General features: G+C 38.4%; 9 protein-coding genes and 1 long non-coding RNA gene across 23 annotated transcripts in view; 7 read left to right on the forward strand and 3 right to left on the reverse strand.

The window, feature by feature from the left end:
* Window positions 1–4,353: 4,353 nt before the first annotated feature.
* Window positions 4,354–7,125, reverse strand: LOC139127379 (transmembrane cell adhesion receptor mua-3-like). Its single transcript, XM_070693292.1, has 4 exons — window positions 6,948–7,125; window positions 6,071–6,104; window positions 5,002–5,136; window positions 4,354–4,620 (listed from the first exon to the last, which is right to left on the reverse strand). Exons 1-4 carry the CDS (start codon window positions 6,993–6,995, stop codon window positions 4,520–4,522), a joined length of 318 nt encoding a protein of 105 aa, XP_070549393.1. The 5' UTR covers window positions 6,996–7,125; the 3' UTR covers window positions 4,354–4,519.
* A 5,949-nt stretch (window positions 7,126–13,074) lies between these two features.
* LOC139127384 (uncharacterized) lies at window positions 13,075–27,136 on the forward strand. 7 transcript variants are annotated; one of them, XM_070693294.1, is made up of 11 exons: window positions 13,108–13,122; window positions 14,228–14,843; window positions 16,425–16,492; window positions 18,125–18,224; window positions 18,688–18,838; window positions 19,240–19,341; window positions 20,038–20,139; window positions 20,691–20,795; window positions 21,301–21,684; window positions 22,805–23,218; window positions 23,824–27,136. In XM_070693294.1, the coding sequence occupies exons 5-11, from the start codon at window positions 18,718–18,720 to the stop codon at window positions 24,603–24,605; spliced, it is 2,010 nt and encodes a 669-aa protein (XP_070549395.1). In that variant the 5' UTR covers window positions 13,108–13,122; window positions 14,228–14,843; window positions 16,425–16,492; window positions 18,125–18,224; window positions 18,688–18,717; the 3' UTR covers window positions 24,606–27,136. The 7 variants fall into 7 exon arrangements, with proteins under 7 accessions (XP_070549399.1, XP_070549401.1, XP_070549395.1 ...); XM_070693297.1 differs by lacking the exon at window positions 13,108–13,122 and having other exon boundaries at window positions 14,121–14,350; window positions 14,729–14,843; XM_070693295.1 differs by lacking the exon at window positions 13,108–13,122 and having other exon boundaries at window positions 14,121–14,350; window positions 14,733–14,843.
* A 5,449-nt stretch (window positions 27,137–32,585) lies between these two features.
* On the forward strand, window positions 32,586–35,731 carry LOC139127337 (uncharacterized). Its single transcript, XM_070693254.1, has 4 exons — window positions 32,586–33,993; window positions 34,283–34,469; window positions 34,888–34,994; window positions 35,593–35,731. Exon 1 carries the CDS (start codon window positions 32,651–32,653, stop codon window positions 33,848–33,850), a length of 1,200 nt encoding a protein of 399 aa, XP_070549355.1. The 5' UTR covers window positions 32,586–32,650; the 3' UTR covers window positions 33,851–33,993; window positions 34,283–34,469; window positions 34,888–34,994; window positions 35,593–35,731.
* On the reverse strand, window positions 34,152–37,914 carry LOC139127338 (uncharacterized). Its single transcript, XR_011550979.1, has 4 exons — window positions 37,833–37,914; window positions 36,991–37,067; window positions 35,582–35,749; window positions 34,152–34,350 (listed from the first exon to the last, which is right to left on the reverse strand). It is a non-coding gene; the product is annotated as an uncharacterized lncRNA (long non-coding RNA).
* An 800-nt stretch (window positions 37,915–38,714) lies between these two features.
* Window positions 38,715–109,936, forward strand: LOC139127367 (uncharacterized). The gene is made up of 8 exons (XM_070693282.1): window positions 38,715–38,839; window positions 63,681–63,772; window positions 67,011–68,270; window positions 72,189–72,281; window positions 84,336–84,449; window positions 85,027–85,410; window positions 85,693–86,376; window positions 106,078–109,936. The coding sequence occupies exons 3-8, from the start codon at window positions 67,484–67,486 to the stop codon at window positions 106,161–106,163; spliced, it is 2,148 nt and encodes a 715-aa protein (XP_070549383.1). The 5' UTR covers window positions 38,715–38,839; window positions 63,681–63,772; window positions 67,011–67,483; the 3' UTR covers window positions 106,164–109,936.
* Window positions 109,937–117,358: 7,422 nt separating this feature from the next.
* LOC139127426 (uncharacterized) lies at window positions 117,359–206,047 on the forward strand. The gene is made up of 11 exons (XM_070693353.1): window positions 117,359–117,496; window positions 139,895–139,986; window positions 140,480–141,738; window positions 142,140–142,241; window positions 143,039–143,113; window positions 144,188–144,265; window positions 144,588–144,701; window positions 147,403–147,785; window positions 150,476–150,888; window positions 202,092–203,765; window positions 204,150–206,047. The coding sequence occupies exons 2-8, from the start codon at window positions 139,952–139,954 to the stop codon at window positions 147,468–147,470; spliced, it is 1,731 nt and encodes a 576-aa protein (XP_070549454.1). The 5' UTR covers window positions 117,359–117,496; window positions 139,895–139,951; the 3' UTR covers window positions 147,471–147,785; window positions 150,476–150,888; window positions 202,092–203,765; window positions 204,150–206,047.
* On the forward strand, window positions 177,033–177,785 carry LOC139127351 (integrase/recombinase xerD homolog). Its single transcript, XM_070693267.1, has one exon. The coding sequence runs from the start codon at window positions 177,033–177,035 to the stop codon at window positions 177,783–177,785; it is 753 nt and encodes a 250-aa protein (XP_070549368.1).
* Window positions 202,085–202,909, forward strand: LOC139127352 (tripartite motif-containing protein 2-like). The gene has a single exon (XM_070693268.1). The coding sequence runs from the start codon at window positions 202,085–202,087 to the stop codon at window positions 202,907–202,909; it is 825 nt and encodes a 274-aa protein (XP_070549369.1).
* A 13,010-nt stretch (window positions 206,048–219,057) lies between the features above and the next one.
* On the reverse strand, window positions 219,058–220,086 carry LOC139127354 (galanin receptor 2a-like). The gene has a single exon (XM_070693269.1). It carries the CDS (start codon window positions 220,084–220,086, stop codon window positions 219,058–219,060), a length of 1,029 nt encoding a protein of 342 aa, XP_070549370.1.
* A 16,950-nt stretch (window positions 220,087–237,036) lies between these two features.
* Window positions 237,037–288,358, forward strand: part of LOC139127409 (high affinity cGMP-specific 3',5'-cyclic phosphodiesterase 9A-like) — a 76,284-nt gene continuing 24,962 nt past the window's right edge. For 6 of the 8 annotated variants that reach the window (XM_070693326.1, XM_070693322.1, XM_070693327.1 and 3 more), the window contains exons 1-4: window positions 247,433–247,832; window positions 269,377–269,447; window positions 283,231–283,308; window positions 284,048–284,091. In XM_070693326.1, the coding sequence (XP_070549427.1) occupies window positions 247,764–247,832; window positions 269,377–269,447; window positions 283,231–283,308; window positions 284,048–284,091 (262 nt within the window). In that variant the 5' untranslated portion in view covers window positions 247,433–247,763. Of the gene's footprint in view, window positions 237,139–247,410; window positions 247,833–269,376; window positions 269,448–283,230; window positions 283,309–284,047; window positions 284,092–288,358 lie in introns of those variants that run through there. The other 2 variants (XM_070693328.1, XM_070693329.1) reach the window with 2 other exon arrangements.

A 288,358-nucleotide genomic window follows, 5' to 3' on the forward strand; every position in this document is an offset into this window, starting at 1 on the left:
AACAAAGTAGCTTAAGACCCATGGAAAATTTTAAGGAAATTTTACAATATTAAATGCCAAGAAGCCATAGTCACCGTTGATTTTGACAGTCAATATGTTGTCTTATCTACTAAGCTGTTAATGTTAAAGAACGTAGTATCGGCAAATGCGTTTGAAGTTCAGTGATTTATGCCCGAGTTGAAAAAAATCACGTTGCGGCACAATCTGGCCTACGGTTCGCTTGAAAAGTCACCTTCCACCAGGATTCAAGTGTTGAATTGTTTTTATCACGACTAAAACTGAACATGGTATTGACACGATGAAACATGTGTTGTTCATAAATCACAGCTGCTACCGTGGCAAGTATATAACGTATGTGCAATGCGTGAATTAGGGCGCTACCTGGCCTATAAATCCGTACGCCTGTTAACGCTTTTTGTCACCTTTTCTTTTCTGATGGTCCAATATGGATTCCGTACAAAACAGAGGGACCATTCTAATACTCTTGGCTTGAGAATATCGGGCTTTATTTAGTTTTGCTAAACGAAGACAATGTGTAAAGAAAATAACCTGGGTAGAGTATGCAGTGGTCAAACATTAATGTAAAATAATTGTAATAGGTTTTCAAGTTAAACCGTGTCACAAACCAAAATGGCGCGATACTTTGCGGAACAGCAAATCAGTAATGCTATCTCAAATATCCGTAATTTGGACTACGAATACTCTAATTTTCAGACATTGCACAAGCAACGAATTCATCTATTTAGCAAATTATTGTATAAGTATGACATTTTCGGAAGTGGAATTATACACTTAATACAAGTACATGCACCTACATGTAATACGTGCTTGTTTTGTGTACATTTATTTGTAAATGCACAATAATAACAAACCCGGGATACCAGTACTAAAACTGATATGCCCGATCAAATAACTGTTTCCCTATTTTCAAGTTAACTCTGTTCTGACAACTTTTACATTGCATAAAAACTAAAAACTGGAGGTTTTCTATTGGTTCTACAAATAGTGAGAGAAAGGGGCCATTTCATCTGTTAGCTGTGATGGTGCCAAATGTGTCCATTTTTTGTTATTAATTGGCGATGTTATGTGATTTTGCAATACAATGGCTGCTGCCTTTCCCCTACAGCGCAATTGTTTGGTGAAATTCGTAGATTTTTTTAAGTATTACCATAATTACTAAATGAGAATTTGCTAACACGAATGGAATTTCCCATAATTATACTTTTCCGTTTGGATTCGAATTCATAACAAACGATTCTTATTCAAGTAGAGAGGAAGTCGGTGATTAAAATCCAAAAATGGGTCAATAGATTTTCGTTCATCACGCCGCAAAGACTAATTTAATCACCAAAGTATTGAGTTTGCTGGTGATCCAGGTCATCGATAAAAGTGCACTGAGTCTGCGTGTTTTGAAAATATAGTATGGATGGCAATTGTTAGAAACTGGCAAACCAGGAAATACACTGAACATCTGTTTTCTTTGTTTTCATATTACAATGTTTTAATTTGAGTCATGTGTGGTTGCAACAGATGCAGGCTGATGTAAAAATGGATAAGCATGTGATATAGAAATGGACAGTGGAATATCGCTTTGTTCTAATGTAAACACTAACAGTCAAAAAGAAAAATGATGAGGTCAATTTCTCTCATAATGACAAAGTTAGTTGATAATCGATTGATTGATTTATCAGTTGATCGATTGATTTACAGTCGTCTATTGATATGGTCATTTCGAAATATTCAATAAATATTGATCACTTTTGTATAACAACAAAGGAAATTGTGAATTATTTAGACTTATTCGCTTGTCATTATCACGAGATATAACTTTTGAATATATCAAATGTGACATGTTATGAAATTAACATATCACTCATGTGTTGTTCCTGTGAAGATCGTGTACATCTTGAAATCTGCGCGCTCATTGCTCACCAGCTTTTGAATTAGATCGGGAAACAGACTTGGTCAAAGTTTACATTATTTGCTTCTTTCTGTTGCCCTAAATCAATCAGACCAAGGCCGATGTAGAGAGAAGATACTCTCTTTACCGCAATATTTTGGCATTGCAATTTGCATATCAACAAAAACTTTCTAGAACACACATCAGTGATTAGCACCTGCTTTCTGTGCAAAAACAAGGTGTAATTAGTTTAGTGATTGGGTAATGTTCAAATTTTCTAGAAGGACTGTTTTAGCTGTACATTTTTTATGGTACGGGTGGTTAGCTAGGCTCGACACTTTCATTACGTTTATTTGGGAATTTCACTCCATACTCTTCAGTAGATTTTCACTCTGTGAGCTTGGTACTGCATTCAGAAGTGCTTCAACCACAAAACTAGCGAGAGAAGGACTTGTACAGTGTCTGTCTTGACTCAATCACTTTGACTATGATCTTGAAAAAGTTTTGTAACCTCTCGTTAATTTACAACTTAACACCCAATATTTATTTATTATTTTTAATTAATTGTTTAACACGAAAATCGGCAGCTTCACCACCTTTTTCTGTCATAACAACTGTCTTCTTTACTTTTCTGCTAGATATGGTACACGACATATGCAAACATCTCAACAAAATCATATTTTGATTTAATACGATATTTGACAGGAAATATGAAAGTGACGATTAGTCACAGTCAAGTTTGGGAGACTGCTGTGGGTCATCCGTTCACCTCTATTCCTACTGGGGTTAATTAATTTATCCTAATTCTCGCCTAGGGGAACTTAACCTCCAGTGCATTTGTAAAATTTATCGTCCATAAAGGCGACGCTTCATGTGTTCTCATCAATAACAGCTGCTACTGTGACTCGTGTATTTTGTCTGTACCAGGTCACCCATCCTGCAACGCATCGGCACTGTGAACGCCTAATAACACTTTTCTAGTGGTCCATGATGGGTTATCCATTACGTAGATTGAACGTTTGAATCATGGACGTTAAAGTCCATGGTTTGGATATATAGGGCGCGTGGACAGCTCGATAGTTTAAATTCCTCCAAACGAAAAAAGCAAGAACTGGCAGTTTGATAGCAAATTGGCCTGCAACAAACATACTTGGTAGAAAAATGGAAAGGTCGTACCATTGGCGTATAAAAATTGTGGTAGCTGACGGTCAGGTGGTGGAAGAATTAGCAACAGAGTATCTCACTAACTCACTTGAATGGTGCTTTACTTGACAGCAGGACAGTAGCAAGAAGTCACGTACCCGAAGATTGGACCAACAAAACTCATACAGACATTATACAAACAAAAATCACTTTTCAACACATAATGGTATAATAATAAATTGGCGGAATGAAAGATGATATTATCATATGTGCAACTGAATATAATAACTGTACCACATGTGTTGTTTCATGTACCTCGATTCATTATTGTTTAAACAAGAAAACCAAGCGTACCGGAATAGCGCATAACAGCTGTGCCACATAAAAATGTCTAAATGTCTAAAAGGAAACATATTTTTCAATTTTACACTATTATTATAATTTGTATACCTTAAAAATGAAAAGAAAATGACAACAATACAATTTTTTTCTGTTGATACAAAAATACGGAAAAGTCAGACGCTATTTCCGTCGGTAAGCCGCCTGGCCAATCGTTTTGAGATAGCTGCGCGACAATTTGACGATATATTGATTTTTTTCAAAAAATTTGCTTTTGGTTTTCTACCGATGCACAGTTGCTGCACTAAATGACGTTTTTGAATGGTAACTTCTCATTAAGTTGCAAAGCACTCCGTAAAATTTGAGGGGGTTAGACCTATACATCAAATTTTTATAACGTTCTCGATCGGATTCGGACTCAAAACCTACATCACAAAGGATTTAAGTCAGCCATCAGAAATACTTCTCTGCCTTCGCAATAGTATCGTTGTTTTCAATCGTCGTTTATCACGTTCAAAAAGATAAATTAAAACACCAAGGTTTTGACTTCACAGCCGACCAAGGCCGGGGTTGACTTAGTAGTCTCTTATTATTTTAAAAACATGATATGCATGGCCATCAGTAGATCACGGCAGCTCATGCAATATGACATCTGTTTTCTTTATTCTGTGTATTACAATGATTTTTTTAATCAAGTATCAATGTAAACAGATGCAAGCTGTGACGGAAATGGATATCAGCATTAGGTACACTTATGGACAGTCGAATATCGGTATAATTGTTAACACATTCTAAACGGGAGAAAAAAAGAAAGACTAGTGATATCTATAAATTATGTGATTAAAATGAAGCGATACGTTAAACAATTGATCAATCAATCGATTGATTGGTTAAAATATGCTGCCGTTTATCCATGAATTGTTATATTGACCAGTGCAATTGAATATAAATGACTCGGTGTACTAATCACATAGTTTTAAAAGGTTTTTTAATCCGCCATTATCAAGGTTTATCCCATGTGTGACATGTTATAAGAAAACAAATGTGCCGTCATGCATTGCTTTATTGAGATCACGCAAATCTCAAAATCTATGTTCAGTGAAATTCAGGTGTGTATCAAGAAGGAATTCGGAAGAATTAGTCGCCTTCTTCATCTTCTCCGTTTTCGTCGTCACCCTCGTCGCCATCATCTTCATCAGCGCCCTCATCGCCTTGAGCGTCGTCACCATCCTCACCGCCTTTGAAAAAAACCCCGTAAAATGGCATGTCAAAGTATTGAAGATATCACACTAAACATTTAAAGTTGTATTACGATTTGACAGTAACATTTGACATTGACCTTCAACATAAGGCTATACTAAATAGACAAGATTCCGTCTATATTCTATTTCAGGCTGTCGTAGCATTGTGTAGTGATTGAAATGCACTGACGACCATTCAGTACAAAACTTAATCTATGTGATGGTTCGAATTCAACGATTACGATGTTATGCACTTTTGATTGGCAAGTGTAACCTTCATAAAAATATGCCACGTTGCATCATTTTACTATATTTTTTCTATTGAAAGTTGATTTTTATCGTCGAGTTTATTTCTATAAAAAGATGAACCGCTCTTACAATTCTCTTCATCGCTATTGTCCATGCAGGTCTTGACACCATCACACACTTGGCTCTCCTGGATACAGGCTTGTCTATCTGCACACATTATCGGATAAAGGGCATGCGGACACTCAGGATCTGTGGTCAGTTGACCTATCGATTTAAGGAAAAGAGTAATTATTCAAAGAGACTGCATAATGTGTGGCATAAATTTATTATTCAAACACCGTAAAACACTGAAATATAAGTGAATCCTATGTTGTTTAAATTCACAAAAGAGAAGTTTTCAAGTGATTAGTGTTATCCTATGAGCGGGTAGTCTTTTTTAATTTCTCACCGGCGGGCTTGAAAATTTCATTTTATTTCTCTGATGTCTACTTGCAAGAGACCAGCGAGCGAGTAGATAATGTCACAGTGAAAACCTAATGAATTTCCCTTGGATTCGCCAAGTGAATCAATAAAAAAGCGGGTAGATAGTGTTACAATGATAACCTCCTGGGATTCGCTAAATGAATCGACAAACAACATTAAACAAAGAGAGAGCATGGGGTCCTTTTGTGTTGATAAAAATTGTTGTCCAAAATCGCCTGATGTGAAATTATAAACCAAGGCAACCTCCGTGTACTTTCATTATGTTCAGTCACCAGTACTTGCGCTGTAAGTCTCTGCCTGGACCTCAAGATCACACTGGGAGCTACTCACAATAATGCGGTCAGTTGTGTTTCCTATCTTTGAAGCACGAGCTCATCAACTCTTGGTTTCTTCAAAAAATTATTCTCATTGGCAGAGCATGCCAATTTAAACTTTATAAGCCTCAGTAATTGATAATTATGTCATATTTTTGTTACATTTAGGTATAAATAACCACAAAATCTAAATGCATTTCGTCTTCTCTTATCAAAATCAGTCTGAAACTCATGAAGGAAGTATACGTTCGAATCTTACTGTAGTAAATGTGCAATACAATGCACAAATTCTTTCATTTCAAGCTTCAATCTGAACAATATATTTTGTATTGTGTTTCGACAAGATGTGTACTTCCATTTACGCAGTAATTACCATATTTTTATTGTACGAACCTACTTACGTTTTTTGCTAGCCTTTGCATTAGCCGTTGCAATCTGTAAAAAGAAGAGTGAAATTTATGTACTCAAGGATTTATGATTTGCAGAACAACCTATTATATTTGTTATATATAAGTATATATACCCAAAATTTTTAGAGCAACGGTATTAATGTTTACATTCAGTATACGTAGCTGTACCGAGCAATACATCATACCCAGGTCACCTGATCCACGGAAATACGATGCACTGTTTGCCCAAAACGATAATCAGCACGATTTTTAATGCAACTATTTTTACCGTCGAATTTCACTAAAATCCATCATTTTTGAACTCAAAGCATGCTGTCAAATGTTGCATTACCGTTCTTGCTATTTTTATATACATGAAAAATCAGTGAAAACTGTTTCTTAACGGTAGCTTATAATTAATTTCGGCAAAAAATTACAATCACGGAATACATCATCTCATTTTATGAATAATGTATCAATCAAGGATTAAGCTGATTGGCATAATTAACGAGTGGGACGGCTAAAATAAAACAGATGCAAAATTCTATTACATGCCGTTGCTCATAAAAATTATTGTTATGAAGTTCGTCTTAATGCTAAAAACCTGCTATTTGGCGGAAACTATTTCCAAGACCGTGTAGACTGTCCCTCAATGTTCACAGTGTAAACAATGGTTATGTTTACCTATAACAATTTGAAGTGCTGCAATAGTTCTAGCCCTTTACTTGAGCAATATTTTAAAAGTCAGTCCCTCCAATGACAGTCGCAGAGTTTGAAACCTAATGTCTTGCAAATATCGTAAAGTATAACTTGTTCTTTAGAAAATGTTGTAAGTTTTTCTGATGAACCTCAATTCAATATTTATCATCGGGATTCTGAGCAAACTTACCACAACCAATGCCGTCAAGAACAACAACGCCAGACTCTTGCATTCCATCTTTCTTCCTGCTGTGCGAGTTACAACTTAGCGATACAGTTCAAATGACTATGGCCAATATGCACGCAGGTGTTTTATATCTCACAGAAGGCTAGACTGGATGTCGAACATGCGCACAACTGTAAAATTGTTAACTTACCCCTGTGTTTCTGAGTTATATGTTTCAATACGATTCGCAGATAGGGAGTAACTGATACAAGGTCATATGTTTGCTAATGTATTTATCACTAATTATAGATTTGCCTGTGAATACATTCTCTAATAAAATATCAGCTATGAAAATAGAAAATATGTATAGACATCGATTCGGTATGAATAACGATTGTCATCCAATATTGATTAAGTCTGAATAAATGTTCTAGAAAGTGCGTCTGAGAATTACTATTTGCATATTTCCATTTCCAAAATAACCCAAAACCATCAGAAACTTTAGTAATGTTTTATCAAGTTGTCGGCAGACTACCATCATCGAAATGATTGGTTATTTACTACAGAAAACACTTCAAGGAAAGCTTCTTTGAATCCAAGAGCTTCTGTCCTGACCTATGGTTTTTCTATGTCATAACATAAATAATGTGACATTCTAATAAAACATTTAAGTGTGTTTGTAAATACTTTCAAGGAGTGTGAGAATATTGGATTGATGGAAACGTATAGAGTAACTGTTGGTTTTTAGTTCTTGAAACTTATCATATTTTCTTATATTTATTTGGGTTTTCTGGTGTCAAAGGACGCACTGTACGCAAAGAAGTATCTGTTTAAACTTTTATGCCAGAACAAATTCACAATTTGCCATGCTATGATTTGTAGCACAGAAATATGAAAGTAACAAATGACAAGCTAGCTATAGTGGTGCGGCATAACCAAATTTTTCATAACAATTGTGCATTTTGTGATAAAAGCATGAAATTTGGTAGGAATGTAGATTATCATAATATGAATCAATTTGGATACCGAGCCACCACAGGTTGAGCCTCGTTCTGGTGTGGCGGCCATTTTTTAAATATGGCGACCATCAGTCACTTTAAAATCCCATAGTTGCTGCTGTACAGATGATTCTGTGGTGAATAAAGGACGTATTTCCATCATAAATGCCTTTTAAGATTACCATTTGCATATTTTTTGTTTTAAAATCAATTTGGATACCGATCCCTCACAGGTAGAGCCTCGTTCTGGTGTGGCGGCCATTTTCAAATATGACGACCATCAATATCTGTAAAATCCTGTAGTTGCTGCTCTTACGGATGATTCTGTGGTGAATAGTGTATGTATTAGCATCATAAATGCATTTTAAGATTACTATTTGCATTTTTTATTGTTTGATAATTTCATTTTATCAGAAAAACGGGTTCTCTTAATAAAATTATTAACAATGTGGTTGCAACGAGGCAAAAGTGGAAGATTCAAAATTGTCAAATTGAATGTTTTATACGATGATCAGCTGTCAGCTGTTCTGTGTAGTCAGACTATCAGAAGCTACTGTTCAGGGTTTCTTTTTATTTTATTCTGATTTGTAATCGTTGATGCACCAGTTTTCAGCATTTTTAGAGTTGTAGCTGGTACGTGCGACACTCACCAGGTTTTAGGCCTAGATTGGCCCATGGCTGTGGTGGGAAGGGTATGATGTGTCCGAGTGTAAAAACAGCGTGTTCCATGTTCTTCCAATGGATGGAGTGTTCTTGAGTAGAAATGTTGAATATGTGCAATATTTTGACATTGACTAATTATCTTTTCTAATTTTTATAAGTTTAGCCATTGACAAGTTTTGCAGGGTGTTAAATCACAAGGCCTGACATGGAAAATTGTGTGGGGAATTTAACCCAATCTCTCACTCTTGTTCATCTACATTCACGCGTAGGCCTACACACCAAAAAGCACAATGATATTTACTGTATAACAAACCTTCTAGGTTTTACGTTAAAAACAATAACATTTTGGGCGGAAATCTCTTATGTATCCCCATAATTGTCAATGATAGAGATTTATCATGTAACTACAATTAGTACATAAGTGCGGCCGTTTAAAATTTGACCACGTGGAGAACACGATCATGTTTTTATATTATTTTCCGGCTAATTTACTATATATTATACATTACTTTTCATAATTCATTTCACATGAAACTGATCTTGTGTAATTTGATATCTATTTCATGAATTACAATTGGTTTTAGACTTATTTCAATGTCAATGGTCTATTGCATAAATAGATATATGGATTTATGCCTATAATATTTTGAACATGGTATATTTTGGTACTAATTTCTTGGTCGTACATAATTTGTTGTTGAAATGCAAAAACGTGGCACCATAAATTAAATTGTATTACTCCACTTTCTTTTGTTTTAACAAACATGAAAGGCAGGGAAAGCAAAGCTAAAACACAATCCTACACTTTTGTCCGTCATGTCCGTGCTTGGCACTCCCCGGATCTCTGCTTGTTTTTGCATGGCTAGTCAGCTGGCGAGTATTTTATTCCTTTCCATGGTATTTACATAGGCTAAGACAACAAGTTTAAACGACAATCCTAAATAATTAAATTAAATCATTTTCTTGTTATCCATTTGACACACACACCCAAGACCTAAGCAAGGTAGTGTTGGCTGGCCAATTATCTGATACAAACAGTCACACTCCAGATTGAAACATAAACCTTAGAGATTTTACGCAGTTCAGTATTCACAATAAATCATTTGCACATTCAGTAACACACAATTACAGAACAGCTATTACCAAATTTTGAAAGTTTTGAATATGTTAGCCCAGCTAAATCTGAACTACATTATAAAGTATACTGAGTGTATAAGCAATAATGAGATCGATCAAGTATCACATTCATGCTTTTAAACTATAGAACATCCTTTGATTCAATTCGTAAAGATTAGAAACGATAATTAGATCGGTTCAATATCGGATATATCCTTAAAATATTTTACTGAAGAATGCCATAAAGTACTTAAGAATGGCTAGCTAAATTTCTGCTTATTTATGAAGTTTAGAAATTATCATTAGAGAAGCTAAATATTGGACATATCCCTATTTTTTGTTAATGATTAAAGCCAAGCTATATGACATATCTTTAGATACTTACGTTAATTTATGAAGTTTAGAAACGAAAACTAGAGCAGCTAAATATCAGGTATATCTATTCCATAATATTTTGTTAATAAAGGAAGTCCAGCTTTCGGATATATCTATACAAGTTTTTCTTCAGGAACGCTCAGGTAATTTTGATGTAATGTATAATGTTTAGAAACGATTATTGGATCAGCTAAAAATGTTGAATTAGCTGTGCTCATTGATACCGTTTAGAAAACAAAACCTTTAAAGGCTGAATTCCGCACCTTGCTTGTCATTCAGTTGGTTGTATAATTCTGTATAATGCCTTTCTTTTTTCATCTTCATTACAGCGAGTAGAACACATACCATAATTAGTTTTCAAAACTTGCTCTGCCAAAAATATTAAATTAGAGTTCCATATGAGAACTTTTCAGGTCAAATCTTACAAAACAAACTTGAAACAAAATAATTTAATATACGATGCTGATAATATTTTGAGATCATCCGTGACTATGATTTTGGCTGACTTCTTTCATAAAGACGTGTTTGATAAAAATTTATATGTTTCAGGAAATTTGCCGTATCTGTGTACCCCTAGAAATATGATCCCAGTGGCGACTAAATCATATTAGGTTCACTTCATATTTTGACATATGTCTGTTACAAACAAAACGGATTTCATATAAGCAATATATTGCCTTCTGTATTGTGTGGAGAAAAAACAAATGGTAGAACGTAAGATAAGCCGTAATTTGCAATGTATTCTTTTGGGGTATTAGGTAAGTCTTGGTCCTACTTCATGAAAACTGTAAAGGATATTTGTATAGTAAAAAGGGTCACCTTTTTAAAAAATAAATTGCTTTACTAATGATACCCCACAACCAGGTTATGTATAAGTTAGGCTCGGCATATGACTTAAACAAAGACAGGTTTAACAAAAATGTTCGTGGGTCTCAAAATCGTGATTTTGCGGTACCCTTCAACACATGACTGTGACAGCTGTTGCGTCCCAATATTGTTTCAGTTAAAAGACTATTCATATTTGTGACATGGCCTTGTAGCAAATAAAACAGATTTCACACAAGGCATTGCCCAAAAGTCTATTTCGTATTTGTGACAGGTCCTTATAGCAAATAAATCAGATTTCATACAGAGAATTGCCCTTTGTAAATGTTTAGGTAAAAATTGGTAGAATTTGAGATAAGCAGTGACAGTAATTTGTAATATAAAGTTTGGGGTATAGGGTAAGTTTTGGTCATATTTTATATCAAAAGATTTCATTTTAAAGAGGAATAAATTTCCTTCTAATGATATCCGACAAGTCAGGTTATGTTAAAAAAAACAAACTTAGCAGATGACTTACAAGCACTACAAGAAAAATGCACGTGAATAGCAAAATGGTTATTTTGCATTACCGTTCAAAAGTCGACCATAACAGTTATTGCATCCCTATATGTTTTCTGTCAAAATTCTGTTTCGTATTCTAGGGATCCCAAGGCTTCTGCACAGACAGGTTTGTTATCCTGGGGTGCAAGTAGACCCCTCTAGCCCACGGCCTAATATTTCTTGACTGCTGACATAGCGTCATCCTTTTATAGGATCTAATACCGTGCATTTTATGCATAACAATTGTGTTTTTGTCTGTATTTACCCGTTTAACAAGTCAGGTGGTGAAGAAAATTTAAAAGAATTTTCAAATATCTTTTCACAGTTTCTTATTGAAAATATCCAACCTAAAGTTACCCAACAACTTCTGCAGTTGACATTTACTAGGTGAGAAATACCTGTCTGGCAGCCATTTTGAAAAAAATGTTGCCATGGCAACGCTTTGGTAGATTTTCAGTGGCTCGGTATCTGAATTTGTTCAGCACATATTAAGTCACATCTGAGCCAAGTTTGGTGCTTTTATCACAAAATGCACAATGGGTTTGCTATGCCGCACCACTACTAGTGGAATAGTGCGAGTAACCTTCGACAAATTTACATACATATTTTATAGCCTTGAGAAACTTGACTTTTATAAAATTCACCATTTCCCGTCAAATTTCTGGCATGTGTTCGTTGTTTTCAGCTACTAAAATTGGACATTCTATAAACGGTATGCTACATGTGTTTGTCGTCAAAAAAGCTGCCATTGTTACAGGTTTATCTCGTGAGCACAAGGTTCAATGACCTATAACGCCAGACTGCAGTTAATGTCTACCTTAATCTTTATTTATCTTTATTTCCCCGAGGTCACAATCGTCTGTTATGCGCCTGGTATCAAACGCATGAAATTATTGACCATATAAGGCTTTTGGACAGCCTGATATTTGAATTTTTTGAAACGAAGATATTGGTAGTATGGCAGTACATAAACATGGACAGAAAATATTCATCTAGAGAATTCAGGCAGTGAAACACGAATGCATGTAACTTGAAAAAGCTTATCGGTTAAAGCGTGGCTAAAAATATTAGCACTAGAAAGTTGCACGCTAGTTAGCTGTATGTGTGACAAAACAGTAACAATATTTTACCTGTCAATAGATTTGCCAACAAATATCTTTCAGACATTCCACAAACAAAAATTTCTCTTTTAAGCACACGATTACATATTTTAATTTCCGGGAGGAAATACTTTTAATTTATAGAAATACATGCATCTACATGTACTACATGTTCTGTTTGTGTACTTTTTTGTACATATATAACAATTATACTAAGGGCACTAATATATAACACAACAAATATAATTGATTAAAACTCGTTTATGTAATAGCAAGGCTCCACTATTCAATTAATTGCTTTTCCCATAACATTGCAATTGCTTGAAAACTAAAAAATGTGTTTGAAAAAACCACAACCTTTGTCTTTTTCTATTGGTACAAGAAACAATGAAAGGGAAGGAACTATTTTCAACGGCAAGACGTCTTGCCAATTGCCAATTGTATGGTTTCAGTGATATGAAAACTGGTACATCACACTCTATGGGACCTGTCATGAACGCCCTCTCGTGTCGCATGCGTAAGGCCCCCGAGTTTGACCTTTGACACGGCAAGTCACATGATCTTGGTCTATGCCTTACATAGGTAAGAACTCTCTCTTTAAACATATATTTATTGGCTTATAACCTCACCAACCGTCATCAAACAATGCATCAAAGTGTTGTTGGAGATGTAGAGTCATATTTTATTGTGTTTATTGTCCAGATTTATCAGGATTGAGTAGTGATTTTTGAAGTTTAAAAAATGGAGGTAGCTTTTGACACGGCAACTCACATGGACTGATCTATGTCTTGTATCGGGAAATAAAAACACCTTGACGGCTTTGGCGGTTGGGCGCACCAAGCGAATTCTGGGCGTGTGTGTAGCAGTGTCCGCTCGTCCCGCGGGAGGTATGAGGGCCCTACTAGTTTACGCCCGAGCCACAGCTGCCCGATGGCGCATTGGTGACCCCGATGTGAAAGACCCCAGAGAAAGGTCACACAAAACGTTGCGGGCGCAGGCCCATATTGTAATAATGGTGAGGCAAGGGCTCAAATTTGCACACAAAGAGAGGGCGTTGTCTTGATTTTCTCAAATGTTTACCCCAGTTAAAATGTCTGATTTCAGTGTATAAAACTAATCGTGTAATAAAGGTGTTAGGCGATTCTACTCACATTTCCATGAATATATAAACCACTTCATGATCAGCATGCCTACTTGTTTGCACACGTACAATATCGATGGAAGGGATAGTGTGAGGTTGATGTCTTAGAATCACTTCTCAGATTCTTTTTCAAATATAGCAAATGAAAACGAAAACCGACAGAGCTTAGTCAAACTTCAGCAAAATTTCGAATCTGAGCTTCTACGACTTTAGTATCTTAAAGTGTGATTTTGTCTGTATCCTCATACGAATATAGTAGCTGGGGTTGATAAAGCCAACACATATTACAGATGCCTGGGTTGGCAGGCAGGACCTCGAAGCACTTGAAAAGGCCGTGGGATAACAGTGTTTACTCGTCTCGGTCAGTCAAATGAATCAAGGGGTCTACGAATTTATGACAGACGAACCATTAATAACCGATTGCACAGACCAAAGAGTTAGTACATGCACAAAAATTGGACAATCTTACACAAATTTCCTTTTCATGACCATTATTTTCGACACCCTCAATCTCCCTACATTAATCATTCTCATCTCTCTGCATAGCTGCAAATTAATTATGATAGTCATAGAGAAGTGAAATGCAGTATAATAATGTTTGACATCTCTCTGAAGTCGTCCCAAACGTAAACTGCTTGGATAGGCTGCAGGACTGTGTTACCATAGGCGGTAGGTGCAAAGAAGTTAATCATTACCATAAAACATCAATATCAGATAATAGAATCACTGGTTGCTTTACATGCTGAATGGCGATTGCTGTCTAGCTGCTGAACAATTTAGAGATTCCCTTGCTCAAGAAAACGTCACAAAATAATAAACCTCGATGACTCTTTCCCTAAGGGTACACGTTGCTCGGAAAACAACAAACACTATAATTTAAGTACTGCATTGTTGACGAGTCAGATTTTTACATGGTGTAAAAACTAGTGACCTTGGTAATTATTCCGTATTTATCAATGCAAAACAACCACCGTTTGTTTACATAGCTGTTGTACACACCTACTTATTGAAGTGTTTTCGTCCACTGCGTTTGTACACTTTGGTCAGACAGAACGTCCATTTTACGTGTCCCTGGACACCGTAACTCTGCATCTACGACACACACACAGTGAACGATAATAATAACATCCAGGAACCTAATTGCTGAAAGAAGCACGAACAGGTAAAGCCATTTCGTCAATTTCAATCGGTAGGACAACGCTTCATATACAATTTCATCACGTAATTTGATTATATGATATAAGAAGGAGCATGCAAACACTTTTCGGGGGTACAGCAATTTTCTGTATGATGTTTTAATCTATGAGATGCAGCAAGATTTGAAACATGTTAAGAAAAAGGATTATTGGCGCAGGGATTTAATGTGCAATCCGTCCAATTAGAAGACTTTTACAATTCTGTACAGGTCCTCGGTAATCAACCAGAACAGTTTAAGAAAAGTTGCAGCCATATTGGCGCCACCAATGATTTATTGGTCAATAGATAGAAACATCGAGTTTGCTGGCTGACCATACCTCTAGCTAAATTAGTAGGTCCAGAACATTGTCTCCAGCTGGCGCCTGGGTTGGCAGGCAGGACTTCAAAGCATATGTACGGACTGTGAGATAACAGTATTTACTGGACTCAGTTACTTTTACTTGCTTTTACTATTTCTATGTAGAGATTGAATCGTCAACTGCACCAGTCACTTTAATTTAAGATCTGATTACGCATTACACGGACAAAGACCTGCTGGCCCTTTAAATTCTTCTATCACCAAAGGCGATCGGCTCAAAGCTAATAAACTTTACGGTGGGGATCGCTCCGCTGCGCTGGTCTGCTGCAGATAACCTGAATGACCTAAATCACCCATTGAATGAAACGTCCGACACGCTAGACTAGCTTTGGAGTAAACAAGTCTTATCATGTGTTTCAGATCCTCATGAATGGAGCCCATTGAGAACACATAGCACCGCCAGCCCCCGTCAACTTTGACACACATAGAGATACGTCTGACAGCTTGTAGTTCTAGTCAACGTTCTTTACATGCTTTGCAATAATTCGGGAGTCAACGTGCTCGAGGTTCCGTGCGATAGCCTCGTTCAAAGTGTACAATATTGCACTTTAGAGTTTTCATAATTTCCAGTATTTTCATCCCAGTGTCGATTTCACTATCTATTACAATGCTCGCGGGGATGTAGTGGGCCATAAAGTCGTCAACAGATTTGAAAAGTTCCTTCACAGAAATTCGGATTGCGAGGGTTGAACGGAAAATTACTCATTATCTATTCAAACTCAACAAGACGGCACCGTGAAGGCTACAAATTTCGCTTCAGGCATCATAAACTGTGACGATACTGATGTGTTGTATTTCAAGTCTTTTGAAACTCAATCTGACGTTAATGTTACTTATCATGACGTATGGATGTATGTTTGAGAAACTACACGAGGGGTGATCTTTCGACAATTTAGCTCACATATTATTCTACATCGAGTAATTTATAACTCTGAAATGTGGCGCGTGTTGCTTTTACTATTTCTATGTATAGATTGAATCTCTAAGTACAACTGACACAGACCTGTTGACACTTTAAATACTGCTAACACCAAAGACGATCGGCACAAGCTAATAAACTTTACGGTGTTGATTGCTCCGTTTCGCTGCAATAGATAACCTGGATGACCTACATAAATCACCCATTGAATGAAACGTCCGACCTGCTGACCTAGCTTATGAGTAAACGAGTTTCACCATGTGTTTCAGATCTTCATGTATGGAGCCTATTGAGAACACTTAGAATCACCGGGCACCGTCAACCGTCAGCATTGCATGTGAGTGTTTTCAACATTCCCGCTTTTCTTCCTCCTAGTCGATTCCAATGTATTTTACCCTTCGCGCAGGTAAATATTCTTTAGATTTGGCAGAAAGTTGACATTTGCAAAGGGGTTCACTCGTTCGACCATCTAATCAATGGCAGCCTTGTACAATTTCATTCCCTCATTAGACAATGTGTTTGAAAGTGTTCAATTGTGACGTCAAAATGCCACTATTCGGACTTTGCAAACTTCAGACATACACGATGCATCTGCAGGTATGAATTTATATAGTTAAGCCCAGTTAAGTGATGTCTTCTTGCTTTGATATAGGATTTTTAGCGGTACGTAATAGCGAGTGTGTCTGTGCAAGGAAACTTCATGAACTCTACAGCGTGTGGAGTGGTCACAGTCAAAGACTAATAATGTAACAACTCGGTTATTGAATTACTCTTTAAGGGGGATTCGGCCCAGTGGTTTTGACTGTGTTGTCTTCGCTGTGTGACTGGATGTCCTACGCACAGGTCGATTAGGCATTATATTTGTGATGATTTTTCCTATTATTATCATAACAAATTATTATGAATATTAATAAATTATTAGTATGAATGTTACAGAATAATAAAACTTTTTTACAAACAATGCCGGCGAGAGTTACTACACAGTACACTGTGTAGTCGTAGACTGAACCTGGGCAATGGTTACTCTCGCCGTAGACTGATCCTGGGCAATGGTAACTCTCGCCGTAGAATGAACCTGGGCAATGGTGTCACTTGTATATTTTGGCATAGATTGTGAAACTATATAAGGGTTTACAGAGGGTTGTTCACATAAGCAGATTACAATGTGTAAAATATGATTTTATTAATCATAATCGTAATTTATGAATAATCATAATTATCACAACTATGTTTGTAAAAAAGTTTTAATATTCTGTAACATTCATATTAATAATTTATTAATATTCGTAATCATTTGTTATGATAATAATAGGAAAAATCATCACAAATATAATGCCTAATCGACCTGCGTCCTACGTTCTGAGTTCGAATCCCATCGAGAATTTACTGATATTTAGCTTATCTGATATGCTATTTTATGATCAAGAAGTCATATGACGTAATCGTTCTACCAATAGGAAATTGGTACAACTGTTAGGCATGTATAAGGGTATTTCCAAGACTTGCCAATGCATAAATTTCAACCGAAAATCTTGCACAGTGTGCCTAAAGGGAGGAAAACCTCAAGTTTTTGAAGTTCAGCAAAACGCCTGTCACGTGACTATCATGCAAATAATGATTGTGTACTTTGAACGGTCGGATTTTCCAATGTCAAGGCTTGTAGAAAATATATACAGCATTGGGGTTTAGGATTTCTATAATGGAGAAAAAACTAAAAAGCTGAAAGTGTTTGTAAGGTATGCTAACTTAAATCCATTCAACTTTTACGAACTTACTTTAATTTTCGTTACGGTATTTATACTGCGCTGTTTCCTGCAGTATAGCTTTTGCTATGGTCATTCAGCTCCTTCGATAGTATGCCATCGCGACTTTCTGGCAATTGATTGTTGCATTCAATTAGTGCATACTATAGCATTATGTTGAGCATACTCAAATGATATTCAATGGTTATTTGATTTTTTTGCTCTAGGCTGTTGGTTCTGGTCAAATTTACGTTAAAACAAAATTGACCTGGTGGAAAACATTGACATAGGGATGTCTTAAAAAGAAAGTAGATTTCCTTGGACAAGGTGAGTACATCGATGAAATCAATTGCTACAACAGCAAAATTCTACAGTATTTGCAACTTTTTTTCCGTACAGTACGATTGTTGTTCCGTTGTTGCTCGCCTTTTACCATAATTGTTAGCATTAGGTTTCATATTACATTAACAAGGAACGCCCAGCTGCATTGGTCGTCTGTTCGTACCAAGGCTGGTCAATCAATGGTGGAGTGGCCGCTGCTGTTCGTCAACTGATTTATTATTACATAGGGCTCAGCCCTTGGTGTCGCGCCAGGGGTTTCATGAAAATTAGAAATATTATTTGTATTGATTCATGATAAAATAGAATGAATTGTTACTTGCCATATACATTTGTACGACAACATAGCCCAGTTTACTCTCTGATGAAACAGTTCACGTACACGATGTAAGACCCTGCTAGTAAAGAGTTTCTTATTAAAATAGATGGTGCTATTACAATTTATCCTCAGTACACTGACAAAGCTTCGGCATCGAGGAAAATGCTGAAGGTAAAGGCGAGGAAAACATCAGAAGATGTGAAAGAGATGTTGATTAATTTTATAAGTGAGCATGAAGATGTCAAAGTAGCCAACCCAGGAGAGGAAGCACCTGAGAGACCAGGTATGCAAGTTTTAAAGATCGACAATAGTCTTTTCACTTCAGTAGTGGCATCAAAGTTTGAATTCACGTATATGATGTCAGGTGTATGAAACACATTTTACAACACTGCCATTTCCCAGGACTATTTTACAAGGGCATATGTGTGTCTCCTTTGAAGATGGCTTTCAATATATTCCTGTGTTTCCATGCTGCTCGCAGGTTTGGCCGTCGTGTTTTCCAATTAATTGGAGGTCGGGTTAACCAATATCCCGACTCCTTCCTTACTCTTCGTCCAATACATATTTCTTTTCTATAACATTTTTTCGCAATGTTTTGCAACATATTCCTCGAAACAGACAGTGATTTATACTGTTTTACAATCCTTAACGAGGGAAATCATAATGACTCATGATGATTCGCAGGTCAGATGTCTTCTGAAGGTCACAGTCATGAGCAGAGTATTACTCCCAATCCCGGCCATTCAAATAGTGAACCAAAGACCAAAAGGCGAAAGTTTGAAAGGGGTATGTATATCTAAGAATGGCAATGTCTTTCAGAGTGGACTAAACATAACGCCTTTGGCTTGCTGCTTTCACCTCAGTCACCAATATTAAAGACTCATAACTAGCTGTATCTTTTTGAACCTACATGCCTAATAATACTACCCACTTTTGAGAGAGGTTTTGCTTCCCGTCATTAAGCCATATTGGTTTTGAAAGTATATGATCTATTCTGGCTTCAGAGATTAGTCTTTTCCATTTTTTCAGGAACTTGTGGTTCACGATATGTATAGACTTTACAAACTTGGCATAGGAAGATCTGTTTGTGATGTGTACAATGGGCACCTCCCTATCACCTCAATGATTATTTACAGTTGTTTGAACATAGGAGACATACAAGATTCAAACTTCACCGAACCTCATCTTTTCCGAAAAAACTCACAGTTGCGGGTCCATTTGCTTATAATTATGTGGGTGCTAAACTTTGGACTAATTTACCTATAGATCTGAAAAGCCTTACATCAAAATATCGGTTCAAAAAAGGTCTAAGACAATACCTTGCTGATTAAATGTAATTTAGCCATAATAATACCTTGGCGTTTTCTTGTTGACTTGTTTTAATACGCTGCTTATGTTATTATTTCTTTTCTTTGTGTATGTTTACGGAACTGACAGGATGTTTACAACTTTTACAAAGTACATTTTGCTGAACATTCACAGGTCATATGTTGTCTGGAGAGCACTCGGACGAATCAAATGTTAATCCAAGTCCTAACACGTCTAAAAGAGTTTCAGAAGCCAAGAGGGCGGGGCTTGCAGGTGGTATGTATACCCAGATTTATATGATATCACATTTATAATTATATCAATATCAACTTTGGTGTTAGCGTTATACGTAAAGACAGAAACTGCTAAATGTGCCACTATCTGTTGCTTTCAAGAGGTACAAGTATACAGCGCCCAAATTGCTTTCAGCGCACCAGTTATTGAATGGATCGACTAAAAGTTTACTGGATGAACCAAATGCGTGTTTTAATAGTTTAACATTTTTGTAGGTCGCCTATTGAAATGCACGATAGACATTAAAATTACTCTTGCCATCTAATTAGACACGCATGTTTGGAAATCCATTACATCTGAATTTGGAAACCCATTACATCTGAATTACATTTTGACAGAAATCGAGTTCCGGAATGTCTATTGTTAATTCATACTCATTCTTGACCCGACAACAATATGTTATTTCTGACATAGAAAAAATAGAGTAAACAATGTCAGTTTTCCGGATTCTGTACCAGACAGACTCCTAGCAATAGTATTTATCATATTTATCTACATCAAGCATAGATTATGGAACAATGTGTCTTATTTAGGTGATGGTTCACAGAAGGACAACCAAGGGACTGCATCAAGTACAAACAACGGCAGTGATGGGGATTCTAATCCTAATGGTAAAAATCAGCATCAAAATACACAAGGTAGATACCAATACTCGCTGTGAAATGCCACTACTCCAGATCCACCGGTATATTTCAGAGAATTAGTTTGTCTCAACCTTCATCTGATTATGTGCAAGGAATAAAGCTCAAGACTTAGATGAATTACATGTCATTTTACAAACTAAATTAGTCAAATCGAAGAGGGAGATATAGTTTCCTCTGTTGGCCAGGTACAGATTATTCATTTAGGGCCCTACCCCTGAAGCCATGTACATTGCTATTGCAATTTTCTTGACGTGTCTATAACTGTTGAGTTAATTAAGTGGTTAAAATGTCTCTTTAGATATTTTTGGAAAATCATCACACTTGTACTGTCACTGTTAATACTTTGTAATATCAGTATCTGATGATCTTAAACTCGAACGTTTTATTTGGGCTTTGTTTGCCGATGATATCATTTCTGTCGACTCTACTGTAAAGTACAACTTGTATCGTGCCGTCTAATTGTTTTCATTGCAAAATACATATTCATGAATTTTGGCAGGTAACATGCGTGTACGATTGCGTGTCAGTGGTGGTGTGCCCGAGAACAACAGACCAATGGCTGACATAGAGAATGCTCTATTCAGACATGCAAGCACCCAGACAAATGCTGAGGATTATATGAATAGAGTCACAGCGATTCATCCCGACCTTTCTGGAGAAGCAATTGAAGAAGGAAGTCTGAACTTCATCATACGATGTGGTTCTTCAGATGCAGCTGACGCCTTGTGGAATGCCTATAGCAGTGGACGGTTAGATAGAATGGCGGATAAAACTTTTCTATCCATACCTATTCTGGATGATATAGGTGCCAGGATGCTGTCTTTGGAAACATTTGTAGATTATCAGGAATACCTCCAGTGTAAGGAAGAGATCAGGCAAAGAGGTATGTGACGATGGTAAAGTTCAGTTACTTGGCATAACTGCAATATCAAACAAATAGAAAGTATTGGAATGGGCATAACATTACCGATAACACGATTGAAGCGAATTTTGTATAATTGGATTTTCAACTTTCTCAAAAGTGTTAGGTGCCATATAGCTAAATGTTTCAATATTTAATTGCTCATAAAAACAAGTGTATAACTTACAAAGAAAAGTAAGTAAGCTTATATTAACAGATTATACCGACATTACTTCAGCATCCAATTATCCCAAATTTGTTCCAATCCTGTTCGATGTCGATGATTAATCATGATTTCTTGTTTCATAGATCTTCATATATATATATATATATATATATATATATATATATATATATATATATATATATATATATATATATAATATATATATATATATATAATAATGCACAACAGGGTTCTCAGTATTTCTAAAGAAAACTTAACTTTGGAACTTAACTTTGGAAAGGACATTTGCATCGTTGATAAGATTGTTATCTGATAATTTCTAGGTATGCGATAAATATGTAACTATAGTCATATATTTAAAAATACCCTTATTGAATTATTAATTATTCAATAATGTGCGAAAAATTATTCAATAATTGATCGATCGATCCATTGATTTATCGACTGAGTGATCACACCTACCCGGATATAAACACATTTCTATTCGCTTTTAGAGCTTTTTTGTTAACTTTGCTTTACATTTCTTTCCGAAACCACATATCTAATATCTCGACTTCGTGGTTACAAATGAAATGACTAATGGAATCATATGATTATCATATAATCATATTATTTATTTTGAAAAATGAAAGCTACTATCAATTTTATGCACTTGAGTTTGTAACTCCAGAGGTCGGCCACGTTTGCCAAATACCACTTTGCAATCACAGGAAAAGGTTATTTCATACAAGTATGCAAATGTAAGGAAAAGCAATGGAACAGTCCTTTTACATTGTTCTGTCTACCTGAAAATCGCCCGTGGTTTAGCAATCAAAATTTTCATTTAGTTCCTTGTAAATCTTGTCATTTAATGTTCACATATCACACACAGCATTGTTACGGATTCTTCTATGCTTACATATACACTTTGCGTAGATATCACCTGTCAAGTATCTTCAGAAGGTCATAAATCACCGGATGATGTGTGTGACGTCGATCTGGTAAGCATAATGAATATGGAAGCTGAGAAGCAGGCGAAAGAACAAAACATCAGTATCCAATGGAAGCAGATCGAAGTGAAGATGGAGACCAAGGACAAGTTGCAATCGACAGTCTTCAGTGACAGTCAAACCTTCAGCGAAAGTGAGAAATCCTGTATTGATGAGTGGGTAACGCTGAAAAGAGGAATAAAACAATCTTCTGACAAGTTGGTACTCAAGAAAGACGGGAAAAAACTAAAACAACAAATGAGTTTGCTGACTAATGATATGTTATTGATGAAAAATATCACTAAGAAAAAGGTTGAAGAACTTAGTGATATCAGATTGTCTCACGAGCGGCTAATGAAAGGTTAGTACATAGTCGTGTTTGAACAAGCCATACATTTGCTATGTTTTACACTCGTATACTTTTGAGTACTGTCTTCATAATAAACGAGTAGCCATTTTAGCAGATGTATATCTTGGAACCACGATCTATATTGAGACACTTGAATTTGTAATGAATACTCCCGGTTTGTAGACTTGAAAGATATTGACAATTGTTGACCATGGCATTTTCTCATTCTTTGTCCCTAAGGAAGTTCACCAAGGATGATTTTCACATATGTGCTAGCTTTAAGGTCACTTACCCAGGAAAAGCTATTTTCGCCAATTATAAGTCGCGTGATTTTTACAAAAACCGATGAAAATAGTACAGGAAGTGGCCCATGTAATTTGAATCATGGGAAAAAGCTCCAGGCTTGGAGGTTGCATCATGATAGCAAAAAAGAATGAAAATATGAATTTCAAATATGTTGCCAGGGTAACGGTGGTCTAAAGGATTATTTTTTGTTGTGCTTGTCATTTTCTGTTGCCATGGTAACAGTTTGGGTCAAGGTCATATTTTGATGACAAAACTAGCTTTCGTAACGGTAGTCTGCTGTGATGACATTTGACCTACATTTGTAATGGCAGGTATTGTCCCCAAACACACAGTCAGAAGACTTTCAAGGTATGGAAATGCACCAGGAGAAGTCTTGGATCCACAGGGATTGACAATAAACCAGAGTGGACACGTGGTTGTCAGTGACAGAGGACCTGGTGACCAGCCTGGCAGTGTGAAGACAGTAACAGCAGACACTGCACAGATCATATCAACAATCACTTTTCATGGCTTGTCACATATTTTTAGACCAAGAGATGTGAAAATATCTAAAAACAATTTGTATTACATTGCCGACGATGGCAACAAATGCATTCTAGTGTGCGATGCAAAGAGTAGATTGAAACAAATAATAGATATTGGTGAAGTGGGTGAGCCAATGATATGTCTTGGTCCAGACAACACTGTTTTTGTAACAGACTGGAATGGCCGTGTGATAAAATACAGCGAGGGTGGTGAAATGATTTCAAGTAAACAACTCAGTAGACCCTACGATCTGACCATGAATAGCAAATATCAACTCATAGTGTCATGTCAAGATGAACATTGTATCTATGTTTTGGACAGTAATCTCAACACATTGTACACATTTGGACATGAGCACTTAGTAAATCAGTGTGGAGTCAGTGTTGATTCTATTGGAGAAAATATTTATGTAGCAGATGAGAATAAAGTAAAGATCTTTAGTGCACTGGGTGAATACCTGACAGATGTAACTGTAGATGGAAACCCTGAGTTCATTACAGTGTTTGCAGACGGTGGAATAGTTTATACAGATAACAGTGATGACTCTATGTGTGTAATTTTCACGTAAGAAATATGAGAAGACAGTTTATGCAAGTATTGCAGTAAATACAGCTCTACAACACAACAACACCAGCCAAAGTGAAAATACCTCTTTTTTCACCAAAACTCTTAATATTACTCAGCCACATTTGGCTAGAATTTACGTTATGACGCCAAGAAAACTCACTCTCAGTGGAATTGAAGTCATTGGTTGAAATGTTGTATTTTTTTTAAAGAGTAATTTTTGTACAACAGTCAAGAAATTGTATTCTGGTTTGCTGAAGAACAAGTGTAGTGAATGCAAGAATACAAATATTGTCATTTTTCTGAGAAGTGTTGATATTTTTTCTACCATGTTTGGGTTAGAATTTTACGTCTTGATGTAATTGATTTTGGAAAGAGAAAATTGTAATGATCGGTTGAAATTTTATATTTATTTAAAAGAATATTTTTGAAAATTGATTTATTATTATTGTTTGTATTCAATGTTTTAGATGATTTCATTGCATAATGTAAATATTATCGTGATTTTTCTGGAAATGCTTGAAATTTTCCATGGCATGTTAGGGTTAGAATTTCACGACAGAATGTAATGAAGCCGATAAAGTGAAAATCAAAGCGATCGGTTGAAATTTTCATATTTTTTACAAGTTGTGTTTTGAAAATTTTATATTTATTTATGTATTCATTGAAACCATTGATCAAAGCATCGCTTTCAAATCTTGCCATATTGTTGAAAATCAATAGATACAATGTTCAAACTTTACCAGTAGGTCGGCCGAGGTTAGAAGCACTCGTGATTTCTTACATTCCACTCCGATCACCACAAAACGGTCAGAATTTCACGATTTAAAATGAAAACACGGTCCATTCAGTCTGCTACAAATCCAACACACATTGTTAATGTTGTACACGTTCGCAGATTGACCTAATCGCTATGATGACAAAAAGTGCGTAAAAGATTGCTTTGGTGTTCTGTTTAGCGTGACATTAATTGTGAGACTTTTACTGATATAAGGCACGCTATTTTTCGCTTAACATTATTTTTCGTACCTTTGTACAACGATGGCATAAAAGTCTTCCTTGTAAGTAGAGGTATATTTACCCATAATGACGGAATATCAAACTGCTGTAGTGACTGTTGATAATGTCAGAACACATCACAGACAACCCACCAAATGAATGACCGTAACCTTTTCCCCATTTCCGTCAGCAAGAATTTGAAGGTGAAAATTTTATCTTAAAAATCTCGATGTGGAATAACTGCGAATATGAATGATGTCTGCAAAAGGGCCTAACCACGCGTGTTTCCTATGAACTGACCATCGGGCCCTTACATGGCAAATGTCCGCTAGGTGGCGCCATCGTCGTTGAACCTTAAAGGGTTAAGGGTTAGCAGCTGCAGTGATTTGAACGCATTCGTATTACGTGCTTATGTGTGTTGGGTTATTTTTTGTTCGCCAAAGAAGCGGAAAATAAAGCAATCAATTATATTGTTCATATTTATAAAGTTGATGTTATCGCTCACAGCGATGTAGGATTGGCAAAGTAATTTTAAGCAATAATGTTTTATTACTTCATACGTTTCTGAACCTATGGCTGTACTAGACTTTTTTTACACGGGTCAGGTTTGGAATGAATTTTTTATTGAGATATTTTCAATACTGTGAGCACGTTTTTAATCAATTTACTTCTGCATTTTCCAATAACATTTTCGTACCTAACAATAATAATAATAATAGATTGATTAGTTTAATTTTGCCATACACATCTTTGGGACTAAATAAAATAATATTGTCTTCAGCAAACTGAATGTTGGGAAATTTTGCTGATTGAAGTTGGCACAGTGCACATTGTATTTTTCTGTACGATCGTCTTTAGAGCTTGTACTTTAAATAAGATTAAATTCTAATTTTCTACTCATTTATCAGCATTGTAAAGTTTTTGTTTTTTCTATGAAAATTATTTAGACGGGATTGCTTAATTGACTTTTACACTAATTATTTATTCTTTTTTTAAATTTGTTTAAATTATACTGAAATTACTTAAAATTTATATGAAAGTATGAGCTCCTCCTGCGAATTTGTAACTTTGGACTTCACATTTTTGAAAAATTAAGTTCAAAATGTTTGCCTTTTTTCGGGTTGTGTTTTAAAGACAAGACTCAATATTTCTTTTACCATAAGCCTTATATGATATTCACGTTATCGAGATATTTTTATATCTTCTGAATCACTGTTGATACACAATTTAGAATGTTTCGTCGGAGGATAATCATAAGATTTTGATGAAAAATTTTAGAATGGATTCATTCAAAGGTTCCTACTTCAGGGTTTGCTTTTTGTCGTTTAAAGATTGAAAATATAAACTTGTAAAGTGATAAAGGAGTTTTGATAGGACAATGAGACTTACGGCACTCATTCAGAAATTCTGTATCAGCAAAGTAGATTTGATAGGAGATCCTACTTGATCTGAATTTGTACGTTTTCGTGTTGTAGATAGCCAAAGGTTTAAATTTGTTTAAGTAGGTGTGAGAAATAAAAACATTTTTTTTATTTTCAAGAGGTTATTTGTTGAGAAAGTAGATCGCTTTGTTGCCATCTGTACAAAACCACTTTGGTATATACAAACACAAATGGGGAGAATTTCAATGTGTGTTTACAGGAGAAATTTAAATTTTGATGCGACACAGTAATTTCAGGGACATTGTATCAGCTTTTTATATATAATCCCATGGTATTTTTCTCTGTTTGACGTCATCGTATACGAGTGTTTTTCGCGGGGCCGTACAACTTCGAGCCGAAGGCGAGAAGTTGTGCGGCTCCGCGAAAAACACGAGTATACGATGACGTCAAACAGAGAAAAATACCATGGGATTATATATTTATCACATGAACAGTCTTCTTATTTTTCTTTTGACGTGAATGGATCAAAATTATCGTAACAAATTGCATGAATTTCGTCGCGATTTGTGTTTTACTTACGCGGATTACTTTCATTTAAAGAGTAAAGCGGCCCGTCACGCAGGAGATACTTTCATTCATAAATCCCATCAAGCTGAAATTTGCTACATCAAATGGTATCTCCACCAACCAGACTTACGGATTCTGTCACGTGAACCTGTCAATCATTGTCTCGCGCTGTACCGATGCCAAGGCAAGTCGGCCATCGGTACGGCGGACATAACTTTCATCGTGCTAGCGACGGATAGCCATTGTATTCAAATTATTCAGAATATTTACAAATAGATTTATGAAGTAAATGCAACGACACGATCGAAACAGTAATTTTCATTCTCAGAGATTCCGTGGCTTTTCAAAATATCACACAAGTTTACCGTGGCGAGCGCGAAAGATTCCGTTCGATGACACACAGACACAGGCGCTTCTTAGCTGGGTAGTCTGCTAAGTAGATCGATTTTCGGATCGATCTATTGATCCCGTAGTCGATATGCCCGCCACTGCAACCTAAATACTCAAATATTTAGGTTGCGGTGGCGGGCATATCGACTACGGGATCAATAGATCGATCCGAAAATCGATCTACTTAGCAGACTACCCAGCTAAGGAGCGCCTGTGCACACAGAGTGTACCTCATTGCAGTTTGATTCCCAGCAAGAATTTACGGAATTTTTTGTATTATGAAGGAAATTTATCGTTGTTAGTCGAATGACTTTATGCTTGTGCCTGTATGTCGCTTCCCGAAGATTATACTGTACTCATTTATTCAGCTGAACTCCGTTGAGGTGTAGATTTCAGGTTTATCGCCAACCGGGATCGCCAGGTACGACGTCCACATTGAGCCTTACGAGGCGACTCGACTCGACTGGATCGGCGGTATCCCTATTCGATTCTTGGGAACAGCTATAGTTTTAGCGACTCGAAATTTCGCTGGACATGCCTTCTAGTTTCCATGTGTGGATTTATCGGGTCACCTTTTTTGTAAAAATGTCATGAGAGCACGGCATCGATCACAACAAATCGGTCTATGTTCACGTCGCGACCCGCATGTATGAACGGTACCATGCGAGAAAAAGTTTCGGTTGATGACGTACAACAGGGGTAATTCGGATTTCTTATCCGTCCTGTTCTACGTCACACAGGTGAAAATTCGGGCCAGTTCATGTGATAATCTCAGTTATGTAATTTTTCCTTTCACTGCCATACAAACTTTGTAAAGGAAAGATGTGTTATGATAAGCCAATGCACACAATATAGTTCTTTAGAGTAAAATAACAAGATACGGACGACAGTGACGCATATACGTTGACAATGACAGGCTAGCTTGTGGAATGCTGCAAGTTATCTTCATGTGTAGACGTTGATGTTGTTAATACGAGTACGAGAAATTCACAAAACATTTTATAGCCTTGCAGAACTTGACATTTGTAAAATTCATCATTTCTCTAATATTTTTTGCACATGCTCGTTTTTTTTTTTCCTAATATTGAACATTATGCTACATGTGTTGGTCGTCAAAAAGCTGTCACTCTGTTACACGTTCACACAACCCCTGTAGTACCTCTATGAAGCCATTTTACAGAAGCATTTTACAGTGTGTCAGATGTTTAATCAACTGGAATTCGTAGATACATTTATAATTTGACAGACGCATAGACAGTGGTTACGTGATGCTTTATTGACGGAGCTTCTCTTGAAACTTTATCAAAATACAATTTGTAACTCAAATACTTCATAAGAACTTTCATTACCAAGTTTTAGTCACTTAAGTAACGCTTGATTGCTTGTAGGTGCTCAAAACAAGACAATTGCAGGTATTTTAATAACAGCTATTGGTATTTGATCAGCGTAAAATTCTGAGGGTAAAAGAAGAAATCACACCAACGTTAAAAGGTTAATCTCAGCGGACAAATTTGAACATCGAAAAGTGAAATCATTATATTAAAGGCATGTTAATAGCAGTATTTTGCTGGGGTTTGCACAAGTGTTCTTACAAAATTTTAGTTGGCTTTCAAGAGTGATGTCGATATACATCTGCCATCGAGCGTTCGATTAGTATATCGAAGTGTTTTGGGTGACGGTAGCATGATGATTTGGGTACATGCCACTGCCCGTTTTTAACTGTAATAGCTGAACACATGTTATGGTTCTAAATTGTAAGAAAATTGATATGACTCTGTACTCTGTGTGAAAATTGATACTAATTTGCCCAACTAAAGTCTTTGATTTAGTAAAATGTACAATGTAAAATGATAAAGTTATAATGAAACTTCCTGAAAGTAAGTAGTCGGATATCAGCATTGTGCATTGTCTACACCTCGAGTACGTTAATGCATGGGATGGGCGCTGAACGATGGCAACGGACACTGTACATATACACCCACGTACGAAATTGTGGATTTTTCACAATTCAGTGGGCCAATCTTCACCAAATTTCCCATGCATGTAGGATATTAGTTGCCTTGACGATTGATTTGATGGCATGTCATCGTTATGTTGTCACGTGACTTCAAATTGCCCCCGAAAAAGCGACATTTTGTGAACGCCAGTATACCTCAAATTCCAACCGTGAAATGAAATATATTCCATTGAATAGTTGATTTTTTGAATACAGACGAATGTATTCTGTTCATTTTTTGTATGGCACTTGAGCATTTATGATTAAAACCTCTCAATGCAGCTTATTTCCTTACGATTTGAAGTATTCACGCGGTATCGCCATTTTACGGGTTGATTTCCAAACAACAATAATGCGTTCCTCACATTGCCAGTACATTTTTGCATAAAAGATTCCCCCAGTAACCTAAATGGGAAATATGAATCCTCAAAAATGTTGTTTAGCGGTTGGAATTCATGAAAACGTGTAGACTTCTGACCTGGATATTTCAGCGATCGTACGACCGAAATCCTTGGTAACAGGGCTACACAGTACGCATGCTCTGTATCTAAGCAAGCCAAAACAAATATGGCTGCGCCCACTGATTTCCCTTTCGAAAACCTTACGGGCAATTTTTTTGCGTAGACGGCTGGTTTCAGTGGAATTCTTTGCAAATTAACAAAAACTACGAAATAGGTATAGTATATTTTAGCAATGTTCTCGCTCATTTTTGAAATCTACAATAAAATAACTGGTCATTTACATGTAAAATTGGTGCTGTTGTGATGGTTATTTTCAAACTCAAAATAAATCGTCATGAAAAACTCAAAATACACGATTTTCGTCAAAAATTCCGGTCAATGCACGATATCACGATGCAAGCGTATGGCTATTTCGCATTCTATTTTGCATATTATTTGCATAAAGTACGAGATTTGCTACAATTTTGGCGGACTTTTTCAAAAAGTTGTCTGCTGCTCATAAAAAGCTGTCTGCTACAGAGGATTTCCCGTTGGCATTTTGATGTAAATTTCTGGATATTCTTGTCATAATGGTGTGTTGTGGATTCCTTATTGTTATTGCTGCACGAAGTACAAAGGAAGTCATGACAAGTAAGAAGTCTATGGTGTATCAACCTTCTAAAAATATCAGCATGCAGGAAAGGTATGGACGGTATTGTAAGACAATGCATATTCATCACAGTATGTTAGTTAGTAGGGACAAATTTCGGCGGCAAATTCCAACTTTCGAAAAAATGCTGTCAGTAAAAGGCAATTGGGAAAAGTGCAATGCAAATGGAGAGAAACAACGTTTTCTGACACATTTTTCATTGAGTGCATGGCAAGGCTTGCCAGATTACAGGAAGCGAAGACACACTGCTTTGGATTGCACTGCTTGCAAGACAACAGAGGCTGATGTTTACAGACTTAACAGGGTACTTGGAAAACAAGTAGTTGTTCCAGTGATAAGTGAAGCCACTGCTGCCTTATCATCAACCACTGAGACATCACCCAAAACGAATGAAAAATCACCAAAAGTTATGCAGAAAGAAGTAGCTAGGGCAGCAGGATATATTTATGACAAACTGAACAGTGCATTTCAGCAAAATTACAATATTGAGTTTAATAAGGCTTTAACAAAGGTAAACTCAGCACAACTTCAAATGAGAAAAACACCAAATCAGATAAAAGAACTCAACAGAAAAAGAAAGAGACTGTACAAACAAGAAATAGAAGACAAACTAATTGAAAATGATAAAGATCTGCAAAATGTTCTTGCATCTGGTCAGTCATTTTCCAGTTATGACCGTACTCGTCTTGCCAACCATTATGAGTGTCTCGATGATGCTACTGATAGAGTATTTAATGCAATTCAGCTGGAAAAACTGGGTAAGAAGTCTCCTCGCAATGCGGTTGGGCATCTGGAAAAAAGAGAATGGGATAAAGCATTATTCATGAAAGAAATATCTGAATATAAAGAGGGAGCAGATGTCAACTGGTCAGCCCTGGGACGAAAATACAATGTGACCTGTCTTGGTAATCCAACTAAAATTGCTCATAATGCTGGTCAAATCTTAAAGGCATATGCAGAGTCACAGGGTATTGATGTAAAGAAATTTAACACAACAAAGGAAGTCCAAGGCAGAGAATATGAAAGGAGAGTAAGAAGAAAAAAGTTGAAGGGACCAGGGGAGAGGTGACCGTACCCCAACCAAGGAGTGCTAAACACTGCAGGAAACCCTGAAAATGAAAATCCTCAATGGTGAGGTTGAAATAGGTGAATTGGTGGCACCAAAAACATTTCTAAAAGAAACAATTGATAAAGATGGCCACCTGAAGAAGAAACCTTCACAGTATTTGCAAGGAAAATACCACTAAGGAAAATACAAACAACAGAATTGAAGAGGCAGGAGAAACTTGGTGTGTTGCGGGCAAATACTGATGATTATTTTGACCATCTGGAGGATGAGGAACTGAAACAGCGGCTTTTGGATATAAATGAATATGACAAAAGTTATAATATAACCCAAATGAAAGAAAAGCTAAAAATGTTGCAACGGAGGCGTCATTTCAAGATGTGGCATGATCATAGTAGCATAGCAAACCACTCACACATTGTATTCATGGTCACCTGGCTGTATGACCCAGCCACTTCTACACCCGTGCAGAATATAAGCAGATCCATGGTACAGATGTTGATGTTGAAGCCATTGTTGAAAAACCCCACCTTTATATCATGGGAAGATCAGGTCCAACAGATGAAGAACAACTTGGATACATTGACACCCGTATAGAGGACTTGAAAGCTTCAACAACACCAGTGTCCATTGATGAAATTCCTGTGAAATTTGATGACATCAACAGGTTTTTCCATGGAGATGGTCCAGCACAAGAGTTTGAAGAGGGTCAACAGAAAGGTGGCCATTATCAATGTGTGTGTGGTATCGATGTACGTCGGAATAATGATCTTGTGCATGCATTTAGAATTCAACCCCTCTCAATGTCAGAAAAAAAGGAACTGGTCACCAGTGGGTACACCTGGAAGACAAAAAATCCAGGAAAAGTAAAGCCATACCAAAACCTGAAGGTTGATTCACTGAGAAAAGAACTCTCAAGCAGGGGTCAGGAGTATGAAGAGACAGCACTGAAAGATGAGCTCAAAGAAAGCCTGGACAAGATACTTCATGGTATGCAGAGAGTTCATTCACTTCTCTACAAGAATGAAGATGAGGACTTAAGCAAAATAAATTGCAAAAACTATGAGACTCTAAAGGCCGAACCACTACACGACATCAAAGGTCATGCCAAGAACATCCTTGATGAATTACCACATCTTGTGAGTAAAGTGGAAAGAGATGAGTTGGAGAAGTTCATTCAGGCAGCATTAGGCAATGCAGATGAAGTACGGGGATCTGACATAAGAAAAGCAGTTATTCTAGTTACCAAGTATATAGAAGACAAACAAGTAAGAGGCAAAGTAAGTGAAGATATATCAACCTTAATGAAAACTCTGGCTGAAATAAGTCACATCTCCTACCTGCATGACGTGTACAGATGCCCAAAACGTGTCCTGCGCCTGTACAATATCACATTCTTACATGGACTTCTATGCATCAAATTAATAAGTAAACCAAAGACCATGACACAGAGAAAATTCTATGGAAGATATTATCACAATGTGGTTGTTCACTTACCAGAGCAGTACAGGATCATTTCCCTTTATTCCTCCAACACTGAAAGCCAGGAAAGGGTTTTCAATGCCATCCGCAGGATTACCAAATCAACATCTTCAAACGGCCTGGAGAAATTATTGGAAATGTCTTCATCAGATTACATGCAGAAGAAGAAGCAAGACTTCCATCTCTCACACTTGATTCTGAAATTTCAAAACTGGGCAAGTCTCTTTCCTTTGGTGGAAATACAGTCTTTCCATTAAACTTGATGAGAAGGCATACCTTGATACAAGCTCACATGGAGAGAATTAGTGACTACATCATTAGAGGAGCAGACATTTGGTGGACCCAGAGAGATGATGGAGTTGAATTCTTTGATGGGACTAATGAACAAGACAGTAAACCAGTGAGTATCAAAATCAATTAACTGCTGGAGAAATTTGATCTGTTTATCAGAAATTTGGAAATTAAATGGCATTCGGAAAGATGTAATGATCAGTCTTTTAATGTGTCATGAACATTTGAAAAGCAAAATAATTAGAAAACAGTTGTTCAGCACAAAACGGTAAAGAAATCATGATAAAAATCATTACAATGAAACATGTCAGATTCAATGGTATTGAAAATAATTGACAAACATCACAAATATACTTACCTGGTTAAGTAATACTGCATTCATCCACAATAATTTGCAGGAGGGTCCAATACTCAAACACTTCAGGTCATCCACTCTCAGTGATGTCATGACCTCTGTGAAGCTGACCTGGAATGACATCACAGATAAGGTTAAGAAGGGGCAAATAACCATACCACTTAGACGTGTCAGGATATATTCTAATGACAGACTGGTTGAAACTCTTGACCTCACACATGTACATGGTGGTAAGTAATCTACCATATACTTTTATATACTCTGATATATTGTGTATTGTCTAAGTTATCAATCAAAATTATGAAAAATAGAACAATATTTTGTCAGTACTGTGTAATACTGTTGATGAATTGGTTATACAAGCACAAACTATGCTAATTTAAATTGGCCTTGCATTCCCACACACTCTGCCTCTGACCTCCATGGACTGTAAAACAATTGTTTGTCTGACTTATAACTCTGAGCAAGAAAAATACCAAGGGACATGAACTTGTGTAAAGTTTAACAAAAATGGTTCAAGCATGATATAAAATTGAAGAATGCCAGAGATATTCCCATTAGATTTGTCCATTAAAACTATTCATCATAATTGTCTCTACACAGGATTAAAATATTAAGTGTATAATTAAAATTTTGACACACTTCTAGATTGCCATGAAGAACACGATGAACTTCCTGTATCAACAGATGATGCATCAGAGGAAAGTTACAGAACAATTAATAGTGACAATGAGCCGCATGTTATAATGACAGAGGTAAATTTCTTCAAAATGTCCATTATTATTTTGCTCCGTAATCATAACAACTGAACACAGTACTGGTATATCATTCTTTGTATATTACTTTACTATCAAATTACATTGACCTTTTGGCTATATACACTAGCCTGAGTGATGCATATGTCATACAAAATGCTTTAATGTGCATTTTCACTTTTACTTTTGTCCCGTACAATTCTTTGTGTCTCCAGAAAATGTATTACTGTGGTAGTGCCTTACACTTGTGAAGCTGTAATATACATATGGATAATTTCACTTGAGTTTTCAACTTTTATGTTTACTGTGTAAAACATAAAAGATCAGTATAATGTCCAGAGAATGTACATAATTACATGCAAGTATCACTAACAGTGTTATTATTATAAATTGAAGTCATTTTAAGAACTGCAGTCCCTTTAGCAATGATAACAATGTCAGCTACACATACACAATGTTGACAAGTAATTCTGATTTTTTGTCACTTTCAAGAACAGTCTTATTGAACAATACTACTGAAAAGGTCTCAGAATTTACACCCATTACTTAAAGAATAACTTAACAATAACCGAAAGAAAAACACTTACCTTACATGTAGATTACTACAGAAGATACCATTGGACCAATTGATGATGATGGTGATGATGGTGATGATGGTACTTGTGATGATGACCTGTCACCTCCAGGCACATCAACAGCACACAGCACTTTGAATGCAAGAACAGCTGATGCAACACATCTATCGTCAGTGTTGCCTGAAAACAAAAGGCAAGAAACAGTGAGCAAAACAAGTAAAACTGTTGAATATCTTCAGTCTATACTGGGGAACATCACAGAGGTTGAACACTTTACCAAGTGTAGAAACAAAGTTGATACTTGCAATGATCAAATGTATAAGAGGAATACAAAACAGCTAAAGCAGTCATTGTACTAAATTACTCAAATATCACAGAGAAGCTTCTCAGAAAATTACAAAATGGGAGCGCCAGTTTTGTGTAGATCACAATGGACAGCTACCAAGTATTGATAACTACAAACAAATAAAGAAATATATGACATACACCAGAACAGGGAAATTGCAGCAAAATTTCTTCAGCGTTGGGAAATTAAATATTGATCAGAATTAACAAACGAAATGCTTACCATGTGAATAGGGTTTTGTATGCTACTGGTAGCATATGGTATTGTAATTGTCATAATTTCTGGTGTGTGTTCTGTAGTAAACACCAGTGTCAGCTCTGAGCTGACTCAAGTTAATCTAGTGTGACTTAATTGAGTTATTCACACTTGAGTTAAAACAAGTTGTGTGCCAATGTGAAATCAGGGTAGGGGAGGGTAGACTCTGCCAGTTGTCAATGGGTGATCACTTATACATGCATTTGCATAAACAAGTGTCAGTCTTTTTATCAGTTGATCATCCTTCATAAAGATTTTGTGGCAGGCCTCATTATCATAACTCAGGTACTGGTAAATCACTTGTTTTATATGAAATAGTATGACAGACAGCCTTGAATTTTAATTTTGTTAGGATAGGTCAGAGGGATTGACACCTTGTGTTTGTCTGGCTGCAGGGCTTGAGCTGTTGAATGTTGATTATTGTCACTGAGGCCTGACCTGGTCCCAGTCAATAGAACTGAACCTAAGCTATTTGTAATATATTAGTAATTACTAAGGAATGTACATATTTCTTATCATTGTCTATACTATTTCTGTGTATTTTCACAATTAAGATATCTAAGAGTGGGAATTTTTCAGGCTGCCAGTTGGTTTCAAACCAGAATTGAATTAAATACTTTTGATTATTTCACTGTATAATAATAATACCTTCCCTTCCTCCTTGTAATATAAATTTACTTCTGAGACAAGTCAATTCAGTGGCAAGACATACATCAAAACATTTTGTGTTTGATATGTGTAAATCTCATGGAAAATGGTATGATTGAATGTGACTCTCATTGATTGAACTAAATAATAAATTGATATTATGTACACATACCTCTTTATCTTAGTCATAGTGACATGTTGATCATGAGTTGTGCATTCGTATTTCTTAAGCTCCTGAGAGAACACTTTCTGAAGAAAACAAAATAAAAAGTAAGAGAAATTGTATTGAAAATCGAGCTGAGTACACTTGTTATTACTTGAGCCAAACACTTTTTCAAAGGCTTGGGACCATCACACACACACACACACACACACACACACACACACACACACACACAATCACAAATCACCACTCAGCAATATTAGAAGAATATGCTGGCAAAATGTAACATGTGCTTTGATGACTGTCTGAAGTTGTCTCTTGTCAGCTATCATGGTTTGGGTGTACAATATTGAACTTCACATTGTTATGATTGTCCTGTGTGGATTTTGCTAATGATGACACACACTGCATACAGAATATGAAGAAAAGGACAAAAGGTGGAAAACTAATGGATGGATCATGGTTGAGCCTACTCATCAAAGCACCTCTATAGGCAGAAAGATGTGGAGGTGTGTGTGTGTGTGTGTGTGTGTGTCCCTGTGGAGGGGTACAGGAGCTCATACCGCCATCGATGAGGGCTAGAGCTCGGTCACAAGTACGGTACTTTGCCATACACTGCAAACGATACTTTGGCAAGCTTTGCTTTGCGCAAACGTCGCTGCTTTCAGCAATCGGGCGCTTCTTGCCGCATGTAGACCACGGATACGTGTATAAATATATTCATAAGTCGAATCTCCACCAACAGGCTCAGTAGGGGGCTATCCGATGACGGATAAATTGGTTTATTGATCCAGAGAGAGAGCATGCGACTACCCGGAACAAGATTACAGAGAACTTAATACTAAACTTACCTCGAAAGCAAGCGCCTTCTTCTTTGTTGTGTCAGGCATCTTGATAAGACAAAATACCTGCCAGTGGGTAATTGGTGTTTTTCTAGGAAAAGCGCTCAAGTTGTGTAGTTCTCCAGTACGCTGGCGTGTGCAGTGTTGACATTACGTACGTACAAGGTACAGAGGTCAAGTGATAAATTAATATTCATAACCTACTGTTCGTAGCTCATGAATAATTAATGATGCTCATGAATAATTCATATCGCAAAGCGCCGCCCCTGCATTAACGTACTCGAGACTGAGCAACGGAAGATTAATACGAATCTCATATAATTCCATGCCTTGCTTTGTACAGCCCTTTAACAAAATTAAATGATCTACAAATGTCCTTATCAAGACCATTATCAGCATGGCCGCATAATTAATTTTACAATTATACAGAAATGAAATTCAGTATACTAATTTTTAACGTCTCCTTAAAGTCATGTCAAACGTAAGCCGGTATTATGTATAGGCTGCACGACTGTTTTACTGTAGGCGGCAGATACAAAAAAGTTAATCATTGCAACAAAACACCAATCAATGACAGACCATGGCACCACTGGTTGCTATACCTTATGAATGGTGAATGCTGTCTAGCAACTGAAAAATGCAGAGATTTATTCCCCTTGCTCACAAAGAGTCACGAAATAATCAGTTCCAATCACTCTTCCAGTAATGGTACAGGTTGGTTTAAAATTACAAACATCCTTCCAATTCAAACACTGCATTTTTCATGAGGCGGATGTTTCTCGTACTGAAAAAAACTAATGATCATGAAAATATTCCACCCTTATCAATACAAAACAACCACCATTTGTTTACATAGGTGTGGTACACGCCTACTTGTTGAAGTGTTTTCGTACACTGCATTTGTACACTTCAGTCCGACTGGACGTCCATTTTAACTGTTCCCATACACCTAAGCTCTTCATCTGCGACACACATCGTGGATGGTAACAACCAGTCGCTGAAAGAATCACGAACAGGTAAAGCCATTTTTGTCAGTTGCTTTTGGTATGACAACACGTGATATGAAATTTCATAGCAGGTCTATAGTGTGTAGTCGTATAGTCATATTAGATTAACCAAGTATGTAAAGATTGTGTTGGTCAAAATGGCGAAATTTGAGTAAACAAATCTTATATGAATATTCAGGCACGAGCATTCAAACATCTTGTGAGTTGGCGACAGTAATTTGCGGCAAACTGATATGTTGATAAAACATTAGCGAGCATGTAACGGTATATGTTTGAGTAGCCATAGGAAACGCTGTAGATAAAATGGTTTCAGATAACATGATATGAATGCATTTGAGACTCTCGCAAGACATCGAAGTTGTGTACAAAATTAGTTTTTATATTTTAAATTTTTGTGAGCTTGCACATTTCCTCTTGCAGCATACAAACAACAGCATCCTATATGTAAATCGCAGGGAACTTGAACTAGCCTTACAGACAAGTTCAAACAAAGGAATCATAAGTTTGTATTTAAACTGCTAGCATAAAACAATGTAGTCTGACACGTATGAGAAGTATGTACGAGAAAACCTCATGCCATATAATCTTCTATGGTCGGCCTTTTTATTCTGCTGTTTTATCATAATGACACAATGACATAGTCTCGACGGAATATTGAACCATATTACTTAGAAGTGGTATCGCTGAGTAACAGTATCAATCCTGTGGTCAGACGTTGCATCACGCTAGCGGGTCAGCGTGTTCATCGAGCCCTAGTGCAGTATCTGTCGGTATTTTCTATATTAAAGTAACAATATAGGTTCATCAGGATGTCTTCATCTATGAGATGCAACAAGGTTTGAAACATTATACTTACAAGATTATTAGGACTTTATTTATAGCGCAACCAGTTAGAAGACAATAATTCTTTGCTATTCCTTGGTGACTTATAGAGTTACTAAAGACACTTTCCATGATACTAAGTAAATACATGCTATTTAAGGCTGCCATAAATCCATCATCTATGATTTATTGGACATTAAATGGGAACATCGAGTTTTCTGGACCTTACAATTAGCTGAAATTGCAAGAATAGAACAATATCTTCAGTTAGTATCCTAATATTTGATTCAACTACCAAGCATTGCAAATACCTTGTTTGGTAGGCAGGACCTCAAAGCTCTTGAAAAGGCCGGCGGATTACAGTGTTTACTCGACTCTGCTAGTCAAATCGATCGAGGGGTCTATGAACTTACATGAGGCCGCCCATTCATCAACCTTATTGGGCAGAGTAAAAGAGTTAGACAAGTACACGCTCGCATGGCTGTGTTGAAATGTTGAAGGCTGACTATTGTCTGGCAACTCACCAATCCAGGAAGGTTTTTGCTGACTGTGTCACACCTTATTGTACTAAGTAAATAGAAACATTTGCCCTCAAAATTGTTGCGTACATGCATATCTTGATCCCTTTGATCCGTACATCCAGATGTTTGATGGTTCGAATATTACAAGTTTCCACCTGCAGTACAGGTTAATATTTAATACATCCCTGCAGTTCTCCTACTCAGTCATTTTATCGTATGTCAGATGTTTGAGCAACCCGATTTTGGAAAAATTATTATTATTATGCTGTCGCATAGCTAGGCAGTTTTACGTGATGCCTTTTATCGAAGGAACTTCCGTTTGAAACTTTAAAATACAGTTCAGCTTCATGCTTCATTTTATTTAAACTAAATTTCTGTAGAATTTGTATTGCTAAATTTTCGTCATTAAAAAGCACTCCGTTACTTGTAAGTCATCAGAACACAACATGATTGTAGGAAGATTAAATCGTAGCAATTAATGATTGATCAGCCTAAATATTCTATGCAAAGCACAATAAAATCACACCCATGTAGAAAGGTGGCTCTCAAGGCAAAAATGTTAACATTAACCAGACAATATACTCTAATGAATGCAGTGTTTATAACTGCAGTATTTTGCTTTGGTTTGTATAGTTGTCACTACAAGATCTGTTGGCGCCCCGTCGCGCACAAAGTTAATTTTTAATGTTGGCTGTCATTTTACCCCTGCCATTGAGCCCTCGATCCGTAAGGTTCATTGTTTTTAGGCGTCGAAAGGTACCATCGGTGACTTTTGTGAGAATATCTGTCGTTTGACTCCATATTATGCTTTAAAGTTGCAAGAAAAAATACTGTGACGCTGTATGAAAATGGCCATAACTCTGTCCACTTAACGCATACGCCACGGTAACAAATGTAAGATGCTATGAAAAATGCAGAAAGTACCTGTTTGTGACGGTACCCTGCTGTAAATTGTCCTGTACAGAGAGTCTAGGGATTCACGGCGCTAGTATCCTCGTGTACACTTTGTGGTATTTGCATGGGAAACTCATATTGTTCCATGTCTTTTTTAGTGTGGCCTTTATATAAAACTGGAAAACTCTACTACAAATGTCACAATCATCACCATTATTTGTGGTGACACTTCATATCCATACAGTAAGCTTAGTCATTGTCATTACTCAGCATATCTGCAAATAAATTATTACAGTTATTTAGAAACGTTCAGCAGACATGTATCTGAACTTTATCAAACATAGGAAGTCAATATGGGTCGGCCAACAAAAAGTCTCACTATAGGAAGCAGGCACCTTTAGTTAATTATTAAGGTAGAACGCGCCACGGGAACAGATATTTGGGCTCCCAAATTTCCCTCCGTGGAGTTAGCAGAGGGACGGCGGCCATTTTGAAAGCCAAATCTGGCAAAATTGTAGGTAATTTGTTTCGATAATTCAAAACTTCGCATGGAGAATGGGTCATAGTTTCATTCAGGAAAATTTTAGCAAAAGTTTCGGTCTTTCACTTTAAAAGAAAACAAGGCGCATAGTACATTAACATAAATATATTGGATAACCGAACCACTTGCTAATGTGAATACTTGATGATGATTGGTTACTTGCTGGTGAACAATTCAAAGATTCCCCCTTGCCTAAGTATACATCATGGCATGACGAACCCCCCCCCCCCCCCGGTGACTCTACCGGTAATGGTATACGTTGTTCAGAAAACAAGGCACATGATTATCCTTCAACTTTTCAAACTCTGTAGTGCAAACACCGTTAGTTTACACATTCCTTATACACACCTGCCTGCTCGGTTTTTTGTTCAGTGCCTTTGTTCACTTCATTTAGAATAGACATCCATTGTAACTGTTCCCGGACTTTTCATCTGCGACAAAATTGTGAAATATAATCATCACATCGAATATTATTACTATCACAACTGGGTGATTATCTTTGCCAGCACAGCACTAAATACGAAGAGTTCATTGTAGGTCTGTGGTATAGATTTTTATGAGTAAACATTGTGTAAATCGAGGAGAAACAACTAGAACAAGTCTTTTTGTCTATGATTATGTGATAAAGAGACATTGAAACACTTTTTGGTTACAGCCGTATCCAACAAAAATAAAACATACACAGAACATATAAAGGTAAATGTTTCGTAAGCAACTTTGTGGAAAATAATTGAAATCGGAGTACATAAAAAGGATCCTTCAATAGCTCAAGCTATGCATCACCATTTTGTATGTACCCTACACTAACAAAATTGTTTTGCTTGTGAGCTCACACAATTCTTTTGCTAAATCGAAAGCCAACATTCTACCCATATGTTGAACTGACCAACGGTGAAATTTACATGACCTTCAGTCTCCTTACATACAACTTTTAGCAATTCAAATAATTATGTATAATGGAATCGTCAGTTTCTGTTGAGACTCTTAAATCATTTCGTCTGACAAGTGAGAGAATACTAACACTATGCGTCATATCATTGAATGATTGAACTTTCAGTGCCTTGCCATTTTGAAGCCTATTACTCCTCTTTTCGGCCTTGATGTACACTCAGGTTTCCATTTTTTTTAAATCATGAGTGGCGCACTTTCGTTAATAAAGACAGTAACGATGTTTGATAGGTACCGCAAACGAGCCTAGTCTCACAATATATAGTTCTCTCACGTAGATTTCATTAAAGGGACAAAGTCGGCCATTTTGTATCGATTATGAATTGTGAATTTTTGTTTGATACGAGAAGCCATTTATGTATCGTTTGACATGTTGAAAGATACTGAATGAATGGGTGACCATGCATATATTCGACCCCGGTTTAGAAATGATAAATGAAACAATCGCGAGAATAAATAAATGATGATGACCGAAGGAAGACACCTTATACACAATATAACACAACAAAATTGCCTCCACAGAAAGCTGACTCATAATTATAGTGCTTGAGTAAAGCTGCACACACAAACACCTCGGGGGGATTGAATCCAACAAAATAAAGATTCTCAGACTTTTTCAAATTACCCCTTTACAAACTCACAAGGTGTTCATGTTCAATTTTCCTTTTCTGACTTGCTATAATTTTGAAATTACCCCTCAAGGGATTGGACAGAAATTACATGTGGATCACAATATTTTTGCGTAAGCGTGTGTGTACAAAATTTTGATATTTAGATTTAATTGAAAATCAGCTGTTGATAATGTTGATTCACTATACATGGTAGTCTATGAGAAAACTATGTAATACTTTTTCAATACAAAACTATATCTATGCATTTATAGATATTTGATAATTGACATAAATGTACTTAATTGGAATAGGGTTGTTACAACTGGTATGTGGACAAAAATTTGACTTTAGAATTTCACCAAAAATGTTCATCCACTATACATGGGAGTCTATGATAAAATTGTGAATAATTGTTTTCCAATGAAAAACTTGCTATAGTTCATCAACTTGCTATAGTGCATATACAGACATTGGATAATTAACGTAATTGTACACGATTAGAACATGATGGTGAAGGAGCACATCATGTGTACAAGAAATATGGTTTCCGGATTTCACTGAAAATGTTCATCCACTATACATGGGAGTCTATGAGGAAAATATGAATATTTTTTCCAATACAAAGATAGGTAAATCTGTGTATTTATGTACTCCCTATTATCAATATTAATGTATTTGATTAGACCAGGATGATGGATATGTGTGCTAGAAATTATATTTTACTATTTCACCGAATGTTGATTCACTATACATGGTAGTCTATGAGGAAGCTATGAATAATGTTTTCCATACAAATCTAAATCTGTGTATTTATAGACATTTGATTATTTATTTAAAGTACTTACTTAGACTAGGATGGTTAAAGGCTGATATGTGTGCAAGAAATTGGATTTTTGAATTTCACAATGTTGATTCACTATACATTGGAGTCTATGAGAAAACTATAAATATTTTTTTACAATGCTTAACTAAATTAATTTGTGATTTTAGGTGTTTGACAATTGATACAAACGTACTTGATTCAAATATGGTATTTGAAAGTCCAGGAGTTGTCAACAATTATGATATTGGAATTTCACCTAAAAGTATAGTTTCACTTTTCATGGTACTAGTAGTCTACAGGTAACTGTTAAATAATTTCCCTGACAAAACTTGCTATATCTCTAATATGCAAGTAATAGGAATTGTTCATTGCCCTCAAAGAGCTTGATTTACAATACGACATGCCTCAGGGTTGCTAAGTCAAGATGTTCATGTGACAGATAATTATACTTTTGTTCAGATTTACAATTAAATGACCAGAGAATGAAATCATGCAGCAAATCTGCCAGAATATTTCTGAACACTGAAACTGCTTTTTGACGAGACGGACACTTACGAAATTAAGTGACCCCCCTGAGCTGTTTGAAAAAAAAAACATGAACCCCCCCTTTGCAGTTTTGAAATTTAAGATGACCCCCCTGGATTTTGCCGGCCCACCCCTGGCCGTAATAACCAAACGCTCCCTTAAGGGACATATTTTACTGAGCAAAATAGGGAATAACATGCTTTGAGCTTACATGTTGGTATCTACATCGCGCCCCTGCTGCAGAAATAACGCAGGCTTCAGATTTTGTCCAAGACACATGTTCGGAAGCTGAATTTAGGTGGGCCACCTGAATTAAAAATTTTACTTTTTCGCGGACATGTTTTTATCGACATCTCGCGATCCACACGCAGTCGCCACGTCAAATATCGACCGTTGGCATTAAAATGTGTTTTCAAAATGTTACCAAGTGGGAGTGCCACTTCAGGAGTGCTATCACCAATGATAATCGGTCATGACTAATAACCTATAGGAAGTGCGTTCTCTATAAGGCTGCAAAGACAACATGGACGACACACCTAAATTACCTGTGACTATATCTGAAAACGTATAGATCCAGCTTAGAGAGCGTTCAGTTACTGCGGCCGGGTTGGGCCGGCAAAATCCGGGGGATCAGCTTAAATTGGAAACTGCAGGGGGAACATAAGTATCCGTCCCGTCAAAAAGCAGTTTCAGTGTTGAAAAATATTATGGGAGATAAAAAAGATCCGCTTTAGATTTCATTCTCTGAAGCCATTGATCTGTAAATCTGAATAAAAGTATAATTATCTGTCACATGAACATCATGCCTTAGCAACTCTGAGGCTTGTCTTATTGTAAATCGACCTCTCTGAGGGCAATGAGCAATTCCTATTTCTTACATATTAGAAATATAGCAAATTTTATCAGGGACAACATTTAACAGTGACCATGTAGACTACTAATACCTTGAAAAGTGAAATTATACTTTTAGGTGATATTCCAATATCACAATTGTTGTCCACGTCTGAACATCGCTTTTTGGCATTTTGGCCAGAGACTCATATATATTTTGTTCAGAATCTGACTTTGTTTTTGTGTACCGATGCTTTGCTGTTTGTTCTGTGCTGTTCTGTGTCTATGTTTATAACAATTGTATTACGAATTTTGACCTAGTGTTATGGATTACGGATAGGTATGAGTGCGATTATTCAAATACCCTCTTTGAATCAAGTACATTTGTATCAATTGTCACATTTCTATAAAAGCACAGATTTAGTTAGTTTAGCATTTAACACAAATATTCATAGTTTTCTCAAAGACTCTAATGTATAGTGAATCATCATTTCAGTGAAATCCAAAAATCCAATTTCTTGCACACAGATCTACTTTTATCAATCCTCGTCTAATCAAGTTTATTAAGATGATTTATGAAATGTTTATAATACCCATATTTAGCGAGTTTTGTTTTGGAAACAACTTATTCATAGTTCCTCATAGACTCCAATGTATAGTGAATCAACATTTAGGTGAAATTCCAGAATCCAATCTCTTGCACATATATCCATTTGTAACCACCCTAGCCTAATCAAGAACATTAAGATGAATTATCAAGTGTCTATAAATACACAGAGTTAGCTAGTTTTGTATTGGAAAAAATTAATCATAGTTTCCCCATCGTGTACAGTGAATCTACCTTTAGGTGAAATTCCAAAATACAATTTCTTGCACACACATCCACTTGTAACCATCCTCGTCTAATCAAGTTTAATAAGATTATTTATGAAATGTCTATAAATACACATATTTATCTAGTTTTTGTATTTGAAAAAAATAATCATAGTTTCCTCATAGACTACCATGTACAACTCAGGAATTGTGGGAGGTGTTTGATGGATTGTTCGCCATGGTTTACCTGTGCCTGATGCTGCTGGGATGACTGGAGTAGGTGGTGTCGGACACTTAGTTGTGTTCACGATGTAATTACTGGAGGCGATTTAGGCCCAAGGTGTGCTACAGTGTCATTGTTGATATCTGGTATTCATGGTGTCAGGATGGGTGTTTGTATGGTGGTGTTAGTTGCCATGTCACCATATATGACCTGGTTGGTGGCTGGTCATCGTGAACTGGACTGAATTTGAGCAGAATTATCTGTTCCAAAGTGATTAAGCCTGAGCCATCAATTTTGATCATGTATTGGTCGTGTTGGCATACCCAAACAATACTGCCCGTCCTGTTCAACTGGCTTTGGTGTGTCATGTCTGGTTCTTCACGTAGACGCAGAGTCACCAGCCGCAAGGGGCAGAAGTCATCTAGTGTGTTCTGCCCAGCTGTCTGCCATTCAGATGTGGCGTTTCCTGAGAGCCACCTCCCTTGCTTTATGTGTTTCTTGCCAAGTCTCATGTGATCTGTACTTCCCACGGACAATATGGATGAAGTAGCGTATTGGGTGGCCGAAGACACACGTTCTCAGGGAAATCTTTTGTGACAGTGTTAGACCATAGGCCCTCGAGAAAAACGGGACAGGCAACTGCTGAGGTTTCTTTGTGCCATCTATCTTGGAATACGTTAAAGTTTATTTGCCAAGCGGTCCCCGACAACAATACTTCGTACTTAACACTGAATCTCATTAACAATCAAACTGACATTCTGAATATGTGCACTTTGCTCTCGCATGGCATGTTCCGAGTAATGACACAGAGAATTTTGGGGTTTTTTTTATACTAGTCATGGTGAATGTTCTGGTAACGATGAAGATCACATTTTGGATTCTAGCCGAAGCCAACTGGAATAAACCAGACGATAAAAACAGTGTACATTTAGCCATAGACGCTACAAAAAACTCTTGCTAGATATCGACAATATAAGTTTACATTCCCTACCATACAAATCTCCGATAACAACAACATTTACAAGTTAGACGGGTCTACACTTCCCAAGTCCTGCAAACGAAAATCTGACCTTTATTTCATCTGTCACGCAACACTTGATGAAAATCAGGGTACACAAAAAATGTCTACTCCATCGGAGCTCAAATACGCGACCTCTAACATTTGGTACTGTTTTAGCCTAAAGAAACACCAAAGTTCGGATAAGCTACACCTGTCTACATCCGCAAAGTAATAGAAAATACATTTGTAACACTGACTTTCGCTGTCAGGAGAAACTTTGCGATAAATTGGGACTCTCCAAAGGTTGGTGGAGTCAGAAGCGTTAAGGTAGACATGCATTTACACAGAGCTGAACACCATCCTCGTAAATTTGGCCGTTCACAGTTTTCAAACAACCATTTTGACGAATTCTTCTCAAAATAGTTGTAACATTTTTATTTCTAAAAATGGACTTGCCGGTAATCCGAAATAACTTGTGATCCAAAAACATTATTACCGTATACCCGCATGCACGTGTCTATGAACCGGACGTTGTGCAGTGCAGTCGATCGGGTCCAGCTTCATTCCGTCCCCGACCCATTAACACCTCTTAATTATTCCAAGTAGGATCGCACGCTGCTAATCCCATAGACCCTTTGTTCTCTATCGCAGTTGCCTGTCCCGTTTTTCTCGAGGGTCTATGGTTAGACGTGTTAAGATATTGTAGTATCACTTTCTGCAAAGCATTGGTGTCAAGTTCTCCCATTGGGCCGGTGTTGTTGGTGATAAGCCATTTCATTATCTTCCACTCCAATCTCTGCTCGACAATTGCTGTGGAGGAAGGCTACTAATGATAGGCGGTGGTGTACACCCCATTTTCATGAATGATCTGGTCTCAGTGGAGGCTGACACTGGTCCCCCATCCGATATGAGCACTTCTGGAGTTACGTATGTCACAATGGAGTGATGTAAGTGGTTTATAAGGGTAGTTGCACCACCTGTCGATTGTCATATAATCAGCCAATTGGAGTATTTGTCCACCATCACAAGGTTGTGTACGCCTCTATGTGTGAAGAAGTCTGAGCACACAGCTTGAAAGGGATAGACAACTGGGATGGGTGGAGTTGGCGGTGCCCAGGCTGTGATGGTGCCATTCAGTGGAAGTATTCGCAGTTATTCTGAATACCACTAATATCGGCCGACATACCTTGCCAGAACACTGAGGATTCTACACTTACAGTCATCATCGACATGCCTTGGTATGTGGTGTGTAGTGTGTTCAGCACCTCACCACGAAATATTTTGGTATGACTACTTTGTCCTTGTATAAGATCGCCCAATCTATCGATTAGATGTTTTCGCGGTACTGGTGACAGTCCTTAACTGTTTCTGGCATCTCGAGTTTTGAGTCAGGAATGCATCCTTTGCTATTCCCTCCCATATGTGCATAGGTCACTGATTTTAATGATTCGAGGCCCGCAGCACACCATGTCAGGTTGTTATCCACAATGTTGTCGTCGTCCTCTGACTCGGTGTGGTCTATGAGGGACATTATGTCCGTGTGTGTGCTGGGTGGGGGTTTGAACAGTATGGCAGCACTGTCGTCCGGTAGTTTTGTGAGTGAAGGTTGCATGGTGCCTACGGGTCTATGTGAGACTGTATCTGCGGCCTTGTCCTTCATGCCTGCTATATGTACTATGCGGAATTAGTAACGCAGAGTCTTTTCCTTTAGGTTCCCGAGGCAGGGGCTTGGAATTTCATCAAGTGATCTGTCCTCCAGGAGTTTCAGAAGTGGCTCTTGCAGGGCTCGAAATTAACTTTTTAACCCTGGTAGTCCACCTCGGCTACCATTTTCTGAAGTTGGTAGCCCAGTGACAATGGCTGGTATTCCATGAATATTTTGTTTTAGGGATACTGTACTCGTCCGAGTATATGCCCCGGTTCAGCAACACAAAATAGCAGCAGAACTAGGGGCGTTCAACTCAAGAAACCCCATGTTATGTGTCACGAATGCTTAATTTATGCTAATTTATGTACGTTTTAACACTTTCTATCACTTTCCAAATCGGCTTATACATCCAAATAAATTGTAACTTGAGTAAAGAAAAATAGAAAAAATATTCTCATGATCTTTGTTAACTTGCATGCCTTGTTACACCCGAGTCTCTCTATACAGAACGATATACATTGATACTGATCGACAACCATAGATAAAAGACAGCGAAACTCAGCCAAGCTTAACTGACACATTGTTTTATATTACTATTTCAAATCAAACTGATTACACAATCTCTTGGTATAGAAGTGACATTTTTGTGAAATTTCAGCATCAAAACCTCAAAAATTGACACAAGTACGTCTTGTATGCTGCCGATCAACAGCATAGTGTGCACTGGCATGCAAAGACTGCACACGGAAAAAGCAATTCACATTCTAGTATCAAACGCTCCGCATTTTGTGAAAACAACAACATAGCAGTGAAAATTGTAATAGTCACCAGAAAAAATTCACAGATGAAAGGATAATTACTTCAAACAAATGAAACTGCATGTCGACTGCATTTAGCTCGTCCGAAACGTGACGGACATCGCACACCAAGTATTTCGTGTCCCATGCTTTGGCGGTCTGTGTGGGCTACCATTTCATGGAGTTTGGTAGCCCCAGGGAAAAGTTGGCAGTCTCTGAGCGCGGGACTACCGTTAATTTCGAGCCCTGTCTTGGTCTACTGCTACAATCAAGTTCCCCCAGCCATACACAAAGTAGCGTGCCTTGTCTAAGGTATCTGCGACAGTAAAGGTCTTGCCTTCTATTTATGCACATCTGGATTTTGCTGCATGAGTAAGTCTGCTGCCAACTAGGGATACCTTCCTCAAGCGCTGCAGTAGATGGGTTTGATTGGCATGCATCGGCAGTGCTTCTGAAGCGGCCAGAATCCGATGCCCTCCTTCGACCAATTTGTGGCGATGCACGTTGGCTTTCTCTTGTCAAAGCTGCGGACACTGCGTTCGATTTCCTGAATGATTATGTCCTTTGATTCACAAAATATGTGCTCTATTTCCTGGAACCACGAGAAACGTTCTCCATTTTTCATGAAATTCCGGAATGGCTTCATAAGGGAGCGTTCAGTTATTATGGCCGGGGGTGAGCCGGCAAAAACCGGGAGGCGGTCACCTCAAATTTGAAAACTGCAGGGGGGGTCATGTATTTTTCAAGCAGCTATGGGGGGTCACTTAATTTTCATAAGTATCCATCCCGTCAAAAAAGCAGTTTCAGTGTTCAGAAATATTCTGGGAGATAAAAATGATTCGTTGCATGATTTCATTCGCTGAAGATATTCAACTGTAAATCTGAACAAAAGTATAATTATTTGTCACATGAACATCTTTACTTGGCAACTCTTAGGCTTCTCTTATTGTAAATCAAGCTCACTGAACTGAGGGCTATGAACAATTCCTATTACTTACATATATTGTTGTCCACATCTGAACTTTTAAATACCCTATTTGAATCACGTACGTTTGTATCAATTATCAAACACCTATAAAAGCACAAATTAATTTAGTTTAGCATTGTTAAAAAATTATTCTTAGTTTTCTCATAGACTCCAGTGTATAGTGAATCAGCATTTCGGTGAAATTCCAAAATCTAATTTCTTGCACACATATCAACCTTTAACCATCCTAGACTAAGTACTTTAAAATGAATTATCAAATGTCTATAAATACACAGATTTTGATAGTTTTGTATTGGAAAAAAATTATTCATATTTTCCTCATAGACTCCCATGTACAGTAATCTACATTTTGGTATCATTCCAAAATCCAATTTCTGGTGAACATATCCATTTGTTACCACCCTAATTTATTCAAGTACATTGATATCAATAATCGAGAGTACATAAATACATGGGTTTACCTATTTTTGTATTGGAAAAAAATTATTCACACTTTCCTCATAGACTCCTATGTATAGTGGATGAATATTTTCAGTGAAATTCCATAATCAGATTTCTTTTACACATAATATGCACCTTTAACAATCATATTCTAATCAAGTACAATTATGTTAATTATCGAACGTCTGTATATGCACAAATATACCAAGTTTTTCATTGGAAAAAATTATTCACAATTTTATCATTGACTCCCATGTATAGTGGATGAACATTTTTGGTGAAATTCTCATGCCAGTTGTAACAACCCTATTTCATTTAAGTACATTTATGTAAATTATCAAATATCTATAAGTGCATAGATATAGTTTTGCATTGAGAAAGTATTACATAGATTCCTCATACATGTATGAGAAAATATATGTATACCATGTATAGTGAATCAACATTATCAACAGCTGACTTTTAATTAAATCCAAATATCAAAATATGTACACACACGCTTGCGCAAAAATATTGCGATCCACCACTACTAATTTGTGTCCGACCCCTTTGAGGGGTAATTTCAAAATTATAGCAAGTCAGAATGGAAAATCTGAGCATTAACACCTTTTGAGTTTGTAAGGAAGGTCATTTGAAAAAATCCCAGCTCTTTTTGGGGGGATTCTATCGCTCCATATCCCTGAGGTGTTTGTGTGTGCAGCTAATTTACTCAAGCAATGTGGGGGGGGGGGGGGGTCATGAAATTTTGTCATCTTGAAAGGGGGGGTCATCAATTTTTTGGTACAATGGGTAAGGGGCGTTCACTTATTTTGACTGATGCGCAGGAAGAATTTGCCGGCCCACCCCCGGCCATAATAACTGAACGCTCCCTAAGTTTGGTCATGCTGAAGGCGTAGGCTGCTTGGTTGACTAGTCTTAACCAAGATCTGATATCAGTGACATTACATGGTTGTGGAAAATTGTGGGATAGCCTCCAGGTAGCGGGCGCATGGTAGCACATAAGTCATGGTAATGGTTCTACTCCAGAATAAAAAGGACGCGATGCGTTCTACACACTCAGTACACCCAAATAATCACGTGAGGCCGGTACAAACAAGCCCACATGTCTACTAACCCGTATGGAAATACACGTACTTGTATGCGCGTTTGCGCACATGGCTTTTTTGTACCGTGGTCGATTCGAATTCCGGGTTTGGCCTATTGTGAAGCCCGCAATGTCCACTGTTGGTGCGCTGAAGACGAACTTCTCGGATTTGAGGGTGATTCCGTTTTGGCCACATATGTCCAGCCATTGGAACTCTTAGAAGTAGCTCTCTTCAATTGTGTCTGACCATAGCAGTGAATCGTCCACACACTTAACCTTGTCACCAATGTCCGTGACTAGTTTGTCATACAGTCGTGAGCCATATACCTTTGTGGGGCGTATAAGTATCTGTAATGTCCCCATGGAGTTACATAGGTCGTCTTGTGATGCTCGTCCTCATGTAGTGGGACGCTGTGATAACCATTCCATGCATCAAATATTGTCTTGCATTTCCTCTATGGAACTTGTCTTGAAACGGAGATTGTGTATGGTGGGTCTTGCGGAAGACATGTTTGTTTAAGGCCTGGAAGTCAAGGGTACATCTAAGCTTGCCGATCTTTTTGAGCAGATCACCATACGGTGTGACACCATGTCACTGATGTTCCAATAGGCACTTTCTTCAGTACACCGACACGAACGTCTTGATCAAGGCCTGCTTTTACTTTGCCTTGCCAATGTATAGCCACAGGCATGGGGAGTGTGATAGGCAACGGTTTTGCGTCCTCATTGAGCATGAGACGTAATGGCGGGCCAGTCATTTTTGGTAGGGGTTAGTGTAGGCACGTATTGAATGAGCTCTGAGCATACAATTTCAATAAGTGTTTCTGTAGTGCCTCTCTGTTAGCCTCGGTCGCCTGCATTAGTTGCGGTCGGCATTGTTGGCAGTTCCGCACATCACGGGCAGTCACAAGCTTCCGAAAACATCAGGTTTACTTTTCCTAATATTGGGAACTTGCCTGAGATCTTACCCAGGCCCACACAGAGGCCATGAGGAAGAGGAATATACTGCCCGTAGAGTCTGTTACATACGCGATTTGGTGTGTCTCCAACCTCTCAGCGTCATTGCTGTGACCAGCAAACCTCACTCCCCACAGATCCAAGGATTCGAGTCCCCCGTCTGTTTGCAGCTTTTATGGTCATGGATACTGGTATTACGTCCTCGGTACTTTGGCCCATTAATTGGGCAATGTTGATGCAAATTAAGCAGCTTCGACATCTTGTATTGGCCATAGTTTGCAGGGACACCGTGCAGTTGCGTTTCAGGAGGTCGAAGCCCAGTGCTTTGCAGTCTTCGAGTTTGCTGGTGAGGGTGACGTTGACGTATGGATGTGGGCTGGATATGCGTTTCGTCCACTTATCGCACATATCATCGTATAGGTGGTGAGCGAGGGGAGTGTGCATAACTCGTCGCTTGCACCACCCCGCTTGCGTTTCTCCATTTTGGCATTTGCCCCCCCCCCCCTGTATGCTAGTGACGGGAGTGTGCTCAGTGGGTTTATATTCAGCATGGCTGCCATCACTGTTGTCTCTGCATGTGTAGCCGTATAGTCACGACACTCAATCGGGACTATGGACTCACAGACGCCATCAGGATATTATGCTTTCAATTACTTAGTTAGCGTTTGGTCTTGTAAGCTGCAACCACCTCGTGTACGGTAGCCTGTTGATGTTCCACAGTTCATCGATTTCGTGTTTAGCCATCTTCTCCTAAGTACTGACCACCTCTGCCTGACTGTAGATAATTGTTTGGTTATAAATAAGAACAGTGTTTCGATTTTTTCAATCACTTTATAGGAACATAAAATGTGAAACGACAATAACCAAAGAAGTACAGAACAGGTTGCAACGAGGTTTACAATGATGGCTAGTTGCACATGCGCATTGACAAAGGGGTCATCTTTTGTATGTGACGTTCTATGAAATGTTCTCTAGACACGTTATTGTAGCTTTTCAGTCCCCGCGGATAAAGTGCAGTGAACTCATTGATTGGCTCCGTCCGTCTGTGCATCAGTGCGTCCGTCCATGCGGACATCTCAGACATGATTGAGCCGGTTTCTTTCAAACTTGGTTCAAGGTTAATACACTATGGTGTACATATACGTGTCCAGTGTTTTGGGTGTGGCATACATAATCAGTGCTTATTTGCATAATCATTTATTTTTTGAAAAAAAAGATTCAGTTTTCAGAGAAACTACGTCGAATTTGATGAAACTTTGTTCAGATGTTGGTCAACACAGGTCATATAGCGCAAAATATAAATTATTTGAATTTGCAAATTTAATGACCTTTCGTAATAAATGTGATATGTCAAAAAACAGTGACTTAATTGTTTGCATAAGAGAAAACCGTAACATTTCACATGTTATCAATATCATATAATTGTGTGACATATGACCTCATTTCATGTGAGGCAACCTGTGATAACAATGTTTTACTCATAGCAAGCATTTAAAGCATGAAGGGGTTACCGAACTTGTTAGATATGAAACGTAAATAAACTTAGTTGATGGAGTAAAGATCAGTCCTTGTTTTTTAGACCTTTGATATTGAAATTGTGAAGGCAAAGTTTCATCTTGAAAAGCATCAGTCTAATGCAGTATTTTGCAGTGTCACACTCTTCATGCAGCAAAGATCAGTGGACACTTGGCCTTAAAATGTTACCATAGGCGTACATTCAAATACCTACTGTTTCGATTCAACTGGTTAACATGGTACATATTATGCAAGGACCTACATCTCGGTTGCTATGACATATTGAGATAAGAGATCGATATTGCCTAACACCCCTTGATGTTAAACAGTGTCAGTCACCTTTGGACTTCAACGGGTCGCCTCGAAATATCATCGACGTAAACTACATTTAATCCGGGTCATTTCCAAAATTGGCGATGCTATACCATAATATTTTCCCCTATCATTGGACAATCAGCGGCCAGCGCGCCATCAGTAAAAATTATATTTCCCGGCAACCTCCGCATGTGTTTCTGGTGCTACTTTATCACCACAAGTGGTTAGTGTGTGTTGTGCTGCATCACACGCCCTATGGAGAATAGGAAAAATCCGGAAGTTTTTGGACCAGCATTCTGCAGAAAAATTGGTTCACGCTTTCGTGACGTCCCGAATCGATTACTGTAACAGCTTACTTTTCGGTCTGCCTGATTATGAAATAAATAAATTACAGCTCATACAGAATTCTGCTGCTCGGCTGGTAGCCAGGATTAGGGTGAGGGATAGGTGTCACATGACTCCTGTCCTGCAGGCTCTTCACTGGCTGCCAGTGGAGCAGCGAATTCAATTCAAAATTCTTTGTCTGACATTTAAAATTATTCATTGTAATACAGCACCGCGTTACCTCACTGAACTAATAACTGTCAGGATGCCAGTACGTGAAAACATGAGGAGCAATTCTAGTGTATCACTAGTTCAGCCAAAAATTAAGACGATTAAGAGTTATGGCGATAGAGCTTTCTCAGTGTGTGCTCCTAAGCTGTGGAATAAGCTACCAGAGGCCATTCGATCAACCAACATTTTTAATAATTTTAAATCGCAGGTCAAAACCTACCTTTTTAAAACAGCTTTTTAGACTTTTTACTGACAAAATGTTTTTAAATTTTAAATTGTTTTACCTTTGTGTATATTTTTAGACTAGTGAACAAATGCATTGTATGTATTTTTATTGTGTTGTGTAACTATTTTTTTTCAGATTTTAACTGTACAGCGTATAGAGATGGTGTATTCTATGTTATACGCTTTAGAAGAATAAATTATTATTATTATTATTATTATTATTGATTGGATTATTATTATTATTATGTGTCCATGGTTACGTATGCCATACTGTGCTGAACTCTACTTTGCTATACTGCTCCGCTGTACCATTCACATAACTTTTTCGTGTATTATCGTATATCGGTGTCAAAATATTGTCAGTTGTGAAAGAAGAGTTTTGTCAAAACACTTGGCCTTGCAAATTTCCTAGAAATACGGACGTCGTTCCTGAAATAACAATTAATCGCGCCGTATTCTGTCATAATGTCTAACAGTTGTGTCAAAACACATTTTGTCAAAACACATTTTCAAAATCGCGTACCGTTTTTATTCTGGCTCAGATAACCAACCCCCATATATCTCCGTATCCCTGGACACTAGCCTGAAGTCCTGCTAAATATAAATGGTGTACCTTCACAGATCGTACAGGAAACTTCATTTGTATCAAAGATGGCAGCGATCAAAATTCCACCTATTCTGTCACGTCGATCAGTTGTGTGGCCACTCTGTCAACACACATTTTCAAAATCACCTACCATTTTTAGTCTGGCTCAGACAGCCAAACCCCATATATCGCTGTAATCGCCGGCCTCTGGTCTGAAGTCCTGTGAAATATAAGTCGTGTACCTCCACAGATCGGTCAAAAAATCCCATTTGTATCGGAGATGGCAGCGATCACTAATTCTACCGTATTCTGTCATAATGTCGAACAGTTGTTTGGGCACTCTGTCAACACATTTTCAGAATCGCTTACCATTTTTAGTCTGCGCAGACAACTACAAAATAGGTATCATTTGATAACCCTTTTCATATTAGCTGCATCATGTTTGATCTCTGGTCACTTCATATTCCATGGGCAGGGTACCTTGCTAAGATGATATTCACCACAGAAAGTATAGAAATGTTAAAATAATTGAGGCCCAGTCACTTTAATTGTATGCATCTAATCTGTAAGAATGTACTGATAGCAACCTGATAGGAATGTCAATTTAGTATGCTATTTTTTAATTTTTTAAACCAAATTTATTTGCATCAAATACGCATGATTTTCTTGCTAATGCAAAAGCATTTACCTGAATAAATAGCAGTGCAACTGTACATTGTGAAAGAATATGTGACAACAGTGGTGATTGAAATGTTTGGATATCTTGGAATAGAAAGGAATGTAGAATGTTGCGGCACGCAACAAAGTAAATGTCACGTATACAAGGGAGAGTGAAAAAAAAATTCCATTACCTTTTCCTCTGCTTCATCATCATCTGCTTCTGGATCATACCTTTCTGCACATACTGTATCAAAGACAAGTAAATAAAAAAATTCTTTTTAGTATGAACGCAGTTTGGAAATGTCATTTTGTCCTGATACAAATCAAAAGGTGTGATAAAATTTACATTCAATTATGAATCAAATGAGGTCTTGCCAGTTGTTACTAATGGCAATGACAAGTCTCATTTTATTGAAGCTATGATTCTGCCATTTCCTAAACTCAATTTTGCTTCAAAGTGGCCACTTTTTCCAAAGTCACAGGCTGTAAACACTTGAAATGAGGCTACACTTTCCAATTTCAATGAAAGAACATCACAATTTATGAGCAAATGAGCAGATATGATATACACAATGCATGGTACACGACTTATATTTCACAGGACTTCAGACCAGAGGCCGGCGATTACAGCGATATATGGGGTTTGGCTGTCTGAGCCAGACTAAAAATGGTAGGTGATTTTGAAAATGTGTGTTGACAGAGTGGCCACACAACTGATCGACGTGACAGAATAGGTGGAATTTTGATCGCTGCCATCTTTGATACAAATGAAGTTTCCTGTATGATCTGTGAAGGTACACCATTTATATTTAGCAGGACTTCAGGCTAGTGTCCAGGGATCACGGAGATATATGGGGTTTGGTTATCTGAGCCAGAATAAAAACGGTACGCGATTTTGAAAATGTGTTTTGACAAAATGTGTTTTGACACAACTGTTAGACTGCTAAAGAAGGCTACAAATTTCGTATAATAAACTCTGACGATACCAGCGTTGTGTTTATTTTTCATACTAATCTAGTCATTAGCGTTATGATGATGTATGGGTATATGCTTTAGAAACATGACCCGGCATGATCTTTCAACAGTTAAGCTCATATACCATTCTACATAGAGTAATTCAGAACTTTGAAATGTGCCATGTCTTGCTTTTACTATTTCTATGCAGATATTGAATCACTAACAGCAAAATTTCATGTAAGGACTGATTGTGGTTTATAAAAACACACACCTGCCGACTCTTTAAATACTGATATCATCAAAGAAAATGAACTTTAGGGTATGGATTGCTCCACTGCCCTGCCAAAGATAACCTTGATGACCTACATAAATCACTCATTATATGAAGCGACCGACGTGCAGACAAAACTTTGGAGTAAAACAAGTGTTATCATGCGTTTTTAGAACCTCATGAATGGATACTATTGAGAACCAGTTAGCATCGCTAGGTACGGTTAACTTTGACATAGTAGAGTTACATCCGAAAGCTTGCAGTTCTGGTCAACGTTTGTTGCATGTTCTGCAATAATTCACGAGTCATCACTCGCAGTTCCTTCATATAGCATATTTCTAAATGTGAAATATTGCACGCCAGAATTTGCAACATTTCTTATTTACTTCTCCTAGTGGATAGCAATGCCTCTTGCTTTAACAAAAGTAATATTCGGACCTAAGGTGCTCAAAATTTTCGTGGTATTTTGTTCAGTAAATGGTAAGTGATACTCCCAAAACGTTAATGCTAGATAATGTTGTGAACTAATGCGCCCACACCATTGTTGCTGCAAATAATACCTATTTTTTGCGGTTTTGTCTGTGGCTTCTCTGCTAGGTTACTGGTTACCGTACGTTGGGAGTTCGAACCCGATTGAAACCACCGTATTTTCTACCCTGGGTTGATAGCTCTGCTGGTGGACAGACTTGTCGCCGAGGCTGTCTTTCGCCAAGTTAAAGCGATTTATTCATTGCTTCGCTTCGAGTAAGTTGTGTGCGATGTGTGAAAGTGAGCGTACGAGCGTGAGTGTTTCACGAACTCTCCGGCGTGTGGAGAGGTCACAGTGAGCTCGGTTATTGAACCAATCTTTTTTGTAATTTGGGATTTGGCCGAGCGGTTTTGTCTGTGGCTTCTCCGCTAGGTGACTGGGTACTGTACTGGTACTGAAACTACCGTATTATCAAATAGGTCTGGTACACACACTTGATGAAGTGTTTTCGATCACCGAGTTGGTACACGGTATTCAGACTAGACGTCTGGTCTAGCCTGAATGTACAATGCACAAAGTGTTGATAATCATGACGTTAACTTTACCATAATCAACCAGGTTCTGAAAAGACCAGCGAATCGGTAAAATCAATAGTGCAGTTGGTCTACATTTTTAAGAGCGTGACTCTCATTGTTTATAAGCTACATGTCCTTGTGAATATTGCCTGATGCCTGGAAAAAATGACAATTATAATAAGATGTTGCATTGAAACGGGAGGCGGGGGGGGGGGAGCGTAGTCGATTCATTGCCAAATGGATTCGAACTCACAACGTACAGCACCAAGTTACCAAGTGAACACATCACAGTCAAAATCGCTCGGCCAAATCCCCACTCTTAAAAGATTTTGTTTGTTCAATTACCAATCTATAGTTTTTACAATCTTTCTGACTTCATCATATTAAACCAACAAAATTAAAGTTCTTTGACCCCTTTTTGGCATTTAGCAGTACAACATGTCCATGTTTGGTATGATTGTTGTTGCTTGTACGTGTCGATAGCAGAGCTGCCTTTTATGCTATAAATTTAACCTGTAATGAAAAGAATCAAATTTCTGCTAAGACCTACACGTGATTATATATAGTGATTAGCTTTAAAAGGTCAGTTGCATGGTACTGTGCCATACATTTGAATGAAAATGTTGGCCAATATGAAGTCGTCAAAACTTTAGGGACGAATGATAACACTGATTGTTGACTCACTTCAATCAATCAAAGCTGCAGAGGATCTGCAATTTAAAAGATACGAGTTTTTTCTCTAGGGTCTCTGGGCATACCTACACACAGAGAGACATCTTTGATACATTAGCGCCATTGATTGATGGTTTTTGTCTCGAAAATTATTCGAGCCTGGGTTGTCTGACTGACTTAGTTGAGCAAGCAATGTTATCAGTTATTGTTTACTGTACAACTTTGCCTGGCTGCATTGAACAAATGAAAGTTTGGAAGAGATATTTATAATAAGCTTATTCACGGAGTGTAGAAAAACTAAATATGAACAATTACTAACATGCAAGTAGAAAGGTTATCTAATTGAATATTTTCTGTCTTTTCGTCGTTTAAGAGATAGAAGACACATCATGAAATATTCATCTAAGTCGATTCTCCTAACTTTAAATGCAAATACAATAATTCCATAATAATTACTAGCACTAAAACGACTACCAACTCGATCTAGGGATGTAAATTGAGACTAATTGACAAGTACAATTTATTACCTCTTCATTACACAACGTGATGGGAAGTGTGCAGAACTTAAGTCTCATATTCAAACATTCAAGATTTAAAATTTTAGTGTTGATCTAACAAAGTAAACCTTTGCCACATGTTTGCAACTTTATGGAAATTGCTATGATCAACATCATGAACAATATACACCACAGATTAATACCAAAGGTTATATAGTATAGAAATAAATAACTACCTGATAAGTGAATAAAAAAATACCGTCAATGACGCTGTACCTTCTCTAATGTGTGGCCAGGTCAGGTAATTGGTTGTTGGCATGGAGTTGTTGGTAAATAGTTGATGATGTAGGGGCATGAGGTGGGATATGGACCCAAAGAACCCAAAATATGATTAAATACATCAATCAAAAAAATTCTAAGCTACAGTATAAACTGCCTAAAGATAGTTCAATGTGGAAAAAAGTTAAACAATTCAGAAATAAGAATTAACAGTCCAAAATAGTAATGACGCACTTCCTTACTGACCTGAGTGCATGTGAAATACACAACCTGGCATCTGTAAATTAAATGTATACCAAGTGATCATTTCCAGTCACTTTTAACTGTTTTTAATGGATTTTCCAAAGAGTCCTGTGGAAATGATGAAAACGCTTATCTGGTCTTGTGTTTGTATAACCTCATGGCTGATAATTGTCATAGTTTTGAAAAAAAATTGAAAGTGAAGAAATTACTGTTTTTAATAGGCATATTTTCCTTGAAATACATGACCGTGTAAAGAATATATGCTCAAAGTGTTTAAGAGTAAATTTCTTTTCAAAAATAATTTAATCTGTGACCAAAGGATTTTTATTCTTTGAGTTTACAAATTCAAACATTGCAATTTGTTCAATCATCTTGTGCAGTGCAAAATTTATAAAATGACTGAAAAACAAAAACAAATTGGCAGAATTACAGTCTTTGTGATGTAAATTATGGTTGACATCACGATAACTGTTAATCTGTTTGAAGTACTAATATACTATAATTTAATTTAGAAAAATTCATGCAGAAACGGTAAAATATATTGTCAGCAATGTAGTGTTAATTTTGACTTTACATCAAAATATGCCTTTGCTGGATACCAAATATATAGGGCGAAATATCAGCCATGTTCAGCAAAATCCACACAACAGCATTGATCCTTTTCTAATTTGATTTGATTTGCTTATGTTATCCTTGTATGACAGTCAGTACAATATGGAACTTGAACACAACACAGTGAATAAGTATGCTGTAAATGAAATGTTGTGGCTGCATCCACATGCAGCAATAGGTGTGCCTTTGTCTCTCACCCCTCATTTCCAACCTGTCCCATCCCTGAAAAAATAGTTTGGTCTTATATTCATAATGTTAATAATTTCTGTATTTGTTAAAATGTGCGCATCTCAAAAATTTTTGATCAGAAACATTTTCATTGTTTTTTTATAGCTGACCAATCAGTTAACCTGTTTATTTTGAATATATGCGCATTTTTCCTCAGTATTTGACATTTTCTGAATACCTTCTTATTCAGTTTGTCATTTTCTAAAAGTTTAAATGCTCCATTGTGTGGTCAAGCTTTCCACAAGCATCAAATGTGGTACTTCATATAGGAGGATTTGCCTCTAGAGGGCGGGCATCATGAACACTCCTGTGTTTGTTGGTTAATTCCTCCACGTAAACTTCTGATTGTACTGTAAACATTGAACATGGCCGACGTCCGATTTTCCTGTCTAAAACTTTCACTCATTTTCGTTCATATGACTCTGAAACTCCAGGAAACGATTGGGAAGAAAGGGTTATCTTGAAATATTGAGGTACTCGCCGATATTTTGCAAAATTAAATGAGAAAAAATGCAAGGAAAATGCCGACAGGCTTACACAATGACAGTTTTCAGACTCGGAGGCATATGATCATCTCTGCAGATTATGCAACAGGCCCAGATCACGTGAGGCCATGAGGGGATATCCACGCAACTCAGTACCAAACACTAGCGCTCACAGAGTGAGCAAACACAAAGTGAGTACCCCTAACGTCAGCTCAGTAGTCTGTAATAGATTGTAGTCAACTAAAAACCTTGGAGAAAGGCTTAACACTGTGGCTATGCCGCTAAGTCCCTTTTGATTTTTGTCATAGCTCAAAATCGTTCTCCCACACCTCAACCTGAGCCATGAACACCCCCACCAGTTTATGATATGACCAATCACAATGGCATGACGTCAACGAATCTTGACAGACGGAAGTCTTGACAGACGGAAGTTCTTGACAGCAGCATATTGGTTTTCAACTCTAATACCTTCTCTGTCTTTAAATAGACACGAGAAGGTAAAAAACTAAATTTATTTGACTGATGTCATTGTACCACAACTTCATATAGCAATGTATTGCCGAAGTAAAAATGCTCAACGTCTTTCAAAGATGTTAAATCATAGTTTCTCAGTGCATATGGTAAATTTTGTCACCTTTGATCAAGTCGATTCAGATATATGTCTCTAATTAGAAAAGTTCATTAATATACAAATTATCAATTAACTTACATGTCATTCGCCGTTATCTTTCACAGCTGATTTACCCTACTGTGATCAACATATGCAGCAATTGCATCCGTCGTAAATGTGTATGCGTTTCTCTACAATCATTAAATATGCAAATAAGCTTAAAATATGCAAGCAGTGCCAACCAAAAAACTAATCAGTTCTTGCAATTTGCAAACCTATTCTATTTACCAGATTTGACTTCATCCGATAAGCCGATCATAACATATCGCGCCAACAGACAGAGAGACAGACACACATACGCAGACAGACGTCGCTGCGACATAAGCTCACGTGTGTCAACAGGTTAGCTGAAAAAGACATAGTATTGGCAAATTTTTCGGCCACTTCTTTCGAAGGCGGTTATCTACTTGAAAGTATTTGCCTCAAGTCATTTATTGATAGGTTGTCCACCATTTTAACACGATTACTATCATTCAGAGTCAGTCTATATTATGATCACTGCTGCTCCTGGATTAAACACCTTTTAAATATTGACACTGGCACTGTATTTTTTGATTAACGTTACCTAGATTGCGGTTACCGTGTCGAAGGTCTCTTTACGGTGATTCATTCGCAGATAGAACAGCATGTCTTCTGAAGGTAGTTCTCGTGAAGTTACTGGGTGAGTTTTATGGATAAATTTCTTTTCAGTTTTATGAGCGAAATGTGATAACGTTGGTACTTGATGACCGGTCATCTATAAGACGCAATCCTCCATAATTGAAGTTCGGCTAGGTTGACATCGGATTACTGTAATTCTGTATCTTTACAAGTGATAATTACAGAGGTACAACAAAACAGAGTGTTTGGAACTTTCAACATGAAATCTGGAAATTTATGCGTTTAGCTTTTTGACCTTCCCTAATTAATTCACTTATTTTCGAAGATTTAAACTTGTCTGTAATCGAGCTCAATAAGCAAGTTGCACATCAGCGACACAATCAGGTACTTTTGGTTTCTTTTCAGGTTTAACTATAATAAGTAAGTCTCACTGTTTTTTCAGGTTAAGCTAAAATTATACATATTACGTATATGTACTTATCATACATGCTATGCCTGTAATGCCATTCTCCTATTGTTTAGACGGTACTGATATGAACCCGTATTTTAACATGTTAAAATACGAATTATATTTTCACTATAACCGAACTACTTACAGCTACGCGTACGCGTGACCTTCGGTGGTATGCGTGACCTTCGGTGGTATGTTCATATACATAAAACAGCTGTGCGAATAAGACTTTATATGACACTTGGAAACGTCATTGTGATTATGGTCAAAATTGTGTTGTTTGCAGTCAGTTCATGGGCATTGCACTTAGGTACAAATACAGTTGTACCAAAAACATACAAACAAACGCATTGAAAATTTGTATCATTTGCCGACACCTGTCATCGTTCACGGCATACGGTGCAGTGTTTTCATGTCGTCTCCGCTGCTGAAGATTAAGATACCGGTTGACAGCGCATCATGATAGAACCGCTTTGCGACAAGCTTCCTGTTGATGAGCTTAAGTATCTAGGTGGTGAATTACATCGTTTACAGCCATAAATGAGCCACAAAAATCCAACCTCACTGAAAATACTCGCGACAGACAAGGTTGAAGGTGCACGTAATATTTCCGATTTGTACCTGTCAGATGGCACGGGAGCGGTGCGGGTTTCAGATACAATATAAGATCTAGGGAAAGTCAAACTTCCGTTTAGGTTGTTAAAGAAAGTTTAGTTCTATTTAGGCAAGCCAGGAACGAAAATATACGAGTAGACGACGTAAATATCTTTGAAATGTTTTATTCGTACTGCAACAAAGTCACGAACGAGTTACGACACTACAGCTTACAGTGTACTCACTTAACGTTTTCCTAATCCGCTCACAAATTCCGTTCCAATATGGTAAATTCGGCATATTTGACGTCTGAGGACGCGGATAATTCTTCCAGATAAACTGACTGTTACGGGTATTATATCCACTGCATTCATAGATGTCGCAGAGTTGCTTGCTCTATGCTATCAGCTGTTCATACTCGATCGGGTTTGAAATCGAACACTGGCGTAGCGTGAGTATTTTGATCCAATTTTGACGACCTCATAACTTTCACGCAGGGATGAGGTTATGTGTCAAAACACGAAAACACACCCATTTTACACACTCAAGCCTATGTTTTACATCCACCGTCATTTAAACTAAACATAGGGCCAAAGTGCCTGAAGCTACGAGAGACATGGGTACAAAATTAAGTATTTCCTGAGTGTATGAAATTATCTCACTAAGGTCATCCTAGGGACCTGTTAACCAAACATTAAAGCTGTCTGACCAGCTATTTTGAAAAAAACAAGCGACCCAACAGTCGACAGAGCTCTACTGTGTTATGTAGAGAATAAATTTTTGTGACACATTTATTGAAGAAGAAGATGTATATCATTGTTAGCTCATTTTAGGAAGGCCTGGCCAACAATGGCAAAATAGCTGCAAAAATACAAAATTGAAGATATCATTATAATTTCAATATATTACATTAAGATAAAGCCTAGGAACCTGTATACTAAATATCAAAGCTATCAGATGAGTAACTTTTGAGAAACAAATATTTTGACCCCAAGTTGACCCCCAAAATACAAAAATTGAAGATTTCATCAAATGTCAATATATCACACAAAGACACCCCTAGGAACCTGTATACTAAACATCAAAGGCATCAGACAAGTAGTTTTTGAGAAACAAATACCAAATATCAAAGATGTCAGACGAGCGGTTTTGATGAAAAAAATTTGACCAAAAATGACAAAAATTCCTTAAAAATACAGATTTGCATATTTCATCACAATTTGAAGAAATCTTAGTTGGGTTATCCCTAGGGACCTGTGTACCAAATAACAAGACAAGGCTGTCTGACCAGCGGTTATGAAGAAGAATGTTTACCAAAAACACCTTTTTTGGCGCTAATTTGCATATTTTCAACAATATCAAAAATTAATAAAAGCTTTCTCATAATTATATTTTTCGTCTACACAACAAATGTCAAATCACTTAGTACTGCGGTTCTCAAGATATTTGAGTGGACAGACGCCTCACAAACGCACGGACATACATACATACATACATACATACATACATACATACACACCACACACACACACACACATACACACACACACATACATACATGCATACATACATACATACATACATACATAATACATACATACATACATACATACATACATACATACATACATACATACATACATACATACATACATACATACATACATACATACATACATACATACATACATACATACAGACTGACAGACTGACAGACTGACGACGGACGCCGGACGGATACCCATCCCAATAGCTTCTGTAGACTATAGTCTATAGTAGCTAATAATAAATCTTCTTCAAATTGTGAAAACCTGTGTCGACATCATAATATTTAAATTGTTTGCTTTAAAAATGCTCCATAAACCCTCCGTTGAAGTGGAATGGCCCAATAGCGGAATAATATCAAGAACTGATACGGTTGTCATCACTCTTTAGCAACCAATTTTTATAAGTACAGCCAGGAGCAAGCAAGGTCGATTTCAATTTACTTCGTCGCTAATTTCGGAGCGTCCATAGGAAAACAGTCATAACCAAAGCATGCATGTATGATATAGCGGTTATTACACGAAGTTTGGGCGATACCACGTCGTATTCTCGTGATGTGTCCGCATTTTGACTCGTTGCTTTGCAACTCTTCAAAATACGGACACATGACTCGAATACGACGCGGTATTGTCGAAATTTCGTCTAATAACCCCTAGGTATTGTTATTTTATGTCATCATACTATTGTCATATTGTTATATTATTTTCAGGAACAAAGATCGCCCAGCTGCATTGGTCGTCTGCTCGTACCTCGGCTGGCCAATCACCGGTGGTGTGGCTGCTGCTATTCGGCAACTGATATATTTCTTACATTCGATAGGGTTAGCGATATATTGCACTGCTTTCAAAGTAAATGATGACGACCAAAACGAATTTCGCGAATTCGAAGTTAATCTCATTTATCCGGACCCACCTAATTTATATCGTCTTGACGAAGAAAGCATTAGCTGGCTCCATAATCATGAAACGTTCTTCCCTGGAATCAGTACAGTCGAGAGAGTGAAAATGGTCTTCGGTTTTAGTATGGTAACATCACTTCCAGCGTCTGCGATTAGAGATAAAACTTTTCCAGAGGCGTCATTTTATCTGGTTAATCCATATAAACTTGACACTCCTCTAAGTATTCTCGGATACGATAAAGCTCGGTTCAAAATTTGGAAGGAATTACTTAATAAGCACTAGTATGGACGCAAAAGCCGTGTTTTCAATAGGATCTGAAATATTTGATGATTTAGATGTTCATTATAATAGTTTAGAAATGGTCGTAAATCACCATTCCCTTATGCTTACACCGGATGAAAAGCTTTTCGAATTTCGACTCCGATCTAACATTCCTAAAAAGGGCAAGTTTACGATTTTAATGTTCGTTGATGAAAATGATATTTCAGAGTTATCACGCGAATCGGCAGTAGCAAAAGCTATGAACTACGTGGCCGACTGTTTACACAAGATGTCGAGGCAACCTCCAAAGTGGATAATTATTTCTATACCAAAAGGTCGCGAGGATGACATTAAAAAGAGTCTTGACCCGCATCCTCATCTCGAAATTATCTACCAATCATTCGATGCTTCACAAGTCATCACTTTGCTAAAGCAATCACATTTACTACTCGTGCCTTCATCTTCCATCAACTCTATTAACCTGTCACTCTCTACAATCGCGACCGGAACTCCATTATTAGTACCTCAGTATTCTCCGAGTCATAAAACCGTTATGGAATATCTACCCGATGTAGGCAAAGATGAATTTGTTGTCGATATGAAAAGTGGCCACACTATTCTCGGTGATAAAATCAAAAATGTAGTGTTGAAGTATTCTGCGTATTTTAAGAGGGCATCAGCTATGAGAGAAAATCTGGAGGTTAAAGTGAAGGAGGTGGCTGATAACATGAAAATGATGTTTGCTAGGCTGATATGCCAGTCTCAAGATATAAAACCAGTCGATCCATCGAATACAACTGTCATACGAGGTAAGCAAATATTAGCAAATGATTCATTGTGTATGCCCAAGAATCAAGTCGTTTGAAAAAGGAACACATTTTAGAGCTTTGTAGTTGAAATCTCATTAATTGTGACCCGGCGAAGCTAATGCTTATATGGACATAGCAACTTTGATGTTTGAAATTATGCTCTGAATACGTCATCTGTTGCCGTTGTTCAATTCCATTTTCTGAAAGGTGGGATGAATCTTACAATTTACCCGTCGTGTTTACATTTCAGAAACTTAGCTAAGTAGATGCCCATGCCCCCTTCCTTTCACGCTCTGCTATTATAAATGACACGTAACGGTGATGCTAAGCTTGTACGAAAATGTCATTAATTGGTTATGTAATAATACCTGTTAGTTTTGAACGTTTTACATCGAGGTAATTTTTAAGGGTGTAAATGAACTAAATATCGCTAAAAATCACGAACAAATCAAATAAGCTAAAATGAAAGAGAATCATAAATGGTGATTTCTACTCTGACTGTGTGTTATGCTTTTCCATATCTTCTTGTCAGTCACAATCATTTCATTTACCTACTAAAGGGACAAAGTCGGCCATTTTCTGCAATTTGCGATGACCAAAACCCCCGGTCAAATCACAAGGCGACCCAAATAGTGACCATAGATGGCTTCAAGGATGTGTAAAACCACCATAATGCTCTTCACGGCAAGGTTCAATGTGTGTAAGGGCGTCCGCGTGATTTCAACCAACCGCCATGATTGAACTGGCACATAACGAATATTACTACGCATACTGCTTTATGCCAACCGTTAACATAGAGCTAGACCGTGAGCGGCCTGCATACTAACAGGCATTTCGAACCAAACTGAGTAAAGACAATGACAGACTTGAGACGGCAGCAGTCGCAATTGTCTTCCGTCACTCGTATGACACGCTTTGCTGACATACAGTTGTTTGCCAAAGTCAAATACAGCTAAACAAATACAAATAACGTGTTATGGACATCGGCAATGATCAATGATTGCCGGGAAAACCATAAAATATCATTTATCTGTACAATTTTGCGTTCGTACGGTTGAAAACTCAAAACTGTACAGTGCATACTGGCACTGCAGAACATTTTTGTTTGGACGAGGCCTACATTGAAACATAGACCCTAGGATGACACACATTTCTCGGGGGCGAAGTTATTTATCTCACCATTGTTTCACTTAGACGTGCTTCAGAAAAAATAAGAATATCTTAGTATGGGTCTCTAGAGTGAAACAGTATTGTACGGCTTATTCACGCGTTCTGATTGCTGACCAGAGGACCAGGCCAGTCGATTAGGAACTTTGCAACCTGATAATGGGTTTCCAGCTTCAAGCCGCATTTGATACCATTTCAACGGTCGATATCCGCGAATATATGTATCTGATCAGCATTCTTCCGGACCCACGCAAGCGTTCCTACTAATGCAGTGACTTGCAGTCGACCACACGTACACATAATGGAGGTGAAACTGACCTACATGATATCTAGTCTGAGTAGTTGCTTCGACGTTTGGCTTTTCTCGGCCCACAGGACCGTGATGGGACGTACGCAGCATGCAGTCACTGGCATTCGCCCTACAATGTTCATGTCTATCGCCAAAGCATATTGCTTCATTTTAGCGATCATCTAAACACTAACATTACAGTCGTCTGAAGTTTATTATGTCATTTACCTCTGTTTTGATATTTCTATACCCGCAGGCTTTAGTCAAGTCTACATGGTGGTACAAGCAAGCCGAAAAAATTCGCCATTAGACTGAGTTCACAAAGGGGGGCTGGAGGAATCCAAAGGGATTATAAAAATTTCAGGGTAGTAGAGGGGGACTTGCAAGTTTACCTCTGCCTACGGGGGGAGGGGGGCTGAAAATGCTTTGGTTCCTTCATACTCATACGATTCCAAGGTTTGGTGGGTAGTTCAATGAAATTTAATAACATTTTAATTTCATCCAATTATTCTAATTTAAAGTAGTAATTAATAAACAAGATCAAGAACCATTTTGTCGCATTCCATTACATTTATCAAAACAATTTGAAAATATAGTATTTTCGTATAAAAACAAATAAGTAGGTCTAGTAACGGGGCAGAAGCTGCAACTGTTGATAATTTTTTCAACTTTTCTATTTTATATATCCAACACAGTTTTTTACTGTCTCCCTACAGCATGCTGAAACACACAATATTTAGGATGTCGACAAAAGCCTGCATATATTAATTTTGGGTGATCATTGAATTTGATTCCAGACTGATGGTCATATGTCAATGATACGCATGGTACACATACACAGGCAGTCTTGGCAAGCTGAATAGTGGACAGTTCAACATGATGTAGGGAGAAGAACAAGAACGCAGTTGTATAAACTGAACAAAATATTGCCAAAATTATCAAAGTTAATACAGCTACGCTCCCGTGCCACTGCCTACGGGCAATTTCACTGTCACTGCGTACCGACAGCAGCAGGGATAGCTCTGACGATGAAGAGGCTTAAGAAGAGTTCAGGTCATGTGACGCTCATGAGAGTGAAATACACTTGTACACAAGATCAGGCCAGAGAGCAATAGATTAAAGACCAGGAGAGTTGAAAGTTATCAGGGCTTTTTGAATTCTGGAATATGAGACTAATCAAATATTAAAGAAAAAGGGTTCACCTTGCTTTTTTCTAAACTTTCACGTTCTCATCGTAAAGTAACATAAAATTAAGATTTTGAACAGAAGGGACACTCAGTTAAAAAATGTGTGACTGGATGGAATTAGTTTAAGTTTACCAAGTTTACCATTATTGCATCCAAAACTGTAAGAGATTAAAACGTTTATTTGATTGAAGATTTTAACCTTCCAGTATTGTCAATTTTGTAAACATTTTATAAGTTGCATCTACGTCATATCTTTCACTTTTGAAATATAATTTTTTGGTTGGTCACTCTGCCCATTTTTTCACAATTTTGCAAAATGTAGCCAGTAATTCACAATTTGCATACTCTCTCATGATCGTCATTGTGTGCTCTTCAGCAGGTGTCACTGACCTGGCCAGAGTTGGATTAACTAATGTTGGCTTTGACTGGTAAATCCAAAAGTCCACTGATTCGTTAAAAATAAATAAATTTAAGAACTTTCTTAAGGAATATAGCAAACTGCTCATAACAGGCAGTGTCAAACATCTGCAAGCAGAACTACCCAATACATGACATTGTTTATTTTTCTTTGCTTGCATCCCTAATTAATTGCGGCTCTTTGATAATGGGGGACTTGAAAAAATATCATATAGACCGGGGGATCTTGAAATTTTTAAGGGTCTGAGAGGGGATCTGAAAAAATAGATTTCACTCGCGATTCCTCCACACTCCTCCTACCCGTTATTTGTGAATGCAGCCTCAGGCCCTAGGCTAGGTACTGTCCGTCGGCTCCCCGACTTTTGCAACTTGTAGGCTTTTGAAATGCCCATTACCAATTTTTTATGCTCTTTTGCAGTAAATAGGCAAACGGCATCAGTGATAGAGAATCGTGAAACAGCAATACTGCTTTGTCGATCAAGAGCCTTATAATTATATATATGACCTCTCACTTTGAGTTTTAGTTTCACACGCGGATGTTTGCAGCGGTTAGCATTTTGATCTGATCGCAGGTCAACTCTTGCCAACTCTTGGGTTAAAACCAGCCCTGCTACATACCCTGACTCGAGGTTTTCTATAAAGTGTACATACTATATAGATGGATTAGACGTCGTCTATGGTCGCTTTTTTTAGAAATCTTTCAATAAGTGAAAGAACATCAGAAATTGCTCGTTTGCAAACAATATCAGCGAAAAGGCCGAAAGATAGTGACTTTGTCCCTTTAAAGAGACACACCGTTATTTGGTTCAAAAATCTTGTTTTTAACTGTTGACAAAATCAATCAATTATACATTGAAGGAAGAGAAGACCAAGGCAATGCAGGAGCTGATGGCATGTCGAGTTCAGGTTACTTGAATCCAGTATCTGCCGAGGAATCTCAGGGAGGAACGTGTAAGTACTTGTAAATTTAACACACCATGTGAAATGATTCGTATCCAGAGAGAGAGAGAGAGCTATAGCAAAATCCATTTTAATGGATTCTTACAATTTACAATAAAATGCAGTAGGAGTCTTCAACATCCAGCACTGGGAATTAAGCACTAGGATAAACAAGGGATTCCCTCTTGATTCCGAAGTATTTTAATAATAGAATCCAATATAGAATCCAGCACAATCCTTTGTGGATTCAGCTCTCTTGACATTTATCTAGAATTATCTTTTTTCATTACTATAAATCTCAGTTGCACAACAAATCGGAAGTTTCGTGCTTAGAGGGGCATCGTTAAAAGTCCAATGTCTGATAAAAAAAACCAAATTCTTTAACTTTCGTTGCAAACCCTATCCCCTGAAACTTAATTGTTGAATGTTGATCAGAAGTTCCCATGATATCCTTATTGTGATACTTCCAATCATACGTAAATACACTCAGGGTGTGTGGTATTACAAAATACAACATTATGGAAATGAAAAACATTTTCATTTCCATTCCAAAAAACATATCGGCCAGTCACTGCAAATATAACACCAACAACAAATACTCACAACCTAGCGGAGAAGCAACAGATAGAACCACTTTGAAATTAGAGTGGTTCAATAATCGAACTAAATTGTTACATTTTTAGCTCACGTGTTCACACATGTTAGCTAAAGTCGCAGCGATGTCAGTCTGTCTGTCTGCCTGTCTATTCTCTGTCTGTGCGCTCGATATCTCAAAAACGGCTGATCAGATCAGAATCAAATCTGGTACATAGATTCAGTTTGCCGATGTAGTGGGTGGGTGTAGTTTGCTTACTTATTGCTGATTTGCATCATTACTGATTTTAGAAAGAAACGTATATACATTGAGAACGACTGCACACAATTTGATGAGATTTGCTACAAATGTTGTTCACACCAAGATATATATCAGCCGTGACATGAAATATAATTTCTAATTTGCATATTTAGTGAACTTTCCTTATATACTGAAATGACTTGATCAAAATTGTCGAAACTTGGTATGTATACTGAAGATACTATGATTTAAAGCGCAGTGGTCATCGCGCTGCGCATGCTCCTGAGGGGGTCCCCCCTTGTTGACAACATATCCAAGAATGCCGCATGAGGTTACGGGTTGATTATTATGTTTGCTATATTGCCGCTGATATGGTGGCTGATTTATCACAAGAATACCAACTTACCAAATCTAACACGCAGTACAAGGTCAATTAACCTAAGTTAAATATCTGCTGAATATTGAACAGTAATTACATGCTGGATTGAGATCACATTTGATCATGATTTTCTTGAATCAGTTGAATGGGGCTCGCTCGAGCCAAGGAGCTAAACACTTACCTGTACGCGTGTATATGCTAACAGACTATCAATGACCGGTCTCTGGTCTACTACATCGTTAGCTAGGACGAGAACTTTCATTTCAAGAGGCCCAACAAGAGTACAATTGACAATAACGCAAGCTACAGAAATCTACTGCTCGCAAAGCAATGCCCGCTGCAGCAAGAAGCATCTGTTTCGTGGTCTGCATGAACGTCAGTTTCAAGAGAACCGCGGGTGTATGGCGCGCTACACTCTGCTGTGGAGAATCAAACACCACTACGAAGTAGGAGGTACGTACTACAACGAAGTTTGCGTAGCACCGGTAGGCCCTACACTTGCTAGCGAACGTTGGATCTCTGCCATGACCGTGCACAGGATCTCTCAATACGTCCCTATGTGTAGCAGTGCAATTTTCCTGCCAAATGCCGCGAAAACCCGCTCATTTTGTGTATTGTGTCCTGTCATTTGACTATTTCTTGCCACGTATTACTAGAAGAAGTAAGAAATGGTGATCAACAGTGGGTCGTGGCCAAGTCGTCGCGGGGGCCGGTACGTTGTGCAGCTGGTTGTGGGACCGGATTCTCTTATATCCGTGTACGTCAACGCGGTGACCTTCTCCCTTATCGAAGCAACAACATCTCCCATGTCCTGCTCTGCAGCTCTGGCTTGCCGATCATGGTCTTGAGTGTAATGTTTGTGTTAGGCATTGTGCTTGTTGCTGGTCTACATATATATATACAATGTTGATCATTTTAGTGATGTATTTTTACTGTGCTGTAAATAGCATTGTGTACAACCAGCGTGACCGCGCGCGATCAAACCCATTTGTTCACTGTGACTGCGTGCAGTAAACTCAGCGACATATGTGCAGAGTGTCTCAATGTTCGTAGCCTTACATGAGTTTATAGATAGAAATACACCACTGAAGTTCGTTTCCGATCTTAATATTTTACTATTGCATGATGTTGAGTCTTACAAAGGCGTTAACAAAGTGAGGGACCGCTCCCATCTCACTCCGATTGAAGTTGAGAAGACTTATGTTTACAAACATTTATGTTTATCAACAAAAAAATCGCGCACGCACAGCGCGACGACCACTGCGCTTTAACATCATTGAAAATCATTAGGCATTTGAATTCACCCAATTCCTAATTTGCATATTCAATGAACTTCCTTATTAGGGATATATATATCTGAATTGATCCGACCGAAGTTAATGAAACTTGCTACATATATTGCAGATACTATGATACAACATCCTTGAAAAGTCAGGAAACACCTTTACTTCAGCCAATTCCTAATTTGGATATTTAATTAACTCTCCTAACTAGGGATATATACTGGATTTACTTGATCACAGTAGGCAAAACATGCTATGTACATTGATGATTAAACCAGGTTATAACAATATTGAAACGTCATTTCGCATTTCCATGTCAGGTAATTTATAATTTGCATATATAATGAGGTTTCACATTTTGACATACATAGTGTTATAGAAGCGGTACTGAATACGTGGCTAGTAGATTGCTAATGTATTGTGTCATTGCGTTGCAATGATGACTGTTGCTAAGGATGTCTGGGAAGCTTCTGGAATACGAATTTTCATCATGTACTCGATCCAGAATAACAATGATGTCATATTATTTGGACGCCGATTGTAGGTACATTCTTGAGTCATGTGATTGGCCGGAAATTGCTGGAAGAATAATAGAATCCCACACCCCAACGGGTTGGGATGGAATGTCTCACACGAGTTGGGGAATTCTGTCTCACACGAGTCGAAGGCGAGTGTGAACAGAATTCCCCAACGAGTGTGAGACATTCCATCCCAACCCATTGGGCTGTGGGATTATTTTTCTAACGTCCCTCCAATATCTTTAGAAAATTGCATTTTATTGTGGTAGGTTATCCTATCAAAAAACAGCACCCGATTGCTCTTGTTTCATTTGTATCATTCCGCACAGAAAAATGAAGTTCCCTACATTGATGCGCATATCAAAAACGTTAACATGTATATTACTGATATGGCAATTTTATTTTGTTGGTCAGCCACAAAATTCTCCAGGTCATCTGAGGAAAATGTTGCGAAACCGCTCTGATGGCCATCTGTTGATGACATTGCATGAACACTGTCGTCTGCTACAGCCTCGTGGTGCAGATGGCTCGCTCATCGAAGTCTTTCGCTGGCTTTATCGCTGTCAAGTCAGTTCTTCTCCAGAAAATATGTCGACGAGCGTAAACAGCCGATAGTTTTGTAATGGCCTGAATTCCTCCCTTACAACATAAAAGCGGTCATCCTCTGTATATTTGTTGCCGACGCTGACCGTACTCAGATCTAGAACAACCTGTTCACTCTGTGGTTCAGTCGTCTGTCTGCTATAGTGACAGTTGTACATTACGCGATGTTCTATTCGTCAAATATTCGTACAGAGAACTGGGCGCTGAGCAGAATTGACTAATCAACATACGTTTCACATACGAGGTGTTCGTTCGCGCAACAATACAGAGTGTGAGAACAAATTGATCGCACACTGGTGTTCTCACACTCCCAGCGCACTGGGGACGGAGAAAGCGTGTTCTTAGTTAGTTGGGGCTTGCTGTTGGAAACGGTGATAGCATTGGTCAGTTGAAGGCAGGTTAACGTGTACATGTTTGCTGTTAAGACCTCCGCTTGGGAATAATATTGTCACGCTACCTCAGAGTCGAGTAAGCTGTCAGGGTGGAGGGATTTGTCCATTTGGACACAGCGAGTGGGATCCCAAAGCTCCTTTCAAGTTGCCGTCGAGCTTTTTGGAATGGTGCAGTATTTGGTTGCCTGATCGCTGTATAGGTGACTTTTTAGCTCCGCTGTCAGCGGCGCAGAGCTTATCAAATAGGTTGATTTTCCGTCGTCGTCCGTCCGTTCGTCATCCGTTGTCCATCAACAATTGCCTTCTCCTCTGAAACTGCAAGTCCGATTGCTTTGAAATTTCATTTGCAGTTCACTTGAGATGACCTCACTTAAGTTTGTTCAAATCATGGCGAAATTTGCATATTTTTATTTAGGGGGCATTTTTTGCTGTTTTTGGTAAAAAATCTTCTCTGAAACCGCTTATTCAATTGCTTTGAAATTTGACATGCAGTTGACTTAGGGTTACTTCAGTTAGATTTGTTCAAACCGTGGTGATATTAGCATATTTGTATTTTAAGACAATTTTGTCATTTTTGGTCAAAAATCTTTAAAAATCTTCTTCTTCAAAACTGCCGTACAGATAGCTTTGATATTTGGTATATAGGTCCCAAGGTTTGATCTACTTCAGATTTATTTAAATTGTTTAGAAATATGCAAATTTGTATTTTTAAGGCATTTTTTGCCATTTTTGGTCAAATAATGTCTTTCTCAAAAAGGACTGGTCAGATAGCTATGAAATTTGATATACAGGTTTCAACAGATAAACAAAGTAATATTTATTGAATTTCTAATGAAATCTCTAATTTTGTAATTTAAGGGCAATTTTTACCATTTTGATCAAAAAATGTGTATTTCTAAAACTATTCGTCTGACAGCTTTAAAATGTTTGTATACAGGTTCCTACAGATAAAGTTAATGATATTTATTGATATTATGATGAAATCTGCAATTTTGTATTTTTGGGGCAATTTTTGCCATTTTTGGTCAAAAAATGTGTATTTCCAAAACTACTCATCTGATAGCTTTGCAATTTGGTATACAGGTTCCTACAGATCACCTTAATGATATTTATTGAAATTATGATGAAATCTGCAATTTTGTAATTTTGGGGCAATTTTTGCCATTTTTGGTCAAAAAATTGTTTCTCAAAAACTGAAGTCTGATAGCTTTGATATTTGGTATACTGGTTCCAAGGGATAATTTTAATGACGTATTGAAATTGTGGTGAAATCTGCAAGGTTTATTTCTTGGGGCAGTTTTTGCCGGTTTTGGTCACAAAATTTCATTCTCAAATAACTACTTGTCAGATAGCTTTGGTTGACATATTCTTAGGGAGATCCAATGTAATATTTTGAAATATGATGAAATCTTCAATTTTGTCTTTTTGCAGCTATTTTAGCTACTTTTTCTGGCCACTAAACTGAGCTATCAAAGACCTTCTTCATCAACATGTATCAAAAATATTTATTCTCTACATAAACACAGCGGAGCTATATCGGCGTTAGGTCACTTGTTATATTGTAGGGCCACATAAGATGGTACATGCGCTCTGGGCACACTACTCCTCATTGGATCTGATTCACTCGGATCAGCGCACACCCTATGATGTCTATTTGTCACCAATTATTTTGTGTTTGAGAACTTCATAGTGGTATTTTGTGGTCATCGTGCAGGATCTTTGCGTCAACGATCCTGTGAGCGTTCACGTTATTAATTGTTTTACTTAGAGATTTTGTCTAGTATAATTTTCACAATGGCTACGCCTCTCGGTGATACGAATCTATTGCAGTCTGAGAACAAAGACATATATTTAACAGTAAGAGCAACAGTGGATTTGGGCAGACAGATGGGAATTCTACTGTCATTTCTGACGAGGCTTTGAAAACTCCATTTGTATCTAAGAGTACAAGAAGAAAGTTCGCTAAAGGTAGGGGGCGATGTTTGGGTATTTTGCCAGGTGCAGTTGGCCCAAGTAGGAATGATTTGGATTGAAATAAGTAGACGGTTAGACACCATGGAAAGATCAGTTTGTGACATTGCACGTGAATTACAGAATTTAAAGGAGGTAACTGATCAGCTTCAAGAATTTATGCAAACGTTTGTTGAAAGGGGCGAGTCTTCTATTCGTGGACACAGTACTCCTATGGAGCCTAGCGCAGCTGATAGCGCCCTCACACACAACTCGTACGCGTCTACGGCTCTGATGAGAAATGTCTCCTGACAGTGCAGGGAGGGGTAATTTGCATAGAACTGTTGATTGGTTGCCCATGGCAACACAGCCAGTATTCACATTGGTGGCTGCTAGTAGTATGATAACAACAGTCTCTTGTCTTACACCAATTGTTCCAGCTGATGTAAATACAGTTGCCCTTGACATGTCTCAGACAAAACCAAATTAAACAACTTTAAGTGTACACAATGCTGGTACAGGGAAATTTAATTTTGTGAACCCGGAAACATATGATGGAAGTGTGGATTTCTGTGAGTTTAAAACTCAATTTGATATTAGATGTGCAGATCCCAGTAGTTGGTCCCCAGAGCAGAAACATAACATTCTTATGTCTCGCTTTCGTGGTAGTGCTTTACGTTTTGTTACTCATGGGTATGGCAATGTAAAAACTTATGATAACCTCTTAGCAATTCTTAGTCAGCGGTTTGCACTACACACATGTAATGTCTGTACCAGCTTTCAGCAAAAACAATTGTACTTGGTAAGAATAAGCCTTTGCGTGAGCTGGCGCAACAAATCTGTGAAATCATTTTCAAAGCTTATCCGGTTATGACAGGCTCAAGTTATGAAAGGTTGTGCATTGAAGCGTTTTTCGAAGCAATTTCTGACATGTCTTTAAAAAGAAAGACACATGAAGCTGGTGGGTTACCCAATTCTACACCAGAGAGTGTCCTTAAGGCTGCTTTATTAGAGGAAGCTTTTCAGACCTTGCAAAGGAATAGCCGTTCAAGGGGTAAAGTGTAACAGGCAACTGGTAGTTAGCGCGGTCAGTCTGCTGAGAAAAGTGGCATGCAAGAGATGTTTTCCAAAATAATGACAAGACTTTACGATTTGGAAGATGATAAATCTAGTAGAAAAATTAGAATTGAATGAAAAGAAAGACTTTCCTGGATTTGTAACAGCCCTAATCACTTGAAAAAGGCCTACTTAGATTTCCGATCTAAACAAAAATATCAGCCAAGAATAAACAGTTAAACACAAACGGACTGCTCGTGTCGACCAACGATCAGTCCCAGTAAATCAGTCTAGAAATGTAGTTTCCCCAGGAAGGGTCAGAGTTCACTTACAAGGGTAGAAGTCAAACTGATTTACATACTGCTACTGCCAATGACAAAGTTAGGGGTGTTGATAGGTGCACACCTTGTAATCCTAAAGTGGGTAATACAAATACAGTAAAACAGGTTGATTAAGAGAGTGAAGATTCAAGGAGCAGTATGATGATTGAAATGAAAATTCAAGGTGTGTCAGAGAAAATGCTAGTTGACACTGGGTGTACACATACACTAATATCACTTGAGTTTTTCAACAGTATACCGGACAATGTCAGCCCTAAATTGTCTGAAACTGGACAATATTTGGTTCATGCAGAAGGTTCCCATCTTGATATAGCAGGCTATATTGCGATGCAAGTTGAAATTGGTTCTAGGAAAATTGACACTTCTGTTCTTGTTGGGAATTATCTCGAGGGATCAGCAGGTATCCTTGGCTGTACGCCAAATTTGCAGAATGGTACAGTAATTGTTGGTGGTAGAGTTTTGCCAACTAGTTCTGACTTGTTAAAACCATTCTGTTGTAAGATACAGGCTGCTTCTCATGAAGTTATTCCGGCAGGCCACGAGTCAATTATTCCAGCTAGGAGGGCAAAACAGCAACGTAAAGGTAAACTGGGTCATGTATATAAACGATATGAAGGCTACTTTACACATCGGCTCTACTAGGGTTGTTTTATGCTCCGATATGGCAATTAACAGGAACATCTTGAGTCTGATGATGAAAAGGAACGAATACGAAATCTGTGGATTAACAATTCTGATGTGTTCAGTAAAAATGAGTACCACTTGGGTTTGACAGATGTGGTTGAGCATAGAAATGTCACACAGCAATTTTATTATTGTATTTAAACGGAACGATAACAAGACTGAGATCATGCATTTTTCGTCACGCTTCAGTAAAACAATTCCGATACCATGTATCAACATTGGTGAAAGCTCTGTAAGTGCATTATCAGTTCCACGTGATCTCGGTGTCATGCTTGATTAAGGACTTAAAATGACAAACAATGAAAACTACATCTGCAAAACAGCATCTCTCGAAATCAGAAAAATTGGCCAAATTCGATGATACTTGGACAATACCAGCACTGAAAACTCGTCCACGCGTTTATTACATCTAGACTGGACTACTGCAATGCTGTTCTGTATGGGCTTCAATAAAAGAGTTGCAAAAACTACAACAAGTCCAGAATACAGCCACTAGACTTGTCGTCAGGAGCAGGAAATATGATCATATCTCTCCTGTATTACGAGATCTCCACTGGTTGCTTGTGAAGAAGTGCATAGACTATAAAATTCTACTTACTGTCTACAAGGCTTTAAAAAATTCATGTCCATCGTATATCACTGAACTCCTGTTTTTGAAAAAGGTGTCATGAATTTTGTGATCCAAACACAATGCTACATTGACTGTATCGCGTTTTGCAACCTCTACTTACGGTGAACGGGCTTTCTCTGTGGCAGGTCCAAAATTATGGAATTCTATTCCTTTTAAAATCAGATCTGCTGTATCAATAGGATCTTTTAAATCTCAGCTTAAAACATTTCTTTTACCTATTCTTAATGTTTTGTTTTGTTTTTAAATTTATTTATACTGAACTTTTTTTTAAAGTTTAAAGGACGTGTATTTTACCTGCTTTTGTAAAGCGCATAGAGACTTTATGTATAATGCGCTGATAAGAGCTATTATTATTATTATTATTATTATTATATTATTATTATTATCATTGTCTGTGGTAAATCTTTTGAACAGGAGTTGGAACGGTTACAAAGTGCTTTCAATAAATTTCGTAAGGCGGGTTAAAGCTTAAGGCAAAGATGTGCACTTTGTTTGCAGTGCAGGTGGAATTCCTAGGGCATTTTGTGTCCGAAAAGGGGGTGTGTTAACTGACCCTGCAATTGGCCCCTACCTATATCATTGTCAGATGTGCGCCATTTCTTTGGGCTAGCTTCGTAATACAAGAGGTTTATACAGGACTTCGCAGAAATTGCAGAGCCACTTACAAATTTTACTACGAAAAATGTAGTCCTTGTGTGGAGTGATGAATGTCAGCGAGCCTTTGACCAATTGAAAGAGCTACTGACATCGCCACCTATGATGGCCTTCCCGTCAGAGAAGGGGGGATTCGTATGGATACAGACGTGTTACTTCCCTCTATTGATGCTTGTCTTAGCCAAATTCAGGAAGGCGTGGAGCGTCCAATTAGTTTTGCAGATCTTGTACTGAGTCACAGGAACGGAGTTATTTTGTTACACGGAAAGAGTTGTTGGCAGTTGTGTATGTCACAAAGTATTTCAGATACTACCAGTTTAGGAGACCATTTACTATTATGACAGATCATGTATCTCTAGTCTGATTACTATGGTATAAAAATCCTGAAGCTCAGCTAAGCCCGTTGGCTAGATTCATTATGTCAGTTTGATTTCAAGTCTGTCAATCGTTCGGACAATAAGCATACAAATGCTGATGCTTTGAGTAGGGTAACGTTCCGTAAATGTAAGCAGTGTGATAGACAGCATGTGACAATTGCTCTATGCAAGTCATCAGTCAGAATGTTGGGAGTAAAGAGATTGACCTTTCGTTGGACCAAGGGGTTGGTCAGTCAAAGACGATGTTTCTGGTAATTTTAAGTCTTTTGATATGGCAAAAGATCCAGTCCTTATGGGAGTGGGAACTCATAAAAGTCAGGTGAATGATGAGAGTAAGGTCGGGGAACAACTCGTCCAACAAAGTTTTGTACACAAGACATCCACTTAGGAAATAATCTGAATGATTAGGAAATGTGCAGTGATGCCATGCTTGAACATGACTCATCTTGGTCACGGGAAGAGATACGTAAGCACAAAATGAGCGACTCGAACATTTGTTTTCTTATGCAATGTGTTGAGTTGGGTAAAGACAGACCATTGTGGTCTGACGTATCATTTCGTTCGCCTGCGTTGAAGCTGCATATGTCTATGTATGAACATTTACGTGTTCATGGTGGCATTCTGTACAGATTATGGGAATCGCCAGATGTTGTAAGAGGCAGCTGTTGCCATGGGTTTTTGTAGGGCTAGTCCTACGGACTCTCAATGATTTGTTGTTTAGGGGACACAGCGGTACAAGTTGTACTCAGAGTAACATAAGATTGAAGTACCACTGGTTTAGCATGTCGGTAGATGTGGGTGCCCATGTGAATTGTGTGCTCTAAACAAAGCATAGAAGGTCAAGAAGTATGCACTCTTGCAGATTTACATTGTCTTTGTTCCCATGGAAAGGATTACAATTGATGTGTTGGGACCGTTCCCAGAGTCAAGTTCAGGAAATAAGAAAATCTTTGGTAGTGGGAATTATTTTTTGGAATGGATAGAAGCGCATGCTATGCTGAATGAGGACGCTGCTACTGTCCAAAGATTCTGCTTGATAACTTTTTGAGTTGTTTTGGTATGCCAGTAGAGTGTCGTGGCAACTCAGGCAGGTATTTTGTGTCAAATGTATTTCAGGAGATGTGTAGGCTGCGGTGCAAGTAAAACTTACACCATCCCTAGACATCCACAGTCAGATGGTTGGTGGAGCGTTTTAACCAATGAATTTTTAGTAACATTCGTACGTACATCCACTTTAACATCAGTCAGACTGGGATAAGTATTTGAGCCTTGCGACCTTTGCGTACAGTAGCAGCACCACCCTCCCTTAGGGGAAATGTAACCTTGTCACTTTTGCATGCAGTTTATTCTGTGCTTGTGTGTCCTGCTACATGCTACTGATAACAGTGAGCGCTTGTGTGCCACGGTAAACACTGAAATTTGATCGTTCGACAAGTTACATTTGCCGTATCTTACTCTTAAATTTCCCGTAAAAATCTTCAAACTGTTATTTTTATCGATCATTTAGAAGAATTTCGAGCTCAACATGTAAAAACATGAAAAGCGTTCTCTGCCATGTTCAAAGTTCTCTTCGTTTATCTATGTCATGTTGCTACGTATGTGTACATGTGAGCGATCGCAAGCAGACTTCGAAGTTCGAGCCCTTCGACGTTCCTTAGGTCATCCTTGATAAACAAGTAAACAATAGTTTAGCCAATCAAAATAGAAGGTGTGGTGGCGTTGACCAATGAAAAGTGAAAGCTGATTCAATGTATCATTACAGTGATGTCAATCATATATAACTCCGAAGGGTCGCCCTGAAGCTTTGACAGACAAGTAGTACGCTTGACTAATCGTCGATTCTCTCGATAAATGATGCAAATAAAAGACAGAACATATGTAATAATAACAGAACCCCATAGCCTGTGAGTGCACGCGCGCCGTACTAGCGGTATTTGCACTCGTGCTGCGGTGTATTCGGCTGTCCTTTCACTCGCTTTGCTCGTGAAAGGACTGCCGCCGAATACACCGCAGCACTCGTGCAAATACTGCTAGTACGGCGCGCTTGCACTCACCGGCCATGGGGTTCTGTCATATTATTATTATTATTATTATTATTATTATTATTATTATTATTATTTTATAGAATTATTAATAAAACTTAAGAAAGGTAGCTTTATATAGATTCAGTCGAATGGAAAACTGTTTAAGGTAAGCCAATCCCCCTTACCGAAAGAATTACCATTTTTATTAAACCTCCATATATTTAAGTGGTCTCTAATTGACAGAATGATTTAGTTAATTTACACCATACTGGATAATGTTGATGTTTTTTTTTATATGATGCAAAACATAGTTAATAATCTGAATATATAATACTTCAGGCGAGAGTGCACACGGGAGGATCGCCGGTAACAGATCCAATGAAAAGTCCACTGGTGCATGCAATGAAGATCATTCCAATCATGATGGGAATCAGAATCATCATCATAAGCAAGGTAATTATTACCATTCTCCTTCCGATTTACCAGCACTAGGGTAGACATACCATAGATACTGGAGCAAAGTGGTCTGTGAATTACAAGGGTGCAGATTTGTACTATTAAAATATATTTAATTCATCATTCTCCACTCCTGTTTTCGTAACGCATGGCGTATGTGAAGTCAAACGACAACTTATTTTGGAATACAACAAGTTACTTCAAAGAGCTGAACTGATATTACTTGACTTCCTTCTCCGTGAATTCATAGCGAAGATTTTATACTGTGAACTTAATATGTTTAAATTTTTATTGTAAGCTTATGTTGATCTACCATACAAATTTTATCGACCGTGTTTGCACTTATGTCATTGGCACCATTCTTGAAATTACAGCAACCATGTTTAAGCAAGAATAAAGACTTCAATAATTTACATTTTTTGCTATTTTAAAACTTCATTAGATACACTTCGATGTTTTGTTGCTACTCAGTTTTAATGTCGAATCCAATAATTTTTAAATTGTTTTTGTTGATGATGCTCTTGATGGTCTTCGTTGTTGATATTGCCTACATTTGAGACTACATGTTTTTCAGGTCGTGTCGGTGTTCGTTTGCACGTCAAAGGTGGTGCACCAGAGAATGATAAACCAATGTGTGAAGTGGAGAATGACCTATTTGCTCATGCAAGCACTAAATCTAACGCTCGGCATTATATGAACAAAGTGACCGGTATTCATAATGAACTTCATGGAGACGACATTGAAGAAGGAAGTCTAAACTTCGTCATAAGGTGTGGTTCTTCAGATGCAGCTGACGCCTTGTGGAATGCCTACAGCAGTGGACGGTTAGATAGAATGGCCGATAAGACCTTTTTGTCTATACCTCTTCTGGATGATATCGGTGCCAGAATGTTGTCTTTGGAAACATTCATAGATTACCAGGAATATTTGCAGTGCAAACAGGATATCACAGAGAGAGGTTGGGAAAAGAAAGTTTTATTTCTTCACATACTATACACCTCAAAGAAAATTAAATTCGAGCGCATTACGTTAAAATCTCATCTCAGAACTTTAATGTAAAATAAGTGTAGTGAACTTCCTTTTCATGAAATTGACTGTTTGATAATGATACAAAAGCAATGATTAATGTTTAAAAACTGCCAAATTATGCATATAATTACCTCTTTCAAAGTGTTCTTGCGTATATGATCCCCTGTCTGTCCATTTTACATTGTTTGCTGCGTTTTCATTTTCTATTCAGATGAAGCTGAGAATGCTCCTGATATCAACACATTGATAAATGAAAAAAACATCATGAACTGTGATGTAGATGAACGCAAAGTCACTGCAATTACAAGAGATCAAGACCTGATACATAAGCAACATGCAAAAGATCGCCTAAACTCAATCTACACCGATGAAAATGAAGTCTTCGAGGCAACAGTGAATACAATACTAAATAGACGGCTTTCTATGAAGAAAGGAAAACGTGACTTAGTCAGTTCAGAGAGCCAACAAATGGAGAATAATAAGCTTACGGCCCAGATAGACACGTTAAAAATCGAATCAGCAGGCGTCAGAGAGAAAAATGACCTGAAAAGAGAGAATCTTCAAGGTCAACTTGATGAAGTGTACAGGGAAATGTCGTTCATAGAAGAGCAGAAGACCTTGAGTATGGAGAAACCAACCACTACGCTGGATCATCTTGAGATGAACCTTCTCTTTCTGGAAGATGCCGATGACCTACAGAGGAAGCAAATAACGGATCAGATCGATGAAGTGTGTTCAGAAGTGGCTTCCATCGAAAAGAAGTACAGTCCTGAAATAAAGAGACTGACTGAGCAGAAAGAGCAGCTCACTGAAAACATGTCACTCATCAACAAAAAGATTGCACAGTCAGAAGACATAGATAAGCTTATCACCAATATTGTCAACATTAATAAAGGTTTGTCACTTAGCAACCAATCGGAAAATCCCCTAAACAATTTGAATTTTGTATGTGTCTGTAAAACAAGTGATAATCAAAATTCAATGTAGCAAAAACAACAAAGCGATATTGATTTATAGAACTTTGTAGACTCCTATCTTGCTCAAGTCATCGGCTATGTTGACCACCCAAAGTTGTGAATAAAAGTTGGTCAAACATGGGAAAAATCAATTTTGCAATGTTAGCCTGTGTCGCAGGAGGTATCTATTAATAGCAGATTAAAATCCTTCAGAAGATTTTACGTTTCTATTACAGAACCATTAACTTCTGTGAAACAACTAATAGTTAATATGAGGGTCCCATAGTGAAAAGAAGGTTGTCATTGACAAACAATAAGTGAAGCTAAACTAATAAACCCCGCATAACTTCCTAAAACTTAAAGCTCCTCATAGGTAGGATTCAGGACCTACTGTCTGAATAACAACTGGGCTTGTACCACAAACACCAACACCAATTGAAGCATGCACACACGCCCTTAAGACATATGTATGAGAAATACTGAGGTGTAAGTGCTTGTCCAGCTGGGAAATAACCGGAAACAACACATAAGAACAACTCTGACATGGTGGACTGACGGTGGCAAAATTAAGACTCATTAGGAACCGAAGAGTGAACAGCGTTGGTGACGTCTGCAATACTTCTAGAAAAAAGAAGGAAAAAAGAATCAAATGACAGATCAGTAGAAATCAGTTAAAGGGGAATAACCATTTCTGATCTACTCCTCTGATTTAGGAGCATGGCAAATCTACACTAGAGCCTCTTTCTTCAATCTGTCTATCCAGTTTGTCAGCTGTAAGTGACTGATGGATCGGAAAAAAATCAACAGAACCATGTTCTTTTACACTACATAAGCTCTTAGGTTGTGGCAAAAGTGCAATCCTGTCAAAAGCCAAGTGCAGACACCTCTGCCAAAACAGACAAACTTAGTACTACCTCTTTAGCTAAGACAAACAGAGAAGATTCCAATAAGTGAGAAAGCTTAAACCAACTGATTCAAAGATTGAAAACTGAGATATAAACAAGGCACCAAGAAATGGCACAATTCAGATGCAAATGAACAAAATAATCAGTCTCGCCTGGAGCAAATCAATAAGCCCAACAAAGGTTTATCTAATGTTGTAACTGTTCAACCTAACAGACGTAATCTGTGTAATCTGATTGAGCAGCATAGGAAAAGAAGACATTGCTGTCCAAAATGGCAAATGAGAATGGCTTCTCTTCAAACTCTGAGTACCTTAACTGATACCCGGATTGTTTCACACTATGCAATACCTCATTGCAGAATTAGTGCATGCATCTATGAGTTTGATTCACCCAATCCTTATAGAAAGTTTTTTCGTTTATTCAATCATGTTTTTGTGAATATGGACTGAAAAGTATTCGTGAGTGAATGAAACTGTTGTAACCTCAAGTCAATTATCGTAACGGGAGAATTGATCACTGTACCTGCTGCTCCAAATCACTCCATGGTCCACAAGTATTTTTAACCAAAAAGTACATCCGTGACATGACGATTGAAAAATGAACTGTACTGTAGCTAGACCAATGAGAATTGTTGCTTTTCCATAGATTAGTATGCTTCGTGGTCAACTATGAATGAAAAGTAGAGAATGTGTGGTGGCAAACTCCCCTTTTATGGTATAAATTACCATTTGTAAACCCTCCATACGGATAGTACATGCCGTTGGAAACATAATTTAGCTGGTTTACAAGTAAACCAAAATTACAGCAATCTGCTATCTCAAGAGGAAAGCGGGGGGGGGGGGGGTAAACTTTTAAAAATCGTCAAAGTAATTGAAGAGGTAAATTGGTAGCTTGAGTATTCCTTCTTGACAACAAGGCATCCACCACCTTCATGGCAGGTGGCTGGCAATATGCTGAAAAACACAACCACAGTAGATCATGACGACAGGTTGCTGGTGGAAAGTCTACATTCTGGCAGACACGCAAATTTCATTAGAACACAACAATCTCAGCAGTATCCTCCAATAAGAATAGGTGCACGCAGCTCGCAGAAGACGGAAGAGAGATGGACGGCAGTTTACTGGTAGAGCTGTTCATCAACAAATCATAACAGGGTCACCTGTTGCTGCAAGACAGAGTACCTGATTACCCTGTTAACATGGCCCTAGTGTTGGAATTAAGTTTGAGCACATTGGTTTTTTTTTATTTAATTTCACATTTAATCAGAAACAAAGACAACAAAGCTAACAAAAGCGGACAGAACAAAGACAAACATTTACAAAACAAATCTATGAGGCAAAATGTGTACAAAAAGTCCCCCACTTTTGTATGTTTTTCCAGTGCGTCATTTGACAATGCTATACATTTTTTTGTATTGTACACTGACCTTGCATGTTAAAATTAACGAGACTTGGAACAGAGTTCGTGTATCTACATTTGAATGTATAAAATCGTCCCATAAGAAAAACAAAGTTAATAATTGAGCTAGCCATAGGATCTATGTCACCAAGGATACAATTCATAGCATTCAACAATAATTTTGTCTGTGTAACGTCGTAAATCACTTTTTTGCAGGGTTCCAAAATGAGCTGTGTGTACACAATCCCAAAATAGATGATAATAATCTTCTTCTACTTGTTTACAAAATGAACACATTGGCGATTCAATCAATCCCCAAATGTGTGATAAGCGATTTGTTGGAGTTTAAGCACATTGTTTGTTGTGCCCCACTTCCTGAACAACAAAACCTATGATAAGGGGTTCCTGTTCACAGATGATAATGTAATTATCCTCATAATCCCCTGTACAGGCCTGAGTGAGTGGCTAAAGATGGCCAATGAAGCATAGGAGGAAAAGCGATGCTGATCATTTTCAATGACTGCGCCATATCAAAAGATATGAAGAAGCAAAGTGTCGAGCCTGTCAACTTTGGTTCAGTGTGTCCTGACACAGTTAAAAACCAGCATAAACAAGGGGTTTATAGAAAAACATCTGGATGCTCATACTTATCTACACTTTGAGCAAGACACACAATGAGAAAATCATCAAAGAATATGGAATGGCGCTGGACAAAAATGAAATGAAGTGGCTGCTCGGCCACCTGGAGAAGCAGGAACACAGCAAGGTAGTCTTCAGGCTGAGACACCTATACAAGATTATATGGGGCTGATGACCAGCACTCATTTTCAATCAAACAAAACCATGTTCTCTTTAGATGCTACCTGCACATTTTGTACTTTTCATTTCAAACTGTAACTTATGTAATCTACAGACTGCTGAAACAAGGTTGTGTAGCCATCTTTAAACAATAAATTATTATTATTGTTACTATTATATTCTTTCTGGTTTTCTCATCGAGGAAGTAGCCTTTAGGTCCACCCACTAGGTGGGTAGCAATGGTCGCCTTGAGATTTTCACAGTCATTCATCAAGTGGAAGTTGCCCATGGACAGTGGCTGGCTCATGGCCAAGCCATAAATATTGTTGGCATCAAGGCAGAGTATTTAGCTGTTGGGCTTGGCAAGGCCATTGCCTCCCGCCACTGGGTTGACCATTACATATCTTTTACATAGATATAACTCCTCACGTCCTTTCTTAATGAAGATATGTTAGCCGTAGTTAGTGAACAAATCAGCATTACCCTAATCTCTTTCAGCAGTGCATTCAAGGAGTCTGAGGTGGACTAGTAGTGGGCTGGGTCCAGGCTGCACTGGTGCTGGCTCCTCTTCCAGAATCTCTCTAACATATCTGGCGGGAGGAAGACATCTGTGGGGTCGTACAGGTCATTGTAGACCCCCATGGTGTGCAGCGAAAGGTTTCTCAGACTTCCCTTGTGTGGGTGTAGTCGCTCTCTTCATGCTTGAGTCAGAGAGAGAGTGTTATGAGAGGCCACCTTTGGCGGGAACTGGGGCTAAGGAAGTGCTCCCGGCTGTCCATGTACTCATAGATGTAGAAACCTTTGTAACAAGAGGGCATGCTGCTCTTAACCAGGTTCATACTTTACTGTTATTTGAAAGGTGGGTTGGCTAACACAAACTTGTGGAAAAGGATCAACGTTAACTTGGTGTTGTTGATGAACAAGAGCAGTCCAAGGCAGGAGAGATATTTTCGTGTGTTATTAGGGATGCAGGTATCTGGCCCTCCAATTTTAAGATGTCCTGCTTCAGGAGATGGGAGTCGTTACCCTACATGTTGTGAAAGATGATCAGTATGGTCATGGTTTTTCAGCTCACAGCTGGAGGTTGAGGTTGCAAGCGTTGTGAGCCACATCGTGGTACTGCCCGGTGATGTGGTACTGCCCAGTAATGGACAGAGTCTTCGTTGAGTGATTTCTGGCATATATTGCAGGTTGTAGCAGAGTGGTGAGCCTGTCAATCCTCTTGGCCATCCATAAGGCTTAGGGGGCGGCCAGAAAAGCCTCGATCTGGTGCTCCTCTTCTTGTACAGCTCTAATGAAATATTCTCCTTGGTTGGGCCCTATGTACTGCACAGGGTGGTTTTCATGCCGTCACATGTAGCAGACGCTGCTTAGTCTTCTGGGTGTTACTGGCCATAAGGTTTAGCTCAAGGTCCTCCACCTTAGCGACCAAGGCCTTGAAACTGGCATAGGTCACAAAGGGGATGGGAGGCTGCCTGTAGTGGTTATGGAAGGTGAGCTTGTTTTTGCCTTCTTCTGGTATCCTGACCTTCACACCTATCTTCCCTCTCCCCTTGTACTCAGGCTTGTGGGCTCCAGCTAGTCCTGTCTGATGCAGCCATTGGGGAAGCATACGCAGAAATGTTGGTGCCTGTTGGTCGGTTTTCTTGGAAGAACAGCAAATTGAGGTTTTAACCCAGGTGTAGTCGAATTTCCCAGGTACCACAATCAACAGCACGTTGAACCGGAGCATTCCCATGAGCTTCTCACTAATATGGAGGAAAATGATACTTTTCACTAATATGGAGGAAAATGATACTTTTCACTAAGGGCTAAAAGGATGCCTATTTGGGCAGTATTCCGTGAAGCATATTTCTTACCTGAGAGCGCTTCAGTCGGTTGCTATTGACGATTGTGAACATTGTAGCAATTTATTTTCAATAGTATATTGATCAACATCTGCTCGCATGCCGCTTGTGTAATCAGGTCATCTCATGAATATTTCCACATTTACCAATATATATATTGACGTACAAGCCATACCATAAACGTATCTGTTGGTTTATTGTACTCAAATTAAATGGACGACACTTTTTTTCAGTTTGGTGATACTTTTATGTTTCAGCATATTTTGGCGCACTTTTGCCACGTTTGCGCCATTGTGAGCAGGGAACGACCTGCAAGTGAGTAAGACAACACTGTATCAATTTTGGACAAAAGAATATCGATCGATAACGTTCACTACACGATGACAGTGAAGACTCTATGCCCGTTTGCCTCCGTTCTGTGTTATTTTTTCCATTTTCTGCAATTTTCATCGTTCATAAAATTTTGTATAATGTACAACAACTTCACAGGTATTTAGACTGTACAACTTATGAGACGCTTACTGAATATAATGCGTCCATTTAATACCCTTCTTCTGTGTATGTAAACGCTGTCAGATCGCCATTTTCTTGAGGGCAGGAGTAAATTTCAGTCATCGGAATACATACAATGCAAATAAAACAAGTTTCGTCAAGAAATTCAAAAATCTAAAACCAAATGAATTTTGTTTATCAATCAGAGGATCACAGCATCAATTTTTACCGTCATTGTTTCAGAATTGAGGAGTTTGCAATGGGCGAGAAGTTTGCAATCTGTGTGTACATTAGACGCCATTGTTTTCTATGGAAACTCAAGGTTATTCGCCATATCGTAAATTGAAAATACATCTGAAAAAAAATCCGTTGTTTAACTTTGTCATTTCGCTGTCATATTTTACAATATTTCAGATCACACATCTCATGAATGTTATTTTTTGAGTTTCCGTCTTAGTTTTATGAAATGACGAGTTAACCATCATTTGGTTGGCTGTGTTTTCATGTACTTTTACATATGACTATTATCGCTTAGGTATTTCAGTAATTTGTCAGTGATATTCTTGCCAAAATAACATAATTGAAAGGGCAACATGTCAAGATGTGCAGTGAGTTAATCCGGCGAAATTTCAACATGACGCTGAACATGAATTTTCCTTTCTGAACACGTACTCAACGTATGTGTGGCGAAATGTGTATTGCCCAAAATAGGGCTCCTTTGGGCCGTAGTGTTTGTCCTTGCCAAAAAATAATGGCCAGGCCTCCCTGTCTCTCCACCTTACCAATCTGTGAAAGGGGCATTGAGGCATCAACACCGATGAAGGGTGGATCGGGCTGTCTTTGATGGGATACATAGAGGGCCTATGAAGATTGTGCTTCACGGAGAAGAGAGCTGAGCGCAACATCCAGCAGGGGCTATCGTCATCTATGCTGTTTATGTTAATGGCTGCCTTCTTGTTTCTTGAAGCTTCTAGGATTTCGATGTAAGAGCCACCTCTCAGGGGCTGATATTAAGCAATGTCCAGCCAGCAGAGGTTGGGGACCTTATCAACCAACCAGCCTAAACTCCTCAGTTTCAACTTTTCCATCTTCTCCAAGAGAGTGGGGAAGATCCCGTCTAGTACCCCACCCTTCCCTCAAGCCAGCAGATGCGCCTCTGGCCTTTTGCAGAACACCAGCACTGAATTATCTCGTGCAGTATCTTGTTTGTTTAGCTAAGTTGGATCCTCAGCACTGAATAAACTTCAGGCCCCAAGGTCTTCAACCTCTTCAGTGAGTATCTGGCTGATCTGTGGGTCGTACATCGTCCAAGAAAGCTGGGAAATTAGCTATGCTATGAAAGGATTTTGAGAACATCCATCTGCCAGCTCTGCAGGTAGTTCCGAACCACATGACATGTGTGATGGTAGGTTCATCTCCAAGACCAGCACCTAAGTTATCAGCCATAGTTAAATTAAATGTGTATACTAATTTAATATATATTCAAAATAAAGAAAATGTGTTATCTTATATAAAATTCAAAGGAGATTACAAAATACCATAACTCGCCCTTGTTTCACGTGCCAAACTTTTCACTTTTTCCTGTCATATTTCACCCTATACAGAAAAACCTTGTTATGAACAGTCACCCGACCCTTTAGGCAGGGCTTTGTCCCATCCGACTTCCAGAGCCTAGCAAAGTGGATCCTGTAAAATTCGTTCATGCAGTTCCAGCTGCACAGCGGTCAACAGTCAATAAGCAGCCACTCGCACACATCTTCACCCTTCATCGCATAAAATATACCCTTTGTCGAGTATATATCTACTTGTAAAAATAAATGCCCTTACCCTTTCAGGAAAACATAATCACCATTTTAGAATGGTGTAGGGGTTTTAAAAGTAGATATAAGTTTGTGAGAGGTTTGTAGTCTTAAATTGATTGGGCAGAGGGAGAGGAATAACGCCAGACCCTCTTTCAATTCCCTAATCCCTATATATTATTATAAAAACAATTCAGAGAAATTTTTTTTTCCTAGATCTCTATTTCTCCTTTTAATGTGGTGGACCATGGTAAGAAACTTCATCAAGGATAGGTACTTGATTGCTGGATTGAAAAATTTAGATTGCTCATGAAAACAACTGTTCATTGGTTGTATTAAGGACAAGTCCAAAGTGTCAAGGAATTAATAAGCTTATTTGGCCAATTAATATTGCATTGAACACAACAAGGACAATCCTTAAAGCTCAGCAGTTTTGCATCAATTTCTTGTGCATGGGTTTCAGGTACCCCTGAAGCCTATTTTGAAGGGTAGTAATTGAAGTTGTACATAAAAAAATAGATTGGCAGAAAAAAGAGCAAATATGTCTTGTCACAAGCTTCGATTGGGAAAGAACATCTCCTAGCTAAGCTGCACCTGTGCACCTGTGTACCTGTGAAAAATTAAGAACATATTTTGACGACTGATATTAAAGGTATGAAGAAAGTTTTCCCGCCAGTGATACATTCTAATTGTCTCAATGGATTACCATGGTATGCTGAGATGACATATCTGCATAGCTGCAAGCCAATCGGTTTTGTTTATGATAAATATTTGCCTGTCGGATGGTCGTAACGTTGAATACCCTTGGTATCTTGCTCCTCCATCATGGTATTTTCAGTCTCTTTGGTGAATGCCACCTCCCACGAGCTCTTTGGAATTAACTTGAACAGAGCCTGTCACCTTCTGTACCTACTAAAACAGTATTTTTCGGGACTGCCTATGTAATGATTGAATGGGCATTACATAGTGGTCTTCAATTTTATGAAGCTCAGTGATCAGTAGTCACTATAGCAAATAGTGACTACTGCTCGCTGAGCTTCATAAACAGGAGTCACTCTCGGGTCTACATCAATAGCGTCTAGCCCAGTACCCAAAGACAAGACCTGAATACCACTTCATCATCTAAACTTGGATGTTCTATTTATCCGCTGTTATGGTGATATCCCAACCATGCCCGCTGGGTGCACACTGCCTGGATTTGATGATTCATTAAATGACTAGGCTTATGATTTAAGGTAGTATGCGCCTTTGAAATGAAAGACTTAAACTTTCGCTGAAACCAAGAATATGTTTCAGGTCACCGAGCAAATGATGGTACTAGCGAAACAAATTACCCAAGATATACCAAAATTTGAAACTCAAAATGGCCGCCATCCAAGTCTTAACTCGACAGGAGAAAAAGAAAATTTTGATTTTAAAAAACTAAGACGGTAAAAGGTATTTACACCAAGAGCTAAAATATGAGCCTCTCCAGTGATGTATAAGAAAAGAATTGTAAACATTTGAGAGTCTGAATATCTGTCCCCGAGGTGCACTCTACCTTAACTAAAGAACAAATAAACAGTGCCCTCCACAAGATGTGACCTGTTAACGATAAAGTCGCGTCCAATGTTAATCATAGTATTTAGAGATAATGAGCTCTGTTAAACCTATATGCAATGTGGAAATTCCATGGTTATTAATATGTTTGGCTTTTAAATCAATCAATGGGTATTTTTTCTTATGACCAACCTAGGTATACCTCTTCATGCATCGAGTGAGCTTCATTAATATTCCGACCATGCCTTTCGAGCATTGTCCTTGCCAATGCTACAGGACATTTTTTCACTAACCATGCATTGTCAATGAAGTGTAAGGCTCCATTGCAGTCATACCATGGCTTCGTTGTTGCTAATAAATCTCCTGCTCGCTCCAGCAATTAAAGTGGTGGCAGGATTCCTTCAAATTTATGAATGGGTTTTGTGACCAATTTGGCACTATAACCCTTTAGAGGGTGAAATATAGCTGGATAGCTCTGCTTACGCAACTAATTAACACAGTCTGCTGACAATAATAAAATTTCAGGGGCTAAGCTAAAGTTCTTTCATCATGAACAATCTCAATGTTTTTTTTATTTTCAAATTGCTTTGTTTGATTTTTTTTCTTTACTTTACGTTTTACATGATACATCAAACAAAAACTCCTCTGTACGTTGTTAGTGAGGTTTTTCAGGAATAGCAAAATTCTTCAAAGCAATGTACAAGGATGAATGTTATACTGATGGTGCCAGCCCTGTTGACCTTTCATGCTCTAGGTATAGGCTCATGTTTATTAGTGCCTAGTTCAATGAAACATTCAGTATCTGCATGTAAAACGTGTATGGTATGGTACCTTTTTGTAGTATGCATTGAATTTGCTTTTTTGCTGAAGGGGAATTTCACTTTCCGGTTTTGCAGTACTTCTGATGTACGGTGAACTTCGGAATTCATTCCATTTTTAAGTGCCTGTGGCATTCGTGACACTGCACTTGCTGCTTATCTTTCGGCTAGTCAGGCAGTTGACACGTGCGACAAGTACAAAAAAGTTTATATAGGCTCTGCACCTTTTGTGCATTGCCCATTTTGCCAAACACGTACCATGGAAATATCTTTCTGTGCAGCATTTACAAATTCTTCGCATCACATTTCCACTCTTTGTGCAGCAATGATATTCCCTCAAACATGATACGCTGTACACGAAATGTTCATCTTATGAACCTTATACAGGGAAATCAAGCATTTTTTCTAAATTATGAATCCATTCTGATATTCCATTTGATGTTTCCCTGGTGTAACCAGCGCTAAGGATTTCTTCAACCAATACTGCGATGAATGTATGTTTTCCATTTCAAAGTTATATGTTCATGTGCATTAGCAGCACTTGTTTGTCTCAAATATCTTTTCACATCATGTTAAGGATCAAAAGAGGTCTTTATCATATATCTGGTGCAGGGCAGTTGAATGGTGGAGTACGAGCAGCAGTTCTTATCAGTAAAGGTCAGAAATAATGCCTCTCATAGCCTTCATCGTCGCACAATTTCTGCACAACACTCTTGTTCATTACCAACCCTGAATACCGAAAGAACACCTGTAAGATATAATTGACAATGTTTCATACACTAAATAAATATATCCCCTCGTGTATATATGTTCATCGTCAAACTCACAACACATCGAGGTCACAAACAAAGCATGGCATGTAACGCGTCTTTATTTGTCGTAAACGCATTGTCACTATCACTCAGTCACTCAGGTCTAATTCTGTCTGTAGCTTTGCCTGCTCTGCACTTGAGTATAAGTGTAAATGCTGCTTCTATCCTTCAAAGAGTTGTTGTAAGTGAGTCTATTGACAAATTCATTCGGATTTACAGTAAGATTTACCTTGAGACTGAGGTTTCTGTCATTGAGAATTTTCCACAAATAGTACAATTTTATCAATTGAAGATTATGAAAGTTTCATGAATCGATGAAAGTCACGTTTGTCAAAATTGTGCATACAAAGAGATTCACAAAAATATTTAACAACCCACTTTGATAACATGTGCCATGTTTGATAAAATAGACAGTGTGTCATATGGAGCGATTTATGTTAAGACGACTGTGGTAAATTTGGTCGGTCAGCCAGGTAAAACTGGCTAGGGCCTCTCACATAGGCATTGGTCTCTCCCCTACGGTGGTGGAAACACACCTGAAGTTAAACATCCCTGGAAAATCTCAACCACTCCCAGCCCACCATGATAAACACACTTAGATTGTACGATTGGCATGTCCGGTGTCGGCTATCCTGTTGTTAGAAGGCGAGGACATCAGGAGAACAGCCAACCCTAACCTCTGATGAACTGGTAGTAGTTTTACCTGATCTAACTACGAAGTAAGATTCTTCCTCTGACAATCGTTTAGCTTTTCACAATGCAAAATCTCGAGTTAAGCTCGTGAGCTTTTCTGTATGCGGTAAACTACATCAGTCAATTTACTGATTATCAGGTACAGATCTTTATGATAGCTTTGGCAGGTAGCACTTTTGCCTTCTTTCATTCCTTACTATACCAAATTCTCACATAAACCCATGCTTTGCTACAAAACGATCATATCGCACTTTCTGTCCATGAACAGTAGTCTGTATGTTCATGTACCTCAAACAATCTTTCTCTAAAATGTGAAACATAACCAATCTCCTTTGATCTGTCTGGTAGCTTTGATATGATCACTACATCAAGAGGGCAAATCAAATCCCTGCAAAGTATTAACAAGTATTAACATGCAACGTCGCGCATGTTGCAAGCCTCAATTTTTATCCAATCTGATTGATTTTCACATGGATCATTATATGTTCGAATGTAACTAACATTGCTTAATTGTTCAACGAGGCCATCTGACTTTGGGTGTCTAGGGGTTGTGCAAATCTTTTTTACCTCCAACAGCTTAAACACCTGAAAAAGAGTAGACACAATTTTTTTTACCAAGGTCGCTGTTACACTCTAGTGGCATACCTAAACGACTCAAGAAATTATGAAGCAGAACTTTTGAATAGTAATAGTTTCCTCATTAGGTACAGCTTATGCTTCTATCCATTTAGAGAAATAATCTTCAATGACAAGAATTTTCCTATTTCTTGAATTTGATTCTGGGAACAAACACAACACATCAATCGCTATCCTTTCCATTGGAGCACCAACAACATCAGTCTGCAAGGATGTTGTCTTCCCAACCTTTTGTCTACAGACACACTAGTCAAATGCCCTCACATGAATGCGCACATCAACCGACATGCCATACCAGTGGTACTTCAATTTCTCTTGTTTAGAGTACGACTTGTACCGCTATGTCCTCTAAACAACAAATCCTGAAGAGTCTGTAAGACTAATCCTACAAAAGCCCTTTGCAGCACCATTTGCCATCTAAGTTACCATTTGATGATTCCAATAACCTGTAGAGAATAGCATCATGAAGATGTAAATGCTCATACATAGCCAAATACAGATTCAACGCAGGCAAACGAAATGATACGTAAGCCTTATGTGGCCTGCCTTTACCGGACTTAACAAATTGCATAAGAAAACCAATATCATTTGTTGTTTGCGTAAATTTTCCCGTGACCATAATGGGTCATGCTCAAAGAGTTATCACTGCACATTTCCTCATCACTTATGTGTGGCGAAATGTGTATTGCCCAAAATAGGGCTCCTTTGGGCCGTAGTGTTTGTCCTTGCCAAAAAATAATGGCCAGGCCTCCCTGTCTCTCCACCTTACCAATCTGTGAAAGGGGCATTGAGGCATCAACACCGATGAAGGGTGGATCGGGCTGTCTTTGATGGGATACATAGAGGGCCTATGAAGATTGTGCTTCACGGAGAAGAGAGCTGAGCGCAACATCCAGCAGGGGCTATCGTCATCTATGCTGTTTATGTTAATGGCTGCCTTCTTGTTTCTTAAAGCTTCTAGGATTTCGATGTAAGAGCCACCTCTCAGGGGCTGATATTAAGCAATGTCCAGCCAGCAGAGGTTGGGGACCTTATCAACCAACCAGCCTAAACTCCTCAGTTTCAACTTTTCCATCTTCTCCAAGAGAGTGGGGAAGATCCCGTCTAGTACCCCACCCTTCCTCAAGCCAGCAGATGCGCCTCTGGCCTTTTGCAGAACACCAGCACTGAATTATCTCGTGCAGTATCTTGTTTGTTTAGCTAAGTTGGATCCTCAGCACTGAATAAAACTTCAGGCCCCAAGGTCTTCAACCTCTTCAGTGAGTATCTGGCTGATCTGTGGGTCGTACATCGTCCAAGAAAGCTGGGAAATTAGCTATGCTATGAAAGGATTTTGAGAACATCCATCTGCCAGCTCTGCAGGTAGTTCCGAACCACATGACATGTGTGATGGTAGGTTCATCTCCAAGACCAGCACCTAAGTTATCAGCCATAGTTAAATTAAATGTGTATACTTATATGTAGTATTCAAAATAAAGAAAATGTGTTATCTTATATAAAATTCAAAGGAGATTACAAAATACCATAACTTGCCCTTGTTTCACGTGCCAAACTTTTCACTTTTTCCTGTCATATTTCACCCTATACAGAAAAAACTTGTTATGAACAGTCACCCGACCCTTTAGGCAGGGCTTTGTCCCATCCGACTTCCAGAGCCTAGCAAAGTGGATCCTGTAAAATTCGTTCATGCAGTTCCAGCTGCACAGCGGTCAACAGTCAATAAGCAGCCACTCGCACACATCTTCACCCTTCATCGCATAAAATATACCCTTTGTCGAGTATATATCTACTTGTAAAAATAAATGCCCTTACCCTTTCAGGAAAACATAATCACCATTTTAGAATGGTGTAGGGGTTTTAAAAGTAGATATAAGTTTGTGAGAGGTTTGTAGTCTTAAATTGATTGGGCAGAGGGAGAGGAATAACGCCAGACCCTCTTTCAATTCCCTAATCCCTATATATTATTATAAAAACAATTCAGAGAAATTTTTTTTTCCTAGATCTCTATTTCTCCTTTTAATGTGGTGGACCATGGTAAGAAACTTCATCAAGGATAGGTACTTGATTGCTGGATTGAAAAATTTAGATTGCTCATGAAAACAACTGTTCATTGGTTGTATTAAGGACAAGTCCAAAGTGTCAAGGAATTAATAAGCTTATTTGGCCAATTAATATTGCATTGAACACAACAAGGACAATCCTTAAAGCTCAGCAGTTTTGCATCAATTTTGTGCATGGGTTTCAGGTACCCCTGAAGCCTATTTTGAAGGGTAGTAATTGAAGTTGTACATAAAAAAATAGATTGGCAGAAAAAAGAGCAAATATGTCTTGTCACAAGCTTCGATTGGGAAAGAACATCTCCTAGCTAAGCTGCACCTGTGCACCTGTGTACCTGTGAAAAATTAAGAACATATTTTGACGACTGATATTAAAGGTATGAAGAAAGTTTTTCCCGCCACTGATACATTCTAATTGTCTCAATGGATTACCATGGTATGCTGAGATGACATATCTGCATAGCTGCAAGCCAATCGGTTTTGTTTATGATAAATATTTGCCTGTCGGATGGTCGTAACGTTGAATACCCTTGGTATCTTGCTCCTCCATCATGGTATTTTCAGTCTCTTTGGTGAATGCCACCTCCCACGAGCTCTTTGGAATTAACTTGAACAGAGCCTGTCACCTTCTGTACCTACTAAAACAGTTATTTTTCGGGACTGCCTATGTAATGATTGAATGGGCATTACATAGTGGTCTTCAATTTTATGAAGCTCAGTGATCAGTAGTCACTATAGCAAATAGTGACTACTGCTCGCTGAGCTTCATAAACAGGAGTCACTCTCGGGTCTACATCAATAGCGTCTAGCCCAGTACCCAAAGACAAGACCTGAATACCACTTCATCATCTAACTTGGATGTTCTATTTATCCGCTGTTATGGTGATATCCCAACCATGCCCGCTGGGTGCACACTGCCTGGATTTGATGATTCATTAAATGACTAGGCTTATGATTTAAGGTAGTATGCGCCTTTGAAATGAAAGACTTAAACTTTCGCTGAAACCAAGAATAATGTTTCAGGTCACCGAGCAAATGATGGTACTAGCGAAACAAATTACCCAAGATATACCAAAATTTGAAACTCAAAATGGCCGCCATCCAAGTCTTAACTCGACAGGAGAAAAAGAAAATTTTTGATTTTAAAAAACTAAGACGGTAAAAGGTATTTACACCAAGAGCTAAAATATGAGCCTCTCCAGTGATGTATAAGAAAAGAATTGTAAACATTTGAGAGTCTGAATATCTGTCCCGAGGTGCACTCTACCTTAACTAAAGAACAAATAAACAGTGCCCTCCACAAGATGTGACCTGTTAACGATAAAGTCGCGTCCAATGTTAATCATAGTATTTAGAGATAATGAGCTCTGTTAAACCTATATGCAATGTGGAAATTCCATGGTTTATTAATATGTTTGGCTTTTAAATCAATCAATGGGTATTTTTTCTTATGACCAACCTAGTGTATACCTCTTCATGCATCGAGTGAGCTTCATTAATATTCCGACCATGCCTTTCGAGCATTGTCCTTGCCAATGCTACAGGACATTTTTTCACTAACCATGCATTGTCAATGAAGTGTAAGGCTCCATTGCAGTCATACCATGGCTTCGTTGTTGCTAATAAATCTCCTGCTCGCTCCAGCAATTAAAGTGGTGGCAGGATTCCTTCAAATTTATGAATGGGTTTTGTGACCAATTTGGCACTATAACCCTTTAGAGGGTGAAATATAGCTGGATAGCTCTGCTTACGCAACTAATTAACACAGTCTGCTGACAATAATAAAATTTCAGGGGCTAAGCTAAAGTTCTTTCATCATGAACAATCTCAATGTTTTTTTTATTTTCAAATTGCTTTGTTTGATTTTTTTCTTTACTTTACGTTTTACATGATACATCAAACAAAAACTCCTCTGTACGTTGTTAGTGAGGTTTTTCAGGAATAGCAAAATTCTTCAAAGCAATGTACAAGGATGAATGTTATACTGATGGTGCCAGCCCTGTTGACCTTTCATGCTCTAGGTATAGGCTCATGTTTATTAGTGCCTAGTTCAATGAAACATTCAGTATCTGCATGTAAAACGTGTATGGTATTGGTACCTTTTTGTAGTATGCATTGAATTTGCTTTTTTGCTGAAGGGGAATTTCACTTTCCGGTTTTGCAGTACTTCTGATGTACGGTGAACTTCGGAATTCATTCCATTTTTAAGTGCCTGTGGCATTCGTGACACTGCACTTGCTGCTTATCTTTCGGCTAGTCAGGCAGTTGACACGTGCGACAAGTACAAAAAGTTTATATAGGCTCTGCACCTTTTGTGCATTGCCCATTTTGCCAAACACGTACCATGGAAATATCTTTCTGTGCAGCATTTACAAAATTCTTCGCATCACATTTCCACTCTTTGTGCAGCAATGATATTCCCTCAAAACATGATACGCTGTACACGAAATGTTCATCTTATGAACCTTATACAGGGAAATCAAGCATTTTTTCTAAATTATGAATCCATTCTGATATTCCATTTGATGTTTCCCTGGTGTAACCAGCGCTAAGGATTTCTTCAACCAATACTGCGATGAATGTATGTTTTCCATTTCAAAGTTATATGTTCATGTGCATTAGCAGCACTTGTTTGTCTCAAATATCTTTCACATCATGTTAAGGATCAAAAGAGGTCTTTATCATATATCTGGTGCAGGGCAGTTGAATGGTGGAGTACGAGCAGCAGTTCTTATCAGTAAAGGTCAGAAATAATGCCTCTCATAGCCTTCATCGTCGCACAATTTCTGCACAACACTCTTGTTCATTACCAACCCTGAATACCGAAAGAACACCTGTAAGATATAATTTGACAATGTTTCATACACTAAATAAATATATCCCCTCGTGTATATATGTTCATCGTCAAACTCACAACACATCGAGGTCACAAACAAAGCATGGCATGTAATGCGTCTTTATTTGTCGTAAACGCATTGTCACTATCACTCAGTCACTCAGGTCTAATTCTGTCTGTAGCTTTGCCTGCTCTGCACTTGAGTATAAGTGTAAATGCTGCTTCTATCCTTCAAAGAGTTGTTGTAAGTGAGTCTATTGACAAATTCATTCGGATTTACAGTAAGATTTACCTTGAGACTGAGGTTTCTGTCATTGAGAATTTTCCACAAATAGTACAATTTTATCAATTTGAAGATTATGAAAGTTTCATGAATCGATGAAAGTCACGTTTGTCAAAATTGTGCATACAATGAGATTCACAAAAATATTTTAACAACCCACTTTGATAACATGTGCCATGTTTTGATAAAATAGACAGTGTGTCATATGGAGCGATTTATGTTAAGACGACTGTGGTAAATTTGGTCGGTCAGCCAGGTAAAACTGGCTAGGCCTCTCACATAGGCATTGGTCTCTCCCCTACGGTGGTGGAAACACACCTGAAGTTAAACATCCCTGGAAAATCTCAACCACTCCCAGCCCACCATGATAAACACACTTAGATTGTACGATTGGCATGTCCGGTGTCGGCTATCCTGTTGTTAGAAGGCGAGGACATCAGGAGAACAGCCAACCCTAACCTCTGATGAACTGGTAGTAGTTTTACCTGATCTAACTACGAAGTAAGATTCTTCCTCTGACAATCGTTTAGCTTTTCACAATGCAAAATCTCGAGTTAAGCTCGTGAGCTTTTCTGTATGCGGTAAACTACATCAGTCAATTTACTGATTATCAGGTACAGATCTTTATGATAGCTTTGGCAGGTAGCACTTTTGCCTTCTTTCATTCCTTACTATACCAAACTTCTCACATAAAACCCATGCTTTGCTACAAAACGATCATATCGCACTTTCTGTCCATGAACAGTAGTCTGTATGTTCATGTACCTCAAACAATCTTTCTCTAAAATGTGAAACATAACCAATCTCCTTTGATCTGTCTGGTAGCTTTGATATGATCACTACATCAAGAGGGCAAATCAAATCCCTGCAAAGTATTAACAAGTATTAACATGCAACGTCGCGCATGTTGCAAGCCTCAATTTTTATCCCAATCTGATTGATTTTCACATGGATCATTATATGTTCGAATGTAACTAACATTGCTTAAATTGTTCAACGAGGCCATCTGACTTTGGGTGTCTAGGGGTTGTGCAAATCTTTTTTACCTCCAACAGCTTAAACACCTGAAAAAGAGTAGACACAATTTTTTTTACCAAGGTCGCTGTTACACTCTAGTGGCATACCTAAACGACTCAAGAAATTATGAAGCAGAACTTTTGAATAGTAATAGTTTCCTCATTAGGTACAGCTTATGCTTCTATCCATTTAGAGAAATAATCTTCAATGACAAGAATTTTCCTATTTCTTGAATTTGATTCTGGGAACAAACACAACACATCAATCGCTATCCTTTCCATTGGAGCACCAACAACATCAGTCTGCAAGGATGTTGTCTTCCCAACCTTTTGTCTACAGACACACTAGTCAAATGCCCTCACATGAATGCGCACATCAACCGACATGCCATACCAGTGGTACTTCAATCTTCTCTTGTTTAGAGTACGACTTGTACCGCTATGTCCTCTAAACAACAAATCCTGAAGAGTCTGTAAGACTAATCCTACAAAAGCCCTTTGCAGCACCATTTGCCATCTAAGTTACCATTTGATGATTCCAATAACCTGTAGAGAATAGCATCATGAAGATGTAAATGCTCATACATAGCAAATACAGATTCAACGCAGGCAAACGAAATGATACGTCAGCCTTATGTGGCCTGCCTTTACCGGACTTAACAAATTGCATAAGAAAACCAATATCATTTGTTGTTTGCGTAAATTTTCCCGTGACCATAATGGGTCATGCTCAAAAGAGTTATCACTGCACATTTCCTCATCACTTTGGTGACTTTCAGGAGTGAATGTTCTATATACAAACCTTTACAGTCATGGCTTCCCCAAGCTCACACTTGCCACCCATCTGACTTCGACGGGTTTTCACTTCCATTAGGACCTGATATTGTGCTCTATTAGAAGATAACGTTTCGCGAATGCCACACCAGCTGTCGCCATCGTAATTGTTATGCAAAATGTGGAATACCCGTATGTTGCCAACAAATATTAACAACACAATCACATTTACTAAATTCGCCATTTTTATTTTGGATAAAGACTCTGAAGTCATTTTGTCTGACTCTGAAGTCATTACATTCAGTCGAAAGCCACGGGCCGCGAGTACTGTACAAACCCAGCGAACGATGTGACATGAGAGGGAAATAATTTCAGTTGAAACTGGTAAATTTGGGCCAGAAGTAAGCTTTAAAACGGACTACTCGCAATTGGTCCGTACATCAACATTTTGTCATGAGATATTTCACATGACTGATGGAATGCAGCATCGTATCATCATGGAGACAATGTAGAATGTATTCGCCGAGTAATGTGATAAAGTGAAGAAATCGAATTCGAACTTAATCCTTTAAATTTTGCGGCAACTTTGTATTTCGTGGCTTTATGCCGCTTTGAATTGCTTAGCCATTCATACCTTAACACAAAGGTTTGAAACTTCACATTTCATTTTGAAACATTCAGTAGTGCGTACAACTAATACAAGGCAACATTTGCTATATGAGTGCACACACAAATTAATGTTTCAATAAAATTAAAATGATTTTGAAAATACTGCATGTTTGCAGGAGTATCTTGGCATCTCTTTATTCCCTGATGTAGAGCCATATACTGGTATTGCCACAGTAAGTGGCTTGATCACTTTCCTGTTTCAATCAAATGTAAGCATTGATAGATGTAGTCTGCAGATATGATTTTAACCTTCATTTTATTATGGCAGGTTGTCCGCTAAAAGACACTGTTAGAAGACTGTCAAGAGAGGGAGAGGAACCTGGAGAAGTCTGCCATCCCAGGGATTGGCAATAAACCAGAATGGCGAAGTAGTTGTCAGTGATAGGGGGCCTGGTTACAAGCCTGGCAGTGTGAAGACAATAACAGCAGACAGTGCACAGATCACATCGACAATCACTTTTCATGGCTTGCCAAATAATTTCATACCAACTGATGTGAAATTGTCCACAAACAATCTGTATTATATTGCTGACAATGGCAACAAATGCATTTTAGTTTGTGATGCAAAGAGCAAATTGAAACAGATAATAGATATTGATAAAGTAAATGCGCCTGAGATATGTCTTGGTCCAGATAACACAGTGTTTGTAGCAGACTACAATGGCCGTGTGATAAAATACAGCAAGGCTGGTAAAATGATTTCAAGTAAACAACTCAATAAACCTTGGTCGCTAGCCATGAATAGCAAATATCAACTTATTGTGTCATGTACTGGGGAACACTGCATTTATGTTTTGGATAGTGATCTAAACACATTGTTGACATTTGGACATGAGTTTCTAGTAAGGCCCCGTGGACTCACTATTGATGCAATTGGAGAAATGTTTACATAGTAGATGAGAACAAAGTAAAGATCTTTAGTTCACAGGGTGAATTTCTGACTCATCTTACTTTAGACAGATACCCTCAATGCCTTGCTGTGTTTGCAGACGGTAGAATAGTTTTATACACATCGCAGTGCTGGCCCTGTGAGTGTAATGTACACATAATGAATATTGCAAGACAAGTATGCAAGTATTGCAAAAATACAACTGTACAATAAAATCTTTTTAGGTGAGAATTTTTTCATTAATCTAGATCGTCAATCTTGGTCAGCCACGTTTTTGACAACGGATTTTAATTTGGTGAGTAGGTCTTAGACGCAGCCGTATTAGAATTTTCCAAAATGCTGTTCATTTTTGAGGTCAGTATTAGCTGAAAACTATTGAGTAATAACCACAGGGCCTTCAAAGACTTCAGGTCCAGGGTATGTTGTACTTTGGAATTGTCTGTCCATCAATCTGTGTGTACGTGTGTTTGTGTGTCTGAATCTCTTTGTAAATACCATTTTCTTGAGATGCTTAATCATTTTCTAAGGAGTGGAGCAAGGATAGAACTGTTTGTCTTAGTTATGCATTTCGCTTTGTTTTCTATAAGACCCAAGATGGTTGCGAAATGTTATTTTGTTTTAATTTGTATATTTATGATTTCAACCAAGACATGCCTAAACTAATATTTTTATCAAATTTGGCATGAGGACAAAACTATGTCTCGCATATATCATATTGATTTGTTTTGTGACAGGATCCGAGGTATCCGTCAGCCAGCAAATTTGTTTTCACTTTATTTTTTTCTTGTCAAAAGACGTAACTAAAATATGTCTTGACCGATATAGTTTACATCATTTGGTACATATGAGCGTCAATGAGCATTGCAATTTGATCCAATGCGGCCTCCAGGCAGCCGTTTAGTTTCATTTTCTTAATGTCTAGAGCTACATGCCTAGACTGATTTCTTTCCCAGGCTGTACAAGGACATAAACTTAATGTTGCTGGTAGATGGCATTTTGTTTCAATCACTCATGTCTGTCCTCATTATCAGATATGCCTCGATAGATTTCTTTTAGAATTCATGTGAGGATATGGCCCTCTGTCATATAGAGCAGGTATTATGTGCTGCCTCTTTTAAATTTCAGTGCCACCAGCAAGCTGTTTCAAAGCAATTTCTTTCAAATATGGAACATATAAAAATATGATGGCAATGTAACCAGTCGGCAACTTGTTTGCTTGTTTCATTGTTTTTATAACACAACCGTATCTGAATCACTGTCTTAAATAATTGATACAAGAACACAATTCTACTTGCATGTTTATTTCTTGTGATAAAATGAATGCGGCCATATTAGGATAGCGCAATATGAATTCACAAATCGCTCATCATTTAGCTACATTTGATCTGGATATATAACAATAAGTGAGGACTTTGTCATCGCCAGTAACTGTTTTTGATAAAATGATGGTAAACTGTATATGTACATTTGAAGGGGAGTATTTCCATGTCATGTAAAGTTATTTCTAGTTCCGTTAGTATTGATTACATTTTTCCTAACATACAATGTACATTCCAAGAGATGGAATTTGCACATGTATAATGCTTGGTTGTCTATGCTCATATTTGGTTAACAAACCCATATTCTCCTCCGGAATTACTCATGTACAACCCACTTTTGTTGCATCCAGTACCCTTCAACATTGCGACCGGTTTTCTGAGTTTTGCCAATATATATTCAACTCTGAAACCTCCTGTAAATAAGTTTTATTTTGGTATTTGAAACACGCTGGTGAAATAGGAGCACAATCTCTTTCACTGTAGGGAAAAAGTGCGAGACTTTGCAATCAGTTAGAATCTGTTCTTATTCTCACCGCTGTCAGTGAGAAAGTGTCAATCTCCACTGGAGATCGGTGAGAAATGCACTCCTTGTGCGAGAATCAAGTGTGAGAACAAATTCTCACCCGTGAGAATGGAAATTCTCACCAAGTACAGCGAGAATTGAAATTCACTGGCGAGAATCATCAAGACTTGCCGTTCATTGGCGAGAATCAGAATTTCAATTCTCACTGTACTTGGTGAGAATTTCCATTCTCACCGGTGAGAATTTGTTCTCACACTTGATTCTTACCAAGGCGTGCATTTCTCACCAATCTTCAGTGGAGATTATTTTTTTTCACCGACAGCGGTGAGAATAAGAACAGATTCTCACTGATTGCGAGAAAGCATCATTTTCTCGCTCTAGTCTCGCAATTTTTCCCTATAGTGTTTGGCGTGTTTTTCGAGACTGTAATTGCGTGCCTATATATGATAACATATTCTCAATGTCATGTTCGGACCGAAGTTGTAAGTGTTGATTTAAGTGATAAGGGGAAATTAAAAAAACAATAGCCATCCATTAAATTGATTTTAATTAAAGTTTCGTCATTGATGAAGGCATTGCTGGTATTCAGTGGTCTCATATCTCATATTTACCTTACCAGCTAGGCATTGTTTGATATTTGCAGGGTAAAAGTTTCAAATCTGAAAATAATGAGGCTTGGAATGTAAAACTTGCAGAAATCAGTCGTTTGTAATTTTGATAGTTTCATTCGGCGTTTTATTGACAGTTGTATTCATTGAAACCATTGATGAAAGCGTCACTTTCAAATTATCCCACTTTTGCTTAAATTCAGAAATTACAATGTTTTATTCTCCTGTATTGTCAACTGAGGTCAAATCACTTGTAAATATCTTAATTTTTTCTCATCACAAAATGAAGTAATTAATAACAAATCCATCTGACCACACTGTCCATTTAGTCTGCTGCAACATCAAGACATAAATATAGACAGCCGATAGTTGTCGTGATTGACACCATGGAAGATGCCCGAAAGCTTTTTCAGTGTTCTTTTTACATTGATAAAAGGCGAAACATATAGGTGTGAAGCTTTCTGTTGTATAAAATTAAAATGTACTTTTCGTGGCTTCATACAGCGACAGCATAGAATTTACTTACATGCAATGACGCAATTATACTTATTTCCAAATGCTAAGTGATTACAAACATTCTTTGGGAAATATTTAATGAGATTGTATTGTCGAATATATTTTGATGAAAATAATTTTAGAGTTGCTTACTTCCAATAGCAAAATATTTTATAATGAATTACCAAAGTTGGCAATGGCGTTATGTTAAGGCTTGCAGATGGATATGCAAGTGTCATGTTACTTCGACATTCGCGTTGCCTTGTAATAAAGGGAAAGCAAATTCAAACGTTGTTCGTATCTTGATTGTTTGTGTTTTTTGTATGATAGTGTGTTTCATTGCTTTTGCTGTTTTATGTATATAAGTGATTTGCCAAGGCGAGACGTAGCCGTAGTCTACTTATCTCCGCGCAGACCCTACACCAGAGTGAAGATATGGTGCGACACTGCGATCTTTTGAGGCTACGTTTCGGAAACAGTTTCTTACCTTGTCGCCTAAATCCAGCTTCAGTTGATACATTATAAGGAAGAATCGATTGATGGGTTACAAAGGTGTTCCACTGAATTTTGTTCTTCTAGTAATGAAGTATGTCTGAAGTAAGTCAGTCTGAAGTAAGCCAATGATTTGAACATCAACGTTTGCAGGGTCATACAGCTTGCGTGAACAGGAACAAAATCTTCAGCTAGTTTCCTTCGGGCTGACTAAACCACAAAACATTACAAATGCCCGGGTTGGCAAGGAGGATCTCAAAGAGCATGAAAGGACCATGGGATAACGATGTTTATTCGACTCAGTCAGTCAAATAAACCTCCAGGTCTACGAGACGGCACTACGTAGGCTACAAATTTCGCATCATAAACTATGACGATACTGGTGTTTTATTCACTTTTTCAAAAAATCCTGGATATTAACATTATAAGGACGTATAGATATATGTTTAAGAAAATAAACCAGGCATGAGCTTTCGACAATTTGGCTAATACATGATTCATCATCGAGTAATTTAGAACTCTATAAAATGTCTTGCTTTTACTCTTTTCTATCTAGACATTGAATCACTAACTGCACACTTGCAGGCCCATGAGCTTCAACACTGCAAAATTTGTCAACTGCAAGGTACCTCAAATATCCTCAGATATTCATTGAAATCTGCAAATTGAACAATATACTCATTAACTATGCCTAAAGAACTTTTGCTTGTGGAAGAATAGGCAGGAAATAGAACAGATTTTTTGTTTATTTTAAATATCCCGCCAATTTCAAATTTTGCCATTTACGTGAAAAACGGAGATTTTTTGTCAAAGTGGAGTGAATCCCTTTCCCGTCCATTCAGTGGGTTGCACCGTGTTGTATTTGTACAGATACCAATGTGTACGTGCACTATTTATGCTGTTTATCATGTAGTTGTATGGAGGCGGCCATATTTGGGAGCGCCACCGTTTATCATTTGTTTTACTGAAACCTCCTCATGCAGTCTACTCAGTGGCCTATTATACATGAGTAAACATCTCGGAGTAAGAACATTTTCTAGGAACTAATTTTAATATAAATATGAAATCATGAAAATAATGCCAAAAGTTGCAGCTCATGTGCCTTTGAATGTAAAAGCTGATTTCGGTTTACAAGGACACTAACCGGCTTATGACCTTTTAACTAAGGGTTGCTCCAGTACGCTGCCGCAGATGACCTGGATGACTTTCATAAATCATCCATTATATGAAGCGTCCGAACTTCTGAACTGGCTTTGGAGTAAACAAGTCTTATCATGTGTTTCAGATCCCCATGAATAGAGCCTATTGAGAACCACTTAGCATCGCCAGGCACGATAAACTTTCACATACATTGACATATGTCCAGAAGCTTGCAGTTCTAGTCAATGTTCTTTGCATGCTCTGGAATAATGCACGAGTAAACGTGCTTGAGGTTCCTTTCGAGATCATCGTTCGGTTCCAAGTGTGAAGTATTGTATGTAAGAGTTTGAAACATTTCCAGTTTTGTTCGTCCTACTGGATTCCAAAATGTTTACCTTAAAATTAGCCAATTTTTGGCACCTTTATCTCACGTAGACATGTGATTGTAAATTATCTCTGTGCCTTTTTTGGCTGGATAATCTGTTCCAATTTGCTTGAAATCGGAAAGTTGATATTTGCAAAGGAGTTCACTCGTAAAACGTCTAAATCATTGCGCGTGCAGACGTAGAGAGGCATCTTATCCTCAATCAATCATCCGTGACGTGTGGAATTGTAAAACATTTACACATTTTGCAATTGGAGGTGTATCAGTAACTGTCTTTGCACGTAGAACACGTTGAGGATACGTTGGTGATTGTTTTCTTACGCACGCGGAATAATGAATGGTGCATTGACGAAGAAGAGTACTTCAAAACTATCCTTTGACTATAACCCTTAAAATGTACCAAGTATATTGTCCCGGTACATATTATTCAAAAACTTATAGGTGGTCAACGTTGTGAAATAATGTCCTCGCACCATTTTAGCCAAAAACTATTATTTACATAGGTGTGATACACACACACACACCTGATGAAGTGATTTCGTTCTCTTATTTGGTAAACAGTATTCAGACTTGACATCCGATGTAACCAGGCTGTACAATTCATAGAGTGTTGATAATAATTACATTAACTTTACCACCATCAGACAGGATGTGGAGAGACTAATGAATCGGTAAAGTCATTATCACACTAGTTCTGCATTGTATTGGTTCCACTCTCATGTTTCATGAATTACATGCCATTTTAAATGTCGCTTGTGACCTGGAAAATACAAACAATTCCAAGAAGATTCTGTATTGAAACAAAATGAAAAAACAATTCTGCAGTACAACTATATGTCCGGCATTGGTCCAGGGAGGTTGTTGCTTATTTAATTAGATAGTATTGAAAGAAGATTCGTAAAATTGTCCTTGAAATAGGTCGTATAATTGTTATCAGAAAAAATAATCTTGAACTGAGAAAACTTAGTAATTGGACAAGTAGCAATAATTACATAATCTACTGATGATGGGTGACCAAGGCAGCCTTGTACAATTACACTCTCTCATTAGGCAATGTGTTTGAAGGTGTTCGATTGTGACGTCAAAATGCCAATTTTCAGACATTGAAAACTTTAGCTTCGCATAATACATTTGTAGGTATGAATTTACAGAGTTAAGCCCTGTGAATTTATGTATTCATTGCTTTGATAAAAGCTTTTGAGCGATACGTACTAGCGAGCGTGTGTTAGCGGGTGCCTAATGAACTTTACAGTGTATGGAGTGGTCGCAGTCGATGAAAATATAATACCCAAAGCTCGCTTATGGAACCACTCTTTTTTAGGGAGGGAGGGGGGGGGGGGTTGGCCTAGCGGGTTTGACTGTGATGTCTTCGCTGAATGACTGGGCGCCATACGTTTTGAGTTAGAATCCCATCGAGATTTACTTTTTAGCTTATCTGATATGTTATATGATAGGTAATGTATTACCTTGAATGAAAATGATTGTTGGACCAGTTAATGTCATATTTAATCAAGAGGTCATATGACCTAATCATTATCCCTATTGGAAATTTGAACGACTGTTAGGCACGTATACTAGATGAAAAACTCTGTCTTTTTTGGCTAAATCCTTTACGAGCAACACATCTGAATAATAATTTGGTTTTAAATTACTAAAAATGCTCGAAAAACCGTAAATCAAAACTGTGCATTATAAAGTAAACCTTTTACGTTGTATGCAGTGATGATGACCTTGCAGAATATTCGTATACTGAACAACCACTGTTTGTTTATATAGGTGTCGTAGATGGTCAAGGAATGCACGGTTTTGAAGTTAGTAAGAAAAAGTAACATCTATTCTCCTGTCCTTTCAATAGTTTATCAATAACTCAGTGAGTGTACAAATAAAAACACATGTGAATTACCGTACTACGGCTTATTCACTCACCATTATAATTTCATTTAAAAGCGTGACATGTGTGACATATTGTGAGAAAACTAACGTGACAGTCATGAATAGTTTTTTGGTGATCACATTTTGAAATCTGTGCCTGGTGAGGATTGAGACGTTCTGCAAAATATCAATACCAGAGAGAGAAGGTCTCTGAAATATATACTTACTTAAAGGGAATTAATAGAGACTTTGAGGACGGTGCTACCTCAAGTTTTAATATGCCATTGATAATTTCTCTGATCATACGTATTGGCAGTAATACATCCCTACAAAGTCCAACATCGAAGGCATAGCCATCCATTTATCTGCCCAAAGATCCACACAAACATTTAATACTGTAGCCAGACAAAGCAAAGAGCTTGTTAATCGAGTCAAATGCATTTCAAAAATGCAAAGACCTTTAGTTTTGAAATAGTTTGGTGACATCTGGTGTTCTAAATGAAATAAATATTTCTTTGTAAAATGAAACTGCAACAGACCTTTTCAGAGGACAATATATATGTGAACATAGTTTAAACGTTACATGATATCGATATTAGATGTAATATATTGTCACGTGTTTCATTAGCAACGTATATTCTGAATTTTATTTTGAGATCGATATTTAAAATCGAATGTGTATTGCGTGCTTAAAGCGCAGTGGTCGTCGCGCTGCGCATCCTCCTGAGGGGGTCCCCCTCTGTTGTAAACAAATCCAAGAACGCTGCACATGTTACGGGTTGACTGTAATGTTTGCGATATTGCCGCTTGTTAAAATGGCGGCTGATCTGCCACAAGCATACCAACTAACCAAATGTAACACGCAATAAAAGGTCAATTAATCTAAGTTAAATATCTGCTAAATATTGAACAATAATTGCACGCTGGATTGAGATAACATTTGCTCATGATTTTCTTGAATCAGTTGAATGGGGCTCGGCTACTGTTATCGCTCGAGCCATAGAGCTAGACGTACGCATGTACGCATGTATACGCCAACAGACTATCAACGACCGGGCTCTAGTTTTCGACATCGCTAGCAAGGACGAGAGCTTTCATTTCAAGAGGCCTGACAGGAGTACAAAGACAACAACCCAAACTACAGAAATCTACAGCTTACAGAGCAATGCCCGCTGCAGCAAGAAGCATCTCTGCATCTGTTCCGTTCCGTGGTCTGTATGAACGTCCGTGTCAAACCGGGTATATGGCGCGCTACACTCGGCTGTGGAGAATCCAACTCAACTACAAAGTTTACCCCTTTTTGGGGTGCAAACGAGAATTCCGAGTACAGGTATCAAGTCAAGCGAAGGACCTTTCATAGGTCTTCTTGTTATGTGGGGGTTATCTCTCTTGAAAGAGGATTCAGACCTACCCGGCAATCAGGAGGTACAACAACGAAGTTTGCCCAGCACCGGTAGGCCTGCACAAGCTAGCGGTTGGATCACTGCCATGACCGTGCACAGGACCGGGGCACAGGATCTCTCGATACGTAGATGCACGGTGTAGCCGTGCAATTTTCCTCCCAAATACCGCGAAAACCCGCTCGTTTTGTCTATTGTTTCCTGTCATTTTACTATTTCTAACCACGTAATACTAGGAGAAGTAAGGCATGGTGATCAACAGTTGGTTGTGGGCCAAGTCGTCGCGGGCCGCTACGTTATGGGACCGGATTCTCTATATCCGTGTACGTTAACGTGATGACCGTCTCCCAACAACATCTCCCGTGTCCTGCTCTGGCTTGCCGATCATGGTCTTGAGTGTAATTTTTGTGTTAGGCATTGTGCTTGTTGCTGGTCTACATATATAGGCAATGTTAACAATTTTAGTTATGTATTTTCACTGTACTGTACCATAGCATTGTGTATAACCAGCGTGATTGCGCGCGATCAAAGCTTTTTGTTCACTGTGTCTGCGTGCAGTAAACTCAGCGACATAATGTGCTGAGTGTAGTGTCCCAATGTTCGTAGCTCTACACGAGTTTATAGATAGAAATACACCACTGAAGTTCGTTTCCGATCTTAATATTTTACTATTGCATGATGTTGAGTCTTACAATGGCCTTAACAAAGTGGGGACTCCTCCCATCTCACTCCTGTTGAAGTTGAGAAGACTTATGTTTACAAAAAATAATGTTTATCAACAAAAAAATCACGCACGCGCAGCGCGACGACCACTGCGCTTTAAGGCTAACCATCTTAGGGGAACCGACCAAGACAAAGTTCAAACCATTTAAGCGACGAGGGCGCACACGTTTGCTGATATCTGCCGCTATATCCGTTGACGTATCTCAATCTGTGTACAGTAAGATGTAAAGATAGACTGCCGTCTAGGCAAGTCTAGGTTGTACCAATATTGTGACAGGTCATTGCAGCTGCAGAGAAAGAAAAGCACAAAGTAAGTTGAAAACGTCACCATAGAGATATTTAAGTTTAATCAAAGCGCCAAAATGCAGCTCCTCAATATATGAATTCTATGCACAATTTAGCAAAAACAGAACTTGGCACACCATAGTAAAATACACAAGTGCAATATCTGGGAACGACATTGCAATAATTTTCTTTCACTAAGGAGTATATAAACAAAATTTCGAAAATCCAAGTAAGAATATCAGTAACTCTGCTTACTTATAATCAGTCCATGATCAGTGCCCACGTGTTGACTAAGCGTACACGAACATATAGGTCAAAGGGATGGTGTGAGGTTGATGTCACAGAAATACGTCCGAGATACATTTTCAAATTTAGTGACATATAAATAAAACCAACAGAGCTGAGCTTAAGGTAAATATATCTACTTAAACTTTAAATGCGGGCTCCTTCCTATTACTTTTGCCTACCAAGGTTTGATTTTGTCGGTACCTTCAAACATCAAATACTGAAGCTAGTGTTGATTAATATTCCACCAAACGTTACGAATGCCTGGGTTGGCAGGCAGGACCTCGAAGCACTTAAAAGGGTCGTGGGATAACAGTGTTTACTCGTCTCGGTCAGTCAAATGAATCTAGGGGTCTACGAATTTATGAGAGACTAACCATTAATCAACAGATTTGATAGATTAAAGAGTTAGCACATGCTTGCATAGCCGTGTTGAAATGTTGATTGCAGGCTGTCGTCTGGCGACTCGCCAATCCAGGGCAATGTTTGGTTAACAGTGTGACATTCTTATTTGTTCTCAATAAATAGCAACAGTGTGCGTTCCAAAGCGTCAGTATCGGCGTACATGTATACCTTGACCCCTTAGGTCCGTCAAACAAGATTATTGATTGTTCATATATCACAAGTTCTGACCGGCCGTCTAGACTGGATTTATTTGAATATCCAATGATATGCATCCCCTGCAGTACTTCTATTAAGTCAGTTTACAATATGTGAGATGTTTAAGCATCTGGAATTCGTAGCTACATTAAATTTGACAGACGCATAGACTGGTTACGCGATGCTTTGTTGACGGAGCTTCTCTACTCTTCTAACACCAATACTTCATTAGAATTTTCATTACCAACTTTAGTCAAATAAATAACGCTTGATTGCTTGTAGGTCATCAGAACAAAACGATTGCAGGTACTTTAAATAACAGCTATTAGTATTTCATCGGCGTAGATATTCTGAGGATAAAAGAAAAACGACAAACATCCTTGCAATTCAAACACTGCATTATTCATGAGGCGGACTTTTTATGCTGAAAAAATCTAGTGACCTTAAAAATTACTCCGTTCTTATCAATGCAAAACAGCCACCATTTGTTTACATAGCTATGGCACACACCTACTTGTTGAAGTGTTTTCGTCCACTGCATTGGTACACTTCAGTCAGACTGGACGTCCATTTTAACTGTTCCTGGACACCGTAACTCTGCATCTACGACACACACTGTGGATCATAATAATATCATCCAGGAACCTGGTTGCTGAAAGAAGCACGAACAGGTAAAGCCATTTTGTCCATCACATTTGGTAGGACAGCACTTCATATAAAATGCCATCTCAGGTTTACGGAGCTTGAACTTGTAGTCGTGCTTGATAGACAAATTATGTTAAAATATTATGTAAATCAGAAAGGCGTAATTTGAGCAATCCAATCTTGTATGATTATACAGGAACGAGCCTTCAAACATTTTGTGGGTTACAACAGTTTAGGGAAAAGCGATTTCGATAAAAGATAACGCGAGCATCTAACGGTAGATATGTTTGAGACTGAGTAGCTATAGAAAATGCAGTAGAAAATAAATTGGCTTCTGATAACATGATATGAATGCATTCACGATTCGACATCGCCGTTTTAAACATACACTACAAGAAAACTAATTTTTTATTTCCAATTTTAGTGAACTCGCACATTTTCTCTCTCATCATAGAAAGGACTGTACATATAAGTTACAAAATAAGTTACATTGAACTTAAAACCCCCATACATATACGTTTAAACTAAGAAAATGATGTTGTGTTATGTGGTGAAATCATAAGTTTGTAAACTGTAAAATCATGTTGAAGTAAGCAGGTATCAAAATATGTAAGATAACACGACATATTATTTAACCTTTGGTCGCACACTAATTTAATGCTAGTGTTTTATCATAATGACACAACGACAGTCTCGACAGAATATTGAACCATATTAGTTCAGTGGCAAGGTTGACTAACTGTACTAGTCCGATACGGTGGACTACTGTCATGGACGCGTTTAGTAGTTAAGGTCAGACGTTACATCATGTTATGAGCTAGCAGGTCAGTGTCTTCGTCGAGTCCTACTACAGTATCTGTCATTATTTTCTGTATTTATATAACACTATAGGTTTCTGTATGATGTTTTCATCTATGAGATGCAGCAAGATTTGAAATACTCTAAACATTTCACGCAAAGGATTATAAATATCCAATGTGTCCCTCGACCTATGAGAAGACTTCTATATTACTCTACTGTTCCTAAGTTATCAACTAGAGTCGCTGAAGACAATTAGGGAGCCTTCAGTAATTACAGGGGTTGGGCCAGGGGAATTCCGTGCGCACCTGTGCTGTAAAATGTGACCCTCCCCATCTCCTTGTGTCTAAAATGTGACCCTCCCCCTTGTCCGGCATTCTAAAACTTGACCCTCCCCCAATCACTGCATTATTCTCTCTAGGAATAACTTATAACAGTATCAGCTGATTCACATAACAATTAGTTTAATTGTGGGGTTAACACCATGGCCGTCTAGAGCCACTTCTTGGCTTGGTCTGCAACAACGCCTTTATTTGACATGCACAGAAATCATTAAAGATGTTGTACCTAGCCCGGAATCATTTTAACTACCTGAACGAATTTCAAACAGATTGCAGCTGCCCCCTACTTGGGACGGGCGGTGACGGGTTAAGTGCTTTGGCCCCGGGGACCCTCCCTCTCCAGCTGCCGTGCTGTTGTCCCTTCCGGTCTGTGTACCAACTCCCAACTTCCAAAGATTTTATTATTTCTTGCTAGCCAGAGTGTATAGGTTGCTCTCAGGGCTGTTATGTAAGTTACAGACAAAAATAACAGGTGGGAGGGCTGGCGTTTTGGGAGGGAGTGTTGCAATTTATCACGCAAGCATTTTTAAGGGTCATGCATTTGCGGGAGGGTCACCATATTTTGTACAACTATAAGGCGGCAAGATGTGGCTGATATAGTGCTTCACCCAAAAATATCAAATTATAATACATGGGAATCTATCTGGAAAACTACTGACAATTTTCACCCACACAACAAGCTATATCTGTTATGTATGATAATATTCTGTAAATGTACTTTGCTTGAAGTCGGAAGTAAATGTGCATGTGTATACAAGAAATTGGATTTTTGGATTTCATTGAAAATGTTCATTTACTCTACATACTTGTCTATGACAAAACCAGGAACAATGTTTTTTTCCAATACAAAAATAGGTAAATCTGTGTATTTATGTACTCCTTATTATTCATATAAATGTACTTGATTAGACTTGGGTGGGATGTATGTGCAAGAAATTGGATTTTTGAATTTCACGGATATGTTGATTCACTATACATGGTAGCCTATGGTGAAACTATGAATATTTTTTTCCAATACTAAAAGAGGTAAATCTGTGTATTCATGTACTCTTGATTATTCATATTAATGTACTTGATTAGACTAGGTTGGTTACAAATGGATGTGTGTACAAGAAATTGGATTTTGAATTTCACCGAAATGTTGATTCACTATACATGGTAGTTTATGAGAGAACTATGATCATTTTTTGCCAATATAAACCATATAACTAACAATATCTGTGCATTTGTAGACATTTGATAATTGGTATACACTTTGCCATCTGTCCAATATCTTGTTTCTCTTGTCTTTCATCAGTTTTAACTGTTCAGGTGTTAAATGTAGGATACCACTGCATTTTCTTTGCTTGTGAAGCTTTTCGATAATGTCTATGTATTTAAAAGAATTGATGTATTTTGTCTGCAATTTCCTATTCAGGAAATATCAAATGGTCATTCAAAGGTTTGGCCGTAAAATCATCTTCTGTCAAAAATTGCCCTTATAAATAATGACCCCCTGGACAGTTTTCTAAATAGTGACCCTCCCCCAATCCACCCGACCCACCCCTCTGTAATTACTGAAGGCTCCCTTAGCAGATATAATGTCACTACATGCTATTTAAGGCTGCCACATTGGACCACCAATGATTTATTGGACAATAAATAGAAACATCCAATTTTGCTGGCCGGTCATACCGTTAGCTAAATCAGCAAGTCCAGATCATTGTCTCCAGCTAGGTTTGATTAAACCAACAAACTTTACAAATGCCTGGGTTGGCAGGAAGGACCTCAAAGGACATGAAATGACCTCCGGGTAACAGTGTTTACTCGACTCAGTCAAATGACCCTAAAGGTCTACGAATACCATTAATCAACCGATTGGACAAACCAAAGAGTCAGTACATGCTTGCATGGCTGTGTTGAAATACAGAAAGCAGGCTATCGTCTATCAACTCACCAATCTAGAGAGGTGTTTTGCTGACAGTGGTCACATTGTAGTATTCTAAATAAATATGTACGGTCTGTCTTCAAAAATGTCAGTCTAGGCATACAGGCATAGCTTGACAATTTTGATCCGTAATACTGTAATTTTCATTTTGAATTTTTAGTCACTAAAAATAAAACGTCTGATTTCTTGCAAGTCATCGGAACACAAAATGATTACAGGTAGATTATAGAAATAAAGGGTTACGCCCTGAACAATAACGTTTATTTATGGGCGCGGGCGAGTGGAAAGCCAAAATTAACGGACTCGGCAAGCCTCGCCGAGTCTGTTATTTCCAATATATAATCAAAGAACCCAAGAAAACCATCAAAACGTACGAGAATTTCCCACGCGAAAGACAACGGTGCCCCAGAACTTTTATTACACAAATGTTATATTTACTGGACAGTGCCTTGCTGTGCTGTATGCAAGCTAAGTGAGTAGTGCAATACGTTCCGTCACGCGAGCTGTATAAATTTAAATTTTACAAATCCGCAGAGTTTTTGGAGAAAAGTGTCTAAACTTGGCCCATACGTGTTCCATTTCATTGTGTGATTGATTATGATCTCTGTAAAAATCAAATTTACGACTTTGCTGTAAAGTTACGATGTTAATATTATTATTCATATTCATAGGCATGTAAACAAACCATTACAGTGCATTTGCGGTCAGTCACGTGGTTCAGCTCGACCAATTAAAATGCGACTGACAGGGCATGGTAATGTAATAAATAATAAAGGTTATTACTGGATCAACATAAATATAGTCATCAGAACAAAATGATGCAGGTAGATTAAATAATAACGGTTAGTAATTGATCAGCGTAAACACTATTCTATGCACAAAAGAATAAATCGCACCAAAGTAGAATGGTAGATCTCAACGAAAACATTTGAACATTGACTGGTCAAACCACTCTAATGAAGGCAGGGATTATATCAGCAGTTTGCCGTGGTTTGCAATGTTGTCATTACAAGATTCGTTGGTGCTGCGTTGCTTATAAAGTTAGCTTTCAATGGACGCTGTCATTTTATCCCTGTCAATGAGCGCTTGATCCATAAAATTCACTGTTTCAGGCGCCGGAAGCACGGCGCCTTTTGCGTGCGACACTGCCCGTTTCCTTTGGAGGGTTGAAAACTTTCAAATTCAAAGTTGACGTTTTATGAAAACGGCCATTACTCTGCCCGCCCAACTCCATAGTAACGAAGGCAAGTTACTATGTAATATACTAGAAATAACGTCGAACATTACTGTTGTGAATTGACCTGCACTGAGCATGGGGTTTTGCGGTGCTAATATCCTCTTGTGTACTTTGCGGTAAGGTCATAAGAACCTTACATTGATCCATATCGTGCTAAAAATAGCCTTCAGGTAAAATTAGGAAAATCTTCTCCCACAAATGTCCAGATCATGATGATTATTCGTAGTAACATTTCATTACTACAGTTATCATTCTCATCACTCAACATATGTGAAAATAAATTGTTACAATTATACAGAAAAGATGTTCACTGGATTAGACATCTATCTGACATGTCAAACATAAGCAAGCATTATGGATAGGCCACACGACTGTGTTACCAAAGGCGGTGGTAGGTACCAATAGTTACATATAAACGTAAAACACCCTTATCGGATAATCGAACCACTGAGTTATGTCTCTACTGGATGATGAATGGTGTCGTGCTGGTGAAAAATACAAAAATAAAACGATTGGAACTAATTTGGAATAATTGGATCTTCATATTTTTCCAATTTCTCAAACATGTTAGATGCCCTATAGCTGAATGTTGATACATTACAAATTACACATAAAAACGGGAGTATAACTTAAAAAGAAAAGCAGATGAGTTTACATTTGCAGATGTAACCGACATCAATTCACTATCCAATTATCCCAAATTAGTTCCAATCGTGTTAAATATTCCCCTTGCTCAAGAAAACGTCATCGAATAATCAACTCCGGTGACTCTACCAGTAATGGTACACGTTGTCCAGGAAAAAACATATTCATTCTTTAACTTTTCAAACTCTGCAGATTTGATGAAGCACATGTTTGCATGCTGTGAAAGCTAGTGACCTTGAAAAGTATTCCGTCCCTGTTTATGGAAAAAAATCACCGTTTGTTTACACAGTGATGATAAACATCAGCCTGTTGAGATGCTTTTGTACACTGCATTCAGACCGGATGTCCGTTTTAACTGTTCCTGGACACCGAAACTCTTCATCTACGACACATTTTGTGGATAACAATCATCGAACCCGCAAATCAGGTCCTGAAAGACGAATGAACAGTGTTTTTTTGCCAGCACAGCACATTATCTTGAGCGACCTGGTATTGCTAATATTGTGTAAATCGGAGAGAATTGATTTGAGCAAGTCATTTTTGTGTGATTATGTGATAAAATTGGGGACATAAAAACACTTTGTTACAGCCAAATTCAGCAAAGCGATTGCGATAAGAAAGGCAGCATATAACGCAGGATTTGTCATTCTTGTCTGTGATAAAGTGACACTTATCTTCGGTTCCGTCAACACTATAGGTTTTTGCACAGTTGTTTCATATATGAGATGGACACAAGATTGGAAATACTCTACGCCAAGGATTTTTGGGATTCATTTTATCAATCGACCAATAAGAGGGCTTCAATGAAGCACTAATGTTCCTTGGTGATGAAATACCTTCCAAAGCTGTGAAAGAAGAGTTGCATGATATAAGGAAATACATGCAGCTGTTTAAGGCCGCCATATTGCCACTCACTATGATTTACATGGTATCGAGTGAACACACCGAGTCTGCTGAGCCATAGCGCTAGCTTAAATAGCAGGAATAGAACAACATCGCAAGCTGGTTTTCTTAGAATTTGATTTAAGAGAACGTCGTATTATAGAGGCGATGATAAGAGTGAATGTAGATATGTTCTTGCCATATGATCTCTGCAATTTTCGATGAAAACTGATCTTTGAAGGAAACATTTCTCTGCTTTCCTATGAAATTCGTCGCGATCGTCTTGACGTTGTGATGTGAAGAATATTAGAATTTTTGTCGATATTAGTTTTGGACAAAACCGTCTTTTTACCCAAGACGCTCCAGTAGTTATCAAAGATGCTTTTATTTTGGGGCAGATTTTTGACATTGTACTGATCAGATCGTGACAGGCAATGGTGAGTGTGATTTGAAGAGTTAGAGTTCACATATTTCAGACCTCTATAAGGTTTCTCCTAAAATACGTTTAGTAGAGCGACTAAAGGGCTAATGATGAGGCATACGCTTGCATTTGAATTACTTCAATCAAGTATGCGAGTGGCCTGTCTGTTACTCAAATGATGAGTGACAGCATACCAAATTTTGACTCACAAAAGTAATTTGGTGAATTCACCAAATAACAATGGATTTGTCGCGTTGGGTCAATCTTGACGGGTGCGGCTAGCTGGCAGGGTACGCTTACCCATTCCGGACACCTGGTACCACCACTATTTTGTGGTTCAAGATGACCCCATTGCCTTTGACATTCTCATTCTCAATATGTTCCTTGACCTGGTACATTTCTTAGTTACCTTGAATGATAACGATTTTTGGACCTGATTTGATGTCTGTTGCATGCTGTGGTGGCAAGAAGTTTATATTGATAACTATACACACAGCCTGTATTAATAACTGTCCAAGACGGAACGATGGATGCACTGACAGGTGGACAATAGTCTTGAAATCATTTCAGAAGACTTCAGATAGAGACGGATGAATAGCACCTGTAAAAGTTTACAGTTATCTTTGAAACTTGACTAGACATAACGTAGGCTTCAGATTTTGCTCTTGGCACAATAAACCGTGTGATTATTAGTGTGTTGTTTTTTTTCTGATTAAAGCGGACTTAAGTGGTATCAAGAAGTATGGATATCTGGTTTGGAAACATGAGACAGCAAGATTTTTCATGGATGATTTATATCTACATCGCGTATTTGAAAGCCCGAAATATGGCGCGACTTGCTCTTAACATGCCATCTATAGATTTGAGTAACTAATTGCACACTTAAATCTGAGAACTGTGCACGGTTCACACGAACACATACAGCCAACCCTAATATACATAAATCCCTCATTGTACAAAGCGTCAACGTGCAGACTCAGCTTCGCAGTAAACACGTTTTATCAGCTATTTTAGATCCTAATAAATGGAGCCTGTTAAGAACCACTCGGCATCGCCAGGTACTGTCAACTTTGACACACATAGAGACACATCAAAAGCGTGCAGTTCTAGCCATGATTCCTCGTATTCTGTTCAATAATAAGGGATTCAGCGGACTAGGAGATTCTATTGATAGTAACCTTCAAGGGTGAAATGTTATAATTTCATTGCACTTCAGAATTTGCATCGTTATTTTAAAACTGAAAATGTTGATGGCAAGCTATCAACTGGGAGCTCACCATAGAGGGAGCGTTCAATTATTAAGACCGAGGGTGGACCGGCAAAATCCAGAGGAGTCACCTTAAAATTTGAAAACTGCAAGAGGGGGCGTGTATTTTTCAAGCAGCACGAGTGGAGGGGGTTCATTTGATTTTCATATTAGTATCCTTCCCATCAGTTTTAGTGTACAAAAATATTCTCGGAAATAAAAATAATTCTCTGCATGATATTATTTTTTTAAGTTATTTCACTATGATTCGAAGAAAAGTATGTGTATTAACTGTCAGATGGAGATCTTGCCTTTGCAACTCCATACAGGCTTGTGTTCTTGTAAATTGAGCTCACTGAGGGCAAATGAACAGTTCCTATCAACCTTTGGCTGAAGTAAGGCAATGATATATTTTAAACTGATGCATGGCACTACTGTTGATATCTTATCAGTTTTCAGGAAAGAGACGTACAAAACCTATGTTGATAAATAAACATAAAGGCTGGAATATAAATTAAAAGTTTCAATGACTAGTTTTTATGTCAGTTAGCAATGAGGAAGCAATACATAATATACCTTTTGGACTATAACTCATATTATGAATATAAATATGTGTATGTACTATATTGTCAAGTATTTTTCTGGTATCATTATTGTGCAGTGACAACGACATATTAGACGCAGAGCTTTTTGCCGAAGGAGAGGATGATGATTTTGTAATCCATGAAATTGGCAACGGCAAAAGTGACGAAGTCAGAACTTTTTAAACCTTCCGAGACATAGTACACAGTGTGTACGGGATCTGGAAGAAGAGAAAGATCTTGAATAAAATATCTTTTCCACTGATGTTATATTGTATCTATGCACCAGTAATGGCCAGTGTTATCTTTCAAAATTGGATCAATACTTACTCAAACAGTATTGGGGGATAATGACATTTTTGTCATCCTTAAAGGGGTAATCATTTTAAGGGGACAATGGGTGGGGGATTTCACTTATTTTTACTGATGCACAAGAAGAATATACCGGCCCACCCTGGCCATAATAACTGGACGCTCCCCAATCCAGTGCAATGTTTTGTGAACGGTGTCACATTCTTATCGGTTCTAAAATAAGTTGACAGAGTTTCTCTTAAAAATGCCAGCGCAGTCATGCATCTATACCCTGACCCTTTAGATTTGTCAAACCAGTTGATTGATGTTTCATATATCACGAGATAGTACAGACCGTTTAGTTGAATAATCAATGTTATCATGCTTCCCCTGCAGTACTCTTTCTGAGTCATTTTACAGTATGTCAGGTGTTGGAGAAACAAGAATTCGGACAAAACATAATTCGGCTGACGCACAGTGATGAGTTAAACGTGATGCTTTGTATCGACGGAATTTCTTTTTTGAAACTTTACCAAAATACAGTTCAAGTTTTGTTTATACTCTGGTGAACACTAATATTTCGGCAGTGTTTTCATTACTAATTTGTAGTCACTGAAGGCCTCGATATTCAAATTAGGACAATCTTTATTTCTATAAATATTTGTGGTAAAACCTCATCTCTCTACATTAACCATACTCATCTTTTAGTATATCCGCAAATAAATTATGGCAATTATGAAAAATATACGTTCAATAGATTAAGTTTAGTATTTAAAGCCATGTCAAACATAGACAGGCACGATTCAAATAGGCAGCACAACTGAGTTACAATGGACGGCAGGTTACTTCTCGTTAATCATTACCGTAAATATCAATATCGGATAATCGGACCACTACTCAGTATGCATACTGGCTGATGTCAAATACCTACAACTTGCTCAAGAAAATAATCAAACTCGATAATTCTACCAGTGATGGTAAACGTTGATCTGAAAACCACATACATCCTTGACACTTAAACTCATCTGATTTAATGGACAATGTTTGCATGCTGTAAAAGCTAGTGACCTTGAAATGGTTTCAACCCAATTTATGCAAAGCAACCATCGTTAGTGTTCATAGTTGTAATGCAAGCCTACCTGGCGAAGTGTTTTCCATCATTGCTTTGTACGCTGTAATCTGACCGACTGGACATACTTTTGACTGTTCCTTGACTCCATAACTATTCATCAAAGGTGATAAGGGTAGATGATAATCATTACACCCTTACGACCAAGAATAAGTTTGCTGAAAGAAGAACGAACAGATAAAGCTTTCTGAGCGATTACTATTGCTAGTGCAACACTTAATGTATACATTTTATCGTACGTCCACGGTTGTTCTCGATCAATACATTATGTGCTAATATTGTGATAAAAATAAGAGGGGCAACCCATTCTAGCAAGATTTTATACAAGGAGTAGAATTTAGCAATGTGATCGACATAAAACATAATGAGATCATATAAAGTTATAGAAGATTTGTTTCGGTTGGAAACTTTACAGAATATAAAGTGACTTATGCTGATGCAGACTGAACACATTCAAGAATCGTGGTAGACGTCACAGTTTTGTACGTGCCTGTTTGTTTTTCAAACTAAACAGCGTGTGGAGGGGTCGCAGTCAGAATAACTATAACAACTTAGTTCGGTTATTTAAGACAACTTGGTGTCGTACGTTGTGAGTTCGATTGTGATCGGAAATTCGCTGAATATTTTGTGAGCAGGCAAAATCGAACAAACTGTTGGTAAAATCACAGTGACCTTGACGTTCCTTTTCATACTGGCTTTAACAATGAATGGTGTGTTGTGATTTATTAGTTAATGTTTCGATTCTTAAGTCTTCCCAAAATTTTCTCAAATAATTTCCATGACGTGCAACAGTACCATGTCTATATTTTGCTGACGTTGTTTTGGTTCCTCTTTCCATGTGAAAACCAGAAGATCTAAGCAAATTAACCTCGATGTCCAGTCTTGCTATAGATTCTCCATTAGTACTTGCAGTCACGCTTTAAGCAGGACAGCTTATGACACTGAGTTTAACTTGCACTTCATCGGGCGAGCTCCACACTTTACAGTGGTATACTTGGAGTAAAGTCCTTGCACCATGGATTCAGACCTGCGTAATTTATTAAAGTAATATTGTATTTTTGCGCATACATTTTTTTTTGTAAAAACTAAGAAATTAGTTTACAATGCCTTTCCCTCTACAAAAATGTACTTTTTTATATGTCAAATGTGAAGTATGCCCTCTTTGGTGTCATTCCCTCCTCAAATGTTCGTGCAAAAACAGTAGTGATGACAGTAATTTTTAGGAGCTGGTATTTCACCTTTTTCAAGAACCATAAATACTTCTAGAGTCACTGGAAGGCCATTGTACTTATGACAATATACACAGAGTTACATTACAGAAAATGGTGGCATTGCGCCTATTATATCTTTAAAAAGTTGTTGTTGCAATAATTTTCCGCAAGACTTCATTTATTTCATTTGTTTTGACAATGAATAAATATGAATTGCCTTATCAAGCAGTCTTTGGACAAGAGTAACTCGTACTTGAAACACGTTAACGTTCATAAGTATGCGAGTATGTTGCGTCCCGATAGGATACAACCGTCGATGACGCTCTATATTAAAAACTGTTCAAGTGGAAGGATAGATGTACTGGTAGAAAACATATTTGAAACAGTTCCTTCACAGAAATTCGGATTGCAAAAGATGAATGGATTGCACTTGTGAACGTTGAACATTATTTATTCAAACTCAACTGGACGGCACCGTGTTGGCTACAAATTTCGCTTCAGGCATCATAAACATGTGACGATACTAATGTGTTGTAATTTCAATTCTTTTCAAATTCAACCAGACATTAACGTTACTTATCACGACGTATGGACATATGTTTAAGAAACTAAACCAGGCATGATCTTTCGAGAATTTAGCTCACGTATCATTCTACATCGAGTAATTTATAACTCTGAAATGTGGCACGTCTGACAAAGACCTGCTGACACTTTAAATACTGCAATCACCAAAGACGATCGGCACAAAGCTAATAAACGTTACGGTGTGGATTGCTCCACTGCGCTGGTCTGCTGCAGATAACCTGGATGACCTACATAAATCACCCATTGAATGAAACGTCAGACCTGCTAGACTAGCTTTGGAGTAAACAAGTATTATCAGTGTTTCAGATCCTCATGAATGGAGCCTATTGAGAACACTTAGCATCGCCAGGCACCGTCAACTTTGACATACATTGATATAGGTCTAAAAGCTGGCAGTTCTAGTCAACGTTCTTTGCATGCTCTGCAATAATGCAGGAGTCAACGCGCCGAGGTTCCTTTCGACAGCTTCGTTCAAAGTGTGAAGTATTGTATGTAAGAGTTTGCAACATTTCCTGTTTTGTTCCTCCCAGTGGATTCCAACATATTTCACCTTAAAATTAGCCAACTTTTGGTACCTATATACTCACGTTTACATGTGCTTGTAAATGTTTCCTGTGCCTTTGAGGTTTTGAAGAAAAGCATGTTCAGACTTGCCCAATATTTGAAAGTTGACATTTGCAAAGGGGGTTCACTCTTACGGCCGTCTAAATCAATGTGCGCACAACATAGAGGGGGCATCTTACCCTCAATTAAGTCACCATCATGACGGTTTGTAAACATTTACTAACTGTACAGTCTGAGGTAATTACACAGCAGCATAGGGTTCCAAGTGCATGTGATGACAGCGCTCACCCATTGCAAGCATTCAAAGCAATGGAGGAGTCCATGAACTCAAATTTGTTGGTTCGGTATATTTGACTGATGAAGCATCAGTGTCAAACTCTAGCAGCAGCTTAGATCACTTGATATCGATATTTTTGCCTCTAAAATGTAAGTATATAGCGACATTTAGGGACCGTGGGTAAAAACACGCGCACATTTAACGCAACTCCTGTACTTCGGGTGTGTGGGAGAGGGTTGTATTTGTTGTTTGGCGTGTACAAGGCCAGGTTGGGCGGCACTGGCATAGCACCAGGATTCTTTTGATATACATGCGCTTCAGTGTACGTATAAAACTTGCGTAACAATCATTTTGGATACACTGTTTCAATACATTTATACTACTCTTTGTCTCGTGTCCATTGTTTCAACTCGACTGCTTAGTTTCCATAGCGGACAGTTTATCAAGAAGCATACTAATTAATTATGCATTCCAGTTAATGGGGTACTGTTTTAAACAAAAGAAGTGTACAAATAACTGGTAAACGGGTACTCTTTTAGACAAAGAAACTGTACTCTGCTGGTAAACCAATACAAAAGAAAAGTCCGCAAACGGTTAACTAATACAATTAAAAAAATTACATATTCATTATGGTAACAGATGAGTTCACTTTCATATGAAAAATGCACATACAGAAACACATGTGACAAAAGTATTTTCAAACTACAAAATTTTACAATATTTAAAAATTTTACTTCAAATTTCACATCCCCTTTCACGATATTCATTGTGACAAACGAGTCGGCTGATTTAGTGTCAGTCTTGATGACAGATTGTTCATCGTTTGAGTCTGGTGCTTTACTAATAGTGGCAGTGCTGGATCGTACGTCTTTCAGTTCAGCACTTACATTAATACCTTGGCTGGACGATGTTTCGGTATAATCCGATTTCATCAACTTCGATTTGGGAGGTTGCAAGGCATCCAACACAGATTTAATTAGATCATCACTGGTCCGTTTGTAGTTTCGTATTGCCGAGCTCCAATGGCCTGTCCGTTCAGCGATCAGTTGCTCGTCCACGTGGAACACCCCATTTCGTAGCTTTACGAGTAGCTTTCGGAATACGCTCTTGTTGGTATTTGTGGACCGTTCGTTCCATTGTCAACTGGAGGCGGAAAGCGAAATTCTTTCTGGATATTCATTAGTTTGAAATCTTCAGCGTCGTCCACATCTATCTTTGACAAACAACATTCCAAATCCAAGTCAATTAGATTAGATTCAGAATTCAGATTCAGAATCATGGACTGCCATCGCACTGGTGACACAAACGCTCAGCACAAAGAAAACGTGCGGTGACTAGGTCTGCCGACAAGAAACGGGATGAAATCGAAGCATGAGTGCACGTGGTAGAGCTGCACCTGCGAATTTGAATAATAAAACTTACCCAATCATCTACCTGATAGTTCGTTGTTTTCTATTCGGCATCTGTTTGTCAGTTTAATTATGAATAAATATGCAAATGATTTCAGATTTCAGCTGCATTGTTTGGCACTTGAATTTGCCCCGTGAGTATACATTGTGATGTGAAAGACTTACGTAACTTCAGAAACACGTACATAATTTTCAAGAATGTCGGCTTTCCGAAAATGTCGCTGAAAACTCGTCAAAATCGCAGTATAAATTGGTTATAGTCCTCGTAGTCGGAGGTTTACTAGGAATAGCCGACACTTTTGGGGTCTCAGTCAGGTAAAAGTCCTCGGCGCTGCGCGCCTCTGACTTTTACCAGACTGTGACCCCAAAAGTGTCCGCTATTCCTAGTAAACCTCCTCGTACTCGTACTATAACTACCATTTAATTCTATTGGTTGAGTCTTTGTTGAGTTGGCGCTGAACAAAGATTGATTTAAGATGGGGTATGCCGGGGAGGTGGTAGCGTATGTGTTAATTCATAGCGACGTAATTACAGATTGTAGGTATGCTGATAAAGAATGATGCTCGGTTGAATTTTCGAACTTCCAAACTTTATAAGAAGGAGGGGGGTGTTCAGGCCGAATTTGCTTTCACCTGGCGCATGTTTTAATTATCTACGACCCTACACTGACCTCTTTGAAATGTCAAACCAGTCGATTTGTTGTTCATATTTAACACGTTACGACACCAAATACGTTAAGTTGATGAAGCGTGCTAAGGTTTGAATAGGGACTAGCATCATAGATTGAATTTTTGACAGCCTTGCTTGCAGAACAACCCACATGATAATTATTTGTATTGATCCTCATCACCTTACTGTTACTTACAATATTTATGATCTGACTCTGATCAAAAGATCATAGAGCCGTACCGTAGACATAAAAGATCGGCAAACATATGGAGCCACAAACACAACCGTGTTAATACAGAGCGGGTAAAATAGTTAATCATTATCTTAAGGTAATATGCACCTCGAAAGTGAAAGACTTAAACTTTTGCTCAAACTTTCCTCAGTGAAACTTTCAACCATTCTCTTACCAAAGCAAGAATAAAAATCAGGGGTCACCGTGCAAACTTTGGTACTAGAGAGACAAATAACTTGTGATTTCTCGATATTTGAAATCCAAAATGGCCGCCATCCCTGTGTTAACTCTATGAGAAAAAATAAAATTTTCGATTTTCGAAAAACTAAGACGGTGAAAACTTTCTTTCGCCAAGAGCTTCAAAATGAGCCCCCACAAGTGGTAGGTCAGAAGAAAAGTGATAAAATTTGAAGGCCTGAATTTCTGTCCCCGAGGTGCGTTCTACCTTAAAGAACACTAAGTCGGATGATTGTTTGTCATACACATGGAATAATAAATGGTGCCTTGTAGATGATCAGTTAATGTCCAGTAAATGAAGCGACCTAGCGGCCGATATAGCTCCACTGTGTTTACGTAGAGAATAACTATTTTTGACACATGTTGATGAAGAAGGTGGAAATCTTTGATAGCTCAATGCAATGGCCAGAAAAAAATGGCTAAAATAAGCTGCAAAAATACACAATTTCATCATACTTTGAATATATCACATCGGATCATCCCTAAGAACATGTCAACCAAAGCTATGAGTAGTTTTTTGAGAATGAAATTTTCTGACCAAAAATGGCAACATTGCCCCCCCCCCCAAAAAAAAAAAATTGCAGATTTCATCATAATTTCAAAAGATCAAATTTAGTTCATCTATAGAAACCTGTATACCAAATTTCAAAGCTGTTAGACCAGTACTTTTTGAGAAACACATTTTTTGACCAAAAATGGAAAAAATTGCCCCAAAAATTCAAAATTGCAGATTTCATCATTATTTCAATAAATATCATTTAGTTCATCTATAGAAACCTGTATACCAAATTTCAAAGCTATCAGATGAGTAATTTTGGAAATACACATTTTTTGACCAAAAATGGCAAAAATTGCCCCAAAAATACAAAATTACAGATTTCATCAGAAATTCAATATATATTACTTAGCTCATCTGTAGAAACCTGTTTACCAAATTTCAAAGCTATCAGACCAGTACTTTTTGAGAAACACATTTTTTGACCAAAAATGGCAAAAATTGCCCCAAAATTACAAAATTGCAGATTTCATCATAATTTCAATAAATATCATAAAGGTGATCTGTAGGAACTTGTATACCAAATTGCAAAGCTATCAGATGAGTAGTTTTGGAAATACACATTTGACCAAAAATGGGAAAAATTGCCCCAAAATTATAAAATTGCAGATTTCATCATAATTTCAATAAATATCATTAGTTGACCTGTAGGAACCTGTACACCAAATGTCAAAGCTATCAGATGAGCAGTTTTGGAAATACACATTTTTTGACCAAAAATGGCAAAAATTGCTCCAAAAATACAAAATTACAGATTTCATCAGAAATTCAATATATATTACTTTTTTTAACATTTTTTTCATTCAATTTTTGTCATCAGCAAAAAAAGCTATAAATACATAACTAAATAAACGCAAGAATTCACTCGCAGAAAGCTTTAAGGAAATTCCAGTATTTGTCATGAGTCTCATTTCCCATCACCCTTGCTTGGTATTTATCTACCTTACGAATGTAATTAAGGAAGAAAATCAGTCCGTATAAATTCGGTAATATTCCTTTAAATCTACAATTGAAAATAAATTTCTTTGTTAACAATATGAGGGCAATGTAAACAAACAAGAGTGAAGCGAATTTTTTCTACGGTCAAATCTAAAAGGAAATAGCGACCGTTTGGATCACCCTGCTCAGAATGTAACTTGAACTCAAAATTATTTTTGAAAAGCACAGTTACTCCTTTGCTATTGCTATCGCTTGCAGTAGAAAAAACAGGCGCGCCCCACTCTAATCGCCAACTAGTGAGATCATTTGCAGAACAATGGGTTTCTTGCAAACAATAAATGCAAGCATCTGTTTTGCGCAACCAGTTCATAACGTCCCTTCTTTTGTACGAGTCAGGCAGACCTCGCACATTCATAGAAATTATATTGAAATTCTGACTCATTTTAACGTTACGGCAGGTGAAATACAGACGTACTGAGAGTAATTTCTATGATCTTGAAAATACATCAAGAAGAACAAAAAATTATAAGCTACTGGTGCGAGTATCATAACTAAAAATAAAGCCAATGACAACAGCAAAAAGAAAAAAACACAACGAAAGAACACAGCCGGAAAAGAAAAAACAACCACGAAAAAAGGTAGAAAAACTTGAAAACGCAAAAAAAGGAGGCGGGCGCAAAAGAAGCCACAACAGTTCAAAAAAAAGCAAAAAACAGGCCTGGGGGCAAGGAAACAACAAGAGAGAAAAACTTAGGCCAAAGAAAAGAAAAAAAGGAACACAAAAAACAAAAAGAGAACCAAAATGGCGCAGGCCAAAATCACAACTCTAGGTCAATGTAGCCTGGAATAAGCAGATTAATACAAAGGCCAAAACTCGGCTAGTAATCTCCTTTTTACACATTCAGTTCAATAAATTTGACAGTTCTACCATCCTTTGACTTCTTCACAAAAGTTGTTCCAAATTTAGTCCACACACTGTGCCACTTCTGCAGTTTTCCCAACTTTCTAGCTCTGTGGAAAATCCCAGCATTTTCTTTCGTCAAGTTTTCATTCATATATATTCGTTGCGATTGTGGGGAAATTCCAATCTCTTCGTTCCTAACCCGATGTAATTTAGCTCTTGCGACGTACAACTTGTTTGCAAGGTGACTGGATTTAAACTTAACCAGATGTATCGGCAATCCTTGACTTGAGCGTGGTAGGATGACAGTTATCGATATCATTTACCGACACGTTGACGCCATTGGACTGGGCTATTTTACAAATTTCGACACTAACGTTTTCAAAATTTCATTTTCAATGTGTAGCCCATGAATCTCCACTGTATATCGTCGATGATATTAATCTGAGTCTTTCATTCTATCTTTCAACTGTCGAATTTCCTCTTTGCTAGCGTCACCTCATTTTCAAGAGCCAGAATTTTCATATCATGTCCTGTGACCGTATCGTCCAGGTGCGAGAGACTCTTCTTCAAATCTTGTTTTCTGTCTTGACTGCGGCACTTATTGTGTCCATTTTCTCCATTAATTTTGTAAATACTTCCTGAAGCGACAGGTTCGAAGTCGTCGTATCTTTGGCTTGTTCGTTAATATTGGTATCCGAATCCTGTGGACTTGCCTCGTGTTCCATTGTTAAAGTCTCACCTGCTGCGGCCATCTTCCCAAGTTTTGGTGTCACACCACCGTTACTGCTCGTGCCACTCACACTTTTCGAAGATTTCGTTTTCTCTTTCGGCGTTAATGCATCAGAAGTAATACAGCATGCAGACCAACAAAGTAAAACTTATCACCAGACTACTTTTCGACGTTATATCTCCCATTAGCCTTGGTTTTGCTAGCAAAAGGCGGGAGCCATAAAAAAGCGTGGCTCACGCTATGAAAGCAGAACAGCGCCCCTCAATATATATTACTTAGTGCATCTATAGAAACCTGTATACCAAATTTCAAAACTATCAGACCAGTACTTTTTGAGAAATACATTTTTTGACTAAAAATGGCAAAAATTGTCTTAAAAATGCAAATTTGCATATTTCTGCACAATTTGAACAAATCTGAAATAGATCATCCCTAGGGACATATGTATTTAATATCAAAGCTATCTGACTGGTAGTTTTGAAGAAGAAGATTTTTAAGATATTTTTACCGAAAATGACAAAAATTGCCTTAAAAATACAAATATGCAAATTTCACCAAAATTTGAACAAATCTGACTGAAGTCACCCTAAGTAAACTGCATATCAAATTTCAAAGCAATCGGACAAGCGGTTTCAGAGAAGAAGATTTTTTTACCAAAATCACCGAAAAATGCCCCAAAAATACACATATGCAAATTTCACCACGATTTGAACAAACTTAAGTGAGGTCACCCCAAGTGAACTGCATATAAAATTTCAATGCAATTGGACTTGCGGTTTCAGAGGAGAAGGCAATTGTTGACGGACGACGGACGACGGACGACGACGACGACGGACGACGACGGACGACGACGGAAAATCAACCTATTTGATAAGCTCCGCGTCGCTGACAGCGGAGCTAATAAATTTAAAGGTGGACAATGTCGTGAAGTGATGTTCTCACTCCATTTTTGCTGCACAACAAGTACTATGTATTCACATTGGTGTGATACACACACTATGAAGTGTTTTCTTTAAACGAGTTTGTACACAGTATTAAGATTACACATCTGGTTCAGCCTAACTATACCATACACAAAGTGTTGATAATTATTATATGAACTTTACCACCATCACTCAGATTGTTGAGAGTCCAACGGATCGGTATAATCATTATTGTTGTTGTTCTGCATAGAAGTAATGTGACTGTCATTATTTTATGAACTACATGCCATTTGAATAATGCTCGTATCATTGAAAAATGAAACAATTCAACGAAGATTCTGTGTTAAAACGAAGGGAAACAAGCATTTGCAGTATAACGATGTCCATCCGTTGCCTAAAGTATTTGATAGTGATATCATAATCTTCCAATTTGACGCAAAGGATATTAATATTTCGCACTCTCGATACATTAGCATCCATGGCCACGATAAATCCCGCGCAATACCTCTCGATTTGGACTCTAACAGTACTGGCACCAGCACGGTATCGATAAACATGGTCTTACTCGTCTACATATTTAAAAAATTCACCCAGTACCCAGTAACCTATATTTCTCATCGAGGTATTCCGCGTCCTGCCGCTATGTTCTATTGTATTTCAACCACTAATAATATTGAGCTGTTATTATCGTGTTAATTTATTCATGACGTTGGTTTGAAACAAAATAATTGTAGTATGCCACGCAGAGGCAAGTAATAAGTTGTACTTTTGTATCTTTTCTGATGTTGGTGGAAATCAAAGTATTGTATATCATCTTATTGCATTCTTTATGGAGTCGGTATCCGACATAGCCAAGATAATATGTAAATGAACTGACAAACTATAGGTGTAGACATGCACTCTAGCTCGGACACCGACTCACGCAGCTGCGCTCACAGGCAGACTAACAGACTGGTGTTGCCATTGTTTCGTATTCAATAAACAAGCTCAGGTTCTACATTATCATCGCTGTCAGTTCCAGCTCCTTTAAATGTTATGACAGTTCAAGAAGCTTCTTTCTAATGTTATGATAGTAATGAAACAACATATGTAAAATTAAATTATGCTAGGAAATATTTATATCAGATATTGATGATTGATGACCGAGACAGCCTCGTATATTTTCATTCCCTTGTTAGAGACACTTTGTTGAAGATGTGCAACTGTTAAGCTTACGCCAAATTGTCAATCTTAGGACATTACAAAGTTTACGTACGCAAAATGCAAGTGCAGGTATGAATTTCTAAAGCGGATCTGATCTGCTACTCTAGCCATGCTCAACGAGTGGACTAAACCAGACTAATTTATTTGGCCCTAACCATAGGCAGCTATGCAATTACGCTTATAAACATGCTCAGAACACAATAGTTAGATAATAATGATGTACGATCAAGAGATGCGAATGGATTTCACGGACATTGATAAATGTCCATAATCGTTGCGACCGAGACCAAACCAAACTGTTCGAGGATAGCATTGTGCACCTCATTTCTTTATCCAATAGACTTGCTTCAATAAAAAGAGAGGCACTTTGACTCTGAAGTGAATTCTCCACTGAAATTAGCCCTCATTGCATAATCCATCACTTACTCCCCTTCTATCGTCGATGGAAATGATAACTGCAGACGATTGATCAAGAGCAAGCAGTGTTTTAATTCTCCATCTAATACAACTATGTCTTTGAATACAACATTGCAAATGGTCTAGAGAAGCAGTCACGTGTACGCTCCTGGAAACATACCTTTTGAACCTCTGTTTAGTATTATGGATTTTTCAGTATTAATTCCATCGCAGAAAAACAATTAAGGAACTTTACTAAACGTACTCAGGTGTAAAACAGTTATCCCCTTAGCTAATTGTCGTCAAAACTTACGTTGTCGCCCTTATAATGTTTTCACTTTTACATGTGAAGTATTGTGATGTATCTGTGATGGGTATAAAGTATTTCTTGATTTTGAAGCACTTTATCAATATGCCATGTAATTAAATACCATTGAACATTGAGGGCATATATTATGTAAGAGCAGGTTGAGTCTCAATTGTTTTGTTTACGAAACAGAGAGTCTGTGGGATATTTTGAATTCATGAACTCTCTTATGCTATGAGACATGGTGTGTGGTAGCAGCATGTCTAAACACCAATACTTATATGATCAGTCATTCTCTCAGAAAGTAAGCTTTTTTTCCTGGGAACTGTTGCTTATGGTCTGAATGACTCAGTGACGGCGTCATTTTATCGGCAGTACGGTAAAGTAAGCACATACACTGCAAATATCTGAGATCGTGTCGAACCCCTCTGCACTGTGATGGCCGTGAGCTAAACTTATGCAGCCAGCGCATCCAATGGGTCAACGAACTCGTGTCAAATGAACCATCAGTCAACTGACTTGACAGACTAAAAGACCGACGTATAACGCCAAAATGATCTTAGACTTAAATGCAAACACTAAACCTATTTAATGATGGTATCATCTAACAAGTTCATAGATCTCTCAGTTAGCCTAGCCGATTTAACTGAGTAATCATTGTGTTTTTGTTTGTTTTGTTTTTTAATCAGTCCATCATACAACGGGCGTTAGCCCAATTACAGGATGAGGTACGCATAACCCATTAACCCCCGATGGAGCAATGAGGAGTAAAGTGCCTTGCTCAGGGGCGCAACATCGTGCAAGAGTCTTGAACTCACCGTCCTCCGACAGTGAGTCCATTACTCTGGACCTACCCGGGTCTCGAACCCACCATCCTCTGATAGTGAGTCCGTTGCCCTAACCACTGGTCCACGGTGCCTCTTGCGTGTTACTCTCCGGAAAAAATTGAAACATTTTCTGCGACACGAACACTGACATAATGTTTTTTGATACTCTTGCGTTTCACGCCTACACTACAGATACAGTTACTTAAAAGTTTTAAAGCATAACATATGTTTTTGAAGAACTGAAAATGGGAAAAATCCCTCTCATTCACAAACACATATAGTGCCTTTTCATTTCGTCTAGTAATTAGTCTCTGTTTTAAACTCCACTATATCTATATTGACAAGATGTTATGACCACTTCCTGTGAGACTTTCTCCCCAGATGAACATGTGTCTGCATCTGTTTGCTTGTATTATGTTGCCTTTTTGTACCAATACTGGAAGCTTTGCTTGTGCTGACCTAGTATTTCGTGCAATGTAAAGATGCATCAGAGATGGGTGATCATTGTGTTGTATATAATAATCTAATAAGAAGCAAATTAGCCAATCGGAGACGAAACATTTTACTGGAAAAGCTATGTTTGCCAATGCCCACGATATTAATTACTGTGTTTTTTCAAGAAATTTTAAAGATGACTATTTGGCATGCGGATTTAGACTGATTTTATCAAGTAGATTTGTCTGATTTGCTTCCGAAAGTACATAGCAAAGACAAATTCCTCTGGGTCATTTCCATAAAGGACTGTGTCTACCTGGGAAGTATTTGCTAAAAGTTATTCATTTATTAATAATTTATCAAATATTTCAACACGAATGCTATAATGTAGAGTAGATGCAAATGAAGATCACGGAAATGAAATTCATCTGGAGATTTTTAGTTACTCTCCAGTAAAAAAATGAAACATTTTCTGCGACACGAACACTGACATTATGTTATTTGACGAATAATATTATTTAGATTGCTGTGACTGGGTTGAAAGTCTCTTTACGGTGATTTCATTGAAGATAGCGCAACATGTCTTCGAAAGGCAGAGATAGTCAAGTTACTGGGTGAGTGCAGTCATACATTGCTTATACTCTTCATGATTGCTATGATTGAACTGTGATGGAATTTGTCCGTTCGACTTTAAATTTAATATAATTGAAGTTTAATTAGTTTGTAATCGAATGCCTATAATTCTATAGCTTAAATGTAATGGGCTAGAATGGCACACGAGGGACATTTACCATATACATTTACCTATACGATATCAGAAAAATTAAAACTTTACCTCATCGACTTTCTCCGTTGATTCTTATTTCATTGAAGATGTTCTAGTCTTTTCTGTAAACAAGGTTCAATAAACAACATGCAAATCAGCTACACTAGTGGTTAGGTCCAATAATTCATTTAAGGATTAACGACAACGATTGAGTCTTAGCGGTGTGTCTATTTTCTGCTGAATCCATAAATCGTGGATTATACGTTTAGCTTATCCTATATCACCACAGTAAGATGTCATAATTTTACATAATAGCTGATTTGTGTATTTATATATTTCAGTGACAAAGAACGTCCAGCTGCATTGGTTGTCTGCTCGTACCTAGGCTGGCCAATCACCGGTGGTGTGGCTGCTGCTATTCGACAACTAATTTATTTCTTACATTCAATAGGGTTAGCGATATATTGCACTGCCTTCAAAGTGAGTGATAATGACCAAAATGAATTTCGCGAATTTGACGTCAATCTTATTTATCCGGACCCTCCCGATTTATATCGTCTTGAAGAAGAAAGTATTAGCTGGCTTCACAATCATGACACATACTTCCCCGAAATCAACAAAGTTGAGAGAGTGAAAATGGTTTTTGGTTTTAGTATGGTGACATCATTTCAAGCTTCTGCGATTCGAAATAAAACGTTTCCCGATGCGTCGTTCTATCTTGTCAATCCGTATAAGCTTGATACTCCTTTAAACATTCTAGGATACAATAAAACATGGTTCAAAGCTTGGAAAAAATCACTTGCAGAGACTACCAAGGAGGCAAAAGCCGTGTTTTCGATTGGCTCTGAAATATTTAACCATTTTGATTCTTACGACAGTTTAGAGATGGCCGTAAATCACCTTTCCTTAATGCTTACCCCTGATAATGAACTTTTCAAAATTAAACGTAGATGTAAAGATCCTACGAGTGGAAACTTTCATATTTTGACGTTCGTTGACGCCCATGATATCTCAGAGTTATCAAGCGAATCTACATTAGCAAAAGCTATGAATTACGTTGCCGATTCTTTCCATAAAATGAAGAGGGAACCTCCAAAGTGGACAATTGTTTCAGTACCTAAAGGCAGCGAGGGCGTCATTAAAAGCAGTCTTGACCCGCATCCTCATCTCCAAATTATATATAAGTCATTAGATGCTTCTGAAGCCATCACTTTGCTGAAGCAATCGCATTTATTACTTGTTCCTCCATCTTCCACCAACTCGGTGAACTTATCACTCTCTACAATCGCGACCGGAACTCCACTTCTTGTACCACTATATTCTCCGAGTCACAAGGCCATTATGGGATATTTGCCCGAAACAGACCCTGATGATATAGTTGTCGATATGAAAGGTAGCCACACCATTCTTGGTGATAAGATAATAGACGTTATGACATATTATCCTGCGTATCATAAGAGAGCTTCAACAATGAGAGATGACATGGAGTTAAAAGCGAACGAAGTGTCCAATCAAATGAAATCGATGTTAAAAGATCTTATATATAAGCACGAGGATTTGAAACTAACCAATCCATTTGAGAAATCTACTGTCGGACAAGGTGAGTAACCGTTCTTATTTATCAATAACGGAAACAAATTAAGTTTCACTGACAAAAATGACAACTTAAATATACAATACAAGCTGTGTGACACTGGACATTTTAACACACAGGAAAATCGTAACCTTTGAGGCAATTACACCGAGGTTAGCAAGCATATAAACTGTGACTGTCACTTTTACTCTTTTATTCCAAACCATTCCGTTGTTAAAACAATGTCCATTTACCATCAACAAAATCATATATGAAATTTGTATCCAGTTCCACTCATTTAATGAGGTTCTTCCATTCAACACCCAGTCGTCATACTATTGCTTTAGCATATTGTTTTGCACGAATTCTCATACTGATACGGTATTCTTGTAACATTCGCGTGAAACACTGTTTTGTGTTAAACACAGGTCAGCTATCAGCTTGCAGGCAGAGTGATGAAGCGCAAAATACTGCCACTTCTGGCAATTTGCAATTGGAGCCAGAGGCGAAGAGGCGGAAACTAGAAAATGGTATGTATCCTCGCTGGTTTCAGAAATAATATTTGTACTTGGTATTAGTCCAACTCAGCAAACGCATTTTTCTTCTATTTATCCGATCGTTTTAACTTGTTACCTTAATAATATACACATCTTTAATTGCAGTCAAGCAGAGGCAAGGTGATTTGGAAGAACATCGAGTGCATAATTCAAATCAATTGAAACCGATAGATGATGTCAATTAGCAAGAAACATCAATCGACTCTCCAAAAGCATAGCAATGAAGATGCATTGATTAAGCAATAATCCAACCTGCCCATAGAGGGCGGATATACCAAGATATATACCACAATTTTGCGATATATATGCATATATATGTCAATATATGCATATCAACAAGTATCATACATTGGCATTTGTCATAATACTCTGCCTGACTGGTTTAGTTTTACAATTGATAGCAACGAAATATAGCTGTCCAAATGTTTTTCAGTAGAAACATATCATAAAGCTATATTTCTAATTTGTTATGCTTTCTCCCTTCAAAATTCGGCTTTATTGACCTACCACATTCAATTATTCAATCTTGTTGTCATTTAGGTGATGAAAGAATGAATGAATTGTAACAACAACAACAACAACAACAACAACAACATAACAATAATAATAATAATAATAATAATAATAATAATAATAATAATATTCAATTATCGTTAATTCATTTATTGATTCATGTCTATTTATCACTGTCTATCTATCTATCTATCTATCTATCTATCTATCTTTCTATCTATCTATCTATTAATCCACCGATTTGCTATCTTTTGCAGATGACACATCACGCCAACACAGCTTGGAGGGAGATATCCAACCGAGTACAAACGTAGAAACCAAGGAAACATCATGTAGGTGTTCTCAGCTACTTTCGCAAATCATTACTTAATGTAGATGTAAACTGTGTAGTCTCAGATTTATTTGGGCATTAACCCTTGCTGCAAGCCGGTATACACGAGATTTTGGTACAATGCACGGCATTAAGCAAGAGCTGCTCGACAAATGCTCTTGTTGTGCTCGTTTATTCGGGGCCTAAATATTGAGGTACTGCATGATCGTAATGTTTTTGTAATTTTCACAAAGTATTTGATCATTTAATGTGACATTGCCTGTAAGAGAAAGTCTTTTGCTCGAAATCACTTTTTTAAACTAAAATTCATCCAATTTTCATTATTTGTTAAGCCAATTATTAAAACATGTGTTAGTTCATCATTGAAAATGACAAGCCGCCGAGTTTGCCGAAAAATGTAAATACATGCACATTCATGCAATCGCAAATTACGTAATATCCTGTCTTCCTTTTCTCCCGTTTTCAACATTTCAAAACGATTTCACTCTTTGGATGGGTAAAATTTTGTAATATCTTTACACAGTGTTTTAAATATACTATATTGTTTGGCAATACATTTCTTTTATTTGGAAAAAGGTAACTTCAATTTCGCCTTTTGCAATTTCAATCTCTTTTTTGAATGTCAGTCTTTCCACCCCTGCCATTCAAGAATGCAAATAGACAAGGTAAAACAAAGTTGTCGGATTTCTGCATATACTTTAGGTTCAAACGAGTTATTACATTTTATAATGCAGTATCGGGTTGGTGGTTCAAATTAATTTTACCATCAATGCAAAAATTGAGGTTTCCTGCCACAAATTTGTACCCCCATCCTTCGAAGATAATACAACGTGTGAGTTGGTCATTTGTCATAACAAATATTTCCCCGGAAAAATTATGTTAAATGCAAAGCCTTCTATACAAGACGAGCGCCCATTTTAGAACTGGCAGAACAGATTTTTACTATGGTTTGCGTAAAAACTCGTTCGATTGGAATGACGCATTTGTTAGACAACGACGCTGATATAACATAATTGACAATTTATGGAATACAGGACCTGCTGTATATTTATACCACCTTTTTGTCGATGAATAGGTCAAACATCTTTGAGAGAAGAAAGTAAGGGTTCATGTCCTAGTAGGTTACAAACCGAACCAGGAGCAAAAGAACACAGTAAGTATATTTCACATCTCTATGTGTAAGTGAATATCGCTGACATATATTGTCACGAACCGGCAGTCTTAAATATAGTTCATTTCCATGTAATGTCAAAACAGTAGTAGAATTTTAGAAGTTGTAGTATCAAATGTTGATACAGTTGTTGAACCGGAAATTTATGTCGTCGTATAGATAGTGTTTATGGAAAATGGTGTTGTTCAGATTGTTATTGACGTGCGCCTGGTAAAGGTGTTTATTTTAATGCTTTAATCAGTATGTAGACTTACTAAAGATTCTAATGATTGAAATACTAAATGATCGCACTTGTCACACTTAGATGAAGTGTCAAAAGGAGCAAATCATGGTACCGGATCAAGTACAAGTAACAGTAGTACCGGTGATGAAACCCATTCAGATAATGATGGTGAAAATAAATATCAGCGCAAACCAGGTTTGTATTTTCATTTCGATACCTCTCATTGCCAGTTTTGGAATACATAACGCTGTATAATTAGATATTATTCCCTAATATTTTTCTTCGTTCAGCGAAGGAAAATACGAGTGACGTAATGACCGTGTCACCACGAGTCGAAGACGAGTGGTGACACGGTCATTACGTCACGAGTATTTTCCGAGCTGAACGAAGAAAAATATTAGGGAATAATATACTTATCACATGCACAAGCCAAGAATTCGTTATTTTTTGCAAAATAAAATAAATTTTGCATGACGATTCCGCGTTTAAACTTTTGAACTACTTTAGGAATAATATCAGTACGCCGTGCACAAGTTGTCAATCATTTCCAATCGTCCGTCGTGTACGTTAGCGCTCACGTTCGTTCGTGTGTGGAGCAAATGACAGCTCTCGGTCTACACGTAGGCTACCTTCCGCAAAGTTATACATGTACTCTATTTCAAAGATAGCATAGTCCCGAAATTTATCACGGACACGCTATTTTTCGGGAACAAATATCGACTGAATCTCGACGGCGCGAACACTGTATTAAAACGTCGCACCTGACCCTGTTTGCAATGCGTACGGAACCCACGGAGTTCGTTGTTTCCGCAAATTATTCACGTAATTCCTTCGGAATATACAGGCGGTACACTCTTGTGTTTACATTGTTCGGATTATTAATGTCGTAGTCTGTGAAAATATCGATTTCATTACATGACTTTTGATCGTGGGAGAAACATCGGCCGCCATGTTGTTTGTTTACATATTTACGAGCGCACCGAAGATCGAAAAAAAAAGGTCCGACGCACCAAAATTGATGACATAGACGCGGGTTGTCGTGACGTAGAACGACCAGAGAATAAATCCCGTATTTTTTGTTCGGAGACGACAAACTTGGCTTGTGCATGTGATAATGTTTGTTATTGTCATTTTGTATTCATTGTATACAGTGCTCGCGTATAATTATACATCTGAAAGATGTTATTGAGTATAAGATGTACAATAGCCAATTCTTTGAGGAGGAAATATCTCGCCCCTAGTAACATATTTCTAAACTTACCAACTGTTTCTACTTCCTTACACAATCAAGAACGATCAATTTTAATATTCGGTGTGATTTAGATGATTATATACGTGCGCATGTTTAAAGCTAGATATAAAGTGATTATGTTATTTTCAGTTGTCACTGTGGTGAGATAATGCCAACCTTGAAAACGTAGTCCAATATATTCTCCAATTTTTGCATATATCTCCTAGAAATTGGAAGAAACAAATAGTAATTCCACTCATAGGAAAATTGATTAAAAACTTCATTTGTATCTGACCAACTCTTATCCATAAATTATTTATTATATCTAACATATTTTTGTCGGTAACCCTAAATATTTATGTATGAATTTTCGCTAGATCACATGCAAGTATGTATGCGAGTCAAAGGTGCTGCACCAAAGAATGACAAACCGATTGCTAAAGTAGAGCATGACCTGTTCAGACATACAAGCACTCAGACCAATGCCAATGAATTCATGAACAAAGTAACCAGTATTCATCCCGATCTTATCGGAGAAGACATTGGCAAAGGAAGTCTCAACTTCATCAACTTCATATCTTGTAATGTCAATATCGAATGATCTTAAAGTGGCACTCCCACCGTCTTGGTAACATTTTTAAAACACATTTTTTTAATGCCAACGGTCGATATTTGACGTGGCGACTGCGCACGGATCGCGAGATATCGGTAAAAACATGTCATTTCCCGAGCGTATTTTTCACATCCCGAAGTTGTACGATCGTTTCTGATTATGACCCAAGGTTTGTTGTTGTGCTGATGAACGATATTCTAGGGAGTCCAAAAACGTTCGAATGACGCAATTAATTTACCTCCTACTGCGATGACTTTATATACATCATTATCAATGCCTTTACCTCTGGTAATTCTTTTTTAAAACTTCTCCTTAGTTTTTGTCGTTTTCATTATTCTCAATCAGATGTTTTGAATTTTTAAACAATACCACATAGATATCAGTTTTTACGTGTAAAATATTAGTTGCCTCTGATGACTACATTTTGTCGTCTGCCACACAGTTACGCGTGGTTCGATACATAGCGGCCGCCGCGTGTGGTATGCGCGCATACCACGCGACGGCCACTATGCATACTATATATCAACCGCACCATCTGTGCTAGTCACCTATATGCGAATTCTGGTGGAATCGGCAAACTTTGGTCGATTTTTCGGTTTTTATTGCCGAGTCAGTAAGACTCGGCTTTCACCCATAGGACATGACCGATCACCGACGCCAGTGGTACTGCTGCAGTGGCGTACAGCAGCATCATGGCGTAGACTCGTACTCCATAGCTTAGTTGACAATGGCCCCAGTTCCGAACGTTCTGTGTTCGGAAGCTGAATTCAGGTGGGCCACCGGAATTCAAACTTTAACTTTTTTGAGGACATGTTTTTATCGATATCTCGCGATCCGCGCGCTGTCGCCATGTCAAATATCGACCGTTGGCATTAAAAAATGTGTTTTAAAAATGTTACCAAGTGGGAGTGCCTCTTTAAGATCAAATGTTTAGTGTTGCTCTGTCTGCTAATGATGGCATTTCTGTCAACATTATATTGCTGCAAAATGCAAATAGTTATCGTGTCGTGTATTGTTTAATCGCAAAATACATATTTATGATTTTATGGCAGGTCACATGGGTGTAAAATGCGTATCAGTGGTGGTGTGCCCGAGAACAACAAACAAATGGCTGACATAGAGGAAGATCTATTCAGACACAAAAGCACTGACACAAATGCTCGGCATTACATGAATGGACTTACCTCGATTCATCCCGACATTTCCGGAGAAGGCGTTGAAAAAGGGTGCTTGAACTTCATCATGAGATGTGGTTCTTCAGATGCAGCTGACGCCTTGTGGAATGCCTACAGCAGAGGACGGTTGGACAGAATGGCCGATAAGACCTTTTTGTCCATACCTCTTCTGGATGATATCGGTGCCAGGATGTTGTCCTTGGAAACATTTGTAGATTATCAGGAATACTTAAAGTGTAAGGAAGAGATCGCACACAGAGGTATGTGACAGTGAATTTCACTCGCCGGACATAACTGCAATATCGCATAAGGGAGCGTTCAGTTATGGCCGGGGGTGGGCCGGCAAAATCCAGGGGGGGGGTCACCTCAAATTTGAAAACTGCAAAGGGGGGGGGGGGTCATGTATTTTCAAACAGCTCAGAGGGGGGGGTCACTTAATTTTCACAAGTATCCGTCCCGTCAAAAAGCAGTTTCAGTGTTCAGAAATATTCTGCGAGATAAAAATGATTCATTCATGATTTCATTCTCTGAAGTTATTCACCTGTAAATCTGAACAAAAGTATAATTATCTGTCACATGAACATCTTGACTTGACAACTCTGAGTCTTGTCTTATTGTAAATCAAGCTCACTGCACTGAGGGCAATGAACAATTCCTATTACTTACATATTAGAGATATAGCAAGTTTTGTCAGAGAAATTATTTAACAGTTACCTGTACTGAGACTACTAGTACCATGAAAGTTTTAGGTGAAATTCCAATATCATAATTGTTGTCCACATCTGAACTTTAAATACGCTATTTGAATCAAGTACATTTGTATCAATTATCAAACACCTATAAAAGCACAAATTAATTTAGTTTAGCATTGTAAAAAAATTATTCTTAGTTTTCTCATTGACTCCAGTGTATAGTGAATCAGCATTTCGGTGAAATTCCAAAATCTAATTTCTTGCACACATATCAACCTTAAACTGTCCTAGGCTAACTAAGTACTTTAAATGAATTATCAAATGTCTACAAATACACAGATTTTGATAGTTTTGTATTGGAAAAAAATTATTCATTTTCCTCATAGACTCCCATGTACAGTGAATCTACATTTTGGTATAATTCCAAAATCCAATTTCTGGCGAACACATCCATTTGTTACCATCCACATCTAATCAAGTACATTGATATCAATAATCGAGAGTACATAAATACATGGGTTTACCTATTTTTGTATTGGAAAAAATTATTCATACTTTCCTCATAGACTCCCATGTATAGTGGATGAACATTTTCAGTGAAATTCCATGATCAGATTTCTTGTACACATAATATGCACCTTTAACCATCATATTCTAATCAAGTACAATTATGTTAATTATTGAACGTCTGTATATGCACAAGTATACCAAGTTTTTCATTGGAAAAAAAATTATTCACAATTTTATCATTGACTCCCATGTATAGTGGATGAACATTTTTGGTGAAATTCTAAGGTCAAACTTTTTGTCCACATGCCAGTTGTAACAACCCTATTTCATTTAAGTACATTTATGTAAATTATCAAATATCTATAAATGCATAGATATAGTTTTGCATTGAGAAAGTATTACATAGATTCTTCATAGATGTATGAGAAAATACATGTATACCATGTATAGTGAATCAACATTATCAACAGCTGATTTTTAATTAAATCCAAATATCAAAATATGTACACACACGCTTGCGCAAAAATATTGCGATCCACCAGTAATTTCTGTCCAACCCTTTAAGGGTAATTTCAAATTATAGCGAGTCAGAATGGGAAATCTGAGCATTAACACCTTTTGAGTTTGTAAGGAAGGTCATTTGAAAAATCTAAGCTCTTTTTTGGGGATTCTATCGCTCCATACCCTGAGATGTTTGTGTGTGCAGGTAATTTACTCAAGCAATGTGGGGGGGGGGGTCATGAAATTTTTGTCATCTTGAAAGGGGGGGTCATCAATTTTTTGGTGCAATGGGTAGGGGGGGGGTTCACTTATTTTGACTGATGCGCAGGAAGAATTTGCCGGCCCACCCCGGCCATAATAACTGAACGCTCCCTAAAGAGAACTAATTGGAAAGGGTATATGGTTACAGAATATAATGAGATTAATCAATATTTCTTCTTTCATTGGTCTTTATCGTTGCTTACAACCTTTAATAAAAGAAACAATTCTGAATGTATCTTCAATGTAATGAAAAATTACTAAAAACTTTCAGTAACTTTCTGAAGCGACACCATTTTCGAATTGAAGGCTTCATATGATAGCCGACAGGGTCTTTATTTTTATATTGAAAATTCGGAAAATCTCAAATTTTAAATAGGATGTTTGTACCGTTTACCAAATGTGATAATAATTAGGTACACGATAAATATGTCATGATATTCATAAATCTAAGAAGATACTTATTGATTTTATTAATCATTCAAAAATGTACGACAAATTGTTTACTACTTGGTCGGTCGATCTAGTGATTTATTGACTACCTAGAAATAAACACATTCCTATGCACTTTAAGGGCTATTTTGTAAATTTTGATTACATATCTTTCCGACACAGCATGACTAATATCTCATCTTCTTGGTAACAAATGCAATGACAAGTAGCATCGAATGATTTTCATTTATTGTTGTCTTGAAAATCAAAGCAGCGATTTATTTTATGCACTTGAGTTTTTAAATCTAGAGGTCGGCTACGTTCACCAAATACCAACTTTGCATTCGCAGGAAAGATGATTTTTATACAATCTACAAATAAACGGAAAAGCAAAATAGTATTTTTTCATCCATGATCGTCCAGTCTACTTGAAAATCGCCCATGGTTTGGCAATCAAACTGCTCATTTGCTGCATTGTAAATCTTGTCATTAAATCTTATATATCACACAAAGCATTGTTACGGATTTTCCTATGCTTGCACATTCTCTGTACTTAGATATCAGCAGTCAGATATCTTCAGAAGGTGCTGAATCACAAGAAGATTTGTGTAATGTCGAACTGGTAAGCATGATGAACATGGAAGATGAGAAGCAGGCGAAAGAGCACCACATCTGTATCCAAAGGAAGCAGATCGAAGTGAAGATAGAGACCAAGGACAAGCTGCAGTCGACAGTCTTCAGTGACAGTCAAACTTTCATCAAAAGTGAGAAATCCTGTATGGATGAGTGGGTGACGATGAAAAGAAGAATGCAACAATCTACTGACAAGTTGGTCCTCAACGAAGACGGGAGAAAATTGAAACAACTAAGAAGATGCTGACCTACGATATCTTATCAATGAAAAACATCACTCAAGGAAAGGTTGAAGAACTCAAGGTGGTCAAATCATCTCATGACCGGATAATGAAAGGTTAGTGTATAACCATGTAAGAAGGCGGCGTGCATTTGCTATTCAGTACGCCCGTATATTTTAGTCGCTGGACAAAGTCGAGGGGACTTATGGTTTTAGCTCTGTCCCTCGTCGTCCATCCGTCTGTCCTTCTGTCCAGATATATCAGACATGCCCAAGCCAATTCCTTTGAAACTTGGTACAGGGATAAAAACACTATGGCCTATATATGCACGTCCATTCTTTAGAGTGTGCCATCCACAATAAGCGCTAATTTGCATATTTAGTGATTTTTGAAAAAGAGCTGTTTCTTAAGAGACTCCACAAAGTTTGATGAAACTTTGTACACATGTTAGACACACAGAGCTCTAATAGTACACACACATTTGTCAGCATTGTGTCAATTAATTGCTAATTTGCATATTTTACGAATGTTCTAAATTCCAGTAATAATATACATTGACATACAGTCACTGTGTCATTGCGAAAAACTAATGCATTGGACTTCCTTTGTCAGCATTTTTAGATAGTATCCTTTCTGACCTGGTGTCTTTTAATTAATAAAAAGTATGACATCGGAGATAACTTTGCCTTTGTCTATTTGATGGTTCAAGTGGCGCATGGCATGTTTGCAGTTCGGGCTATTACATGACTCTACTGGGCCGGAATACACACTTGTTAGAAAATGATATTGGAAACATAGATACCTCCTTGTGATGTCATTCATCAGGCCATGCCACAAGGCTACCATGTCACTGATTTGGCTGAGACCTGTTTATTAGTCCTCGCGGACACAGTCCGGGGGACTATTAGATTGGGTTCCGTCCGTCAGTGCGTCCGCAACTGTAACTCAAAAATGCAAGATCCAATTTTATTCAAACTTGGTACAAGGACCACCTGGCGGCCATTTTGTTGCGATTTTGTCATATTTAAAGCCATTACTCAGACATGCCAAAACTGATTTTGGACATGGACAATGTACTACAACTTACATATGCATGTCATTTTTTGCCGCGATATGATCCAATATGGCAGCCTGCAGCTGGCAGCTATTTGTTGCATTTTTTTGGTGTCAAAAGCTAGTACGCACACATGCCAAAACTGATTTTGTTCAAACTTGGCACAAGGACAATGTACTATTACATACATATGCATGTCAATTTTGTCATGATACGATCCAATATGGTTGCCTGGCGGCCATTTTGTTGCGATTTTTGGGTGTCAGAAGCTATTACGCAAACATGCCAAAACTGATTTTGTTCAAACTTGGCACAAGGATAATGTACTATGACATACATAGGCATGTCAATTTTTGTCATGACACGATACAATATGGTCGCCAGGCGGCCATTTTGTTGCAATTTCTTCATGTTTAGAGCCATAACTCAAACATGTACAGACTTGTTTTTTTTTCAAACTTGGCAAAAGGACAATGTGCTATGACATACTTATGCATGTCAATTTTTGTTGTGATACGCCCTAATATGGCCACCTGGCGGGAATTTACATCCCAATATACCAAAAACCAGACCTCTAGCTCTACTTGGTTGTCCAGAATTAGATATATGCGTATTTATTGAGGTACAGGATAAGGCGTCATAGGGTCTCCCATCATAACAAACATGAGGGTATAGCACTTGTGGTTATGGAGTTATGGGCATATATGTATATTTGAGGTCAAAGGTCATCGAGATCACGTGACATTTTTTTAAAAAAGTGTATCCGTAGTTTAATCCCTAAGTACTAAATATCAGACCTCTAGCTTTACTTGCTTGCCCAGAATTAGGTATGTGCATATTAATGAGGAACAAATTAAATATGCAAATCACTATTAAGTATGCAGCCATAGCCATGACAATCTAGTCAGGTCTAGATGTTTTCAAGATATTATATGTGTCAAATTCCTTGATATTCTGATCAATAATACTGTTAAGTTATGACTGGAACAAAATCCATCTAGAGCAAACAAAAAAGACACACTGATTGCATTGCTCACACACAAACCAACAGAAAAGTTCACCACAAACAGTTGGTTTTGTGAGAAATCCTCTTGAATTTAAATTGATCTGCAACATTTCGTCTAATGCCTGTATCTCTCAAAATCAACCTGACTACATTTTTGCTTTTTTATGAAGAAAAACCCCTTTATTGCATATAATTCAGCAGTGATTTCCACAATTTGAGTGAAGCTTTTTGTTCGCTAGCAATACACATCAGCCACATGATCCATGCTCCATACTTATGCATGTTAACCAAGAATTGAAATCATTACACTACATTCGTACTTTCCAAGAGGTCTAAAGTGCTGCTACATATACACATACTTTACGAACAAACAATGAGACATGTCCAACTTATGGCTTTGGACATGAAAAAATCATTACAACATGGTATCCAGGGAGCCATATTGGATCGTATTTTTAAAAAATCGACATGCATATATATGACATATGGTTAATGTCCTTGAACCAACTTTGATTGATATTGGTTGAAACTTGGTTGAGTTGCGGCTCCCGACATGAAAAATTGTAACAGAATGGCTGATGTCTGATGTGCAGCTATATTGGATTGTATTACAAAAGGAATCAATGTGCATATGTTAACATAGGTCAGTGTCCTCGTACCGACTTTAAATGATATTCGTTGAAATATGTCAGAGTTATGTCTCCGGACATGAAAAATCGAAACGGAGGGCAGCCATATTGCATCGCATTGTGAAAACAATTGAAGTGCCAATGTGTGACATAGGTGAATGTTCTTGTACCAATTTTGAAAGAAATTGGTTCACACATGTATGAGAAATGATTGGTGACGGACACACGGATGGACGGGCACAACAAAAACCACTTCTCTCCCCAAACTACATCCGTAGGGACTAATCAATCATCCTTGGGGGGGGGGGTGATTGTAAAGCTGCGCTGTTTGTCCTAGATTGGTAAATTTGCATCAACACAATACCATATGACCATATACACAATAGCAATTGCTGTTAATACCTAGTTAATTGCTTTTAGAGTAGCAATTACTGGGTTTTGTACCAAATAGCGATTCCTGAAATTCCCACAACAAGAAATGCTCATGCCTGATGTGGGTATTGTTGACAATTAATGAACAGTTATTTTCCTTCATATTGTGAAACAATGATTTCAATAAGGGCACAGTACAGAACTGTTCAACAGTGCTGTGGTCCTGTATCATGCTTTGAAGGTTACACCATTTCAAATTTAAGGCAACATAATGAATACTATCATATCAAACATTATCATCACATCAAACACATGTTTTTCGCAGAAGTGGCAATCATAGCTGCCCTGAAATTTTCAAGATGCAATGATTTCTACAAAACATGTAGTCCATACCAGCAGCCTGTGTCATAATAGGACATCACTAATCAAATTCACAGCAAGGAGTAATGCATTGTTTACAAATAAGTAAAACTAAGGTACATCTGTAATTATGTAGTTTTTGTAATCATTACCTTTGGATTTTCATGATTCTTGTAAGTTAATTAATATTTATCTCACCAATATTTGTGCACTTAAGAGGAAATTCCAGTGTACGGGCCACTTCTCCCATGATATAAGTGCTTGAATGTTTCACAGTTCAGGGGATGGTTCAAGGTAATCCCAAAAGTCAATGAACTTGAAATTTAATTAATAATTAATACATAGTTATCTTATTTTTCATGTAACAATAAAATCTACATCATTATTTTGTCTTGGTCTATTTTGAAATAGTAACGTTGTCTCTACGGTGAATTTCTAACACTTTGGAGGTGTCATAGACATACCTGGTCAGTATGTATTAAACAAGATTTTGGCAGGTGGTCCAATCCATTTTTTATTTTTTTTTAACCAAAGCAACATTTGAAACTTGTACATGCCTATAAAATACTATGCTCCATAGTGTGGATCTCTATTGAATCTACAAACAGCCTTTTGCAAACTGATGTGCATTCAGTCACAGACAGTACAACGTCAAACATTATTAAGTTGGTGGAAGGAATGAAGACCTTTGAAAAAATCACATGGACAAGTTTTTGTTTTCTTATCCAAAGAAGATAACTCTAAAAAAATTATACAAAGTACAGTGTCCAATGAATTTGTAGATCACATTTTTAAAACAATTAACTTTAAAAGTCTTCCATGATGTACAATAATTCTGAAGAAAGCAGACATTCTCAACTGAATTCTAATTTCTTTTGTGTTCGTAGATTTCATGAGTACAAAAGAGATGTTCAAAAAAATTTAATTTGGCAAAAAAGTATTCAGTAACGGCAGAATGTCTATCATTTATTACTGTCTTTACTGAATAAACTTATGAAGCAGCCTACAAGAAATTGGATGCTAGCCTACAGAGGGCGCTGTCCTGTCAGCAGCATGTGCTATGCAACTTGTGTATCATGTTACTAATTTTTTCGAATATCTACTTCTTGATTGACAAAACAAAATGTTAACAAGCATGTAAAGCCTCAAAATATGACAGCATGGGAATATGTGACCCTCATTTTCTTTGAAAAGCACTTCAGTGAGCAAAACATTAAAGAACACTGCAAGTTCTCATACATTGGACTTTCCCAAATTTAATTTCAAGAAGGATTTTTCTAGAAAATTTAGATATACTGTATGTTTTAATTAACCCTTTCGATTTTGAAAAAGAAAACCAGCTAGGTTTTTCCTTTGCTTAATGTTATATTCTTATCACACATTCTGCACAATGGATATCGTCACTTTCAAGTTCATAATGTCAAAATAAACATTCATTTTGTAAGGTTTGACTGATGTATTCAAACAAGAAAACATTAAATCTTATATGATAAGTGACGGAGCACCAATCGTTACATGGATTGGGAAAAAAGATACCATTTGCGGATGTGCTGGGAATTTGAAATTATCTGAAGAATGACAACCAAACAAGCCCTGTGAAACTAAAATTTGACTAGTTCAATAATATAATAGCTCCTGCACTGAAAATAATTTTCTGAACATGTCACAAATTGTGTTTTTGTGTACTTTTAATGAAGATATAATTAGCTTAATTATGGAAACTTATATGAAAGGGTATCAGCAACACAATGATAACCTGCTTGTTTTTGGTGAGTTGATTTAATAAAACCAGAAATATTCATAGAGCACTGCAAACAATTCACTCTCACCCTGTTGTATTGCCACACTCAGTTCACCAAAGGCAATGGTATAGAGATAAAATTCACCAATGTAACGGGGTCCTAATGCCTTTAGTGATGCATAACTTATTTACATACTGTACTTGAATGGGCTTCCAAATTTTGTACAGTGTCACAACTCTGCGTTTCATAATACAAGATAGAATCATACATTTTTCACCAGACACCGAGGCAGTGATTTGGCAAATATGGGTTACTGGTGGCAAAAATCAAAGTATAGGAAGTTACAAGAAGTGTGTTAGGACATCAAATTTGCATAAAATATCCATGATTTTTTTATCAAACTCATAGCTGATAAATTTTAGCTGAAAGTCAGTTGTTTGTGCTGGCTGAAAGCTATTTTCTACATCCCTGAACCATGGTACATACTGTGCAATTGAATGAAATTGCTGCAACATAAATCGTCACAAACTCCCAAATCAACGGTGAAACTTTTGGTTTGGTTCAATCAATATGGAAGCTTTAAGGGGACAGTGAGTTTTCATAAAATCAACATCTGTCTGCACCAGATTATCACTATTAACACTTTCTTACACGGACAACTCTCTTGATTGACAAAATAGCGTCAATGACACTGTCCTCCCATTTTACAGAGATTCTAAGTACTAGTACACACATGACATTGCATTCTTACAGGTTGATTACTAAGAAAATTCCATTGCAAGTCAAAATTAATCTTATACCCCAGCAATATGAAATGCTCCATCTCACAATGACTTTTACACATCTGACAGAAAACAACCCTAGGATCAAGACTATCATGTTTTACAGCAATCCAACAAATACTTTAGGAAAAAATGATTTTTTGACAAAAAATGGGAAAAATTGCCCCAAAAATACAAATATGAAAATTTCACCACAATTTGAACAAATCTGACAAAGGCCAACCCTAGGATCATACATACAAGTTTTCAAGGCAAGAGGATGAGAGCTTTCAGAAAAGAAGATTTTTGGACAAAAAAACGGGAAAATCGCCCAAAAAATACAACTTTCAAAATTTCACCACAATTTGAAGAAATGTAACTTAAGTCACTATAAAGAGCCTGCATACCAAGTTTCAACCAAATCTGGCCAGTGGTTACAGGGTTTTAGCAATTTGCAGGATTTTTCCATTTTTTTCGCCCTCATTCGCATCTTTTTGACTTTGACATGTTCATTTCACATCTCCGCCCCTGGATGCACCTGTCCACCAAATTCTAAGATGGTAGGTGCCGCGGATTAGGAGGTTTTAATTTGGACGGACATACCTCCGCACATACTAACTAACATACATACAGACAGACAGACAGACAGACATGCATACATTTATTTTTACAGCTTTTAACCTCCAACAGCCGACCAACTTGTCAATATCAGCTTGTTCAACTTGATACTACTGCTTATAATAATATAAACAAGAGTTAATTACATTCTAATTAAAGTAAACAAGACTTGCTTATCAAGATTTACGTCATAAAAAAACAGCATATCTGTCAGGTTATAAAGAATCTTCAACTGGCATTTTTATCAGTATTTTCATCCTATTAACTAAGCACATTTTAACTTTCAAATTAACATTGCAAGTAAGTTCTGTTGAATAAGTTGAGCCTGTAGGTACTCAGAGAAAGCACACAGAAGAGACAAATGTTTGCAACTAAAGAAGTTCAAGGTCATCAAAAGCATTATAAGGAATCATGTAACACTTTCACTGCACTGTTTACACAAATTGCATAATTGCTATAAATAGCACATGAGGAATCTTACAGCCCAGCTTTACCATAAAAACCGTATCACTTTGACCACTCTTTTAATTGACCACTCTATTTTTTTCCTCAAAAAGTAATTTTATTTTATCCTTACCAAGTCAACCATAAATGGAAATTAGAACTTTCTCTATCTCTATTTATTTGACCACCCTATCATGACAAACTATTATGAGCAATTTCTTTTAGATAACATACAGAGCACAATATATGACGGTTCAGAATATGTCAAAGTTGGGATTCAGGAAAGTTGCCTTGACATGTTTTAATCCTCCAAGATGGTAAGCATTTCACTATGAACTGTCAAAAAAGTTGAACTTTCTAATAATTCTACACTAAAATTATTTTGGCTTTGTTGATTTCCTAATTAATTCAATTATTTAAAATCATATTAATTATTTTTTCTGTGTGAATTGATAGGGTTTATACAGTACAAGAGTTACATACAATGTAAGTCAAATTCAGTTAAAACATCAATTACCGTCTAACATTGCATCATTCCTATAAATAGCACCTCAGCCTGGAACAGTACAATCATAATCTGCTCATTCACACAGCAGTATTGACTTTGAATGAATGACCTACTACATTTCACCTATGTCCCAAATTTGAAAGCATGACAAAAAGTACCACAAAATTTGCAAATTTCAGCATGAGTTCACAGAGTCATCTTCAGGTCACTCCTAGCAACCTGCACACCCAATTAGAAAGTAATGGCATACACAGTTTCAACGAAGATTTTTTTAACCAAAAATGGCAAAAATTGCCCAAAAATACAAATATGCAAATTTTGCCATAATTTTGATGAATTCTATTTTGAGTTATCACAAGGCACCTGCACGCCAAATTTTAAAGCGAACAGACCATTGGTTTCAGAGGAAACAATTTTTTACTGAAATGGCAAAAAAAATAGAGAAAAAAATTTATTAAAAATAGAAAGCAGCCAATATTGACACCAAATCTATATGTTTGAATGAGTAGGGCCCAAGGTACCTAAAAACCAAATATGACAATGATCAGAAGAGTAGTTCCTGAGTTACTGATTTTTGACCATTTTCGCCCTTTTTTCTACCTCATTTGCATATCCATGAGACTAACAAGTTCATTTTAACAACGGCACATCTAGACCATATATGGCATCACTACACCAAAAATCAGCTTTATACGTGCAGCAGTTTCGGAGTTTTTGCGTTGGACGGACAGACATCCATACATACATACATACATACATACATACATACATACATACATACAGACAGACATCTCACATACAGACTTTTTTCAACCATATAACCTCCCAATTGCCATATATGTATGGCAAATGGGAGGTAATAAAAATTGATTTCTTATCAATTTTGGGCTATGGTGCACTAATGTTGGCACATCATGTGCACTTTCCAACAATTACTCCACAGCTTCCAGCCAGAATTTTCCACGGCTCATATTCTGCCAATCTTTATGTGGACTGTACTTATTCCAAAATATGAAGGCATTTGTGACAGGAATGCCAGCAGGCTGAAAAACAGTTTGGTGTACCACTATTTGTGTCAGTGAAGGAGGGAATAGTACTTGCACATCTGATCAGATAAATAAGTGACTCCCATGTATTTATTATATTCCGGCACAGCTGTTGGCTTCATGATCACCTTCAGTTGACTTGCTATCAAAACCCCTCCTCTGCTGTATGTGCATTTGTCAGCATGGTGACATCACTTTTGTCATACCATGTCAATGCCAACAGATCTCCACACAGTCTCAAAATGGTGCCTCCTCTCTTAAGTTTTGTCATCTGTAGACCTTTGGCATTTCCTTTTGCATCAACACCAGCAACAGTGTCACGACTTCTAAGGGTATCCACCAGAGTTGAAATCATATTAGTTGTCCATATAGACACTGTGTCCCAAATCTAGTAGCTTAGATGCTGTCAACTAACCCCTGATGATTTCATGTCTTCATCAAGCTCACTTTCATTGGCATCAGGGTACGGGTTGATATTAGTGAATGTGTATCTGCACTTCGCCCTGTTAACAGGACAGGCTGTCATTCAGAAATGGTCACGTTTGCTTGGAACATAAACCCTCATGGCTAAGTTGCTATGACAGGGGACCATTGCCTCATCTAGATTTAGATATTTGGTTGGATGGCACACTTCCTGAAATCGACAAGCTGTGATGGGGTATATAGATGGGGCAAATCTTTGTAAAGAAAATTGAAATTTTCACCAACCCCAACAGTTGGCATGGCTACATTGCCATACAGACACATATGTCTAGACTTGTTTTTTGGTGCCCTGGGTCTTACTGACAAAATTATACGTCTAAATACAGATGTTATGGTCAAAGCTGTTGGCACACGTACCTTGTAATCTATTTTTCTGAATTCCTAAAAACATTCTTTTTCAAAAATGTTTGCAATAATCACATTTTATTTTGCTTAGTTCTAAGCCCAAGGAATATTAAAGAATGTCAACATTGTGCATTAAACACATTCTTAGTCAGGTCCAAAGCCCCTGTGATATTCTAACCTACTACTGACTAAAGTTTCTAATGCTGTACAAAGGCATTTTCCCCCAAATAAGTTTCAATAGAGCCGTCTTGATCTTGACTGATACCAATATCGTTAAGGGTAGCACATGGTTGATCAACTGTTTTAATGAAGCATGAGCTTTTGGAGACAACAGTCTCCTTCATCAGATGTACTTGCAGAAGAGACAAAGAAACACAAGGCCAAATGCATTGTTGGTAATGAACAATGACAACTTTGTTCATTCTGAAAGTACCGGTACATCTTATGAAGGAGACTGTTGTCTTTGAAAGCTCATGTTACGGTAAAACAGTGTGCTACCCTTAACAATGTTGGTCCCAAAGTGAGTGTAAGCCAGGAAAAACGTGAAACAGTCAAAATTACTAAAGATGACCCATCATAAACATAATAAGAAATCAGGCAAATCTTCTGAGTGTGTGGAAGTTAAGAGAAAAAATTCATGTGTAATCCAAAAGTACTTACAGCCTTTAATTTCATTCCATATTATAAACAGAGTGAAAAATTGAGATTTTTTGAGAAAAGATAACAATATTTGCTTGTTTCAAGTGGTTTTCCAGACAGATATAAAGAATACTTCAATGAACTGAGGGAAATCAATTGTTCCTGCTTTGATAAAAACCAACCCTTTGCAACTTGTAATTGAACATAACAAAATTTAATGCAGCATTTTACCAATCTTTGTGAATTTTTCTGTATTATTGTTATAATTTTAGACCAAAATTGTCACAACCATGTATAATTGGCTACACTGTTTGATTGAAGTTTTCAGTAAAATCTGCAAACAAATTGTCTGGATCTAAAAATAATATTTTTTATGTGTTATATTTTATAAAGATGACAAAATTGACTTTGGCACTCAAAAGGTTGATGCAAGCAAGTGTTTTTGAGCTGAAGCAACAAAGAAAATTTACCTTTCTACTCCTGAGGGCGCAAAAAAATTGAATGTCAAAATTAAGCTGGTGGTTCTATGTCTGTAGCATCAAAGTACAAACTCTGTAGTACCAGTAAACTTGACTATCAATTAAATTTATTGCATACATTTTATATGATCAGGCTGCATTGAAATTGCTTGGAAGTATATTGTTCAAATTTCCATCAGTACAAGTCATGGAGACTTCTAGATAAGTTTTATACAGTGGACTTACAACCTGAAATTCTAAAGTGTCAGTAACTACAGCTTTTCTAAGACATGGTAAAATGACCCAAGAAGCTAGAATAGACTTAGGTTGCTGAAGGAGCATTGTTGACAGAAATAGGATCAAGGATGGAACAACCACCCACAGTACGCGTAGTGGTCCCATTTCCCGTGTCCGATAGGGTATGTGCATTAAATGCATCACATACCGTAGTACACTTCAGATAGATCCTAGGCTTTAGCTAACTTTATGGTAATTTTTGAAGTAGAGCTATTGTTGAATAATAAATGTGATATGGTGCATCACAGTCCAGTCCAATATAGAGTCCACAATGTCAACGTATTATAACAAGGACCAGTATCTACTCATGTTTGTTTGCCTGCTAAAGGGTAAATAAGTACAGTCTGGCTGGACTATTCATCATACTGTCTGTATGCACGGAAGCTTCAGTGGGCAGCACAGCGGTTCATTTGCTAGTTCTGCAATACATTAAAGTCATTCCGTTTTCTTGACCAAATTTCAGCATTGTTCTTGATGTTAGAAATTGCTCCATGACTTGGCTGAAAATAAAATACATTAAATTTCATTAGAATACACCATGATACTATGCATAGTAACGTGAAGAGTTTACACTATGTACAGCCTCAATATGGCTCATTGTTGCCTAGAGCATGAAATATTAAGTGAATGTTGACAAAATTTTACAGCAACCTCTCAGCATTTTCTATTGAAAGTTTCATATATAATCAAATCTAGTAAACCTTAGCTGAACCTTCCAGACTATAGAGGGCGCTCTTCCATTAACTCTTTGAATGACTCATTGTTTAAGGCGATACCGAAGGATTCAAAGCGTGCGTTGGTTGCTATCGCTGGCAACGTTCCAAACGCGCACTTTTGCGCGTGCAAAAATTACCGTTCCGTTGTTTTCTATGGATATTCTACTCCTGGTATTTTGAAAATGCTCAAAATCTTTCAACTCTCTCAATTGTAAACCAATTTAGCTGATTTTTTGGAGGATTATTGAAGTCATAGATGAGAATATAGATAAGCATGCGTTTCTAAAAATTCCGGACAGTTTATGAGATATCACCGTAAAACCCTTCAAAATTTCACAAAATGACACAGTAGATATTTTCCTGTTCAAAAATCGTTTGTACCTGAACAGATAATCTAATCCATGCTAGGGGCTCTAAACAGGTATCTCATGTGTTACATTCTGAAATTTTAAAAAATCTGGTGCAAATTTGTAGGAGCTGAAACGTTTTAAAATAGAGCTGTGAAAATTTGTATATGAGTGACGTCACTGATCAGTTGCGCGACAAACCTGCGTCTCTTTGAATTGTATGGTTCTATAAATCTTTATTATGCAAAGAAAACTATGAAAACTTTGCAATTTGATTGATTTTGGAAATTACCCTTAGCAACCGTTGCTTAGCAATTTGAATCCTTCGGTATCGCCTTAACAATATTACTAATTGATTAACCAGTACCAGTTTTTTGTTGGTGACTAAATGTGACAAATATTCTGCACTCATACATATACCTACCCAGGGTACATATACTGATAATAAATACCATGTACTAAAGGGTGCTTGACAAGCACCAAGATGCCAAAAGTGAAAGATCAACTAGCATGCAACTCTTTAGACTGAAATATCCAATGATTGAGGATGTTCCCTACGCTCTCCTCGTCGAGCAACGAATCTTCAAGTCTGGCACTTTTTCCGTCTTGATAGCTTTATTAAACTTAGACAGCCTGTTTCCAGAAAATTGAGGTATCTTTTGATTTGGAAGTTTCAATTTTGATCATTAAATAATGTGAAAGAAAGGAGATTTTCCCCCAATTATTTTGATCAATTTTTCAACGGCCAGTAGAAGTGACTTTTGGTATTTTTTCACCATTTTTTTATACTAAGTATGATTCCTTTTTCTTTTTTCAAAGGCATGTTGAGTTGTACACAATATGCAGTCTGTCAAACTCAGCCTGCACATGTATGTGTGTGTAAAACTACATTACATCTAAGTCAGTGTATCTTGTATGTGTGGATGCTATGTTGAAGAAATAAATATTAGGTATTTTAACATGCTTTTAGAGATTAGAACAAGAACTTGTAAATTTCATAGACAGCAAAGCAACTGGCTTTTAAAGGCAGGTCTTAAATTTTACAAAGGTCCTACTCAGTATATCAATTCTGTACTAATACAAGGACAACTGACAGTACTTGGACCCCTTGACAATTTATCTAATTTAAAGCAGTAGAAACACTTTCACATTGTTATATCATGTTGATAAATCATAATTTCATACAGAAAACTACACATAACATTTCATTAAAGTATTATATCAGTCCTGATTCAGTTACTCACCGGCCTTCGGCAAATGGCCGGTTTTTTTGCAAAATGTCCTAAAGTTTTTTTGTAATTTCTGACAAATGGCCGGAAAAAATTGTCACAAACCAACTTCAATCGGCCAGGCCCTGAGGCACAAAGTTGCAATCCCCGTCGGCTGTAGTTTAGTGGCTGCCTCCTCAACAGAAAACTACAGCTAAAAGTAAAATGTTGTAAGATGTTGAAACAGTTTACCCTCCTTCCTACAAAGTTGCAATGTATTGAAACAGTTTACTCTCCTTTCTACAAAGTTACAAATTCCCTGGTACGTGAAGCAAACATTGTTGCAGTTCGATACGTCCATGAATACACTGACTCACTTATGTGAGTCCCGGTCATCTATGAGTCCAAATTACCTACTTTGCTTGAATAAAAATTTGGCCTGTAACTACTCAGTTTGTTAGTAAAAACCATAATTTCAAAGGAAACTTTCACAAACAGAATCATAATACAAGGGAAGAGGAGAAAAACTGAGGTTTTCTCAAAGGTCAAATCTGGGTCATCTCATGTGATGTCATGAATGAAGACCCCTTAAGTACACAATTATGGTTCAAAAGAAACCACCTATGGAGGTCCAATAGGTACAATCTTATATTCAAAGGTCCTTGGTGCCTTCCAAATTAATGGTATTTAGCTTGACTGTCAATTTTAAATCAAAAGTTTATTAAGAGTCATGGCAAAGGGACATTATGAACAGTAGTTGCAATAAGCATATCCATTTTCAAATCGTCACATTTGAGAACTGCAATTTTTGCATGGTAACTTAACATCAACAATTCAAAAGTAGAACTACCGGTATGAAAATTGTTCATTTGGCCTATCTCAAATTGCTATAACTTCTACAAGAAATGAGGTGATTCTGGATGATTTTAATATTTTGCAGATTCCAACAGTTTAATGACGCAATAGTGAACATTACCAGACAGTTCTTGATGATATCAAAATATCAAATGAAATATTTCTGGGCTAAAATGTTAGCATAATCATTAATACAATGATTACTTTTAAAAACATTGGGAAATTAAATGAACGATATCATTGTGTCTTGCTTGTCTTACATAATTTGGGCCCGACCCTTTTTTGTCCTCAAGAAAAATATTATGCTTAAGATGCTATTGAGCCTGCTTGATCACAACTACCGTATGACACAACACCAGGGCCTTAAACACCACAATACTTGTACCGTATCTATACTGCCACTATGCTACCAAATGCTTTCTTCATCTAAAATTTTTATTTGTGTGGCTCACAAAATTTTCAACATGACTTTAAAGACTGCATAAATTAGCCACATGAGGAGCTTTTAGCTTACATATATGATAAGTTGTCATACTGTGAATACTGAATAAATGCTGAAGAAGTATTCTGTATCTGTGGTAATATACACTTAACATTGCTACCAGACTTGTAGAATTGCCACCTAATTTTATTTCTGGTGAAAAAAAGTTTACCACCAGAAATGAAAAAATATTTCTATCCTTCTAATGTCATAAAAACACAGATAGTTAATGTAATAAAAACTGAACAAATATTTGTTTACTGTAAAATTATCATGAACAACATACAAACATCTTGATTTGTATAATTGGGAACTTCTGAATGCCAACAAAGCTGTTGCCACACTTGAAATCGTAAACTGTCTAAAAGTTGTTCAAAGTGGCTACAAGATTTTTGATTTGGCTAATGAGTTGGCTAATCATTTTGGTGATCTAGGGAAGTCCTGCAGTTTATGCGAATGCAGTAAACTAAATGATACTGAAGGTTTTATGTTGGTACAATTTGACACAACACCAGTGGTCTATTACTTACCTTTAATGCACTCACCTGACTAGTCTATTTAACACCAAATATAGTACCAGGTGATGATGATACACAATGACACTGTACTGTGTTATTTTATTGAAATACTTTATGTCCCTTAAAAATGTAATTTGTCCCCATTTAAACCTACTATGGGTCCTTTGTCCCCATTTAAACCTACACTGTACTATGGGTCACTGTGTCCTCATGCTAGCAAAACCTGGCTAAAACACTGCTTAATTACAGTATAATACCGGATAAATAATTACAGTAAGAAAAATAAATATTAATTAATCTTATGGACATTAATGAATGAAAAAGCCCCCAAATTGAAGTCCATGGGCCAAAATGCCCCTACTCTCTGATCCTAGATTCAACACAGTGTCAGTATTTGTTTCACAAAAAGTTTTATTGAACAAAATCATATTCTCACACCCCTCAGAAATCATTTAACTGTTAACCATCAAGAAATGGTGATTAGAGTTAAAATTAGGGGAACACTAATATTTGAGATGGATCTCTCAAGTGTCTTGAGTGAAGACAGGGCCATCTTATGGAAAAGCTTTTCTATTGCAGATGACCCTGTCTGACAGTTAAAATTTAAAGTTCTAAAGTAATTTTCAGAAACAAATTACAGTGAAGATACCACAGTTATGTGATATCCTCACTGTAATTTGTCTGTGAACCTCACTTTGAGACTTGAAATTTCATCTTTCTGACAATTCACGGGATAAACAGCTCAGAGATGTATTCACATTCAAAATTTATTGTTTCATTTGTTGTGTTCCAGATTTCCAAGTGTATTGTAGGTTCTGAATAAAAATACCAGCCTTGTTCGTTACCAACAAGGCTGGTACGTTTATGGTGTATATGTGTGTGTTAAAAACAATATTCTCTGACACAAACGCTGCGATTAGGTAAACAAGTGACCACAAAGGATTATGGGATTGTCCTAAAGATTTTTCTCGATTTAGGACATATGTCCTAAGCATATACTTCAGCAGTAGAATCATTAAAGGATTATATCAGTCCTGATCCATCTTCTGATCAGTGAAGGACCATCCATTTTTGTTTTGTATGAGCTGCCAAACTCCTATTGATATCAGGTCTGAGTTTAACCATGTACAATGAAAAAATGCACATCCCTAACCTGATACTAGTCCCAAACAAGTACACATACATGTATTGTTGAAGTCATTCACATCAATAACATGAATGAGAAAAATTCCATTATAAACTGTGTGAATTCAGATAACATTGATAAAGATGGACAATTTTTGCAGCTTAATGAAATGAAATGAGTCCTAAACAATGACACAGTATTGATTACTGGGATTTAGAGCTTCTTCAACATTGATCATCAAAGGTCTTTTTTTCAGGTAATAATCAAATATTATGGTAGTGACTCATTTCTAAAAACTAGTGAAGCATACATTTACAACATATTTATCGGCCATCAAGGCTTGTAAAATATCCCTATCAACAAAGAGAGACATGTATATAGCTTTCACTAACAAGAAGCATAACATAAAGCACATTATGTATTTTACAATTGACATTAAAAAGATCCCTCAAAAACAAATGGGACCACAATTTTCACTAATTTAACTTGCTTTGATACAGAAGGTATCAATATGGTGATATCCATTGACTTAGCTTTATAGTAATAGGGTTTGTAACAGTGGTGTGTCCCAGTCATCTTCTGGGTATTGTGATGTTTGAGTTTTAATGACCTAACATGCATTGGGAATGGAAACAGACACCAATGTAAACCTTTATTCAGTTATTCTGACAGATCAAGTTCAAAGAAAATTAAGACAACTTCACACATTCATATGCATTCTTCAAATAATGATAGCATAGTTTTCTGTAAAGTTAATTTACTACATAGACACAGTCGATCCTTGTGAAAATGAACTGTGAATGGTAGAAAAGAATGCTGGACTGTAGAGGGCGCCCTTCATTCAACCCATTCATTGTCTGAATGATTCAGTTTACAAGATACTTATTAAAAGCTGTTCTCTAGGGAAATATTCTGCATCCACACAAATCTGATGATAGGAGGTAAAGTCTTAGGTGCTCTACAGAGCACAATTTTGCCAAAAGCGATTGGATGGCTAGCACACAGATCTTTGATTTCTTCATGAAACTGATATGGCATATTTGCAGAGAAGAGAGGTACCTTTTGATTTTGAATTTTGGTCATAAAATGAAGAATGATTTTTCCCCCTTGATACTTTTATCTTTGATTGACTCTGTGAATTTTGTTAAAGCAGAGCTTTGTTTTCAATGTGAAAAATAATTTCCTGTTTTACTCCTAAATCATAATTGAGATACACTGTATTAATGGGCAACTCGATCTGGATGTGTAAACTGCATAGTTATTTTTGACAAGTGAATTCTAGCCTGAACTGGAATTCAAATGTAAACAATCACAGTGTAATTACATGTACACTGTGTCAACAAGCTACACAGCAGGTGTTTCACCATGCTATGGGGAGTAGAACAAGAACTTCCTATTAACATACAAAACAAAAATAGTGAAAAAATCATCAACTTTTAGAGCAACTGGCCCCAGGTAATTTTCAATGGTGCTGTGCTGAGTGTATCAACACAGTCATCCTAGTCTACATGGGCAACAGGTATTACCTATCTTGAAGTAGCAGAGACACTGTGGTATTTTCAGGACAATAAAATCTAAACAGAGAACTAGCCATTAACATCAATAAAACAGTTTTCTGATAAGTGAGGGACCATTCAGTTTTGTTTTGTAATAGCTGCCATATTCCTAATGGTACCAGTCCCTGGTAAGTATTTTTATACTGTTCGATTCATTCATCTCAACAAACAGAAGAAATATATCATCATAAACTCTGTGATCTGAGGTATTCAAACGTTGGTAATGGTGAACAATACCAAATCCAACAAAACTGCCTGTCTTAGAATCATAGTCATCAGGAATATAAACATGTTTTCCTTCACAGACAGTTGTCCTGTTGACTATTGTTTTGATAACACGGCAAAAACTTCAATTCAATTATCTTTATTGTTCTTGATTGGAATATCAAGAATAATGTTTCATTTTCTTAACTTTCATTCCAGCTGTTTTTCTCAAAACACATGCACAGTGGCCGTGGCAACTTTTAGTATTTTTGATAAGATTGAGTACCATCATAAAGCATGCTTGAGAACAATTACTATCATGATATTTTACTATCTCAGAATATGACCACAGGAATCAATGGAAGCAAAAAATAGACAACATGAAAAAACAGAAAACCTCAGTGATATGACTGAAAAATACTTTGTTTATCAATTTACTGTGTTTAAACCAGTGTTCGAAATAACACCTGTCCGGCAGTCCGAGACTGGTTGTTTTTCTGCCGGACTGGTAAAATAAAAAAGTTACCAGTCCGGCTGACAGGTTGACTTTAGCGTGGGGTGTCTTCTTTAAAACTATGTCTGCTATTTTTTCTCCGGGCTCCCATTCGAATTTTATGGCAAGACAGTTTTCTTTCCCATAAATTCATCCTACTCAACAGCGCACAACAAAAATAATTAGGCACGTAAAAGTAATCCCAGTATCAGGACTGGTAAGTTTTTGGCAGGACAGGCAACTTTTTGAAGTTACCAGTCCTGGTGACTGGTTGATATTTTCCACGAATTTCGAACACTGTGTTTAAACACTGCTACTGTGATATTTCCTCACTTTTTACCATATTACACAATATTGCTAACTGCTAATCACTTAGATATATACAAAAACATCTGTATGTGCTTTAGTCATTATCCTCTTATATCAGCACAGAAGACACTCTCTACTGTACATCAAAACTGTCTCTTTAGATACACTGTTCTAACAGTGAAATGTAGCACACTGAATTCCTAAAAGGCTGCGTCGACAAACATTTTACTGTTACAAAATCCATGATGATATAGGCAGTGTTTCATGTAGACAGGGAGATGGGGATTCTCCTTCTGTTGACATGTTGTCACACCCTAGTAATTTGTCCAGGTGCCAGTCACACCTTAGAGATAGAATTAGAACACATGAACTGGTGAAATCCCCTCCAGGGCTCGAAATAATACCTGTCTACCTGTCCCGGACAAGTGAAATTTGACCTGGGACAAGTAGTTTTGAAAAGTACTTGTTCAAGTGGACAGGTAGGTTTTTTCAGCCTGCAACCTGTATTTCAACCTATTGACTACAGTAAATATTCATAAGTTTAAATTTGAAAATCATTATTTGGATATTTACCTGTCAGAAAAAAGTAAAAGAAAGTTCGATAATGTCTAATCATTGTTTACAGCAGGCAGCCATATTGATTTATCTAAGGTCACCGCTCAAATCTTTTAGATTGGGAGATTCTCAGAGCTATCTCAACACAGAGGGTGCTGTTACACCTGTTTGCATATGATACAGGCATGAGTTTGTTGAATTGAATTGAAACTAGTATAGTTTCTTAGAATAAATTATGCCATTTTGGACAGGTACTTTTCTCACTGGGACAGGTACTTTTTATTTTGACTTGTCCAGTGGACAGGTGGTTGAAAAAAAATATTTCGAGCCCTGCCCTCTAAATTTTCTGGTACAGGGGAAAATCCCCCCTGTTAATAGGCTCCTGGGTGAAACACTGTATAGGCATCAGGTTTTTTCAACATTATTGCTAAACTTTATCAACTGTTACTCTCCCAGACACTGTCTGCGATGCTTTTTCAAAGTGTTACTAACCAATAGATCTGCATACAACCTACATTGGTATTTCATAGGTAACAGAGTAATTCATTGCACAACCCAAATATATCAACAGAACTCTTCTGAATTTACTAATTAATTTTATTTAATTACCTGTATTAATACTTAATCACTTCGTTGATCTGACTGCAGTAAAATTGCCAAATTTGACAAAAATACGGGTTGGACCATTTGATATCCTGGAGGTCTGGAAGATTTGGTGGGGGGGGGGGGGGGGGTTGGAGAATTCTGAGATGCTGCCATTGCAAAATATCCACCAAAGTATGGCAGGATAGCTTTGTGCACATAGCCTGTATATGATGTCCATTGTTGTCCTTTAGTATACGGGTCAGGTGTTTGATGACCTGTCAACAAAAGTTTCTATTGTAGATGGCATTACCGTAGGGATACTGAAAATATTTTCTCATTCAAGCTGCAGCTAATAAACATTTTTCAATGAGAATATTCACTTGCTTCTGTTGACAAGTTATAGGAAATCATTCTGTGTTTGATATGATTTTGAGTCTTCATGAAAACTGCATCTATAAAAAATGCCAAAGGCCACCAAGTGACTCCATTTTAATGTGTAATACCCGGTACTCAAAATTTTCTGTATCAGTAGGGAGACATCAACTTCTAGCCTTCCCCTAAGTAATGGAATCATTGTGTCATCTGAGTGTATAAGTTATACTTCTTCTCAACTCTGTGCATTGTGCAGTGTTTCAAATGTAGGTGTGTTCCAAATCCCCTTCACATATTACACTGAACAAGTCATTGTTGATGACACAGTCCCCACTTGTTAATGGGTGCTTTGATTACAGGTCCTCAGAGAGGATAGAGTCCTCTTCATTAGGTCTGTGATAAAAATACTTTTGAATAAATTTGCTTGATACATGTCTGAGTTGTGGTTCAGGACATGAAAAAATCGTAATAAAATGGCCACATGGTGGCCATATTGGATCGAATCACAAAAAAATCAATGTGCATATGTATGACACAGGTCAATGTCCTTGTACCAACTTTGATTAAAATCGGTTGAAATATGCCTGAGTTATGACTTTGTACGGTACATGAAAAAATCATAACAAAATGGCTGCACAGCAGCCATATTGGATCGTATCACAAAACAAATTAAAATGCATATGTATGACATTGGTCAATCTCCTTGTACCAACTTTGAATAAATTTGCTTGATACATGTCTGAGTTATGGTTCTGGACATGAAAAAAGTAATAAACTGGCCACACGGCGGCCATATTGGATCGTATCACAAAACAAGTCAATGTGCATATGTATGACATTGGTCGATGTCCTTGTACCAAGTTTGAATAAAATTGGTTGAGATATGCCTGAGTTATGGCTCTGTACATGAAAAAATCATAACAAAATGGCCGCATGGCGGCCATATTGGATCATATCACAAAACAAATTGATGTGCATAGCTATGACATTGGTCAATGTCCTTGTACCAACTTTGAATAAAATCTGTAGAAACATGCCTGAGTAATGGCTCTACATGTACATGAAAAATTGTAATAAAATGGCCGCCTGGCGGCCATATTGGATCGTGTCACAAAACAAATTGACGTGCATATGTATGACATAGGTCAATGTCCTTGTACCAATTTTGAATAAAATCGGTTGAGATATGCCTGAGTTATGGCTCTGTACATGAAAAAATCATAACAAATGGCCGCACGGCGGCCATATTGGATCGTATCACAAAAAGAATTGACGTGCATATCGATGATATTGGTCAATGTCCTTGTACCAGCTTTGAATGAAATCAGTTGAAACATGCCTGAATTATGGCTCTGTACATGAAAAAATCATAAAAATGGCCGCCTGGCAGCCCATATTGGATCGTATCACAAAACAAATCGAGTGCATCTGTATGACATATGAAGTAATCCTTGTATCATTTGAATGAAATTGCTTCAGGCATCTCTGAGATATCTGCGTGAACGGACGGACGCACAGACGCACGCACGCACGCACGGACGCACGCACACACGCACGGACATGACCAAACCTACCGTCCGGGGGACTAACTAACTCAATCACTAAACAGTAGTCATGTTTCTTTTACATTACTGATTTCAACGTGACTCCTGTTGCAATCACTTTCTCTTCCATCATTTATTTTGCAGCACTTCAGGCTGCTCATTTCCAACTTTGAAGCATTCTCAATCAGTTGCTGTATGCCTATAGTTACATGTCAACTTTGTGCTGCTATAAATTCCATTCTCAATTCACTTCTGTCATGTCATGTAAAAGAAATCATCTCAACACAATACAAAGAATAGCAAATATTTGAATGCATGTGTGCAAAACAACAAGATTTCTCTGAGGGGGAAGGAAAAAAGCAAGAATTGGCCAGGTGAGTCAGGGAGGAAAATAGTGCTCTCAGTCAATCTTTCAGAAACCTCACTGCAAGGACATCACATGTTCCATCACTAATTCATTTTTACATTATAACAATGAGATCAGAATTCAGCTGCTAGAATAATCACACACAGTGGAAATTGTTGCCAGTCCACTCAGTTCCTGCTACCGATAGTTTATACTGACCCCTAGTTTGCTTAAACAGCTGAGTATAAAATGTACATAATGACTTCCAAAGCCAATTACAACGTGACCCCTGCATACAACAATTAAAGTGATCAGATGCTCTAGTCTCTCATTCTCATAATTCTTCTAGTAAGAAATATCATCAACTTACAAACACATCAAATAGGGTGTATGTGTCTTTCATAATGACACACCTAAGGGAGCCATCACCCCTTCCCAACCATGATGACTTTGAGTAACCAACAAAGACATTTTGAATTTTGACTGAAACACCCCCACCCCGTAAGAAAAGTTAAATATCAATACATGTATTTGTAAAATTTACAAAAATACAACAAACTCTGATGTACCCTGATAGATTATCATTGGTTATCTCATGACAGTTGAAAAAGTTGAAACCAACAAAATGAAATTCAAAATATAGACATAAAAGCTCTTGCTATAACCAGTATCCAACCATATAGTATTGGTTAAATTGGATGGGTATCATGACAGGGTTTTCACTAAAATATCTGACAGGGCAGAATTTGAAAGTACAGAAGGGAGAATACATGAGAAGCGTGGGAAAGTGTCAGAGGGGTTTGTCCCTTGTCTTGCATAGAAATTGATGTGTGCAATGGTGCAGTCTGGTGCAATCTGAGCGGTGTTTTCAATTTGTATGTTTGTTAAGTAACATTAGGCCAAAGTAAGTAAATTCTTTGTTTTGCGTCCACTCTAAATGGGAAAGGTACGCGTCTAAGCGGCTGAAAAACACACACAAGAAAATTAACACAATGTAATTTGATTGTGGGTGATTATGGCTTGCTATAATCATTGTTAACGTCTGGAGCGACACGGGGGGAAGTTTTAGACCTTGACATGTATGGGTCACCATGCGTCACCTACCTTACACTTCTAGATGCATTTGAGACGTAACCTAATCTACCAACCGCCTCGATTACCGTTATCTCAACAATTACATCACCCTTTCCACGTCATCATCCATGCGCACATCAGTGTGTTCAAAGCTATTTTTCGTCCATTTCAATCTCTGCCACGCTCAAGTTCACATCGCAAAATTCGCCATGCCAAAATCGAAGAAAACCAAGGGCCGCGCCTACGCCCGGGCGGCCACCCGTACATCGACGAGGACAAAGAGACGCCCAGCGCACCTCGACAATTCCTACTCCAGCCAGTACCGACGGAAACCACACCAACCAACCCTGCCGTCGACATGCCGACAACAGCCGCAGCGGCAGCCGACCCAAGTATATCAGACCACATCGCCAAACTGATAGAAACCGGCATTGCAAGCGCCATTGACTCAATCCGACGTGAACTACGGCAGCCAGATACCAGCAACGCCACAGCAACGGCGCCCATCCCGACGTCCAACTTGCAAGTCCAGCCAACTGATACAGCCGTTGGTGCACTATCACCTGCCTCCGTCGTCGTCGCTGGGCCGGCGACGCTCGCCGCTCCGTCCAGCTCGCTACCACCCAAGGCCACCCAAGTAATCATCCCGCTAATCACGTTAATGAATACCAAACCACCATCACAGCTACCCCACCAGCCTTGACCACCAGCGGTGGCGCTGCGCACATCCGGGATAACTCCACCGCTAGCGGCGCACCTCATAACAACAACACGAGCAATATGGCCGCGCCCTACAGTCAACTTGCCCAGCCAGCTGGTCACAACGCAACGCCATGGCGCCCACCGCCTAGAGCCGGACCAACGGGCAATACTTCAGCAGCAATACCCCCAGCCGACCTGCTCCTGCCGTACGTCGACCAGTCAACACTCAACGCCTTGGCTAACCTCGGTAAGTTCATCGAATTTGGTGACTTGCACCCTGATGCCCTAGCCCCCAACTCATCCCAGGCTACCAAGACACAAGTAGCTTTTGACCCAGACAACCGTGGCGTCGCCACATTCACAACCGAGGTGAAGCGGAAAGCCATCGACGACTTCGACACCTGGTTACAGTGCTTCCTCGTCTTTTCCTCCTATCGTACATTCTACTACCCACATTTGGCGATCCCCATGGCCAACTACCTTCGTTTCCTCGCCTCCAAAGCTGCTGCCTACAAGCCGGAGGCCTGGCTAGCCTATGACAAAACTCCGCCTGAACGCTTCCCGCTACCCAGATAGGGCCAACTGGAGCCAGCCAAACCAAGACCTCAACTTCCAGTACTTCCAAAACCAGCCACACCTCCTGCGTCCTACCTGCTTCGGCTGTGGCCAACATGGTCATGTTAAAACTGATTGCCCAAACCGACGCAGCAGCACCACCAACCCGTTCTACTGGGAGAGCCCAGCGAACAAGAAACAGTCTGACCAACCTCCGGTTTGTCGTTCTTTCAACCGAGGCACATGCAAGACACCCTGCAACTATGGCAGACTACACAAGTGCTCCGTGTGTAACTCGACCGAACACGGTGCTCAGCAACACCACCAACGCATCAAATCAGAGACCACCCAGCCCTTTCGAGGGAGCGACCGTCCACCCAGCGACAATCCGCCACGCTACAGCCGACAACGCCAATCAACCTAACTAAGCTCTCAGCTGCCCTGCACGACCACCCGCACAAACAATTCACAGCCAGCCTCATCCACGACCTCACTCATGGTGCCGACATCGGCTTCGGTGGGAACCGCGCACCACGCTACACTCGCAACGCCCAGTCCGCAATGACCGATCCGGATGCCGTCACCACCGCCATAACAAAAGAACTGCGCCTCGGCCACACAATTGGCCCGTTCGCCGTACCACCTCTGCCAAACTTCGTCGTAAACTCGCTTGGACTTCGGCCTAGAAAATCAGGCGGCCACCGCATAATAATGGACCTATCCCAACCACGAAACGATAGTGTCAACCACTACATCAACAAGGAAGACTACACCCTCACCTACTCCCGCGTTGACGATGCCGTCGCGATATTACAGAGACTTGGCCAAGGTGCACTCATCACAAAAGTGGACATTAAGCACGCGTTCCGACTGTGCCCGGTACGGAAGGCGGACTGGCACCTCCTCGGCTTTAAATGGCAAGGGCTGTTCTTCTTCGATCGCGTGCTCCCCTTTGGCCTTCGCTCTGCACCGTTCTTATTCAACCGCCTGGCCGAAGCACTCCTCTGGATCGTCAAAAACAGAGCAAACACTCAGGACTTACTGCACTACCTGGACGACTACTTTGGCGCTGGCCCCCCCAACTCCCCGCGATGCCAGCACCTCCTCGACACCATGCTCAACACATGCCGCGACCTCGCGATACCCATCGCCCCAGAAAAGTCGAAGGCCCATCACCCACCATGATGTTCCTTGGCATCACGTTGGACACACTTACAATGACACTATGCTTACCCGACGACAAGCTACAGGACCTGCTTCAAACACTTCCCACTTGGCTCCACCGACACTCATGCACTAAACGGGAGTTGCTATCCCTCATCGGCACCCTCAGTTTTGCATGCAAGTGCATTCCTGCCGGTCGCATCTTCCTCCGCCGCATGATTGACTTAAGCACAACCGTACGCAAGTTGCGCGACACGATCACACTATCCGACACTTTCCGCCTTGACGCGAAATGGTGGTGCGACTTCCTACCGACATGGAACGGCACGGCCTCATTCCTCGATACAAAGTGGACCCCTCTCTCGCGACCTTGACCTCTACACCGACGCCTCGGGCACTGTAGGCTCCGGTGGCTACCACGCTGGGCATTGGTTCACCGTTGCATGGCCTGACTCTCTCCAAGCCTCAATCGAATGGAAGGAGATGTACATAATACTAGTCGCTTGTTCAATTTGGGGGCATCGTTGGCATGGCCGCCGAGTGCTGTTTCATTGTGACAATCAAACCGTCGTGCACATCTGGAAAGGCACTACGAGATGCCCTGACATCATGCAACTAGTAAGGAGCATCTTTTATGAGGCAGCCAAAGGAAATTTCCATGTCATGATCGCCCACGTCAGTGGAATTGATAACTCAATTGCTGATGCACTTTCTCGTTTACAGATGGAGAGGTTCCGAGCATTGGTGCCCGAAGCGGATGCCGGCCACACACCTGTACCAACGCGACTATGTCCATCCCGCTTGCTACACAACAACTGACGGAACTAGCAACTGCCTACATCCATAACAGTGTGGCCGGGAACACGCGACGCACATACCAGGTAGGACAAAAGTGTTACATGGATTTCTGTTCGTCACACGGACTAGCAACCTTACCTGTCACGATCAGGACAGCCATACTCATCGTTATGAACCTGGCAAATCGAGGACTAGCATATCGAACCATTAAGGTGTACCTAGCCGGGGTGATGCATCACCACGTTGAGCGCGGGTATGCCGACGACGTAACAACGCACGCTCTCCTGCAACGAACACTGCAAGGGATCAGGAGAAGCATTGGAGAAGTGCGCCGGCCACGACTACCAATCACCATTGACCTGCTCCGTCGCCTCAAGGAATGCCTGCGTCAGCGTGCCGACATGTGCAGCAACGACAAGCTCATGGTATGGGCAAGCTTCACGCTGGCATTCTACGGCTTTCTGAGGGTAAGCGAGTTCACCGCTCGATCACCTACGGAATTCGACGTAAACGCCACACTACTCGCCCGGGACATTGTGTTAACGGACGTGATCGAAATCAGGATAAAGTCATCAAGACTGACCCGTACGCGCGTGGGCACACCATCCGTATTGCTCCGACCGGGACCTCTGTGTGTGCGGTCCGCTCCTATTGGAAATATACCGGGAACCGCGGATACATGTGCCCTGAAGAACCGGCGTTCCAATTCGCGGACGGCACATGGCTTACGCGACAAAGACTGAACCTATGCCTGCGGGAACTGCTTACCCAGGCAGGGATTTCCGATGCTAAAATGTACGCGACACATAGTTTCCGCAGTGGTGCAGCCACAACTGCTGCCGAAGCCGGCTTGCCTGACTGGCTCATAAAGACACTTGGCAGATGGCGGAGTGACGCGTACCAGATCTACATCAAGACGCCGCGGGAGACCCTTGACGTAGTGCCGAAGGCACTCGCGACACGCCAGCAATTCGATATAGGACTCAGTTCGCGGTGGGCAATGCCAACGTTGTAATATCACTATACAAACTGTAGAGACACGAAATGTAGGAACAATGAACATGTATAAGGAGACGTTTCCCAGTGGCGCATGGTCACCACGGGGGGGGGGGGACGGGACTGCATTGCGGCCGCGCTGCGGCCATGCATGTCCGCAACTTAGCCGTAATTTGGGGGGTACTGTCATGGGCCTGTAGTGGGCGCCCGGTAGCACGTTGCCTGACGCACGGTGCCGGAGTCTGGTACCGCCGTCCAGGCCGCCATGACGCCTTGACGCCCCCGCCGTGACGGTACATACATAACCCCGGATTTCGGCCAAACACTTGCCTCCGTGTCGTTTCTTTGCGTTAATGGGTGATTATGGCTTGCTATAATCATTGTTAACGTCTGGAGCGACACGGGGGGAAGGGTTTAGACCTTGACATGTATGGGTCACCATGCGTCACCTACCTTACACTTCTAGATGCATTTGAGACGTAACCTAATCTACCAACCGCCTCGATTACCGTTATCTCAACAAATTACATCACCCTTTCCACGTCATTATCCATGCGCACATCAGTGTGTTCAAAGCTATTTTTCGTCCATTTCAATCTCTGCCACGCTCAAGTTCACATCGCAAAATTCCCACCCACCCTCCGCAAAAAAAAAGTGCCTCGCTGCAGGGTAGCAGCTCACAATAAAAGAATATTGTATTCCACTAATTTGATGGCTTTTCACAATAAAGTTCCAGGGGGTACTGTCATGGGCCTGTAGTGGCGCCCGGTAGCACGTTGCCTGACGCACGGTGCCCGGAGTCTGGTACCGCCGTCCAGGCCGCCATGACGCCTTGACAGCCCCGCCGTGACGGTACATACATAACCCCGGATTTCGGCCAAACACTTGCCTCCGTGTCGTTTCTTTGCGTTAACAGCAAATAAAAAATTGTAACAAAATTTTAGTTCAGAAAAGCTAAGCGGCCATGTCCTAAAATTTCCAATACAATACACTGTGTGTGTTTTTTATGAAAACCTTAAAAACCTAAGCGGGTTGGGACGCAAAACAAAGAATTTAATTACTTTGGCCTTACTGGAACACCCAACGGGGAGAGCACAAGGGGGGTTGTTCCCCCTCTTGCATCGAAAATGTTGAGAAATTGATGTGTGAAAAAGTGCAATCTGAGAATGTATCTTACTTGGTAAAACTGTTAGAACACCCAAAGGGGAGAGCACAAGAGAGGGTTGTCCCCCCCCCCCCCCCCCCCCCCCCCCCCCCCAGCCGCATCGAAAATGTTGAGATATTGATCTGTGAAACGGTGCAATCTGAGAGGTGTTTTCAATTCATTTTGCACCAAAAATTGAGTTACCCCCCTCACTTCTCTCTAGATTTTGAGCAATCCCCTTTCTAGCTTTCCATTTTTTGGATAGCCCCTCCCCCTTCAGATTCCTCCGACCCTGCAGGCAGTAAATTATGATGGCTCCCTATACTATGAAACTCACAGCCACTGAATATTATAATATAAGCTATTGGAAATTTTCTTCTCCATCACTAATCTAGCTGCAGTACTGGTTGTTTCTATTCTCATTTCCAACTTTCCAGCATTGTCAAGTACATATGCTGTATGCCTGTAGTTACATATGTCAACTTTGTGCTGCCATAAATTTCAATCCAAATTCACTTTTAACATAAAACAAAGAATTGGGAATACCAGCATGCAATCCTCCACAAAACAAGATTCCTCTGGGGGGAAAGTAAAAATACGCCACAATTGGGACATGGGTTGCTGAAGGATGATTTACCATGAATAATAACACATTCGATATCTGTCTGTAAGGTAAGAAGTAAAAAGTTTAAGAAGTGGACCACACAGACCAAATGAACTGAGCTTATAACAGAGCAGCTTGTGGTACATTGACAGTGTCAAATATTGCCTTAGCAAAGTCTGACTTTGCTGAGGTCAAAATGTATGGCCCTATACTTGAAATTTCAAAAAAGACTGAAAGGTGTTCAACTTTCAGGAAAGGCTAGATCAGCAGTTACAAGACAACTGCATAAAACATGTCAAACTAGTAGATGGCAGTTTTGATTAAGCAGTGGCTATTTAAAGGCAACACTGCATGTGGTTTGATAAAAAATGAAAAATATGAAATTCATGAGAACACTGTGCATCTTAAAAGATGTGCTGCCAATCTTATCTGCATCATCTGAGAAATTTCAAGATGACAATGTCAACTTCTCTATGATCAAACCTCAAATTGTACTAAGACAAAATTGTTGCAAATGAAAGAAGAAAAAGAGCCATTACAAAAACTCAAGGCAGATATTGATGAGTATAGCAGTCTAAGCTCTGACCTAAAATACACAAAGAATACATCTACTGACCTTGAAAGGCTGTTGGAAAAATATAGCGATGGTCTTTTTGAAAATATAGATCACAGATTTTCTGACACCCTTGATGTTGTCAGTGCTTTTGAGGTCTTTGATCCCATGGCTGTTTACAAACCTCACTGATCCAGGGTTTGAATCATGTGGGGACAGGAACATCAAGGTCTTGGCTGAACACTTTTACAAATTTGAAAGTGGTGATGGGAAGTTCCAAAAGACTTTGAAACTACTACCGGTACATGAATTGCAATAACAAATGAAATATTATGTATATAATATTGCCTGAATACATGGGTTTATGTGCCCTCACAGCAGGAGACAAGTTGCCTCCTGCAGTCGGGCAAATTGTCACCTGCTCTCGAGCACATAAACCTATGTACAGGTATTCATGAGGCAATAATATTTTTATTACATGCCTCTTCAAAGTTAATGCTACATGATATTTAGTTACATGCAGGGTATTTTCAAACAATTTTACCATTATCAACCAGCACCAAACAGATTTTAACGAAAGTCAAAATACCGGTACAATGTAGCTGTGCACGCATGGATATTTTACATCTATCGTTAAGCGTCTACTTTGATATCAAAAACGTTGAAGGGCTTCACTGGACCAGGTAACCATGGAAACAGGTCAGTACTTCATTCACCAGCCCGCTAACTCCCCGGATGTTCCTGTTCAAAATTTTGCACTCACATGGAGGCATGTAACAAATCACATTGATGATAAGTTGAAACCATCAATTCCAATTGATGTGAAAACAAATATGTCAATGATGACAAGCACAGAATGGTTTCTTCTAGAGTTGGTGAGAAGAAAGAACACATATGCTCCATTCTTTTCACAACTTGTGTACTTGGCAGAAATTGCATTGGCATTGCCAGACTGGCATTGCCAGTAAGCAATGCATGGCCTGAGAGAGGTGCAAGTTGACTGAAGAATGTTAAAACAAAACTGAGAAATAGACTTGGCAACAAAATGCTTGAAGCCATGTCACAATAAATGGACCAGAGACTACAAAGTGTGATCAGGTTGTGTATATGGCCGTAGAAAAGTGGCTACAGCAAAAAAAAAAACAGATCAAAATTGCCCCTGTCAATGCATCACAAAGGGAGACAACAGAATCAGTACCAGTAACGTTGAGTGATGCTGCTGTTCAAACAACTCATGAGATCATACCAGAGGATTTAGTGGAAAAGGTGGAGGATTTGCAATCCATACTGAAGCAGCTAGGCCTTGAGATGTCAGATTAGGATATGGAGTAGGCAAGTCCAAACTAATGACTCCCCTTTGCTGATGCTGGAGTATTTTTTTTTCTTTTGTGTATTGCTAGTTTTATTTCTTCAACCCTGATCAGTTAGTTGAACATGATTGTGATCATGATTATTCTGTATGCTGAAATGGTCTTTCATACAGTACAAGAATGCATTAAATTACTCCAAAATGTCTTCAAAATTTAAAAATTCTTGTACACGGCGGGGGTGGGGTGGGGGGGTCCCCTCCCTGAACCCCTCCCCTGTGTGAATGTTATACACTGTATAAAAATGCATGAAATTCCTCAGAAATGTCTTAAAATTTAAAAAAAAGAAATTTTTAACACCTCCCCTCCCAGGGAACATGGTTGCACACAGAAGCTGGCCGCCTACTTTTCTAAATTTTCCATCTACTTCAAAAAATTTTGAGAACCCTGAAGTCAATATAAATGCTGTGGACTTGCTTCTTGGAGTTAAATGACTAAGAAAGAAAATCAACATATGAAATTACATCAGTTGCAGTTAATCGTCCCTTTACAAAACCGTGTTGTAAAGGAACATTATCAAAAGAACTGCAGTGTTTGATCAAAAATCCTATCAATATCAAAGGAACTGCAGCGTTTGATCAAAAATCCTATCAATATCAAAGGAACTGCAGTGTTTGATCAAAAATCCTATCAATATCAAAGGAACTGCAGTGTTTGATCAAAGATCTTATCAATATCAAAGGAACTGCAGTGTTTGATCAAAAATCCTATCAATATCAAAGGAACTGCAGTGTTTGATCAAAAATCCTATCAATATCAAAGGAACTGCAGTGTTTGATCAAAAATCCTATCAATATCAAAGGAACTGCAGTGTTTGATCAAAAATCCTATCAATATCAAAGGAACTGCAGTGTTTGATCAAAAATCCTATCAATATCAAAGGAACGGCAGTGTTGGATCAAAAATCCTATCAATATCAAAGGAACTGCAGTGTTTGATCAAAAATCCTATTGATATCAAACGGACTGCGGTGTTTGATCAAAAATCCTATCAATATCAAAGGAACTGCAGTGTTTGATCAAAAATCCTATCAATATCAAAGGAACTGCAGTGTTTGATCAAAAATCCTATCAATATCAAAGGAACTGCAGTGTTTGATCAAAAATCCTATCAATATCAAAGGAACTGCAGTGTTTCATCAAAAATCCTATCAATATCAAAGGTACTGCAACGTTTGATCAAAAATCCTATTGATATCAAACGAACTGCAGTGTTTGATCAAAAATCCTATCAATATCAAGGAACTGCAGTGTTTGATCAAAATCCTATCAATATCAAAGGAACTGCAGTGTTTGATCAAAATCCTATTGATATCAAACGAACTGCAGTGTTTGATCAAAAATCCTATCAATATCAAAGGAACTGCAGTGTTTGATCAAAATCCTAAAGGAACTGCAGTGTTTGATCAAAAATCCTATCAATATCAAAGGAACTGCAGTGTTTGATCAAACGTCCTATCAATATTAAAGGAACTGCAGTGTTTGATCAAAAATCCTATCAATATCAAAGGAACTGCAGTGTTTGATCAAAAATCCTATCAATATCAAAGGAACTGCAGTGTTTGATCAAAAATCCTATCAATATCAAAGGAACTGCAGTGTTTGACCAAAAATCCTATCAATATCAAAGGAACTTCACTGTTTGATCAAAAATCCTATCAATATCAAAGGAACAGCAGTGTTTGATCAAAAATCCTATCAATAATCAAAGGAACTGCAGTGTTTGATCAAAAATCCTATTGATATCAAACGAACTGCAGTGTTTGATCAAAAATCCTATCAATATCAAAGGCAGTGTTTGATCTAGGACTTCAAAAATAGGGGCCATCGTGGGCCCACTCCCTTGAAAAAAAGGGGCCATTGGCAAAAAAAGGGGCCATGCTGGCCCCTTGCAATTTTTAAAGAGGGCCCTTGTTGATCCCAACCAGCGGATAAAAAGTGGTCCCCCAGAATTATTATTCAATTAAAATTGCAATTAAAAGTTTTTAAAAGGCTTATAATGGACAGATTGGGTTGCCAGGCAACATTTGCAAAGACAGATTCCACTGTGCTGAAGGAATTGACAAAAAGGTGCAGTAGCTGTAACTGTTGATATTTTTCTTTCTGTGTGTCATCCAACAACGGCAGTTTTCTATTGAGCTTGAAGTTATTTCACTAGCATTCAGTTTGTCAACTACGTTTTTAGTTATTCACGTTTTAGTTGTAAAGTAAACGTTTATTGTTCACAATTTAATTTAGATTCAATTGTCAACAATACCACTGCTAGAAATAGAGTGGATATACAGACTTTGTTGACAAACTTGATTTTTTAAGAAATACAAAACCATTTTGATACTCAGAATAAAAACACTGAAAGCAGCCTATTAAAAGTGACAGCTACTGTCCCTTGAACCAACAATATGAAGTTACTGCAGTGATTGGCAGTTCATCCGCAAGAAGGGTCTCTTCAAAAAGACAGACGTACAGGTGAGTCAACATTTAATAACACACTTTTATTCGTTTTTTTTTTCAAATTTTGACCATTTTCTCAACTCAATACTGATGATTATGCATATGTTTTATTGCAGACATGTACCATCAGCTACCATTCATCATGTCCATAGTACAGCCAGTGCCATTGTGACAGCCACTTCACCTGAGAGAAGAAAATATGATTTTTTTTATTGAGCTGTAAACACTGAAATGCCAAATCTGATTTTAATAAAAATTTCACCTTAATAACATGTACCATTTCTGAATCATTTTAAGTAAAGAGCAAAGGAATAAAATAAAAAGAGGGGGTAAATAAATTAAAAAAAAATTATTAAAAATGTTAAATGCTGGATTTTGGTATCCAGAGTAATAATAAACTTAGATTTGAGAGTGTGTCCTTTATCTTATATTTCTTCAAAATTTCAAGTTTAGAGTAAAGGACTAAAATAAAATTTGGGGGTTCACGTAAATAAGTTGAACAAAATAAATTATCAAACCTGTAAAATACTAGATTTACGTATACTAGAGAAAAATTAAACTGAGACAAAAAACTCACTCTCTTCTCTATTTGTTCGATGACAGAAATATGAATATCTAAACTGTTTTTGTACGACTGGAAACCCCATGTGGCTACCACGCTGGTATGCAAGTCACTGCCAAACGAATAAATAAACAAGTGACTTGTCCTCGGAAACTCGCTGCCAGTTTACAACATAACCATTCCCTACCACTCGGATATTTTGATCACCCCAAGAAATGTCAGAAATTAGCGTCCACGACACCATGCACTGAATACCAGTCCCGGCCACTCATAACGTACTACAGTCTAAGCTTACATATGGTAGCCTTACATATCGAAGTCTGAACGGTAAAATTCCAAAATTGTATTCACCTGCGGGGTGCGGTTGTGTTGCGCACCGGTAGCATCGGTCTGCGTACCAGTTTCTGACACTTCCATCGTTGTACCTCCTTCATCGTCGGGCATGGGTGAGGAGACAACCCGACGGCTTTACAGATATAGCCACGGCATAGTAACCATCGTACCGCTGGCATCGTACCGCTGGCATAGCTACGCATGGCCTTCTGCACACGTCCCGTCAAAGACGTCATCCCAACTTACGTCATTGTCGCAAAATGTCGTGATTGAATATATACCACGTTACGGTAAATCCCCGTGTTGTTGTAGAGCATGAGCGTAAAACATAGTGGCCTGGCAGAAACAAACTACCAGGCGCCGGTCTTGAAATATTGCGCCCGAAATGGCGCCATGGCCTGTGAAAATAGCGCCATAGCTGATTTTTTTGCGCAAAATGCGCAATGGCGCACTCTAGATCAAACACTGTCAAAGGAACTGCACTGTTTGATCAAAAATCCTATCAATATCAAAGGAACTGCAGTGTTTGATCAAAATCCTATCAATATCAAAGGAACTGCAGTGTTTGATCAAAATCCTATCAATATCAAAGGAACTGCAGTGTTTGATCAAAAATCCTATCAATATCAAAGGTACTGCAGCATTTGATCAAAAATCCTATTGATATCAACGAACTGCAGTGTTTGATCAAAAATCCTATCAATATCAAAGGAACTGCAGTGTTTGATCAAAAATCCTATCAATATCAAAGGAACTGCAGTGTTTGATCAAAAATCCTATTGGAACTGCAGTGTTTGATCAAAAATCCTATCAATATCAAAGGAACTGCAGTGTTTGATCAAAATCCTCAAGGAACTGCAGTGTTTGATCAAAAAATCCTATCAATATCAAAGGAACTGCAGTGTTTGATCAAAAAATCCTATCAATATCAAAGGAACTGCAGTGTTTGATCAAAAATCCTATCAATATCAAAGGAACTGCAGTGTTTGATCAAAAATCCTATCAATATCAAAGGAACTGCAGTGTTTGATCAAAAATCCTATCAATATCAAAGGAACTACACCGTTTGATCAAAATCATATCAATATCAAAGGAACTGTAGTGTTTGATCAAAACTCCTATCAATATCAAAGAAACTGCAGTGTTTGATCAAAAAATCTTATCAATATCAAAGGAACTGCAGTGTTTAATCAAAACTACTATCAATATCAAAGGAACTGCAGTGTTTGATCAAAAATCCTATCAATATCAAAGGAACTACACCGTTTGATCAAAAATCCTATCAATATCAAAGGAACTGCAGTGTTTGATCAAAAATCCTATCAATATCAAAGGAACTGCAGTGTTTGATTAAAAATCCTATCAATATCAAAGGAACTGCAGTGTTTGATCAAAAATCCTATCAATATCAAAGGAACTGCAGTGTTTGATCAAAAATCCTATCAATATCAAAGGAACTGCAGTGTTTGATCTAAAATCCTATCAATATCAAAGGAACTGCAGTGTTTGATCAAAAATCCTATCAATATCAAAGGAACTGCAGTGTTTGATCAAAAATCCTATTGGAACTGCAGTGTTTGATCAAAAATCCTATCAATATCAAAGGAACTGCAGTGTTTGATCAAAATCCTCAAGGAACTGCAGTGTTTGATCAAAAAATCCTATCAATATCAAAGGAACTGCAGTGTTTGATCAAAAAATCCTATCAATATCAAAGGAACTGCAGTGTTTGATCAAAAATCCTATCAATATCAAGGAACTGCAGTGTTTGATCAAAAATCCTATCAATATCAAAGGAACTGCAGTGTTTGATCAAAAATCCTATCAATATCAAAGGAACTACACCGTTTGATCAAAAATCCTATCAATATCAAAGGAACTGCAGTGTTTGATCAAAACTCCTATCAATATCAAAGAAACTGCAGTGTTTGATCAAAAAATCTTATCAATATCAAAGGAACTGCAGTGTTTAATCAAAACTACTATCATATCAAAGGAACTGCAGTGTTTGATTAAAAATCCTATCAATATCAAAGGAACTGCAGTGTTTTGATCAAAAATCCTATCAATATCAAAGGAACTGCAGTGTTTGATCAAAAATCCTATCAATATCAAAGGAACTACACCGTTTGATCAAAAATCCTATCAATATCAAAGGAACTGTAGTGTCTGATCAAAAATCCTATCAATATCAAAGGAACTGCATTGTTTGATCAAAAATCCTATCAATATCAAAGGAACTGCAGTGTTTGATCAAAAATCCTATCAATATCAAAGGAACTGCAGTGTTTGATCAAAAATCCTATCAATATCAAACGAACTGCAGTGTTTGATCAAAAATCCTATCAATATCAAAGGAACTGCAGTGTCTGATCAAAAATCCTATCAATATCAAAGGAACTGCAGTGTTTGATGAAAAATCATATCATATCAATATCAAAGGAACTGCAGTGTTTAATCAAAACTACTATTAATATCAAAGGAACTGCAGTGTTTGATTAAAAATCCTATCAATATCAAAGGAACTGCAGTGTTTGATCAAAATCTTATCAATATCAAAGGAACTGCAGTGTTTAATCAAACCACTATCAATATCAAAGGAACTGCAGTATTTGATTAAAATCCTATCAATATCAAAGGAACTGGCAGTGTTTGATCAAAAATCCTATCAATATCAAAGGAACTGCAGTGTTTGATCAAAAATCCTATCAATATCAAAGGAACTACACCGTTTGATCAAAATCCTATCAATATCAAAGGAACTGTAGTGTTTGATCAAACTCCTATCAATATCAAAGGAACTGCAGTGTTTGATCAAAAATCCTATCAATATCAAAGGAACTGCAGTGTTTGATCAAAAATCCTATCAATATCAAAGGAACTGCAGTGTTTGATCAAAAATCCTATCAATATCAAAGGAACTGCAGTGTTTGATCAAAAATCCTATCAATATCAAAGGAACTGCAGTGTTTGATCAAAAATCATATCAATATCAAAGGAACTGTAGTGTTTGATCAAAAATCCTATCAATATCAAAGGAACTGCAGTGTTTGATCAAAAATCCTATCAATATCAAAGGAACTGCAGTGTTTGATGAAAAATCATATCAATATCAAAGGAACTGCAGTGTTTGATCAAAAAATCCTATCGGCATTTTCACAATTGAGTGTACCAACTTTTGTTCTTGAGTGTTACGGAAAAAATTCTAAAAAACTATTTTATGGTATATATTTACTCTTGTGAAAGCTTTTTGAGTAAGATTTTCTGAGCAAATCAAAGCAAAAATTACAAAAATCGGACCATGTTTGGCAAACATATGACATTTTTTGTGGTGTGAAAATGGTCAAATTTGACTGTTACGAAGGTACACTGCATTTTTCAACTTTAAGAAAATGCTGTTTTCATAATGTAAACTCTAGTGAAGGTACCTGTTTTTTCTTTCTGTGTGGTCTTAAGGATGTCTAATACAAGTAGTAAGTAGCGCCATGGTATGCTATTGACCAGTTGATTAACACCATTAACCCTTTTCCTGCCAAGTCGGTGAAAATCCGCTTGAAATTCGGTGTAGCTAGAATCTGAGCAGCCACGGCCGTTATCCTGCCAAGGCGGTGGAAATCGGGCTACTTTTTGGTACCCCCTTTCCTGCCTAGTCGACGGAACTACGTGTAGCAACCCTTGCTCGCGCTAGGGGTCGTTCGAGGACAGGTTTTGGGCGAGGAACGGCGTTTGCTCTCGAAATGGGTTCACAGAGAGTCCAACGACAGGGAAAGGTGCGGAAGCTACCCAGCCAGTCCCCCACCCCGGTGGGGGACTGGTTTTTTTGGGGGGACGAGTAGCGTACTTGGCAGGTTAGCACGTTGACGTATTCTAGCGGAGTTTGGGTTAACTTGGCTCTGAGGCACTACATAGATTGCGGCCGAAATTGACCGTCTCGGCAACGCTAATCTGTAAGGCAACCGCCTAAGACCGCCTCAGCTGGCGGTGCAATTTTTTGCCAATGGTGCGAGACGAAAATCACGGACTTGGTCCTGATTGACGGGAAGTGCGGACGGATTTGACGGACTCGGCTTTCTGTAAGGCAACCGCCTAAGACCGCCTCAGCTGGCGGTGCAATTTTTTGCCAATGGTGCGAGACGAAAATCACGGACTTGGTCCTGATTGACGGGAAGTGCGGACGGATTTGACGGACTCGGCTTGATTAGTCCCTGACATGGAACTGATCCGAACGGACTTGAGCGACATTTGTGAAGGGTAACCACCGCTTTTAACCGACTTGTTACCTTCTCGAAAAGACTACCCACTCAGATGTCGGACGTTGTCGGTTGCACTTGGCTCTAGACGTTCAAGCCGTGCAACGAAACACACCGCCTCAGCCTTGCCATTCACGAACATGGCCTCAAATTTGATACCATTGTTCACCGACTTGGCGGCTGCGGTTAGGTGCGTGAACCGTTGTTCACCGACTTGTTACGCCTATGTTGTCCCTGTGAAGTTCGGCTAACGGCCGAGTCTAACGGGAGTTGGCAGACCTGTGTTTGGTTTATACCGTAGTATGACCGACTCAGGTAGAGGTACCTGTCGGTATATTCCGAGTTTTACGCACTCGGGCGTCAATGACGGGTCGTCATCACCGCTGATGACGTAGACGTGCTGGCCACGTCATTTGAAGGAGCCATGTTTGCCCAACGGACGAGGCCGAGACAGCCGTTGACAATTTTGGCATCCTTCATCTTTGACCGCCTTAGTTGGGTAAGCCGCTCGGCAGGCGACGGTTATGACCTAAACAAGCCGCTGAAGCACTGTTCGTTGCCGTACAAGAACAAGACGGCCAGTCCATTACTGCTTAATGGGCGATCTGTCGGGTTGGCTTGTCACCGACTTGGATGACAATACGCCCTGCGCAGGGCTACTTAGAAGGGACATGAGGTTAAAGATACGGGTTTCCCACCCGTACTAAACATGGGCTTGGGCCAACGTCCTTGGGTGGCAGGTGCGCATGCCACGTACCCAGCTGGACGGAATGTCAAGTTGAGATGCTAATGACATTGACTATGTTATGCTAAGTGCTCGAGGGATTTGCATCGCAAATGAGTATTATTAGCATATCAAATGGTGCGGACAGGCAATTTACATGACGGGTAGGAATGTCAGCGCCGGTTGGTGGACTGATTGCCGTAGGTCCATTATAATAACAGGTGGATGCATATATTAACACCCCTGCGTCCAATCATGTCCAGGGCTTTGTTTCCCTGTGGCTTTAAAAGGGAGGGACCTGCTAGTCTGTCGACACTGTTCCAGACATGAGCTTGACGGACCGCAAAAGTTTTCTGAAGGCGAGCAGACGACTGAAGCTCAAAGATGCAGAGTCTCCGGGCGGTAGTGGTAGCGATCGTTGTGATGTCCCTAGTAAACGTTCTAAGAAGTCGGGCAAGAAACGCTCCCGTAAGGCGAAGCTATCTCCGGCTGAAAAACCCAGTGGTAAGCGTAAACGTAAGAGCGATCGTTCTGCCGATGAGGATGATGACGGGTCACCGGTCGCCAGTGGTTCTCACCCGGCTGCTCCGGGAGAGACTACTTCACCTGCAGAGACTACATCTGCTCTTGTGGGAGATACTTCACCTGCACAGACTACGTCTGCTGCTGCTAGTGAGACAGTGAGTAACGAGACGGCTGATGCCATTGGTTCTCCCCCGGCTGCTCCGGGAGAGACACCACCTGTTGCTACTATGAGCCCTCATCCTGCGTCAGGAGAGGTTCCTGTGCCCAGTGCGAAAGAGCTTGAGTCCTCGTCATCAGCAGAGGCTGCCCAGCCCGCTCCTGCCATAGTTTCGTGTGCTGCGATGTCCCCGCCGAAAAAGATAGTGCGGAGGGTTCGTTATCAGGATAGCCCACCTGATTTTGAGCCAGATATGATCCTTGATGCCGCTACGGGCGAGTTCAGGCCCAGACGCCCAGACGACGGTGATATCACCGCTGAGTCCGACTCGGAGGTTGACGAGGATGCGGCAGAGGACGATGACTTTTATGACAGGCAGTATGTAGGTGAGGCAAGCTCTGACGACGATGATGACGTTGCTGCTGTGTTGGCGGAGGACGACACCCCTCCTGTCTGGCGTATGTCGGAGACTACCGATGCTAATATATTTGAGGAGACCGATTTTGACCATGAGAGAGGACCGACTTTCACCTTGCCCAGCCACTCCCGTGAGCTCGATTACTTTTTTAAGTTATTCCAGCTACACTGATCAGATTGGCCAAGGACGAGACTAATAAATATGCCAAATTCCACCAGCGATATATCGCTAGGAAAATAGATAAATACTGGCGTAACGCTGACTACCGAGAGGTGCAGGCGTTCATTGGCGTCTTAGTCTGTATGGGTGTCGACCGTAAATCATCAGTGGAGGATTATTGGTCTAGCGATCCCTTTCTGAGAAACCAGGGTATTCTACTGTGATTACCCGCAGTCGCTTTCAGCAGCTTATGCGATACTTTCATCTGGCAGACCCAGAGAACGATCCACGTCGTGATCCTGATGAGGCACGCCGCCGACGTCGGTGTCAGGAGGATCCCCTGTATAAAATCAATCCATGGATGGAGCCCATAGTTGACCGGTGCGTAAATAATTATAAGATGGGTAGAGAGATCTCCATCGACGAGGGCATGGTGCGATTTAAGGGCCGTTCTAAATTTAAGCAGAGATTACCGCATAAGCCTGATCGAGACAGTTTCAAGATATGGCAGCTGTGCGACTCCACCACTGCATACATCGCTAACTTTGCACCGTACCTAGGTGTGAAATTTCGGGATCGGACTGATGGGAGACGGCAGGAGCGAGGTGTGGTGAAAAGAATTACGATGGAGCTGGTCCAGCCATTCTGTGGATATAATCACAGCCTATTCTGTGATAGCCTGTTTAGCACGGTCGTTACTGCTAGAGAGCTGATGGAGACCGGGATCTACATGGTCGGGAGTTTTAACCGCCGTAATCGTCGCACCATGCCCCCTCAATTAATTCCGCCGGGTAAGAGGAAGCGCCTTCCTCTGTCTGTTGGGGATATGAAAGCCACGACCAGAACGGACTCTCGTCTTAACATCACTGCTTATCAGGATAGTAACGCTCAGGTGCTGATCTTGAATACGGTCTATCCACCCTTGGAGTGCGTGCCAGTGGGGGAGGGAGACGAGCGGCGACAAGTGCCTCTGTCGCTGTATAATTATCGCCGGTACATGGGAGGCGTCGACCGAGCCAACCAGAAGCGCAAGTACTTTCACACTGGGCGCAGAACCACAGATGGTGGACATATCTGGCATGTTACCTGATTGATGTTGCCCTGGTAAATGCATATATATGCTTCAAGCATGTACACCCTGATAGTAAGCTGACCCATAAGATGTTTCATCTGCGTGTCGGGAAACAACTCATTGGCGGTTATTGTGGGCGATCGCAGCCCAGTGTGAGAGAGGTCGAGGCCACCGTTTCTCTTGCCTCGTACATCAATCCACAAAATCAGCCGATGCACGTTGTCAGCCGTTTGGAGGGGCGGCAGAAATGCTGTAAAGTATGCAGCAGAGAGGGTAAGACCACTGCGAGCGGACGACTGTCTGAGACGTCCAAAGGATGTAGTCTGTGCGGGGTCATCTTCACGAGGGCGAGTGTTTTGCGGCTTTTCATCATCGCATGATGCTACGAGGTAAGAGGAGCATTGGCGTGCAGACCTCTACTCACATAGCCCCGACGACACCCATCAGCAAGAGAACCGACGTAAATAACGGACAGGGGACAGCTTCGCCTAACAGTGGCTTGACTGTATTCTTAACACGGACCATGATCACATTTTGAGCACGGTTGTGCCGTTTGTTTGTGCTTTACGATCCCGCTGATTGTAAATTGAAACACGGATTATTTTGTACAATCCCCCGATTGTAATCTTTGTAACACGGACCATGCACTCGGACGTCGAGACAGACTCTGAGATTTATTATTCGGCATAATGTAAATTATTCCCGAATAAAATACTATCTATGGATCGCATATTTTCGTTTGTTTTGTTTAGACGGATTATTTTGTACAATTCCCCCTATTATAATTTTTGAAACACGGATCTGCCACCCCGATTGTAATTTTTGAAACACGGACCATGCACTCGGACGTCGAGACAGACTCCGAGATTTACTGTTCGGCATAATGTAATTATTCCCGAATAAAATACTATCTATGATCGCATATTTTCGTTTGTTTTGTTTTTACCCCCACTTTCGTTTTTGGCAGATCCGTAAGGACGCTATAGTAATGGATGAACGTGCGTTGTATCACGTGGGAGGGGCACAGCCCAACGGAGGCTGTGCTCGTGCGACGTAGACGTTGTACCAACCATCTGTCGTTGGGGTTAGTGCATAGAGCAGTTGCACTGTCCAGAGCTAAGGTGGTACAAAACTGCACCTTAGTAACACTGCACAACTAACCTGTTAGGAAACAGTAACACTAACGAGCTAAGTGTTCACTGAACTGGCCAAACTACGTACACGCCTTCCTTCAATGGCGGAACTATGTCGTTGACACTACGTCAAAGCAGACTGCACTGTGCGACTCTTCCAAGTCGTTCAAAGTACGTGGCCAAGTGACACAACCCAGGGGAAACAGGACAGGTTTGAGGGTGCTCCCGCACCCATAGCGCTAACCCCTGGGTCTTCTACTAACCCACGAGAGAGGTGACGTTTCCCCGGTGTGGCCGTGCGTGCCGGCGAACGAGCTTTACTTCCGCGAAAAGTAAGCTAGAAAAGGGCATAAAAGTGCACGTCCCCCGGGGCAAACAACGCCCGTGACCTCGTCATTTTCTGGACACAACCTCATCAGCGGTTGCCCCTCTATACGGGCATGCAAAAATTTTTGAAGTCTAACACGTATATGGTCGGTAATCGTACCCCGAAAATGCAGTATTTTCCCGCCAAATGCCTGGCAGGAAAGCGTGCAGGAGAGCCTATCTTCTGTAGACACGGAAAAGGGGGCCGGTTTTGACCGACTTGGCAGGATAACGGACAGGGGCGCTCGGCAGGAAAAGGGTTAATAAATCAAAAAATAGCCCATCGTTACGGATTTTTGCGTTTTTCATTATGGACAATTAACCCAGTGTATAACTTGGTTCTAATCTACAGTTATTTTGTAAAATGTTGTTAAAATCCATTGCAGGTATCTGTTAAGTACTGTAATAAACTCTACTGTCATAAGCATCCATTCGTTTATTTTCAAGAATTTGCCAAAGACTCAGCCTAAATTTTCCGGAAATTTATGTAGTGTCCGTACCCCACCATTTAATTCCACACCTATATTAGGCATTCAGCAAACAAAGATAAAATACATATTGTAGTACTTGGTATAGATGAATGATATATGGATTCATCTTAGACAATCACCATTTAAAAAAATATAGATGAATTATAGGCCAAATGTAGTGTCCGTACCCCCATGTAGTGTCCGTACCGCTTTTCCAGTGAATTACACTGATTTGGATTTGACTGAAGTAAAAGGTTTGATATACCCCTAGTACACTGCTGAGTGGTTTAATTATAATGTAACCATGTATAATCAGTGTAAAGTCAAACACTAAAATGTAATTTCAATTGACAGATGGATTCAATAAGGTCATTTTGGGGTCAACACAACATACAGTACGTTTTTGTACAGGAATTTTGCCCTGGATAAAAAATAGTGCCAATGACCTTGTAGCTACAATATACATGGGTGGTATGGAAGATGTACATAGTATACTACCAGATATAGTGAGTGCACAGGTCCTATTCTAATGGCAGAAGAAATGTTTAATTTAGGCTCATACTTACCGACACCCCAAACCCATCCCTATATACCGGTATACAGATATTAATCAATAGCCAACATAGAAAACTGCCATCAGGGCCTATACTTTAGTTTCTTTGTTATCTGTCTCTGACATAAGGTGGACTCTTATACAATCAGGCGATTGGATAAAAAGTTGAAACGTCAATGTTTATTAGACAAGGGGTTCCTGAGATGATCATTCATTAAATATGCCAAATAGCAATAACTTGATGCTGCTCAATGCCTTTTATTGCAAGTACATTCTCTATATCAACAGTACCGTATGTGCCAGTATAGTAAGTGTCATTAAATGTGATGCATTACTTTTTGAGGCTTGAGCTTACATTATCTACAACTCTGCGGTAATCCACCTTGCATAGCAGTCAGTTAGCTAAAACCCCTCGTAATAGACATTTCAACAACTGGTTTAGCATCTGAAATAACTGTGCTGTGATATTTAAGAGAAATCAGAGGATATGTTTGAATCAGCTTTTGGCAAAACCATAATGAATACAATAGCATTAGTGATAAAAATGATTCTTGCATAAATATAAAAAATAGCGTTGCTCGCATCTAAAAAAACGAAGTGCATGTTCCTGTTTCCTGTTTTTCACTTGCGAACAAAAAGTGCTATTTGTATTTGCAAAAGGTTTTAATTTTCAATGTTTAGATAGTAGTCCGTTTTAATGACCAATTTTCAATTTTGAAGATCAACAGTAAAAATTTGGTGGCCCAAACTTGAAATGTTTGGATATCAAATTAAAGTAATACACAGACAGAGTCGGAATATAAGGTGCAATATACACACCAACTAAACTGATAAGAATGAAACTACCAACAGCTTCAATGATATCAAATGTTGGACGTCAGTAAAAAAAAATTCACTTATTTCCCAGTTGTGTGAGTAGTATGTGTGACTCAAAATGTGAATATTTATTGGTTTCAGATAAAATGTATAACTATAATTTGACAATTATTGTAAGCAAATGTATTGGAAGTCAACATGATTGTCCACAAAAAGCTGAAAGTTGTGATCAATAGCAGAAAAACACCGGTCATTTTCAATGATCCATGATAAATTCGCACCTTGGAAGGAACAAATTTATATAGTGTCAGGGAGTTAGGTAGTCAAATTTGTTGTTTATTCTGTTTGTGTGGTGGAGTGACCTGATATCATCCTAAATTACTCATGTTCTCAATAATGTTTATGAGTTGCACTGCGCTACCCTCCATATAGACTCTCCACAGTAGCTGTGCCTTGTTTTGTGCGCGCCCATCATGGGCCTGCATTCGAAGGCTACGCTGTGCTAGCTGTGAGCACGCGCTGCCAGACACAGCGACTGTCGGTTTTTGCAAGTAAAAGAATATTCATAAGGGTATTGTCGTCAAAAGAAACACCTATCTAACTGGGCGGAGAAAAATTTTTACTAGTATCTGGTAGACTTATATACACAGTATGTTTTTATTTTTCATTTTTAATCTTATTTGGCTATGGTACTTGTCATTTTTTTTGATTAACGGATGTGTGCAGTTCTATAAAGTACCCGGATCAGGCAGAAATCTGACCGGTCGCTTGCAAGAACGTCCAGACCCTGGGATTCGCGTCGCGTCTCTGAAGGGCGCGCGCGTGTTCCAACAGGGAAGAACGCGAATCGCAGGGTCTCTGCCAGACTACCCTCCATACTGTGATGATTTACTTAATCAACCAATGGCCTGTCAACTGTCTGTATGTTTATATAAAACACAATGATTGGACTAAGACAGATACTACCGTATGTTCACATTCACAAAATTTAGGTCGGACCTGGGCAAGGTTACAATAATCCTCTGTGGGGAAAAAATTTGGTTCACCTTCACATTTTACAGGACCTGCCTAGTTTTGCCATTTATTTAAGAATTAATCTAACTGCTAAATGACATTTGAACTGCAGAGACATCTCCAGTATTGGTTTCATGAACTTTATGAGACAGAATTGGACTTGCAGATTGTACAGAAATGCATGTAACCAGTGCACAGTGTTTCTGATGTCTTTGTTAACTAATGCCTTTCTTTCAAATAATGTTAATCATCAGATGTGGTCCCACTTGTGGAGCAAAACCTGGTGGGAAGATATTGTGTTGAGAACATGGAATGATAAAGACTGGAGCAAAAACTTTTAGGTTCAGTTGGGCATCATCTGGGTCCAGACATGACCCAAATTTTGAGGCAGTACTGGATTCCCCTATTGCCCAGCCAAAACTAGACCGATTCTGGCCTGACCTAGAGTGTCCATATTGACAATATTGAGTTGACTCAAAACCTGGGCTGGCCCAGGGCTGACATAAACTACTCAATGTAAAAATGACATGTACTGGAGTCTGTATTCACAGTAGAGTGCATCTTGCCACATGGCATTCTTGTGGATACAAATCTCTTATCAGTGTTTGGGTATCCCTCAACGAAATATTAGCTAAAGCTGATCCACTATATTATATCATAAATAACCTCACATTTATTTTCTTGGTCAACTTTCACTACAAACTGATACCAAATATGACTACATTGTTTTCACAGTTTATACAAAACTGGCTTAAAAGATATCTGGGGTTGGTATAGGTTATTTAAGGTCGCAGACTAAAGATTAGCTCCAAAAATACAAAATTACTGCCATGGTCGTCCCCCCCCCCCCAAGTTTGAAGAAAAAAGTTGGCTTAGTTTGTGTCTTGGGACTTATATACCAAATTACAAAGCTATGAGACAAGCAGTTTTTTAGAAGATTTTTTAACAAAAATTTGCAAAAATTGCCTCCAAAACACAAATTTATTATTTTTCCTGAAGCCATATGAAAATATCTAAGTATATCCTAAGTCATCTGTATACCAAATATCAAATCTTATGCGATAGATGAGAATATATGAATTGATTATTCAGTGAATCCAGTGAATCAGTTGTGTGTTGGGTTGGTTTCCTTCAGTTGACTAATAAGATAAAACAATTTTGTTTCTCTACACATGACATTGACAAGAGACACTTCATCTCAGTGGGAGTAAATTTCATTATTTCAAGTACTAAAATGACAAATTTCTACATCAAGCAGTTTGTTGATAAAATGTTATCTTGACAGGTCCACTGATACAACTGTTATGTTGCAACTTGACCTTTTTCAAAATTATTGATCTGTCTTAAAAAACAGTTGCCTTTCTTGACCAGTATTTGGCTTGTCAACACACATGTACAAGCATTGCCATTTTTTGTTCAATGAATTTTAGTTCAGACTTAACTTTAGTAGAAAACAATTTTAATGCATGTTGTGTAATGTCCGTACCCCACCCCACAAACTAGTTAAATACAACTATTAATCAGTGAGTAGGGTTAATATTAGAAATTTTATAGCCTGATGATTTTACTGTTTTATCAAAAAACTTAAAAGTTTTCAATTTGTTCTTATTGTTGATGCAAAATTTATATTTGAGTATTGTTCTCAGAATAACATTAAACCATGAACCATAAATACAGTTTAATAATATCTTCAATTAGTTACACTGTGGTGAAAAGTTTACAGGATAAGGCAAAATGGAAAGAAAACCATGTTTCTTCATCAATTAATCAACTATTATTTCTACACTAAATGATCAGCTTCAGTACAGGTTTGCTTTGTGTTGTAGTGTCCGTACCCCTTGTACATACTTTATGAAATATTTTGATGAGTCTTTCCAACATGGACTAACATATGAAAGAATGCTATATATCATAGCTATGCATGCTGCCAATTATCATTTTAAGTTTTGGGATTCACTTTGGAAGATTATTAAGCAATAATTGAAATGTGTTCGTTATTCTTTCAAAAATAAAGTGTTTCGTTTGTTTTGCTTTGAAGAACAACATTGTATATACCCGGTGGAATTCAAAGATTCTCTACAAAAGTCATTTTATGATGTAAGGCTAACTGTATTGATTTGCATTTGGTAAAAGTATTGTATATTCTCCCCTAAATTTTGCAATGGTGAAAAATATTTTCTTAATTTTCTAAATTGTGTAGTGTCTGTACCCCATGTAAGGGTACGATAAAGAAGGCCTGTTTATTATGGAACTAAGACAGTTTGTGCGAAACCATTTCTGCACTATATATGTGGCATATGTACCTAAGTCCTGGTAAGGTTTTCACATTAAAACAATGAGGTTGAAATTTGGCCATTTTTGACCCCTACTTTGTACACTCAATTGTGAAAATGCCGTTTGAATATCAAAGGAACTGCATTGTTTGATCAAAAATCCTATCAATATCAAAGGAACTGCAGTGTTTGATCAAAATCCTATCAATATCATAGGAACTGCAGTGTTTGATCAAAAATCCTATCAATATCAGAGGAACTGCAGTGTTTGATCAAAAATCCTATCAATATCAAAGGAACTGCAGTGTTTGATCAAAATCCTATCAATGTCAAAGGAACTGCAGTGTTTGATCAAAAATCCTATCAATGTCAAAGGAACTGCAGTGTTTGATCAAAAATCCTATCAATATCAAAGGAACTGCAGTATTTGATCAAAAATCCTATCAATATCAAAGGAACTGCAGTGTTTGATCAAAAATCCTATCAATGTCAAAGGAACTGCAGTGTTTGATCAAAATCCTATCAATGTCAAAGGAACTGCAGTGTTTGATCAAAAATCCTATCAATGTCAAAGGAACTGCAGTGTTTGATCAAAATCCTATCAATATCACAGGAACTGCAGTATTTGATCAAAAATCCTATCAATATCAAAGGAACTGCAGTGTTTGATCAAAAATCCTATCAATGTCAAAGGAACTGCAGTGTTTGATCAAAAATCCTATCAATATCAAAGGAACTGCAGTATTTGATCAAAAATCCTATCAATATCAAAGGAACTGCAGTGTTTGATCAAAAATCCTATCAATGTCAAAGGAACTGCAGTGTTTGATCAAAAATCCTATCAATGTCAAAGGAACTGCAGTGTTTGATCAAAAATCCTATCAATGTCAAAGGAACTGCAGTGTTTGATCAAAAATCCTATCAATATCAAAGGAACCGCACTGTTAAATAAAAAAATCCTATCAATATCAAATGAACTGCAGTGATTGATCAAAATCCTATCAATGTCAAAGGAACTGCAGTGTTTGATCAAAAATCCTATCAATGTCAAAGGAACTGCAGTGTTTGATCAAAAATCCTATCATGTCAAAGGAACTGCAGTGTTTGATCAAAAATCCTATCAATATCAAAGGAACTGCAGTGTTTGATCAAAAATCCTATCAATATCAAAGGAACTGCAGTGTTGGATCAAAAATCCTATCAATATCAAATGAACTGCAGTGTTTGATCAAAAATCCTATCAATGTCAAAGGAACTGCAGTGTTTGATCAAAAATCCTATCAATGTCAAAGGAACTGCAGTGTTTGATCAAAAATCCTATCAATGTCAAAGGAACTGCAGTGTTTGATCAAAAATCCTATCAATATCAAATGAACTGCAGTGTTTGATCAAAAATCCTATCAATACAAGGAAAGAACTGCAGTGTTTGATCAAAAATCCTATCAATATCAAAGGAACTGTAGTGTCTGATCAAAAATCCTATCAATATCAAAGGAACTGCAGTGTTTGATCAAAATGCTATCAATATTATAGGAACTGCAGTGTTTGATTAAAAATCCTATCAATATCAAAGGAACTGCAGTGTTTGATCAAAAATCCTATCAATATCTAAGGAACTGCAGTGTTTGATCAAAAATCCTATCAATATCAAAGGAACTGCAGTGTTTGATCTAAAATCCTATCAATATCAAAGGAACTGCAGTGTTTGATCAAAAATCCTATCAATATCAAAGGAACTGCAGTGTTTGATCAAAAATCCTATCAATATCAAAGGAACTGCAGTGTTTGATCAAAAATCCTATCAATATCAAAGGAACTGCAGTGTTTGATCAAAAATCCTATCAATATCAAAGGAATAATATTTACTAATCAGCCAACTCGCAGAAATTTGACAGTGTGTCAACTGAAATGTTGTAAAACTCTAAAAATGTGAGTTGAGATGAATGCTATATTTTCACCAAAGCCTAAGAAGAATACTCTTGTATTGTTTTCAGTAAAATAATATCTGAAGAGATACAAACTTTAAACCTCTAGCTCTGTAATAATATCTCACAACTAGTATGAACAACATCTATTCAAATATTGAAAACCTACAATATTGTATCACCTTATTGAAATCCCCTTAATTAAATATTAATTATTTGATCCAAAAACAGAAGGATGGATGTAAGTCACAATCAAGTTTTACAAGTCTCATCAAAACCTCACCAATACTCCAGTACTAGATGACACTAATAGTACAAACATGTATGGGAGACACACTATTTAAAGAGTGATAAAAAAAAAGAATATTCAAGGAAAATGAGTCTTTTCAATGCTTATTCAAACTAACGACAAAATTCACATAAATTGTTTGTTGTTCATGAGGTCAAAAAATTTCCAGGTCTTTCAGGAAATAAATTTGAACTACTTGTTTGATCAATGTCTATATTTTGACAGCAGAGTTGTTAGTCAATGAGATGATTGAAAAAGAATTACAACTTTGGTTAAAAAGCAACATCAAGTATCAAGGATTTGATAAAGATCTCCTATTTCAAAATTGGTCAAAATCCATCCAAAAATGAAAAAGTTGCATCCTTAAGCTTGTTCATAATTATCCTAATCGAATAATAAATTTGCATAAATTAAAACTTTTGTTAAAATGACATCATTCAAGCGTCAGGGTATCAATAAAACTCAAATAATTCAAATTTCATCAAAATCCGTCGATAAATATGAGAGTACTGAGCTTCTTTAGGATAATCTAATTTAATCTGCTTATTTGCATAAATCAAATTACACATTTGTTCTAGATAAAGAACACCTGGGAGTGAATGTTCTCTTTCTACCCAAACTATTCCTTTTCAATGGTCAACTGTTGTAACTACATTCACTTTTGCTTTGTAAAGCTGTGATATTGGCATTAGTTTCCACAAAAAAGAATGAAAAGATGGTTTCCAAACATGTTGCCATGGTAACAGTGGTCTAAAGGACTATTATTTGATGTGTAAGTCATTTTCTGTTATTGCCATGGTAACAGTTTTGGGTCAATGTCATGTTTTGATTACAAAAAGTAGCTTTTGTGAAGGTTGTCTGCTTTGATGACCTTTGACCTACATTTGTAATGGCAGGTATTGTTCCCAAAGACACAGTCAGAAGATTGTCAAGGCAAGGCAATGGACCAGGAGAAGTCAGGTGGCCATGGGGATTGACAATAAACCACAATGGACAAGTAGTTGTCAGTGACGTGGGAGAAGAACATGATGATGAACAGCCTGGCAGTGTGAAGACAGTAACAGCAGACACTGCACAGATCATATCAACAATCACTTTTCATGGCTTGCCAAATACTTTCAGACCAACAGATGTGAAAATGTCTAAAAACAATTTGTATTACATTGCCGACAATGGCAACAAATGCATTCTAGTGTGCGATGCAAAGAGTAGATTGAAACAAATAATAGATATTGGTGAAGTGAGTTTACCTATGATATGTCTTGGTCCGGACAACACTGTTTTTGTAGCAGACTACAATGGCCGTGTGATAAAATACAGCAAAGCTGGTGAAATGATTTCAAGTAAACAACTCAGTGAACCCTGCGATCTGACCATGAATAGCAAATATCAACTCATAGTGTCATGTGAAGATGAACATTGTATCTATGTTTTGGACAGTAATCTCAACACATTGCACACATTTGGACATGAACACTTAGTAGAGCCACGTGGAGTCAGTGTTGATGCAATTGGAGAAAATATTTATGTAGCAGATGAGAATAAAGTAAAGATCTTTAGTGCACAGGGTGAATACCTGACAGATGTAACTGTAGATGGAGAGCCTCTGATCATTGCAGTGTTTGCAGACGGTAGAATAGTTTATACAGATGTCAGTGATCTCAGTGATGTCAGTGATGTCAGTGTTGGCACTGTGCGTGTAATTTACACGTAAGAAATATGAGAAGACAGTTTATGCAAGTATTGCAGCAAATACAACTCTACAACACAACAACACCATCCAAAGTGAAAATTCCTCTTTTTTCACCAAAACTCTCAATATTTCTCAGCCAAGTTTGGGCTAGAATTGTACGTTAGGACGTAAAGAAGAGACTCCAAGTGAAATTGAAGTCATTGGTTGAAATTTTGTAGTTTTTTAAAGAGTAATTTTTTGTACAACTGTCAAGAAATTGTATTCTGGTTTGTTGAAGAGCAATTGTAATGAACGCAAGAATACAAATATTCTCATTTTTCTGAGAATTGTTGATATTTTCCCTGCCATGTTTGGGTTAGAATTTTACGTCTTGATGTAATTAATCTGGGAAAGTGGAAATTTTAATGATCAGTTGAAATTTTATATTTGTTTAAAAGAATATTTTTGAAATTGATGAAGGTATTGTTTGTATTCAATGGTTTGAGATGATTGCATTGCAAAATGTAAACATTATCATGGTTTTTCTTGGATATGCTTGATATTTTCCATGGCATGTTAGGGTTAGAATTTCACTTCAGAATGTAATGAAGCTGAGAAAGTGAAAATCAAAGCAATCGGTTGAAATTTTCATATTTTTTACAAGTTGTGTTTTGATAATTTTATACATGATTGCATTGACAGTTGTATTCATTGAAACCATTGATCAAAGCATCGCTGTCAAATCTTGTCATATTTGCTGCAAATCAATAGATACAATGTTCAAACTTTACCTGTAGGTCGGCCGAGGTCCAAAGCACTTGTGATTTCTTACATTCCACTCCGATCACTCAAAAAAGGTCAGAATTTCACGATTTTAAACGGAAACACGGTCCATTCAGTCTGCTACTTAGCCCTGCGTACAGGTCTGTGTGTTCCCGGCGTTATACGGCCTCCACCACAGCCCTGCAACGGTCTATGGAGATGACTGGCGACAATGCGGTCCAGATCCGGACCGCAACGAAAAGACTCTTTTTGGCCGAAATTCTGCTCTATCGGGGCAAAATCCTTTCCCTGCCTACCTTTACCTCCTAACCGACCCCAGAAAAGATGCGATTAACTTCTCCTAACGTCCAAAACCGCTCGTTTTCTGAAACATAACGTACTCGACAAGTTGTTTACCCATGGAGATCGCCATTTTGAATCTCGCCAGTTATCTCTATGGACCCTTGCAGGGCTGTGGTGGAGGCCGTATAACGCCGGGAACACACAGACCTGTACGCAGGGCTATCTGCTGCTAATCCAAGACACACTGTTCATGTTGTATACGTCCGCAGGTTGACCTCATCGCTATGATGAAAAAAATAGTGCGTAAGAGATAGCTTCGGCGTTTCGTCTAGCGTGACATAGGAAGACATTTACTGATTTGGAGCACGCTATTTGCCTAACATTATTTTTCGCACCTTTGTACAACGATATAGCATAAACATCTTTCATGTATGTCACGGTTGAAGTGTGTTCACCCATAATAGCGGAATATCAATCCACTGTATAGGGGCCGTTGATAATGTCAGAACACACATCACAGACAATCCTCCAAATGTTTGTCCTTAAGCCTTTACCCATCTTCCCTAGGCAAGAATTCGAAGATGAATATTTTACCTTTGAAATTTCGATGTGAACTAACGGCGAATTTGAATACTGCCTGCAAAAGGGCCTAACCGCGAGTGCCTCTGTTACACTGACCATCGGCCCTGACATGGCATATATCCGCTAGGTGGCGCCGTAAGCGTTGAACCGTAAAGGCTATCTGCTGAAGCGATTTGAATGCATTCCAATTTTTTGATTTTGTGGGTGAGTGTGAGTTTTTGTATACCAAAGTAGCGAAAAATAAAGTGGCCAATTATTATGTAAATATTAATATTGTTGATGTCATCGCTGACAGCGATGTAGGATTAGCAAAGTTATTTGAATGTTCTATTACTTTATGTGTGTTTCTGAACCTATGGTTTTACTAGACCTTTAAACCCGGGTCAAGGTTTATAAAAGAACTTTTCATTTGGATATTTTCAATACTGTGGGCACGTTTTTAAAAGCTAACTTCTGCATTTTCCAATGACATTTTCGTAGCTAGCAATGGTAGGCTGATCGTTTCAATTTTATCTTATACATCTTTTGACTTTTGATAAAAAAATTGTCTTCTGCAAACTAAATGTTTGGATTTTAGCTGATTAAAGTTGGCACATTGTGGATTGTATTTTACTGCACGCTTCCTTTTTGAACTTGTACTTTAAATCGGATTTAATGTAAAATTTCTTAAACTTTGTATATTTTATCAGCATTGTAAAAAATTATATTTTCTATGAACATCATTAAGACTATGGATTGTTTAATTCACTTGTACTTACATTAATAATATGTACATGTTTCTTTAAAATTTTCAAAATTATGGATCATGAAGATTTAAGGTATGACTTCTTCTGTCTGCGAAATCATTCATGTTTTCACATTTGGAGTTCGTATTTGGAACAAACTGAGTTGTCAGTGTTGTCTTTTTAGCGGGTTGGGTTTTACAGACAATATTGAATATTTTTACTATCAGACTGACAGAATAGGTTATTAAGATATATTTTAATTCTTTCAGAATCACTGTTGATACACAATTTGGAATATCGGAAGATAATCATAATATTTTCATGACAAATTTTAGAATGGATTCATTCAAAGTTTCTTACTTCAGATTGTGCCTTTTGTCGTTGGAAGATTGAAACTATTATACACTTGCTTTATAAATGTAAAGTGATCGAGGAATTTTGGTCCGACATTAGTCAGACTTGGTGCACATTTTCTCAGTTCAGAAATGTTGTATCAGCAAAGCAGAATTTAATAGAAGATTCCGTTTGACCTAAATTTGCAAATTTTGTATTGTTGGAAGCCAAGGGTTTGATTTTTAAGTAGAAACACTTTCGTGTTTTTTTGTAACATGGAGACGGTAAAACACTTTATCACGATCTGTAAAATACTTTACTTTGTAAACATAAAAGGAAATGGTGAGACTTTTTACTAATGTTTACGGGAGAAAATTAAACTTTGATGGATCACAGTAATTTCAGAAACATGGTATCAGCTTTTCTTAGTTTTGTAAGTTTTCTTTTGTCAGCAATAAAATATTGATGAAAAAGATGTTTTTAATGAGTCAAAGTACATAATATAGTTGTTTAGGATAAAATGCGATTTCGAATCCAAAAATGGGAGTCAGTCAAAAATGAGCGTTCGAAAGTTAAAAATGCGACTACCAGTCCAAAATGGGAGTTAGTCCAAAAGGGCATTCGAAAGTTGAAAATGCAACTTGAACTATGAGTCCAAAATGGGAGTTCGAATTTTGACCTTGATGCATGTATGTGAAAGGGCAAGATTATGTCAAGTTTCTGGTCACTTTGTCCCAGCTCATATACCCTAGCCAAATAATTGCCAATTTTCTGCATCATTGCACTTTAATTGCAGTAAGCTTCCACTGTAGTTAAGGCCTCTGGCCCATATACAAGGGGGATACAGTAAATAGTATCCATGCGACATGAGAATACATGTGCAAGCGTTAACCTGGTTATATTGAGAGAAACAGTGAACCTATGTGATAGAAGGTTGAAGCATAAAGACATTCTTATTGACAGTTTGCAGCTGGATGACTAGCCATATCAGTGACTGTTGATCTAAGTGTAAACGCTTCATACAGACAGTGACAAAGATTGATCCGGAGTGTTGGATTGGTTGTACACATTAGTTTCCTAAACTTATACAAGTTTGGTTCCACAATAACTTCTTGAGGTAACAGAGAAATCCTTAAATCAACATATAAAGGGCATACTAGAGGAAAATGGTATTCATCTACAACACCTTGCTTACAGATGGTGCAAATTATGTGTGTAGAGTCGACGTTGTGTCGCTCTCCTTCTTCAATGGCCAGCATCAGTGTAGAACACCGAAAATATGCAAATGTTTGTATAAAATTTCTGTTTTATTTCAAAAGGTAAATGCCTATCTGGTTCTAATAAACTATTGCATTGTCTATATGTGCGTAATTTTGATTTTTCTGAGATGTTGCTTTTCTAATGCTTTTTTTCCCACTCCTAAGACAGCGCCCTCTATCAGTGAATGGGTTCTGACTTTTGTGGGACAATTAGGGGCTTTTCAAATTGGCATATGTTTCCATGGCAGTCACATCAAATTTTCGACAACAGCAACGAAAAGGACACATTACCACGAATATTGAAGAGATGATTCGAAACATAAAGCAAATGAAGTGAAGAAATCATGAGTGAGGAGTTGCAAAGCCTCACCAGCCAACATGACGTCATCACATACTAAAGCTGACTGCAGAGAGAGAGAGAGAGAGAGAGAGAGAGAGAGAGAGAGAGAGAGAGAGAGAGAGGTATACAAGTCGACTTTCGCCCTGTTTACAGTGCATCGTCAGGTCCAACTTGAGATCCCAAGTACATGTGCATGTACCACTATTAAGGCTTGAAAGTGCAAAGTATGCAAAATCAATTTTGCAAATTGATTATCAGAACAGTCGACGCAAAGACAGGTATAAATTGCAACAATGGAAAGGAACTTGTGAATAAGGATGACAGTTAAAAGGACAGAGGGGTTTCGGTGTCCAAGCCATCTGGATACAATGGTTTCAACTTATATATCCAAAATGTCTCTTTAGAATCCTGATTTGTTCGATGACGACATACAACTGTCCGAATGATCACTGTCCGAATGTCCAGATTCATTGAAGTGTGGTGCTACAAGTGGGCTAGTGTTATACTGTTGTCTACGGATACAGCTTCGGTGGCCGGAAAGTCTTTGTTTGACCATATTCCGTGTTTGGCCAATGTACGTTAGTTGACATTTTCTACAGACGATCGAGTAAATTACCCATGATGACGTACACGATAGGTTGCCTCTCACTTTGAATCGTTCCCTGTTACTTTGCCAGCATCGTCCGCTCGCACGGCTCGTTAGCCAGACAGGAGTCTGATTTCGGGAAGCATCCAGCTGCCCGGAGAGGAGACCTTGGCAAGCGAAGATGGGTAGTTTGGCGAACTGTCATTATGGCGTATGTTGCTGAAAGACTTTGTCGCTGTAAAGAGTCGAAGAGCCTGTTCAAATGTCACCTCGCTTCTGAATAATACAATACGTTGGATTGAATTCGCTGTAGGGACAGACACTCCGTGCATGGAGAGTTTTCTACGGAAGTTGATAAAGGCAGGAGACGAATTTGCTATCCCAGCCCGGAGTATGATAATTGAACGCTCCCTCGGTTAATACCCTGTATTCCCCCCTCGGGTGATTGAATCGTGAAATAACGATAGGTGTATTAACGTAATTACCGATATCTTCTCACCGTAGCTGTCGTTTATCAACGACGACGATTGAAAACTTCTCTGTGATGTTTCATTGAATTTGCGACAGTCACAGATGGACATAAGCATGCCCGGTAATTTTTGAGGTAGTGTTACGAGCCATTTCACTGAAAAAAATCAACGACAATTAAGGCAATGTCTCAAAATATTGATATTCAGCTACGGAAGTTGTACTCTCCTAAACCTGCCCCCTCCCTCGCCCCTCTCCCTCCCTTTCTCTCTCCCTCCCTCCGTGTCCCCCCCCCCTCTCTCTCTCTCTCTCTCTCTCTCTCTCTCTCTCTCTCTCTCTCTCTCTCTCTCTCTCTCTCTGATACAAACTCAAAGATAACAAGGATATAGCAATTAGCAAGCTCGATTTAGAACAGTTATTTACATAAGCTCATCAGACATCCTGACGAATCAAGAAGCAAATATTCGACAGAAGCGACCTCTGTAGTCTATTATAACAAACAATGCTGCTAAACGTGTATTTGGTGCGATTGAGGGGTGGGGAGGGGTGCAGGTAGATTGGAGAGAATATTTTGATCGATGGGGAGGGTTTTCTCTCATATTTTGGTAAGTCAATTAGTAAAGTGTCTGGGCAGTAGTACCGATTTGTGAATGCGAAGCTTTAAATACGACTTGAATGGGTTTTCCGGTCAGGGCACTATCTAAATCTATGTGTTCTACTCCTTTCCAGAACATACCATAACACCGATGACTCCCTTTGTTATTTAAGCAATAAATTTCCGACGGGTATACCACGAGGTAAGGCTAAAAAAATAAATTGGGCTGTTCCCATAACATGGTTTTCAAAAAAAAGGTAGGTACGTGGGCAGGGATTTTTTCCAAAACATTTTTATTTTTAAATATGCATTTTTAGGGATTCAGGGGGATCAAACACTGGCCACAACATTTCCAGAAAAATGTATCATACATATAAAAGGGAAAAAAGAACAACATAAAAACATCCTCGTTCAAGCAAAAATCAAATGCCGAGTAACTAACGCGTGATTTTACTGGTTTTTTCTTTCTTTTTTTTATTTCCGTGTTTACGTAGCTCTAAAAAGTTTAGGATCGGCAGGTAAAAATAGGGTAGGTCGGGTTATCGGAACAGCACAATGTTTTTTGTTTGCCTAATGACTAGTTCACGATATATCTGCATGAGCGAATTGGTTCCGAACTGGATGCGAGCGGTATTCCCGTTGCTGAGGTGGTTTATTGGTATTACACAGTAAACTGAAATTATGGAGTGAAACGTTAAAAAATCAAATTTTCTCTGAGTGAGAAATCGCGAGTATTTCAAGTGTAATACATCGCGAATAGAAACACTGCTATTTCCGCAATTCGACCAATGAGATCGCAGTATTTTCTGAGTGACGATAAGATAGACACGTGACGCTATCTGTATCCTGTAGCCCTCATTTTCCGATAGTAATCTGTATTGTTACGTTGTTCTAGAGTTCATACATAATACTCTTCTCATTGGGTAAAATTTTCATCTGATAGCAATATGTAATAAACTAAACGGTTGGCATGGATCGGTGCCAGAAGGAAATAAACGGTGATTTCTGAAAAGAAACAATAGCTGTAACTTCAAGATCTAAAAAATATTCAAGTTGTAATTCAATAACTCCCACCGACAGTGACCTTATTGATTTTATGGACACAAATTTGTATAGAAGAGATTATTTCCTGAGACTGAAATACCTTGCGTCACGATTACGTCATTGTGAAACAATATTCACCATTACCTGTGTTGAAAGTTAATTGATATAATCAAGATAACCAAGGTAAGCAAACGATCCCAACTGTTTCGTTTCCAAGAAACTTGATTATAAATAGGATTATGATTCCAAATAACTTACTGATAATGTCAATATGACTGTCATTGAAGTCAAAATCTACGTTAGAAAATAATAAAAGTAAACATTATTTTTAATTCGAGTGATACATGGCAGATGATTCGTGTAGTTAGATACTTTTGCGTGGTAAGGGTACCTTCAGGGATATTTTCGGGTCAACTTCGGTTTGTATAGATAAGTTCACACTATTTTAACTTAAGATAGTAAGCGCTTCGAAAGTGAAAGACTTACACTTTTGCTCAAATGTCGTTCAAGGAAACGTTCGATCCTTCTCTTACCAAAGCAAGAATATAAATCAAGGGTATCCGTGCAAAGTTGATACTAGAGAAACAAATTACTTCACATTTACGGTATTTGAAATTCAAAATGGCCGCCATCCCTGTGTTATCGCTATGAGGAAAAGTAAAATTGTCAATTTTTAAAAAATTAAGAGACTGAAAAATTGTTTCTTACTCCAAGAGCTTTAATATTAGCCCCAACAGGCGCATTCTACCTCAAAAACAACTCTTTATAATATAATCATAAGTTCTTAAAATGTTATGACTGCCCGTAGTTCATATATAGACTCGTGTGACTTAAGCCATGCGAGGAAAATGCTTTGTCTTGCGTAGTCATTTACTCGTAAAAGGTCATTGACCGTCAGTAAGCGTCACACTGTGCTGTTGACCAATTTCGGTTAGAACGGTAGATTTGACACCTTCTTGAGGGCATTGCCCTTTTATGGGAGCTGAGAAACAATTTGGTGTGAAATACGTGGGAGAAGACAATTGTTCATTTACAATCTCAGAAACCGGAACAGCAAAAAAAGACAGTGACGTAAACGAGTGTTGGTGCATGTAGCCAGAATATTGGCAGATATTTCGTATTTCAACATTTGATTTGAATAAGCCTAGGCTGATAGTTACATATTTACTAGTAGCACTGTGCCCGTTCCCAAGCGACGTGCTGAGTCTGTCTAACGATGGGGCTCCATTCATGGCAGGTTTTGAGGTCAATAAACTATTAACCCGTTCACGCAACCAGGGGACTTTGATAATCACACGCAGAGAGAAAACAAAGTGAAAACTGAATTAGTTCCATTCCCAACGCACACTACATAGGCCTACTTGTCCGTTGAACGAAGGTTTTGATGCACGAAATAACAGTATTACGATATCAACATCTCCAAAAGTTTACAAACTGCTGAATTACGCTTTTTGTAACTTTAACTCTTCTGATCGGCCTTTAAAAAACAATCATTTAATTATAAAGAAAAGATCTTATAAATGATGATGAATATCACCCATACAGACGGTTTCTATGGCGTAGGCGCGGTTGTTAGGGGTAAATTTACGCACGGTAATCGAAATGAAGCCGAAACACTCTCATTAATTAACACCATGATTTACGTTTGTCATGTACGTGTTTTAATCATCAACGGCCCCAATGCAAAAAAAAATAAATATAAGAAGAATATCTAAATATGTAACGGCAGCTCGCGCTATTATCATTATGCGCTTGCAGTCTCCGCTCCTTATTGCCGTAAACAGTTTTTGGCCGACAACAGGACAATTGTCAAAGGTTTTATACATCATAATAAATGCAAGAAGAATGAAAACATAAAACGGCCCTCATATGTGACGGCGAAGTAAACACTGTGACGGCGAAGTAAACACTGTGTCGGCAAAGAGAAGGCACGTTTGCAGTAACAGCATCGTGAGTACTGATTCAGCGGGAATGCTATAAATAAATTAGACAAAACCTTCCCCGAGGGTGAGAGTGGGTTCCACGAAATGATAAAGAAGTGTTCGAAATCGAATGAATTCAGGCCTTTCTGTTACGTATTGACAGCCTATGCGAATGTTTGCTGGACTTACCTTCAAGGCATGCGCAGACCATCGATTTTATAATGGCATACGTGTCGTCTGCCAATGCTATGCATTGACATGTGACACTCACGAAGGAAGTTAATGGACGTTTGCTGAGAGCGGTAGTTCCACGCTACATTTCATCAAAAGAAAGATAGAAAATATCAGGGATCCTCAATAATGAAATACCTTTGTTCAAACTTTCACAGATATTTGAAATCGAAAATGACCGCCATCCCTGTGTGATCTCGTTATCTCTAAAATTCCCGATTTTAAAAAAAACGAAGCCGATAAAATATTTTATTTACTCAACAAGCTTAGAGATTAGCGCCCCCAGCTGGTGCGCAGAAATAAAAAAAATCATATGAGTTGAAATTCGTTCGTTATTGTATTCTTTTCAACAATGTGTCATGTTGAGTTTGGGGTCAGGAGTTCTTAAAATATAAACGACTTTATAGAAAAGATTTCGTAAAAGCTGCTATAACATTTACAATGAATAAATGAGCAAACAAATTAAGGCGTTTTAAATAAAATTATTTGTTTGCTGTCCACGTGCTGGTAGCTTTTCAGAGAAAATTAAGAAAACAAACACACTGTTAACACTATTGCAAATAGAAATATTACTTTTCCGAAAGAAACCAGATAAAAAATGCCCTTATGTTAATTTTGTGTCTGTGTTTTGTTTTTTGCCTGGCTGGCTGGTAGGTTTTCCAAAAATCCAAGGACGGCAAACAAAGAATTTTCTTTAAATGGCCCAGTAAAGGAGACAACAGTCAAGTGAATATGCTCTGATAACTGGCACACGACTTGAAATAAAAGTTGTGCCTTCTTTCAAAGAAATGGCGCGAACTAGAGATTGCCAAAAAAGATATTATTTGATACAAATGAAGACAGACGACAATATTAATATACAGCGTTTTTCTTCTCCTTCGCATTATTTGTACCTATATATGAATTGAGAGTAAGCTTACGGTCGTGGCGTTCTGTCTGGCCAAGGATTCAGGGAGGGGGTGTTCGAAACCTCACGGCGTCGATAGAATAGCGCTCATGTGTTCGATCTATTTCAATACAGCGTAGAACGAACGGTAGCAAAACAAGCCCTATGTAGTCGTTGCCAGGTAACCAGACAATAAACAAAGAAAGCAAGGCGTACCAAACGCCTCGGCAAAATACTATAGCCAATAGGAATCTGTTTTACATGCACCGCTATTTTTAAGCCGATTTGGAGCCAAAGTTCCTTTCTAGCTGCATTAGTGTACTAAGATCAATTCGAACTGTTGGCATTGCCATATCATCGTCATCTTTTTTTTTCTTTCTTTTTTTTTTGAGAGAGAGGGGGGGAGATGTAAAAACCTAGTTTCGAATCACCTTTAGTTGACAAGATGTGTACAATATGTAACAATGTTCTCTGTTATCCAAGTCAGATCCGTAATTTGTATCACACTGTTACTTGTTCAATTGGATTGTTGTTTAGCTTTGTTAGATGATTAATATAGTTTCTGGTGACATTAAAATGTTCAAAAAACATGACACTATTTCATCACCACCTTTTTTTAATTTCGCGACGTAGGGAGTCTCATTGAAATAACAAAAGAAGAAAATTAAAACAGGGAGACACAAACAGAGCCTTCAGAGTGTGATATTGTCAGAAAATAAATTATAGGAGATCGCATTTAATTATTGATGTAGTTATATATCAAAATGACATGATGACGTGCATGGCTCTATACCAATCAAGTTATTCGTTTTTCACGACGTTTATCACCATTCCTGGTCAGCTCAGTGTCACATGACAGTTACTGAACAAAAAATTGTTTGCGACACTGAAATGAGGCATCTCTACTGGACAGATCATGCATGAAATGACATATTGTTATCAATGAAGCTAGCTTGATCAAGTCACAGTCCCTCGTGTGATCAAGCGTATCTACCGAATGGATTCAGAAAAAGAGCTGACAAGCTGGGTATTTCGTACGTACACTCGCTTCAGGAAAAATAAAAATAAACGCCTTGAGCAAATTAAGACGAAGACTGTCTCTCCGATCAATGAGAGAATCGATGCGCTGAAGATCGAGAAACTCTGCTTGGAACACGAAATAGTTTTAAGTTACTCTTTGGAAATTGCAGTGAATGTGTGAATAGTACTACCGCCAGCGAAAAAAAAATGATCAGGAGCAGATATCCAGGCAATCTTGTAAACTACTCAGATGTATCCGAAACACCGATGTGAATATTCGTGCTTCGATTAGGTTTCTCATTACAGTTACCATAGGAACAGGCATGCGTACAACTGTATATCGAAATCTTCGGATGCTCCTGTCGGCAAATCCAAGTCACATACGTGAATCATCGTCTCCAAATGGGAATCGAATCTGTTGTGATGCTAGAGGTTCACAAGATCGATGGTCGAGACATTCCGGTGAGAGCAGTATGTCTATAGTTACACGGACTGTAAAATGACAAGTGAAATGATAGTCCATTGGGCAAAATTTTAAGTTTTATTTGCCTTTGGTACGGATCTTGAAAAAGCCATGGACAATGCCTTAATCCTCCACAGACTCATCAACAACGGACTTTGTTCACAATGGTACACTTGCCAAACGGTCCAGTAGCATATAGTTCTAAAATCAGAAATTCAAAAGACCACTCTTCTTTTAAATAATCTCCGCGTTTTAATCATATATATTTGCAACCCCTAATTTCCCGTATAATGTAAACATCATTTGTTACTACTTTAGACTTCTAAGCTAGTTGAGGGGCCCGTTTATACACACTGGTACATCACTGCTTTATCACATACGGTGTGACGTCCTGTCCAAATGGGGCGATGCATTTGCATGTATTACTTAACACATTCATATAATGTCATGGAAGATTAGATTTCATGGGAATTTTGCAAGAGAAGTATGTTTTCCATTGCTGAAACAATTTCTGTCTCCGGTATTTTACAGACGTACCTGCCAGTGATACAATAGATTCGAAGACACACACTCTTCCTCAAATCTTGAAATAGCTGTGATGCGGTCATATTTCGCAAAAGGATGCCGAAAGAACAAGAAATTGTAGCGGCTGAATTTATGTTCATTTTATAAATTTCATTTTGTCACTAGTCTAGGCTTTTTGACTTACAAAAGTGCCGTTGCCAGTTAACGTAACAGCATTGACACGGAACGTTATTTGTGACTTGTATCGCTGCAAGGGGGCGCTGCCGCATGACTCAGTCACTGGTCCTGGGATTAGCAAAATGTTGTGAATATGCTAATATAAAAGTTTGGATCATAACGAGGTCTTGACCGCAAATTGCTGACCCTGGCATACATCCCACTACTTACTCTAAGCACGGCACTGTGATATCCATTGTCCTGCTTGAAACGAGCGTGTTTACATGTACACAAAACCATGACACACACTTGGTTTTGCCCGCTAAATTCGGTACAGGTAAAAATAAACGATACAGATGAAATTACACTATTGTTAATCTTATGAATTTATGGCACATAACTTGTACCCTGTGTCGTGTAAAAATAAACTGAACGCTTAATGACGTTCAGTACATTGTTCGAACATATGGGGTCATTGTTCAACCACTCTTTTATCTTGTATAGAAAGACAACAGAAATCTGTTGCTATAGAGTGATTTTAGATCAAGATTTTAACACTCCAAGTTATGTTTTATTTAAATCCTTAAGGTGGTTGCCAATTCGTGAAAGAGTTTCATACAATGAATCAGTTTTAATGTTCAAAGTTCTAAATAACCTTGCTCCTGATTATCTTAACGTTTTTAGAGGTCTAAAGCAGATCCACGGACGTAACACAAGGTCTGCAAACAGAGAAGATCTGTATATTCCAGGGCATAGAACCCAATTTTTCAAAAGAAGTTTTATGTACAACGGGGTTAAAATATGGAATACTTTGCCTGCAGAGATCAAATCTAGCTCTTCACTTCTATCATTCAAAAGAAATTGCAAGTGCCATTTTTTTAAATAGATGGGTTAATCTTACTGTTATGTAAATTTTAAATTTGTTTTTAGATTGTTTTACTTGTAGCGTTTTTACATTTTTTTCAGTATAAAGTTTTCTTCCTGACTTATTTTTTTAATGTAAATATTGTAAATGTTGTTATACTCGACTCTGTGTGAGAAGAGCCTCTGGCTCAACAGTTTATCGAGTTTAAATAAAGTCTAATAATAATAATAATAATAAATACTGATCGTGACGGACGATGATAAAGTCAAGGAATTTCCGATCTCATATCTTTGCCGGGGAGCACTTAATGATCAATTGGAAGTCTGGTATTGTGTTTGTAGTACTTAATACAATTAGCAATTGTCCTGAAGTTCGGCCTGAATCAGAAAACCAAATTCTTCCTTACAATAATGGAGCGTCAGACCAAACTCAACGACTTGAAACGTCAAGGCTGGCGTCGCTTCGCTGAAAATGTCATATATGACGTCAGTAGATAGTCCTCTGGCATTGACCACGCTAATGACCCTTTGTAAGGTCTTCCTCAAGTACATGGCGTCTTGCTTTACTTTCTGCATTGAGTTTCACCAAATCATGGCTCTGTGTGTATCTAAATCGTTCAGGGCTGTCAAAAATGAGACATATCTGGAGGACATGCACTATTTTACTGTTTTTAACGGGCGTCCAGATTTTAAATGTCAATCCTGTATCCCTGGTTTTCAAACTTTGTTGACATTAACAATAAACATGATGTTAGTGCGTTGTTTGTCTTTGACAGTCGTTGAAACAAATTTACTGATAAATGTTAAAGGAACATAAAAAAGTGGACTTCGAAATATATAAATTATTAATCCGCACATCTGATCCTGATAACAGACATCATGAACGCCGTCAATCTAAACAAAAACTTGTCTGAGAAGTAAATAATCGCGCTCACATCTTTAAATTGCCCACAGTTTCTCAGGTTTTTGGTAAAAGATGCGAACTTCGTTTACTTCTTTCTAGTCTTGACAGTTCCATTTCAGGACAGCAAAAGTACAACACTCATTTCAAATGTCAAACATATTTGTCGTCAGGGACCTTGGACAATCTAACCAATCACAATGAATGGTAGAAACGTAACGTGTTTTGTCTAATTTGTAGACGGTGATTTTTTCGTTTATTTTTAACATCGCCTAAAAGCAGTACATTTTTAATGGATTTTATCGGCTGAAATGTGATGTGAAATGCTAAGGGATTACGCTCAGAATAATACGAACATCCTTGCGTAATGAAGGGTAGATCTAAATATAGTACTTGGGACTTAAAATATACCTTCTCTAGGTCATATCATTGTCAAGATACACGGTCAACAAGAAGACCTCCCCGCACAATACTCATCCTTGACTGTAGAAATGATGATATCCCGTGGGGCGGGGTAACATCTCGAGTCATTGTTAAAAGACTGATTCAATGTACTACTTGAACCTGGTAATTTAAATCGTAACTTAATCTTCAGATCTTTGATAGTCTCAAAGCTTAGCTACGTATTTGTACTAAATGATTCGTCGATGGAATTATTAATACGCATTCTTCACGAAACTGACCCAAGGTTACTTTTATTTAAAGATTATACACAAAGTGACACGTTCCCTACAGCTCAGGGATTTTCTGCATTGCCGGGAAAGAACCCCTGATCTGTGACTGTAATCACATTGAATAAACACAAGCTATGTGGAGTTCTGTGCCTATATGGCTAGAACGCAATGGGTCTGACGTAAACTAGTTTACAAACAACCCGACGTGACAACTATACGCTCTGGAGTCCAGTGAGTGGAGAGTTCCCGACGAAAAGAGTAGGTTTCCTTTCGATTTCGCCCAGGGAGGAACATTTGAAATCTCGCACGAATCTTTACTCATTACTAATTGATATCAGACAATTGCATTCATATTATTGTGTCTGAAGCAAAGGGGGAGATTACGGAAAAGTATATAGTGATGATAATAGTTGATATTTGCTAAAGGTATCATCCAGTGAGCTGAAGCCGTAAATATAGCGTAGATTGGCAATAAGTTCGGAAATTTATTGAACAAAAAATACAATTACAACCCGCCCTACACCAAAATAGTAAATATTACACAAGCTTTTTCAGTAATGATGAAAGTAGTAACATAGCGAGGATTATTCCTATTGTATAATTACTTGTTCAATAAAACTGTAAGATCTGCAGAAACTACAATGGAAATATTTTTGATAATTACATGAGGAGCAAATATATGTGATGGAGATAATTTTGAGCAGGTTAATTAATTTTCATTTTCGCCAGAAGCAAAAGACAAAACTGAATACTACTATAACCCATAATGTAAAAAGCAAGTTCAGGTTTTCCTCCGAAATCTCTTATCATGGAATTATCACAAAACGGTTCCGATTGTGTGAAGTGAAAACACAAGGAAAAACCCACCACAAAGTAGTTGTACTAGTTATATTGACAAGCGTTAACTATTATGCAATTTTACTCTGCGACAAAGACTTCGTACAGTAAATTCGGTGAATTAAGCATTTCTCAAGCTGAGAGATTGGAAGGACCGAAATGATGATAATAAAAAGTTTCAGTCAACAATGAATAAATATGACATCTAAGTAGCAGTAATAAAAGTTCGTCCAAATCAACCTATCATTAGTACAACTACAAATGTTATTAATGTTTGAAAATGTTTACAATCACAAAGAGTCAAAAGGAATTTTAAGGGTGCGCTGCACCCTACACAGCGTATTTTGCTCAAAAATTACTTTTTTGCGAATATTCATTCAAATTAATTAATTTGTTAACCCAAGATTAAAATATTGGTTGGGTTCACCTTTTAGCTTGTCAAGCAGTTTTAAGTTGCCTTTTTCGAAAACCCCGGAAAATCCATAGTTTGGTTCACTTTCCACGACGTATGTAGGAAAAGAAATAATTTACTAACTTCTTTGAATAAGAAACTTTGCACGTCTGTGGGAATAGTGATAAGGATAGTTTTCAAAGAGGCTCTGGTGGAAGGCAAAAAACAGTTCCTTGGCATGAAGTTACGAATATTATCTTAAGACAAGAGCATCTGTCAAAGTCTTCCTAAAATATCCAGGTGGTAACTTGGAAAGCTATTGTTCAAAATCTGTACGATGTTTTCGGCCATGTTGCTCTCCTCTGCACTACACATTCCACGTCGTTAGGTTCTGACGACCAAGAGTTGCCAACCTTGTTGACACAGCGAAGTAAAACTTTCACGCCAGCGCGAAATTTCTTGTTGGCGCAAGAATAAATGAAGGGATTTATGCACGAGTTTACGGCGACCAGTCCCCGGGAGAACTTGTACGCGCTGCCGTCATAGTCCAGGCTGTAGCCACAGTTGGCAGCAAGAAATAAACACTGGTTTGGCCCCCAGCAGATAGCGAACGCTAGACAAATCGCTATGAACATATTCGCCATTTTCTTTTTGGCTACGACAGTCCTGAACTCTCGCGAGAAGTGTGACGTTCGTGTGCGCTTCTCGCTGAGCGCCAGGGAGCGGAGAATTTTCCTGTAGGACCATGTCATTATTATGAGAGGTATTATATAAGTGGATAAGAAGATAAGCACACCAACAAAGACGCGTATCCATGGAGATGGTGGCCATTGATACACGCAGCTTTCACTCTCCTCGTCGTAGGTATCTATGGTGATAGTGAACAACTGTGGAACAATAGACAATAACCATGTCGTCGCTATGACAACAGCTGTCCTCCTTGGGGTTGCCAGTTTAAAGTACTTCAAGGGATGGACAATGGCGAAGTATCTCTCCAAGGTCAGAGCAACCAGGTTAAAGACCGATGCGGTGAAGTTCACCCAGAGTACTGTATCGTGGACCACTCGGCAGTACACCTCCCAGGTCAGATTGGAGTCAAAATGGAGAATTTCCTGCAAGCTGCGGAGGATAATGAAGACACTGGCAATGAGGTCAGCAAAGGCTAGACTCACCACAAATTTGTTGTTGTTCTGTCGGCGAAGCCATTTCACACCCAGCATCACCATGATGACGAACGAGTTACCCACCACGCCGACGCTACCGACAGTGATCTCGAAAATTTCACATGGCGGCAAGACCAAGATGATAGAAAATTGGTCCAGGGTTCCATTTGTTACGTTTAAGCTACCCATGACGAATTATGTCTAGATTTCTGCAAACCCATCGACTTTCAACGCCATTTCAAGCTGTACCAAGAGAATGCATTCGATTGCGGCGGTCACTTTTCCAGAAGAAAACAATTTTAAGGCTAGTGTGAATAGTAAACACGCGTTTTAATTCGCGCCGTGACTCTAACCCTGCACCATATTTACTCATACAATCGTCGTAAAACTTACGCATACACCCGAATGTCAATATCCAGAAAGTGCAACAAAATGTATGACTCAGAAATTTGCTAAGTAGAGTCATAACATTCTCAATCTGTTTCGGCAAACATTTCCATGGTCTTTGCAGCAATTAAGATAGAAAGAATGTAATTATTGGGATAAGAACAATATATGACACGATAAAGTTCAAGTATGTGATATAGTATGCCAAACAGTAACTCGCCATCGGTATCATAAAATTGAGACCTTTACAGGACGCATGCATACAGTGTTTATAACGGCTTCTTTTCACACAAACACTTCCTTTCGACAAATATTTTAACAAAATCATTTAAAAGACATGCCTTCATCTCGCGTAATGTATGTAATGTCACGCTTTGTCGAGCTCGAATATTTCGATAATCAGTAATGACATATCACTCATAGCCGGCGATCAGTCGATCGATGGATGGTGATATATTCTTCGGAAGATGGGCAATTTTGTTGGCAGCCTTTGCAATAGTTTTCCTAAGTATTTGTGCTTCAACTTCGCCTATAATTATATATAAATATATGTAAATATATAAAGATATATATATATATATATATATATATATATATATATATATATATATATATATACGATGACGTCAAACAGAAAAATTCCATGGGATTATATATATATATATATATATATATATATATATATATATATATATATATATATATATATATATATATATATATATATATATATATATATTCGTTTATATGGTATTACACACGTACCAATCTGCTGGTTCAAATATTTTATTGTATCTGCACTGGCTGGCTGGGGAGGCTGCACTGCCTGGCTGTGGCTGGGAGGGCGCTAGTGCGCTAGGGCGCTAGGAGGGCACTAGCGCCCTCCCAGCCACAATATGAATACACATCCAAACATTCTCTCAATTGCCATTCAACTTCTGAGCCATTCAAATAGGTAAGAAACAACTCCTGTATTTTCACCATACTGTCACGTAGTATTTTCTTTGACATATAACTTTTGTACTAAAAATACCACTGTAACTCACTCCGTGTTGAAACTTTTTGTTCTGTAGCACCTGAGGAAGTCCTACTTTTAGGACGAAACGTTGTGCAGATATAATAAACTATTTGAACCAGCAGATTGGTACGTGTGTAATACCCTATAAACGAATATATCATAACCACGCCACCGACAACACTGGGGACAACCTGAAAAACCACAGTCGAACATATATATATATATATATATATATATATATATATATATATATATATAGTGTGTGTGTGTGTGTGTGTGTGTGTGTGTGTGTGTGTGTGTGTGTGTGTATTACATTCCTCGTATATGGAACGTCGCGCGCTTCATAGGATTCAATGGTAACTCGTCATCATTGGACTGAAAGTGAACCGGAACTATTTTCAACTTCACAACTTTTTATGTAGAAATGTCGAAATTTCATGTTTTGCACAGGAAATCCGGTTTTGGAAAATTTTGCAGAAAAATAAAATTGATAAACCGCATAACAGTAGTTTAAATGTATCATCGCGCCATTCAATAATGAAAATCGTTCCGTTGTTAACGGATTTACGTCTAAGATGGAAATAAAGCATTGGATTATCATCTAAATCATTAAATCTAAATATTTTGAGTGAAAACTGTGTAAGAGAGGCATTTAATAAAAATATTATACCCCAAACGTGGGACTCTGTACCTTCGGGGCAGGAGACCATTTGCCCGACGTAAGGAGGGCAAATGGTCACCTGCCCTCGGGCACATGTCCCATGGAAATGTTTGTAATATGACAGGTTCCCAAGTGTTGTGTAGCGTGGAAATGTATTGTAGTAACGTTTTAACTAATGAGAAAAATCAAACAACGACATCTGGTTGTCTCTACGCTGCAAATTTTAGGGACCTGTAAACACGACCCATGTAGTACTTGAACCCATTATATAAATAAACAAATAAACAAATAAATAAATAAGCGTTATAAATAATAACACAAAATCACTTCAAGTACAAAGAAGCAATATATATATATATATATATATATATATATATATATATATATATATATATATATATATATATATATATATATTTATATATAATCCCATGGTATTTTCTCTGTTTGACGTCATCGTATACGAGTGTTTTTCACGGAGCCCCGTACAACTTCGAGCCCCAACTTCGAGCCGAAGGCGAGAAGTTGTGCGGCTCCGCGAAAAACACGACTATACGATGACGTCAAACAGAGAAAAATTCCATGGGATTATATATTTATCACATGAACAGTCTTCTTATTTTTTCTTTGAAGTGGACGGATCAACATTATTGTAACAAATTGCATGATTTTTATCGCGATTTTGTGTTTTATTTACGCGGATTACTTATATTTAATGAGTAAAGCAGTCCGTCACCCAGGAGATGCGCAAATGTTTACAGGTATACTTTCATTCATAAATCCCATTAAGCTAAAACTTTGATACATGGAATGGTATCTCCACCAATCAGACACACGGATTCGGTCACGTGCGCGTGTCAATCATTGTCTCGCGCTGGAGCGATGCCAGGGCAAGTCTGCCATCGATCGCCGGGCATAGCTTTCACCGCGCTGGCGACTGATAACGATAGTATTTTGAGTTATTTAGAATATTTAGAATTATATTTATAAAGCGAATGCAACGGCACGATCGAAACAGAAGTTATCATTCTTAGAGATGCTGTGGCTTTTAAAATATCACAAGTTTACGGCCTTGGCGAGCCCGAAAGTTTCAGATCGATGACACACACAGTGTACGCTTGTAGTGGGCACTGCCGTCACCGGTCTCCGCCGCGCCGGTGGCCATCTCAGTCGTCAATGTTTTCGTCATACGGACTTTGATATTTGCTGTAACACATATATCGCCCGTAGGTACTTCCCAATTTTGTTACTTGACGGGAACTCTGTTCTGTTGTGAGTGTTGTCCGAGTCAACTTTCGAAATGCATCGGATTCTACAGCGCTGCACTGCACTGCAGAGTTTACGCTACAGTTCGACAGCTTAGGCTAGATTCCGATCGAGAAACAACGGAATAGTATTTGTGTGATGAAGGAAATTTATCGTTTATTTGGCGTTCTATGTCGCTTTCCCGAAGTTTATACAGTATTAATTGATTAAGTTGAACTTTCGTTGAGGTGTATCTTTCGGGTTTATCGCCAATCGGGATCGCCAGGTACGACGTCGCTTGGCGATCGCCAGGTACGACGATATCCACATTAGCCTTGCAACTGGAACCGTGACGTTACTGAGCCAAACGATCGACGGTAGGCTATCCTCATTCGATTCTTGGGAATAGTGAAGATTTAGCGACTCGAAATTTTGTTGGGCATGCCTTCTATGTTTCCGTATCTGGATTTATCGGGTCACCTTTTTGTCAAAATGCCATGAGAGCACGGCATCGATCACGACAAATCGGTCTGTGTCGCGACGTGCACGTACGAACGGTACCATTGCAGGAAAAAAGTTCCGGTTGATGACGTACAACAGCGGTAATATGGATTTCTTATCTGTGCTGGTGTACGTCACACAGGTGGAGATACGGGCCAGTTCATGTGATAAATATATATATATATATATATATATATATATATATATATATATATATATATATATATATATATATATATATATATATATATATGGGCAGGAATGAATTTGGGAGACATCCTTGTCCACAATAAATCACAGACCTTCGAACACCAAACTTTATCTCACCCTGGCAATGCTACCCGTTGCGTTAATTGTAAATATATGCTACCAGATGATACCTTTACTGGCAAAGCATCTTCGCTTGCCAAGGTCTCCTCTCCGGGCAGCTGGATGCTTCCCGAAAGCTGACTCCTGTCTGGCTAACGAGCCATGCGAGCGGAAAATGCAAACTACCCAGCCATAGATGGTTTTTATATTGAAAACACTGCCAATCAGTCGCAGTCGACAGATTCCATTGATGATAGAAATTGATCAATCGTGCAATATTCAGTGTCACGTTCCTTATCTAAACGACAAGTCAGACTTCGCCGAACTCATTATCAACCATGTACAAAGACTGAGTTTTCTTTTCTTATAGAGACAGATATTTACTCAGACAAATATGATAGTATTGACACAGATCAGTCTGTAAAGTCATTTGTACAGCAGAAGCTATCAGGCTTGGGTAATTCCGTCATTACCCTGCGATGATAGGTTGGGCACAGTACCAACATTTCTTTCAGTGCTTTCAGTGTAAATGTCATCTATACAGAGAGCATAACATCCCCGGGTATCCATGCCACAGGTTTCTTCTATGACTAGTCAGAGGAGTAATAAGGTCAGTAATTTGACGAAAAGGAATAAAGCAAAGAGAATTTATGAAATCATAAACCAACGCTGCTCTGGGAATGTACTTCATTCATTTTGTGGCATCCAAAATCCAGAGCATAGAATTTAACAGTATAATTAACAGTGTATTTATTTATTTAGTTATTTATATCGAAGTGATAGCTGACACGTTTATTCAGCCGATCATGAGTAACCCTTTTTGTTTTCGCCGAGAAGCAGTATTTAGGTGGCTTCTCTTTGCAACGTGACGTAATGTAATGTAATGTAATGTAATGTAATGTAATGTAATGTAATGCAATGTAATGCAATGCAATGCGATGTGATGTGATGTGATGTGATGTAATGCAATGCAATGTAATGTAATAAAATGTAATGAATGTAATGTAATGTAAAGTGATGTTTTGTAATGTAATGTAATGAAATGTAATACAATGCAATGTAATGTGATGTGATGTGATGCAATGTGATGCAATGTAATGCAATGAAATGTAATGTGATGCAATGTAATGTAATGTAATGTAATGTAATGTAATGTAATGTAATGTAATGTAATGTAATGTAAAACAATGCAATGTAATGTGATGTGATGTGATGTGATGCAATGCGATGCAATGTAATGTAATGAAATGTAATGTAATGTAGTGTGATGTAATATGATGTGATGTAATGTCATGTCATGTCATGTCATGTCATGTAATGTAATGTAATGTAATGTGATTTAATGCAATGTAATGTAATGTAATACAATGCATTGGAATGTAATGTCATGTAATGTCATGTAAGGACATGTCATGTCATGTCATGTCATGTCATGTCATGTCATGTCATGTCATGTCATGTAAAAACTTTGTAATGTAATGTAATGTAATGTAATTGCACGATATGACCGATATTTTAAAGTCAAAATTTCATCATCATCTTCGTCATCATAATTATCATCGTCAATTGAATCAGTCGATACAAAATCTTCAAACAAAAACTTAGCGTTTGATGGTGCACTGCATCTTTCCTCCAGTGCGGTGATAAACATATTACGGCTCTACAATTTTGGAAACGTAATCAAGGACTTTGGAATGCATCATTTGTAAACACAGCGGTTACCATTTTAATAAGGTCAATGTTGCATGGAAAACACCGAAAATGTCAAATATCACCATTATTCTTCAAACTAGCAACATGTCATCATGGTTGCTATAGAGACAATTAGGAGGTACACACAGTTACAAGGTAAAGCTGAATACAATATTATCATTGGCTTTAGGATTTTCATACATAGTCAAAGTATCCAACCATCCGTCTATCTATCTATCTATCTATCTATCTATCTATCTATCTATCTATCTATCTATCTATCTATCTATCTATCTATCTATTTATCTATCGATCAAATGATCGATCGATCGATCTATCTATTTATCTATTTATCAGGCCATTTTTGTTTTCATGTTATCATTCATGTTTTTCTGTGTGTCTATAGTCTTCTCTAATGCATGCAAAACAGGGTTTCAATCAATCAACATTTTACCCTGGACTCACTTAAAATTTCAGGTACATGGGCGAACATCAACAGATTTATCTCACTGTGCAAAAAATGCATTTCGTGGGATTTTAAAAGACTGTAAAGTCTAGCATCAACTTTGTGATCGTTTTTTACATGTAACTGTATCTTGTTTTAGCTGTACGCCCACTCTCCGTTAACAACACTGTATGCAATTACGCTGCGACATTCATCGGGCTTGGTGTCAAAATGGAACTGCAAAAAAAATGGCGCCGACAATGCCGCCGACGTGCTTGAGTGTGTTTCTCTGCGTTTTCAAAGCTCCTAGAATCGTGACTGCAGACATCAGAAAAAAGGCGAAATGATATCAATAGTATGACAACACAAGGCTTAGCTGTGCCTCGTGGCGGAGTTGATATGTTTTTGTTGTCGGTCCGTTCACAGTTATCGTTTCCATTGATTCAGTGAGACAAGGATGTGCAACCTACATCAGTCACGAGACATGCCGAGATACTGGCTGTGATGGCTATCTGTGCGCTGGCAGTGGTCGAAAAAAAACCCACAGTCAAATGAAGTGGAAACAAAATGAGAGACAGAAGCAATGGGAACATGTTGTCCTTTTGAGTCAGTATCTGAAAAATGGGTATGCCGCATCTCACGGGATGATATAGGATGATAAAGGACTTATGCAGAAGTCGTTACTATCATTGGTGTATTTATTCCACTCCTCGAATGGGGCACACTGCCACAGTTACGTGGATGCTTACAATGTTCTCCTTGTGTATTCTACCAAAGGGAAACACAGAAAGCCGGTGGGCAAATCTAGAGTACATGAGTATTTGAATACAAGGCCGGGAAGAGAACATTCAAGTCTCTCAAAGGCCAAGCTCCAGTCTGTCTACAAAGATCCAGTTAGATGGATAGCAGGATGGATCGAAGGATGTATGGATGGGTGGGTTGAGGGGTTAGCGAATTTGTGGGTGGGTGGATGGATGGATTGATAGATGGATGGGATGATCTATCTGTCTGTCTACCTGTCCATTTATCTATCACTCTAATTATCCATATCTATATACGCATCTATAAGTATATATATATATATATATATATATATATATATATATATATATATATATATATATATATATATATATATATATATATATATATATATATATACCAGTCTGCCTTTATTTCAGACATGTATGTATTAGAAAAAAAAACTTTACATTTTCAGGACTGTGCAACTTAATAGATTAAGTCTGAGATATACGTTGATACATTATAATTTATTCAGTTCATCAACTTAATATCGCAACGATATAAATAATTTAACGTAAATATTTTAAAGGTTGCAAATAGTTCTGAGGGTCACATTTGATTGGTAACACTGTTTTACTTTGGTAAATACGATCGAATCTTTGGAAATCAATTATTCAGTATCGTGAGTAAATATTTCAATTGAGGAGAGTGTCTGTTCTTTTCAATAAATAATACATTTGAGTTATTCAGTAGGCTATATAAGAGTCGACCACACACACATTCAGATGCATGAGTTGTTGACGACATAAGTGGTTTCCATGGTTACAGTTCTTGTAGAAAACCTACAAGGTCGGTTTTGTATACCATGAGGGCATCGTGTTTAAACCTTTTGTTGCAATACAGAATCGGTCGTGGGGTTTAGATCTTTACTGTAGTGCACGACCTTGCTGAGTTCTTTACTTGAGGGTTATTGTGGTATTTTCATTTTCCCTCTCAATTATTAGACAGTTGAAATAACGAAACGTAAACGATCAACGGACCAATTAAAATCCAAACACAGTATACGTGTGCATACATACATACATAAAATGTAATATATATATATATATATATATATATATATATATATATATATATATATATATATATATATATATATATATATATATAATTTGTGTTTCCATCCCTTAATTCCTCACTCAGACCCCCTCCCCAACCTCTCTCTCTCCCCTCTCTCTCTCTGTCTCTGAGCCCTTGGACATATCATAATTAAGAGTATCAACGTCTCTAGATGTTGACAATTGATGTCGTCATCTACTTGGGAAAGTAACAAAACGAACGTTGATAATCAATGGTGCACATCGGAAACGGGTCTCCTCAACATCTAACACAAAGGTGTGTTTTTATTCTTGTGAATTGCACAGTGTGAATATCTCGGGAACGTAGTTTGACTGAGTCCGCATAGGAGTCAGCAAACTGCACACACAGCTGTATGCCTATAAGGACACGATGTACTTTGTCTCTCTGTGTGGAGTTTGTCGTCCTCTGTGAGTGCATTAGCAAAGTTGATACTTATATCTCACCAAAATGTGAATCGCTGTTGGCGAAAGTAACAAAAATTGACAATAACAAGATTTCGTCGAATATTCAGAGGATTGGGACGGCACTGGCTACTGGCTATGGCTCTGTCTGTCTGCAACTAAAGACAACGAGCGAGTTACAGTGTTAAAACTGTTCAATCAATAAAACAGACTAATTGCTCGGGAGCAGAGTGGAAAATTGAAACACTCGATATACGAAGATTGGGATGAAAACCTGCATATTGTAGACAAGGAGTGCTACAGATACAGAAACTGTACGGACTTCTCAGTCAAGGTTCGGTAATATCAGGGCGTTCTTGCTAAATAAACGGTCCGGAAACTTGTCCGGCAGTGCGCACTTTAACCAAGTCAATCACTTGGAATGATGCGTGCGCTTGTCACAATTTACAACATATTGTTATAACTTCTCAATGCAGCACCTAGCAACCTGCAACGGAAAACAACAACGCGTCGACTCCCAATTCAGTTGCGATATATTCCTGTCGTGTTTGCTCCATGCTCGTCCAATTCTCATTGCTGCGCCAGTAATTGTACATTTGTCGTATTTGTTTACAAACAGAGAGTGCATAAGCTGGAGCTTATACTGATTCCCTCAGAGTCTTGAACGTAAATAGATTATTTTAATATACTACGATTTAACTAAACTGATCGATTAATGTAGCCAATAATCGATTAAATTACTACGCGTAAATCGATGCAACGTAAAAAAGTTCTGCTAAATTTAAAGTTCTATCAGCCCTGAATGTGTTTTCACCTTCCGTCATATCTTTTCTGCTTTTTTTTAATTATCGCTTCGTATCCTACTGGTAATCATATCGAAATGCTTGATGTTTAAATTGCCAAAAAACCTATATGTGTGTGCCGTCCAGTGCGACCGAGAACATGGAATTCTGGTCCGGACTAGAAATGATTTATCGACAATACATTTGTATATTGTACACTGTAGTTTTTATTTGCAAGACTAATACATTTCATGTCAGCTTACTACAGTTGTTGACCCTGGCGTAGTTTTCCTGGATTTTTTTAAGGGAACTGCAACGAAGGAGGTTTTTTACCGTATACTACTGTAAAATCAATCTCTCTTCTCTCTCTCTCTCTCTCTCTCTCTCTCTCTCTCTCTCTCTCTCTCTCTCTCTCTCTCTCTCTCTCTCTCTCTCTCATGTCATAGGCGGTCGATATATACAGGTAAACGACCTGTAGCTGCTATTTTCTCGGGCCAGGTACAATGCACTATTGCATAACTGTTCCGTATTGAACTGTTTAATAGAAGTGTGCTACTCGTCACCAACGTGATAACGACGTCACATATAGTTCACAGTTTCGAGGATGAGTTCATTGCCCTTTAACTACAACGGCCAAGAATTGTTTGTCAGAGAAGACCGACAGTTTTCTTCAATCTGGCCTTTGATGTTTTTTTATTTTTCGTTGGCGGAGCCATCCCAACATTTTGAAAGGAGCTGCTTCGCATTGGTTTTGAGGAATTGCAAAATACATTTTATCTATGTCATATCAGTTACGCCACGGACAGCTTCGCGTAGGAATCCACCTATTAAAACATCTGGCATCACTATTTAGAATTTCCTTTTGGTTGTGTCATTCTAGAACTTGCGTACCTGCCTCGTCGATGCTGCCCTTCTACCCTAGAGGTGGCAGTATTGTGAATCCCTGGCACCGGGTTATTTTCCACGCACTGGTTAGAGACACTTTATTTGCGTTGCTTCGCGATATTAAACTGCGAAGAATCAGTGAATCCCAGGAAAAAAACTTTGAGTGACCAGACGCACTACAGAAGATTTGACAGATTTTTGCAACCGTCGCGCAATTGCACACCTCCAACTTCAAGCGACGTACACTGACATAAATTACCAAACATATAATTGAAGTACAGAGGCAGCTTATTTTGTTGGGGAAAATTGCTCCATCGTCTCCAATGTATTATAATTTGCTATTTTTGGACAAAGAACTTCGTTTGCAACACAATATATGAATCACTTAACAACATTGCTAATGTAATTGTCTTTTCTAAATGAACAGAGGACAACACATTTTATTGTTAGGGCGGTCATATATCTTTGAGCTTAACCGTTGGGAGGGTCTTTATTTTTTTGAGCAGTTGATGGGGAGGGTCATGTATTTCTGGCCAGCATCTTCCCCTCTCCCCGGCCCTCCCCCCTTTTAATTTACTTCCAGTCCCTTAGTTAAAACATTGAAAGGGTGATATTACGATTTTTGTGTCGATGTCATGCCCACATAGAAATGACGTAGTTAACAGCACACTCTCTGGTTTACTTCAAAGCAACTCGTATCGCTTGAACTTCGTTTGGAGTGGGGTTCATGCAGACATTTTATGTGTAGCCTTGGCTGGTTTATATTGGCTTAGATTTGGTTCAGGTCCGTGATGTGATGTGACATTATAAACGTGTACTTGTCCTGGTTCCCTGTCATCTTCGCTTGCCAAGGTCTCCGCTCCGGGCAGCTGGATGCTTCCCGAAATCAGACCTTGGCTGATAGACCCCCTAAATCGTGTTTTTTAAAGCGCCACCACACGACTGTATGTGACCAGTAAATAGCCAATCAGATAATCGGTTACAGCGAATGCAGTTGTATAGGTCTTTTCCCACTTTTTTCTCGGTGTTACATTTACAAGTATTCGTGGTCACTGTTTACATTTCACTACTGCTGAAATCACTGATGTGTTCAAAACGTTAAAACAAAGGCCCAGCCGCCAGCGTGTCGTACCGCATGATATTCCCGTCGCTCAACTTGTAAGGTGAAAACATCAACCCGCAAAACTCAAAAGATCGCGGCGCGAAATAGAAAAGTTCTACCCGCCGAAGTAACTCTGTTAAACCACTCCTAAAATTTTGACCTCAAAATTTCACGATAAACCCATTACTCAGACGTTGTTCAGACATTGTTGTCCTGTCAACTGGCGCGGCCGGCAGCTATTCTGTTGTTCATATCTTTGGAAAATTGTAAACATTGTGAGACGATGAACAGGATTTACCAGAACAGAACATCGACACGCCGCGGGAGAAACAACTGGAAGCGTGGCTCGAAAACGTGGACTAGGACTTTGTGAAATATGCTAGAACTGGAAATTAAAGAACCGGATTTTGTTTGGGTGTTGTTCAAAAAAAAATTGACCTATTCATCACAGCAAGCAATATACTCATCGGTGAATTTTTCAGTGACTACAAGCGTCAGCAAACAATATAAGCTTACTCATCGGTGAATTTTTCATAGATTACAAGCGTCAGTTTTTTCAAAGTCATCTTCTGCACTATCGCGATATTTATTCGTCGATTTTTTTTTCTTTGGGAGATATCTAATGCCCGTAACTTTATCCCCACCACGCAGTAAGATTTCCCCATGCATGACAATCAAATCCTGTATTAAACTCGGGCAAGATTGCCTTCCCACTCCTAAATCTCCGTTTGAGCCATTAGGGTGTCACAGGACGAAGGTAAACCAGAGACTTGGTTCAAGTCGGTGAATTTTCAAAAAATAAAATGATTTGTAAAAGTTCCTCGTGTAAAATTTGGTAGCGATCGAACGCGTTTTTAGTCTTATTTAGTCTGTGCAGCTATAGCAGTAGTGAGTTAGTTTGTGCCGGGTAAAACTCCCCTGTATCGCGTTCACCCCACTCAACGCGTTCACATAATCCTACTCACACATTTCACATGAAAACAGAACACAGATCATTGCATTCGAGACGTTCACACAACTCACATGTTCACAATCACGCACTTGAACCAAGTCTTGTAAACCACTGCAGTAAGTAAGTCGAGAGAAAAGCTGTGCTCAAAAAGTGCGGTGGTCGGCGTTTGGAAGGTAGGCGTGGTTTTCTCTTTGAGTGTAAAGCGTGCTCTTATTGGTCCGCCTGATTTTCTAATTCCATCAAACTCCTTAACGCAAAATAGTGGGGGTATCCCGCACGGCGTGGTTAGTGGAAGACTCCTGTCTGGCTAACGAGCCGTGCGAGCGGACGATGGTTCCCCCTGTGTGCGTTCCTAACACACAGCGTACACTGCGTACGTACGCAGGGCTAGCGAGAGAGTTGCCGACATCGACGGTTATTTACGAAAAAAGAATAAAAGACTGGCATTTTTGGAAGCGATCGAGTAGCTGAGGTAGGCAGGGATACGACTTGGGCCCAAGAACGCTGAATTTCGGCAGTAATTTGGCTTTTTACGTCAAGTCCAAAAATGGATTTGAAGTCACCAACTCTACGTACGGGTCTTTGCAGGGCTGGGGTGAGCGGGGTCCAGACACTTCGCACCAAAACCAGTTCGCCCCACACAACTTCGTCCCAAAACCATTTCGCACCAAAACCACCTCGTCCCAAGTACTACCTCGTCCAACGCCACTTCGCCCCAAGTACCACCTCGTACTAAAACCACTTCACTAAAGTATAGTTCCGTCAACTCGTCCTAAAACAGGCTAAAACATCGATGCCACGATGTATCATAACGTTGTTTTTACCTACAACTTGGCTACCACGAACCATTTATTCTTCCATGAAACCATACGGTATATTAGAAAAAAAAAGAAACACGCAAACTACTAAATGGTACATTTCAGGTGCCGTGCGCGGTATTGCATGATGCGATGTCATTTTCTCGAAATGTGTACAATTTCAAGATTTCAGTCCTGGGATGATAGAAAGGTGATTAAAACTTCACTGGCAGTGGTCGGTTATTTTCAGCTTTTAACGGTTAGCGATAAATTCGAGAGTGAAGTGGCATTGTTTTTGGGGCGCAATGGGTTTTGGGCGACGTGATTTTTGGGGCGAAGAGGTTTTGGTACGAGGTTGTTTTGGTGCGAAGTGGTTTTGGTGCGAAATGGTATGGGACGAGATGGTATGGTGCGAAGTGGTTTTGGTGCGAAGTGTCTGGGAACCTGGTGAGCGGGGCTATTAGCTGTAGCGGAACACACAGCATCGTACGCAGGGCTATTGGTATCCTTACTTGCAATGCCCAACGTCGGCGATGCATAGTCATGCGATGTCCACCGCTAACTGTACCGACGGCACCTCTTTATATACCGTGTTGTGCCTCTGTCACGGTCGTGCCCCGACTGAACGTAGCGGTGAGGATAGGACTATGTGTGTACAGACTCTGTCCGTATAAAAATATTGGCGGGCTATCATTTTGGTTACGTCACGCTAAACCAATGAGCAGGTCTTGTGTGTCTTCACATAGTATCGAGAAAATTAGGAGAGAGATTTCATGAGTATTAATACTTGCCAATAGTTGGATGAAAACAATCGAAGGAATCATAAACACGTCATAAAAGACGGGGTTAGAGTTTACAAGAAGTAGAAGGTTGGAGTTCACAAATTCCTCACTGTGTTGTCGGCGTGTGTTGATTCACCATAAATCTCTAATGTCTCCTGTAGGATTATTTTAGTAGGGTGAATGGCCTCTGGTGACCTGGAACGGCATGAGGTTGTTAACACACATGAAATTCAAAACATTCCAATTCACAGCCAGCTGACGACCTTCAGGTAATAAAGTCAGTGCTTGGGTTGAGATATGGACTCGTTTCTTGGTGGGAATGCATAAGATTGATATTAAGTGTCTGCATTCAGTAACTAATAATAATGATATACTTTATTTCAACTCGATAGCCTTGATAGGTATACGCCTCTTTTCACAAGGGTCGAGAAGACAAGGTACACGGATAAAGCCAAAAAATTGATTTGTTTCTGGTCATCGCGCGCATCATTTCAAAGTGTGTGCGTAAACTCTTTTTTTTCCTGTTTCTCATTATGCTCCTATGGAAAAAGGGAAAAATGAATCAAATTCCACAAAAAAAATGAAAAAGATAGCATCCCCGCACACCATTTTTGTCACATGTCAATGACCAGAAACACACCTATTATTTTTTGGCCTAACAACAACATTACAACACAGACAGGTTTAGTGTAAACGTGTCGAAAAGCTTTGTCGCCGGTAACAAATGAGAATGGATGCGCGAAACTCAGAGTGAGATTTAATCAGACATTTCGCTCCGATGTTATGCTCTCTGTTTCCGATTTAATGTGATCGTGAACTCAACATGGGAAAAAATAACGACAAGACAGTAACTGTACTAACTGTTAGGTCAATAAGGTCAAAAATATCCCATTATCCATTGATCATAAGAAGTTCACCAGTTGAATACTATTGCATAAATTTCTTTCAAGTTGTCCGTAAGCGACTTTATATAGCGTTATCAAACTTTGTAAATATAAAAGATATAGATCAGTTGTTATCCTTCTTCTGTGAACTTTGTATGTATATATGTTAGGGCTACTTTTAACTTCAGCGATTTGCGTCATGCCGAACCTTAAATTTGTTCGGGTTCAGCTTTCAGAAAGCCATTATAGAAACTGAGAAAGTCTCCTTATAGTGTAAGCAAGCATGTATGGAATTACATGAAACTGTGTTATAGAGTAACGGAACTGGAGAAAATGTGAGAAAATCAACAACAAAACCATGGAGAAACGGCAATGAAGCGTACATGTATATGACCCAGGGTCACTAGAACTCCGGCAACAGAAAAACAACGCCTTATGGATAAATTTGATGTTTCGATACATCGAAATATTTCTTAGTTTGCATTTTAGCAGAACTCAGAATGTGACCGTACTACGTCCATATGTAGTGTGTATATATTTCAATACAGGGTACTTTAGAACTTTCAAGCACAAAAAATTAGCATGTATCTATTGCACAGTTATCTAACAAACATCAGGGAGGGTTTCATCTTAGATGCTCGTGTGTTTTAGAAATCTGTTATCATTCCACTTTATGCTGGTATGTTCTATTGCGTTATCTATGGTCGTAACAAATACCTTAGTAACATTTTGAAAAGAAACAGGACAGTTTGGATGCAAGGGATCAATGATTTGTAAAACACAGAAATGAAGTAAAAATTGGTAGCCCAAGGGACATCCTATCGCATATGTTTGATGTAGTGTGTAATTCAGAATATTTCAATACAGTGCACTTTGGATGTTGGCGCCATTTCGCTATCAGTTGTAGAGATAGGGAGCATCTTTGGAAACTGTCCGTTGGCGATGCATGTAGCTTTGCAACTAATCCCACGGTGTTTTGGTTTCAACGGGAATATCAAGGTTTATTTCTTAACAATCATTTAATAGCTCGATTCATAATCCCACCATGTTTTGATCTCAATGGGAATATCAAGGTTTATGGTATTGACACCATTGTAAGGTCAAACAAATTCCCGGAGGCTTGTTACTATTGTCAACATGATCGTATTATAACCCCACGGGCAGTGACAAATACGGGTTGTTTGGTGAAAAATTATATGAAGCTAGCTTACACAAGCGGTCTTATGTAAATCTAGGATGAGAGCTACGCCTACGAAAAAAGACTTCCTATGGAGCGAAGCTTCGAAGATTCTCAGATATTCGATGGACAAGAAATATTGATAACCCGGATGTGCAGACGACAACCTCACTATCGGCCTTAGCGTTTTTGCATCTTGCTGGGATGACGTATTCAGTATTGTAGGAAAAAAATAAAAATCCATGAAATTCTCCCTGGAATGCCAGCTTCACTCATTGCATTATTTCCAATTTTATGTGAAAGATATTATCTAAATTATGATTAAAAAAAACCGTCATTAATTTCGACATGATCGGCAACACATAAGAATTGTCCGGACGTCCTAGAGTTCTCATGCAAAATTGTGCTGTACATCCATTCTGTCAACTTTCTCCCAGCAGCAATTTTTTCTCAACGCACGTTATATTTGAATTAAGTACAATTTTGTGTTGTAATCGTTATCTTTTCTATGTCCATGCACCGTCTGTCACTTTTCTGTCAATGAAGTACTCAGGTGCCGTCGTTCCAGCTTGTAATGATCATAGCCGCTCGTCTGGTTTTGGTTCAGCACTGTTAATTTTTGCCGAGTCCTTTATCGTTAAAGTTCGATTTACAAGAGAAGACTTGTCTCAAGCAACGATATAAAAGTAACTGTGCTTTAGTCGGCGGCAGATGTACAGGTTGAGCAATATTGTTTCCTGTAGTTAATCAAATTTTGACATTTCAACACTATCGTCAGGGTATGTTTGTACATACTTACCATCATGAGTAAAGAGTATCGTCAGACATGAGCGCGGTCAAGTGATTCTTAGATGAGCATATGATATTAACTTGAAACTGACGAGTGAAGCCAAGGTCCCATCCCGTTTAAAATAAACACAGTGTTCTGAACAAGAAAATTTGGAAATTATACTTTGTTAATTTGAAGCTTAGTTGTAAAAATGTTGGATACAGTCTCGCCACTTTGTGTTTCACTGCGACAAGCGCCGCACGCCGAGATACAGGATGATACAAGTTCGCCGGGAAAAAAAACAGTTGACAGTTGAGCGCATCACACTGAAACCGTCATAAGGTCACATGACACTAACTCACGTGGCTTGTGTTCAACCAAGCAAATCGCTGGCACGGTGTCAACGCTGACTCTCTCAGTGCCTATCGGAGCGTGAGAAGTGTAATTATCATAACACTACATCTCGTCAGTACACGACACCGAACAACGGAGGTAATTGCTCGTCCCCAGGACTCACGTTTGACGTCGAGTGAAAAAGCATCTCTTCTTCACAATCTGTTTGCTGCAGGTAAGGCGACGTTTACAATTTGTTTCTAGATTAGCTTTTCTAGCAGAGTGATATAGATTGCTTCTTTCATATTTGAGATTTTACGTCGCTAAAGACACAGTTATAAAATTTCCAGTAACATGAGTGTTGCATATTTTACCATTGATGATTATTTTTGTAACGAAAACACACACAGTCTAAAATTTTAACCTGCGCCAGTTACGTTTGGACAGAAATTTTCAGCGCGGAGGGCCAATTTAAGAATGCACCACACACTTACGAAGATATTATAACGTACTTTGTTTTCAAATAAGTGCGTTTGTACGGGTGAAATGGCCTACAGGCGAGGAAAATGGGGCTAGCGCTACCGGTGGGACGGCTCTGTCGGTGCCGTGCTTGCCTGGCGGGTCACGTTTTACGGCCAGTGGTGCCCATCACCGTAATTGAAACAGCTACACATTTGCTCGAATTGCGTTCCAAAGAATTCAAAACAGACAAAAAACATGTGCGAAGGGGGCAAATACAATATTTGCTGTACCATTCATCGCGGGTAATATTTGTTGACACTTACGAGCAAAGTTTCCTTCGATGAAGGATGTATGTACACGTTGTGGTTGGCAAACAGAAGTATTTACGAGCCTTTTATACGCCTCGAATCTTCAAGGAATTTTTTTAGGCAAGGATTCGAATCTTATCCATACAAATAAGAGAATTAGGCATTGTCGGTTTCAAATTCTGTACGTCAGACTTTTCGGCTTGAACTCACCGAAGAGAACCGCAACGCAGCGTGCTTCAACCCAACAAAAAAGAAAATATCGCGAGGCGCGGTGAAGGTCGCGATGAAATAAAGCAATGTTTGATTTGCTCGCGAAATCGTATGCATGACCATGAAAATTACGTCTTATTTTTCTTTTCTTGCCTGTCGCAATAAGGATGTATTTCAGATCTAAACATTGATACTGTTTTTATCGAAAACATCAAAAAATAACTATGGTGACATTGTAGCGTTATTTGCGTTTGCAGCGCTGTGCCGGAGCTACAGAACCAGAGTGAAACAAAACGCCGAAATGCCCTTCCATTGTTCGCCATTTCATCTAAGAAAGCACCGTTCCTAAAAAATTGCGTCACATATAGTCAACATTGGGAGTTTTTAATGTCTTGAAGTTCCGGTTACAATTGACGTCACTACACGAACAAAACGACGTGAGGTCTGACTTCATCGTAACAGTAAATTTCAATTATTGCCCGCTGTGATTCTCGCACATTTCGTTGACTTTTGACCCAGGGACTGGAGATTCAATAATCCGGACACCAAAAATATCTTTTTTCCTGACAAATAAATGAATTTCATACTCTCATTACCGAGAACCAAGACAGTTTTCACAACGCAGAAAATACCGGCCTTGAGTTTTGTTTGCCAGTATTGTAAATAGATGTAGGGTTTCGTTGTCTTTGTTAATTGTCATGACAACGCCATTAATATACAACGATGGCACCGGATCCCAAAGCGATAATCATATCAAGTCCGTTGCGCAGACGCAACAAGTATTTACTTACATGTTCCTACCATGTAGTCCCCACTCAGTCGTTAATTAATTATCGGCGTCAGCCGTTGCCATGGGGATCCACTAAGTTTGATCGTTTCCGCATCGATCGTTCCCGAACAGCAAGCATCAGGGTGTTAAGGCGTGACCGATGGGATGTTTTAACTTTCTAAAATCAAAATTAAACAATGAACTTCTGGATTTCTCAACTTGGTTTACGTAAATTCTACTTCGTTTCCTTTACTGGCGATAGACTGTATATGCAGTGATGTTGAGGAATTCAAAAGGCTAAGTTTAGACTCAGTATTTTTCTTACACGTTCTGATATTCTTGAAAACCAAAACTACTCCAGCATTATGGAGCAAAGACTAGAGTGCATACAGTATCTGCAGGATTCCCGGTGAATTTAACTGTCCATGAATTCCTAATTACATTTAAAGGCGGAGGTCTGTCCTAGGACAGTCACGATCGGTATACCCTAACAATGGAGAGAGAGAGAGAGAGAGAGAGAGAGAGAGAGAGAGAGAGAGAGAGAGAGAGTGCGTGTGGCCTGATGATAACTGTTTAGAGAGAGAGATCGTCCTGTAAAACCCGGAGATTTCCTTGTACACTCAGTCCCTTCACACATCGGTAACACGCCGAAGGGAACTTAGTGTGCGTGGGAACGGTACTACTTGGATTTTTTTTTCCAAATTGTGTTAATAAGCTTAAGCTAAAGAAAATCCAAAAGATTCTTGAGTTTGCGTATTGGCATTACGCTTAGTGAGGGCGCCCTCTTTTGTCCTGATTAGCAATTTAAATATCTCAGTGACTCTGTCATCGGTTTTTGTTAATGACCATGCGGGCTCGCAATAGAGTGACTATCATTGTTCGGATATTTGTTGTATTGGTTGAACAAAGTGGCCGATTTCTCTAATGGATGTAGGAAGAGACCCCATAATGACACAAAGTAAAATGGGCGGTTGAAGAGCCCGCGTGTTTAAAATGAATCAGTGTCATGCCCGGTGGTGGCAGTCCCCGGGTTGGTGGGTACCCATGCGCGTTACCAAATTCACGGAAAAGGGGGTGTTTTTCTTCAGTCATCTCGGAGATTCTAGGTCCGTGAAATCGAGAAAAAGGGGTACTTTTTCAGAGTAACCTCCGAGATAAGGGGTAGTCCTTTCATAATCTCCCTAGGACACTAAATCTGGTCTAGTCTCACTCACAAAGAAAATGAAAAACAGTACCGTACGTTTGTATGTACATATGAACTTCAGATCCAAACGGATAAGGAAGATGATTGTGTATGAATGTGACTAAAATCAGGTGAGGACAAACATTTGTGATGTATGTACATGTATACAAAGTCAACCTCCAGGGTCAACCCTGGAAGTCAACATACTAACCTCCTAGATTTCGAAAATAAGAGTATGTTTTTTACAGCTAATTTCTCCCAGATTTGCCACAAATAGGGGGTGTTTTTCTCTCAGAATTATTCTAGGAAAGGGGGTACTTTCAAACTTGGGTAACAAGCATGGGTAACCACCAACCCGGGACTGCAACGCCGGGCTGCCACCGCCGGGGTGCCATGTCGACGTTCCATTTAACACCTTTATTTCATGTTACAAGATCATTCACAAAATATCGGGATTTATGTTCGAGTAAATCGTGCAGCGGAGGGATTGTACTCGGCGCTACGCGTCTCAGGTATTACCGACGCGTACGTATTTTGTGAATAACCCTACTATTATATACCTTTTTAGTCCAATTTTACCAGAAAAGTCAATATTAAAGCGTTTTGAGGATGTCCATAGCAATCACGGGCAGACTGGGAACGCGTTCAGCGCGTCTGCTAAGCACACAAATTTCAACCCGCGCAGTAAAATTGCAGGTCACACAAATTCACAGGTTTTCGACTTACCATCACTCAGTGCGTACTCAATGTTTAGATGTACATTTTTTGTAAAACGTGTAAGCTCTTCTCTTTTTTCCTAAAGGTGTTGAGGTCAAAGGTCAAATAGCGTCCAAGAACGCCGAAATTTATTGTGCTATTGTCAAAGTTATTGGACTCCGCGTTCCCTCTTACCGCAAGTTACTGTACGACGAAACTCCATAGGTTACAGACGCAGGTGAAATTGCCAAAATTTACAAAAGTTTATTCCTCTTGTACAAAGAAAGTGGCCGACAGAATAGTCCGTCTGTTAAATGACGTTATCACTACCATGGAGGTATAAACGCATATACCTGCATGGCACTACCTTTTGACAAAACACATTATTTCATAATTTCGGCTGCCCTCGGTAAAATTCGGTAACACCTGAGCAAACAGGGTTTTTTTTAGACACAGCTGTATATGTAAATGGGAGTAGTAACGCCGAGTGTGACCACACATCGATATGTTATGCGGTGTCATTGGAAACTCCCACGACATTCAAACGATGCGTCCTCGCAGTTCATTATCATTGAACATTTTGAATAGCGATCACAAGCTTGTGATTATCCCTCTGACAAAACCTCTTCATCTCTGCAATGATACTGTCACCATGGATACCAGTCAACAAGCAAATAAACAGATACATCATGAAAATGATTATCTACACAGAATTAGGACAACGGACGTGTGAGCTCATCCATCCATCCGCGGTTCATTGCCTACCTACCTACCTACCTACTTACCTACCTACCTACCTACCTACCTACCTACATACCTACCTTCCTACCTACCTACCTACTTACCTACCTACCTTTCTGCCTGCCTGCCTGCCTACCTACCAACTACCTACCTACCTACCTACCTACCTGTCTACCTGCCTGCCTGCCTGCCTGTCTGCCTGCCTACCTACCTAGACCTATACCTACATACCTACCTACCTACCTGCCTGCCTGCCTACCAACCTACTTGCAATATCTAAATATATATCCCACAAATATGCATAACATTCAAGATAAACGTATGTCAACTTTCAATATATGTATTTAGTTTAAAGAATTTGGTTCGGTTTCTTATTCCCCCTTAATCATAGTGGTCTTGTTAATCCTTCACTGCCAAGGTCGTTATTCAACTAAGTGTATTTCATGAAACATACAAAACACAGTATGTGCCTGTTTCTACCAGCAAATTAATTTACACGTGTGCATTTTCCATTTCCCGTATGATAAACTACGTCCACTGGGCCCATATTTCCCTTTGTTATCAAACAATACGTATCTGTCACTTCATCTGATAAAGATAGTTATCGTGCCTTTCCGTGACGTCACAGCTGTTCCTGTATATCGTTGATATTATCTTACGAAAAAAACGACCTATGATTATCTCTCAAAATTGTTACACGGGATGCGATTACGCATACACAGAGCTGTCATCGACTGAGTCCGTCCGTTCAACATGGCAACATGGCAACGTAACTGGTTTTTTGTCATTTATAACACGCGCCGGCTTTGGTTGCGGAAATCACCGTACTCGATGTCGAATCATAAAACCTGGCTGATGACGAAGGGAACTTCCATTGGTGCGTGTTTAAATTATAGTCCAGTCAAAATAGGGTTAGACCCACCACAAATTGCAACAGAATTTTTTTCTTCAGAATGCATTTTAATGAGGTACCCAGAACAACATATTAAAAGTTTACTCGAATCCACCTTGGGGAAATATGTCTAATTTGCATAAATCAAATATGGCGGCCAACCATCCAACAAAATAACATAATTTGCTATATATCACATGTTAAACAAGCTGTTTCAGTGATTGCAAAGTCTGACACTAGTAATTTGGCCCAGGGAATTATTTTGGAGGTATCATGTTTTTTATAGGTACTTCATTAATTTGCATAATTCCAATATGGCGGCCAACATTCCTACAAAAGACATTTTCGGTCATATACCACGTATTAAACAAACTATTTCAGTGATTTCAAAGTTAAAAGTATATTTCTTTGGCATGGACAAACGATTTTTGAGATGCTATGATTTGCATAGGTAATTTGTTAATTTGCATAAATGCGATATGGTGGCCAAAATTCCTACAAAGGACATTGTCGGTCATATACCACGCATTAAACAAGCTATTTCTTTGATTTTAAAGTTTTAATATTTTTCTTGGGTATGAAGAAACACTTTTAGTGGCTCAATTTTTACAAAGGCCCTTTGATAATTTGCATAAATTAAATGTGGCTGCCAAATTAATGCCTATGGCTTAATAGCTTCTAATATAAATAACGGTTTTGGTATAGTTTTTAGCACTAGGAAACTATCAAGAAGACATTGTTAAGTCCTTGGACATTCATTTTTAAAATATTTTGATTTTTCCGTATATGACGCTGTTAATGAATGTTAGTCTTCTGAATGATATATTCTCTTTCTAAATATAACATTGAATTCATCTGTGTGCGGCATTTTCGTAATTTGTAAGGGTGTTTAACACTCTACAGTGTCAAAGCATGTAATCTGTAATGTTTACTGTTAAAAAAAGACGTGTTCAAAATCTTTAGTTTTTAATTTAGACTGAACCCCCTTCTTATGGATGGGTGCATCTTTATAAGATCCCTTAGATGATAGGCAAGAAGTCATCACACATAACAGCAAAATACAATAAACACAACAAAGCTAAAAAAACAGAAAAAATGATATGACCGAAATGAAAAATGTCGTAACACACACAAATTGAAACTTAGAACTATTGCAAACAATGTCAGATTCATAAAAACTTTATGGACACACAAACTCAAAAAAATCTGAAAACTGTATGCTTTAGCAAAGACTTACAATTAGTCCAAAAAAAGAATCCAACACTATTACACAATACAAAGAAGTACATCTTGAGTCATTTTTCCAAGTGTCATTTTTCCAGATGTACATGTTTGTATCGTGTAACAGTTGGATTCTGTTTGGCTAATGAGTTGTTTGAATTAATTTTAACAATTTTCAATTTTTGTGAGTTTGTGTGTTGATCAAGTTTTTAAAAGTCTGATATTGTTTGCATCAGCGCTAAGTGTTAATTTGTCTGAACTGTGGTATGTGTTTTTTTTGGTCACATTATTTTATTTTTTGCGTTTTTATTATCTTTGTTGTGTTTATTGTATTTTTGCTCTTATATGTGATGACTGCTTGCCTATCGTCTAGGGGAATGTACTAAAGATGCACTCGTCCATAAGGAAGGGGTTCAGTCTAAATTGGAAACTAAAGATTTTGTCCACTACTTTTTTAAAACAGTAAACATTAAAGATTACATGTTTTAACACTGTAGAGTATAAAGCACCTATAAAATCACAAATAATGCCGTACACAGATGAATCCAATGTTATATTCAGAAATATATTATTATTAGATGACTAACAATCATTAACGGTTGTCATATTTAGAAAAATCACAAATAATTTAAATTGCATGACTTTCTTATATCTCAATAGTAAACTCACATCAATATATACGTATTTTAATCCGTTCGGAAGTCATATATGTAAGTCTACCAAATTTGCTTTAACATTCTTTTCAAAATACAATATATTTATGGGGTATTTTAACGAATTCAGGTATCACAGACACCTATTAAAATAAACTTTTATTCTTAAATGGATCGTTATTGTAAGTAACTTTACAGTATTTTTCCATATTTTTAAAAATAAATTTTCAGGGACTTAAGGTGGGGCTGCACGTTGCCAACACAGTTTTTTCGAAGAAATATTTCTCATCTAAGATGACAAGGAAACCCGTATAAACTATTTTGTGAAATGTAATATTTCACTTGAAACAAGAGTATATCCTCATTCTAAAATGGCATGGGCTGAACGACTGACACTCAAAAAAGTGCTTAAAATCATGGTTAGCAAAATTAAAATGCCTCTAATTTTTATAATGTAAGAATTTTATTGCAAAACAAAATAGTTGTTTTGTTATATAGCATTTAAAAACATAATGTGAAAATTTCAGAAAATATGACCGAGCCAGAACAGAGTTATATTCTTTGGAAATCTTGAAATTCGGATAAAAGGGAAGCAAGAATTCTGGTGATTTGCATACATTTGCATACATAAACCCTTCTATATCATGCAACTTACGACCGCTTGCCAAGCTAAAAGGTGAACTTAACCAATTTTTAATTTTGGGTTAACAAATTAATAAAAATTGGAAGAATATTTGCAAAAATATAGTTTGAGCAAAATACAGTGCGTTAGGTACAGTGCCCTGTTGACAGTTTTTTCTTGACATTCCTATTCCTAAAAACTCTATCATAACCTTATTTATATTAGAAGCTATTTGGGCATTAATTTCGCAGCCATATTTAATTTCTGAAAATCATCAAAGTGTCTTTTAAAAACATTGAACCACAGTAGGTGTTTCTTCATGCTCAAGAAATATAATTAAACTTCAAAATGGCTGAAATAGATTGTTCAATACATTTTATGACAGAAAATTTCTTTTGTATTGGATTTATGCAAATTAACGAAGTGCCAACGCAAATCATTGCACCTCAAAAATCATTTGTCCATGCCAAAGAAATATACTTTTAACTTTGAAATCACAGAAATAGCTTGTTTAACCCTTTGACTGCTGTAATTTTTTACACCAAAATTTTAATGCAATATTTTACCAATTTCTGTGAACATTTCTGTACGTTTTTTCATAATTTTGGACCAAATGAATATCATTTTTCAGCAGCTACAGATTTTAATCAAAATTTTGGCAAAAAGCAGAAAAATTGACTGTGGTACATTTTATAAAGTTGACAAAAATAGACTTTGGTGCCCAAAGGGTTAATACATGGTATATGACAGAAAATGTCTTTTGTAGGTATGTTGGCAACCCTATTGGATTTATGCAAATTAACGAAGTACCTATGCAAATCATTGCATCTCGAAAAGTGTTTGTCCATGCCAAAGATATACACTTTTAACTTTGAAATCACAGAAATGGCTTGTTTACCCTTTGACTGCTGTAATTTTTTAGACCAACATTTTAATGCTATATTTTACCAATTTCTGTGAAGTTTTCTGTACGGTTTTTTCATAAGTTTGGACCTAATGGATACCATTTTTCAGCAGCTACAGATTTTAATCAAAATTTTGGCAAAAAGCAGAAAAATTGACTGTGGTACATTTTATAAAGTTGACAAAAGTAGACTTTGGTGCTCAAAGAGTTAATATGTGGTATATGACAGAAAATGTCTTTTGTAGGTATGTTGGCCACCATATTGGAATTATGCAAATTAACAAATTACCTTTGCAAATCATAGCATCTCGAAAATTGTTTGTCCATGCCTAAGAAATATACTTTTAACTTTAAAATCACTGAAATAGCTTGTTTAATACGTGGTATATGACCGAAAATGTCTTTTGTAGGAATGTTGGCCGCCATATTGGCATTATGCAAATTAATGAGGTGCCTATATGAAACATTATACCTCCAAAATGATTCTCTGAGCCGAATAACTAGTTTCAGACTTTGAAATCACTGAAATAGCTTGTTTAATATGTGATATATAGCCAATTATGTTATGTTGTTGGATGGTTGGCCGCCATATTTGATTTATGCAAATTAGACATATTTCCCCAAGGTGGATTCGAGTAAACTTTTAATATGTTGTTCTGGGTACCTCACTAAAATGCATTCTGAAGAAAAAAATTCTGTTGCAATTTGTGGTGGGTTGGGTGCCAAAATCTCGTAGATTGACTGGACTACGAGTGTAAATGAACGATTGCCCCTGTGGCGAGCATTTCTACCCCGTTTCATTTGTCACACGTGAAATTTCAAGATAGTCGAAATGTAACAGGCTATAGGCGTCAAAACCATTCTTTTCAAAGTCGTCGGACTGTTATTGGCAAAGATACGTTTTCCTCAAAATACTTTTTTCACTGACCAATGAGATGAATAAATAGATGAATGAAAGAATAAATGAATAAATGAATAAATAGACAATGAGTAAATAATTAAATAAACATAAACTAACAAAGACATTTACTGGAGTGACCACTGGTCATTCTAAAGACCAAGTTTACGAGAGGGAAGGTCATGTACAAGGTGAAAATGAAAATTCCTGTTGAAAACCGATTACTAACTATTCATTTCATTACAACAAGAAACAAATACTTCATATTAAAAATAACGACAGCGGAAATTTGCCCGACCGGTCCACTCCTACTCAACAGTCGTGTACCAATTGTTTAGCGGCCAAGTTTACTGGGATATATTTGAAACTGAAATGCTCGGATTAACCTTTCCGACAAATATCGTTCAAATAGCAACACAGCTATTCGTATGGAAATGCTTATCATAGACCTGGTTTTGAAATATTGACATATTTGTCTCTTGTTAGTTGAAAGTGATCGTCATGGTAGATTTTTGTTATCTCACAAGTCTTTCGATCGGCAACACTTGCTGTCTCGACATTTGATAAAAACCTTAGACATTTGCGCATTTTACAAGATATGACTGAAATAATTAGGGCAAATGCCTTGTATCGATTTCTGTTTTCTCCGCATAGGATATTTGTCGTTATACCCGCTTCACTAAGTCTTGTTAATGGCGCATTGAGTCGTCGATTTTTTTTCAGTTTTCATCTGCTTGAGTCGTTTCTTTGATGTGTAAGCCATCGCCACCATCAGATAACAGCGATGTTTCATCTCCATCATGAGCGAAGCGCAGCAACACGCTTCGTCGCCCAGCAACGCACGGGCCAATTAATATCCTGCCCCATGATTGGCTTCGTTACTGTCGCTGTTCGGCGACGCAGGGGGCCCCGCGATAGTGACGTCAGCCTGTACGCATGAAATCTGGCAGTTTCGACCGCTGCGTTCTCCATCACACTAACTCTCGTTTCCATGGATATATTTCTCATCCTAGATTCGGCGTGCGGTTGATGTTACCTGTTGTTGTATCCCATGAAAACCGGTTCCAGGACGTGTCCATAGTTCAGTACAGCAGAGCGTTTTATTGGACCGCTGATTTGTGTGTGCGTCTTCGTGAAACTGCGTGTTCCCTGACCAGTCGCGTATAGTGAGTACCCTTCTGTTTGATTCGGTGCACATCACCGACATTGCGGAGAGTCACATACCCGTTGTTTGTTGTTTTTTGCGGAGAGGAAGGAGTTGTGGCGGATAGCGGTGCGAGCGCACAGGGTCAGCGCTCACCATGGGCAATGGAGCGTCCTACGATTCTGCCAAGACCATTCACGTAGACGTCAGCGGGAAATTGCAGAAGGTAAGAAAACGATTCTACATTATATATATGTGCTCTCTGGTGCCGCTACTGCTATCAACAGGGTCGAATAAACACCGAACCGCGGAGAGCACTTTCTTGACATCAAAGTCCATCCATCTGTCGATCCCTAATTCTATTAACGTTTTGTTATTGTTTTAGTGTCGATGGCTTTTTCTAGGAGTCGTATCTATACGTACCCATCGGGTCTTGCACGTGACCGCGGATAAAAAGAGAATAAATGTGTTAATTTCAGTGACTGCGAAAAGTCACATAATGCCACCTCGAAAATAAACACTCACACCACATCTTGTTCTTGTTATCATGTCGTGTAATCCCTCGGTGATTTCTGTCACCAATGGATACAACATCCTCTCGAGATGACAACAAAGACGTTGAATGCCATGGCAATTGATTCCCTGCCATCCAGACCATTCGTACTTATCTGGGAAATCCTTCTATCCCATTATCATTCCTTGTTGTTTCAAAAATCTGTTTACTACAAAGGGAAAAAAAGAATATTGATCTATAATATGCGGAAAGGGGTAAGCCATAATCTTTGTTAAGCACACCCATATTAAACATGGAGTGTTAAATGCGGGTGCCATCACTCGTCAATGATAAGTGTGAAATTGATTACAGCAAATGTCATAAGCCACCCTTCAAGTCAATTTACTTAACGTACCATGAGATCGCTGCTTAGCTCTACAGTAATATTTTTGTGATTTTTAAAGTTCTTCCAGGGGTGACATTTACCTAAGATAAATCGTATACAATTTCTAAGTGCCCGGCTGTCCTCTGTGACTGTCCCAGTATGTTTTGCTTTTTCGTTCATCTATCATAACCGAGATTTATTGTCTTCGTTCAATCGTTTCGACACTCAGTCATAGACGAGAGTCCTCAAAAATATATTTGTGGTATAACAGTGTGAAGATATATCACTGATATTAGGATATTCCCCCTCGACATAAACACATTCACACACAAAAACCCTGAGAAATCGCACACCCCCCCCCCCCCCCCCCCGCTCTGGGAAATAAACTGCCAGCCAACAAGATCAAACAGAATTATACATTTCCACGCTTACGTCTGATTCTATCGACGCTGTCTCAATATTTATACCAAGTGATATAGGCAGTAGTGTCGATTCTACTGTCAATGGCGCTACTAGTTATTACGTTCACAATTTATATAACTTTTGGCAACTTTTTCATTGGTATGTCGCGATATCAGTATGACTTCGTACTCCAAGACAAAAATGCATAAATTAATGTCGTTCAAAAACTGTCCTCGTGCCAGGAATGCCTATAAGTTGTTTGGTATTTCTGCTCGTAAATAACTTCTTCATGATGCCCATGTCGATCGAGCCAAACGCAAAGCATTGTTAAATCTTGGAGTGTTTACATCCGAATCAGCGCGTGTGGTATGTAGCCGAGCAGTCATCCACTGGAGCGCTGAAGACCCGGGCATGGATGTTCTGTCGTCTCCGCCTGGTTTGTGGAATTTGCATTTCTAGAAAATGACCCAGTGCACGCGGAGCAGGTCACATGTCAACGTCGGTTCCCTGACATCTGACACTCAAGTAATCGGAGAGTGACTGTCATAAAAAATTGATGACGAAATTTAATAGGGAAGAATTACGGAACGCCCGACCTCAAAGGTCTCAGAAATCCTCATATAGATGTGAACGCACATTCTCAAGCAGTTCGCTTTTCAACGCAAACAAAAGCCTCTGTTCAAATACGCAGTGATATTCTTGGCGTGTTGTATCAACTTTATGTTAATGCAATAATTTCTGTAAAAATTAAACTCACCAAAAATTGAAATCGCAATATCTTTTTTTTTCGGAAGAACGGGGAAGCCAAGATTAAATAATTTCACACTCTTTCCTGTTTAAAGGAGAAATCACGCAATGATCACATTTTACGAATATTTGATATTCAAGCATGGCGGTGTTAAAGGTGTTTCTCACTGATTTTTACGAATCAATATTTCGAAAACGGCAGCTCGTCAAGACTCATTTCTCCTAACAGATTCAAGTATTGTGTAAACACACCTTCGTATTACGCAATCGCAATTATCGCCACGAAAGGTGCATGCAGCGACACGCGACGCATTGAGTGACGATGATGTCAACATGGAATATTCGTACGATTTTACTGTGCGCCGTAGAAATGCGTGGCAAAAAATCCCGCAACAGCGAAAAAGTGTGAGTTATAAACGTGATGATACTGTGGTACCCAGGTCAATAGTTGCTATGCTATTACCTTCTTAATGTGTGTTATATAGACTCACGGTATATGCGTCTCGCGGCGATCAAAGCTGCAACGGGTAATTTAAAAGGAGATATTAAGCTTGTGGGCTTGAAATGAGTTCATGGAGAAAACATGGTTCTAACGCATGCGTTATCAGTGACACCGATTTTCTCAATACGATTCAGATTGTCGATTTCTAATGAGAGCGCGCTGGAATGATTCGCTACAGCTGTTGCTAGTGTACCTTTTTAACAAGACGGTTGATCGATCGATCGATCGATAGGTGGATCTATTTCGTTGCGGGAAAATGAGAACAGCGTAGCATTGGCGATGCTGCCACGGTAGCAGCTCTAACAATAACGATTTTCAAAATCAATTCCGGAATTGTATCGAGGCTCGGTGGGCAAATCTCCAGAGATCGAAAACAGAAAAATCGGTGTGTGGTGATTAAACGGACTGTGCTAGGGCATATGTGTCTTTGTGAGGGCACCGGCATGTCGGCAAAATTGTAATGGACCCGCATGTGCTTTGCACAACCGACTTGCAGTCTTCTAAAATATTCCCTTGATATTCCCCCGCGAACACAAAACCTGTATCCACCCCTACCCCATCCCGTGCTCAGGGATATAAGCTGTCAGCTAACAAGATCAAACAGAATAAATTTCTTCGCTACGTCTGTTCCTATCGACGCTATCGCGATATCATATATAGCGATATTTATACCAAATTCTATCACAGGACGTAGTCTCGATTCTACTGTCCACGGTGCTACTGATTAGTACGTTCGCGATTTACAAAACTTTTGGCAACTTATATCATTGCTATGTTGTGACATCAATGCGAATTCGTAATCCTAGATGAAAGTACACTGTCTTCGTGCCAGGTTCCAATACAATTTCATTTAATAACGGCCATTAAAATGTAACAAAAATTAAACAGTAAAGAAACTTATTTGCCCACGGCACGTAAGTTATTGTCCGCCGGGCTCATTAATCTGTTAGTAGCGGTATTGAATACACTGGTGTACCTGTCACCAGGGCAACCAACCTTGGAATTGGCTAGCATCATGATTGCAGGGGTGGCGGGCGGCGGGAAAGCTGATGATAATGATGATGATGATGGTAATGATGTTGTCGAGTACAGCGTTCACGGCTTCGAAACCGACAATCAGCGATCATGCCTTCTAAGGAAGTGAATTGCGCCCGGTCAGTGTTTATTATGCACGTTGCCATGGTTACGTCGTTGTTGGAAAATTCACAAGCTGAGCGATAACCTTTCTGCGCAATTCAGACACTACTCGCTCCTCTGTAATTTCTTTTGCTTTCCTGACTGCCACATGTTTTGAGTCCTAATTGCGCTGACATTTACATGCACAATAACGCGGGAAAAAAGATGTCACTTTAGAGATGACACAAAACCCGTTGACATGGCAACGCGTGGAGGACCAAAACCGAATAAGCGTACTCGTTATGGGATATGCCAATACAGAAAAAGCTACACTATCTTGTTAGGCCGAAAAGCAGCTTTTCAGCAACTGTTGATTGAGGGCACACACACGAGGCGTTCATGCACATCCCTTGATTAAATACATGACATCTGTCACAGAGATATTCGTAATTTATTTCCTTGTTTACAGGGAAAAAAGCACTCTTAAAAGTTGGCTAATAATTGACGTGTGGCTTGCACGTCTAAATGCTACCAGCTGTCACACAAACCTTTGCTGTTAGTGTATACAACCAAATATGATAATCTTGAAATTTAACCATAAAGAAGATATATGTGTAGAATGTGGTGGACGACAGACATACAAGCAGTTCGCAGATATTAACATCAACCTGATCGGACACTCGCTGAAGTGGCCGCTTTCCAATTTACATATGCTTGTCTCAGCGACGTTCTGTCTTCAAATCTAACGAATGGTACGCGATATTGACGACGACGCCTTTTCAAGAAAATAAAATATTTGTATCTCAGTTCCATGGACGTAAACACAATATATGGTGTTATCAAACATCAAATATCTTACGTAAAGTCGTAAATTCCGCTTATAAATCGTGTATTCACCCTTTTACGACACTAATGACCAAAACGTACCTCCCTGTGGCAAAATCTAGTCCTGACTTTTGCACATTCTTCTCAATGTAGCTGTATCAAAATCCTTTGTATTGCCTGCATGTACAATGTATTATGATTTATATTGGTCAATATTGGCATCGGTATTAGTGACATCCAGTTTCACATGTATGACTTTTCAGTTATTTATGAGCGAATATGATATGGAGGACACGTCCACAACGAGATGAAATTACATTTTAATATCATAACTTTTTTATTTGCCTCAAGTGTACACACTGCAGTGAGATGTTCGGATGTGCATTTCTACGGGATTTATTGCCACCATTAAATACAAACTGTGGTTAACATCCGGTGACGGTTGAAGTCAACTCGCGTAAAGATCTCATTCAAACGGCATCTTACGGAACTTTTGACGGGCAAAGACACTTTTCCCGTGCACTTGACTTTCTTCGATTATCTCAAAAGCTTGTCTAATAATAATAATAATAATAATAATAATAATAATAATAATAATAATAACAACAACAACAACAACAACAACAACAATAATAATAATAATTTATATATTATCTCAAAAGCTTGTTTAATAATATATATATATATATAATATATATATATATATATATATATATATATATATATATATATATATATATATATATATAACTTCAAGTAAAAAGTAATAATATCGGCAACTGAAGTTTCCTTCATCCTGCAAATCGTTTTAGACACTTCAAATATCACATGCATTATTTTGATTACGTTCAGCATATCAGTGGGCAACTGCGTAGAGTGAAGAGGCTCATAGCTTTCTCGTCAAGTGTCGTGGGACCTTGAAACGCTGCACACACTCCTAATCGAATCGTGCAGCAATTAAATTAGGCCAAGTAGCGGGCAAAAAGACGATGACACGTCCGGTATAGCCGTAATGTCATCAACGACAACGAGCTTGCTGTCTGACCCACATGCACGTATTGCTGTAATTAGAGGGTCATTCGCAATTCAGCTTCCATTGTGTATGAATAAATCTCTCTAATTGCCATTTAACCTCCGCATATTGATATGAATACCTAATTAGTGTTGGGTTAAAAAATCAGGGTCTTTGCACGTTTACATGCAAATTTATTATCTCATCGGAGATTTATATAGAACCACAAAGACAGCAAAACTCCCTCGCCTTCACGCACAGCAACCTTCAAAAAAAGCCAAGGAAGTTTCAGTCTTTCACCCTATCGGTACGGATAAGCACTTTGGAAATGATGAATACACTTCATCAATTCTATACGAGGGCTCGGATATTTTTAGAGCGCGCTCGGTGTCAGCGGAAACACACGAGATAATAAATGCAGATTGATGTAAGCGTCTCCAAAGGTTGCCGTTCATTTGTTTACTGCAAATCATTTCAGTCAATTCAAAACGGTCAACCGGCTACACGCTTCACAGCCGCGGCGAACTGGCTGTATGATTTAGCAGAGCAACAACAAGTTGAAATTTGTCTGTACATCAGTAAAACTTCGCATATTCCATCGACCGAAACATTATTTCGTCGGCGCTTCGGTCATTCTTTATGCTGCAACATAACCATATTGCGATCTTAAATGCGGATTGATATGAAATTGCTGCGAGGTAAAACGACAATATATCTTTCGCCTGATCAGCGAAAATTGTAATTTTATTGTTGTCCGAGATTTTGATCACTGGTTTCTGATTTCTCGGCCAATGTCGCGGCCGTTTTTGACATGTTTACTTGGCACTAGAAACAGCTCAAAATGTTCGGAGGTTAATTTATACATTAATAGCACTTTATGTTCACTTTATGGTTGGCGAATATCGCTACAAGATGAACAGGTCCTATAGTCCGACCAGAATGAGTCGAGCTGTCGTGTCGACCGGGCGTGTCGATCATAGTCACGAATTGCCAGACAGAAAACTATCAATATCTTTTGTTTGTTTTCTTCTCTTTTGATAAGTTCGTCCAAGGAGATAATTGGTGTTTGATTGCTGTCACTATTTTTCCAACACTTCATCATGATTACGACCTTGCAGTGCCCACTTGTTATTCAAACCCCGACACAAAAATGTGGCAACGCGTTCTGTCCACACTGTACATACACATATAGTGTATTCGCAGTGACACAAAGCATATATCTATTTTCACAGAATGTGCCTCTGGGATGAATGGATGACCTTTTTTATAATACTTAATTGTGTGTACTCATTTTCAGGCCTTGCGAACGAACTTTGAAGTTCTTGGTTTTTTTTTCCTGAATATCAAAAGTTAAAACGTTTATCACAACAGTCAACAATTGGTATAGAACTCATATTGAATTCAAATATGAGTAAAATTTATCTTATTTGTTTCTCTGATCCCGGTAACTTACGTGTAATACTTTTAATTCTTGATTTTGAAAAAAAAAAAAACAGTTCTCCGCTTTTCAATGACGAAATTCTCAGAAAAACTTTCCCAACTTTCTAGTTCAATATTCCTGTTATCTCAAGGCCTAAATAGGTGCTGACAAAAACCTGTAATTATGAAAACACTGAGATAATGTTATCCATCCAGGCACGCCACATCAAATTAATGAGAGAGAATTTAATTTTGCAGTTTGCAAGCGTGCTAATTAAACGGAACAAATTGACCAATCATAGCAGTCCACGTGTCGAATGAGGTGGAACCATGTCGTTACCGTTCCATAACAACAAATTGAGAGTTGTGCGAGCAGACGAATTTTCCGTCCCGTCGTTTGATGGGATAAAAAATCGACTTGCAACTCTTACAGAATGTGAAATTCGCAGAAACGAAAGTCGGCACGCACAAGGCCGCATTCTATGATCTTCTCCATCGTCAATTGAAAATGTCGAATAAATGAACTTTTGACAAAACTGATAAAAATAATATTCAATGTCAAACGCAGTTGAAAATATTAATGTTGTAATCTCTCTCTTATGTGGTTATTTTATCTGGTAACCAGGAGATTTTTCTGACGAGCGGACGGAAACACCAACTTAAATGGAAAGGCTAGACGCTATATTAATATAGTGGTTCTTGCTTTGAACGTATTTACGAAGCAATACACTCAATCCATTAAGTCGTAAATTATGATAAAACACAGGCCAGTGTTTGACATTTCAAGCGCGCGTGATCAAACGCTTTGAATGGTTATAATGCCAAGCCTATTTATGGTTGCAAAATATGAACCCCCCTGTGTGATGTGGCCGGGTTGCTTAGTGAAGCACTGCGCGCGAAAGCATTTCAATTACTTGGACAACACGCGCACCTGAGTAATTTGCCGAATTGATGGCTGTAAAACTGCCTATACCGTTGCCTGAACGCAAATTACGAGCACATCGCTATGTGTCGCAAGGAACAACAGACATTCAATTGTGTACAGGACAAACCTGATTGCCGACTGCCTCGTTTCCATGTTCAAAACTTTTCAGAGAACTACATGTACATCATCAGCATGAGTGAAAGTTCCCGCGCGCGCGGAATTTTCATCGGTCATTTTCTACAGTTTGGTCACCGCTTTAAGTAGTTTGTTTAAGTCATGAGTAAACAACTGAAATAAAATATGCAAAATTTACTTGAATATTGACACCGCGACGCATGTAACACTTTAGGGATGCATGTACAACTAGGTATTTAAGCAATAAATCACACTAGCAACGGGTAAACCATGAGATTTTGACCCGTTAAAGACGATGTGCAAAAGTGATAGCGAGTGCATACATTGAGTGAACTGGTCAAACCAAGCGCTATACCATTTGCTGAGAGGGTTATTGCTATTGTCATAACAGTACATTGAAATTCTGGCGCGAAAAGTCAAAAAGCGTACTTTCCAACCGTGCCATAGCGCGTATATTGCACGTTCATTTTTTAAGTCTCGACCAATCAGATCGCCGTATGCGCAATCAATATACTGGTATATATAATGATATAAGAGAATTTATTGATAGCAGCCGATACGTCATGTCGGGCCTTTTGTTATACATGCCCTTTATAATGTAGTTACGGTTAAATTGCCAACAACAACTAAAAGGGCACGACCTTTGATAGGTCAAAAGTAATGGCAACAAACGATTTCAACTTTCGATAAAACCCGGTCAAGATAACACCAGTTACCTTAATTTTATCGGCAAATATCAATGGCTGTGTGCCGCCTCTGCGTTGTCTAGGGCGCTCGTTGTCAATTACAAGAATGGTGTTGTTCGTACGCAATTCATATGACCGATGGAAATATTCCTTTTTCTCTGCTAAGCGGATTACAGAGTTACTAAGTCGTGCATTGGCAGAGAAAATCTTCCCCGCCCGGTCGGTATCCAGGATTCTGACATTAGCAATGGGACAATGGCGGTAGTAGCTCTCCGAGTCGGATAAACGCCTCTGTTCGATATCACGATACATGACGTCACTGATAACCTCGATTTTGAAAAGAGGCCTACATACAGCACTTTGGGACATACAAACTGGAGTCTGACCGATAATAACATCCAGCTTATGTAGTGTAATCTATGACTTACGTTAGGGAGACAGAGCGGTGATAAGGAAGGGGAGAGAGAGAGAGAGAGAGAGAGAGAGAGAGAGAGAGAGAGGCAAATACATACAGAGGAAGACAGACAGTCTGAGAAGAGAGACGGAGGTGCAGAGACAGAGAACGACCGGCATGATATCGCCGCCGTCTTTGAGATGTCGCGAAGTAATCATAAAAAGAATTCAAATGGCGCTTAAGTCACTCTGAAGCGATACGCTTTCCTGGAAGCTGAGACGATGTCATATCATTAAGCAACCTATGTTACCAGCAAGAGGTTTATTCTGTAAAGGATGATCAGCTCACAGATTGTTCAACTTGTTCATCTTACAATAATTTGTTGTAGGCGGAGGTGTCATTCTTCTGCCATTTTGTAAAATCTTCTCCAAACCATCGTTTACTCTTTAAGACTCAAAGGTCAAGTATAGTCATCAAAATGGCGGTATTATATAAATGTTGATATTATAAACTTGCCAATGTTTCTTATATTTATATTATCCTAATCTTTGACCAATGAAAGTACGTCCTCAAGCTCGTGTGTCCGAACGAAATTTAATTTAAATGTCTGTGACTAAATGGTCCCTCTGCTCAACATGTGCACCACCTTTCATAACGAGATCTCACGAGACTTGAATAATTGGCCTACCAGTCGGTCGACGGCCATCAGTAATTGCTCTGACCTTGTAACAAGGTCATGAATCTTGATGACTTTGCGCACTCTCCAACTCTAAAGATGGTGAACCATTGTCATGACTAGATAATTCGTTCTGCGAACATCAACGTCATGTACTCTCTCGAAAAGTCTCACGCAGCACGAAAACAGCGCTTCATTTCACAATGAAATTATGCCCTTTAGGAGTAGCCGGCATCAAGTACGTCTATTTAAACTAAAACTTGCAAAACATGTGTTCACAGCAGTTGCTTAAAACGATAAAACCGTAAGTGTTTATTGAAATGTCATCTGGTGCGCGCGTACTATATTTAGTAACTAAGTACGGCCACTACTTTAATTCTCGATTACATGAAATTTCGGTATCTGTAAAACCCATGACTTCATGTTGAACAAGAAATCTTTGATTAGTCTCAATAATTTCATTTCTTCTAAATCTAATAACGCGCTTTTCTGTTTTTGCGTCGCGGCAGGCGAGAAGTCGTAGAAGCACGGACATCCGACAGCTTGGAGAGGGTGAAAACTTTTGCATGCCTCGTCAGACTTTGCACTTTCCGAAAATTCCACTAGAATTCAAAAATAAAGTCAAACCTTGCGTATTTCCGTCCTGCCGTGATCCCGACATGGAATGTTGTTCTCTTTTGACGCAAATCGAAAGACCCTTTCAAATATTCCTAATCTACGGTATACCGACTTGTACACCATCAGTGTGAGCAATTATTGCTCCATCCTCCGATGCACATCAACTTGAAGGCCGCAAATCTACATATCTCCATGCAACAATTACGTGCAGAGAATAAATATGATGTGTTTCCTGTGAAGGTCGCTTCGAAAGTGGGATTCCTCCTTCTGTCTTTTTTTTTTATGTTGAAGATCAAGGTGACCCAAAAAGAAACATTACATGATAAATTCACCCTGTCGGTGAGGAAAAGCAAGAAAATCCCGGGGTTAAGAATTGGGTAACTAAGGGCCTTAAAATGTGACGAACCCAGCGCGCATTTGCATCCAGTAATTTGATCGCGTTTAAATGTGTGCACCGATTTCATGCGGATACAGCTTCCGATGTTCTGCCTCGGCGGCATCATTTAAAAAACCTCCCCCAAGTGAGTAGTAACAATAGGTGATGACGTTAATTGCAGAGTCAACGAACAATCTCCTTATGATTTGATGGAGCCTTATCATTTCAGTGGGAATAGCAAATCGGCATTTGCTAGGGGGCCATATGATCACAAGAGTCACTTAGTCATCGGAACACATACAGCGCTGTGTGATCCTCTCTATTCTTCTTAAAATAGATAAAGATTTAAGCGATGACATTGACACGACCTTGTGAGTGACCAGACTCATTTCACTCTTTCTCCACGCCAATTCTCTTTGTGGATGGTTCAGTTTGATTGCACACAGTGTGGATGGATGGGTGGATGGATGGATTGATGGATGGATGTACGCACGCAGGCATGCATGTGTGTTGTCGCTGAAAGAAGGATACGACTTTGCTTTTTGTCTCCGCGAAGACAGATGGCCTCAAAATGTCCAGCGAAGTGAACTGTACTTTCCCCCAGTGGCAAGCACCAGATGATAGGTCGCCAGGAAATGTGAAAGTAATAACTGACACAGCTAAATTGATGTGACAACGAGAGAACCGTGTTTCCCTTCCACAGCCGTAGGCTGCAGGTTTCAGATCAGAATAGGACTTTTGTCCCTGCCCGGCGATCGTAACCATTTGACATTGAAAAGCAATTATTGGAGGTTAGGTACGGACAATACATCTTAAAAGTGGGTTTGACGGGTTCATCCGCCAGGGAAGATTAATGTCATTGCGGTGGCAAATTTGAAACAGAATCTTTCTGTTTTGAAGGACTGTGCGGACAAAGCGCACGTAGATTGTTTAGGCCGCGGGTAAACGTCAGAGCTGATTTACACAAGCTTGCAATATGACCATGGTCTGATTTGTGTATGAGCTAGGAGTCATGCGAGCTTTTCTCTTGTTGTCTCCTTAGTCGTTTTTTAACAAGGCTGTTTCTTCGATGTCTTTTGAAAAACAATGTTGCACGCTTTAGGGAGTTAAAGGTTAATGGTACGTATGCTTCAAACGATGACATGTTATGCGAGCGTCGCAAATTTTGACAAATGAACTAACATCGAGTCGGCGGCCGCCATCTTGAAAGTGGATGCTACACAGTAGGCCATTGAAGAAGTAGATTTTTTCCAGAGACGTTATCACGACGTCTTGTGAGCGTTTACTGGATGTAAAACTTTTACCTTACGCAGACATGTTGGCTTTACAGTTTTAATGTTTGTATTTTAGTTTAGGTTACATCGAAGAAGAAGAACATTAGGGACATTGAGATCGACTTCTCTTTAATTTAAGGGGCGACGTCAAAAGATCGATGTTTGAAAAAAAAAACTTAATTGCTTAAGTTTGGGGGTGGGGGGTTTTTGGCCAAATTAATTTCTGTGCAGTCAAAAAACAATTAACGTCTTTTTGGCAAATTTTACGTTTTTAAGGCTGTTTTTGTACGCTAAAACCGATCCAGTCACCGTATTTTTGTTACTTATAAAGGTTTTCAATTTTTATTTAATTCAATGGTACATTGGTACGTCGTTTGAAAGAATAAGTACAGGGTATGAGTCGGCAATGTTTTTCAATTTTAGGTCAGTTAAGTTAGAAGGGGGGGGGGGTCTGAGGCCAAACTTAAGCAATTAAGTTAGATTTATTATATTGAACTTTTGATGTTGCCCCTAAAGTCAACATCTTGCCCTCATTTATTTGGATAAGATGTTTGTTGGTCATATTGAGGTCTCGTGTTGATGCATGCGATGTTAAAGTAAGAAACACGTTTCCAATCCATACCATTTAGCGTATGCCGCTATATTTGCGAAGAGTAAATTTGAAACTTAAAAAGAAACCGTTCTTCCAAATATTTTAATAAACCCAGCTCAATGCATGTCGACATTTGCAAAATCAACCAATTATCTTTATATTTATTAATTTTTTTACATAAGGAGAAGGCGAGTTCCTGTGTGGAAACATTCACAATGAGGCCGACCCATTAAATAGTTATCCCGCATGTGGTTACGCCTGAAACCCTAAGGCTGACGCGAAATTAAGGGTCTAGGCCTCTGTTCGTCAGTCGGCAAAACCTGCACTGTGTAGGATTTGCCCTTCGGTGATCAACTTGATTAGATTCTGAAATGGAATCTTTCTTTTCGTCATTGTCACATTATACTAGATTTACTGCCGTAGGGGGGGGGACCATCTCATGTTTGTGGTTGCGTTTGAAACAGATGTCGGAGGTTAGCGTAATTAGTCGTTGCCATGGTGATCGGTTGGCTCTTGTTAGATGTGGTGCACGAATGTCTCCGACCGAACACAACATTTAACGGGAAAGGGGAATGCCTTCTCTTATCGTGTGGTTTATCGTCTATTGATACTACCACAGACAAATAGAGAGAAAATCTTTCTATTTGTCTGTGGTACTACTTTCTGTTGTAATCACAATAAGATTATAGTTTTGAAATGCCAGCATGGACTTATGTTGTGTTGCCCGACATATCCCATGTCCTCATATGTCTTTAAGAAACTTGCCAACATTACTGTTAAGAAGAGCGACACTTGACGAACAGCTGATCTTGTCATCTGTATAGCGGCTATCTCCTTGTCCAAGGGTGCGCTTCAATATAAACAGCTACTATATCTTTAGGATAGTGATGAATGCAATAGTAATATATCTATAAGACCGTGATTAATGCAACAGTAATATATCTATAGGATAACGATGAATGCAATAGTAATATATCTGTAGGATAATGATAAATGCAATAGTAATATATCTGTAGGATAATGATGAATGCAAGAGTAATTATATCTATAACGCATTGATTAATACAATAGTAAGATGTCCATAGGATAGTGATTAATGCAATTGTAATATATCTGTAGGATAATGATAAATGCAATAGTAATATATCTGTAGGATAATGATGAATGAAATTGTAATATATATCTATAAGACCGTGATTAATGCAATAGTAATATATCTATAGGATAATGATAAATGCAATAGTAATATATCCATAGGATAGTGATGAATGCAATAGTCATATATCTATATGACAGTGATTAATGCAATAGTAATATACCCATAGGATAGTGATGGATGCATTTGTAATATATCGATAAGGCAGTGATTAATGCAATAGTAATACGTATAGGATGATGATAGATGCAATTGTAATGTATCTATAGGACAGTGTTGAAAGCAATAGTAATATATCTATAGGATAATGATGAATGCAATAGTAATATATCTGTAGGATAATGATGAATGAATTGTAATATATATCTATAAGACCGTGATTAATGCAACAGTAATATATCTATAGGATAATGATAAATGCAATAGTAATATATCTGTAGGACAATGATGAATGCAAGAGTAATATATCTATAACGCATTGATTAATACAATAGTAAGATGTCCATAGGATAGTGATTAATGCAATTGTAATATATCTATAGGATAATGATAAATGCAATAGTAATATATCTGTAGGATAATGATGAATGAAATTGTAATATATATCTATAAGACCGTGATTAATGCAATAGTAATATATCTATAGGATAATGATTAATGCAATAGTAATATATCTATAGGATAGTGATGAATGCAATAGTAATATATCGAAAAGGCAGTGATTAATGCAACAGTAATATATCTATAGGACAGTGATTAATGCAATAGTAATATACCCATAAGGCAGTGATTGATGCAATAGTAATACATCTTTAGGATGATGATAGATGCAATTGTAATGTATCTATAGGACAGTGATTAATGCAATAGTAATATATCTATAGGATAATGATAAATGCAATAGTAATATATCTGTAGGATAATGATGAATGAAATTGTAATATATATCTATAAGACCGCGATTAATGCAACAGTAATATATCTATAGGATAATGATAAATGCAATAGTAATATATCTGTAGGATAATGATGAATGAAATTGTAATATATATCTATAAGACCGTGATTAATGCAATAGTAATATATCTATAGGATAATGATAAATGCAATAGTAATATATCTACAAGACCGTGATTAATGCAATAGTAATATATCTATAGGACAGTGATTAATGCAATAGTAATATACCCATAGGATAGTGATGAATGCAATAGTAATATATCGAAAAGGCAGTGATTAATGCAATAGTAATATATCTATAGGACAGTGATTAATGCAATAGTAATATACCCATAGGATAGTGATGAATGCAATTGTAATATATCTATAAGACCGCGATTAATGCAACAGTAATATATCTATAGGACAGTTGAGAAGGCAGTAGTAATATATCTATAGCACAGTTATGGATGCAATTGTAATATATCTACAAGACAGAGATGAATGCCTATACATGACGAAAACAACATTTTATTCTTGCCTACAAAAGGGGATTTAATGTTATTTTTCTAAGTTTCTAAGAATAACTTACTGATATATGAAATTTGAAAAAAATCTGCCATTCTCTGAGTCAGCCCTTACTAACAATATCTGAACATTCTTGATGTTTGTGGCGGTCAGTTTCTCCTGATTTTTTGTTTGATATATATGTGCCTTTCTTTAGTATTATCATCTAAACTCGCAGAGTACAGCGAGGTGGAGATATATCACTGCAATCAGAAATAATCGACTGAGTGTTTAAAGTGGATCCACATAACTCATTGGAGTGATGAAAATGCTACCCAGAGACGAATATTTTGAAAATCTGTTTTTAGTAATCGAAGAATCTGAGCCCGAAGCGCTCTTCAGCGCTTTCTGCAATGATACTTAAATATGACCGTCGATCCAGGTCGTTATGAACTCACTGTTTATCTTGCTCACCCAGAGTGTTTACCCAGATCGTTACGAATTTCTTTTTTAAGTAATCGCCCATTGTATAAAATCAATTCACCGAATAGAAGGATCTAATTTTTCGTAGGAGTGAGGGAGTTGTTTTTGATCTTGCAAATAAAGTTATATCACATCCCAGCCCTGTATTTCCTGAATTGTTAAGGTGATACGCGCGTTGATAGTGGAAGACTTAAGCTTTCGCGCAAGGTTTCCTAAATGAACATTTCAGCTATACTCTTGCAAAATCAAGAATAAAAATTGGGAGTCACCATACAAAGTTTGGTACTATAGAACCAAATTACATGATATTCACTGGTGTTTGAAATTCAAAATGGCCGCCGTCCCTGTACTCTATGATGGAAAATAAAAATTTCGAAAAATTAAGACATTTGATTTATCTTACTCCAACAGCATGAAATGAGCCTCCACAACTAGTAGATCAAGAAAAGAATTCTAAAAACTTTAGAGTCCTAATATTTGCCCCGAGGCACATTCTACCTTAACCCTTTCACCCCCAGTTCCCTGTGTACAGGTCTAACTTTACCATATAAAACAATGGATTTGGGACAAACCATAGCGGTGAAAGGGTTAAAGAAACATCACAGCAAAATTTGAAGACAAAAGAACAGCTATTCAATTGCCCTAAAGGGTCAAATTTGACATAGTATAAATTACCCTTAACAGTGAACAAATCGTCAGAGAATATCAACCCTTAAAAACCATCTACTGTTGATTGACCAATCAGAGTGCTCAATTCAGGGTGTTTTATCTACTCGTAAAGCCTTGGTCACCAAATTCCAGAAACGAATGACAGCGCCGTAGTAAAGTACTGTCCAATCAAAAGTGAACATGTCATATTCTGTAGACATCTGGTACGTTTTAATATTCAAATTTGGTAACACAGCGGAAACCAGCTGCAACACAAAATCTGCTGTGCCCTAGGGCATTTATAGGATGTTCCATTACATTGGAAGGCTATTTCACAAATAAAAGTTTTAATTCATATCCTAAACATGTTACATTGACAAAGGGGACGGTTGACGTAGACACATTGAAAACGAAAATATATCAGTTAGGGGCGATAGTTTTTAAGTCGGATAAAACCCTCGTACTCGGGCTCTTCTGGTATATAAAGTCCAACCCTACGATAAAATGTCTCGGCCTGCGGCCTCGACATTTTATCATTGGGTTGGACTTTATATACCAGAAGAGCCCTCGTACTCGGGCTTTATCCTATACTTAAAAACTATCTACTGTTGATTGACCAATCAGAGTGCTCAATTCAGGGTGTTTTATTTACTCATAAAGCCTTGGTCACCAAATTCCAGAAACAAATGACAGCGCCGTAGTAAAGTACTGTCCAATCAAAAGTGAACATGTCATATTCTGTGGACATCTGGTACGTTTTAATATTGAAATTTGGTAACACAGCGGAAACCAGCTGCAACACAAATCTGCTGTGCCCAAGGGCATTTATATAATGTGCCCTGGGGCATTTATAGGATGTTCCATTACATTGGAAGGCTATTTCACAAATAAAAGTTTTAATTCATATCCTAAACATGTTACATTGACAAAGGGGACGGTTGACATAAACACATTGAAAACGAAAATATATCAGTTAGGGGCGATAGTTTTTAAGTCGGATAAAACCCTCGTACTCGGGCTCTTCTGGTATATAAAGTCCAACCCTACGATAAAATGTCTCGGCCTGCGGCCTCGACATTTTATCGTTGGGTTGGACTTTATATACCAGAAGAGCCCTCGTACTTGGGCTTTATCCTATACATCAACAATTCTTCGAAGTCTGGCTATTTTCTTACAGCTTTTGTTGTCTCGCTCTGGAACTTGTAAGTAAAAGGAAGATGGCTCAGGCTCGATCTTCTTTTCGATGATAAATAAATAAACAAATCAATCGATCAATCAATTAATAAATATGTTGTATAGTCTGTTATATAACAAAGCTATTCTGACATCTTGTTATTGAAAATGTCAATATCTCAGCCGCCATCAAAATTTTACATTCTAGATATATTCAATGAGAGTTACCATTGTGAAATGATAAACAAAATCTTCGTATAAGTATTTGAGGTCTTAATACATGCCGTAACCCAGGTAACACTTACATCGAAAAATTTTCTCGAGATCGGAATATTCATCATGTCTTCCGTATTTCTGAAACCCTGCCGACAAGAGATTTTATTGATTTATTGATTGATTTATTGATTGATTGATTATTAATTGATTGATCGATTGATTTGTTTATTTATTTTATCATCGAAAAGAAGATCGGGCTTGAGCCATCTTTCTTTTACTTACAAGTTCCAGAGCGAGTCAACAACAGCTGTAAGAAAATAGCCAGACTTCGAAGAATTGTTGATGCGTTGATATTCTCTGACGATTTGTGTTCACTGTTAGGGTAATTTATACTGTCTCAATTTGACCCTTTAGGAGAGCGTTTGTTTTCGAAAAAAAAAACAATAGCTTTGGAGGATAAAATTCTAATTACGTTGTTTGGTACGGAGGCTAAAACTATGAAAATAACTTTTTATTATGCATAATAGTAATCCCATGGGTTTTGCCTTACAAAAAAAGATGCAGAACTCTAAATGTAAGATTATATGTCAGTTGTAGCATTGGCGGAATATTATACTACTGCAAGGTCTGCAATGACGAAGACTATGAAAAAGTGTGAAGGCGGAACTAAGATGGCTAAATAAGAAAAGTGTGTTTCCGGCGATATGACTCCAAAAATTAGAGTAGGTGAATCGGAGGCACTACTTTATTTCTATTTTCGTTGGCCAAGGCCCGTAACATACACGAAACTTTTGAAAATGCGAAAAAATACCAATGGCCGGTGGTTTTTTTAACGTATATGTCAAGTTTCTTATTTGGCCTGATACCATGTGCCGTCACGGTGACAAATTTTCCCGACGGATATTAGTCAACTTGTGCACATCTGTCTGTTTGTCATTCTAGCGGGACTAGGGAATACTGGGCCCGTCGCTGATAATCTTACATATAAACAATGCTAAGGGGTCCATTTGCTTGACGTAGCTATTGAAAGGCCCTAAGAAAGGACAATTGTCTTTTAGTGTCGACTTTGTGTCGAGTTTCATTTTTTGTCACTGTAGTGACGCTCGTTTGGTCTGGAGATTGTTGCATCGATACGTTTTACAAGATAGCAGACGCAAAACGTCGAAGTTGATTCGAAAAAAGCAGCATATGATATGAACAATTCTATAGGCCAGGACGTTTTGCCCTTTGACCTAAATCTTGTCGATTTCTAATCAGGGCTGCTACTTTGCCAACATGGCGTTGTTTGTACAATTATATAGAGCTCATTGTGTACAACACGTTGATCAAACTGCCAGTGTTTAGGATTGACCTCTGAATTCTATGCGACGACTTGGCCAGAAAGCTAGTATCGCCTAGTACGGCGGAGTTATAGAGTTAAAAGTGCGTATGACGATTGTTGTACTGATTGTGGCGTATCTAAGGCCAGAAAAAAATCGATTTGGTTTGTTTTCAATCCAGGTCTTCTGCAAAAATGATGCAGTGACGCGGTTTTATTTTTGAGCTAAAACGATCCGACTACCGGTAATAAAACAACAAAACACAAAGATTTACTGACAGAGCTAATATTTTTACACGCAAAAAGATGCCTACGAAACGCCCACTAGCCGGATATTCATAGTGTGTGTATGGGATCCTACACATATAAACATTTTTGCCGCGGGTAGCGCCGATCATTTTCCAAAATTGAAATTTTTTTTTTGAAGTGAATGTGAAAAAAAAAATAGCTGACGCGGCTTGTATGGATGGGCAGAGCGAGGACCCCAAAGGGAAACAAAATGTTTTCTCTGTCATGCTAGCTCGAGAAATGCGCGATGTGACACTTTTGTGATGATTTCTGTACCACGCCTCCAACATTATTTACTCACAATGCAGTTTGCTCGTCTCAGCCTACTTCCACGTTCGATAGAGTTTGTTATGTTTTCCCTCGGGTTTTCCAAATGAAGGTAGAGTGCCCCTCGGGGACAGATATTTTTACACTTCGTTTCTGGTCTATCGATTGCAGGGCTCCTTTCTAAGCTCTTGAAGTAAGTAAAATTCTCACCGTCTTAGTTTTGTAAAATCGAAAAGTTTAACCATTTCCCTCTAAGTGATACACGGAGACGGCAGCCATTTTGAATTTCAAATTTCGGCTAATGTAGGCAATATGTTCCTCTAGTTCCAAATTTTCCATGGTGACCTGATTTTTTTTATCATTTCTTGGTTAAGAAATCTGTATAAGTTTAAGTTCAAGTTGTACGATTCCGAGGTGCAAAGTGCCTTAAAACACGACTAATTGATTTCCCGTAAAAGACGTCATGAATTCCGTTCGCCTGGATGATAAATTCTTCGTTGTACAAAGGCCAAATTCCAAATCAATTCATCATTTCGTGTTCATTTATCCCCTACAAGATAAACACACCTGCTAAAATACACTCGGCGTACAGGGCATAAGTTAATACACGAAAACAGCTTAAATGTTAATAACCATCGATATCAGAATGTACGGATAAAGCCATATACGTAAAATTTGAAAACTAGAAAATCATTCAGTTCAGTTATATACATCCAATAGTCCATTCAAATACCTAATACTTTGTGGCTGTATTCATCATACGGGGTATTTCATGATAACACTAACCTCCCCAAATACCAACTTTGAGGTGCCCTGGCGATACGAACGAATTCCGACCAACCTGCCAAAGATAGGGTTTTTATCGCTCGCTGAATGGATTTTACGATTGTCAACAAGCATTCGTTCGAATCATCGGCGTTAGGAGGATTGTAGGTTGTAGATTCGATTTAAGCTCTATCATTTTACGCAGAATCACAAAACAAATAAAGAAAGGACTGGACAGTTTGCGCTAGCCGTATTTTGATTTATAGTCTGTGCGTGAAACAGTTAATGGATATTTTGCATGTCATCATTGTGTCGATATTACGATCGACGAAAGATATCCACGTTTAGCGTACGTCAGTTCATTAAGGTTGAAGAAAAACACGCCCGGACATCGTATGTCAGGTAACCATGGAGATACGAGATACCGTGTACACAAAGTAAGACCTGACTTTAATGATCCAGTTTTGGATCTGCGATTTGAGCGGTCTAGACCCCGGAACAAAGAAGGCATAATTACTGGTCGATATTCCCTCGAGGTCGGTGCGTTTGTGTTTCTGTCGTACCTATATTGCGCTGACGCGCTCCAGGCTTGCACAAGACCAAGTAGATCTAACTCGCAATTCTATTGGTGTCACCAATTTGATCAAGAAAAATCCAACTTCTTTTCTTCCCGCAAAATTTTCCCGCTCACCGTAGGCTTTCTCAGGCACGTATCAGACCGCCACTTCAAAACAAATACATGATATTAACTGCTGGAACAAATCATTTATTTTCCGTAGTCAGCCATTTTGACCTCGTTCCTTTTTTTCTCGTCCATAGGGCACAGAAAATGGCATGTTATGTTATAGACACTAATATCAGTTAAACTAGTTGTACGAAAAGATAGATTATTCGTCTTCAATTCAACTTCTCTAATTATGATTTGTGCAAAGGACTTCTTGGATGGGGTCCAAATCGACTAGCGGAAACATGTTTCCAATATCTGATCGATTTAACAGACCAGAGAAGTCTACACGTTATAACGAGATTATAAGCAACAGTTTTGATTACCAGAAACGTAATTTTTTAAAGTTAGCGCACCACGCCCATGTTGTTGCCCCTGCGCATCCAATAACTGTCACCTTTCACAGCCGTTTTAAGTATCATAACAGTATAGCGACAACAAATTATGGTGTACTCTCCGAGACATATTGAAATACCCGGTATACAGCATGCCAACAGAATCTACATGCTATTTATAGAAATAGAGCGATCAATAAAAATTCTGCCCCAACATTGATTTAATTGGCGACAGTGTCTTAAATGGTCGTCACAGATACAGATGCAGAGAACAAAAATACTCAAAATAGTTGGCATCATTACAATTACATATTTATGACATGAACGTACAAATTGGTAACAAAATAACAGAAGTTCTATCTTTTTTATGACAGATCGTGTTCAGCAGGCATTGCAGCTCAAGAGACATACAAGATCTTTTACAGTCGGCAGCAGGGGCGGGAAGGTAAGAGAATCTTTACTGAACTGGCATCCACTACCGTTGTGCCGCCATTCTTGTTTTGGCTCGGCGTGATGGAGATGTTGGCGACAAGAGTGCAAGGGACAGAAACTGAACACTAATTCTTGTCGCAAGGTAGAATGTGCACCAGGGACATATATTTTGACCCTTAAACTTTTTTTATTTTCTTCTGATCAACCACTTGTGGGGGCTCATTTTGAAGCTCTGTGAGTAAGAAAAACTTTCATCGTCTTATGTTTTTTGAAAATCGAAAATTTTATTTTTTTTTCCATACACTAGCGGCCATTTTGAATGTCAAATATCGGTAAATTTGGGGCATTTTGTCTCTCAAGTACCAAAATTAGCTCGGTGATCCCCGATTTTTTATTGTTGGGTTTTAGAATGAATGGTTGAAAGATTCCGTGAGGGAAATTTGAGCGAAAGTTTAAGTCTCTTTATTTTCGAGGCGTATACTACCTTAATGTTGACCATCATAATCTAGCGAATTATGGGCTTTCTCCTCGTCGCTTCATTCCTGGAACGAGTGACTTTTTATCACGCCATATTGTGAAGATCTACAAAGCAGAGGAGAGTGTATTTTTCACGCAAATGTGGGACTTCCGTTTCGTTAAAGTTTGCCTGTGTATAAGGACAGCAATACTTGATGGCCTCCAAGGATTACCAATTAGAATAGATCAGACTACCGTGAACACACACACACACTTTCCTCTCTGTCGCACTCACCAGAATCCAGACGACAAATTTTAATCTAGGGGAGCAGAAGATCACAGATTTTCAACGTTTCAATGTGTGATTGGTGTGCTAACAAGGAAGTATCGAAAAAACTTACCAATGTGTGAGCGTGTTTCTTTTCTGAATGAGTCCGACACCGAACAAGATGTTTGGTGTTTCAGTGCCTTTCATATTATCTGCATACACAGTGTGTTAGTAGGGACCACGGATTGATAATTACACATGTTTTAATGAACAGAACAACGTAAATAAGTTTACGTACAAATTTAACCAAAAGTAAATGATATAATTTGGGAAGATTGCGATTTTCCCCTTTAAGCAATCATTTTACTGCCCGAATTTTGTAGCAGCTATAAAGCTTATATTTGCTAAAGAGAGACGATTTTAAGTCATTCTTTGGTTGTTTTCTGAGCAAAAGGTGATCTAATATTTTCAGCTTACGATTCATTATAGCATGTGGAAATCTAACTTGTTTTGTAACATCAGGGCCGCGTTGTTAGCAGCGTGATGCATCGATTAATATTTTGAGCAATATTTCCATTCACGAACTTAAACTTACAATAACGAAAAACGATATAACGTTCGATCGTGTCAAATTTCCGAACATATTCGTCCTTGCTTCACGCCGTGCGGCACAGATCAAAACATCATCGCTGACGGGAATATCTTGCTTTGACTTCTCTCTGAGCGTTGGCTCCAACAATCTTATCAGGTCCACAAGATTACATTCTCCTACGCCACCGTGACTGGTGAATCGCTGACAAATGATAAGAAATTTGTATCCTTCTCTTTGTGCACATGCGTCAGCCGAGCATGAGTAATTCACAGACCTGTAGGCAAAGCAACCAGGCATTCAAATCGCATGAAAAGAATCGTGAGGAGATATGAATCTTTTTTATGGCAAAAATCAGATATATCTTCTGCTGTGGACGACAACCACCTTTTTGCGCGAATCGAAACAACGAAACTGGTCGGCGTTATTAATTAAAGAACCTATTCATGAAAAGCGGCGGCACGAGGATGCGGGTTTGGTCGTCAGGCACACGCTGAAAACCGGAAGTGATGTTATGTAACTTCCGTTCAGTCTTTAATTACAAAGGTACCGCGTCACCAACGACACCAAGCTTGGTACCGTCAGGAATATCGTTGCCAAGCTAATTATGCAGACTCGGGGCGAACACTGTCAGGACTTTCAACCCAAGAAAAATCAACGACGAAAACGAAATACATTGGAACAATTATAAACAAAAGGGGCGAACAGCGTTAAGCAGTGAAAGTTGCCAAGGCATTTCTACTTAAAATATCCTGTTTGATATACCCGAAAGTGACAAGGGCGCTTGGGGTTTTTGTGACATTTGCTTCTCTGAGGACATGTTCCTAACATCAATCAGGGCCTCAAATGATGTAGCCATATATAGTGAGGGTCAAAGTTCATCCCACCGCACTTTACGCGGTTTATTGGTTAATAATGAGCGCTGACCTACTCGGTAAAACTGACTGGCCTTTAATGAAAATCAGATTTACAGAAATCAATCCTTGATCCTTTACAGAAATCAATCCTTGACTACGAATCAAGGGCTGCAAAAACTAATACCATCGCCCGCTATTTGTCAGCGCAGAAGACCCATTTGATCGATACCTGTACTCGCAGCAGTAACTGACATTTCGGATGCTGAATGAATAGTTAAATAGCTCGTGATGGCGGCTTCTTTATGTTTTTTTTTTCAACTCCATCCGGAGTAAGATCAAGAAACACGCTTTGCTGTGTTTGATGAAATGTTAGCAAGAGCGAGTAAAAATGTGTAACTCAGACGTGTGCTGTGATTTGGGCCGGATCCTGTTTTTTTTGTTTTAATGCGAGACACGCTGTGACCAATCGATGAAACCCTTTATTTAAAGAGGACGTGCGGGAAATGTTAATTTTTGGCACTTACTCCGTTTGTCAGAAGTATAAAGTGTCAATATGGGAATATTTTTGTGTTTGAAGTTAAAAGTTAATCACTTTGTTGCGAAAGTATGAGAGAGAGAGAGAGAGAGAGAGGAGAGAGAGAGAGAGAGAGAGAGAGAGAGAGAGAGAGAGAGAGAGAGAGTGTCAATATTTACAACATGACGAAATACAACAGAAAGTTCGTGTGCACAATATTTTCCGATTCACGATTCATGAATAATCCACGAAAAAAACACACCGTGCTTTGGGTACGATGTCACAGTACATAAATCAAAGCAATATGAGTGATGCGATTGAAAGAGACTAGCGGAAATTGAATCCCAGAAAATTGCAGAATTAAGAGACGAACAGTCATCTTCATTTGCTTGGGGCGGTTGTGATGGCTGTCAACGAGATCTATTCCTGTGAAACACTTATAAAACTACAGCAAAGTTAACTCAAGCGGTCGACGGTCTTACGTTGACCGAGCGAGGCGTGTGTCAGCAATCATCTGTTCTGCGATAGAAATGTAAGCTTCTTCAACGAGAAAGACGATAGCATACGGAAATTCGAGCAAAGCGTAAAATTCACCGCAGAGAAAAGACTGCTGTAATTCGAATCCTGCATGCTGTCACAGTTGTTACTTTCAGATAAAAAAAGAGATGAAATGTTAGACACGCAACATGCGGGCGTTCACTTCATGTGAGTAGAATAGCGCGCCTTCTCCAAGCCCACGGCGCGTTCTGAGAATACTGTTGACATTTAAAAACGAGTGCATCTTTATGATTTTTTTCTATGTTATCGCCTAGCATAGTAACAATTATTACACCTCGGGATACTTAAGATGTTTTTCAGGTCAGCACATGTGCCGCCGGGTTTACAGAGACGGCGTTAATATCATACTATGCCCTGGTAGGCAGAAAATGTATCTTTGCACGTTAAGCTTTGAACAAATATAATTCAATCTCAGAAAGAACATAAAGAAACCATATCTGTTCGTCTATTCAACTGCTTTTGTACTTATCGATGAATTAGTCAATCCAGCTGACTATTTGAAATCATGTCCCTAGGCCAGCATGCCAACTGTATTCTTCCCTTCCTGCCTGCATGCTTGTCTGGCTGTCTGTCTGTCTGTCTGTCTGTCTGTCTGTCTGACTGACTCTGACTGACCCACTGAATGTATGTATGTATGTATGTATGTATGTATGTATGTATGTATGTATGTATGTATGTATGTATGTATGTATGTATGTATGTATGTGTAGGTAGGTAGGTAGGTAGGTAAGTAGGTAGGTGGGTAGGTATTGATGTACCCCAATATTTAAGTTTTCCACAAAGACAACATGCATATACTACTAAATAGCATACATATTGAGGCCAACTAGGGCATACAGGAAGACTGTCGCTTTAAGAAACGCCGAAGAAAGTGATCCACGAACTATAAGCCTAAGACATATCTTTCGTATGGAACTTGACAAGAGGAAGTAAAATTTTCTGTTTCCAATTTAAAAATTACACAGGAGCACAAGAGTCCAATGGTAGGACCTTAATCTTTTTTGTGAACAGTCTGTTTTAGAGGGATATATGTTCCAATTCTCAAAGTGTCGTCGAGTCGATGCCTCGGTGATAATTGTCGGTTAAAATTAATCACAACGAATCATACTGAAGATAACGGCAAAATGTCATTATATCAGCTGCTCAAAGATGAAGTTAGGGTTAAGATTACTCAGGAAAAATCGCTCGGTTGCGCTCAGGTAATATCGAACCGAGTATTGTGGAGCCCTATCTGCACCAAATTTTATCTTGTCGATGCACTAGTTGTGAACTCTTTGTTCAATTCCCTTGTCAAAAATATTACAGAGCTCCATGTCATGAGTATAGGATCGCGGTGTAGATCCGTCAGCTAACCAATTTCTGCCGCGGCATTTTGAAAGCCGCTGTTAGATCGGAGACAAGATTCTGTCCTCTTGGAAATCTAACACTTAGGTCATGCTGACCCCTTTTAGGTAGCGCAGAACTGGCGTGTTCGAGTGATTTGGCATTGCCTTACACTAGTAGTCTTGAGATTTACAGTAGCTCATCTTAGAAAGGATGAACGTCACCATGGCAACAAGCCGTAACGCTCTCAGCGTGTTCATGTGCAGGTATACGCTTTGTTACGGATTTCGCTGAAAGGCATGAATTACTGCACCAATACTCGACTCGTGAAATACCTCCTTCGATAACTACTGCAACGCCCCCGCCCTCCTCAGAAAAGGAAAACACGCTCTCTCCTATTACTTTGTATGTATCTCAATCAAGGTAGGTATGCTCACAGACAAGCCTGATAGAATATTCTTCAATTACACAGTCTCTGAATGAGTATTATTGCACTGAAAAGAACGGTTCTGGACATGGTTTTTGTCATTAGATCAAACTTCAATATCCTTTCGGTGCCATTAATCGACCGTCGTTCCGAAAGATTATCAACGTTAATCTTCGCTACGAATGGCCGTCGTAATATTTGTCGACCACTCTACAAAAGACCAAAAGCAGGATATTGCCTCGGAGTCGACGATGTTGGCAAACAAAATCCATCGCTGACATGAGGCTTTTCAAAAGTCTCCCTGCTCTATTGAATCGGCAAACATGATTAAAGCGACTTCAATATAACCGTCATTGTGTTATATGTAAGCGCAAAGTCGTTTCTGCAATGGCACACCACACTTGAATGCCATGCCGGTCGTTGTACAGTGAATCCACGCGTTGCAAAACTAGTTTTATAATGATGGAGCAATAAGCGCCCTGGTTTCCCAGTCGCATCGTCCTTATCAGTCCGTATAAAAGATCTATTGCCTCTCCCCTCGACCGTAACCAGAGAAAACGGCCGCATCTAGTTTAATCGTCCGCCACATCTTGAAATATGGTACATATTCAAGGAGAGAAATTACAATTTCCTTGAGTCACCGACCTCTTGTAGCTCTCGGTGACTTTGCCGGTCACGCGCGTATGAACGTTTTCATTCTATTTAAAGTTTTGCAAAATCACGTCCCCCTCATCAAAATAAAGTAATTCTTTTGAAGTGGCGTGTTGTTGTTTTTTTGGCGCCATTTAGGTTGTAGTTTGGCTCTAATTGCCGATGGACCTTTCGGAAAGAATAATTTATGGATAATTTGAAAACCAAAGATCGCATTGGCATTTAGAGTCATGGTTAGTCAGCGAGGACGTCCTTGCAATTGGAAGCGTTTCAAAATGTTAACAAACAACAAACACGTTAACAGTCAAACAAAGCCAATAGGTTTTGTTAGTTTCCACTTCTTGTCACGGCAATGAACTCTTCGATTTTAACAAAAAACAAAAAAAAAAAAAACAAATACGAGAGTGAAGACCCCACATAATCCCACGGTCATACTTTCAAGCGGCATGAGTATGATCACTGTGTATTGTAAAAAAAATTGAGAACCCGAGACTCAGTTGGTGTCCCCAAGGCACATCCTGCCTTGATGTCGTAAAGCCATTTTTGATCTCACAAACGAGAGCTTACACAAAAACGAAAACCAACACAAGCAACGCATGAAGAAGAAAATCCCGAAGTTCAAACGAAGTGGGTTGATTGCGACAGTAGTAAAACCACCTTTAGTTGTATCATGATCGCACTCTTTATCTGTAATATGATCGAAATGGTCTACATCGACCATGGTCTTTGGAAAGAATACACTGTAATATGGTGGATGCCATTAGCCAACCTATTTTGCCAGAATCATTGTACAGCAAATCAGTTGTTCAAAATGAGCCTTATCTATCGATGAATTTTGACCGAAAGAACGTGATATGCTATAATTTTCGTACATTTTCAAAAAAGTTCCTTAATTTGGGAATTGTGCCAGGAAAGCTCGTCTCCAAATATCCAGCGTCACTGTCGTCTTGGAAACCCATTCAGGGCGTCAGAACTGGCTGTATTCTTCTGTCGGAGCGAGCTGTTTCAGAACTCCAAATCACGCCTCTATTTATCCTCGTATTCTAAAAATTGTTACACCGTCATTGCAGATCTGAAAAATTTAAGGTCATAGCGCTCTATCGGAACAACATTCGGGTATTTTACAAGCGCCCTCAGTGTACCATGAGTATGTCAGACTCTGCCACTGCCTTACTGACGCTGTATCATATTAGATCGAGGTAAATAATTTTTTTATTTTGCGTTACTGGCGCGCAAAGGTTTTGAAGTTTTTCACGAAAACACTCCACTATATATTTGAATAGGAATCAACGACATCGCTTTACTGCCTACAAATCTATGACTTAAAGAAAATTGTAAGAAGTACTTAAAAGACCTGCATTCTTGCAGAGTGTCACTTGTAGTGTAGATTATGAAGGTAAATACGAAGTTTCTGGGAATGGCCTTGGAGAGGAAAAATCAATTAAAAAAGTTTTTTTGTGTAAAATTCCTTTTAACCTTTCAAAATTTTGAGTAGATGCAGAGCAGAGACTTCGAATTACTCTGGCCTTGGCGTACGCGCACAAGGAGCACATACTGCCACTTACCCGTTCTATAAACAGCCTCATGCAACACGGGCTAGAGATCCGTTTGAATCTTGGCACGTTTTTTGAGTATTTCATGCTGTGCGCGCCACAGTCACGAATATTCGTATCAACCTATAGGTTGCTCGGACAAGTCCATGCTGTCGTTCGTGACTCGCGAGATCTCGTGCCCGCCGATGCAGCGCTTTTCTTATCTGAATTCTATGCAGCAAGCATCGAGCAGAGATTCGGCAGTATGGCAGCTTCATATCGTCCAGACGCAAACAGGCCCGTATTTACACGGCGCTGTCGCTATGACGACGGGTGAAGCTGGGCTCTGTTGTACTGAAGAAACTCGCGTCGCAAGAAAAACTCATCACAACTTAAAGCTCATCAATCAAAACAAAATTCAATCCAAATGGAAAGGCAGGATGACAAACCTTCAGGCAAGAAGACAATTTGAACACTCCCCTTCGCACGTCAATACTTCACTCGCTACCGGGCATGTCTAATATTTCATGTCATATACATATTGCCTATTCATTTTTTATACTCTCCAATGCATTGTAATGTATTCTTGACGTCTGCTAAATTGATTTTTTTTCATCATATTGAAAAAAAATACATAGATAGTAAGTTATCAGATTTACGAATGGAGTTGCATTAAAATGACAATTTGATCAGTCTCGTCAGGTTTTAAAACCAGAAACTGATTATAGTCTACGATCTTTTTTCTCCTTCGCCTTTCATTTGTTCAACACTTGAAAACAGAAGCAGGATAGGATTGTGTAAGTCCCGCTCGTTGGAATTGTTCGCGCTAGGAACAGATCTTCTGAAAATAGAACCTGAATTCCAGTCACTCGGTAATGTGGTTTGTTGAACTACTTACTGTCAGTGTGGCAATGTCATTTTTAAAAATGTCGAAGTTTGACAACGTTATGCTCCTAGAGCTAGTCCCATTTCCAGTCCAGTGTTGGCGATTCTGGAATTGTTAGCTATTTTGACTCGCAAAAGCAGAATGGGAAGTAGGAATAATTTTAAAACTTTCCTTTCACGACCCTGTCAACTTTGTAGATGTTTTACTAAGTATCTAACAGGGGTACTTTAACAAAAAAAACATTAGGTTATTTACCGTTTAAAATATGGTATTTTTTTTCAAATTTCGTCTTTTTTCAGTATCGGCGAGAAAAAAGTTCTCGCTTCGTTTGATATTCTGCAATGCCTTCATTATATTTGCCTTTTACGTCAAACTTTCTTTCTCTTTTGAGTCACAACATATAATTGTTATTAGGGAAATCGAAATCTTCCGATGAAACGTTCTAACAAGCTCGGAAACGATTAAGTCTCATTCAAACTCGACAAACGGTGTGTTTGTTCCTACCACCCGCGGTTACTAAGAGCGGAAAACGACTTTACGTGTGATTTTTCCAATAAAAAGTAACCCAAAATGGAGTGCTCAGTAAATAACGCAGAGTTGAATTCATGAAAAGCCGTTTCCACTCTAGAGTACTTTGATTGTCGGAATAGGAAATCGATGGCAGTTGGGACGGAGATGTTTGGATCGGGTCGGTCCTGTAAGTAATGTGTTTTTCACAATCTACTCTATATACAGATAGAAAATCACATAACAAACATTGATGTCGGGCAAGGTGAAAATAAACTACCTCCATTTTATGCGTAGGGAACTTCTTTGCCAACTTCATATACAATCTGATAACGCACTTTAATGTGATTTTAGTTACAAGAAGCGGCAAAATATTGTTCAATAGGAAAATAATGATTGAAAGTTCCCAGGATTCAGAACGTTGAGATAAGTCCCTATGGGGCAAGATATGGATTTTCCTCTAAATCACAGGATAGAGGGACTGTGTCTAAATATATATTTATACAATCAGTGACCTTTGAAATAGAATTCTCGAAGCGTCAGTATAGTTGAGGATGCAGCGAAAGGAGAATACAATCGGATGCCTAATCCAAAAAGATGAATTATAGGACATGCAGTGAGGGTTATATAGTCAATGTAATATTTTGTAATTTTTTTGTATAAACCTTTGTCGACTGGTGTGGATTTTTATTTCTGATCCTCGCCGTAGCGCCCGAGTATATTTGTCGCCCTGAGTGTGAAATAATGTTCGTGAACAATACTCTCAATTCTCGTTCAGAAATATTCACATTTTACGAAAATGTAAACACAAAACGTACTATACATTACGTACGTGACCACTTGTCTGAAGGTCTTCTGGAAATCGCCCCTACCAAAGGCTTTTACTTTCATAGAGACAGACATTAAAGGTACCTCAAGCACTAAGTCTTAATGCATTTTCCATTATGCTGTTTATGTAAAATGTAGTTTCAACCCCCACAGACATTTGGCAATACTCGACGTACTCGGTGTTAAGTCACAAAGACGGCCACAGAATCTGTTCAATGTTATTTTTAATCCATTGAATTTTAGTCCTGGAAAGGAAAAGAAATTGTCTACAATAACAATGTATATAATGTGCTATATATTGTGTTGGCAATGTAACACTGTATAATCGAAATATTTCAACACGTTTAGGGGAAGAATAAAGGACTCTGTGTTTCGTTTTATAAGATCTAGTAATGAGAAATGTTATAAAGCGTTACAGCTAATACGCGTTTAATAAGGGCAGAAAGGGTATGGCAAACTAACGGATGTGAAAACTGCAAGGCATGGCGTACAAAATAAGCGCCGTAATCTTTCTCGAACAAAAGCTCAGATTTTCTTTCAAACACAGTAAAGACACTGACAAAGGTTTGCCGATTTCCCGCAGCTGTAATCGTTCTTATTACAGAAAGTACACGTAAACTCATTAGCTTGAATAGGAAAGTGAACAGGGGCAGTCATATTCACCAAGCAAGATAATCATGACGTCATGCGTTAAATTCTGAGCTTGCTTCCAGGGCATTATCACTTCATTAGTGTATGGATATTTGCTGTCTGCCAGTGGGTAACGTCTACTCAACGGGGCGGCATCAGATGCAACTAAAAGTCTATCGATTGAGGCAATACACGCCTCGAAGCAAAGAGTTTCAAACCTTTGCTCAAACTTTCTTTAAGGAATATTCCTGCAACTATTCCTTACATATTCACTAATGAAAGTCAGGACTTACTAAGCAAAAGTGCGAGATCAGAGAAACTGATTGCCTACATTTATCGACATCTAAAATTCAAAATGGCCGCTATACCCTGTGATAGCTCCACAGGGAGAACATGAATGTTAAAATTCCGTCGAGAATAACGGTGAAAATTTCAGTCACTCCACAGGGTTTAAGCTGAGCCTACATAGGTACATTCATCAGAAAAGTGTTGTAGACATTGTCCCAAAGCTGTCGTTGCCGCGCATTCTACCTTAAAATTCAAATAATACCGACGAAACGACAAGGCCGAAAGGCATTCTAAACATAAAACGTCAAAACAGAAGTCTAAATAATTGAACAGTTACAGATTTTGATATCGTTGCGCCTCTCGGTAAAAATACAGTAGATTTCAAATTTAATCTTTGAACCAGTCTTACTAATGTCGACTACAACCGACGATGTGTTCCAGAACGTTTTCCAAGTCAATCCCAGTGTAGTCATCTAGAAATCATATCAAGCACAAAAGATATAGTTGTATAAATAGACTGCCCCCACGAGAGCCTTGGGGAACAAATGAGATTACCCTGATTTAGAGAATACAGTTAAATGACTTATTAGAAATGCATCGAGTCTTAATATCTAGATTAAATCGAGCATAGGTTTTCGGCCAGCTTAACGTTAAGATGAAACACTGTGTAATGGGAGCATATGGCTACGAGTAGGCCGTACAATGCCCCATTTCACGTTGTACATTCACAACGTCTAATGCGATAGCAAGAAGTAAGGATTAGGTGCGATATTTAAGATGAGTGGATTCATACTCTCACTGTCGTTGATTCAAAACAAAGTGATCTGCATGACTACATTTTGGTTGTATTGTTGGTGTGCTGTTCACAGCAATAGTGTAGTAAGTTACACTTTTTATGAGAGGCTGTGCTAAACTTTTTTGAACATGTAGTCGACGCTATACGATTATAGTACATATACTGGCTGGCTGTCATGGTAACAGCATATGATGTAATACACCCCGTCCAAACTCTCTGTTGTGATTCGTCAATTTACGGTCACGTGGTATGCATCACTGTGCTGATACATGCAAGGAGCAAGTTACAAGTCAATGGTACAGCAAATGTCAACGGTTACCAATTCTGAAACCTGTTGACGCCGTCTACGCATGCGCATATATTAGAGTGTGTAAAGAGGAGGGCGGTGTCACTTGCAACTGAGACAAGTGATGATAGCTGAGAAATATTTCGACTCTTTGGCGAAAAGTGGATCAAGTGTGTTACAAAACACACACTGACTAGCCGTATTCAAGTAGCAGGATGGTTGTTTTCCCTCACGCCTGATAAGAGTGGCTCAAAACAGTCTGTTTCCCTCGACCTACAGCTTCTCTATATTTAAAATAGACTGCTCAAGGCGACCATCAGGCCTGGGGAAAAACAAATGTATGCTGTCACTAGAATGCATTACTTTCAGCATGGTAAGAAATCAAAGTAACTTACACCTCATCGTATTCTGTGACATGGTTTACTGGAGTTGTCAATACCTGCAGAATAATAGAATATCACACCCCCAAGGACCTGAGATCAGATTTCTCACACGAGTTGGGGATATTTTGTCTCACACGAGCCGCAGGCGAGTGTGAGACAAAATGCGTTAAATTCACATTGGACACGTTCAACATCATCCAAAATCGTGACAACTCTGTCGTCTGCCACTGTACTTTGACCTGCTTACTTTGTAGTTCTGGTCCGTGTATTACGCGTCGTGCCATTGGATAACATTTTGCGCTTGGAACAAAACAGACTGTTTATCATCCAATCAGAGCTCGTGTAATATGTACTGCAGAGTGTGGGACGGTTTCTGAGAGCGTGGGATCGATTTTTCCCACAGTGTCGATCCCGCACTCCCAGCGGCCAGGAATGTGAGAACATGCGTTCTCCCAAGAATTTTACACTGGTCCTCTTTGGAAATCAGTACATTTTTTTACTGAGGGAGCTAACCAGTATAAATATGAATGAAAAAATAAACAAATAAATAGATAAATGAATAAATAGATAAATAAATAAATAAATAAAATATCAACAGTACGGGCAATGAACGAGTACAATCTCCAAGGGGGAAGTAACTCTGAATTTCAAAGACCTGTCCCGGAGTAAAAAATGGACATTATATCTTTTTTTTCTGGAAATCAGTGTCGTACATTTGAAAATCAAACCGGACAAAAAATACCCAACACGCTTCAGTGCTGTTTGCGTCGAGTGTCGGTTAGACTTTTAAAAAATAGAACGTTAGGTTGTCGACATTTTCACTAGTATGAGTTCACCGAGATTTCTTAAATTTTAAAGAATAGCATGTTGACAAAACGCAAAGACGATAATAACATAGTGTTTTTCCCATGTAGACATGAGAATGTATACACCAAGCGGAAAAGGCAGCGGTCATTTCACAGGTATAAGGTGGCTGACGATTTTTATTAGCTTTGTTTCACAGAAAAGTGTGGATGCACATATAGCATACAAGGCGTAAGCTTATTTAGCACCTTGACATCTGTTCAATCGTTATTGGCCGATGAGTTGCACAACAAAAGTACGTCAAAAGTAGCATTGAAGTCTAATTCGTGTAGTAATCCCGCTTTCGCCTCGCTCCAGTATACAAATCAATATCGCCAAAAACGATTTCGAAAGGAATTAATATTGCACAGATAGAACAGATGACGTTTGAAGCATCCTTGAGGACTAAATCTCACAGATGATTTCCGAAACGAGGATAAATATAACATGAATGAATGACGCTGGCAAAAAATTGTTGTGGATTAAAAAAAAGCTATGACCATAGGGAAAACAGATGGTACCAAAGTATTTCAATTTTTGCCAAGCGAGTATATTGTTTATTAAAGACATCAAGCGGACCCTTGTTATAGAAAAGCCTTTCATGTGGTATATGTGAGGATTCACTGAGCTGGAATAGGTATTCTATTTGAGATGAAATCGTTTGAAGGTTTCAAAGGTGATTAATTACCAGTACGTAGGGAGAATTAAGAGTAGCGGTGACAATGGCGTGCCTTGTTTTTTTATGGTACGTTATAACGGCACTGGTGGATGATAACGAGTGGATGTTGAATTTAGCCACTGTTATCAATAATGCTAGTTTGTGTGCGAATGAGTGAAATGTGGTCATCGCTCTCGGATTTAAGCTAAAAGACATTCTACTAAAAGAGATTTACTTCCATTGAGATGTGTAGGGCTTCAAGCGTGACTGGCCTCTAAAATAAAGAATTACCTCTGCAGTGTAACACTAGTAGGGCTTGAAAACCGCACACGTAGAGCGAAGCCTGGTGTTTTAATTTTGAATGCAGGCAGTACAGAGGAAATGAATTTTGCTTTCCTTACAAAACAAATTTTCAACCGAGGCCGTTTTGTGATAATTATCTGACAAACAACATTTTGTTTCCATTCTGATAATTACTTGAAAGGCAACACATCCTTTCTGTTCTATTTTTTACAGATGGGCCAACATCTCACTTCAGGATGGGAACGGCGGCCTGGTCTCTGTCGCACCAACCATGCCCATCAACACAGCAAAGTAAGCCCTAGATATAGTTTTTGTGAATTGTATGCAGGTACCTTCAACACTCGCAAATTTTCATCGCACACGGCGCTCTCTTTGTCTACACTTGGCTTTGAACGTCGACCTGCAACTAACGACCGTTCATTTTACTCTTCAAAGAGCACTCCATGCAATGTTTGCAATCAAAGTTTTTGAGAGCACTTCTCTCCAGAAAAAAATGGTTATAGTGAATTAAACAAATTACTATGAATAATATCTACCGTATTGTTTTCAAGTTTGTCGCTTAAACAGCGTACGTCATAGGGTTATTGAGTGCGAGACTGGACTCTTACGAAGTCGTTTGTATACAGCATTACAGCGTGTTTCAGTTTGCAAACGATAACTGTACGGCATTTACTTATTTCCTTTGCAACTTAAGAATTATTTCGCGCGCTGACTGATCTGTCCCGACAAATTACAGAAAAGCTTCATGTTGGGAGAAAATCAATCGCTACAGAGCAATGGTGGCGATACAAATGGACATGAGTTTTATCTCTGTTACCGGACACATACCATTGCATCATCTGCATTCTCTGACATTGTTATCGGAAGAAATAAGCAGGGGTATTTCGTTTTCTTTTAGACCAGAGAAGAAACCGCGTATCATCATGGCCTGAGGTTAAAATAATGATGAAAGGAACAGCAATATTGCAAAATTCGCCTTTGACTGTCTCTGCCATTTAAGTAATTCATTAACGTTTTTTCAATTTTCCAGCAACCCATACAAAGTCATCGTTCAAGAGTCACGGCAGACACACGGTAAGTAGAAATGGACATTTATATATGCAAATGAATTAACAGTTCTAATTGGTTGCAGGTCAACTTAAGCACATTTGAGCTTCACAAGACTTACTACATGCTAGTTGGTGGCCAAAGGCCGTTAGCATGAGCATATCTTTGTTCACAATAGTTTGAAGCTTTTTTAATAGAACCAACAGACAAAAATCAGATAGTTTTTAGCTCCCATAGCCATATGTATATATGGCAATGGAAGCTATTCTTATAGGCTAGGGAAATGTCTGTATGTATGTATGTCTGTATGTCTGTATGTCTGTACGTCTGTATGTCTGTATGTCTGTATGTCTGTATGTCTGTATGTCTGTCCGTCAACATCAAAAACTCCAAAACCGCTGTACATTTCATCTTGATATTTGGTGTGTACATGGATGATGGGCTGTAGATGAGATTTTGTTCAAATGAAGTTGTCATTGCCAAAAATATGCAAATTAAGTGAAAAAATGTAAAAACAGTCAAAATTGAAAAAACTCAATAACCACTGAGCAGATTACATGAAAATTAGCATGTAAGTACTTTGGGCTGACATGAAATGATTATGCACATCTTGGGTCAGTATCTTGGACTTGCTATTTTTCATGAATTTTTTTGTAATTTTCTCCCATTTTTGGTCAAAAAATCTGCTCTGAAACCACAAGTCCGATTGATTTGAAACTTGGTATGGAAGTGCATAGGAGTGACCTTTCCCAAATTTGGGCAAATCGTGGTGAAATTTGCATATTTTTAGTTTACACGTCCATAGACTCCCATGTATAAGGCAGATCTCCATAGACTCCCATGTATAAGGCCACGAAAAATAAAAATTTAGTTTCTCATCGTATTCATATTGCAAAAAGGATGCAGTGACACAATTTTTAGTCCCCACTACCGTGGCCGAAAACGACACAGACCTCTTCAGTTTGTAATTGCGTCGTTCTGTTAGAGCTGCGTCGTTCTGTTTTGACCTGCGCTCTTCAGTTTGTAATTGCGTCGTTCTGTTTGAGCTGCGTCGTTCTCACTCTCGAACCAGAGTTCTTATCGCGCGTACGCTGAATAAGTATCTCTGGCACAGGCAGATTAATATTCATGTGACCTCGAGGTCATTGGAACGTCAGTGAACTACTTTTTTACCTGCCGCGCACTGTAGCTATGGTATTGCCACAGTAACGCGCGGCAGTTTTGAATTCGTTCCAGCACGCGCACAGTTATCTACAAATTCAAATAAAAACGCCATTTTTCCTTTCAGTGTTAATTTATTGTTCTTTCTTGAGTATGCATATATACGCCTTGGTAAATAACTTTGAGTGCAGGAGGGGTCACAATTCAAGAAAATACATCATCAGCAGACGATACAGGGGATTCTCACAAAGGTCAGAATAGGTCACAGCCTTGTTTCTTCCCGAATAATTGCACTATTTAAAAGTAGTTCCAATGGTAATTATATTTTTCCAGTTCGTGTTTTGCTATAAACTTATAGTAATTTGTTTTCAAACCGATGAACATTTTTGCATCGAGGATGGACTTTGTATTTACGGCGAGTTCGTCTCGGTGGTCGGTTTTCGAGCTGACTTCCGGTTTGCGGATCGGTATGTGGTGATTTACCACGTAAACAAGACACCTGTGGCAGAGTCATTATCGGCGACAGCGCAAGGAATTGTGGGAAAGACACGCCGATAAGAACTCTGCGTTGGAGATTGCGTCGTTCTGTTTTGACCTGCGCTCTTCAGTTTGTAAATTGCGTCGTTCTGTTTGAGCTGCGTCGTTCTGTTTGACCTGCGCTCTTCAGTTTGTAATTGCGTCGTTCTGTTGAGCTGCGTCGTTCTGTTTTGACCTGCGCTCTTCAGTTTGTAATTGCGTCGTTCTGTTTGAGCTGCGTCGTTCTGTTTTGACCTGCGCTCTTCAGTTTGTAATTGCGTCGTTCTGTTAGAGCTGCGTCGTTCTGTTTTGACCTACGCTCTTCAGTTTGTAATTGTGTCGTACTGTTTGAACTGCATCGTTCTGTTTGATCGTCGCTCTTCAGTTTGTTTTGTTGTAATAAAGGGAAAGCAACTCCACACATCGTTCATATCTGAGTTGTTTGCATTTTGTGTATGATATTGTGTATATTGTGAGTGTGTATCATGTTTGATTGTTTTATGTGAGGGAAAGCAACTCCTCACACCTTTCATATGTGAATTCTTTGCGTTTTGTGTATGATTCTATGTGTGTGTATATCATGTTTAGCTGTTTTATGTAAAGGGTTGATTAGCCATGGCGAGACGTACCCGTAATTTACGTGTCTTGCTGTTAACCCACATTGGAGCGGAGAGACTAGCGTTACACTGCGATCCTTTGAAGCTACGTTTCTAAAACAGAGTTTTCTTCATCAGTCACTTAAAATTCATTTTTGATTGGTGAGACATGTTGAATGATTGATTGATTTTATGTGTTAATATGTTGTTCCACTGAAGTTTGTTGTTCAATTACGGAAGCTATGTCTACGGTTTGATCTTGTTGTGTTTGTGTATGCTCATGTGAATCGGCGCGGAGTGCCATCTATTGTAGCTTTTGTGAAGTCTGGCATATGTAAGTGTATCGCATACTTCTGTTCCTTCTGTATGCGATTATTGGTTGCTCGAAGGTTTGCAGCATGAAAAAAATATTTGGGACAAGATTTCACTGACGTTCTTGATCCAAAGCTTAAATAGTATAAAATCATGGACTTTTGTATAAAATACAGCAAAAACGGGATAAGTGTCAAAGACACAAGGAAAAAAAGCTGGAGCAACAAAAAAGGACCTCGAAATTAAGAAAGTGAAATAGTAAAACATGAAAAGACATTGATGAAGTTCAGAGAGCTTTAGATGATATTTACGAAGTCAAAACACAAGGTATTAGGCCTATTCAACATATATGCTAGAATAAGATGACATGAGCTTGTTGAAAAAAGCAATGCTTATTTTTTGAAGCTTGAAAAGAGAAATCATTACAAAATCACATTCGTAAACTTCAAGCATCTACAGATTTAAATGAAATTTTAAACACGCAGAAAGAATTTTATCGAAATTTATACCAGACTACACATTGTTTTCCTGAAGAAAAACCAGAAGAGTTCACTGGCGATTTGCATATTCCTTTACTGTCTGAATTACAGAACAAATATTTGTGAGGGTTATTTGAGTCTCGAAGAATGCTACCAAGCTTCGAAAAACATGTCCAGTAATTAAAGCCCGGGGAATGGCGTTTCTGGCCCTTGTATGGTAATTTAATTGTACTGAGTTTCAACTATATGTACACGTCCATATGGAGAGTTGTCAGTGTCAGTTTCCCAAAGACAAGCAACCATTACTTTGATTGATAAAAAAAAGATCGTCTGTAGCTGAAAACTTGGGGACTTATTTCTCTTTTAAACTTTTATTATAAAAATTGTTGCCAATTCCCTTTTAATTCGAATTTCAAAGTTTTATCGGAAATAATTTACCCAAATCAAGCTGGTTAATATGTGAAAGGTCGCTACATCGGTGACGCTGTTTGCAAGATTTTAGACTCAATACACTTTACAAAAGAAAACGATATTCCTGGTATTCTACTTTGTATTGATTTTGCCAAGGCATTTGACTCTATCGAGTGGTCTTTCCTTTACTTTGCTTTAAAGAAATTTAATTTTGGTGAATCTTTTATTCTATGAATCAAAGTTTTATACTGCGATATTTCTAGTCACTAATAATGGTGTCACCTCTGGTTAATTTCAAGTTAGTAGCGGTTCAAGACAAGGTGATACTCTTTCACCGTACTTGTTTTTAGTTTAGAAATTTTGTCCATCGCCATTCGTCACAACAAAACAATTAAGGGCATTCAAATCGAACAAAATGAGAAATTGCACAATATGCAGATGACACCACTCGAATGTTATCAGATGTGAAATCTGCCGAAGAATTTCTCAGAATAGTTGACTCATTCGGCAACATCCCCGGCCAGAAGATCAATAAGGAAAAGAGTGACGCACTATGGTTAGGTAGTAAGAGAGATTGTATATACACACATTAATCGACTCAATGTACCGCATCATTTAACAAAGGTAGAAACGATGTGTGAAGTTGCCCTCACATTCTTATAAAATTGCTCAAAAAATGCTCAGGATGTAAACTGTCTGCTCTACCACGTGTGGCAAGTGATGATGACGACCACGAGGTAGCCTCGTGCAAGGGTAACAGTGGAGGCATAACCTCTCTCCCTGCTATTTAAATTACAGTAAAAACATGTTGTTACTGTG

The sequence above is a fragment of the Ptychodera flava genome, unplaced genomic scaffold (assembly GCF_041260155.1).
Source record: "Ptychodera flava strain L36383 unplaced genomic scaffold, AS_Pfla_20210202 Scaffold_31__1_contigs__length_3010019_pilon, whole genome shotgun sequence".
Taxonomy (NCBI): domain Eukaryota; kingdom Metazoa; phylum Hemichordata; class Enteropneusta; family Ptychoderidae; genus Ptychodera; species Ptychodera flava.

Coding starts and splice junctions, on each gene's coding strand:
- LOC139127354 (XM_070693269.1), bottom strand. CDS start 220,086: ATGGGTAGCTTAAACGTAACAAATGGAACCCTGGACCAATTTTCTATC.
- LOC139127352 (XM_070693268.1), top strand. CDS start 202,085: ATGGCAGGTATTGTTCCCAAAGACACAGTCAGAAGATTGTCAAGGCAA.
- LOC139127337 (XM_070693254.1), top strand. CDS start 32,651: ATGGGAAGATCAGGTCCAACAGATGAAGAACAACTTGGATACATTGAC.
- LOC139127384 (XM_070693298.1), top strand. CDS start 18,718: ATGCTGAAGGTAAAGGCGAGGAAAACATCAGAAGATGTGAAAGAGATG. Junction 18,839..19,239: donor GGAAGCACCTGAGAGACCAG/GTATGCAAGTTT, acceptor GATGATTCGCAG/GTCAGATGTCTTCTGAAGGT. Junction 21,685..22,804: donor GGAAGAGATCAGGCAAAGAG/GTATGTGACGAT, acceptor CACTTTGCGTAG/ATATCACCTGTCAAGTATCT.
- LOC139127351 (XM_070693267.1), top strand. CDS start 177,033: ATGTCCATCCCGCTTGCTACACAACAACTGACGGAACTAGCAACTGCC.
- LOC139127379 (XM_070693292.1), bottom strand. CDS start 6,995: ATGGAATGCAAGAGTCTGGCGTTGTTGTTCTTGACGGCATTGGTTGTG. Junction 6,105..6,947: donor TCTTGACGGCATTGGTTGTG/GTAAGTTTGCTC, acceptor TTCTTTTTACAG/ATTGCAACGGCTAATGCAAA. Junction 5,137..6,070: donor TGCAAAGGCTAGCAAAAAAC/GTAAGTAGGTTC, acceptor TTAAATCGATAG/GTCAACTGACCACAGATCCT.
- LOC139127367 (XM_070693282.1), top strand. CDS start 67,484: ATGGACGCAAAAGCCGTGTTTTCAATAGGATCTGAAATATTTGATGAT. Junction 72,282..84,335: donor GGAATCTCAGGGAGGAACGT/GTAAGTACTTGT, acceptor ATAATACTTCAG/GCGAGAGTGCACACGGGAGG. Junction 85,411..85,692: donor ACAGGATATCACAGAGAGAG/GTTGGGAAAAGA, acceptor TTTTCTATTCAG/ATGAAGCTGAGAATGCTCCT.
- LOC139127426 (XM_070693353.1), top strand. CDS start 139,952: ATGTCTTCGAAAGGCAGAGATAGTCAAGTTACTGG. Junction 141,739..142,139: donor GAAATCTACTGTCGGACAAG/GTGAGTAACCGT, acceptor TGTTAAACACAG/GTCAGCTATCAGCTTGCAGG. Junction 144,702..147,402: donor TAAATATCAGCGCAAACCAG/GTTTGTATTTTC, acceptor ATTTTATGGCAG/GTCACATGGGTGTAAAATGC.